The 262,715-nt window shown below is 50.6% G+C and overlaps 5 protein-coding genes across 15 annotated transcripts; 2 read left to right on the top strand and 3 right to left on the bottom strand.

Annotated features, from left to right (window-relative positions):
- Window positions 1-10,207: 10,207 nt before the first annotated feature.
- Window positions 10,208-23,280, top strand: DNMT3L (DNA methyltransferase 3 like). The gene is given in 13 exon segments (XM_036912148.2): window positions 10,208-10,409; window positions 10,669-10,794; window positions 11,036-11,080; window positions 11,753-11,832; window positions 11,916-12,028; window positions 12,533-12,704; window positions 14,965-15,052; window positions 16,037-16,125; window positions 17,972-18,047; window positions 18,521-18,660; window positions 21,254-21,339; window positions 23,116-23,252; window positions 23,255-23,280. Coding segments are annotated over 13 exon segments (1,380 nt in total).
- An 11,616-nt stretch (window positions 23,281-34,896) lies between these two features.
- ICOSLG (inducible T cell costimulator ligand) lies at window positions 34,897-44,618 on the top strand. 5 transcript variants are annotated; one of them, XM_036912016.2, is made up of 7 exons: window positions 34,897-35,170; window positions 37,058-37,098; window positions 37,962-38,348; window positions 39,026-39,319; window positions 40,692-40,856; window positions 41,601-41,773; window positions 42,700-44,618. In XM_036912016.2, exons 1-7 carry the CDS (start codon window positions 35,157-35,159, stop codon window positions 42,748-42,750), a joined length of 1,125 nt encoding a protein of 374 aa, XP_036767911.2. In that variant the 5' UTR covers window positions 34,897-35,156; the 3' UTR covers window positions 42,751-44,618. The 5 variants fall into 5 exon arrangements, with proteins under 5 accessions (XP_036767911.2, XP_057361144.1, XP_036767913.2 ...); XM_057505161.1 differs by having other exon boundaries at window positions 41,601-41,797; XM_036912018.2 differs by having other exon boundaries at window positions 34,901-35,170; window positions 41,739-41,773.
- A 71,446-nt stretch (window positions 44,619-116,064) lies between these two features.
- Window positions 116,065-125,003, bottom strand: GATD3 (glutamine amidotransferase class 1 domain containing 3). Of its 3 annotated transcripts, XM_057505153.1 has the most exons (6): window positions 124,847-125,003; window positions 124,706-124,758; window positions 123,485-123,598; window positions 122,558-122,677; window positions 119,697-119,789; window positions 116,065-117,381 (listed from the first exon to the last, which is right to left on the bottom strand). In XM_057505153.1, the coding sequence occupies exons 1-6, from the start codon at window positions 124,952-124,954 to the stop codon at window positions 117,033-117,035; spliced, it is 837 nt and encodes a 278-aa protein (XP_057361136.1). In that variant the 5' UTR covers window positions 124,955-125,003; the 3' UTR covers window positions 116,065-117,032. The 3 variants fall into 3 exon arrangements, with proteins under 3 accessions (XP_057361136.1, XP_057361142.1, XP_057361143.1); XM_057505159.1 differs by lacking the exon at window positions 119,697-119,789; XM_057505160.1 differs by lacking the exon at window positions 123,485-123,598.
- A 443-nt stretch (window positions 125,004-125,446) lies between these two features.
- Window positions 125,447-141,518, bottom strand: PWP2 (PWP2 small subunit processome component). The gene is made up of 21 exons (XM_036912010.2): window positions 141,393-141,518; window positions 140,398-140,510; window positions 139,364-139,458; window positions 138,881-138,980; window positions 138,138-138,281; window positions 137,177-137,312; window positions 136,791-137,011; window positions 136,320-136,463; window positions 135,831-135,901; window positions 135,336-135,472; window positions 134,780-134,928; window positions 134,432-134,579; window positions 133,950-134,100; window positions 133,027-133,207; window positions 132,004-132,151; window positions 131,462-131,567; window positions 130,149-130,214; window positions 129,016-129,234; window positions 128,731-128,881; window positions 128,480-128,554; window positions 125,447-126,843 (listed from the first exon to the last, which is right to left on the bottom strand). The coding sequence occupies exons 1-21, from the start codon at window positions 141,408-141,410 to the stop codon at window positions 126,666-126,668; spliced, it is 2,751 nt and encodes a 916-aa protein (XP_036767905.2). The 5' UTR covers window positions 141,411-141,518; the 3' UTR covers window positions 125,447-126,665.
- A 1,850-nt stretch (window positions 141,519-143,368) lies between these two features.
- On the bottom strand, window positions 143,369-252,529 carry TRAPPC10 (trafficking protein particle complex subunit 10). Of its 5 annotated transcripts, XM_057505111.1 has the most exons (24): window positions 252,277-252,526; window positions 209,770-209,851; window positions 205,007-205,142; window positions 194,385-194,581; window positions 190,526-190,721; window positions 188,615-188,726; window positions 186,017-186,264; window positions 172,131-172,277; window positions 171,374-171,488; window positions 170,507-170,583; window positions 169,663-169,754; window positions 167,477-167,617; window positions 167,050-167,162; window positions 164,093-164,607; window positions 163,211-163,352; window positions 161,596-161,754; window positions 160,604-160,833; window positions 153,913-154,013; window positions 152,551-152,677; window positions 151,377-151,547; window positions 147,196-147,373; window positions 145,749-145,792; window positions 145,470-145,664; window positions 143,369-145,168 (listed from the first exon to the last, which is right to left on the bottom strand). In XM_057505111.1, exons 1-24 carry the CDS (start codon window positions 252,341-252,343, stop codon window positions 144,797-144,799), a joined length of 3,957 nt encoding a protein of 1,318 aa, XP_057361094.1. In that variant the 5' UTR covers window positions 252,344-252,526; the 3' UTR covers window positions 143,369-144,796. The 5 variants fall into 5 exon arrangements, with proteins under 5 accessions (XP_057361094.1, XP_036767900.1, XP_057361117.1 ...); XM_036912005.2 differs by lacking the exon at window positions 145,749-145,792 and having other exon boundaries at window positions 252,277-252,523; XM_057505134.1 differs by lacking the exons at window positions 209,770-209,851; window positions 252,277-252,526 and having other exon boundaries at window positions 190,526-190,608.
- Window positions 252,530-262,715: the final 10,186 nt, after the last annotated feature.

Here is a 262,715-nt window from a genome sequence, read left to right as displayed (position 1 = left end):
TGGCTCCCTGGCACCAGGATGGGATGCACCCTGGCTGCACCTGGCCACCCAGACCCATCTGGGCCAGGGCCTGAGGCTGCCTGGACTCAGGGTGCCCTCAGGATGTCCCTGGGCCCAACAGCGCCTGAGCCATGCCAGGATAAAGCTATGGGCCACCCAATCAGGCCGGGTGAGACCTGATCATGTGCCCACCATGGCTCTGAGGGTGTGGGGGCTCGTGCCAGGAGTGTCAGCGGGTCCTCACTGAGCCCGTACCAGCCCCGCGGGTGTCCTGGCATATAGGAGGGCAGGGCTGAGGTGGCCTGGGTTGGGGTTTGCTGTGGGAACTTCAGAGCCACCCCTCATAAGGCATGATGCTATGGCCAGGGCTGGGGGAAGATTTCAGCTTGGCAGGTGGTTCCTGTGGAGATGGAGGGCCTGTTTTAGGTCCTGCCCTTTGATTCCATAGGGGGCCCTCCACATGTGTGATCTCAGGGCCTTCTGGGGTATCATGGATGAGGACAGGTGGCCAGAAGTCCACTCAGTCCAGCTCTCGTGGCCAGCAGAGTGGGCCTGTATATCTCAGAGTCTTATCCTAGTGGTGGCCTTGAAGGCTGAGCTGATCACCAAGAGGTTGGTTCCCCAGAGGAGAGACCACCAAGGCACCGCATTTCCTGCTCCAGTTGGCCCTGGTCTCTGCCAAGTTACAGCAGGCTGTACAGGATCCCAGAGGCTTGGGTGGGAAGGCACCGGCATGGGAGCACCCCAGAGCCACACAAGGGCTTCCGCACCAACCTGGGCAGAACCCCTGAGCCCTGGCCCCACACTGTGAAGGCCAGGAGCTCCTGCCTGACATACAGTCTAACTGTGAGGAGACTGTCACTTCTCAGAGTTGGGGTGGCCCCTGGAGCCCCATGTCCCCTTTGGTCAGCAGGAACTACAGACGGAGGCAGGGGAGTTGAGGTGTGACACTGAGGCCAGGCTATGCAGTTAGGCGACAGATGGGCCTGCATCCCAATCACCCCTGGTCCCTGTAATCATTTTCACCCAGTGTCCTTATTTAAAAACAAAGCTTAATTAAATAAAAGAAGATAAAGTGATCTAGATAATTTTACTCATTTTCCCTCTACTTAAAATTTTTGAAATAAACTATTTCAGAATAAATATTCTAAAATGTTTAGAAAGATATTCTAAATGTTCTGTGATCATTTATTAGAAGAATTAGTATTGTCATACCATCTATATCACCCAAAGCAATCTACAGATGTAGTGCAATCCCTATCAAAATTTCAATTTCAAAGAAAAAACAAAATATGTACAGAACCACAGTAGACCCTGAACAGCCAAAGCAATCTTGAAGACAAAGGAACAAAGCTGGAGACATCACATTTCCTGATTTCAGAATATATTACTAAGCTATAGTAGTTAAAACAGTATGGCGTTGGCATAAAAATAGACACATGTAGATCAATAGATAGATATAAAATAGACATCCCGAGGGTGGAGCCAAGATGGTGGTGTGAGTAGAGTGGCGGAAATCTCCTCCCAAAACCACATATATCTTTGAAAATACAACAAATACAACTCTTCCTAAAAGAGAGACCAGCAGATACAGCACAACAGCCAGGCTACATCTACATCTGAGAGAACTCAGCACCTCACGAAGGGGGTAAGATACAAGCCATGGCCCGGCGGGACCCGAGCATCCCCCTCACACCAGCTCCCCGGCAGGAGGAGAGGAGTTGGAGCGGGGAGGGAGAGGGAACCCAGCCGTAAATACCCAGCCCTAGTCATCCACACCAGGAGCACAGACACACATTGTGTGGTGTGCTGAGTACTAGGGAAATGTAACAGTGAAACATGCAAGCGGGTCCCCGCAGCCAGTGCCCCTGGGACAAAAGAAAAGCGAGTGCTTTTTGAAAGTCTTAAAGGGACAGGAGCCTCACAGCTGGACAGAAGTGTCCCAGCACACTCAACCCAGTAGCTGGGAATCCTTGGGAACTCCAGGCGCCCTAACCCCCTGGGTGGCAGTGCAGCTCGGAGGCCCCTCATGGTGATAAACAGCTTCCCATCAATTCCCCCTCTGGCACGGCCCCACCATAACAGGGGAGCAGCCTGAGAGTGGCCGTGCCCACAGCAACCACCCAGAGCCTCCTCTGCAGCCACGTGGGCCAGACTCAGAGGCCCCGTCAATGCACAGCTGCCCAGCACAAGCCGCTAGGGGTTGCCATTCTCGCAGGAGAGGAAGGCAACCAGCAAGCAGGAAGGGACTTTGTTCTTCCAGCTGACACATGTGCCAACTGCCCATGACTACCTCTATCACCATGAAAAGGCAGAAGAATTTGATCCAGACAAGAATATCCCAGAAAACCCCCAAGAAGGAGCCTGAGGAAGTAGATTTAACCAATCTTCCTGAAAAAGAATTCAAAATAAAGGTCATAACCATGCTGATGGAGCTGCAGAGAAATATGCAAGAGCTAACGGATAAAGTTGGGAGGGAGAATACAGAAATAAAACAATCTCTGGAAGGACTTAAGAGCAGACTGGACAAGATGCAAGAGGCCGTTAATGGAATAGAAACCAGAGAACAGGAACACGGAGAAGCTGATGCAGAGATAGATAAAAGAATCTCCAGAAATGAAACAATATTAAGAGAACTGTGTGACCAATCCCAAAGGAACAATATCTGCATTATAGGGGTGCCAGAAGAAGAAGAGAGAGAAAAAGGGATAGAAAGTGTATTTGAAGAAATAATTGCTGAAACTTCCCCAAACTGCGGGAGGAAATACTCTCTCAGACCATGGAAGCCCACAGAATTCCAAACACAAGGGACCCAAGGAGGAGAACATCAAGACATATAATAACTAAAATGGCAAAGATCAAGGACAAGGACAGAGTATTAAAGGCAGCCAGAGAGAGAAAAAAGGTCACCTACAAAGGAAAACCCATCAGGCTATCATCAGACTTCTCGACAGAAACCCTACAGGCCAGAAGAGAATGGCATGATATATTTAATGCAACGAAACAGAAGGGGCTTGAACCAAGAATACTGTATCCAGCACGATTATCATTTAAATATGAAGGAGGGATTAAACAATTCCCAGACAAGCAAAAGTTAAGGGAATTTGCCTCCCACAAACCATCTCTACAGGTTATTTTAGAGGGACTGCTCTAGATGGGAGCACTCCTAAGGCTAAATAGATGTCACCAGAGAAAATAAAATCACAGAAAAAAAGAAGACCAACCAAATACTAACTAAAGGCAAAAAATAAAATCAACTACCCACAAAAGAAGTCAATGGAAACACAAAAGAGCCCAGAAAAAAACAGCTAACATATAAATAATGGAGGAGGAGGAATAAGAAGGGAGAGAAACAAAGAATAATCAGACTGTGTTTATAATAGCTCAGTAAGCGAGCTAAGTTAGACAGTTAGATAGTAAAGAAGCTAACCTTGAACCTTTGGTAACCACTAATCTAAAGCCTGCAATGGGAATAAGTACATATCTTTCAATAGTCACCCTAAACATAAATGGACTGAATGTAGAGTAATAGAATGGATAAAAAAGCAAGATCCATCTATATGCTGCTTACAAGAAACTCACCTCAAACCCAAAGACATGCATAGACTAAAAGTCAAGGGATGGAAAAAGATATTTCATGCAAACAACAGGGAGAAAAAAGCAGGTGTTGCAGTATTAGTATCAGACAAAATAGACTTCAAAACAAAGAAAGTAACAAGAGATAAAGAAGGACATTGCATAATGATAAAGGGCTCAGTCCAACAAGAGGATATAACCATTATAAATATATATGCACCCAATACAGGAACACCAACATATGTGAAACAAATAATAGCAGAATTAAAGGAGGAAATAGAATGCAATGCATTCATTTTGGGAGACTTCAACACACCACTCACTCCAAAGGACAGATCCACCAGACAGAAAATAAGTAAGGACACAGAGGCACTGAACAACACACTAGAACAGATGGACCTAATAGACATCTACAGAACTCTACACCCCAAAGCAGCAGGAAACACATTCTTCTCAAGTGCACATGGAACATTTTCCAGAATAGACCACATACTAGGCCACAAAAAGAGCCTCAGTAAATTCAAAAAGATTGAAATTCTACCAGCCAATTTCTCAGACCACAAAGGTATAAAACTAGAAATAAATTGTACAAAGAAAGCAAAAAGGCTCACAAACACATGGAGGCTTAACAACATGCTCCTAAATAATCAATGGATCAACAACCAAATCAAAATAGAGATCAAGCAATATATGGAGGCAAATGACAGCAACAACACAAAGCCCCAAATTCTGTGGGACGCAGGGAAAGCAGTCTTAAGAGGAAAGTATATAGCAATCCAGGCATATTTAAAGAAGGAAGAACAATCCCAAATTAATAGTCTAACATCACAATTATTGAAATTGGAAAAAGAAAATGAGGCCTAAAGTCAGCAGAAGGAGGGACATAATAAAGATCAGAGAAGAAATAAATAAAATTGAGAAGAATAAAACAATAGAAAAAATCAATGAAACCTAGAGCTGGTTCTTTGAGAAAATAAACAAAATAGATAAGCCTCTAGCCAGACTTATTAAGAGAAAAAGAGAGTCAACACACATCAACACAATCAGAAACAAGAAAGGAAAAATCATGATGGATCTCATAGAAATACAAAGAATTATTAGAGAATACTATGAAAACCTATATGCTAACAGGCTGGGAAACCTAGGAGAAATGGACAACTTCCTAGAAAAATACAACCTTCCAAGACTGACCCAGAAAGAAACAGAAAATCTAAACAGACCAATTACCAGCAACAAAATTGAAGCAGTAATCAAAAAACTACCCAAGAGCAAAACACCGGGCCCGATGGATTTACCTTGGAATTTTATCAGACATACAGGGAAGACATAATACCCATTCTCCTTAAAGTTTTCCAAAAAATAGAAGAGGAGGGAATACTCCCAAACTCATTCTATGAAGCCAGCATCACCCTAATACCAAAACCGGGCAAAGACCCCACCATAAAAGAAAATTACAGAACAATATCCCTGATGAACATAGATGCAAAAATACTCTACAAAATATTAGCAAACTGAATTCAAAACTACATCAAAAGGATCATACACCACGACCAAGTGGGATTCATCCCAGGGAAGCAAGGATGGTACAACATTCGAAAATCCATCAACGTCATCCATCACATCAAAAAAAAGGACAAAAAAACACATGATCATCTCCATAGATGCTGAAAGAGCATTTGACAAAATTCAACATCCATTCATGATAAAAACTCTCAACAAAATGGGTATAGAGGGCAAGTACCTCAACATAATAAAGGCCATATATGACAAACCCACAGCCAACATCGTACTTAACAGCGAGAAGCTGAAAGCTTTTCCTCTGAGATTGGGAACAAGACAGGGATGCCCACTCTCCCCACTGTTATTCAACATAGTACTGGAGGTCCTAGCCACAGCAATTAGACAAAACAAAGTAATATAAGGAATCCAGATTAGTAAAGAAGAAGTGAAACTGTCACTATTTCCCAATGACATGATATTGTACATAAAAAACCCTAAAGAATCCACTCCAAAACTACTAGAACTAATATCTGAATTCAGCAAAGTTGCAGGATACAAAATTAATGCACAGAAATCTGTTGCACTCCTCAACACTAACAATGAACTAGCAGAGAGAGAAATCAGGAAAACAATTCCATTCACAACTGCATCAAAAAGAATAAAATACCTAGGAATAAACCTAACCAAGGAGGTGAAAGACCTATACCTTGAAAACTACAGGACACTCTTAAGAAAAATTAAAGAGGATACTAACAAATGGAAACTCATCTCATGCTCTTGGCTAGGAAGAATTAATATTGTCAAAATGGCCATCCTGCCCAAAGCAATCTACAGATTCAATGCAATCCCTATCAAATTACCAGCAGCATTCTTCAACGAACTGGAACAAATAATTCAAAATTTCATATGGAACCACCGAAGACCCCAAATAGCCAAAGCAATCCTGAGAAGGAAGAATAAAGTGGGGGGGATCTCGCTCCCCAACTTCAAGCTCTACTACAAAGCCACAGCAATCAAGACAATTTGGTACTGGCACAAGAACAGTCCCACAGACCAGTGGAACAGAATAGAGATTCCAGACATTAACCCAAACATATATGGTTAATTAATATACAATAAAGGAGCCATGGACATACAATGGGGAAATGACAGCCTCTTCAACAGTTGGTGCTGGCAAAACTAGACAGCTACATGTAAGAGAATGAAACTGGACCACTGTCTAACCCCATACACAAAAGTAAATTTGAAATGGATCAAAGACCTGAATGTAAGTCATGAAACCATAAAACTCTTAGAAAAAAAACATAGGCAAAAATCTCTTGGACATAAACATGAGCAACTTCTTCATGAACATATCTCCCTGGGCAAGGGCAAGAAAAGCAAAAATGAACAAGTGGGACTATATCAAGCTGAAAAGCTTCTGTACAGCAAAGGACACCATCAATAGAACAAAAAGGCATCCTACAGTATGGGAGAATATATTCATAAATGACATATCCAATAAAGGCTTGACATCCAAAATATATAAAGAGCTCATGCACCTCAACAAACAAAAAGCAAATAATCCAATTAAAAAATGGGCAGAGGAGCTGAACAGACAGTTCTCCAAAGAAGAAATTGAGATGGCCAACAGACACATGAAAAGATGCTCCACATTGCTTGTCATCAGAGAAATGCAAATTAAAACCACAATGAGATATCACCTCACACCAGTAAGGATTGCCACCATCCAAAAGACAGACAACAACAAATGTTGGTTAGGTTGTGGAGAAAGGGGAACCCTCCTACACTGCTGGTGGGAATGTAAATTAGTTCAACCATTGTGGAAAGCAGTATGGAGGTTCCTCAAAAAGCTCAAAATAGAAATACCATTTGACCCAGGAATTCCACTTCTAGGAATTTACCCTAAGAATGCAGCAGTCCAGTTTGAAAAAGACAAATGCACCCCTATGTTTTTTGCAGCACTATTTACAATAGCCAAGCAACCTAAGTGTCCATCAGTAGATGAATGGATAAAGAAGATGTGGTACATATACACAGTGGAATATTATTCAGCCATGAGAAGAAAACAAATCCTACCATTTGCAACAGCATGGATGGAGCTAGAGGGTATTATACTCAGTGAAATAAGCCAGGTGGAGAAAGACAAGTATCAAATGATTTCACTCATCTGTGGAGTATAAGAACAAAGGAAAACTGAAGGAACAAAACAGCAGCAGAATCACAGAACCCAAGAATGGACTAACAGTTACCAAAGGGAAAGGGACTGGGGAGGATGGGTGGGAAGGGAGGGATAAGGGCGGGGAAGAAGAAAGGGGGCATGACGATTAGCATGTAGAATTGGGGGGGCTTGCGGAGGGGTGTACAACACAGAGAAGACAAGTAGTGATTCTACAGCATCTTACTACGCTGATGGACAGTGACTGTAATGAGGTTTGTGGGGGGGGGACTTGGTGATGGGGGGAGTCCAATAAACATACTGTTCCTCATGTAATTGTAGATTAACGATACCAAAATAAAAAAATAGAAAATAAAAAAATAGACATCCCAGAAATAAACCCACACATATGTGGTCTATTGATTTATGACAAAGGAGGCAAGGGTATACAATGAGAGAAAGACAGTTTCTTCTTCAAATGGTGTTGAGAAAACTGGACAGCTGTGTGGAAGAGAATGAAACTGGATGACTACCATATACCATGTGCAAAAATAAACTCAAAATGGATTACAACTTGAACATTGGACCTGAAACCATAAACTTGCAGAAGAAACCATAGGTAGTATGCACATTGACTAAGGTCTTGGTGATGATTTTTTGGCAAAGGCAACAAAAGCAAAAATAAGCAAATGGGATGACATCAAACTAAAAAGGTTCTGCTCAGCAAAGTAAACCAACAAAATAAAATGGCAAACCTACTGAATGGGAGGAAATACTTTCAAATCATGTATCTGATTAGGGGCTAATATCCAAAATTTATAAAGAACTCATACAACTCAATAGCAATAAAACAAACATTTCAATTTAAAAGTAGGCAGAAGATCTGAACAGAGATTTTTCAGAAGAAGACATACAGATGCCAACAGACACATGAAAAGATGCTCAACATCGCTAATGATCAGGGAAATGTAATCACAATGAAACATCACCTCACACCTGTTAGAAATTCTGTCTAGTATCGAGAAGTGTTGGCGAGGATGTGGAGAAAAGAAAACGCTGTGCACTGTTGCAGGAGTATATGTTGGTGCAGCCCCTACGGGAAAACAGTATGCAGCTCCCTCAAAAAATTAAAACAGAACAAACATATGATTTAGCAATTCCACTCCTGGGTATTTATCTGAAGAAAATTAAAACACTAACTGGGAAAGATATCTGCACCCCTGTGTTCACTGTGGCATTACCTACAATAGCCAATATATGGCAGCAACCTAAGTGTCTATGGATGGATGGATGCATGGATAAAGAAGATGTGGCACATATATACAATGGAATATTATGCAGTCATTAAAGGAATGAAATCTTGCCACTTGCAAGAACAAGAATGGACCTTGAGGGCATTATGCTAAGCAAGACAAGTCAGAGAAAGACAAATACCTTTGACCTCACTTACATGTGAACCTAAAACAAAACAAAACAAGACCTCCTGAACTCACAGATACAGAGAGAAGCTGGTGGTTGCCAGGGAGCAGTGGGCAACATGGGTGAAGAGGGTCAAAGGGTACAAACTCCCAGTTACAAAATAAGTAAGTCATGAGGATGTTATGGACAGCATGGCAGCTATAATAATGTTCTACTGTAAAAAAAAAAAAGCAATTTTAGAAGTTTTATATTTACAGAAAATGTGCAAAGCTGATACAGAGTTCCCATAAATCCTACACAGCTTCCCCTTTTATTAACATTCAGGGTTAGTGTGCTACATTTGTTACAATTAACAGGCCAATGTGATACATTGTTATTAATTGAACTAATAAGCCACAGTTCATTCAGATTTCCTTAGTTTTCTGTAATGTGCTTTCCCGTCCCAGGGCCTCACATGACACTTAGCCATCCTGTCTCCATGGGCTCCTCTGGGCTGTAACAGTTTCAGACTTTCTTTGCTTCCAATGGTCCTGACAGTTTTGAGGAGTACTGGGCAGGTAATGCAGGACTGGACTGCAGGATGTTCCACCACTGGGATTTTCTAGAGCTTTCCCCCTGGGTAGCTGTAGGGGTCATGGGTTGTTGGGAGGAAGACCATAGCAGTGAGGTGGCCTCATCCCTTCCCGTCCCGTGCATGCCACCTATGATCTGTCACTGGCTGTTGACCTTATCACCTCGGGAGGCATGTGTGTCAGGAGTCTAGCTGCAAAGGCGCCCTACCAGCTCTACTGCCCCTGATACAGGGACGCCCCAGGCCCAGCCCTCACCCAGTGGGGTGGGAGGGAGTCACGCTCCAGGCCTGCCCTGCTCCTGCCCAGCAGTACAAGGGGCGGTGGCATAGCTGCCGGGTGGTCCTCTGCCTCCTGCTGGGAGTCCCTGGCTGAGACCAGGCAACTGAGCACCCCCAAATGCCCCAGGTGCCCCTGGCCCATCCCCCTGCAGTAAACGCCCCTCGCTTTCTCTTCCTCGCCTCTCGGCCTGGATGCTGCCCAGCTCCCTGAAATCCCACTGAATCCCCTCACCCTGAGCCCCACCCCAGCCTGGCCCAGCACTGAGTCCTCTAGGCCCTGCTCTTGAGCACCCAGTCCCCCACCCCTCACCCCACTGAGCTCCCCAGCTCCTCGCCCTGCCCTGAGACCCCCAACCCCAACCCCAGCCTGCATCCAGCTCCCCCTTACCAAGCACCCTCCCCTCCACCACCCCAGCCCCTCACTCTCTGAGCTCTCAGCCGCTCCCCACCCGAGGGCGCCCCACCTGAGGGCTCCCCTCCCCTCCCCTTCACTGGATTCCCTAGCCCCTTCCCTTGTGAGCACCTCACCCCTCTGCCCTACACACGCCCACCCGCACACTGAGGGCTTCCCGCCCCTCTCCGCCCCCGCACGTCACGTGGGGACCCTGCACGTCCCCGCCCTCCACCCTGCTCCTCAGCCGCCCACCCCCAGTCCTTCCACCTGAAGGTGCCCGCCTGGTTTGGGAGGCCCCTCACCCGGGTCCATGGCCCTCTCCTCCCCAGGGAGCCCCAGCCTGGAGACCGTCCACCATGGGGACCCTGACTCCGAACCTGCCGGACAGCTGGACGGGGAACCGTGGCCGTCACCCTGTGAAATCCGTGAGGCCATTTCTCTTCAGCCTTCTGCCTTTGAGGCTCTGATAGGAGAAGCTGCAGGCTGGGGTCTGGGGAACACTGGGAAGAGGGGTACGGGAGTGTCTGAGGGGCCCAGAGCTGCGTAGGCAGACTGTGGCCCCATGAGGTCCCCTATACTCCCCTTTTGGTGAGAAGGACCCCTTACCCGACGGTGGCAGGGGCCCCAGGCAGGGAGGGACATGGGGCAGGGGACATACTGACCTTCTCACAGGGGTGGCACTCACCGCAGGCCTTCCTGCACCTTCATCCCTGCTGAGAGGCGGGTGGCCTACTCCGTTTGCCACACTGGGGACCAGGGGCTCCTGCGCAGAGGCTGATGCCCATTCCCTCCCTCTGCGTGTCCCGGTCCCGGACCCCGAGGCAGAGTGCGGCACGGACATCATCCTGGTGGGCTCCAGCGAGCTGTCATCACCCGCTTCACCTGGGCCTCGCAGAGGTGAGGGCCTGGCCCTCAGGAAGCCAGGCCCAGGCCTGGGCAGCACGCTGGGGCCAGGCAGCGGCAGGAGGGCCCCACCCAGAGGCTCCCACAGGCCCCCATGTCATCATGCCAGGGAAGGTGGGGGGTTGTGGGGGGTGGCAAAGGTCCTCTGGCTCCTGTGCCTTCAGAAGATGGACCTTCCTGGCCACGTTTAAATTAGAGGCAGGCAGAGGAAGGAAGGGCCCCTTTTCTTTTCCAGATCTCATTGCATATGAAGTCAAGGTTAACCAGAGAGACATAGAAGGTGAGTGGCTGCTGCCTGCCGGGCCCAGGTGGTGGGGAAGGTCACCCAGCTCCAGAAAGGCTTGCCGAAGGCCCGACCAGTCCTCCACCCCCAGAAGAAGGCAGATGATATCGCTGGGGCCTTCCCGTCTCCCCTCCACCTGCCCAGGGCCCCTGGGGCTTCGAAGTGCACAGTTCAGTGTGTTTTAGTGTATTTATGGAGTTGCACAACAATCACCACAGTCTAATTTTAGGACATTTTAATCACCCTCAAAACAAACCCCATACCCATTCAGAGTTACTCCCCGTCGCCCCCAACCCCTACGTCGTCTTTCAACATTAGGCAGCCATCAATCTCTTTTCTTTCTCTATGGATCTGCCTGTCCCGGACCTCTTGATTTCCATGTGCACTTCAGGACCAGCTTGACAGTTTCTGCAAAAGGAAAAAGAGCTAGCTGGGGTTTTGAGAGGGATCTGTAGACCAATTTGGGGAGGCTCACCGTTTTACCAATGCTGAGTTTCTGATCCATGATTGTGGGTTACCTTCCCTTTGTTTAGATCTTTGATATCTTTCAACCATGTTTTATGGTTTTCAGTGTATAGGTCTTGTGCTTCATTTATTAAGTTTATTCCTAAGTCGGTCACACTCTGTGATGGTGTGATGACACACGTGCACTTTGGATGTCCACCCTAGATACGTGCATCTGCTGTGGAAGTTTCCAGGTGCATACACAGCACCCTCTGTTTGAGGGGGGGATGTGCGCTCCCTGCAAGGTAAGCGGGAAGGGTGCGGGTGGCTTCAGGGAGCCCTCAGAGCGGAGCAGGCCCTAGCCTGGCTTTGCCCCTCCCCCCCGCAGGACAAGTTCCTGAACTGCCTCTTCTTGTACGACGATGACGGGTACCAGTCCTACTGCTCCATCTGCTGCACGGGAGAGACACTGCTCATCTGCGAAAACCCCGACTGCACCCGGTGAGGCCAGGGGCGCGGGGCCGGGGGCGGGGGGCGGGGGGGTTATAGTCTCCTCACGTGGCTGCCTCCCCCCAGTCCGTGTGGCCAACTTGCCCTCACCCTCCCCACATCTGCCCCGCCCCCGCCTGTGCTCCTGCACCTGCTTCGGTGGGAGGCCAGACCTCTTTCTGCAGGCTCAGAGTTAGACAGGTGGCTTAGGGGATTCTTGGAAATCTGTCTTTCTTCATAAGCCCTGCTGTCTTCTGCAGATCACTGGGTTCCTGTCACTCCAGGTCTCTAGGAAGAACTGGCCCCCCTTCCCCTGTCCACCTCGCCCTCCACCGTGCGGGGTACCACTGGACAGGCTCCGCGTTGTCTTTCCATGTGGGCCTGACTGCGGCTTGCACGGCGCTCTCTGAGGCTGAGGCCAGGAGCGGGCTCACCTCTGTCTGCCCGTGGCTGAGGTTTCATCTGGAGGCCGCAGGAATGTCATTTCAGCCACTGTGGTTTTCTGTTTGACTCCAGATGCTACTGTTTCGAGTGCGTCGACACGCTGGTCAGCCCTGGGACGTCGGGGAGAATTCAGGCCATGAGTAACTGGGTGTGCTTCCTCTGCCTGCCCTTCCCCCATAGCGGGCTGCTGCGCAGGCGCAGGAAGTGGCGGGCTCGGCTGAAAGCCTTCTGCGACCAGGAGTCGGTAAGGGCTGCTGGGCTTCCAGGACAGGCGGGGTGCGGGACCCAGTTTGTTTTATCTGGATACTCACTGCAAAATGCCCATCTGATGCGTGCTGAAGTTAAAGGCTTTGAAGCAAATGCACATTTCTCATTTTCCCCTTTGATAGCAAGCCCCACTGGACGGTCCATTTTTAAAACTTTCTGTAGAACGGCAGTTTTGTCTCTTCAAGGCCTGGGCATGGGGCATTTGTAGCAGCCAGGAGAGGCGCTGGCAGGGTGTGCCTCCAAGTCCAGCACCTGGCCGCACCTGGTGGCTCGGCCAGGGCACTGACGCGCGGCACACATGGGCCCTCAGGAGGGTCAGGGCAGGGAGCCGGGAGCACCGCAGGAACTCCGGGCTCCTCCAAGTGGGTTGGACTCTGTCCCCCGAAAAGATCCATCCAAGTTCTAACCCCAGAGCCTGCGAATGAGAGGACAGAGAGTCTTTGCAGATGGTGTTTAGCTAGATCCCGAGGAGAGGCCGACCCGGATCAGGGAGGCATCCTAGAAGAACGCAGTGACTGGCGTCCTAGCAGGATGACGACAGGGAGATTTGGAACGTGGAGAAGCAGAGGGCCGACAGGCATGTGCCGAGATGGGAAAGGCTAAGGCGGTTGCCGCCAAGCTAGGGACTCCGAGGGCTGCTGGCCACCCCAGAGGAGCTGGAGGAGCTGGGGGGCCCCCAGAGGTGGTCAGCCCTGCTCACACCGGGAGCTGGGACTTCTGGCCTCTTGAATAAGTTGGTAGTTCTAAGTCACACAGCGGATGTCCATTTGGTAGGACAGTCCCAGGAAACTAAGATGGAAGGGGTGAGGCCTCAGGGGGCAGGCAGCAGGCAGCAAGGGGCCCACAGGGAGCATGGGGGCCCCGGGGTTCAACCACCATCTCACATTCCTGCAAGTTGAGCAAAGTCGTCTCCTGAGGTAGCAGGAAGGGAGCGACCCCGCCAGCTGCTGCTGGTGCTGCGGGCCACAGCCTAGGGGGAAAGCGGGTGGGCAGAGACAGCTGCCCACTGCCCGCCACCTGGATCTGCTGGAGCCACACACATGTCACCACTGGGGCTAAGGGGTGCTCACTGACCCCAGGGGGTGTCCCCAGCCCCAGGAACGCCTCTCTCCTCAGGGCCAGCACCAGTGCAGGGCTCTCTGCCCCATGGCTGTGGGCAGGATGGCTTCTGGAGACTGGCACAGCACCGCTGGGCCACCCACGGGGCACGTGAGTGGGCACCTGTCCACAGGCTCCCTGACACAGGGTGGGCGCACAGACACTTCCTGCCACAGACACCGTATGCCGGCGCCATTATGGTGCTTGCACACCCTGTGGAGAGAGTTCTCTGGAGGTCCATGTAGTGGCAGAGACCTTCCGTCTCAGTGTAGAAAGCCCCTGTGTGAGCATGCTGCAGGAGTTTCACTGGGAGGAAGGCGCAGTGGTTGGTGCCGCCCAGGAAGCCTGCCCCTCCAGTGGCAGTGGGCACAGGGACACGTGCTCCAGGGTTCCCAGAGCTGCACCTGTGCCAGCAGCTGCACGTGCCCCCGGGCAGTCTGGGAGCACCTGCCCTTGCAGACTCACAGCCCACCAGCCCATCTCCTCCAGCCCCAGGCGGCCCCTCCCTGTGTACCCCGGGGTCTCCTGCCAGCTTCACATGCCGGTGGCCCCCTGTGCAGGCCTGGTCTCCAACCATCAGCAGTTTAGTGCTCTGTTTGGGCCAAGCACCCCCAAGTGCAGCCTCCTGGGGACCAGAGGTCCTGGAGGTGGGGGAACGTTTTTAGGAATGGGTCAGCATCCTAGCAGGAGAGGGCGGGTGTGATCCACAGCTTCTGTTTCAGCTGGCAGCTCTCAGGAGCGCCAGGTGGCTTGGGGCTCATGTTCAGAGTCCATGCTGGTGAGGAAGAGGACACTGCTGTGCACATTCCAAACCCTCCAGATCGGAGGCTGTCCTAGAAACATGAAGGACATGCTTCCTTTTGGGATGGAATTGTCTTCCTTCACAATCAGGAAAATCCTCTCACACCTGCCGTACCTTTGCTAGCGACAGCCTGGTGGGGGCCAGAGCCGCACAGCTTGGCCTGGGGGTGTCTTCATGGAGGTGGCGGGGGCAGTGTGGCCAGGGCAGGCCAGCGGCCTCGGCAGGTGCATGGTGGGGAAATGCTCCCACTGGCTGGAGGGGTTTCTCGGCAACTGGAGGGCTGTGTAACCAAGGAGCTGTCAGAATGCCCTGCAAACCCTTTATTTTAAATAAACAGGAAAGTCCCCTTGAGATGTATAAAACTGTACCTGTGTGGAAGAGAGAGCCAGTCCGGGTGCTGTCCCTTTTCGGGGACATCAAGAAAGGTGAGCACAGTGAAGTTCAGAGGACTCACACTGAAAAGATGGGTGTGCCTGGAGCGAGACCCCCAGGGCACCTGGGGGGACAGAACGCTCCAGGCGTCCCGCCTGCTGAGCATCTGGGCAATTCCCCGTGTCAGGGGTGCGGCCCAGTGAGCAGATGGCATGAGGGGCACTTTCAGGAGGCAGGGAGTGGGGTGGTTCCAGGAGCCCCATCAGAAAGGATGCCTTGGAAGAAAAACAAAAAGCAAGCCAGCAGGTGTAAAGTGCCAGGGATGAGGGTGCCCAACCAGGCCACAGCCTGCCCGTGGCCACCAAACTCCAAAGTCCACTTCAGACGCCTCACACTTGACCACCCTGTGGCCCAAATGCTCGGCTCAGTCAGGCTGGCCACAGGCTATGTGCCAGTCTTCCTGAGTGCCCTGCCCCCTGGGGACCCTGCTCTGCTCCCCCATCTGCTGGTGCCTTTGGAAATCCTATGGATTCTTGTGGCCCCAGCAGACATGAGAAGGACCCATGGGAATGCTCCTTAGTCTCTGGAAGTGATTCTGGGTCTGCCTGCTTCTGCACTGTGCTGCCTGCCCGCTGTGACATGGTCACATGGCCTCACACATGCGCACACCCATGTGACATGGCTGGGCCTGGGACATGCACAGAGCAGGCACAGCCTGCCAGCTGAAGGGGCCTAGGCACCACCCAGCGCGGGCACGAGCATGGCCTCTGCCACCAGGCAGATTCCTAACAGGAGTGTGGCACCCAGGGAGGCCTGGGCTTGCAGCACATGGCCTGATGTTCCTGTCCGGGGTCAGAGGAGCCTGCTCGCTGAGTTTATGATGCAACGTGTATCTTCTTCCTCAGTCCTGTCATGTCATTAAAGAAACAGTTCACTCATTAATAGCAGACCTGTTCTCTGATCAGTGTTGGCCTTTTGATTCTATGTGGGCTCAAAATCAACTTAGCCCTTCTGTGTCCTTACTTCTCCATATCCAGAGCTAACAAGTTTAGGCTTTTTGGAAACCGGTTCTGACCCAGGGAGACTGAAACATTTGGATGACGTCACCGACGTAGTGAGGAGAGATGTAAGTACTGCTTGGCTCGAGGCCTAGATGCGCAGCGGGTGTAGAGGGGCCCCACAGCCATGCTGTGGGGAGGAGGTGGGGGGTGCACTGGCAGCAGGGGTGGGGTGCAGGAAGCAGCCGGGGCCCAGGGGGTTCAGATGGGGGTGCAGGGAGGGCCGGGGGTCCAGGTGGGGGCCAAGTGGGGGCATTCAGGAGGGCTGGGTGCAGGGAGGAGTTGGGAGGAGCATAGGGGCCTGGGGAGGGGCAGCGGGCCAGCATGGCTCTCTCCGGCCACCTGCACAACTGCAGGCTATTCCCCTCAGCAGGAGAGATGAGGGGACATTTCCCTGGCCTGCATGCTGCCCCAGCCCCAAGCAGAGCTCTCGGCCACACTTCCCATCTGCCCTGTTGAAATCCAAGGGGCAATCCTGCCGCCTGAGAGGCCCAGACGGATTTTCCTCCATGCCCCCTCTAAAATGAAAGTGCCGAGTCTTGAAATAAACAGTCACTGATTGAAAACATACTCAACAGTGCGAGGAGGTGGCCTGGCTCCCTTCAGGGCTATTTCCTGCCATCCCAGGTGGTAGCCTTGAAGGAAGTGCCTAAAAATGACTTGCCATCACCCAGCTGGGTCATGAGCCCCTTGAAGCCGAGGGAAGGGCAAGAGACACCTCCTGATGGCCTCAGGGCAGGGGGACCCCAGTCTCTCCCTCACCCCAATGCCAGATTCTGTGTCTGGAACATGGAGAGAGGATTAAAGCCTGTGAAATGGCTTTACTGTTTTGCAGCCCTTCCTGCGGCTGTGAAAGGGCTGGTGCTCACCCCCTTCCCAATGTCTGCTTGCCACACCTGGCTGCAGATTTGGGATTTTTAACGCGTTCTCTGGCAGGTTCCCTTTCTGGCCCAATGGGCAGCTGACTGGGGGGGCTAGGCGGTCCCCCAAACACTCAGCTGCGTCTCCGTGAGCTGCTCCATCCACACTGCTTACCCAGATCAGTGCACCCAGGCCACCAGCTGCGCTGACCTCTGGCACCCCCTTGCTCATCCCCCTGGCTGACACCCCCACCACACCTCAGCTGTGGTCAGTGGGCCACAGTAGGCTGTACCCAGAGCACACTTGTAGTCGGCACTATTAGCTCGCCGGGACCAGGACCATGCTGGGCGGTGGGTGAGGTTTGGGGCCAGGGGCTGCAGTGATTTGGGGGAAGGGTCCAGGAAGCAGGGGTCTGTTCTGGAGGAACTGCTGTCAGAAATCCAGGGATCCAGTATTTAGGTGTCTCATTCATTTTTTTGTGGGGGTGGGGGTGTGAGGGGGAGAAGGACTCACAGCTGGAATTGTCATTAAGCAGAGTCCCTCCAGGCCCCCAGAGAGGCACTGGGTCACTTTGTGGTTGAAGGATGTCCTTTCCCTGCTTCTGCTCAGGCTTGATGGTGGAGTGGCAGGTTTAGTCTTCCTCCAGCTCGGCCATGGAGGGACCGTGTGGCTTCCGTGGTTCTGTGGGAGCTGTCTGTGCTCGGCAGGAAGTCTGTAGCCCAGCTGCCGGCTGCTGGCTGCTGCATTCATGTGAGGGTGCCCACAAAATCCCCGTCCATCCTCAGGGTCGGTGTGTCAGCCTTCCCAGGAGCAGCTCTGTAGGGGCAGCACCTGGCACAAAGGAATCTCTTCAGAACCCAGTGTTAGCGGAGGGCTGACCACTGAGACCCACGGGGGCCTCACCTGGTGGCCCTGCATGGCGAGTGGGTCAGCCTCATGAAAGTGACGTGAGCTGCACAGGCTGCCCTGGGCCCTGTGGTGACTGCTTGGCCCTCCCAAGCTCCCACCAGGACAGGACAGCCCCCAGCTCCACCACATGCCCTTGTCCTGCAGGTACGAGAATGGGGCCCTTTCGACCTCGTGTATGGCTCTACGCCCCCGCTGGGCCACGCCTGTGACCATCCGCCTGGTAGGAGACTACAGTCTGCAAAACATGCCCAGACCCTCTTTTCCCCCAGCCCCGGTCCCTGGCCCTCCTCAGGGAGGGCAGAGATTGCACATTGCATTTTAAGAGGACAGCTGCACTGAGGTTTCATGACACACATGGTTCACAGTCGGCAAGTGCAGTTTAGTGGGTTGGGACACACTGCCACCCCCAGGTAGCCTCTGCTGGGGTCCTCCAATGGGTTATTCATGGAAGAATGCAGCATGTGCCCTTTGCCACCTGCATCAAGTGCACAGGTGTGGGGTGTGGGGTGAGGCTGGGGTCTGGCTCTGGGAGGCACCCTTGTCCTTGAGGCTCACGTGCTGCTAGGGAATGGGCAGGATACCTGGGGGCCAGGGGCCACATGGAAGCTGGCCCATTCCCAGTCACCCCTGCCCTGGCACAGCCTCAGCCCCAAGCCCCATGCCCCCAGACCCACCTGATGGTGCTCGCCCCAGGGTGGTACCTGTTCCAGTTCCACCGCATCCTGCAGTATTCACGACCCCAGCTGGCCAGCCAACAGCCCTTCTTCTGGATGTTTGTGGACAACCTGGTGCTGAGGGAAGATGACCGGACCACGGCCACTCGCTTTCTGGAGGTATGTGCAGGGCCATGGTCTCCCGTGGACATGCCAGCTCTCTGGGGGCAGCTGGGGGGCAGCTTGGGCCCCAGCCCAGGGCCTGGGTTTCAGAGTCACAGGGCCATGAGGGCCATCACACCACAGAGGCACAGACAGCCCTCAGGGTGGCCTCGGAGGGCATCCCCCTCATGCTGTGCTCCAGGACGGGCCACTATACCACACAGACGCTCACACACTGTACCGCACACACTCCCACATGCCCTCGGGTGCCAACACCCTTGATTTTTCTGTCTGTGCATCAGAGGAGCCTCCCTGGACCCAGTACCCAGTCCATCCAGGGCTGACCTGGCACCCCCACCACACACAGGGCCCTCCTGGCAGGACGACGCCCCACATCTAAATGCCTACAAACTTGATGGAAGTCCCCTCTCTGCCCCGACCCCCCCTGCGCCCGAGGCCTCCCCTCTAGCTTCCTGGGGCCTCCAGGTCTCCTTACGCAGGCACAGGTACCCCATGCCCACTGTGGCTCTGCACCTGGATCTTTCACTCTGTCCCCTGGGAATCCTTCCACCGCAGAAGCACCTTTCTCATCCTGTGTTTCAGCATAGGTGTTTTGCTCTGTGCAGTTTGACTTTGTATGGACATAAAGAATGTATGTGACTGTTCCCTATTAATGCATAATTGGGTTGTTTTTAAACTTTTGCTCCAAAGAAGGGGTGTGTGAGGATACCTAGTATTCAATCATAGGCAGAGGCTGATGGTAGGAGGACAGAGTGCTTGTCATTTTCATAGACACGGCCGTCACCCTGGGAAGTAGTCCCAGTCCACAGGCCCACCAGCACGGCTGAGGTGCCTTGCCCGGGCCTCACCTGCAGAGTCACGAGCTGTCCTGTAGCTCTGGTTACATTTACTCCAGCGTCCTGCCTTTCCGTTCCCCCTGTGGCATTAGTTCTGTTCCTGCTGCCTTCCTGAATTACCTTGTGGAATGGGTCACTTTCAGCTGATTGAATGAGATTTCTAGATGTTTGTGTCTCATTCCTGACTTTCTTGGAAATGTTCTCAGTGTTTCCCTGCTAAACTAACACTGGCTTTAGGTTGGCGTTGATGCATTTCACTATGTTAAGGAAGTTCCCAGAAGTTTCTATTGGTTTCTTTCTTTCTTCTTTTTGAGTAATTTTATCAAGAATAGTTGTTGGATTCTGCCAAATATTCTTTTTTATATCTATGGAGATAATTAGATAATTTTCCTCTTTAGACCTAGTAATAGGGTTAGAGTATGCTAATTGAGTTCCCAGTAATGAGCCATCCTTGCATTCCTGCAAAAAAGCCACTCAGCTGTGGTGTCTGCGCCCATCTGGGGAACATCTCCTTTGGGACACTTGCTTTGACCAGCACAGGAGAGGCTGGTATGTAGTTTTTTTCTTTCATGTGATCTTTGTTGGGTTCTTGCACCAATGTTACATTTGCTTCATAAACCCGTTTGAGAAATTGACAAAATTCCCCTGTGAAACTGTCTGGATTGGTATTTGTTGCCTTTGTCTTAAAAAAGAAGCAGCCTTTCTGTGGAAACTGATCCATTAAAATTTGCATCTTTTCTGCGGTCAGTTTGGTAAGGTGTGTTTTCCTGGAATATAATCCACTAAATTCTGCTTTTAAAAATCATCTTCATAGAGTTGGCCAAGTGTCATCATGATTCATTTGCTTTCTTCCACATCTGTGGTTGTTTCTCCTTACCAGGAAGTCTGGAATTTAAAAAATATTGACAGGCCACCATATAACAGTAGTCAGGACCAGGCTTATAAATTGTGCTGTTTATCAAAAAAATGTACGAATGAATAGTCGTGGGTCTGGCCAAAAACTGCGGTTTGCAAACCCAGGCACCAGGACAGCAAAAATACTGACCTTCAGTCATTTTACACACGTGTCTGATAGATCAGAACTGGGCCACGTGGGCCTCTCTGCCAGCCCCCCGACTCCAGGGAGGTGAAGTGAAGGCCACCTTGTGTTGGGTGTCAGGGACCACAGGGTCTCTTGCCTCAGTTTCCCCTGTATGCCTCTCTCCCTTCCACAGCTCCCCTCCCAGCATGGAAGGTCCTTCTTACCTCCCACCCCTCCTCCCCCAATCCTTCTGTGCCTTCTAGGGAGCCTGTGACACCAGGACTCAGGCAGCCCACTGGGCTCCTGATGAGCACTGCCTAGCAATGTAGAAACCCTGCTCTCTGCCAGCAAAGCCTCTTATCTTCCCAAGACAGAACATCCCCTTGGCTCAAAGATAAAAGCCTTCTTTATTCTTTGGCTCAAAAACCAAGGATTCTTTATACTTCACGGGAATCACCAATGAGCTGGCATGGGTGGGGAACCCCTGGTCATGACTGTGGGAATGAAGAAACCATGGGTTAAAAGTTTTAAAATAGTATCTTGTGATTTATAAGAAAAAAGAAGTGACGTGTGGCAATGCCAACCGTGAGGCAAAGTCAGCCTAGAAACCAGGGTGCTGACTGTGCTCTGGGCCAGACACGGTCCCCGTGGCAGCTGAGGCCTGGACACCATGGGGGCAGATATCAATGTCCAGGTCACCCTGAGCCACAGCCATCCCCATTCCATCCCTCAGACTGACCCTGTGACCATCCCAGATGCCTGCGGCAGAGCCGTCCACAATGCCGTGCATGTGTGGAGCAACATCCCCGCTGTGAAAAGGTACTTACAGTGTGTCCTGTCCTTTGGATGCTCGGGGGACATGTCCCCCCGGGCTCGTCGAAGAAGCTGCAGCCGGAGAGTGGGCCTCCTCTTGGCAGAGCTGCTGCCAGCGTCCCAGTGGGGGCCACCCCGAAAATTCCCCACATTCTCCAGGTCATCCCCTTCCACTTTGGGGACCTGCTCCCAGCTTTCTGCTGATGTTTTCTGAGTTTCTGGCCCCCACCCCAGCCTTCCGGGCACTTCCTTGTCCCCCACCCACACCCCACTCCTGCTCACACACATCACCCACAGCTGCACACACTCATTCTCACACCTACAGGTATACACAGCACAAACACTCATTCACACCCCTCACCTGTTCTTTTGCTGGCACACCCACGATGCCTCTGGGCTGGACCGATCTGATTTTGCTCCTTTGGCCATCATGCCTCGGGGATCCCCACAGACCCTTCCCTGCTGCTGGGCATTCCTGGGGCACCATGCTCATGGACACTGTCTCTGACTTGACACCCCCTCCACACCCACAGCCCTGGTCTGGCCAACCCCACTCCTCTGGGCAGCCTTTCTGCTCCCAGGATCCCTGCCTTGCCCTATCCCTACACACTGTCCCCCCCAGAGCCCTTGAGCAGGTGGCCGTCTCCCTGTCCATGTCCCCCACCATCTGGAGCCTGCCCTTGTGTTCAAGCACCATTGACAACACCTTCTGGGACAGCTAAGTCATGCTTTCTCCCAACAGTGAGTTCTGGAAACCTCTTCCCACACCCTCCAATTCCATCCTCCCAGCTGGCAGTGTGGCAAATCCCAGGGCCGATGCCTGCAGGGCTTGGCACTCGCCTGCCCATACCCAGGATCTGTGTTTAGGTGAAGCTAAGATGAAGCAGCTCCGCAGAGCGTTTTCTCTTTGGAAGCCTTCAGAGTCAGTTCGCCTCCCCTGTGTGCCAGCTCCCCTGCCCAGCCTCTGGCTCCCCCGCTCTCCACCCCCTCTCAGGGAGGCGGACACTGCGGAGTGGCGCTGTGGGTGCCTGTTTCCCAGAACCCAAGCCGGAGGCAGCTGGGGCTCCAGCTTCTTTCCCTGGGCATTTTCCTTCCACACTTCTGTTGTCTTAATAGTGGAGAGATGCCCATACTCACTTTGCCGAGATAACTGGCAGGTGCTTCTGGACAGCGACAGTTCCCCGGGTGGGTCAGCCACCCAGAGAGGGGCACTGCATGTTTTTGGCATCTTATTTGTGGCCTTCACCCCCAAAGTAAACTGAGGACTGTTCCCCAAATGCAACGGGGTGCCTAGAAGTGTGAGGTGGGTAGGAGGGTGTCGGGTCCCTGAAGCCCTGGGCTGCGGCTCACTGTCAGCAGCGGTTCCATGGGGGATGTGCATGCCGACCCCTGCCACACCAGGGCCTGAGCTCGGCAGCTGCAGAGCCCAGCAGAGGCTGCTCAGCAGAATTCCTTGGGGATGCTGGCACAACGCGCAATGCTGTCTGCGCAGCCTTGCCCATTGAGTCCCCCCCTTCCCACCTTGTGGGTTCACACCATGACGGCTTCCCTCTGAAAGTGGGGCCCACCTGGCTGGGCCATGGGTCTGTTCTGGGGTCCCTCTCTGCCCCCTACTGCCCAGGACATGCCTGTCATCTCACCCAGACAGGGGTGGGCTATCATAGAGAGCCCTAGATAATCTAGCTAGACTGGCCCAGCCAGCTCACTGCCACTGAGCCATCCCTGCCCACCAGCCTCTCCCCTGCCATGCTGGGGTGGTAACAGGCCTCCTCCTCTCCACAGCAGGCACTCGGCCCTGGTTTCCGAAGAGGAACTGTCCCTGCTGGCTCAGGACAAGCAGAGAGCAAAGGCCCCCACCCAGAGGCCGGCCAACCTGGTGAAGAACTGTTTTCTTCCCCTGAGAGAATATTTCAAGTATTTTCAACAGAACTCACTTCCTCTTTATAAATGAGTCATTGTACCGTGAAGAAAAAAATTTTCCTAGAACAAAGACAACTTTCCTTATATTGTCCTTTTTCTCCTCTTAAAATTATTTTAATTGCTTGATTTTGGATTTTCCAAGGTTGCTACAGACCATCTTCCCTTTGGGTCTGGAGATGCAGGGCCCTGCCCTGACCAGCGCCCTTCCCAGGGAGGGCGCGAAGCACCAGGCGTCTAGCCTAGGCAAGATTCTGATGTTTAGTGTGCATTGTGCTGCTGAAAATGTTTCTGAGTGCTCGTTGGGAAGTTAAAAATATATTTATTATGAGAGTTACTGGTCTTTTCTTGGTGAATTTATGCACAAGCTCTCCTTTATGGCATTCTGTAGGACATGGGAGTGTATGGGAGAGACAAGCGGGACACATTTGCCCAAGCACCTGTTGCACATGTTCTGTATGTACATGTAGAGATGCTGTCACATGACTGCCCTTGGCTGTGATGGTTAAAACCACCCACCTGGTAAGACCACACGGAACACCCCAACCTGTGCAAAGCATAGAATATCAAACTCGGGAAGCAAAGAGAGAAGGGGCTGACCAGACAGCAGAGGCAAGTCCAGGTCCACTGCAAAGGATGTCACTTTCTGGTCCCCCACAATCCAGAGGGATTTGCTTTGAGAAAGCAGGCTTCCCGTTCATCCTGGGCCCCAAGGAGAATAAACCCACAAGAGAGCATCGACGCGAGTGGCTTCAAATCACAGGCAATGGATCCTAAAGCAATCTTTTCAGATTTGCCAGAAACCCACCCAAAAGGGATCTAGACTCACATAAACAGACTCACCCTGTCCTGGGCAGTACAACAAGGGCTTGGGGATGCCTGGGGCCAGCACCAGTGCTGTTAGTGCTGCGAAACTTTGTGGAAGAAAGGAAGGGAGTTAAATTGGACTTTTGGAAGGTTTTATCTTGAAGTAGAAGTTGTAATGTTTACTTTCATGTGTCGACTCAGACGGGCCACGGGGCCAGATGTGTTCCAAACATTATTCTGGGTGTTTCTGTGAGTAAGAGAGACTAACATTTGAATTGGTGGACTTTGAGTAAAGCAGATTACCCTCCATAACGTGGGTAGGGGGTTGCAGTGGTCTGAATGCCTGTGTCCCCCCAGATTCTCACGTTGAGATCCTACTCAAGGTGGTGGTGTTAGGCGCCGTGGGGGCGGGGCCACGGGAGGCGGGGCCATGGAGGCGACTCCACAGCGGGGTTACCGCCCTTAGATGAGGCCCCAGGGAGCTCTTGCTCCCCCGACCACCAGCACACACACAAAGCGTGTGACAAGGAAGAGGCCCTCGCCCGACCACGGCCCCAGCCGGACCTCACCCTTCCAGCCTCTGGAGCCATGAGCAATCTGCTCTGGGGTTTGCAAGCCTCCGGTGTGGGGGGCTGTGTTCCTGCAGCCAGATGGGGCTGAGGCAGCAGGCTTCAGCCTAACCACCGGAAGTCTGCCTGGACCAAAGGCTGACCTCTGAGCAAGAATTCTCCAGCAGACTGGCTATAGGTGCCAATTACAACTCTTGCCGGTGTCTCTGGCCAGCCAGCTCACATGCAAGTTTTGGATTTACCAAGCCTGCATAATCACATGAGTCAGTTCTTTGAAATAAAGCTCTCTCTCTCCCTGTCCTGGTTCTCCGGAGAGCCCTATTATAAAAGTCTTCATTGAATCAATATGAAATTCTCCCACGGGTGGGCAGAGGGCAATACTGGATTCTGATGTCATAGGTCTCGGGTCCAGGGGCTAATGTAGCAAGTTCTGTAATGAAACCAAGGTCACAGAAGCCCCAGAAAACACGGAGGGGAAGTGGAGACGAGCACCCAAGAACAGATAGGACCTTCTGGTAAGCCAAGGATCTGGGGACCCTTCGGGATCCCAGCTGACTGCAAGAATCGCATCCACAGCAGCCATGGACCAGGTGGGGCCTGGTGACAGCTGTGCATGGGCAGGCTGACGCCACACTGCTGCTGCCCAGGATAACTGGTGCTACGGGGTCCAATCAGTAGGTTCACTTTCTACCAGACTGCTCCCAAATAGGGGCCCAGAGCCACTCAAAATCACTCTACATGTCCAGTCCTCCCTTGGACACCTGGAGATACTCCCAGTATTTAAATCCCACCCATAGAGCCCCTATCTGTGACCCTTGAGGTCAGCTACATAATGAACCCCAGGTCCCCGTCTGGATCCCTGGGACGGGGCTCTGGACTCCTGCGGAGTGGAGGGTGCAGGGGGGCCCAGGCCTTGCTTCCTCTTCTGCACTGACGGCTGTGAATCCCCAGCATGGATGCAAGTCCTGCTTGGCTCCCAGTCAGCCATTCTTCCTCGGAGGGGCTTCTCTCCCCAAGCCTCGTGACCGCCTGGGACACCCGGGTCACAGGGAGAAGGAAAGCGGTCCCTCAGCTAGGACGCCTCTGCAGGGGGAGCTGTCTTCTCCTTTGTTGTAAGTCTTCTGCGTGGTGGCCTGCTGGCTGGTATTGAGGTGGGCGCTATCTGTGTATCAGCTCACAGCAAGCTTGCACGAACTCGCGGCTTATGAAGAAGGTATCCTAAAGCCGCCCCACAAATGGGAAAACAGAGGCACAGAGGGGCTAAGTAACTTACCCAACATCACACAGCCCTCCAGGAGCAGAGCCGGGTTTGCACCAAGACGCACTTACCAGGCTGAGGTTCCTGGGTGGTCTAGGTCCTCCTTCTGGGGCTGCGCCTCCCCCTGTCCTTAGTGCTGCCTGGATGTCCCCTTCCAGGCCTGCCTGATCACCGAACAGCAGTCCCTCAGCGCAGAGTCTCTCCGTGGGCCTCGCAGCTGCACCCGGCCTCCTGGGGTCTGCGGCCAGGGGGCTGCCCAGGAAGCACAGCCTGTTCCCTCTCACACCGGCCGCAGCACCGGCCAACGCCGCTCAAAGCGCCCTGACCCCCCTCCCCTGCCGGGGGCAGTGCGCTCGCACTGAAGGACTGCGCTGGGTCCCGCCGGCCGGGCAGCTCCCCTTCCGCGCTGCACGTGAGCATGCACCCTCGGAGGGCGTCCTACCAGGGGGCTCTCCAGCCCTGTGTGCAGCGTGGGGATACCCATGGGAGCCTCGGGGGTGGAGTGCGATCCAGGCGTCAGTCACTCCGTGAGGCACAGCCCCGCCCCCCGTCCAATCGGAGAAAATCGTGGGATTTGGGGCGCACAGGGACACCGCGACCGCAGCCCGGATCTCGCGCTTAACTGCGGGCGAAGCTGGGGCTGGGCTTCCGCCAACGCGGTTTCCCTCTGCCAGCTGCTGCCAACCCGCGGAGGGACCAGGGCCGCTGCCAGCAGGCCCCTCGGGTCCTGCTGGACGGGAGCGCGTGCTCCCCGGTCCGGCGCACCCAGCTGCGTTTCTTCAAGCTGCCCACTGGACTGCACTGGTTTTCTGGCTCCAGGCTGCGAAACGTCCGGAGACCCTCTCTGGTTTAATTATTCCCACGCCCTGCTCTTCTGGCCAAACCTCGCCTTTCCTCCCGGCCCCCCTCACTACCCCCCACCCCCGAGTTCAGAGCGTCCATGCCCTCGCTGGACACTTGAATGGGGCCCTGGTCCGACCCCTTGTGAATGCCCAACCGGCTAAAAGGGAGGGGGGGTCCGCTTGGCCTCTGAGCCCTCACCCCAGTCTTCCAGCCTGACCTGGTAGGGCCACCCCGGGCCTCAGGGCTGCGCGCCCACGCCCTCCCAGGCCTCCTGTCTTCCCTGCCGCCCGCCCTGCCTGCACACCTTTGGCAGGAGCGCTGACCCGGTGTTGCTTCCTCTCTGGTCTGCTTTTGTCTCCACCAGCAGGTTGATGTCCACGGGTAGAGATTCTTTTTCCAGCTTTTATCCCTGGTGCTCAGAGGCCCTGGCTGGCAGTCTCTGCACCCTATGGAAGGACAGCCTGAGGGCGAGGTGGGTGTGGGTACAATTGTAATATTTCCAGAATATCTTGGCTGGCTTTAGTGCATCTGCGTATCAACAGGCATTCCTTAGGGGTGGATAAAAGTTGATCTCCATATCAGTGGGTAATTACCTGGGCAACTGAGGGCTTATCTGAACCCGAGAGGGTGAGAGGGTGGGGGGAGGTCTTGCTTGCTTCTACCAGAGCAGGAAAGAGAAACGGCCCGGACCAGGGTTTGTAAGCAATAAACGGGTTTTAAACTTTCTCTCTTTGACTGATTTCGATTTTAGAGGCATTTTGCCCTGGGATTTCCTCTCCCCAGAGTTACATCTGGCGGTACCTCTGAACCCAAAATCTGTCCAAATGGGTGAGACCTTTGGGAGGGCTGCCCCTAGAGATGGTGGGGAGATGCCCGGAATCACCCCTGTGGATGGTGGGGAGGCCCCAGTGGATGCAGCAGCAGAGGGTGCAGCTTCACCTGTTGTTATCCCCCCAGCTGTGGGGCTTCCAACTTGGGAACCTGTACTGGGGAATTGGTCTAGGGTAAAGTACCTCCTAGAGGGGTGCAGCCTTCCCCATGTGAGAAACACACCCACTGGTCCAAACTCAGTAAGTGGACACGGAGACAGAGAACAGCGGAGCGGGGCTTTAATGAAGGTCTTGCAAGATCGGGTGTCTGGCACCAAGTAATTTATTCCCTAGTACGCGAGTCCCTCCCCTGGCTCCTCATTGGCTGAGTACTACAGGGTTCACATTCTTTCCCGGATGTCACTTAAGCCAATTATATCCACATTGGACCTTCTCTTACATTTGTCTTAATTTCACTGGTAAGCTTTAAAAAAACTCAAACAGGTACAGCCAGGCCCTTACCAATTCCTGCCCCACCCAAACTCTCAGCCTGAGCAGCTTCCTGGCATGTTTTCTACTTCCACCACATGGCCCTTTGTTAATACCTTATTGTTAAAATGTTTAAACCTCCTGGTGGGAATAAATCACATTTAGGTTTTATGCTTTTTCTAACACCCAGCACTGGGGAAGGGTGGAAACAGTGGAAGCTTCAGAATTAGCCCTCCGTGAGTTGGAAGGCAGCTTGGAGACCCTAGGAGGCCAGGTAGTGGTTGGCATTGCAGGATCTCTTTTCACCGAGATAGTGGAAAATGTTATGCAGGAGAGAAAGGGACTTAGGTGGGAGAGAACACACTTCAGCATCGCTTGGAGGAGCTGGGTGATAACCTATGGGATGCCTTCAGCCCCAGAGATGGAGGAGGAGGTGAGGGGGGCTGTGGGCCGATCCACCACCCCAGGTACAAGCCTCTCCTGTTTTAAAGGCCCGTCTGGCTGTAATTAAGAAAATAAAAATGAAACAACCGGGGGGGCTCCGCAGGGGGAGGAGCCGCCCCCTCCCCAGGCAATGGCGCACTCCATGCTCCGCCCCTGTACCCAGGAGGAGCTGGTGGACATGGGCATCCTGTATAGGCAGAGGCCGTTGTGTTGGGGGGAGTGCTGTGTATTTTCCTCAGTTCTCGTCCCCACTACAACAAAGAATTGCAGGGCAGAGATACAAGAATGAGGCAGAGTAAAAGATTTAAAGCCCATGAAGAGAGAAAAACTATGGGCGACCTCAGGGAGGAGAGGTGCCCTGAGAGGTTTAAGCTTTATTTAGAGAGAGCAAGTGCACACTCGGAGAGAGGGGGCGTGAGCCGCCTCGCAGAGGAGGCACTAAGAGGGTGAGATACATTTTTAAGGGACAGGAGCTCACGGACAGGTTTAGGGTTTGGTTGAGGATTTTCAGGAAAGCGACACAGGGCTGGATGCAGGCCTGCCAACTGGTCTCAGAATGTTCATCTTTGATATGACATTATGTTTCTTCTTTTTTTAACTTAACACAAGAAATATACTGCTTTGATCCTTTCCAGGATATCAGCTTCTGTCTGGAAGCGTGTCAATCAAGACTGTCTGCCTGGCCTCCAGAGTGGGCTGAGCCACTGTCCCGTTTGATTAAAATGCAATCTTAGCTATAAGATAGACTTCTTCCTGAATAAGCTAGGCCTCTGAGCGGGCTAAAGTAAATCTTACAAAGGTATGGCTAATTGACACAGTGAAAGCATAGGCTATGCTGAGAGACTTTTCTTTATCTGGCGAGTATTCAAACTTCTAGGCCAAGTTGCTCCTGGCCTTGGAGCTTTACATTTTTAACTGGTTAACTCTTTGAGTCCCTTCTAGTGGGCTTACTGGCCTTATTCTCTTTCCACTCCACTCATATCTATTTTCCTCCCTAACAATTGGAATCTCTGCCTACATGGCTTTTACATCTCTGGGATATGGGGGTGGAAAACATTGTTACATCCATGTACTGAGATGAGTAGAATGGCTTCCCTGAAGACTCACCCTTCCCTCTGGCAGCAGCTGCAAAATGCCCGTCATGCCTCAGGGAAACAGACGCTCCTGGAATGGCTGACAGCTACTGTCAGGGTAGTTTGGCCTAATCAGGGTGATTTACCATTCTTACCCACTAGCTGGAAAATGTATGCAGAGCTCCAACAGGTGTTGTGGAAATGGAGTATGGAAAATATCATCTATAGGAATGAGAAATCCTGTGCTGCATACAGCTCCCACATCTCTCTTTGGATCCCTAGTGATTACTCTTGCCCCCCACGTAGGGCAACCCATAAGGGAGGCTACTCGTGCTTTAGCAGATCTGGGGGAGGTTAAAACAATAAGGGCACAGAGGGAAGTACAGGCCAGGACTGAAAGGAGAGGTGCAAAGGCCCAGTGAAGGTCTCGAGGACCCAGATGTGAGTTGATTTGGTAAAGACCGGGGTAGGGAAAGAAAAACTCAATGGGCAGCCCGATAGAATATTGTTAGAACTGTGGCACCAATTGAAGCCAGAGCAGCAGTTCCAGCTCCTGAGGTCCAGGACACGGAAACCGGAGTCATGTCCAGCCTATGTCCCTGCAAAACTTCATGGGGGACAGTACTCAGGGTTTGCCTGAGCCCTCATCCCCACAGGAGGATTAGTGGGCATCATAGTTTGACTGGGGGTATGGGGGTCAAAGTCCCCACCTTGGGGGACATGGTGGGGACTGTAGGTCACATGTAGAATTAGCAATTCATTGGTCCCCTGTGAATGTACAATGTGTCCTGGCGCTGGTGGACACAGGAGCTGAGTGTTCTCTGATTCATGGCAACCCTGAGCATTTTCCCAGGACCCCTTGCTGTGATAGATGCTATGGGGGTACGGCAATTAGAGTGGAGAAAACCCACATCTCACTGGGGATAGGGCGTTTATCCCAAAGAAGCATACCATGTACATTTCTCCCATTGCTGAATATATTTTGGGGGTAGATATCCTGCAGGGCCTGTGGTGACAGACCACTGCAGGTGAGTTCAGACTGAGGGTACATGTGGTAAAGGCAGTTCTGAGGGGACATGCTAAGCACCCACTTGTAGCTCTGCCTGTACCTTGGCGGGTGACAAATACTAAGCAGTATAAATTGCCTGGGGGGCACAAGGAAACTGGAGAAACTCTCCAGGAGTTGGAGAGGGTGGGCATCATAAAGCCCACTCAGAGTCCCTTGAATTCCCCAGTGTTGGCCAGTGAAAAAGCCAGACGACTCCTGACATATGACTGTGGACTACAGGGAAGTGAATAAAGTCACACCCCCTTTGCATGCTGCTGTCCCCTCTATAGCAGCCTTTATGGACACCCTCAGCCATGAGCTGGGAATGTATCATTATGTAGTGGACCTTTCTAATGCCTTCTTCTCTATTGACATAGCACAGGAAAGCCAGAAACAGTTTGCCTTCACATGGGAGGGCCAGCAGTGGACATTCACTGTCCTTCCACAGGAATACCTCCACAGTCCCACCATCTGCCTCTGGCTTGTAGCCCAAGACTTGGCCTCAAGGAAGAAACCACAAACAGTGCAGTTGAATCACTACCTTGATGATATTATGCTCACATCCGATTCTCTTTCAGATTTAGAAGGGCAAGTTCCTAGACTGTCGCAACATCTACAGGAGAAAGGATGGGCTGTGAACAGCACAAAGGTTCAGAGACCCCGTTTGTCTGTGAAATTCTTGGGGGTTGTCTGGTCAGATAAAACTAAAATTGTTCCTGAAGCAGTAATAGACAAGGTCCAGGCTTTCCCCACCCCTACCACTGTGGCAATATTACAAGAGTTTTGGGGTCTTTTGGGCTACTGGAGAGTGTTTATCCCACACTTGGCACAAATTCTGAAGCCCTTATACCAGTTGGTATGAAAGGGCATCAGGTGGGACTGGGATGAGACATGTGCAGCTGCTTTAACTGCTGCCAAGCAGGCAGTATGGCCTTGAGTGTAATGGACTCATCAAGGCCCCCTGAGCTAGATGTTCATGAACCAAAGATGGTTATGGATGGGGCCTTTGGCAGCAGCTTGAACAGACATGCCAGCCTATTGGATTCTGGTCACAACTATGGAAAGGAGCAGAGGTCTGGTACACTTTGATAGAGAAGCAACTGGCTGCTGTGTACCACACTTTGCTGGCTACGGAGCCCATCACCAGAGCAGCTCTGACCAAGGTAATAACCACCTATCCCATTGCAGGGTGGGTGTGAGACTGGACCCAAAGGCCATGGAGTGGTGTGGTACAGAAGCCTACACTGGCCAAATGGGGCTCGTATTTACAGCAGTGTAACATCCTCTATACTAGCCCCTTACATGGAGTATTCCAGTGCTTATTGCGGCCAGTGACCTATACCAGTAGAAAGCAGGAAGAACTTCTTTTGAGCCCTTGGTGGCTGAGACTCCTTATCAGAAGGGAAAAGCCCCTATACCTGAAGATGCTTGGTACACAGACAGCTCCAGTCATGGGCAGCCCCCGAAGTGGAGGGCTGTGGCTTTCCATCCTAAGACTGAGGCAATATGGATGGAGGATGGAGAGGGGAAGAGCAGCCAGTGGGCTGAGTTGCGGGCAGTATGGCCCGTGATCACCCAGGAGCCTTCCCCTGTAGTTGTCTGCACTGACAGCTGGGCTGTCTATCGGGGCTTGACCCTGTGGCTACCGACATGGTATCATGCCGACTGGGTGGTTGGTCACTGGCCCCTCTGGGGGCAAGAGTTGTGGCAAGACCTGTGGGCCTCTGGTGAGACTAAGACTGCTACCATGTATCATGGGACTGGCCATTTGCCTTTGGCATCCCCAGGGAATGATGAAGCAGACACACTGGCCCAGGTGCACTGGCCACAAGGAAAGCCTGCCTCTGATGTGGCCCAATGGCTACACCAGCATTTGTTGCCCACGGGGCAAAAGACAATGTGGGCTATAGCCCATCGGTGGAGCTTGCCATTGACCTTTGAAGAAGTCAGCAGAGCCCGGAAGGAGTGCCTTGTGTGCTCTAAGAGGGACTTACACAGAGTCCCACTTGGGACAATAGTGAGGGGGCTGATACCCCTCGTCAGGTGGCAGGTAGACTCTACTGGGCCTCTGCCCATGTCAGAAGGGTATCAGTATGCCATGACTTGTGTGGACATGGCTACTGGACTATTGGTTGCTTTTCCTTCACATTGTGCAGATCAGCAAACTACCAAGAGGGGCCTGGAGTATCTCTTTGCAGCCTATGGCCAGCTGCAGGTGACTGAGAGCAATCAAGGCACTCACTTTACTGGACATGGGTTACAACAATGGGTGCAGCAATTAGAAATAAAGTAGAAGTTTCATGTACCCTATAACCCTACCAGGGCAGGCATGATAGAGAGGTACAATGGTTTGTTGAAATCTGGCCTGAAGTCGGACACCAACAGTCTGCGGGACTGGTCAGTTCGTCTGTGGACGGTGCTGCGGCATTTGAATGAGAAGCCACGTAAAGGAGCTTTGAGCCCTGTGGATATGCTAACACACCGTCTGCCTCTCCTATACAACTGTATATGCAAACCAGAGAGGAGTTATTGAAGCCAGGGTACAGCCAGGAGGGGACCATCCTGCTGCCAGCCCCCACTGCATTAAGCCCCAGAAACACTGTTGAATCGACATGGCCCTGGACATTTCAACACATGGACCAGTGATGGCTGACCCTTCTGGCACCTTGGGGAAAAGACCTGGAAGCTGGCCTCATGTGTATTCCTGAAGCAACAGCTGAGTGGCCCCCAAAGATCACTGTAGTGTACCCAAAACGTCCAGGAGGTAAAAGCATCTTATGGGGAAGTTTTGTTTTATCTTTATGGCCAGTGCATGTACCTCCCATAGCCCTATATATCGACCCACCTGTAACTCCCACAGGGAGGCAGGTGAAAGTCTGGTATACTAGACCAGGACGAGGTCCCATTCCTGCCACTGTCCTATCACAGGACCCCTCTCTTGCATGTATCCTACCTGATGGACAAGATTTCCCTATGCTGGTGTCATTAAAACATGTATCTTATCACCCTTAAGGTTATTTTCTTCTATAGTCCTTGTAGCCTAGATGCGCCCCCTGGCTGCAACTGCTGTGTGATTGCTCTGAACCCTGGGCTCCTGCCTGCCTATGGAATGTCGAACTATGGACTTAATCTGCATGGGACTTTGAACCTAGCTAAATCCTCCGGCTTGAGGATTATCATAATTTTATTGCTGTTGCTATTGTTATGTTATTAGTCTGGTCACAATGCTTCAGTTTTCTGGCACAGGTGCCATTGTGGAAGAGGGGTAATGAGTAGATTGTAAAGTGAGATTTCTGGAGGGGTGGCCTGTGGGTAAAATTGTAGTACTTCCAGAATATCTCCCCTGGCTTTAGTACATATCAACAGGCATTCCTCAGGGGTGGAGAGAAGTTCATTGCCATATTAATGGATAATTACCTGGGCCACCTAGGGCTTCTCTGAACCTGAGACGTTAGGGGGAGGTCTTGCTTGCTTCTGCCCAAGCAGGAAAGAGACGCCCGGGACTGAAGTTTGTAAGTAACAAATGGGTTTTAAACTTTCTCCCTTTGACTGATTTCGGTTTTAGAGTTATTTTGAGCCAGGGTTTCCTCTCCCTGGAGTTACAGCGGGCCGGGAGCCCTCCTTGCTCCGCCCTCACCTTGCTCCCCAGCTCACCCCGCCTCCCTTCTGGGTGCCGCTGGGGGCGGGGCGGGCACGGTGCCTGGCTCACCCCTCCTGCCTGCCCCCCGGGACCCCAGCGTGCGGGAGGGGCGCCCTCTTCCTCGCGGCCCCGCCTCCCTCTCTCCGTCGGCGCCCACCCGGGGTCCGCACTCAGAGCGCAGCGCGGGGGCCAGGGCCCCACCGAGGACGGGGGAGCAAGGCCGGGCCGGCGGGCCCCGGCGGGGCTGGGAGGTGGAGCCGGCCGCCGGCCTGCCCTCCTTCCTCTACTCCTTCGTTCGTTCCTCAACTGTCGTGGGCACCCGACTTCACCTACGGCTGGAAGGTCTCGGCTCGGCCACGAGAGGGCGGCAGGCGGCCCGGCGCGCCACTCCACCCGAGCGGGGCGTTCCGCGCGACTGCGGGGCAGCACGGCGCCCCTGGCGCCCCGAGCCGGGCGGGCCTCCCTCGGCGCCCTAAGCCGCCCACCTCCGGCACCACGGGGCCCCGACGTGCGGCCTGGCCCGGGAAGGGCTGCGCCTTCTGGCGCCGGTGACCGAGCTTCCGCTCGTCGGCGTCGCGTCCGCCGCCGTGGTCCTGGGAGTGACGGGCCGGGCCGGGCCGGGGGCGGGCCGGAGGGCGGGGCCGGGCCAGCTCCTCGCCGGCGACCCGCTCCGCGCTCAGAGAGCCCCAGCGGCGCGGCGGACGCGGGTGCGGCTGGCCTCCGGCTTTCCGAGGTCCCCGCGGCCCAAGCGCTGAGCCCCGAAGACTCCCGCGCTCCGCGGGCTCCTGCGGCCCGAGGCCCCCGGTTTTCCCAGGCCGCCCGCCGCCGGAGGTCTCCGGCTCTCTGAGGTCTCCCGCGCTCCGAGGTCTCCCCAGCTCCGTGTCCGGCGCCCCTGGGGCTCCCGCGGCCCGGGGTCAGGCCCCACCATGCGGCTGAGAAGGTGAGCGCGCGGGCCGAAAGGCCCGGCGCGGCGGTCGGGAGCGGGGACCCGAGGTGGCCGGATGGGGACCCGCTCGCCCGGCGGGGCGGCCGCGGTTACTCGCTGGCCGGGTAGTGGGCACAGCGGCGGTGCGTGGGTGTGCTTGGGGGCGGGTCCCCGGAGGGAAGGGACAGAGCGAAAGCTGGAGGCCGACTCGCGCTCCCCGCCCCGCTCCCCTGCGCGCCCGCTGCCCCGCGCTCAGCGATTGCCCCGAAGGTAGGATGTAACCGCGCTGTGCCCAGGAGGATGTCGGATACCTCCAAGGGCAGCTGGTGCCTGCCGTGTGATGACATGCCCTCCCCACAGCAGTTAGCCTGGAAGGTGGGGCTGCCTCAGGGACCTTCTGTCACTCCAGGTCGCTGCCAGCTCCAAGGGGTGGAATGACAGCTCCCAGCTTTTTGCCAAAATACCCTCTTCAGGGTGCATGGTGGGATCCACAGCATGTGCCCGGGTGACGAGCTGGTGAGGTACCCTGTCCCTAGGTGCCCCACCCACCCAGTCCCAAACCTCCCTCACACCTGGGCCCCTTCACCCAGTCTCCCCAGTTAGAAATGTAGGTAGTGAAGAACATTTTCTCAAGAGAGAAAACCCTAAGTACTGGAATATCAGGGCCACCCACATTCTGGAGTCTGGGGGACTGGGGGGCAGGTGGGACAGCAGAGTGGTAGGAGGGCCCGAGGAGAGGGCACAGAGAGGCCTACAGACAGGCAGGCAGGCAGCACCCAGCGAGGAAGGCACTCCCACCTCCCTTGCCAGAGCTCAGAGCATGTGCATGTACCCACTCCCCTCCCCAGAAAGCCCCCAGACACCCTGAGGAGGCCCTCGAGGCACATGGTCCTGCATCCTGAGCACAGATAGGGTGGGCCTGGCGAGCACCCACTGGGTGGGTACCAGGGGAGACCAGTGGGGGACTCCGGAGCTTCCACAGCCTTGTATGGCAGAGGGTTCGTCTGGCCCTGGGGAAGATGGCTGGAGGGGTCAAGACTGGAGGTGGGGGTTATCTAAATGGTCCCCACAAGTGGGAATTGTGGCCCCAACAGGGACAATGAGAGAGGACAGGCCCACCTGCAGGCTGCGGTCTTGGGGCGTGGAGGGCTCCTGGTGGCCCAGGGCCTGGCTTGGGCAGGAGAGTGGTGCTTGCTGGTGGCCACTTGGGAGTGGAGGCCTCCATGCAGACTCACATGACAGCTCTTGGGGTGGGGCAGGGTTTCTTTAGGTGCAGAGCTTGAGGACACAGCATCCCAGGAGACATGCAGGAAGGGGAGCTAGGCTGAGGCAGGCAGGGGGCAAAGGCACCAAGGTCAGAGGCTGGGGGAGCCTGGGAAGTGGCCAGAGGGTTTGTGAACCCCTGGTGGCCGAACTGCCCACCAGCTCTGGAGAAGCCACCAGATTTGGATTCAGAATGACCATGTTCCTTTAAATGGCAGGCCTGTAACTCACCTGACCCTGCCATTGGGAGTGTTAGATGTCTCCCCCAAATTTAAGTGCAGCTCTTGCTAGAAATACCTTGAAAGCATTTGTTTCTGATCCCATACAATTTATTGTAATCCATCCCTGAGGAGGCTAGGCCACCAGCAGGTAGAAGGCGTGCACCCTTTATGAGCATGCTCTCTTCGCAGAGGGTGTGGTTCACCCTGCAGCTGGCCCAGGCCTGGGACTGGCCCGAGAACGGCTGGGCCTGATTCCTCTCCCTGAACTCCCTCCCTGGAAGCTCACCAGGGCACTGGCTGGCTGGCGACGTGTTCACATTTCTGTGTGGGTGTAGCCCACTCCTGCCCATGAGGAGCTGCTGCCGCCCCTTTGGGAGAAGCAGAAACTCACCTGCCATTCTGGTTGTTTGTTTTCCAGTCCCTGGCTGCTCTTGCTGTTGGTCGTCGGCCTGCGAGCCGGTAAGTCCAGACGGTGCTCTTACTGGGCAGGAGCCCAGCTTCCAAGCCCTTCGGTGCTGGGATGGGGCCTCGGGGTGCAGGGACCCCACCACAGCCCTCCTTGCTTTCCCAGGGCCCCAGGCCTCAGGTAACATGTGGAATTACAGGCTCAGAGGAGAGGCTTGTCCAGTCCCTTGCTCTGGTTTCACAAGGTGTTTAGCGTGGGTGGAAAGCTGTTCCTCTACACAGTTCAGTCCCTCTGCTGTGCAGATGAGCCCGACCTGGGCCTTCTGCTTCTCCCGGCCCTGATGCCCCCCTCAATCAGCCCAGGGGAGCCCCCAAAGCACCAGCTTCCAGAAGAGCAGGAACAGGGATTCTGCCTGCAGCCGAGACCAGGGCCAGGCCGAGCCTTCCAGCCACGGGGGGAGGTGCTGTCCCTGCAGGCATTTAAGTGGCTGCATAGACTGGAAAACACTGGATACCTCAAGTGGGCCTTTTCTGATGTAGTGTGAACCCCATCATATGCTGCTGTTGAGAAACGGATATTCTCTTTTAAATGTCTGAATCTTGTAAAACCCTTTTAATTTTTAATTAATTATAAGCTCACAAACAGTGCAGAGCGGTCCCCTGCCTCTCCCAGCGCTGGCCTCTAACATCACCATAGGTCACATCCGATGCTGCCCTGGAGTGGCTTTCCGCAAATGTCTGCATTTTTAAAATACTGTTGCATTCCAGTGTGTATTTTACTAATACATTCTTCTACTGAAATGAGGTAGAAGGTGTCTGAGTCTCGCAACCAAGACTACCCCCACCCCTAATAGAACAACTTGGAAAGCTGAGAGTCACCTGCGGAGAATAAGCTGCATGCTTTGTTATCCTTGCAGATATTCAAGGGAAAGAAGTTAGAGCCATGGTGGGCAGTGACGTCGAGCTCAGCTGCATTTACCCCAAAAAGAACAGTTTTGACTTAAATGACCTTCATGTGTATTGGCAAATCAACGTCACTGAACAACCGCATACGGGCAAGCCACACACCGCCAGTCTGAATAATACCACTGTGGTGACGTACTACCTTGCCCACAATGGCTCCGCAGGCCATAAGGACAGCCACTACAAGGACCGGGCCCACCTGTCCCTGGACCGCATGAAGAGGGGAGACTTCTCTCTGCATCTGTACAACATCACCCCCCAGGATGAACAGAAATTTAACTGCCTGGTGTTTAGGGAGTTAGAAATGATTCTGAAAGTCGTGGTCACCCTGCACGTGGCAGGTAAGACTGGCAAAGCTGACGGCCAATTCAGCTCAGCCTTCCACCCTGGAAACAGTGCTGATAAGACCTGTTTTCTGGTTTATTTACTTGTTTCTTCACATAAAGAAAATCCTCATGTTAGCAGGCTTCTGTTAAACTGTGTGTGAAGTTCAAAAAAATCATTCAGCTCATAAGAGGCTTTTCCCAAACTCGAGGCTATCTGGCTGCACAGAAGTCCTACTAATCTCGTTGTCCCTGCTTTGAATTCTCCATCTCAACCCAAACCAGATTTTTAAAAAATGAAATTAAGAGGGGATGCTGTGAAGCATTAAGTGAGATCAGAACCTAGGAAGAGAATTAGAGTCAACCGAGGCCTTCAGCTCAGTGGCGAGATAGTCTGTGTGCCTGTCAGATGAATTACATGCTCCCCGAGACACTAGATTCGAAGGAGGCCTCCTCCCTGGGCCAGGGGGCACTGCCGGTCACTGCCCACCGGGCTCAGTGGCCCATTTTTTGGGGTCTGTGGGGATGACATTTGGGCAGAACAGGGCCTCATAGCCACCCTCAGACCACAGCCCTGGCCCTGCCTCTCCACCAGGTCAGGGCACAGAGGGCCACCTCCCCTCTGACCTGGCCGCTGGCACCCTGTGCCCCTCTGTCTCTGACCTTCAGAACTTGGTGTTTTCCCTCCCCTGCAGCAAACTACAGCATGCCCGTGGTCAGCGCCCTGAGCAGCCCTGAGCAGGGCGAGGAGCTCGCCTTCACGTGCACATCCACAAACGGCTACCCAAAACCAAACGTGTACTGGATCAACAAGACGGACAACAGCCTGCTGGACACAGCCCTGCAGAACAGCACCATCTCCCTGAATGAGCGGGGCCTGTATGACGTGGTCAGCGTCCTGAGGATCAGGCGGATCCCCAACATGAACGTCGGCTGCTGCATAGAGAACGTGCTTTTGCACCAAAACCTGACTGTCAGCAGCCAGACAGGTAAGGTCACCTGCGTGTGCATGCCCCCCAACCCAGGACGGTAGGCCGTGGTGGCAGGGAAGCCCTATCAGGCAGGAGACCAAGCCCCTTCGGGGGACTCGGCAGTTGGCATTAGCTTCAGTGGTGGCGGGGAGAGAAGGGGACAGCCAGGCGACCAGTTCACTGTGGCTGCCAAGGACAGGACTGGGGCTGGTTGCTTGAGACACATTGCTTAACGTAATCTTCACTCCTGGGTCAGTTCTGGTGACCCATTTTACAGAGGAGGGACTGAGGCCTAAAAGGTCGTGTAACATTTCAGGAGCCACAGGACCAGGCACCAGCGGGAGGAGGGAAGCCCGCACCTGCCCGGTCTTTGGGCGTGTGCCCCCGGAAAGACCAGAGCCCCCTCACTGGGGGTCCTCAGTGGGCCTGCTGGGGGCCCAGGGCCTCCTCTCTGGGGAAGGGTGTGGGCGGGTGACTCCTTCACAGAAGCCATAGGCTCCCATCTCCAGTGTGGAGATGACACGTGGAAGGAGGCTGGGGGAGGGGGCTGGGCTCAGTGGGCCCTGCCTGCTGCAGGAACCCATTAGGCAGCCTGCGGGGCCGGCTGCCACGTGTAAGGAAATGCACGGTCTTTGTTCAGAAGTGAAGTGATAAAAATTCAAGATGACAACAGCAGAGCATTGGGCTGAGCACAGGCCCTCTGACCGCGCCCCCAAGCCTGCACAGGTCACAAGCCATGACACTGGCCCTGACCTGCAGGGCCGACTCCCTCCTCCCTGATCAGAGCACAGCCCTATGACTCGGTGGTCGTGGTCTCCGAGCCAGAATGGACCAGGACAAGCGCTGCACCAAGGAGCCCACCTCTGAACCTCTGTCCCTGGGTGGTGGTCTCCCTTGCAGAGCAGCCCGGGCAGCAGGCAGAAGGGCAACTGGAAGGTTCTCCTTGGGCAGGGGCCCCGACCCTGGTGGCCTCGTGGGACAGCCTGGGGAATCTGTGAAAGCCCCCGTGCCCAGACCCACTGGTCAGCACCTTGGGGCTGTCTGGGCATCAGGACATGTTTAAAAGCTTCCAGATGATTCTAAGGTGCATTTAATTCCAAGCCACTGTCTAGCTCATGGTTTCTGCAGGTTTGGAGAAACACAGGGCATTTGTCATGGGCTCTCCAGGAAAGCTGTGGCTTGTCTGCCCATGAGAAACACTTTCCCAGGGGCTGAACAGCTGGGCACTAGGATAGGAGGGAAACCCTTCTCTCCATCAGCCTTACATTTGAAAGATGGCAGTCATGTGGGGAGGCCTGGCTCTGAAACTTCCCTGAGCTCCCGTCTCTGCTGGTGAAAAAGGCCTCTTGCCTCCTGCCCTTTAAGTCAGGTTACTTTGCTCTCTCCATAGAGACAGTCTCTGGAACCAAGGACAGCATGACGGAGAGCCAGGCCAACACCCATGAGAAGAACAAGGCCGTGCTCAGCATCCTTGCCCTGCTGAGTGTGGCCGTGGTCGTGGCCGTGGCCGTGGGCTGGGTGTACAGAAGCAGGTGTCCCCACAGCAGCCACACAGGTACTGTGGATGGCTGTGTTTTGCCAGGGGGAGTGGTTTCCTGTTTCAGGATGCTGCTGTCATTTGGAGCTCAGTGTTAATAGTGGTGACACCCCACCTGCTCCAGGAGCCCTTAGCCTGCATGCTCATGACACAGCCGAGGCAAAGGGCACCGTGGGAAGCCCCATCTCCCACTTTGGGGTGGGAATGCCCAGCTCCAAATTCAGTGGCCAGCACAGGGCTCATCTCTCTGGAAGCTGAGCTGCCTTCAATCCCTACATGCCTGAATGCTGAGTTCTGGCCAGACTCGGCCACAGATACAGAAAGTCTGGGTTTGGACCCTGTAAAACCAAGTAGCCACTCAGTGGAGGCAGAAAAGCCTAGAAACTGGACCTGACCCAAGTGTCCACAAGAGAGGCCTACAGGGCCAGCCTTTGGGAACACATGGCAGTCTCCTCTGGTTGGCCTGGTCATGGAGGTTGGCAGGCATCCCCAAAGGTTCTAATGACAAAGTTGGGATCTTCCTGGATCCCCAGGAGGAAAATTTAAATGGGACAGGCAACCACTGGGTTAAAGAGTCACTCACAGCTGGTGTCCTCCCTAGGGCAGGAGAGTCGTGTGCTGCCCTGGAGTTTCCAGTCTGTTGCCAATTCCATCTTCCCCCAAATAGTGCCATGGCTCTGCTGCCCACCAGCCAGGCCCTGGGAGGGAGCCCTGGCCCAGGGCACAGAGCAGCTTAAAGTGCTTCCTGTGCCCACCTCTTAGACAGCATCTCTGGAGAGCAGGGGCACCTGGGATCCCCTCATGGTGCCTGCCCGGAGCCCTCGAGGCCACTGGGACCTTCCGAGCCGCCCTCCCCAGCCCTCGCTGCTGGCCCTGAGCATTTCTGGTTTGTCCCAGCAGGTGCCAGGTGGCCAGGCCGGAACAGGAACTCCCTGGTGAGTTTGCCAGGAGGGAAGGAGGTGCATGGGGAGAGCGCGTGGGTCATGCACGTGGGCCCAGGTGGGTTGGGTGGCCGCTTTCTCCACGTTTGCCTTTTGGCACAAGCAATACTCAACCAGAAAGTGGATGTTTCCATTTTCAGAGACACGGGGAACCCCCAGGGAAGGCCTTTCCCACTGGTCCTTTGGCACGTAGTCCTGTGCTATGTACATTCGCTCACTCTGGGTCACAGAATTTTCCAAACATACACAGAAGCACAGAGGCTGGGACAGTGGCTCCCGGGCACCTCCGCCAAGCAAGTGACCTCACCCATTCTCATGCCTCCCTGGGTGCCACCCTCCCCACCCTGTCCCACGGGGGTCTCAGGTGGGTCCAGACACCAAGTCCCTTCTAACAGAACAGGTATTTGATGTTTCTTGGGTGAGGTGAGCACTCCACAGTCCCAGGAGTAAAGATTGAGTATTTGGGAAAAATGTTCACAGTCTCCCATTCCCCCCGGCAGGTGCCTCAGGCTGCAAGGGGCCTTGGGCCTCGGCCTGCACTTGGCACCCCAGGCAAGCGGCCGCACCTCTCTGGGCCCCATTTCTCCACCTCTAAGCAGGTCGACCCAGGGTGTGCGCGGCCTGCAGTGGGGTGCCCGGCTGGCCCGCAGCACCGTGCAAGTGGGCCCGCCGGTGCAGCCAGGTCACACTGGCTGGCTGCTGCTGCAGGAGGTGCTCCCGGGGCCCAGGCAGCCAGTTTCAGATGACTTGGGAACACATTTCTAGAATGTTAGGGCCTGCCTGCTCTTAGAGTCCAGTGAGCTGCCTGTGGGTGGTGCTTTCACCATCCCAGGTCCTGAGTAGACCCACCCCTTTGCCTGCAAAGTGGGAAGGAGCGGGCACCCATGCCTCATGGCCTCTCCCCTCTCTTTCCTTCCAAGACCATGTTGGATGAGAACTCACTGCCCAGCACATGGACAGGGCTTCTGTGAATGACCAGGAGCAACGTTGGACAGCAGCTCAGGAACTGACCCAGGCTGGCCTGGTGGTAGGGAGAGAGACCATCTGCCCCCACCTGCACCATTAACAAGGGGGCTTCATGGATGCAGAGTCCCTCTGGCCTAGAGGGCCACACGCAGGCTTCTCTGGCAGGATGAGCCAGCCAGGTGCTTTGCCGTCCCAGGGTGAGACCTTTTCCAAAGGTCAGCAGCCCTGGAGACATGCGCCAAGCAGGTGGGCTCCCCACCTTTGCTGCCAAGTGCAGAAGATGGGGTGTCAAGCTCAGAGTGAGGATGCCCACTCTCCTCCTGGACATCTGCTGGGTGGAGGTCACTCAAGGGTATTTTCGGGAGATGTGGGTGCAGGGCTTACTGCAACTCTGCCATACAGGCTACTGCCTCCACCCCACGTGTGTGTGTGTGTCCTAAATGCAGGCAACAGCACTGTGGAACTCCTGAAAGGCCCCTGGTCATCTTCCACTGGGACATTCACTGGGAAGAAAGTCTGCCCTCGTTTGTTTCGGTCAAAAGCTAGGCTTCCCTCCTGAAAAGCACAGATGACCTCTGCAAGAAGAAAGCCTGCCAGGCGCCCATGCAGCAGGACACGGTGGCTTCTGGGACTTGGGGCTCTGTGGCCAGAGGCACGCGCTGGGAAGAGCAGAAGCTGGGCTCGCTGGGGGTGAGGATGGTGTCCAGCGGACACCAACTTGGCCACGTGATCACTGGAGGTCTTCAGCACGGGCCGTTAAGTGGTGGAGACGTGTCCTCCCGGGGTGAGGCAGCCTCCAGAACGCAGCAGGAATCCCCTCAGTGTAGGGTGGGCAGCTCCTTGCCGCCCTCTGCCAGGGCCACAGCCTCCTGCTTGGCTCCCCCCAGAAGCTGCACACCGCAAGACCTCCGATGCAGACGACAGGCTCCTCGGGGCCACCAACCCTACCAGGGGACAGGCAGCCTGTGGCCCTGTCCTCCCCTGATGGTTTCCATGTTGCTGCCCTCAATGAATCCAGCAGTGTAAGTTCCCAGAAGGTTCTGCAAGGAGGCTGCCAGGTAACCCAGGTGTTCACGCCCCAGGAAAATGGGGCCATTCAGCAATGGTGGGCTGGCGTGTGCGGACAAAGGGGACCAGGCTCAGACATGAAGCTGAGCCCCACGCTTGCTACGAGAGATCATTCCTTTGTCGGTTGTTATGCCAAAAGTCCTCACATGGCTTGTAATGGGCATGGCCCTCACCTGCCCTGACGTCACCTGAACGCCTTAGAGGGCAGGCTGCCAGAAGAGCCACCCACAAAGGCCGCTAGTGGGCATGCAGAGCGAAAAGCTCAGGGGCCGTCCGGGTGCAGGAAGGCGGGCTGCCATGCCGGGAAGTGACCCAGGACTGTGGCGCATCCTGTGGGCCCTCCCTGAGCCCTGCTGAGGGCCCCACCCCGCCCTGCAGGCTGCCCACTGCTTGGCTGACCGAGCTGACCCCGAGATGCTCGGCCTGGGTTCTCACCCAGGCCCTGGCTGCTTTATCTGTCAGAGCCAGTTTCCTCCCTGGAGGAGGCAGCATGGCCAGGCGCCCAGTTCTGCCCATCATGCCCGGTGTGGAGGCTGGCCTGACGCCCCCTCCCACCATGTGTTTGTGGTTCTGCCTGGCCCAGGGGGCTGTGCTGTCCACACTGGGTGCCCTGAGTGCCCACCTCCTGGGCGGTCCCCATCGCTGCTCTCTTGGGCCTCAGGGAGACCCATTGGTGCCCTTTGCCCTTTCAGCCTCAATGGCTCCTGCTCCTGGCTGTGTTGTAGACGGCCGACTGCCAGTGTTTAGGCATCTGTGTCCAGAAACCTGATTTAAGACAATACAATCTGTAAGCTGTGCCGGCCTGGCGACCTCGGTCAGCAGGGGGGCCCTCACTGCTGCTCTGGGGACCCGCCACTGCCCCAGCCATTACCACCCAGGGGGCTCACCCCGAGGAGGCAATGGCCAAGGTCTGGAGGCATTTCGGTTGGCACACTTGGGGATTGCTGCTGGCCTCTGAGGGGCAGAAGGTGGAGACACTGTGTAGCATCCGATACTCCCAAAGCTCAATAGTCCCAGGGTGAGACCTGCGCCCTCCTGTCCCCATTGCTTGGGGCTCAGGAACGCTGCCATCAGGGGGGAGCACTGCCACTGGGGGCCGGGGGAGTGGCTGAGGTCCAGAGCAGCCAGACCACACAAGGGCAGTCTCGGGGTGGCATGGCTGCACGTGGGGCTCAGAATACCCCAAATGAACAGACCCATGGAGGGGACATGAGGCAGTGAAGATCAAGGTGAGCCCCCCTCTGTCACCATTCCCCTGATCCCAGAACATGACTAGGTGGTGACAGGAACAAACGGCAGCTGGGCCAGGACCTGGGGGCCCCAGAGAGTAGTGCATCTGCCCCTTTGCCAGGCCAGGCTCAGGACGAGGAGAGGTTGGGGGGACACGTAGGGTATGTGGCCTGGATGACTCAGAGCAATGCATTGCTCTCCTGATTTGGAGGGCCGAGTCCAAGACCGAGAATGTCACCAGGGCTAGCCCCTCCGGCCTCTGAGGGTGGACCCGCCAGCTTCTAGGTGCCCCAGGTGGCCCTGGGGGTGGGGGCTGCAGCCCTCTGCCATTGCATCTGACTCTCCTCACCAGCCATTGGGTTTAGGGCCCACCCGAACCCAGGGGACCTCCTCTGAGCTGTTTCCATCTGCAGAGACTCTGTTTTCTAAATAAGCCGGATATGGCAGGTCCCGGACCTGAGTTTTGGCACGCTATTGGACCCCTCACAGCACCCTGAGGAGGAGAGAGGAAGCCGGGGGACATGGAGGCGGGAGGGGCTGAGAGAGGCCAGAGCCACAGACCTGCGGCCCGGCTGAAGTCCGGTGCGGGCATGGGGTGGGGGTGGGGGCTGCCCGCGGGCTGGCTCTGTGCCACCCACCCAGGTTCTGGTCCCTCTGATGACTACGTGTGGCCACCCCCCACCCACGTGCTCTGTGAGCAGCAGGTCCACTGGGGAACATCAGCCCACCCTGCACCTGCCAGCATGCTGCCCGCAGGGCATCATAGCAGGAGATCATGATGCCCGGTGCAGGGGGTGCTGGCCCTGGGTCCCATGGCACCCCTCCCATGACCTCACTGTTAAACCACCTCTACCAGTGGGACTTGGGCCGGGCTGCTGACAACATCCAGGCTGCCAAGGTGGCCGAGGGGTGGAGGGCTTTCTCCCCACAGGCTGCACAGCAGACACAGGAGTCCCTAGACCCCACCTTCCTTGGGCCTTCCTGGGGCCTCTGCCCCTTCCTTGCCAGCTCAGACCCCTTGGGGGTGAGGGCAGCCCCACCCAGAGATGGGGACTCTGGACACGGTGGCACTGGGAAACGGGCCTTCGATCTCCAGGAGACCAGGCGTGGGTGGGAGTGAGGCTGGAGGGCGAGACGGGCGTTATCCTTGGGGCAGTGGCCGGCCTCGGGGCTGCGGGGGCCGGCGTGATCGCAGACCCCCATCCTGCAAGGTCCGGCGCCCGCTGGCAGAGAGCCGGGACCCTCAAGACCAGCCTTGGGCAGGCTGGAGGGCGCAGCCAGCCCGCCTTGGCCCAGACAGAAGAGCTGCGCCTGGGATTCTATCCGAACCCCAAATCGGACGCCAGAGAGCCACACTTTAGGGGAGAAAAGTTACTTTAAAAAAAACTCACTTCCTAAAATAAGGGGCGGATGCATTGAGCCTTGAATCTAACCAACTTTCTTCTCAGCTGAAAGCGAAGCTCCGGGCCCTCCCGTGCCTCAGGGAGCCTCCTGGCCACGGGGACTGCGTTTGGGGCCTGGGGGCCCGTTGCCAAGGACACAGCGACTCCTCTGAAAGGGGCCGACCTGCGGGAGGGGCCCAGACTCAGCAACAACCGTGAAGAGTTCGGGGCTCCTTTCCTGCGGAGACTGTGCCAGGCAAGTGGCACGCGGGCCGGAGTGCCGCCGCCAGCCACCTCACAGGAGGGCACGGGCTCCTGGTGCTGCCCGGCCACTGCCGCAGCCTCACCCTGCGACCGTCGGCGGCTTCCCACCTGGGCCCTTGGGCCCACATCGTGCTAGAGCCACGCGCACAGGGCTTCAGCATCTCGGGCTTTCAGAGGTTTTCCCTTTATACCTACGTGTGCCGCCATAATCCTGGAACCTCTAACTTGTTTGTATAATCTATTGGGTTCTCAGCTTGCCTTCCAATAAAACCTCCCAGTTTGAAGAAGAAAATCCCTTCCTGTGAGTCTAGCTGATCGCTTCAGGAGGGATGAGGGTTCACGGCACCATGTGAATAGAATTTTTGCTCTTTGGGAGCAGGGACGGTGATGAGGGGTGGGGTGGGGGGCTGCCAGGCAGGTGTGGGTGTCCGGATGCACAGGTGGGAAGCTGCACCTGCTGTTCCAGGGATGGTAAAACCCACTAGCCTGAGGGAGACTATGGACCAACGGCACCGCGTGGTGGCACAGTCCAGGGATCCTTTACTTAATATACAAAACACAGCGTCCAACAAAGCCCAGGACAGGTGTGCAGCAGGGAGGCCCCGTGTCTGGGAAAGGCCACTGGCGGCAGACAAGACCCATGGTCAGGGGGCCTCCATACTCAGAGGGGACCCGCCACGCTGGGAGAAGGGGTTGACCTGGGTTTTTCTCATCCTGAAAAGCTGTGACATGAAATCAGGATTAGTAGGCCCGCATCAACAAGGCGGTCTGGTTTAGGGCGTCCCGAGCTCGCTGCCAGCGGCACCCTGGCTGGGAAGTGGCTTTCCTCATCTTTCTAGGGGAGAGCTGGGCCTGTGAATGTGAGTGCTGTGTGAGCCTGTGCTTCGGGGCCAGGGTTCAGGGGCTTGGGGGCTCCACCAGTGGGGGCTTCCCACACCAGTGGGAAGGTGTGGGGTGTGGGGTGGCACCAGGAGCCAACAGGAGCTGGTGGGGGGACAGGAGGTCACAGTTCACATGACAACAGCTGAGGTCCCACTCACTGGCTATCATCCCAAGCCACGCAGACAGCTGCAGGACTGTGGGGGAGGGTCTGACACAGGCTGGAACCACCCTGCACCCTGAACTACGTCAGCCAACAGCCTTCAGAAGAATCCAGTAAGAGGGAAAGCACTATTTTTAGCTAAAGTCACCTTCCTGAACTTCCTGTCTGCCTATAGGACCTACAAGAGGAAGTAACACTTTCATAGCCCAAGAAGCCAGGTCAGAAAGGACACTTTTAAGCGCACAGGATTTCCCTCAGGCAGCCTGGCATTCCTTCCACAACAGGGAGAATTGCAGGTGCTCCCTGGTTCCCACCAGGTGGGAGGGCAGCTTAGGCAGGGCCTGAGACATCACTGCCAGCCCTCCCAGAGCTGTGTGCCCCTCTGTGCCTGCAGCGCCCGCTCCCCGCCCAGCCAGGGTCTCCACAAAGACACAGCTAGAAGGGTGCGCGGTGCGCTGGCGAGTGACAGCTGTTAGGATGTTAGGTCTGCAGTTATGGCTGCTGTCCTCCCTGTGCCCAACACTCCTCCTACTGACAGCTTTCTCTGCAGGGGGCCGGGGGGCTGCAATCTATGGGGTGCAGGGGCCTGTCCACCCCCAGTCTCGGGCTGTCCTTGGACTGGGCTGTGATGGCCTCTGAGACCAAGCTAGGGGTTGGTGGGGAAGGGCCTAGAGGCCCAGCCCACGGAGGCAGAGCCCTCTGGTCAGAGCTGGGGTGGCCATGCCTGCCTGCCAGCTGGGAGGATCAGCACCCAGTGTGGTGCTCAGCTGAGACACGGAAATCCCCCTGCCAGAGATGCACGGGTTTCTTGCTAAGCTGCCTGGTGTCCTCGTGCCAGAGCTCCCAGCTTCCTGGCCAGGCAGGAGGCGTCCCCGCAGACCCCTCCGTGGTCCTCCACAGGACGTGTAACTGGGGCTGCCCTCTGAGGGGCCACCAGCCAGCCAGGACGTTTGTGCCACACTCCAGGGTCTGTCCCCGTCAGGCCACAGGGGAGACCCTGATCCCTGGGCAGCTGGCATGCGAGGTTACCGCATCTCTTGCAGTCAGAGCCCCACAGCAGGTAGATCAGGGAGGCATCCGCTGGGGTGAAGCAGCCGTGGAGGTTAAGGTTTAGGCAGGAGAACCTGGCAAATAAATACACAAACTAGTTTTTAAATTGTTCATATCCAAATCCAAAAGCCTTCAATTTTCTTCTGAAAAAGCTCCAGAATGGGTATGCACTCCCCGAGACCCTCAGGCCAGCACTTTGGTCTCTGCACGGAAAAGCGTTCAGACCCCTTTATTCAGACAAGGACATCTAAGAGATGGTCCCAAGCCAGGGGCCTTGGTCAGGACCACTCCGGGCCCCCCAGCCAGCGGGGAGACAAGGAGGAGGAAGGAGGAAGAGGACAGCCCCCCCAGCTCCCGCCAGAGGTCAGGCTGTGCCCCCCGAGGCTCTGCAGGTGCTCACCCACTGGGCTGAGCCTGTCATGCTCCATCATTTGTGGGCGCAGTGCCCCAGCCTGCAAACAAGCCTGCATTTAGCCTGCGTGTCTTCCTAAAGCCGTGCCGTGAATGGTGAGCATTTGCATAGCACGCTACAAGTCACAGCTCACCGGACCTTCATGATAACACCGTCACCAGGTGGAACAGGCCATCCCATGCTAACAGAGTCCTCAGATTCCATATGCCAGCCACTTGACACTGTGTCCAGAACATCCCCCTGCACCACCTGGGCTGCTGGGTGTCTCAGCAGGGGTACACACCCGGGCTCACAGTAGCACCACCTGGGAGCTTTTAGCAAGATTCTTCCCCAGGCCAATTATGTGATCCTGTGGGAAGGTGTGGGGTGGCCCCAGGAGCCAACAGGAGCTGGTAGGGGGACAGGAGGTCACAGCTCACATGACAACAGCTGAGGTCCCACTCACTGGTTTTACTGAGAGAAGCCAGACCCAGGGGTGCTGCGACCCCAGGCAGTAACTGAGTCACCTGACCAGCCGGGCCCCCCAGGGTGCATGGTGCAAGGGCACCCACCCACGGGGCCAGCCTGGGGCTTGACCCCACAGACAGGTCCTCCTGCATCTCACAGCTCCAGGCATCAGCCTGGTCTGGCCCTGCTGGCCCAGGCAGCGGGGAATCAGCCTTAACGATTCAGGAATTCTGCAGCCAGTTGTGAGAGGGCAGAGGCTCTGACTGGCTGTGACAAGGCGGGAGCATTCACCTCCAGGAATGGGCACCCCAGGGCCTGGCAGGGCATGGGGCTCGCTTCTATCTAGAGGGCCGCTTGACTAGCCACATTCCTCCCTGGTCTCTGATGCCCAGACCTTAGCCCAGGACCCTCCCCAAATTATGTGTCTGGATCTTTGCCTTTCCTGTGCAAACGTCTAACTGGTGAAGTGCTGGTCTGTGTGCAGGGGGCCAACAGCATTTTCTTCACATCACAGCCTTTCCATGGGGCCCCTTGTTTATTTGCAAAGTCCAGGGATGAACTGTCAGTGTTTTATTTTTAATGAGGGCTGAGTGGCTGCTTTCCGCAGGTCCCCAACCCCACGGCCCACCACAGACCCCTGAGTCAGTCACGGCACTCCTGAGCAGAGGTGGCCGCTCGTGGCTGTCCCCAGGGAAATCCCCAGGATTGCATTATTTGTTCAAGAAACAGTCCTCAGCTCTTGGGCACATCACTTGTAGCTTGATTTACAGCCACTCCTTTTGATAAGGGGAATTTCCATCAGTTCGTTAAAAACATTTTTTTAACAGCCTCTATTTTTAACACTCTCAGTGGAGGCCCCCATCTGTCTGAGGTCCAGGATCCAAGAGACTTCTGTTCCAGCCCTCTGGCGCAGAGCCAGGCACGTGTTCACCAGCCAGCTAGCACCATGCAGGGGACGGTCACCGTCCCCAGCAGACGCACATTCCCTGGGCGCCAAATAGGCATTAGGAGCTGGGGTGGCACTGGGGATGGGGCGGGCTACCAGAAGTCAGGTTCCGAGGGCAGCAGAGGGTCAGGGCGCTAGGAGAGCCCGAATTCCCAACTCCCTTCCCTCCCTCCAAGCACCATGCACAGGGACACTCACCCCCGCTGAGGGGCAGTGACCCCCCAACAGAAGACACAAGTCTAGCCGATGGTTGTCTCCCCAGGGGTGAAGCGTCCCTCCCAGCGGTCGGGAGGCTCGCAGAAGAGCTCCCCAGGATGGGGGCTTATCCTGAGAGTGGGCTCTTTGAAACATCAGGACACAGGGAGAAGCTGATACAGATGCCCTATGGTCACCGCGGACGCTGCTATGCCTGTCCCAGCTCCGGGCCCATGGCATTGCCCGGAAGCTCAGCCCACCACCTGAGGAGGGCTCTTGCTGCCAAGGGGCTGGGTCACCTGGGGCCGAGTGCTACATTGGTGCTGAGCCCCCTGGGGTTTGCTGGCCCACAGGCTCTGGCCCATTGGGTGCTCTGGCCAGGAAGGGCGTGGCCTAGGTGAGCAGGGTGGGAGGTGCCCGCCCCCCTCACACCCGAGGCCAGCTGTTGGGGAGGCCTGGATTCTGGGCTTCGCCTCTGAGGGGGCTGGAGTTAAGGCTGCCGGGTGGCTCTGGGGCATCGCTCCTCCCTCCCGTGGCACTGGGAGGAAGGAGGGGGGAGGTTCCAGCCCCAGGCCGGACAGGAGCTGGGACCTTCCTCCAGAATCTGCCCCTCGGGCCTGGAAGCGCCCGCCGGCGCCCTTGGCTCTCAGAGGTCCCCATGGCCACGTTCACCGTCCACATGCAAGTGCAGGGCCCCACTCCGTGGCTCCTGCCAGATGGGACCTGTATCTGGTCCTGTCTCCCAAGTAAGATTGTCCCCCCGCTCTGTGATTATGTAGACCTTTACCTTCTGAGCATGGAAACACTAGAAAAAGCGAGGCTGAGAACAATGTGTCCAGGATAATCCCTTAGGAACCCTCTGCCTGTGGACCTGGGGCATCTGCACCTGCACGAGAAGGTGGGCCTGGGAGGGACACACAGGTGGACCCTGAGGGGGATGTCAGGGAGGGCCCTGAGGTCGGGCCTTTATCCCTGCCTCTCTGGCCCAGCCTCATGCACCTGCCAGCAGCACAGGAGTGTTGTGGGCCCCCACCCCAAACCGCAGGGCCCCACGTCCCTGGCAAGACAAGACCTGTTCTCAGGCCCACCTGGCAACCAGGGCTGCTGCTCCCCCCACCATCCACAGGCTCCGAGAGGCCCTGTTCCCACTCACCGCGGGCTTCCCCGGAGGGAAGGCACACCCCTGCTTGCTGCACCCCCAGGCCAGGCCCGTCTGAAGCCCCTTCCCCTGCAGGAGGCCGCCCTGTGCTGCTAGGGTGACCGATGAGGGGGGGGCCTGTCACCTCCGTGGGGGGCCGAGGGTGACCATCTGGGCCCCGAGGGGGCATCCAGGCCAGTGTCCTCCTGAAGCTCTGGGGCATAGGGGGTGCTGACGGACAGGGGCCTGCACCTGTGGGTGGGCACCCCCACAGCCACCCTCCGTGGCTCACTGGGATGTGTGTATCCCAGGAGGGTGGGGAGGAAGCTGGCCAAGGGGCCAGCAGGGCAGGCCGGAGTGCTGAGAACTGCTTCTCAGGACAGGGAGAAGGGGTACAGATGAGATGGGGGCCCATGGCGCCAGGCCACAAAGAGAGAAAGGCGGGCAGGTGGGGGTCCCTGCATGCACGGGGTGCCAGACACCAGTGAGGTCACACACAGTCCAAGGAATTAAGTGCAGCGTCTGCACAGGGGCTTCTTTCACAGCACCATGACATCTGGGCCACTGTCTGGGGTACTGGGGAGCCAGGCAGTACCCCGGCTCCACCTGAGACTTGCACCTCAGTCATAGCAGCCTGGTGTGCAGACTGGGCAGTGCCCTGGATCACACCCCCTGGTGCTGTTTGGCCCCAGGGGCCCTGGGGGTGGTCACGGTGGTCGTGCCACATGGGCAGGCACACCTGTCTCACCGGAGCTGACAGCACATAAGAAACAAACAGGTGAGTGAGGGGGCGAGCCGTCTCCTGGTGACAAAGCCTGCTTCAGGCTGCTGCTCGCCACAGGCCCCTGCCCCCCAACCCAGTGCCCTGGGAGCAAATTCGCTGTCTAACTTTGGAAAACCCCTCCAGAAAGTCTAGTGAAGCAGGTGTGCAGTCTATCTAGGGAAGGAAATAGAGAACAGCGGCAACACGCTGGTGCTGGGCAGCCACCTGTCAATAGATGTGGGACGGGACCTTCTCTGCAGTCCCAGGAGCAGGGGCCACGGTGTTGGGCTCAGAGCGGGGTAGGCGGGGTAGGTGGTGGCCGGCCCTTCTGTGGCCTGCAGAGCGCTGGGCTTCCCAGTCCACAGGAGGGGCTGGGCCGTGTGACTGGGCTGGCCTGCAGCTGCAGGGAAACGGGGAGGGCCCGGGCCAAGGCCACCACCAGGGCCTCCAAGAGGCCCCCCGAGTTCTCCTAGGCCCAGCTGAGCACCCACGCCTGCTAGAATCTCTCTTCTGCCTTTGTCGTTGATGCCATTGTGTAGCTGACAGCCTGGGAGTGGTGCTCTAATCTGGGAGACTGAAGGAGTGGGGAGGTGCAGCGGGTGAGGAGGGGCTGCGGCTGACCAGGTGCAGCGGGCCTGCGCTTCACAGCCCAGGGCCCCAGCTGGGACTTCCCTGCAGTGCCACCCAGGAGGCCCCAGGGTGCAGGGGGAGCTGGCCCACCAAGTTCTTGCAGGGGCCACAGATGGCACTGCCTGGGGATGGGGGTCCTGGTGTCAGCCTGAGGGCCCCCTGCCCATGACCTCCCCTGGTGGGCTGCCGCATCAGGACAGAGAGCCCCATCCTGCCAACCGGCCAGACGAAACCGCCGAGCCATTTCCTGAGGCTCCCGTGTGTGTCTCCTCCTCCGGGCCCATATCCGGAGCCTCACCAAACCTGAACAGCCCTGCTCGCGGGGTCATTTCCTTCTGGTTTCAAAGGATATGCTTCATGAGATTAGAGCCATCTCCCCCATAGGCGCCTGGACACGTGTATTTATTTTCTGAAGTCATGATTATATAGCCGGAGCAGGTGCCTGGATCAGCAGCCAAGAGACTGGGTTTACATCCAAAAGCTTCTATTCCACAATTCTTAAATCATGACTCCCATACCGATGTAAAATTAATGCGTGTTATAAAGGCTTTATTAACTCATTTTTAGTGAGGGACCCGGTTAGGGGCTCCAGCCACTCAGAGGAGCAGTGAAGAGAATGCGCGTGGAGCGAGGCTGACACGAGGCATGCGCACGCGCCCGCTGGCTCCTCGGTGGGGGCAGGATGCAACCCCGAGGGCAGAATGCATCTGCCTGTGAGCTGGCGTGCTTGGGCCACACCGACAAACCACCACAGGTGGGGGGCTCGGAACAACAGAGACTGGCTCTCCCCAGTCCCAGGGGCCGGAAGCCCGAGGTCCGGATGCTGGTGGGGCAGGTTCCACGGGAGGCTCCCAGGGCGGCCTTCCTGCCTGTGCTGCAGCTCGGATGGCGGCAGGAATTGTGGCTTCCTAGTGTGTAAACATAGCCCTCGGCGCTCTGCCCCCGGGGGCTTTTCCCTCCAAGTTCCTGTGTCTCTAGTGCCCTTCTAGCCGTCACTGGGGTCAGAACCCTCCCTAAACCCAGGATGACCTCATCCCAAGACCCTTGATTACATCTGCACAGACTATTTCCAAATTCGGGTGGCGGTGGGGGTGTTAGGGTGTAGCCCTGCCTTCTGGTGGCCACTATTCAGCCCACTGTCTGGAAGTGAGAATTATCTGTCTTGCCCTCCATTGTCTGTGATTTACAGAAGGCGAAGGGCTCAAAGGCAGTGAGCGCAATCAGAAGCACCAGAGTCATTGCCCACCTGCAGACACCCCGTCAGCGCAGCATCCTGGTCGCTGGTTGGTTTCCTGCGTCCATTCTCAGAAGCCCCTTCTAGGTTCCTGGAATGACAGGCATGTCTTTTTGTGGCCCCCCGGTCACTGCATGCTGCAGGCTCGGTCTTGGGGGACCTGGGGAACCTGGAGGACACGGAAACTCAGGGGCTCTGAGGGGCTGTGGGACCCCAGGGGAGTCCCATGTACAGGGTGGGGTGCAGCAGGGGATGGGCCTTGAGAAAGACCCTCCCTGCCAGCCGCGGTCTCCCCCACCCAGCCCCCTCCCTTGGCATGGAGACTGCAGGCAACACTCCCACCTTCAAAGCCCAAACCACCCCCACACAACCCACCCCCCGGCTCCATCCTGCCCCCAGCAGCCCAGTCAGGGCAGAGGGTCTGCTGGCTCACAGCCTATGCGCCACGCCCCCTTCCCTGTCCTGCCAGCCCCTGTAGGCACGCTCTCCCCCTCCAGTGGGTCCAGCAGACCTGTCGCAGGAGGAGGGGCAGGCTTCTCGCTGCCTCCCCGCTGCCACCCAGGCCCCTGGGCCAGGTGGTGTCTGGGGCCTCCAGGCGCAGGCCCGGGAAGGGGGGCACATTTACAGGGAACAAGGGAGCCAGGCTGGGCGAGAAGCATGGGCAGGGGGAGCAAGTGCTTGGGGAGAGGGGGCAGGGCCTGGGAGGGCAGCAGGTTGAGGGGCTACCAGTGGGTGTAGTGGGCAGGAGCCGAGGAAGCTGGTCCGGCTTACCCCGGCCCCGGGCACCTCCTTCCTGCAGGGGCTACTCAGCCAGAGCCTGTGCTCCACAGGCTGCTGGCAGTGGGCTGGGGTGTGCGCCGGTTCCCCGGGGTGGCACACCAGGCCGCCACGGCTGTGCAGCATTGCAGCTGTGCCCTGGGTCCCGGCCTTGGCCCCGGACAGGGAGGGGGGTCCCTGCCCCAAGCCATCTGCCCTCCATCTGTGCAGCCATCCCAGGGCCTCTCCCATGGTCAGGGTGGGTCTGGGGGCTCCAACAGAGGCCTGGTCAGGAACACCCGTGCAGGGCAGTCTCCTGGGGGGCCGTGCACACAAGCAGACTACAATCTCTGAGGACATTCTAGGGCTTTGTGGGAGACTGAACCGTGTTGCTCCTCCCCAAACATGCACAGGGAACTCAGAAAGCCCCCAAGTTTGGGGCCGCTGGGATTTATTTTCCAGAGTTCGTCTCAAGTGTGCACACTGACCACAATTAACGGGGTCATGTCCCTGTGTGTCCCTGGCTCCCAGCAAAGCCACCCTACCCTGCAGGGTCTCTGCCCAGCCTGGCCTGAGGCCCCTCAGGCCCACGTCCGCATTGTCGGGCATGATCCCTCCGGCCTCCCCTGTGCAAGAGTCACTTGGTGCCCACTCTGTGCTCGGTGCCGGACACTCGGGGCAGGCAGGACAGTCTCTGTCCTCAGGTGGCCTCTACCTAGCCCCTCTCACCTTCAGGGAAGCCCCTACATTGCAGGGTTCCATGAAAGAAAGCAGGGTGCTGGCAAAAAGTAGGAAGTGCCCCTGCTGCATCCGGGCAGCCCTGTCAGGCCTCAACAGGAGGGAGGTGGTCACACCTTAGAGCATCTTCCCTGAATCCACATGCAGAGGCCACAGGGTGCCTGAGCCCCTGGGGGGAGTAGAAAGGTCAGGAGGAGGGGGCAAATGTGAAAAAGTTAGAAAGGCACACGGAAGGGACAGTACAGACTTAAAGCAGTAGGAGAAAGCAAAGTAGCCTTTGCTATAAGCGACATCTACTCAAAACGTCATAAACACTTGATTAAAAATCATGATGTGGAGAGGATGAAGAGGAGAAATTAGGGAGCAACAGAACTAAAATCTGACCACTCGTAGCAAGAAGCCAGTAAAGCAAGAGGCCTGGAAAGGGTGTAGTGTGTGTTGTGTTTGTGGGGACAGTGTGCGCAGAAGGCCCCACCTGTGGGCTGCACGTAACCCCGGCCTGTCAGAGCCCCTGGCTGCCAATGCTTTAGAACAAGCTTTCGCCCTCTGCACTATTGACAGTCTGCGGCGGGGCCCTCCTGCACTTTAGGACACCAGTCACAGCCCTCACCCCTGCGCTGCCAGATCACCCCTGGTTGAAAACTGCTGTTTCAAATTGATATTCACCAGCCTGTTCCTATCAAACTAAGAAGGCTGAAAATGTGTGTGTGTAAACAATGGGCTTGAAATTCCAAATAAATTATGTAAATCAGCAACATTGTAAGAAATTGTAAATAGTAATTATGTGTTTACTACTAACGCATAGGAGAAGCCCACTTCCTAGGAGCTCAGTCCAGGGAAGCCTGAAACGTTTTCCATCAATCACGCTGTGTAACTAAACCAGAGCTCAGTTTCTGCAGGAAATCAGTGTGGTCAGAACATTTGTAAAAAGTTACAGACCACTTTTAGGCAAGACCTCTTCTTGTTAATGGGAATGTCAGTTCTAAAATTTTATCCCAGCAGTTGGGTCCTTCTTGTATTTACTTTTAGAAAATGTGGTCTTTTGATTCTTTGAGGGAAATTTTGTAGTGTCCACATCTTTTACAAAGTGACATCGAGAGTAGAAAGGCGGTACCAGGGGCTGGTGGGTGGAGGAAGTAGGGAGGCCTAGGTCAAAGGGTACAAACTTCCAGCTGTCAGGGTACTGAGTTCTGAGATGTGCCGGGCAGCACGGAGGCCACAGGCGACAAGACTCCGGCACATCGGTGAGAGCGGCTGGCTGCCCGCACCTTGGACGTTCTCACCACAAGGAAGAAATGGTCATTATGTGACGTGACAGAGGTGTCAGCTCACACGAGGGGGTGTCATTGCACAATTATACAAGTGCCTCAGTCAGTGCGCTGTACACCTTAAACTTACACAATGTTACAAGCAACCACATCTCCACAAGCTAGGGAGACAGCAAAAAAGTCACACCGTGAAAAGCACCGATACTGAATATCGCAGACAGAAGGGTGTTCATGCTGCTTCTCTGGTGAACTGGTTGGAAGCACGCCGCACAGTCTGTCCCACTCAGACCGCGAGAGAGCCGCCCGCATGCACGTCAGTTCATGGATGCCTCTTGGCGCACATGTCACAGAAAAGAATAGAAGGTGGCTGGATGGCTGCAGTTAGACAGAATTAGAAATAAATGACACACAGCAGTCCCCACCGATGCTGAGGGTCCGCAGGTCCCAGGGCTGCTGACGGTTTCCTGAGGGAGGGAAGTGCCCCGCGTTTCACAGGGGCCCCCGACCCCCCTAGAAGGGCTCTGAAGGACGTCTCTTGAATCCTGGTCTGGGAACACTTCCCTCTCAACAGTCTGGCAAGATCTTGATGTTTGTTTTCGGGTCACCATGGATTAGTTTTGTTTTCTTCAAAGAGGCAGCAGGAATGGGGATGGTCACACCCAGTCCCACCATGAGGAGCAGGATTCCAGGGGGGCTGCATATTCTGAAGTTAAAGAAGGGGCCTGGGTTCCCATGCTCCCACCCTGCACACAGCCTCAGCCCCATGGGTGATGCTCCAGGCCTGAGTGGGGCGTGGCTGCCCTGGGAGGCCACCTCACACACTGACAAGAGAATGTTACAGGGGCGTTGGGAGCTCCCCCACAGCTCAGGGCTCAGCACTCCCAGCCTCGGGGTGCTCTCATTTTCTGGGGAGTCCCCAGGCCCTTGAAACATGGGGACAGATGAGGCTTCTGCTGTTCTTGGGCCCCCACGTGCAAACCCCCTGGCTGCCCGCGCCCCATGGCTCAGCCTCCCACAGATGGCGCCTCCACCACAGCAGAGCCCAGCCGGAGCCACGTTCCCAGGGCACTTGGGACCCAGCTGTCCGATCTGTGTGGATGTGCTTATGCCTCAGCTGTCAGCAAGAACAGTGTCAAAACATCCCAGGAATGCAGCTGAAAGGCAGGCCATCTTCTTTTAAGTGGCAAAATAAATATTGGAGCCCCGGCTCTAGGCCTAGGCCACCCCATGAAGACGCACCCACAGCAGTTGATAGGATCCTGCTAAGTCATTGCTTCCTGCCTCCATCTGGCTTCTCTTAAACGTGGTCCTGTCCTGTGCATCTCTGTGACCGCCACCCAGATGCCCACACTCTTATGCTGCGCAGGCGAGTCTCACAGGAAGCTTGGTAACAGTAGTGTACTCGTTGCCTAAGGCTGCTGTAATAAATCACACCACTTAGTGGCTTAAAACAACACACGCTTATGACCATCCAGTTCTAGAGGTCAGAGTGCCCCTCAGCAGCAGGGGGCACACTGAGGATTAGCCGGCTGCTCTCTCTGAGGAGAGGCCCGGGCAGACCCCATCCTGCCACTCCCAGCCCAGAGGCCAGCCTCTGGGCCTCCCTCTATCTGCAAAGCTGGCCACTAGCATTCCCCCCGCCTGGCCTCTGCTCCCCTCCACCAGCTGACCCTGACGCTGACCCCCTCTCCCTCTGATAAGACCCTGCGATGACGGGGGATGGTGGTGGGTTATCAGGGAACCCCCCCGGGGACCCTCAGAAACAACAGCAAAGGGGTTGGAGGTGGCCGTATTGGGGGCAGCCCTGCAGCTACGTGGTGTGGGGCGCACAGGGCCGCTTCATAGGCTCTTCCAGTTCCTTCCTTCCTTTCTTTTACTAAATGCAGCTATTATTCAATAACAATTAAATTAAAATATTTAAAAAATTTTTCAATTAAAAAAATAAAGGGAAGAAAGAATGCTCTGTCCCCACCCCTGGGGTCCAGGCGGGTCACCCTCGTCCTGAAGTGCCATGACACAGATGACCACCAAGGCAGAGGGGGCTCTCTGGGCAGTGGGGGGCTCCAGCAGCCGGGGCAGGGCTGGTCCCTGGGCTGCGAGGGCGGCACCAGCACCCTGCCCTCCAGGTGTGCCCCTGTGCTGCCCCTGCCCTGTGCCCAGGGACTGAACTGAGCCAGATGGGCCATCTATGGGGACAGAAGGGGAGTGTGCACCTAGGCGGGGAGGCGCCGGTCCTGCCCCAGAGCCCCTCAGTTTCCACAGCATGGAAGGTGGGGGCTAGTGATTGCTGATATCCAGAACAGTCCAGCAGGCCCCCTTGGCTGTGGAAGTCCGTGGTAAGGTGGGGAGCAGGCACCCCTGCCCCAGGGAAGTCCAAGTCCCCAGGCCTGCCCTCTGAGCGGGCACCTGTCCACCCTGGAGTCCCCAAACTGCGGGCGTCAGAGCCTAGGTCTGCAGGGAGGGGCGTTAAGGCCCGGGGGCTCCCCCAGGGCTTCCAGCCCCTGCTCCCTGGCTGGAACCGCCCTTCTCGGTGACCGTGTGAGGAGACTGGAGCACAGCACGGCGGCTCCAGGGACGGGAACAGGGCCGAGGGGGCAGCTGGGAGCCCGGGGGCGGCAAGGCCCAAAGTGCGGCCAGGCCCGAAGTGCGGCCCTCGCTGCTTCCCATCGCCCCTGCGCACGCGAGGCGCCGAGGGCCGGGGCGGACGAGGTGACCGGCGCATTGGAAGATTTCTGCCTGTGTGTGGGTTTGTATTGTTTTTAGCTCGGATTCATCAAGTGGTTTGGATGCCTGGGCCTGTCTCTAAGTGTGTTTACTTGCAAATCCAAGCCAAGGTTAAACAAATGGCCTTAATTAAACATTCACCGCGCCCCAGCTCCACTTGTCAGAGGCGCAGCACAGCAGGAGCCCAGGAGACTGCAGCGGAAGGCAGTTAAGGCCTCCTCCTCCGGGGAAAAGCCCACCAGCACGTCCAGGTGAAGGGAACGGAGCCGGGCCCTCACCTCATGCTGCGGACAGCCCGCTGGGCCCAAGATGGGCGTGTAAGAGCTGAGGTTATACATCTCTCACGACACAGAGGAAAGGCTGTGACCCCGGGCTGGCCGATGACTCCAAAGGGACAGGCATCAGTGGCTGCCTGGAAATTAGAGACTCTCGTGACACGGCTGATAGAGGGAAAAGGGCGGGGAGAAGACATCTGCCAGTCATGCATCTGCAAGGGCTGACATCCAGAATGCACAGGGACCTCCTAAAACTCAGCAGCAAAGCAAACAACCCCAATCAAAGACTGGCCAAGGACTTGAATAGACATTTCTCCAAAGAAGACATGCACATTGGCAGTCAGCCCACAAGGAGATGCTCAACATCGCTGATCACTGGGGAAACTCAAATCAAAACCACACGAGCTAACACTTCATACCCAGGAGGACGGCTATTACTGAAACAAGAGCAAACAGCGTGATGCGCTAAATGTTGGCTCCTATGTGAAATAAGTGGCCCCAGTGCACTGCTGGTGGGGCTGTGAGACGCTGCAGCCGCCATGAGAACAGTAGGCAGCTCCTCCAAACTCAAAACGTAGAATTAGTGCATCACCCAACAATTCCACTTCTGGGGTCTGTACCCAAAAGTAGTGAAAGCAGAGACCCAAACAGAACACACACACATATATATATATATATTGTATACCATGTCCATCACAGCACTAGTCACAATAGCCAGAAAGTGGAAGGAAACAGCCTCAATGTCCATCAGTGGATGAATGGATAAAAACAAGTCCATCACAAAGGGGCAGATACTCTGGGAGTTGCTTATACAGAGACAGAAAGAAGGTGGTGGGGGCTGGGGTGGGGCAGGGGACTTGTTTACTGGGTACAGTTTCAGGTGGGGAAGAGGTTGAAGTCCCCGACTTACTACCACTATGTGGGACACTTACAAATGGTTAACAGGGTAAATTTTATGCTATATATATTTTACCACAATCTTAAGAAATAAAGAGCCTAAATATAACTATGTTTTTTTCATAGTAAGTATGTTAACTTTTACCCCTTATTAAATTCTTCACAGATACATGAAAGTTAGCACTAAATTGTATGGCACTGAAACAAAAAAAACATTTAATCAAAATACCACACTATATCAACCCTTCTGCATTTGTTATCTTTAAAGTCAAGTTCAGGAATATACTATTATTTTTATTAGAGTTGTGACTGTAAGCTGAGAGATGCAAACAATTTAAGTTTGTAAAACAGTATTAGATTGTGTGAGTGAACTTGATTTGTTATAAGCTGAATTTGTTAGGTAGATAAGAACAATTAAAGCGTTCGGAAGTTTGGTTTGTGTTATAAATGTTTCCTGTCAGGTATTTGAAATGCTTAAAAAGAAAAATGAATGTACTAAATTACAGCAGAACTTAAAATATTAAAGGAAATTTAACTTTAATCAAAGGCCAGTGAACAGCTATCTTCGTAAGAAAAGGCACAAACCCCACACTGGGAAGGCTTGCTGGTCCTGCACGTGATTAACTAGTTGACCTTGTTTTCAAACAGTAAGTTAATAACTGGTGAGGAATATTCCAAAGTGGTGGGTAGGAATTGCATTTGCTGAGTGAGTGGCAACATTGGAAACAAAAATGTGTGTAAGGCCTTCAAGACGCCCAGCCTCTCACCTCTCCTTCCAATGTCCGTTACTGGCACTGGCGTGGTCAAAGGGTGACCTTGGACCCAAGCTGGAATCACAGCCCCTGCAGAGACGTGGTCGAGGGGCAGGCAGGGAATCTGGGCTGGGCAGCCCAGCCTGCCCCAGGACTTTGGGGATGGAATGAAGGGAGTCAAGTCCATCCCCATGGAAATACAGAGAAAAGGGCTGCTTTTCTAGCAAAACAGAAATGACCAAACTAATCTTAGAAGAACCAGAACATTTGAATGGTCCACCTTCCAGAAAAGAAATTAGGAAGCTGGTTAAAGCTTTCTTTGGAAAAGTTCAGCCCAACTGAATTTTGTTTACTTCTTTAACAGCTATTTCAATCTCTTGTAAACTTTTCTAGGCCTCCAAAAAAGATGGAAAGGTTCCTTAAACTTACGACAACACAACTTCCATAAAGAAGGCATGTGAAAATGATGGTATTCATGTGTGACTATAGATTCAAGTGTTCTAGATAAAGTAGAAAAAGACTCCAGTGCCTCAAACACCATGTCCTGCCACCATGCTAGCCAGGCAAGGATGGTTCAAGAGCAGGTGTCGTTCAGCATTTAGGAGGAAGATGTAGAGATTCCAGGCTGAGCCATCAGAGCAAAGGCCCCTCAATCGCTCTGCTTCTGGAGGCCTGAGGGAGCCCAGAGAGGGTGCAGGTGCCTGGACTGGAGGGGGCTGGGGTCGAACAGGTGTGGTTGGGTGTGGGAGCACGGGGCCCCCACAGTGGGCCTCACTGCAGGGATTCAGTGAAGGCCCAGGGAGGTAAACCACCAGTCCTGCACCAGGAGGCCCTGGGAGCCTCTGGGCAACATACCACTGGAGGGACCTAGGGTGGGGGTGGGGGTGCTCTTAGATGGCAGGTCACAGACTCCCAGTTCAAACTGCAGGCACAGGCAGGAGACTCATCAGGGTGGCCATGAGTGTCCTGAGCCAGGCCAAGAGCAACTCCGGCCTCCTCCCTCCCCTGCTCCTCTGCAGGGCTGGGCCCACTGCTCCAGTGCACAGGAAGGGGGCCCAGGCCATCTGCAGCCTGGGAAAGGTCTGTGCACCAGTCAAAGGGGTTATGGGCAGGCAGCCGAGCCACAGCTCCACGCTCCTGAGGGAAGGGGCTTGCAGGCCCAGTGCCTGCCCTGGTCACAGGCCAGCTGTCCTGTGGACAGCTCAGGGCACACGCCTCTCCCGGTCCCTCTGAGGAGGCCGGCAAATGTCACACCAGGCAAGCTGGGATATGGTCACATCAGCCAAGGTTACGCTGGGCCTCAAAAGGGAAGAATGTTTTGTGTCTGTATTTGGTGGCCACAATAGCTGTAAAATAAGCAGAACTGCACTGAGTGTGGGGTTTCGTCCTCTGCTCAGCTGACAGAGGTGTGCTGCAGCCGCCTCTCTTTTACAGACAGGGAAATGAGGCAGGAATGGCTGGGCAGCTTGCCGGTGGCAAGGCCACTAGCCTCCAGGGGCCCAGGCTCCGGCTGGAGCCCCGACCCCTCAGCTCCCTGCTCGCCCGAGGTGGGCGAGGACAGCTGCAGCCGGACAGGCCAGGGTCTCATGTCTGCAGGCCGCCCGCCTCTCCTGAATGCCCAGAGCCTGGAGCCCTGACCCAGGGTTCCACCTCAGGCAGACTGGAGGTAAACTGGTGCCAGCAGTTAGGGGGCACCTTGCAGGGGCTGCTGGCAGCAGCGAGGCCCTGTTCTGGCCCCGGCCAGACTCCCCTGGCTGGGGAGAACATTCCTCAGAGGCCCCCGGTACAGCCACACCACGTACCCTCAAGCACACTGTCATCTGGGACCCAGGCCTTGATGGGCCTGTGAGTGGAGAGCCTCACCTGGGGGCTTCCTGGGCATTGGTGCCACCAGGGCTGTTCAAATGAGGATGACAGCGGCCGAGGAAGGAAGAGATGCCCGGAACCCTCAAGGGCAGCTGGGAAGGTGAGGCCTGAGCACCCTGGGTACAGGTGGCACAGGGGGGGGTTTCACTCCACAGGGGAGGGACATGCAGTTCCCAGACCCCGTCCCCCAGCCTAGGCCCCTGGGCTGCTGCCTGCAGGGTCCTCAAACGGGGGCCACCAAGTGGAAAGGGTGAGGCAAGAAGAGCTCTTGGCCCAGGGGGTGGGCAACAGCCTCAGGAAGCTCTCCTCCCCCAGGCACAACCCCAGCATGGAGCCATTGAATGCCTTCCTCATACACCCAGGGAAACACAGCACCTCACCGTGAGGAAAAATCTGAAGGAAGAGTACACTCAGGCTGCTACGTTACACACGGGGACGTGGGGCTGAGCCGCACAGGGGCCAGACTGAAGTGGGTGGGCACCGGGCGGCAGGGGGAACGAGAGCTGAGGAGGCAAGGAAGAAACGGGCGACAAGACGTGGCCACAATTTGAAGGACGTTTGAGGACAAAAACTAGAGACTCACCAGGTGCATAATGGGTTTCCAGATGGAGACGTCTGGGCAAACAGGACAGACAGTGACCGAGGACAGAGCAGGAGACTTTCTTGAACTAAAGACAGATCTCAGTCTGCTTTGCAAAGGGCTTGTTGGGAACCAAGGAAAATTCGTGGCAATCTGGGGAGGTCCTCAAATATAAAATATCAGACAAGCTCACAGAGAAACTCAGGGTGGCCCAAGTGAGTCATGCAGACACAAGGAGATCACGGGGGGCGGCTGTGTGGACACCTTTACACTGGTACCGACATGCCCCCTATCAGCTCAGTTTCTCTGGAGAGCCCTGCCTACCATGCATGGCGAAGGAGTGGCCTGAATGTCACCCGCAGGTGCAGACTAGGCAAGAAGGGGCCTGGCTGCAGGTTGGGGGGCACTGGGGGTGCAGGGCATGGGGTCCGATGGGGGCTGTTTTTCTTACTTGAGCCACACTGGAAGGGACCTGGGTGGGCAGGGGGCCTGAGGCAGCCGTGTCCACACCTCTAACAGGTTTACCCAGGTTTACTACATGAGTCCACTTATATGCAGATTTTTTCCAATAAATACATTGGAAAATTTGGGGGGAGATTTGCAACAATTTGAAAAAAACACTTTCTTTTCTCTACCTTACTGTATGGCCAGAATACAGCATATCCCATCCATATGAAATATGCGTCGATTGACTCAGTCATTGGAAAGACTTCCGGCTGACAGTAGGCTATTAGTAGTTGCTTCTGGGGGAATCAGAAGTTATCCTGCATGGGGGGCTTGGTGCCCCTGACCCCCACACTATTCAAGGGTCTGAAGTGTCACCTTGTAATCTTCACGTTTTGTTCACTAAATATACACGGACTTAATTCTAGCTGCAGTCATTTCTATTTCTTTGTCTGCCACTTCTCACCTGTCGTTCCCTGTCCTTGGCTCCCTATTCTCAATCATCTTATTTGCTGGGATAATTTTCTGAGCTGGCATTTCAGGATGGTGCCGGTCCCCAGGTACTGAGAACATGGATTCTGTCACAGTAGGTCACCCACGGGAACCCGGCTGGGTGCACAAGGCATGGTTTGAGGCCATGAAACCATTTATGTGTATTTTTAGGATTACATTTCAGAAACATAAAGTTTCATTCTGAATTATGCGGTCTGGCAGGGGCAGGGAACTGCTAACAGGATTCACCTCACTTTAATATTGGCACATTTCCTTTCCATTTACTTTGCTGAAGGATTTGACAGCAAATCCCAGGCATCATGTCATTCCTCCCCAAAAACCTTTCTGTATGCATCTCTAAAACACACTAATACTTACCCCCTAACTGAATAATGTCACCACACTGAAAAAAATCAAGACAAATTCTTTCATAATGTCTAATCCCCAAGTTCATGTTTCAACTTCCCAAACTGCCAAGAATATCTTGCACAGCTGGTGTCTTGCAAAGACGACTCAGTGCAGACCACACACATGGCTGTTACATTCCCAGGGCACCCTGCCCAGGGCACATGGCTCTTCTGGGACACTGGCGAGCTGGAAACCAGGCCAGCTGTCCTGTTCTACATGGGACACTGTCTGGGGCACCTGGTCACCCCTGTAGCTGAAAGGTTGACCTAAAGGCTTGTTAGATTCAAGTTAAACATTTTGGGCAGAGCGCCTGGCAGCTGCTGTTAGTTTGTGGCACCGCACCACAGTAAGAGGCGTAAGAGTGACTTTGACCTGCAGTGGGTTCACGGCCAACTTCAGGGCCACATTCTGCCAGTGATTTCAAATTGGCTGGATGACTTCAAGTAAAAAAATAATAATGAAGAGAAAATAAATCACTTCCTCTCTAGAGGAAACTGTCGCACAACCAAGCAGTCGTTTGAATCTGCTACGACAAGTCCCAGGATCACTGAACTCCCTACTTCTCAGCCTCCCTTGAAGAAAGTCGCCTGGGTTTCACTGGAGAAACGCAGCAGGAAGCCTCAGTCGTGGTCCCAGGGCTCCCGCCGACACCGAGAGCCCCCTGCTCTCCCTTCTCCCCATCTGTGATGACCTCCTGGTCTGGGTGCCCTTACTGCCTGGGGTCCGGGCCCACGGGTCTGACTCCCATGCAGTTTCTGTGCCCCCGTTTCCCCGTTCCCCTCCTGGGGGCCCATGCAGGATGACAACCCGACACAACCCACAGGCTCTCCAGCTAACCAGATGCACCCTCACAGGGCTGTGCTGCAGTGAATGCTGCTTGGGAAGTGAGCATCTTTCCCGTCGGGAGAAAGGATGACCGAGTGGGCCACGAGGGCCTGGGCGCCATTTCACTGGGCGGGCCTGTGGGCCGTCCGCGTGCACCATTTGCCTCAGCAGCTCCTACTCCCCTGGCTGCCCCCAAACTGCTCTTTCCCTGTAACTGGGTGACCCCTGCCAGGTCACGGAGCAGCTGCAAACCTGGCCCAGCCGAGGCAGCCCGGGGCCTGAGGCCAGCACACCCTTGCCCTGACCGCGTGCGTAAGCACGTGTGTGGTTGCACAGACGCGTGTGCAGCTGCCCTGAACTGGACAGCCAGCATTCTGCCTTGTGGGTTCCAGTGGTCGCCAAGTGGGCCTGAGTTTGGCTGTGAGCTGTTCCTGTGGGGACCCTGGGTCCGGCCCAGCAGGTGACCCAGAAGCAGGGTGGTCCCTGGGCAGTGCTGTGCCGAGTGGCCAGCAGCAGGGCAGTGCCAGCGGCAGCCCCTCTCCAGCCCTCCTGCTGGCCCCAGACCCGAGAGCCGCCCCGTGGAGGTTGTTCAGAGTTCACTTTCCTTTCTCAAAATCAAGAACTAGGAGTGGTATGGCAGATTTGGTTTAAAAAGGAGAAAAAGCACAGAAAGATGCTCTTGCAACAAGACTGCTGAGGAGGGTGACCTGGAGGGACGTGCTCGGTACAGAGGCAGCAGCAGCTGGGGAAAGGGAGGGCAGGGGGCTGGCCTGCATGCTCTTCCCTGCTCTGCTCCCCTGGCCCCGCGGGCCTCAGCCTACTACTGGCCCACCCCACGTGCAGCCCAGGCTCCCAGAAGTCACTGGGGTCCTGCTTTCCCCACAGGGTGGGTGACAGACCTTGGGGAAGGGCCTGGGGGCCCATGCAGGCTCCACCTTACTGGGTAATTCCTGCATGGCCCAGCCCTCAGCTCTCCCCTGCCCAGCATGGTCCTGAGGGCCGGAACAAACCACCCCCAACTAGTCTGCCACTTAGGGGAGTCTGTGAGAGGCTGCTTGGGGTACAGTACACACACCCATACACATGTGCACACGCAGATCCATGCACACACAACACCCCGAGTGTGGCAGTGTGGAGAGTCATCTGGCAGGGCAGGGCATTGAGCCCATTCCCAATATTGTGCCCCCATCACCTCTGGTTCCAGAACTTCATCTACACAAATGCGTTGGGTGAACAGTGCCCCCAAATTCAGGTCTCTGAAGACACACCTGGGGAAAGTTGTGGGTCTGTAGGATCCGGGAAGTCCCTGACACATTTGCCAGGCCCCCAGCCTGGCCGTTTCCTCTGGGCAAGACCCCCTCCCTGTGTTTACTTTCTCCAGCCACCAGGGAAACCCCACACTCACACGAGGTCAGTTTTCAGAACATTCCATCCACAGCCAACCTCAGGCACCGCAAGGACAGGAGCATGACCTTCCTCCAGGTCCAAAGGTCCCTGAACGCATGCTACCTGGTTGGGAAAGAGCCGGGCGTCTGCCCGGGCCTTGACCTTGGGCATCTTGGGCTAGCAGGCCACCTCTGCTGGGCATTCCTGGCTGGCCCCTTTGGCCCCCAGATTCTGCCCCAGCATGTTGGTGGGGGGCTGCTGTGCCCTTGGCCTGTCCTTAGCGAGGGGGTCCCCAGGCACTGCCTCTGGGCAAGCATTGCGGGTTCATGGGAGAGGCCTGCAAGAAGGCCAAAGGCCCCACGACCAATAAAGATGCCCCCCTCCTGGAGAGAAGTTTCCACAAAATGCAGCACCTCTCTGATGGAGCCTCTGATCCATCCATACAAACACAAATGCACATAAATGTAAATGTACAGAGCACGCCTCACGAGACCCGAGGCCACAGCTCCTGTCCGCCACACCACAGCGGCCCTGCCTTTCCCTCCCAGAACCAGGTGGGCATGGGGGTGGTCTGGGTATGGGGGTTCAGTTGCTCTTTTGTCCACACCAGACTTGTCTGGGAATTGGCTCTCGGCCCGTTGGAACAGTTGAAAATGTGACTAACCGAGTCTGCTGCTCCCAGCCCCTTCCGGTCGGCCAGCCTCCACTTCTTACTGAAGAAGTTTTGAGCTTTCCATTTCTGTAGAAACTCCAGTGGTGGCTCGGGCTCCAGTGCACAGGTGGCCCGGCTTGGTGAGCCCACACACGGCACAAACCCTTCATCCCAGAACTCGGGGTCTTCATTTACGTGTGCCTGCCGTGCAAGGCTCCAAAGAGGGTTCAAGAACCAGCGCCTGACCCTCCTGTCAGGTCTCAGAAAACCCACCCACCACCCTCACGCCTGCTGTAGGGGCCCCTTTTTCCTGAGTGCCAGGCAGGTACCAGGGAAGGAGGTGAGCACACAGCGCAGGATCCAGGGGCCACATAAGCGCCCGAGATTTCAGACTGTGCCACAGATACACACAGGTGTGGCCTTAAGACACCTTTCCACTGCTGTTAGAACACGTGGTGATCTTTTTGATTATAAATTAGTCTGTGCACTTTGTGAGAACTTTGGAAAGTACAGAAGAACACGGAGAATTTAAAAATCACCCAGTCTGCAGCCAGCAACTGCCTGTGGGGTAGTGTCCCTCCCAGTCTTTAAAAAGATGTTTCAATTAAAACCGGGTCAATTGCAATAAATGACACAAGGATATTTACATGTGTGCCGATGAGAACAGGAATCCAACCAAATATGGCAGCAGGAGTCAGCACTCATTTTCTGCCCCTGGGGATGGGCCCGCAGCAGCATGCACCAGGACAGGGCAGGCCCAAGGGTCTCAGCAGGTGGGGACAGTGTTGGGGGAGAGGCTGGTGGGTCTGTGTCTGTGTCCCTGGCTGAGGGTGGGGACAGGCTGGGAAGGTGGCAGCGGCTCAGCTGCCTGGTCTCTGGGGTGAGTCCCTTCCAGCACCCTGTTACCTGCTGCCCTCCCCACCTTACCCCTCCCAGACCCAGGACAAGTCTGGTGGGGTCCCACCACCAAGGATGGCTTTCCAGTCCCCTTCAGGCACGTCACTTCCCTCACTGCCCCTGAAGCAGGGCCGGGAGAGCCCTCGAGGACCACCTCCCTCTCTCACCCAGCCTCAGGGGTCTGTAAGGACAGAGGCCCCCAGGAAAGCACCTGGGTCCCCACTGGAACCCTCCCAGCCCCCTGCCCCGGGGACAGGCCCCACCAGCATACCAGGAAACTCAGTGTCCAGACCCTATCCCCCCACTTTTCTGGCCCACAAACCACTTCACCATTTCACCATTTTTAAGCAGCACACAATAAAGAAGCAAGTTTTGGTTTTAAAAAAAGGTTGATTTTCTATCTGCCTCTTAATACAGATTTAGTTGATAACATTTATACTAAATGTAAGAAGACTTATGTCAACCTGCACTTATCAGCACATAACTGTCACTTAGGCAAGAAAATGTAGTTCTGGAAATAGTGACATTTTAAGTGGAATTACAAGGCATCTAACTTGGGAACCAAACTTTTACCAAGATGTAGATGATACTTAGCTTCATGTTAAGCCACAAACACGAGCTCGCGCTGTCTCCTGAGCTGATGTTTGCATCTTGAATTACGCCCCAAGGAGGCTGGCTACCAGCCTGGTTTGCTAACGTTTGTTTTTCTCCCAGTGAAAGGGTGGCAGCTCTAGGTGGTTCGGGGTGCACTTCTCTGCAGGAAGTTGGGGGCTTTCATCCCAAGAAAGGCCAGCCCATGACTCACACCGGGTGTGGCCCCTTGGCACTGGTTCTGGCCCGTCAGGGACATCGAAACCATGAGAACCTTGACTGCATCTGAGAGAAGTGGACCTGCAGGCCCATCAAGGTCGTGTTCCTGTCAGCAGGTAAGTCAGAGTCATACCTTCTGTCCTGAGTCAACGATCCCCACAGAGGATAAAACTAAACACATACACACAGCATCTCAGGAAGGTGGTGCACATGCAGACATAATATTAAGCAATAAAGCTGTGTATACCTATGTCCCAGGACAGACAGGACATGCAGTGGTTATGATGGCCCGAGGCACTGTGGTAGGGCAGGTCGGCCAGGTGCACTCAGGGGAAAGCCCGACCGTGAGCAGGCTCCCAGAAGGGCGCAGGGTCTCCCAAATCAGTCCAGTTTGAAGGAATGCCATCTGTCCATTCTCCTGTTGGTTATTCTATAAAAACCAAACTGATATTGTCCTAATAATGACGTGCCCAATTCCTGGCCCAGTGGAAAGGGTGCCTGGGGAGGGGGCTGGCGGGCCCAAAGAAGGGGTCCTGCCCCACTTCCCAGTGGGATTCGGACCCGCATGAGCAGGACACGCCTTCCATGCCTGAAGCTGAAAACTGGCACTGTGCTGGCAGCCTGGCTGCCCTCTGTCAGGGGCTTGACACCCGCATTCCCATGCGGCCAGAGCACCCAACCTGTCTGCTGATTTACCTGCCACCTGTCCCACATGCCAGGAGCCAGGCACAGCTGGGCACACTGCTGGGGTGGGTGAGGCAGCAGTGGGCCCAGGGTTCCTGGGGGGAGGAGCGAAGTGGCCAGCAGGGATGGGACACTGGCAGGCCTGCTGTCCACCCGCACCCACGCCCATCAGAGACCAGAGGCTGCTGCTTCTGCTGGAGGAAAGGAGGCCCGGCCAGGTGGGGGAGCCAGCCTGTCCCCAAGGCGGCCATGGGGAAGCTCAGGTTGCCAGCCCAGGTTCGGGGCACTTCACTCCCATGACAGCCTGCCAACAGTTCAGGCAGTGCGCCCCCAAGCCTGCGGGACATCGCACTCGGTACTCCCCACTCCTGGAGCTGAGCAGGCCCCCAGAGAGCCTGCTGGTCAGAGGCCTGAAGCTGCTGGTCCCTGCCCCACATACATGGCTATTGTCTGTGCCAGTGTTTCACTTGGCAGGGATGCCTCCCTCCACCCTCAGCGCGGTGGCAGCTGGAAGGCTCTGCAAGAACAGCTCACTTCCTCCCAGCCAGGCCTGTGTCGGGGTCAGGCTCCCGCAGGGAGAAATGAAAAGCCAGGGCAAGTCCCGCGCTGCTTCCCAGGAAAGCCCCTACGAAGCCCCGCTCCGCTCAACATTTTCACGAGGTTTATTTTAGCCCATGGAGGACAGGGGATTTCTTCCTCCTGAGGTCTGACAGGCGACACTGTGCCCATCACATGTCCCAATGTGGCCCTGCTGGCCACCACTGGCTTGTCCTACAGCCATGGAGCTGTAACGCCCCCTGCAAGAGGCACCCACACTGGAGGGGCTGCGCAGCAGGAGGCAAAGGGGCACCCACTCAGGCCAGCGCCCACCCCATGCCATGATTGTCATGGTGGGCCAAGCCCGTGGCCGAGGGGCACTGACACACTGCAGCAGAAAGCACTCTCCCTGCCCAGCGTGCATCATGACTTTCTAGACCTTTCTTGGGGTGGAGGTGTGCACACATCACAGGTCTGCAAATGCCTGACCTGGGCAGCAGTGGGGCCGCCTGACCAGGGCCAGCGCCCTCCCAGGCAGGCAGGAGCCAGGGGCTGATGCAGACAGGGGACTAGAAGCATGTATGTTTGGGGCCAAAGAAGGTGACAGAATGGGGGCTGCCTGGCCTCTGGGGGTGTGGGGCCCTAGGGGACCCTGGTGGGAGACAGCACCCTGGACATGCCCAGAGGTGACAGGCTTGGCCCTCTCCTCCCTCCTGTCAACTGATGATCCTGGCCTCACAGCATCTCCTGGGCCTTGGCTTCCACACAGCCCCTGCGAGGCCACCCAACCAGGTTCGCGGTCGCCTGCGTGTCCCCCTCCTGGCCTGCACCTCCCCTTGCTCTTCTCTCTCTCCTCGGCTCTGCAGGGGTCTGCACTGCTGCCTACGGACTTCATGCAGCAAGCCCGCGGTGTGCCTTTGCCAGGGATGGGCAGACCTGAGAACAGCCAGTGCGGAGGCCCTGGGCAGAGGCGCTTGGCCAGAGCGGAGTGGCTGAACCAGACGGGCCGGGGGCCCTGAGGTGCGAGCCGGGGGAGCAGGATCCAGCGGGCGCTCAGGACGAGCCCTCCGGGCCTCCCCTAGGGTCCCGCGCTGGCCAGCACTCGCCCTTCCTCCCGGGGGACTGCACTTCCATACGGGGTTTCCCCTGGAGAAGAAACCTGGCCAGGAAATTCCCGGACCACAGTCAGCCAGGGAAGTCCGCCCGGGCCGGGCGGCGGGAGGCCGGCCAGGCTCGCGGGCCGCACGGGGTCCGCGGGTCCCCGGAGGTCTCGCTGCAGATCCCCCAGGGTGCGGGGCACGTGCGCCGCCCAGCCCCGGGCACCGCGGCCCCCCTCTGCCTGCGCACATCCTCCCTCTGCACCGCCGGGCCCTCCGGTACGCAGCCGGCTGTGCTGTACGGCCAGGGTCAGCGCGCCCCGCGGCAGCCCGCAGGGACCGGGGGGCCTGGGATGCGAGCCGGAGGGTGGGAGTGCGGGGGCGGGGCTGAGAGCGGGGGCGGGGGGCTCGGGGCGGGGGCGGGGCCAGCAGGGTGGGCGGGGCCCGGAGCGGCGGAACAGGGGGCTCGGCCTCGGTGTGAGGAGGCGCAGCCCCGCCGCGCTCCCTCCCGCTGACGGCCGCCCACCGAGGGCGCGGGAGGGAAGGTTCAACGGCGAGGGGTGGGCAGGCGGCCTCGGGGGAGGGGGGAGGGGCTGGCAAGAAGGGGGGGAACCCAGGTTGGGGGACCAGAAGCCTGGCGGCAGGAGGGCCCCCTGGGAGTCAGGCGGTGGTGGGCGGAGGGCCCCCCACGGAGGCGCCCAGGGAGGCCCGGCGGGAGGGCCGCAGCCTGACCGGCTCCTGCGCCGGGAGGCCCTGCCCGCCACCCTGTGCTCCCCTGCAGCCTGGGGGAGGCCACGGCCCCGCTCTGCCTGTGGTGACAGGGCGGGAGGGGTGGCTGAAGGGGGGGGCAGGCGACGGGCAGAGCAGGGCCGCGGCCACGCTCTAGGCCCTCAGGAAAGGGGGGCGCAGCGAGGGTCAGGCCCCAAACGCAGACGGCCACTTGTTCCGGCTCGTAGCCCTGCCCTGGGGTTTCCACGCGGCTGTCCGTGGCCAGGGAGACCAGGCTGGGGTTCCCGGGCCTAGGGACGCACACAGACCGCGCCCCCCTGTAGTCCCGTACCCCGCTGCTCTGGGGCGAAGGTCACAGTCACGGAGGGAGCTGAGGTCTGGGGAGGAGAGGGGAACGACTGGGCCAGCAGGGTACCAAGGCCAGGGCACTGGGGCAGGGTGGGGCCTGAGAGCCATGGGCTGGGGGCAGAGGGCAGCCGCCTGGGCTGGGGCCTCACCGTCACCCCTGCGGAGGCTGGGGCCAGCAGGGGCTTCGCCAACACCTTACAGGCTGCCCCACGGGCCCGCCCACTGCCACCAGTCCGCCCCACCCCCGGGGAAGGCCCGTCCTTCTGAGCTGACCGCAGGATGATGCCCGACCTCCCACGGACCTCCTCCCTCCAGGGGAGCCTGCCTAGCCCCCCCACCAACTCCCTACGGGGAACCGACACCCCTTCCCACTCTGCCCCAGGGCAGGGACCCCTCGGAATGAAGGGGCCACACAGCACACTTGAAGCGACCCCCCACAGTGCGCTCGAGGGCGGACGCCCGAAGGACCGCCCAGCCTCAGCACCTCCGCTCTGGGCCAGGATGCGGGCCCTCTCTGACCACCCACCATGGGGCCTCTGGGTCCACCCAGACCCTGCAACCAGCAACACTCCCTGCTGCTTCTCTTCCAGGAAGACTCCGGACTCGGTGTCCCAGCCAGCGGCAGGGCTGTGGGGCGGGGCTGTGTGTCTCCCCCTCCCCGGGGGGAGGGGGACCAGACCCCCATCAGCCCCAGAAACTGCACCCCCAAACTCCTGATTCCTGCCGGGTGGCCTTCTCAGCCCTGCGGACCACCACTGACCCCTCTTCCAACCCTCACCTTGGCCTCCCCAGCCCTCCTCATGGACAGCCAGGCGACCTTCTAGATGCCATTTCACCATGCCCCTCCCTGCTCTGACTCCCGGGTGGCCCCTCAGAGCCACCATGTAGAGCTGAAAGCCACCGGGATCGAGACCCCCGTGACCTTCCCACACTCCCGCCCAGCGCTCCTGTCACCCCAGCTGCGTGTCTCCCTCCTGTGTCTGCACCCAGCAGTGTGCCCTTGGCACCGGAGTGGCATCCTCTCATGGGCAGTGGTGGCAGGCATCTGCCACATTTGCACACGAGCAAAGCCTGGCCTGCTCCATGGAGCCCACTGGCAGCTGGGCTGCGTCGTCTTCAGCCAGGTCCCTGGCCAGCACCTTCCATACCCTCACCTGTAGCCCTCTCCTAACCTGCCCCAGCCTCATTCCACAGGTGAGGACGCTGACGCCCAGGGGGGCAGGCAGCTTGCCCCAGGCCACACAGAGAGGAAGATGGAGCTTGCTTAGAGCAAAGTGGCCCTGCCTGGCCCCCCATGCCAGTCCCCCTCAGTCCTGTGGGGTTTGAGTGCCTAACCCGCAGGGAAACCTCCTGAGGAAAGCTTGGGAGGAGAAAGCCCTGACCACCAGCATGTTCTTGCTGACACGAAGCCTGAAGGTGGGGCTCCCTGGGGTGCAGGTGGCTGGTGCTGGACAGGCAGCTGGGGGTCCCGACTATGCGCTGCTGGGAAGCACCAGCCCCAAACAGGAGGAAGTCAGGTGGTCTGGCCTGACCACCCACCGAGCTAGCCATGCAGGGACCTGAGGCGACCCCAGGAACACTGTGTAAGCGGGGGCTGAGCTGCAGGCATCTGGGACAGCCCACTGGTCCCCAGGATGGGGCGTGGGAAGGCCCAGGGGCAGTAGGTGCCAGGCCTGCAGGTCCAGTCTGGGGTGGGGGCCAGATGTGCTGCAGCATCTTAATATACTTGAATTTTCAAAATAGAGTTAAGTTTGGAAAGGAAAAAGTCTATGTGCACAGCATTCCTTCTGGTATTTTGATGAAACAGTTAAATTTTCTTAAATTGGATATTTTAAGAAGTTGAAAATTGTCTTAGATATTCTTCAAATTGCTAACATTCAAAGAAGAGAGTGGCTGCAGGCAGCATCTCAATGGGGAGGCTGCTCTGCCCCGTCAGCAGGGCCGGGGCCCGGGGTAGAGCTTCAGGACTCGCGGGCCTGCTGCTCCCTCCCAGCCACAGTGGTGGACCCCGTGCTCCGCTGGCCCACTGAGTCATACAGTGACATTCTTAGAAACCCAGAGCTTCCGCAGAAGAGAAAGGTGACACACACACTCTGCAGACGGGGCCGACGGCCAGTCGAGTTACACTTGCAAGGGAATTGTCCATATGTATTGTAAGTTTTCACATATATTTACTATGCATCCTATATCTACCCTAGGAACAGCCTAGAAACAATGACCCCAGCAGCATTTGATCTTGCCCAGGACTTTGGTTAGAAATTGCATTCCCTACTGAAAGGAAACGGGAAAGGGGCTAATTCCCAGGCTGCATGGGGGGCATGGACTGGGGACAGGGGCTGGAAGAAAAAGGCACTTGGCGACATGGGACCCACCAGAATGAAATCTCAATGGCTAGACGATGGACAATTTGAGCCTCAAACAGAATAATGGCTATATTCATTGTAACACTTTGAATAAACAAAAAATCCATAAACCCAGATTTTAAAAAAATCTGAAACTATGCCAAAAAAAAAAAAAAAGACAGACCAGGAATAAGGAAGAATAAAGGCAGGCTTTTCTTTACAGAAGATCAGCTGACACACACAGAGGTGGGATGAAATTAGAACACTGCCCTTTGCAACCTGTGTGATCACCAACATCTCCCAGGACTGACAGCGGGGATGGAGGCCCCCAGGAAGGGTGCCTGGAGACCACAATACCGTCGAGGCCGAGGCAGGTGCCCCACATGACTGGGCAGTCGCTGAGGCGGGTGCTCCTGCACAGTGGAGAGGGCACAGCGCCCACTGCCCAGGAGGCCACTGCAGGAGCCAGCATGGAGCCACCGGCCTGCTGGTGGCCCGTGAAGAGCCTGCCCAGAGAGGTCTGAGCCAGAGCTCAGCGAGCCTTTGGATGGGGGTCTGCAACCATGGCCCTGCTGGCATTTTGGGTGGACACCTCTGCAGGTGGGAGCGGCCCCACACACTGAAGGGTTGGACAGCAGTTCCCTCCCTCCCCTGCAGGGTGACAGCCACAAATGCCTCCTGGGGGCAAAGTCAAAGTTAAGAACGGCCACTCTTGACCCAGTCTCCAGGATCCAGGAAACCAGAGGCAGCTGAAGACCCAGGAAGGGCCTCTGACCGGCCAGGGTGCCCCTGCGGCAGAGTGGAAGAGTGGCCGTCACGGAGAAAGGGGTCTGGGCTGCAGGAGGCCGGTGGGGCTGCGTGGAGCTGGGAAGGCGTTTGGGGAGGAGGGGTGATGGCCTGCTGGGTGCTGCTGGGGCGCCTTCTCACCCCAGGAGAGGGCCGCTGGCATTTATGTCCAGGTGCCTTCAACTAGCCTTCAAAATGGTGCATTGAACAGGAGTCCAGATGCCTCATACAGAGAGAGGTAAAGTGGGGTGTCATCCATGTTCTGGGGGAGGTGGGCATCCACTCTGCGCTGAAGAGTACCACCCGTGAGGAGGGCCCTGTCCCGAAACCGCCAGGAGCCATGCTGGAGCGGGTGGGGGAAATCGGGGCCTGTCACGGCTGGCAGGAAGGAAGAATGGCCCAGCTGCTATGGCACCCAGCACGGAGGTTCCTCAGAATATTAAAAACAGAACTAACATATGACCTACTAATTCCTCTTCTGGACCTGTAGGAGAAGTGGGACAGACTGGATCTGTATGAGAACCGAGCAGACTTCTGCATGCCCACGTGCAAAGCAGCGTCACTCACGACAGCCGAGGGGTGGGCACGGACAGACGAGGGGTGCGCACGAGGGGGTCTGTCCACGCTGCCATGGAAGGGAATCCCAGCACACCACACGGCAGTGGATTCGGGGCATGGAACCAGCAGGACACAGAAGGACAGACACCATATGGTCCACTCACAGGACGTCCCTAGTGATCAGATTCAGAGGGACAGTAGGACAGTGGGGGCTGGGGCAGGGGGAGAGGGTGGGGAGCTGGTGTCCTGCTGTTCAGGACAGATTTCAGGTGGGAAAATGGACAGTCTGAGATGGATGGTGGGATGGGTGCTCAGAGTGTGAACGTATTTACTGCTACAAAACTGTGCGCTTAGACATGGTTCAGACGGTGAATTTCACATTATGTGTATTTTACCATAATTTTTTAAAAGGTAGTATTCGTTCAAAATAAGTTTTCACAACAAAGGTTAGGGAAATCTTGAAGTGTTTGAGCTGATGTCTTTCTTGGACTCAGGATCCCTTCCAGAGAGAAGCCCCCGCCACATCGACTGCTGCTGGTGTGGCCACCCAGAGCCCCCCGCGAGAGGGAGGTGGGTGGGGGGTCAGGTGAGAGGGGGTCTGGGCCCTGTCACTGGGCCACCGCAGGGTGAGGGACAGGCTTCCACCCTCTTCTCCTGAGGCAGAGAGCTGCCAGCATAGCCACACTGAAACCCAGGCTCTGCTGCCCACCAGCCTTGCACTTCCTGAATGTCTCCTGAGACTGGCCTCGGACTCTGGCTCTGAGAGGGGCTGATGCTGGGCTGGGAACACACAGAGCCAGCCACCCATGGCTCCCGAATGTTTTGTTTCCACGTCTTTCTGGGAGCAGCCCTTTCATCTCCCACGGCCCGTGCTGTCCATCCTTAGCTTATCCCAAACCTGGAGGGGCCTGTGGGGCCAGGCAGGTAGAGGTGGGGGCCCAGGGCAGCCTGGCTGGAGTCTGCAGCCACACTGGGCCCCTGGCGAGGGGAATGTGGTTAGCAGGGGGGCACCGCCAGCCACTGGCCTGCGCTGGCCCGGGGCCCACACCACCCTGGCCTCTCTGCACGCAGTCGCTCCAATACCGCCTCCTCCTGGAAGTTGGGCGGTCCCTTCTGGGGCTCCCTCCGGAGGCTGGGGAGAGGGGCTCCACGGAGTGGCTCTCTGAGGAGCCCCCAACACCCACCTGCTGGGTGGCTCAGGCACGGCAGGACCCCTCCCCATCCTGGGGGACAGCCTCCCTCCTCTGGAGGTGGAGATGGGACAGAGAGGAGTCAGCCTGTGGCTCATCACCGCCTGGCGACAAAGGGTCAGGAGTCACTGTGGCAGCCGGCACTGTAGAGGGTGACCAGATACACAGGGTCACACATTGGGGGATGTGGGGTAGGGGGGTGCTGGAAGAGGCCGGCGCAGCAGTGGGCCCTGGAAACTGGTGGGGCTGATGTGTCCCCTCGCCTTGCCCAGGCCTCGCTCTGAGCCAGGTGGCACGAGGCCAGGATCCTGCAGTGGGGTGGGCAGGGGTCCCTAGGGGGCGGCCCCAAGCCCTGAGATGCATGGCCCTCCGGTAACTCCTCCTCCGAGTCTGCAGAGGGCATCTGGGTGTGCGCTGGATGGCAGTCTGTTTCAGAACAGAGGAGCCAGCATGCCAGCCACCCGCAGCCAGGGACAGGCAGGTCCTGTGCTGATGTCATCAGCAAGGAGCCACCTGGGACGTGTGCGGGGCCCTTGGCCCTTGGGGGGGCCGCTGATGAAGCCCGGGCCTGGGCAAGTCTGCCTGTCACCACCCGCGACAGTTCCTGCCACAGCAAACCCCGGAGGGACAGACAGTGGCCACACTCCAGCCGCCTCTCCTTGGGCCCAGCGCCCAGGAACAGATCGGGGTCTGCCTCGTGCTTACTGACATCAATCCCCTTTGTATGACCTGAGCCTTGGCTTCAGGGTCAAGCCTCTGCCTTTCTATGATGGCAGCTGTGCTCCCTGTGACCCCATGCTGCTCCTCCATGGACACTGTACCCGGAAGGCAGTCTCGAGGTGCAGGGGGCACCCGTCACCCTCAGCAGGGCCAGGGTAGCTGGGGCTGGGCTTCCAGTCTGACTGCCGTCATGTGCATGTCATAGAAGGACAACTGTCACTGGATTAACACCAGCCCTGGTAATCTGGGACCCGTCACCCCATCCACAAAGACCCTGCTTCCAGAAAAGGCCACCTTCTGTGCTTGCAGGTGGATATATGTTCTTGAGGGGCCAGGAGTCCACCCAATGCTGGACCTGAGATGAATTCCCTCCATGAAAAAGAGGCTGTATCCAGGCTGTGCCACTGAAAGCCAAAGACACCAGCTGGTCCCACACAGGCAGTGCTCTGCAGACCCTGCCCTGTGTCACCCAGCCAAGGGGTGGCCCAGTCAGGGTCTATGATGACAACACCTTCAGTTCAGACCCTGGGTGGAGCTCCAGGAAGACCATTCCCGAAAGATGCATGGTCAGCGGGCTCTGTGAGCCTCAGAACACGGTGCCCTCTGGGAGGTTTGGGTTCTCCAGTAAGATGCCTGTTCAGCTCCGTTTCATCCTGGGAGCTGACACCCATACACAGGAAGGGCCAGCCGTCCGATGTGCACCTGGACAGCAGGCCACACCCCAGAGGAGGCAGAGTTCTGGAGGTGGCCTTCCTGGACTGATCCAGTGGCCACCCACCCTGCCTCCACAGGACAGCACAACAGCTGCCGTGGGCCCCATCCTCGCTCCCACCCCGGGGCTCCCAGAAGCTCCTGGGGGGAGACGAGGGACAGGACCATTGATGGCAGCCACAGCAGCACAGAGGAGCCAGCGAGTGCCAACCTCGTGCTCAGACAAATGCTTAGAACAGAGCTCGCTGCACACTCGGCCTCAGGCCACAGCCAGTCTGTTTCTGGCCTGGAGCCCCTGGGCCAGTCTGCAGGGGACCCACGAGAGGGTTGCCGGTATTCCGACACTTGGTGCCATGGGAGGGAAGCTTCCTCAGACTCCCTGTGATGAGTGGGCTCAGCTGCAGGTGGGCAGACAGTGGGGGTGGGCAGCGCGGAGGAGAAGCCTAAGGCCACTGTGAGCAGGCGTCCTGGCTCCCCCACCTACCAGGATCCTTGCTGAAGGCCGGTGGGGCCATCAGACGCCTCAGGGGACATGGGGGGCTACTGAAGGTGGGGATTCTCTCCAAACTGAGCAGAATCCTTGCTACATCTGGACTGGGCAGGGGGCCCTGGAGAGCCCAGCTGAGGTCGGTCAGGGAGAGGGCCTTTGCCCAGCCCATGCCTGGTCACAGTGTACAGGGAGGGACACGGGAGTCCATCTCTGCCTGGAAGCTGAGGGCAGTGGGCATGGCCAAGGCTGGGCTATGGAGGCGGCAGGGTCAGGGCACCCCGGAGAGGAGAGTGGGGGACAGAGGTGAGGGTGCAGTAGGGAGAAGGCCAGGGCCTGGGGCCGGACCCCAAGAGCCCACAGGCTGCCCCAAAGCACTGAGCATCTCAGAAACCTCCAGAACCAAATTCCCGGACCTGCCCAGAGCGGGTGCTAATGATGGGGCTGTGGCAGACGAGGCCAGGGGGCCGGGGCTGGGCCCTTGCCTGCATGTGCGCCGACTGCCCACCATCCTGACCCAGCCCCTTGTGCCCCTGGGGCACAAGCCCACCTTCCCAGAAGTGGCCCACCATCACTCTGCGTCAGCCAGGGGCATGTTCAGTGTGTTCAGAACCCGGCTCCTTTTGGACTATTACAAGGAAAGCCCCCCATGCCCACCCCACCAAAAAGAGGCAGCTGACCCCAGCGGGCCACCTCCTGGGCCATGGGAGGGCGGGAACGTGCTGTGGGAACTCCCACTGTGAGCTAGTGGGCTGGAGTGGGCTGGAGTGGCCTGGGAGTGGGGTTTCCGGGAGAAGGCCACATCTCTGCAGGAGACCCTGGGGAAGGCCCCAGGGACCCCCCCTGCGCAGTCCCAGATACGCCAGGCTGAGTAAGAGGGCCTGCAGTCAGGCCCTCATGCTGGGAATCCTACTCGGCAGCCTGGCGTGAAGTGTTCACCGCCTGACCTGGACCCCACCTCCGAGGAACACTCAGGAAGAAGTCTGAGAGGCCAGAACGCCCTTCCCAGCCCACGCACATGAGAAAAACTGCTGAAGGACCCCAATGTCAATTGGAACACAGGGTGGGAAGGGGGCTTCACACAAACAGGGCCCCAGGAGTCATGCAGTCCTGGCAGGACAGTCAGGAGAACCCGGACAGACCCCGAGCTGCACGCCCAGGCTCCTAAGGGCATGCGGGCCCGGCTGCTGCAGCCGGTGGCACTGGAGGACTTACTTACTCTCAGTTGTCAGCAAGGTGGCCCTGATGCTTCTGCAGGAACCACACCGCTGAAGACTGAAGTGTGGGCAGTGTGGCTCAGAGGCCCTGGCGTCCTTCCCCTCTCCTTGCCAGTGTGGGGCAGGCTCCTCCCTGGTGGGAGCAACCATTCTGGGGTGATTATAGGCTTTTCCATGGGAAGGACTGTCTCCATGCCCCCCGGGCGGCAGACAGCACCTTCTCCACCCCTGGGCAGGCCCCCACTGCCCATGCCTGTGGCCGCAGCCCCGTCACCCCGCTCAGCCTCCCTGGAGGCCGCAGAGTGGAGCTGGGCAGTCTCACAAGGAAGAGGACATCAGGCCAACCCCTCATGAGGACGGCAGCTGTGGGTCCTGACATCAGGCTGGGGGCTGGCACCGAAATCTCCTTGCAGACTCCCATAGGGACACGTCTCAGGGGCTCCATACAGGCCTGGTGTCCTGCTGTCTGGCTTTGCTGGGGAACAGGGTGGGAGCCTTCCCACCCACCCACAGTGCTGCTATGGCCATGCAGACACGCGGCAGACACCCGGCAGTAAGGGTGGAGGGGCGCCCCATGTCTCACCCAGCTGCCGTGCTCCTGCGCCCAGCCTGGATCGGGAGACACTGCCCCTGTGACTAAGGCGACCCACTCCGTACAGGGTTGGCCTTCCCAAGCCATTTAGTGCCTTCGCTGAAAGCTGGTCCCTGGCTGGAAATCCCCCTCAAAATCCCCTTCAGGGCTCAGAGACCAACTTCCTCTGCCAGAGGGAGCCCGGGGCTGTGACAACGCATTACCTGCTGGGGCTCTGGGCCAAGTGCTGGGCAGGGGCAGTGGGCAGATCAGGGATGCTGGGGAGGCGACACTCTCTAAGACCCCTCCAGCCCTTCTGTCCTTTTTTGTCCCCACCCCACCCCACCGTGGGGCGCTCTGGGCACTGTGGTACCCATCTGGATCAGGGGCCCTGGGGACCTGTGTCCCGGGACTGGGGTGGGGGAATAGGGAACCTGAGGCTGACACCCTACAGAGCCCCATGATCCAGGGTCACCTGAAACCGGGGTTGCTTGCGTCCCCCCCAAGTTGCAGGCCCCTCTCAGAGGGCTTCCTGCAACGTGGTATAGGACAGCCCGCTGGGAGCCCAGGCTCAGGAGAGGTCTCTCTGTGGGCACAGTGGGGTCCCGTCCCAGTCCCAGTGGGGAGGCCTCCAGGAGGGTCTGGGAGGCTCTGAGGAGGGCGTGGCTGGCAGGCAGCACCTCGTGGCTGCAGTGCGCCAAGGATCCCTGAAGTGCGTGGTACTGCCAAGCTCACCAGCAGAATGGGCTTTGGGTAGTGGACAATACCAGTCAGGGCAGAACTGGGACCTGGCAGGCTTTTTCAGTTGTAGTTTTTTCTCTGAGGACCACCTCAGGAGGGTCTCCAGGGTCCCAAACCATGTCTGCCCACAGTGGACAATCCTTAGAGGCAGGCACGGGGCAGCTGGCAGGTGCCAGGGGGTCCTGGAACAGGACTCTGCCAGTGGCCGCATGGCTCTCGGCCATCCTCGCTGTCCAGGCCGCACACTCACATGACGGCTAACGTGGTGCCTCAGCACAGCTAAGACCCCAGTGTCCCCCGAGCCTGCTCGGCCAGGAGGGCCGGAGTCCGGCAGCCGCACTCTGGGGGCCTTGGCCGCTGTGGCCGGAGCCTGCCTGAGACAAGCTCTCCTTGGGCAGCTGTTCAGCCAGGGACACTGAGCAGCAGCGTCTCTGGCCTCAGAAATGACTTACGGACAACAAAAAAGATGGAGCTCCAGGCTGGCTTGTGTCCCCTCATTCCTATGCCTAGGCCTCCCCCGGCACCTCAGGTACACAGTCCTTTGCACACAGTCCTCAAAGAAGGTGCAGTGAGGTCCCTGGGGGCCTGATCCAATCTGTGTCCTTATGAGAAGAGATTAGGACACAGACACACACAGAGGGATGGCCCCAGGAGGACACGAGACAGGTGGCCCCCGCCCCCATGCCCAGGAGGGCCCTCGGGAGGAGCCCTCGGCCCACACCTGCATCCCGAGCGTCCCATGGAAAATGTCTGAGTTGCCTCGTCTGCGGTGCGTTGCTATGGCCGCCCTAGGACACTAACACAAACGGGTTCCTAGTTTCCCCAAACCCTCCTGTAATCCCAGTGAACCAGTGGAGTCTTCCCCAAACAGAATGGGTCCCCATGCACTGAGCTGGATGTCCCTGGAGGACCCCAGGCTGTGTGCACAGAGGCCGCGTGGACGTGGACTTCCGGCGACACGTCTCACAGAACTTCCTGTTTCTGGCGAGATCAGAAGCACCATTAGACACATATTTTCAAATATTGAGAAATATTTTAGTACTTCTGCTATTTGACCTTAGCCAAAACCAGGAAGTGCAGGGAAGCAGGAAGCTGAGACAGAAAACGTGAAGAATATTTTAAAAGCATAGTGACAGCTGATGTCAATTGAACACAATTCTACAAACTCCCCCGGGTCCCTGCCCTCTCCACCCCTGCCATGGACACCCTTTGGTTTTGGAGATGAGGCCAAGACTGCACAACCTGAGGGCACTGAGGGGCAGGGCGGGCACCACAGGCAGATGCTGGCCCAGGTGGCGCCCTCCCCATGGGCAAGGTGGGCAGCGACTGCAGAGCCAAAGTCCCCAGCTGGGCCAGGCCCACCGGCTCCCCGCTGCCCCCACATTCTCAGTGGAAAGGTGTGAGGCTAGCGACTGGGGACACAGTCCAACACAAAGCAGGCACCCTCTGGCCTGTGAGGACGAGGGGTGGCTGTCCTCCAGGGTGGATCTGAGTCACGGGGCACCTATGCGCAGAGCCACCAGAGCACAGACCAACCACGGCTCTGGCCACGAATACCCGGAGTGGGATGCTGCACAGCGTCTGGGGCGCTCGCTCTGCACTTTAGTTTCTCTCCAGTATGTGGGAGCCTATGCTTATTGTAACGGGCTGAACGTGTCCCACAAAATTCATGGCAGAGCCCTAAGCCCCAGCACCTGTGGGTGTGATCTTACTTGGAAATGCGTCTCTGGTCTGGGATGAGGCTGCCGCACGGTCACCGGGACGGGCCCTAACCTGGTATGACTGCGTCCTTACAAAAGGGGAAACACTGGCACAGGCGCCCAGGGGGATGGCGTGCGACGGGGAGAGGACAGTGACACACGCGGAGGTGGCCAGCTAGCCCCAGAAGCTGGGGGACAGCACGGCAGTCTCCCTCGTGGCCTCAGGAGGAACCAGCCCTGTCCACGCCCCGTGCCTCGGCGTCTGGCCCAGCTGAATGAACGTCCGCTGCTTTGTTTGTGCTAACTTGCAACCGCAGCTCCAGGAAGCGGCCATGCCTACTCCACGGGTCTGTGGTGACTTCATGCGGCAAAACATGGACAGTGCATGGTGTGTGGGAAAACGTGGTAAGAGCGACGGGGAGCCCAGAGACTGGAAGATTCTGGAAAGCCTAAAGGCTGGGGAAGAATGTGAGCCGAGCCTGAGACTGACCAATGAATAATAAGAGGTGTGTTTGCACAGCCAGAGGGCAGACTCTCTGTGTCCTGCTGACCCCACAGTCCCCAGGGCTGACACAGGGACCACTGGCAAATTACGGACCAGAGAGCCAGCACACAACCCCATGGAGCCCTCGAAACACTGTCACCAGTGCTGCCTCCCTCGCGCCTCAGAACCACCCAGAGGGAAGGGTGCCCATGGACAGCTGCCCAGCCCTGCTCTCGTACCCACACGCACGCCACACCACACCAGCCACAGGCAAATGCACACTTCCCATGTTCCCGGTTTGCCTGCTGAGCCCTCTCCCAAGCAGATGCTCTCACAAGTCAAATCCAGAATGGAAGTGTCCCAAGGACTGCCCAAGGGGCAGGGCCCCTGCAGAAAGTCAACTTAGGTCAGGTGGGAACATGCAACAAGGAGCCCCCCAAGTCAGGAGCCAGCTGGGCCCCCAGGGGCTGGACCAGGCCCCATGGTGGGAGCAGATCATGGGTTCTCGCCTTTCAAAGCAGCCCCAACCTCCTCTGGGGTCCCGTCGCTTAGGATCTGGCCTTGTGCTTGACCACATCCGGTCCAGAGCTCCCCTTCCACTCCAGGTGATGAGGTGGGAGCACCGGGCACCGCTCAAGCTCTTCTGAGCAGGGAGGGAGGCCAGAGGACTTGACATGTCACAGACACAGGGAATGTGCTGGGCGGCGGTCTAGGGTCAGAAGTGACCCCCCACCCATTCCTCTCCCTTCCTGCCTCTGCAGGAAAGGTTCTGGGGCACTTGGCCTCCATGTTCAGTGCCTCTAAATGCCTGCTTGGTTGCTACTTTTCTTGTGGCTGTGGTGGTTTCATACTGTGAAATAACAAATAAAAGCAGCTACATTTATGCAATGCTCACAGGCTGGTGCCTGCCCAACTCTCTCCCAGGCACTTACAGACAAGCAGAGCACCACAGGTAGGCACACCTCTACACACACGTGCCCCACACGTGCCAACACACACACCACCACACACATGCCCGCATGCACACGTATGCACACACAGTCCAAGCCCTGTGAGCCCCATGAGCAGGTGTCCCCACCAATTCCCCTAAGGCTGTGGCGGTCATGTGCTGTGCCTGAGGTCACAGCAAAGAGTCACCACTGAGCAGCAACCAGGAGCCAAGCCCTCCGGCCTGACCGCCAGTGTGCCCTAGGTGGGAGCAGGGCTGGCGGTTGCCATGGGCTGCACTGACCCACACCAGCCCCCTGAGCCTGCCTGGATTCCTCCCAGGCTGGAGCTCCTGCCGAGTCTGCTGTCATCAGATGGAAAACTGCCCCCTCAGGTATCCAAAACCACGTCCTTCTGGCTCCAAAAGCAGCCCCTCTGAGGACACACGTGGGGCCCAGGGAGAAGCACACGGTCCTGGGACCTGACCAGGGAGCCCTGTGGCCGCCTGACGGGGCACCCAGGGGGCTGGGGCCTGCACGCTGAGCCTGCCTGTCCTAGAATGTCCACCCACACGTGGGCGAACTCAAGCACACACACCTGGGGTTTGTCATCCCCACTAAGCCTGCTTCCCTCTTGATGGACAATGACTTTGGGTTTTCACAACATCCTTGACCCCCTTAGGCCCTCATAAACACCTCCCCCAAAGCCCTGCACCACTCCCTTCCCATAGCCTCACCTGGGAGTCTTGGTCAGCCCCAATGACCCACCCCACCCCACCCACCGCACCCTGTCTACCGTCTGCTCAAGGTCTAGCTCAGGGCACCCCACACAGCCGCTGCTCCACAAAGCAGCAGAGGCAGGTCCATGCAGGACCAGTTGGGGCTCCTGGGCACTTGGTGTCCATCATGGCTTGGGGGTGGGGGTGGCAAAGCCCGGAGAAATGGCCCATAAGGCCACCAGCAGATCCTGGGGGGGGCGCCACAGGTGAGGCCCAGCAGGAAAAACAAACGACCACCTAACACTCACCAGGATGGCAATTGTCTGAACACAAATGTAGGTGAAGATGTAAAGCGGTGCGGCCGCCGTGCACAGCGTTTTGTAGGTTCTTCAGAAGATTAAACAGAATCACTGTATGACCAGCAGGTCCACTTCTGTCGAGAGCTGAGAACGGGCACCTGAGCAAACCCATGCACACCCATGTTCACAGAGCTCAAAGGTGCGAAGCAAGCCAGGGGCCCACCACCAGACACCGCACAGGCAGTGTGGCCCCCTCCAAGCGGATGTCAGCCTCGAGGAGGAAAGTAACCCTGCCACCTGCCACCACATGGGGGAACTGAGCGCATGCCAAGTGAAACGGGCCCATCACAAAGCACAGCTGCTGTGTGACCCACTGAGCTGAGGCCCCGGAGCTGCCAGGCCCACGGAAACAGGAAGTAGGGTGGTCATGGGGTGGGAGTGAGTGTTTAATGGGGACAGATTTCAGCTGGGAAGATGGAAAGGTCTGGAGATGGTGGTGAGGCAGCACAACAGTGCGAGTGTACCTAACGCCACTGAACTGTACACTTAAAAATGGTTGAAGTGGTAAAATATTCATGCAATGTGTGTTTTACCACAGTCAAAAAGGAAATGTTTAGAAAGAAAAGCAAGCCTGACAAAGGACAGAAGCCTGGCCTGAGGCTGCAGCAGGGTGGCTGGCACAGGGGGACCCCAATGGGCCCAACCAGGAGCTCCCTGGCAGCCTGGCCACAGGCCCTCCAGCAGTACCCTCAGCCTGTGCCACCCCTTCTGTCTCCCTGACCTTCAGAGCCCAGGCCCACCAGGGTCACGCATGCAGCACAGCCAGGGGGCCTGGGCTCTGGTGTGCAGGCCAGCCACCCAGGGCAGGGCAGGGGTGATGCTCACCCCAAGTGCTAGACCTGTCCCTTGGTGGGCTGCCGAGGCACATGCCAGCCACCCATGGCTGTGACCCAGCCACCCGTGTTCCTTCCTTCCACCACCTACATGGGTGTGCAGGTGTCTGGGAGACCTGATGGCATCTGGCATAAGCTCCTCCAGATCCCAGTCCCTGCTGGTCAGACTGGTGGAGGAAGGCTCACGGGGAGGTCCTGGCATGTTAGTCATGTGTCCCCTCCACAGATGCTGACTCAGTGCGTGCCTCACTCCACACCCTGCTTGGGGAACTCAGACCCAGTATGAGCATGAAGAGCCCCTGGAGAGCTGTCTGTGGGTGGTCAGCTGCAGGCACAACCCTCCTGTCAGGGGACTTATGTTGGGCAGCTCACTGGACAGGCCCCTAGCCCAGCCTGCGGGTGTATTAGCTACTTGCTGCTGCATAACAAACCACCTCAAAACTTAAGTGTCTTAAAATGTGAAGGGATGACCCCTGCCCCTACTAAGTCCACTGAGCCTAAGCAACCTGGTAGGTCCCCTGCCCAGGGGCCCACTAAACTGCCCAAAGGCCCTGCCCATCCTGGAAAACAGCCTCTACAAAAGCTTTGCTCACTGCATCATGTGTGCTCAGCCTTTGGAGGTTACTCCACTGAGTCCACACTGGTGCCGTAATAAACCAGGCTTTTCTGATCCCTGATTGAGTGCCATTTGTCTCTCTCCATGCCAGTCCAATTTTCCATGACACATTTGGTACACTGACTGGGAAAGAAAAGTGTGCTGGCCCTTTGCACCACTGCTGTCGTGAGTTGACAGGGGCCGCTGCTTTGGGCTCCAGGCAATGGACAAGAAGGAACACCACTGGCAATTTTTGCTGGGTCTTGGCCCTTACTGGGCCTGATAACATCTGCCACTGCACTCAAACAGACTCCAACGAAGGAGACTGAAAATTCTGCCAGGACAAGGTCTTCTGATTGGGTGAGTGTCCCCAGGGAACCAGCTACAAGCTCAGGCCCGCCCTAGGAGCGGAAAGGAAGCTTGATCACTTCCCGAGCAGCTGCACCGCTAAGTCAGGGATTCCTTGGAAGGGATTCTGTCTGACTGTGACTGAGAGTGTGTGTGACTGACCGCTCTCCACGGCTCTAGCTACGGAGACTGTGCGTGGGTCCTGACCTGCGAGACTGCAGTGCCCTCACATAGCTAAGGGCAGAACTGTGAACCAGTTCTGGGTCAGGGGCTTGTACTGACCTGCCAAAGCTAAGAGGCACTCAACATCCCCGAGAGGGGAGTGGCCAGGCGGACTGACTGAAAGCCTCCTCCTGTCCTCTGACATCACACACCGGGAGGGCACCGTCATGGGGGGGAAACACTTTCAAACCCACCGCTTTAGAATGCATGATCAGGAACTTTAAGAAGGGATTTTCAGGGGACTACGGAGTAAAACTAACACCAGGAAAACTACATACCCCCTGTGAATCAGAATGGCCCACCACCGATGTGAGCTGGCCCTCCGAGGGCACATTGGAGGTCTCCACAGTTCAGGCTGCTCACAAGGAAGTTACTGGAAGTCCCAGTTACCCAGATCAGTGGCTTGAAGCAGGCCCGGTAAAGCCCCCTTGGGTCCAGTTCTGTGCTTCCAGAAAGGGACAGTGTAAGGTCCTAGTAGCTCAGCCTGAATAGAAACCTCTGCCTCTGAAGAAGTTCCCACGCGCCCATCCTCCATCGGGGCTCTGAGGAATCTTCATCCCCACTGCCACGGAGACACCCCACTGCTCTGGAGCCTGAAGGGGAGCCCCCCACTGCCTGAGGGCCCACCCCCATCGGGCTCACCTCTGCCAGCGGCCAGCCCACCACTTCCTGAGTCACGCGAACTGGTGGGGAGATGCCTTAGGTCCACAGCCCAGGGGGCGAGGGCTCCAGCAGCGATGCGAACTCCCCTGAGAGGCAGCAGGTCCGCAGCCCAGGGGCCCGATGGGACCTACAAGAGGGGGACCAGTCTTCTATGATCAATCTTCCTCCACTACTGGCCTCCTCAACTGGAAACACCACACACCATCATATTCTGAAAAGCCACAAGCAATGATAGACTTATTAGAATCCATTTTTCAAACTCACTGTCCCACTCGGGGTGGGCTATAAACAGCTGTGCTCACACTCTAACACTGAAGAAAGCTGGCAAATCATCACTGAGGCCAGAAAATGGCTCCGTACCCTAATGCCCGAGGGGCTACTGGATGTAGATGCCTGGATGCAAGAAGCCATGCCTGAAGAAGAACTGAACTGGGACCCCAGCGCGGAAGGCAGGAAAACCAGGTTGGAGAGAGGTCTCTTTGCCTTCATGCAAGCTCTGAGAGCAGGGGCTAGGAAGCCAACAGTCACGGCAAAGGCCTCCAAAGTCCTGCAAAAACCCAAGGAAAGCCCAGCAAGCTTTCCCGAGAGATTGTGTGAAGGCTTCAGAGTGCACACTCCGCCTGACCCTGGGGCTCCTGAGGATCAGCGCAGCATAGGGTTAAGGCAGCTTTTGTGGGGCAAGCACAAGGTGACATTAGGCACAAACTCCAGAAATTGGAAGGGTTTGCTGGGAAAGATGCTACTGAGTTGCTAGAAACAGCCAACAAAGTCTCTGTGCATTGGGATCAGACGCCACGAGGGCAGCTGACTGCAGAGTGAAACAAAGAGCTGCCCTCTTGGCTACCGTGCCGAGGAGACTGACTCCTGCAGAGGGCCCCCTGGAGGCCCCGAGGGACACGAGGACCTGGAAAAAGAGTACCTCCGAGACAAGACCAGTGTGCCTACTGCAAGCAAACTGGCCACTGGAAGAATAAGTGCCCCAACTGGCAGCCGAAAAAGACCCCGCTGCCCAGCTGCCACTGGCCAGAGCCGCCTGAAGCTGACCTCACTGGTTCAGCCTGAGCGGGGACTGAACAGGACAGACTGGGCTCAACCCAACTGGGCTCCCGTGAGCGCATGGTCAGAATGAAAGTCGCAGGCGAAATCACTGACTTTATTGTGGACATAGGGGCAGAACATACCGTGGTGACCCAGAAAGTGGCCCCTCTGACACTTTGAGAAGCCACAATAGTGGGGGCAGATGTTGCAACTAAGCAAGTGGTAAAGGAACAAGGACCCCCCTCAAGAATCCTAATAGCCCGGATCTGCTCCCTTCTCCAAAATACACAGAACAAGGAATCAAATGGGCCCAACAGCATGACCACAGATGGATGGATGGTGGACACTCCCGGAGACCACAGAATATTTGTACTGGGGCAACTGGCCTGTGAAGTAGTCCTCCAGCAACATGAAATCACGCATTTAGGAAAAACTGCCACTGAAGCACTACTCAGCCACTATTATGTACTTGCCCGGCTCCTGTCCCTTTGCACCTCAGTTTCCCAGCCTTGTCTACTATGCATGCCAAACAGGGTACCCGGGGCCCCACTGGGATTCGGCGTTGTGACCAGACTCCCTTCGAAGACTTGGACGTAGACTTCACTGAAGTAAAAACCAGAAGGTCCTGGTCTTCACACATTTTCAGGGTGGGTAGAAGCCTACTCCACCCACACAGAAGCAGCCAGGGAAGTCGCTAAGGCATTATTAAGAGATATCATCCCCAGATACAGAATGCCATTGACTCTAGGCTCTGATAATGGCCCAGCCTTTGTGGCTGAAATAGTACAACAAATGGCCAAAGCTCTGGGAATCAAGTGGAATCTCCATGCTGCTTACCGCCCCCAAAGTTCAGGAAAAGTGGAATGCAGGAACCAGTCCCTTAAGTCAGAAATGTCTAACCTAGGTCAAGAAGCTATTTTGCCACGGGCTGACCTACTGCCCCTCGTCCTGTTACGAGTGCAATGCACTCCCCAGGTGGCAATAGGGCTCTCCCCTTTTTAAATACTGTATGGAAGGCCACCCCCTCTAGTTAAACTCCAAGGAAACCTTCATGAATGGGGAAATCTAGAGATTTATAAATTGCAAGGATTAAGGAAAACTCTCAGTGATGTACACCAGTGGTTTTTGACATAATACCTATATCTCTGGGAATATCCATCCACCCCTATAAACCAGGAGATCAAGTATGGATAAAACATTGGAAAAAGAACCCTTAGGCCCTACCTGGAAAGGACCGTACTTAGTTGTACTAACCGCTCCAACAGCACTTAAGGCTGCAGGGCTAAACACCTGGATCTGTCACTCACGAGAAAAACCAGCCCACTCACCAGAGGGGAACTAACCATCCAGGAAGGTAATAACAAATCAACTCAATCCATTACAGGTCACTATTAAAAAGTCAGAATGACAACCCGTGCAAATGCAAGAGGCCAACTGCAAGAATTGAAAAAAAAGGGGGAGAGAGAGAAACTGAAGTTATTCTGTAGTGACCTGGCACTGTCAGCCCTTATACCTCTCAGCCATCGGGACTCTAGTCTTTTTCTTTGCTGCAGGACTGGCAGAAGCAGCTCCAGCTGAATGGCACTGGATCAACAAGCTTCTATTAGCAATCTGTTACCTTCTTGTAATCGGTTGCTTCATAGTAGCACACAGCAAAAAGAAGACAGGACCTGTCAGACTCCTGGATGTCCTGGTGTGGATAAAATGAGAGTTCTGTGGCCAGGATTCTCACCCGGCCCTGGTTGACTAGCTCACTGCACACCTGTGGGCAATACATGGCTGTTGACTCTATATGAAGAGCTCCGCCCAGTGCTCTGGGTGCAACATGGTGGCACTGCTGCAAGGCTGCCGGAGAGCAGAGCAGAGGCTGGAGTGGTGGCAGCGTCGAGGACAGAGGCCGAGAGGATGGCTGTGCAGAGGGGCCCAGAGGCAGAGACCAGCTTGCTGCCTGCAGACTCGCTCTGAGTGAATGGGATTCTAGTGACTGACCTGCCACCGGGAAATAAAGTTGGGTATAACCCTTTCACCCCAAGAACATTTTGCTGTCAATTTCTTTGATCATGCTGAATCCATAGCGAACTTGCCCGGGGCCGAAACCCATTGGCAAGACAATTGACGAAAGTCAGCAGGGTTCATTGTTGACCAAGGAAAAAGACAGGCTGCTCTTATGGGAGGGATGCTTCAGTGGGCTGCCCCTGTGAATGGAAAGACAGTGGATCATCCCCCAATGGGTATGTGGTCTGAGGTGGCTTGCCTCCTAGAGGACTGGAGACAAGTGGAGGTGACACCTGAGGCAGTAGGGGTGGCCCTTAGTACAGTAAGCAGATCCTTTAAGCAGAGTATCCGTGAGGCAGCGGGGACTGTGGGTTGGCTGCTTCTCACAGTCTTAAAAAGGTCTACAGAGGAGACCCAAGAAATGGTGGCATGAGAACGCAAGCTGCAAACTTCTGTGGATGCCCTGAGGAAGGAGATGGCATTGATGCAGGAGGAGGCGGCATGAGAGCGCCGGCAGCAAGGTGCCATTGGAGATGAGATGGCAGTGCTGCCAGGTGTTCTGAAGGAGGAACAGGCCATCAAGGAAAAAGACGAACTCCTGAGGGAAGCACAGGCAGAGGTGGCATGAGAACGTCAGCTGCAGAGCATTGAGTTGAAGGTAAGAGACCTTCTGAAGACTGAGGTGGCATTGTTGCAAGGCACTGTAACAGAGGAGGCACTTGGGGGAGAGAAGAGAAAGGTGCCATCAGCCCCCAAAAAGGATGAAGGGGTGGTGCCAGAGGCACTGGCCCCTCCTGTATTGAAAGCATGCCCAGTGGCTGTAAAGAAAATAAAGACCCAGCAGCTCAAAGTTCCCTAAGGAGAGGAGCAGCCCCCTCCCCAGGTCATGCAGCACTGTATGGTCCACCCCTATACTCAGGCTGAGCCGGTAGCTGTGGGAATTAGGGGTGGATGGAATTGTTCTGTTGAGATCAGAGATGGGAAAGCTGGCTTGCCTGACAGTGCAGCCCGCCTTGAGGCAGCGATTACAAAATGCGAGGTGACTCACAAGAATTAAGGGGCCCCATGAAGGTTACAAGGACCCAGATATGGGTTGATTTAATACGGGCAGGAGGAGATGGAAGGAAATAGACAGGAAGCCCAATAGGATCTTACTGGAGCTATGGCAACAGCTGAAACCAGAGCAGCAGTTCCAGCCATTAAGACCAAAGAGGCAGAGGTCAGAGACAGAGCCACGAGTCTGGCGTGTGTGTCTGCAAGACTTTTTGCTGGATAGGCTGGAGAACAATGTTCAAACTTCCGTGCACAGGGACCACTGAAGAGGACTAAGGGCACATAGTTTGAAAGGAGAGAATCCTGGAGGGGTGAAGTGTGGATAAAATGAAGGTTCCTGTGGCCAGGATCCTCACCTGGCCCTGGTTGACTAGCTCAATGCACACCTGTGGGCAATACATGGCTGTTGACTCTATATAAAGAGCTCTGCCCAGTGCTCTGGACGTGACACGGTGGCAGGGCTGCAGGGCTGCCAGAGAGCAAAGCAGAGGCTGGAGTGGTGGCAGCACTGAGGACAGAGGCCCAGAGGATGGCTATGTGGGACGACTGTGCAGAGAGGCCCAAAGGATGGCTGTGTGGGACGGCTGTATGGACAGAGGGGCCCAGAGGCAGAGACTGGTTTGCTGCATGCAGACTCGCTCTGAGTGGACAGGATTCTAGTGATTGACCTGCCACCATGGAAATCAAGTTGGGTATAACCCTTTCACCTCGAGAACGTTTTACTGTCATTTTCTTTGGTCACATTGAATCCATAGTGAACTTGCCCAGGGCTGAAACCCACTGGCAAGACCCCAGGACCCAGTGACTCCCTGCACGTGAGCAGCCTGGGGGAGACCAGCCCAAGCCGCTGGACTCTTAGAACCACGAGCAAATAAAGTGATGCTGTTTTTGTTAAGAAAATTGGACAGGCACAAAGAGATAAACAGCAACTCAATCAGGGATCAGAAAACACTGGTTTATTACGGCACAGGTGTGGACTCAGCAGAGTGACCTCCAGAGGCCTAGCACACGTGATGCAGTGAGCAGGGCTTTTGTAGAGGCTGTTTTCCAGGATGGGGAGGGCCTTTGGGCAGTTTAGTGGGCCCCTGGGCAGGGGACATTCCCTTGGTTGCTTAGGCTCAGTGGGATGAGTAGGGGAGGGGTCATCCCTTCACATTACCCCCCACCCCCACCCTTGATTTATTAAGCTGCACCTGCAGCCCCTGAGCTGGGGACCCGGGATTAGGGATGATGCCTGCTCTCACTACTTCCTGCTGAGGAGGGGTGTTGGAGGGAAAATTGTCAGGGTCTGTTGCAGTCTAGTGGAGAGTAGCAGTAGTTGGAGTTTCTCACCATTAATTGAAGCTCTATTTTTTCTAAACGAGAAGAGAGAAAACAGGTTATCATATTGAGAATGCAAGGACTGAATAGAAGGGCTAAAAGAATTAGGATTGGTGCTGTTAGAGGCAGGATCCAAGATGCCCATTTCCATACATCATCCCAGGTGTCTTGCCAAAGGGTTTCAGCCCCGGGCAAGTTCGCTGTGGATTCAATGTGACCAAATAAATTGACAGCAAAACGTTCTCAGGGTGAAAGGTTTATACCCAGGTAGCACATCAGTTACTAAAATCCTGTTCACCCAGAGTGAGTCTGCAACAGCAAGGCAGTCTCTGCCTCTGGGCCCCTCTGCCTGCACAACTGTCCCACACAGCCGTCCTCTGGGCCCCTCTGTCCGCACAGCCATCCTGCACAGCTGTCCTCTGGGCCTCTCTGCACAGTTGTCCCACACAGCCGTCCTCTGGGCCTCTCTGCACAGCCATCCCACACAGCCATCCTCTGGGCCTCTGTCTTCAGCGCTGCCACCACTCCAGCCTCTGCTCTGCTCTCCTTCAGCCTTGCAGCTCTGCCACTGTGTCGCACCCAGAGCCCTGGGCGGAGCTCTTCATATAGAGTCAACAGCCATGTTTTGCCCACAGGTGTGCAGTGAGCTAGTCAACCAGGGCCAGGTGAGGATCCTGGCCACAGGAACTCTCATTTTATCCATACCTGGGCACAGCTGTCAAGATTGCAATCAGGAAATGCAGTGTGTGCCCCAGCCTGCATCTCAGAGCAGGCCCTCTGGGGCTCCTGCTCCTCATACCCAGGCACAGACAGGGCTGGTGGCTACGCCCAAGCAGCACCCTACCTCCTGCCCATCCTGGGCCAACACCACTGCAGGGCTTCTCCAGAGCCAGCAGGGCCCCACTCAGCACCCAAACACTCCTTTCTCACCGAGGGCTGGTGGCTTCAGAAGCAGACCCAAGAAAGCGAACACTTTCAGCTCTGACAGACCCAGTGGGAGCTCCCAAGGCCAGGCTCCCCTTCCTCCAGCATGCAGCAGGAAGGACACCGCACACGGTGTGCACTGGGTGAAGGCCAGGCCCAGCTCTGAGCCTGTGCCCCATGTGGCGCAGGCCCAGGGGCTAAATTTTGCCCTCAGTGTGAAGCAGGTTAAAGGTGACATCATGCCATAAACCTAAAAGTAGATATATCATATTCAAACTGCAGAAAATCAAGACAAATTAAAATCTTAGAAGAAGCCAGAGGAAAAAACCACCTACAGAGGGGCAGAGCTGAGAATGACCTCGGACTAGGAAACCACGTGGAGGAAGCAGGAAGCAGGAAGCGTGGAGTGAATCAGCTGTGGCGCTCAGAGAGCCGCCAACCCAGACTCCCGCCCCCGGACTTCCTGTGACAAACACGACCTGAGGAAGTTGCTGCCAGCAGACCTGCCTTGAAAGAAAGGTTAAAGGAAGTTCTTCAGCGAGAAGGAACTACTCAGGATGGAAACTGAGACCTACAGAAGCAAAGGCACAGCCTGAAAAGGAGTTAATGAAAGGAAAATAAAACTTCACTTTTTAAAATTAAGGTATCATTGATATACAATCTCATGAAGGTTTCACATGAGCAACATTGTGGTTTCAACGTTCACCCATATTATCAAGTCCCCCCCACACCCCACTGCAGTCACTGTCCATCAGTATAGTAAGATGGCAGTCACTAATTGTCTTCTCTGTGCTACACTGTCTTCCCCGTGACCATACCCCCCACCATGTGTGCCAATCATAATACCCCTCAATCCCCTTCTCCCTCCTTCCCCACCCGCCCTCCCCCACCCCTCCCCTCTGGTAACCCCTAGTCCCTTCTTGGAGTCTGTGTGTCTGCTGCTGTTTTGTTCCTTCAGCCTTGCTTCGTTGTTATATGCCACAAATGAGTGAAATCATTTGGTACTTGTCTTTCTCCACCTGGCTTATTTCACAAGCATGTATTTCCATTTATTGGGGTCTTCTTTAATTTCTCTCATGAGTGTCTTGTAGTTTTCAGGGTACATGTCTTTCACCTCTTGGTTAGGTTTATTCCTAGGTATTTTATTCTTTTTGATGCAATTGTAAACAGAGTTGTTTTCCTGATTTCTCTTTTCTGCTAGTTCATCATTAGTACATACGAATGCAACAGATTTCCGTGTATTAATTTTGTATCCTGCAAGTTTGCTTATTTCAGATATTAGTTCTAATAGTTTTGCAGTGGATTCTTTAGGGTTTTTTAACGTACAATATCATGTCCTCTGCAAAAAGTGACAGTTTAACTTCTTCCTTACCAATCAGGATGCCTTTTATTTTACTTCCTTGTGTTGTCTGCTGTGGCTAGGACCTCCAATACTATGTTGACTAAAAGTGGGAAGAGTGGGCATCCTTGTCTTATTCCTGATCTTAAAGGAAAAGCTTTCAGCTTTTCACTGTTAAGTGTGATGGTGACTGGGGGTTTGTCATATATGGCCTTTATTATTATTATTATTATTATTTTTTAGATAATTATTTTTTATTGAAGGGTAGTTGACACACAGTATTACATTACATTAGTTTCAGGTGTGCAACATAGTGATTCAACATTTATATACATGATAATTCTAGGTACCAGGTATCACCATACCAAGCTGTTACAATATCTTGACTATATTCCTTATGCTATACATTACATCCCAGTTACTTATTTATTTTACCATTGGAAGTGTGTACTTTTTTTTTTGTTTGTTTGTTTTTTGTTTTGTTTTGTTTTTCGTTTTTTGTTTTTTGTTTTTTTTTGTGAGGGCATCTCTCATATTTATTGATCAAACGGTTGTTAACAACAATAAAATTCTGTATAGGGGAGTCAATGCTGAATGCACAATCATTAATCCACCCCAAGCCTAATTTTCATCAGTCTCCAATCTTCTGAGGCATAACAAACAAGTTCTTACATGGAGAACAAATTCTTACATAGTGAATAAGTTACACAGTGAACAGTACAAGGGCAGTCATCACAGAAACTTTCGGTTTTGCTCATGCATTATGAACTCTAAACAGTCAGTTCAAATATGAATACTCATTTGATTTTTATACTTGATTTATATGTGGATACCACATTTCTCCCTTTATTATTATTATTTTTAATAAAATGCTGAAGTGGTAGGTAGATACAAGATAAAGGTAGAAAACATAGTTTAGTGTTGTAAGGGAGCAAATGTAGATGATCAGGTGTGTGCCTGTAGACTATGTGTTAATCCAAGCTAGACAAGGGCAATAAAACATCCACGTATACAGAGGATTTCTCTCAGAACAGGGGGGGTGAGGTTCTAAGCCTCACCTCTGTTGATCCCCAATTTCTCACCTGATGACCCCCGTGCGACTGTGCCTGTCTTAGGTTGTTCCGCCCTTGAGGAATCTTACCCGTCTCTGGCTAACCAGTCATCTTCCAGGGCCATACAGGGAAATGTAAAGTTGGTAAGTGAGAGAGAAGCCTTATTGTTTGAAATGGTTAGCTTTTTATTTCTTTGCATATTTATGCCCTGTGGTTTCTATGCCCAGCATTTGTCTTGAGGTATCTTTACCACGTGGAAGAATTATGATACTCGGTAAATTTGATATGAGGCACGAATTCTATTCAAGGGTTGTAATTAGGAAGGAAGAAGACAAGCTATAGAAGTAGCAGGCGGAAGAAAACGGGAAGATTGATTATTTCTTTGACATATCTTCTTGTAGAGTAACTTCAGCATTTTAAGCTACTACTTAAATTGCGCACACACATTAACATAATAGGAGTATAGTTACATAACCAAAGCATACCTGTAATTACCAGCCATCTCCAGTGAAACCAAGAAAACCAGTTAGGCACCTTAGGCATTTGTGAAAACTTATCTATGATATGGTGGATATTGTCCAACTGAACTTGAACAGTCTGAGAGAAATCAGACAAATTAAAACAACCCATTCCTGGGGAATGTTCACATCCCATATGTTCTTTTAACAGTAAATAGTCTGTAGTTGTAAGATTTTGGAGTGCTAAAATTTGCACTTCTCCTAATTCTTGACTGAGTTCCAACAGTATAGATCCAGTCAAATTTGTTGTTTTACTGTATGCACAGGCCAGCTTAGATATCCCCTTCATTCCCATGGCAAGTCCAGGAACTGGTGGGATGAGTGCATCTACAGCTGTAGCAGTGCGTGGATCTTTGTTGGGGTTTTTTGATGATCATCTTCTGGCATGAGTCTTCCAGAGAGTGCTGATGTTGGAAGTTCTTTTTCATATCATATCTTAGTTCATTTTCGGGGTAGCCCAATTAGGCTTTGATCCTCTGTATAAACACAAACAGACCCTTTGCCTACACTTTTATATGCCCTTTATACACTTGTGTAGAACTCATTGCAGGTTACCACACAGGAACTGCCCTTTTTTTTTTTTTGGTATCACTAATCTACACTTACATGACGAATATTATGTTTACTAGGCTCTCCCCTATACCAGGTCCCCCCTATCAACCCCTTTACAGTCACTGTCCATCAGCATAGCAAAATGTTGTAGAATCACTACTTGCCTTCTCTGTGTTGTACAGCCCTCCCTTTTCTCCTACCCCCCATGCATGTTAATCTTAATACCCCCCTACTTCTCCCCCCCCTTATCCCTCCCTACCCACCCATCCTCCCCAGTCCCTTTCCCTTTGGTACCTCTTAGTCCATTCTTGAGTTCTGTGATTCTGGTGCTGTTTTGTTCCTTCAGTTTTTCCTTTGTTCTTATATTCCACAGATAAGTGAAATCATTTGGTATTTCTCTTTCTCTGCTTGGCTTGTTTCACTGAGCATAATACCCTCCAGCTCCATCCATGTTGCTGCAAATGGTTGGATTTGCCCTTTTCTTATGGCTGAGTAGTATTCCATTGTGTATATGTACCACATCTTCTTTATCCATTCATCTATTGATGGACATTTAGGTTGCTTCCAATTCTTGGCTATTGTAAATAGTGCTGCGATAAACATAGGGATGCACTGATCTTTCTCATACTTGATTGCTGCATTCTTAAGGTAAATTCCTAGGAGTGCAATTCCTGGGTCAAATGGTAAGTCTGTTTTGAGCATTTTGATGTACCTCCAGACTGCTTTCCACAATGGTTGAACTAACTTACATCCCCACCAGCAGTGTAAGAGGGTTCCCCTTTCTCCACAGCCTCGCCAACATTTGTTGTTGTTTGTCTTTTGGATGGCAGCCATCCTTACTGGTGTGAGGTGATACCACATTGTAGTTTTAATTTGCATTTCTCTGATAATTAGCGATGTGGAGCATCTTTTCATGTGTCTGTTGGCCATCTGTATTTCTTTTTTGGAGAACTGTCTGTTCAGTTCCTCTGCCCATTTTTTAATTGGGTTATTTGTTTTTTGTTTGTTGAGGCATGTGAGCTCTTTATATATTCTGGACGTCAAGCCTTTATCAGATGTGTCATTTTCAAATATATTCTCCCATACTGTAGGGTTCCTTTTTGTTCTATTGATGGTGTCTTTTGCTGTACAGAAGCTTTTCAGCTTAATATAGTCCCACTTATTCATTTTTGCTGTAGTTTTCCTTGCCCGGGGAGATATGTTCAAGAAGAGGTCACTCATGTTTATGTCTAAGAGGTTTGTGCCTATGTTTTCTTCCAAGAGTTTAATGGTTTCATGACTTACATTCAGGTCTTTGATCCATTTTGAGTTTACTTTTGTATATGGGGTTAGACAATGGTCCAGTTTCATTCTCTACATGTAGCTGTCCAGTTTTTCCAGCACCATCTGTTGAAGAGACTGTCATTTCGCCACTGTATGTCCATGGCTCCTTTATCAAATATTAATTGACCATATATGTCTGGGTTAATGTCTGGATTCTCTAGTCTGTTCCATTGGTCTGTGGCTCTGCTCTTGTGCCAGTACCAAATTGTCTTGATTACTGTGGCTTTATAGTAGAGCTTGAAGTTGGGGAGTGAGATCCCCCCTCCTTTATTCTTCTTTCTCAGGATTGCTTTGGCTATTCAGGGTCTTTGGTGTTTCCATATGAATTTTTGAATTATTTGTTCCAGTTCATTGAAGAATGTTGCTGGTAGTTTCATAGGGATTGCATCAAATCTGTATATTGCTTTGGGCAGGATGGCCATTTTGACGATATTAATTCTTCCTAGCCACGAGCATGGGATGAGTTTCCATCTGTTAGTGTCCCCTTTAATTTCTCTTAAGAGTGACTTGTAGTTTTCAGAATATAAGTCTTTCACTTCTTTGGTTAGGTTTATTCCTAGGTATTTTATTTTTTTTGATGCAATTGTGAATGGAGTTGTTTTCCTGATTTCTCTTTCTGTTGCTTCATTGTTAGTGTATAGGAAAGCCACAGATTTCTGTGTGTTGATTTTGTATCCTGCAACTTTGCTGTATTCCAATATCAGTTCTAGTTGTTTTGGGGTGGAGTCTTTAGGATTTTTTATGTACAGTATCATATCATCTGCAAATAGTGACAGTTTAACTTCTTCTTTACCAATCTGGATTCCTTGTATTTCTTTGTTTTTTCTGATTACCATGGCTAGGACCTCCAGTACTATGTTAAATAACAGTGGAGAGAGTGGGCATCCCTGTCTAGTTCCCGATCTCAGAGGAAATGCTTTCAGCTTCTCGCTGTTCAATATAATGTTGGCTGTGGGTTTATCATAGATGGCCTTTATTATGTTGAGGTACTTGCCCTCTATTCCCATTTTGCTGAGAGTTTTTATCATGAATGGATGTTGAACTTTTTCAAATGATTTTTCAGCATCTATGGAGATGATCATGTGGTTTTTGTCTTTCTTTTTGTTGATGTGGTGGATGATGTTGATGGACTTTTGAATGTTGTACCATCCTTGCATCCCTGGGATGAATCCCACTTGGTCATGGTGTATGATCCTTTTGATGTATTTTTGAATTCGGTTTGCTAATATTTTGTTGAGTATTTTTGCATCTACGTTCATCAGGGATATTGGACTGTAGTTTTCTTTTTTGGTGGGGTCTTTGCCTGGTTTTGGTATTAGGGTGATGTTAGCTTCATAGAATGAGTTTGGGAGTATCCCCTCCTCCTCTATTTTTTGGAAAACTTTAAGGAGAATGGGTATTATGTCTTCCCTGTATGTCTGATAAAATTCCGAGGTAAATCCATCTGGCCCGGGGGTTTTGTTCTTTGGTAGTTTTTTGATTACCGCTTCAATTTCGTTGCTGGTAATTGGTCTGTTTAGATTTTCTGTTTCTTCCTGGGTCAATCTTGGAAGGTTATATTTTTCTAGGAAGTTGTCCATTTCTCCTAGGTTTCCCAGCTTGTTAGCATATAGGTTTTCATAGTATTCTCCAATAATTCTTTGCATTTCCGTGGGGTCCGTCGTGATTTTTCCTTTCTCGTTTCTGATACTGTTGATTTGTGTTGACTCTCTTTTCTTCTTAATAAGTCTGGCTAGAGGCTTATCTATTTTGTTTATTTTCTCGAAGAACCAGCTCTTGGTTTCATTGATTTTTGCTATTGTTTTATTCTTCTCAATTTTATTTATTTCTTCTCTGATCTTTATTATGTCCCTCCTTCTGCTGACCTTAGGCCTCATCTGTTCTTCTTTTTCCAATTTCGATAATTGTGACATTAGACCATTCATTTGGGATTGCTCTTCCTGTTTTAAATATGCTTGGATTGCTATATACTTTCCTCTTAAGACTGCTTTTACTGTGTCCCACAGAAGTTGGGGCTTAGTGTTGTTGTTGTCATTTGTTTCCATATATTGCTGGATCTCCATTTTGATTTGGTCATTGATCCATTGATTATTTAGGAGCGTGTTGTTAATCCTCCATGTGTTTGTGAGCCTCTTTGCTTTCTTTGTACAGTTTATTTCTAGTTTTATGCCTTTGTGGTCTGAAAAGTTGGTTGGTAGGATTTCAATCTTTTGGAATTTTCTGAGGCTCTTTTTGTGGCCTAGTATGTGGTCTATTTTGGAGAATGTTCCATGTGCACTTGAGAAGAATGTATATCCTGCTGCTTTTGGATGTAGAGTTCTATAGATGTCTATTAGGTCCATCTGCTCTACTGTGTTGTTCAGTGCTTCCGTGTCCTTACTTATTTTCTGCCCAGTGGATCTATCCTTTGGGGTGAGTGGTGTGTTGAAGTCTCCTAGAATGAATGCATTGCAGTCTATATCCCCCTTTAGTTCTGTTAGTATTTGTTTCACATATGCTGGTGCTCCTGTGTTGGGTGCATATATATTTAGAATGGTTATATCCTCTTGTTTGACTGAGCCCTTTATCATTATGTAGTGTCCTTCTTTATCTCTTGTTACTTTCTTTGTTTTGAAGTCTATTTTGTCTGATATTAGTACTGCAACCCCTGCTTTCTTCTCACTGTTGTTTGCTTGAAATATGTTTTTCCATCCCTTGACTTTTAGTCTGTACATGTCTTTGGGTTTGAGGTGAGTTTCTTGTAAGCAGCATATAGATGGGTCTTGCTTTTTTATCCATTCTGTTACTCTGTGTCTTTTGATTGGTGCATTCAACCCATTAACATTTAGGGTGACTATTGAAAGATATGTACTTATTGCCATTGCAGGCTTTAAATTCGTGGTTACCAAAGGTTCAAGGTTAGCCTCTTTAGTATCTTACTGCCTAACTTAGCTCGCTTATTGAGCTGTTATATACACTGTCTGGAGATTCTTTTCTTCCCCCCCATTCTTGTTTCTCCTCCTTGATTCTTCATATGTTGGGTGTTTTGTTCTGTGCTCTTTCTAGAAGTGCTCCCATCTAGAGCTGTCCCTGTAAGATGCCCTTTAGAGGTGGTTTGTGGAAAGCAAATTCCCTCAGCTTTTGTTTGTCTGGGAATTGTTTAATCCCACCGTCATATTTGAATGATAGTCGTGCTGGATACAGTAGCCTTGGTTCAAGGCCCTTCTGTTTCATTGTATTAAATATATCATGCCATTCTCTTCTGGCCTGTAGGGTTTCTGTCAAGAAGTCTGATGTTAGCCTGATGGGTTTTCCTTTATAGGTGACCTTTTTCTCTCTAGCTGCCTTTAACACTCTTTCCTTGTCCTTGATCTTTGCCATTTTAATTATTATGTGTCTTGGTGTTGTCCTCCTTGGATCCTTTCTGTTGGGGGTTCTGTGTATTTCCGTGGTCTGTTTGATTATTTCCTCCCCCAGTTTGGGGAAGTTTTCAGCAATTATTTCTTCTAAGATACTTTCCATCTCTTTTCCTCTCTCTTCTTCTTCTGGAACCCCTATAATACGGATATTGTTCCTTTTGGATTGGTCACACAGTTCTCTTAATATTGCTTCATTCCTGGAGATCCTTTTGTCTCTCTCTATGTCAGCTTCTATGCGTTCCTGTTCTCTGGTTTCAATTCCATCAATGGCCTCTTGCATCCTATCCATTCTGCTTATAAACCCTTCCAGAGTTTAATTTCTGTGATCTCCTTCCTGGCATCTGTGATCTCCCTCCGGACTTCATCCCATTTCTCTTGCGTATTTCTCTGCATCTCTGTCAGCATGTTTATGATTCTTATTTTGAATTCTTTTTCAGGAAGACTGGCTAGGTCTGTCTCCTTCTCTGGTGTTGTCTCTGTGATCTTTGTCTGCCTGTCTTTGCCTTTTCATGGTGATAGGAACAGTTTGCAGAGCTGGGACGAGTGACGGCTGGAAGAACTTCCCTTCTTGTTGGTTTGTGACCCTCCTCTCCTGGGAGAACAGCGACCTCTAGTGGCTTGTGCTGGGCAGCTGCGCACAGACAGGGTTTCTGCTTCCTGCCCGGCTGCTATGGAGTTTATCTCCGCTGTTGCTGTGGGCGTGGCCTGGCTGGGGCCGCTGCTCCAAAGTGGTGGAGTCACATTGGAGGGGGAGCAGTTGGGAGGCTATTTATCTCCATAAGGGGCCTCCCTGCTCCCTGCAGCCCAGGGGTTAGGGTGCCCAGAGATCCCCGGATTCCCTACCTCTGCATTAAGTGTCCCGCCCTGCCCCTTTAAGACTTCCAAAAAGCACCCACCAAAACAAAACAATGACCACAAAGAAAAAAAAAAATTTTTTTTTAATTAAAAAAAAAAAATGTGGCCGCTCGTTTTTCTTTATTCTCCGGTGCCAGCCTCAGGCATCTGCTCACCGGTCTTGCTGCCCTGTTTCCCTAGTATTGGGTCCCTATCCCTTTAAGACTTCCACAAAGCGCTCACCAAAACAAAACAGTAAAAAAAAAAAAATGGTCTCTCGTTTTTCTATTGTCCTCCAGTGCCAGGCCACCGGTGCCCACTCACTGTTCTTGCTGCCCTTTTTCCCTAGTATTGGGGTCCCTATCCCTTTAAGACTTCCAAAAAGCGCTCGCCAAAACAAAACAGAAAAAAAAAAAATTGTTTGCTCGCTTTTCTTATGTCCTCCGGCGCCCGGCCTCCGGTGCCCGCTCACTGTTCTTGCTGCCCTGTTTCCCTAGCATCCAGGGCCCCCTGGGCACGTACTGTGTCTGCGCTCTGGCCTGGATGGCTGGGGCTGGGTGTTCGGCAGTCCTGGGCTCCGTCTCCATCCCGCTCTGCCTATTCTTCTCCCGCCGGGAGTTGGGGAGATGGGTGCTCGGCTCCCGCCGGGAGGGGGCTTGTATCTTACCCCCTTCGCGAGGCGCTGGGTTCTCTCAGGTGCGGATGTGGTCTGGATATTGTCCTGTGTCCTCTGGTCTTTATTCTAGGAAGGGTTGTCTTTGTTATATTTTCATAGATATATGTGGTTTTGGGAGGAGATTTCCGCTGCTCTACTCATGCCGCCATCTTCTGCCCATCCCAGCCTTTATTATTTTGAGGTACTTGCCCTCTATATCCATTTTGTTGAGAGCTTTTATCACGAATGGGTGTTGAATTTTGTTGAATGCTTTTTCAGCATCTATGGAGATAATGTGATTTTTGTCGTTTTTGTTGATGTAGTGTAGGATGTTGATGGTTTTCAAATATTGTACCATCCTTGCATCCCTAGAAGAAATCCTACTTGATCATGATGGATGATCTTTTTGATGTATTTTTAAATTCAGTTTGCTAATCTTTTGTTGAATATTTTTGCATCTATGTTCATCAGGGATATTGGTCTGTAGTTTTCTTTTTTGGTGGGGTCTTTGCCTGGTTTTGATATTAGGGTGATGTTAGCTTCATAGAATGAGTTTGGGAGTATCCCCTCCTCCTCTATTTTTTGGAAAACTTTAAGGAGAATGGGTATTATGTCTTCCCTGTATGTCTGATAAAATTCCGAGGTAAATCCATCTGGCCCAAGCGTTTTGTTCTTTGGTAGTTTTTTGATTACCGCTTCAATTTTGTTGCTGGTAATTGGTCTGTTCAGATTTTGTTTCTTCCTGGTTTGGTCTTGGAAGTTGTCCATTTCTTATCCAGTTTGTTAGTATATAATTTTTCATAGTATTCTCTAATAATTCTTTGCATTTCTGTGGTGTCCGTACTGATTTTTCCTTTTTTCTTTTCTGATTCTGTTTGTGTGTGTAGAATTTTTTTCTTGACAAGCCTGGCTAGGGTTTTATCTATTTTGCTTATTTTCTCAAAGAACCAGCTCCTGGTTTCATTGATTCCTTTTATTGTTTTATTCTTCTCAACTTTCTCTCTTCTCTGATTTTTTTAATGTCCCTCCCTCTACTAACTTTGGGCCTCATTTGTTCTTCTTCTAGTTTTATTGTTTAGACTGTTCAATTGGGATTGTTCTTTCCTGAGGTGAGCTGGTATTGCAATATACTTCCCTCTTAGCACAGCCTTCACTGTGTCCCACAGATTTTTGCAGTGTTGTTATTGTTTTCATTTGTCTCCATATATTGCTTGACCTGTTTTTATTTGGTCATTGATGCAGTGATTATTTAGGAGTATGTTGTTAAGCCTCTGTGTTTGTGGGCTTTTTTTTCTTTGCATAATTTATTTCTAGTTTCATACCTTTGTGGTCTGAGAAGCTGGTTATTAGAATTTCAATACTTATGAAATTTATTGAGGCTCTTTTTGTGGTTTAGTGTGTGATCTATTCTTGAAAATGTTCATTGAGAAGAATGTAATTCCTGCTGCTTTCATGTGGAGTGTTCTATAGATGTCTGTTACGTCCATCTGTTCTAATGTGTTGTTCAGTGCCTCTGTCTCCTTACTTATGTTCTGTCTGGTTGATCTGTCTTTGGGCGTAAGTGGTGTGAAGTCCCAAAATGAATGTGTTGTGGTCTATTTCCCCCTTTAATTCTGTTAGTATTTGTTTTACATATTTAGGTGCTCCTATATTGGGTGTATAGATATTTATAATGGTTATTGTTATCATCTTGCTGGACTGACCCCTTTGTCATTACGTAACGTCCTTCTTTGTCTCATTACTTTCTTTGCTTTGAAGTCTATTTTGTCTGATACAAGCACTGCAACTCCTGCTTTTTTCTCTTAGTTGCATGAAATATCTTTTTACATCCCTTCACTTTTATTCTGTGTATACCTTTAGGTTTGAAGTGAGTCTTTTGTAGGCAGCATATAGGGGTCTTGTTTTTTTATCCGATCAGTACCTCTTTTATGTTTTTTGATTGGTGCATTCAGTCCATTTACATTTAGGGTGATTATCAATAGATATGTACTTACTGACATTGCAGACTTTAGATTTGTGGTTGCCAAAGGTCAAGAGTAGCTTCTTTACTATCTAACAGTCTAACTTAACTCAGTACACTATTTCAAACACAACCTAAAGGTTTTTTTCCTCCTCCACTCTTTATATATTAGCTGTCATATTCAGTACCCTTTGTGTATCCCTTGACTTTGTGCATAGTTGATTTAATTTTGCATTTGCTTAGTAATTAATTGGTGTACTTCCTTTACTGTGGTTTTATTTTCTCTGATGGTAGCTGTGTAGCCTTCAGAGCATTTCTGTCTATATCTAAGTCCCTCCAAAATACACTGTACAGATCATTTGTGGGAGGTAAATTTTCTCAACTTTTGCTTATCTGGAAATTGTTTAATCCCTGCTTCTAATTTAAATGATAATCTTCCCGGGTCAAGTATTCTTGGTTCAAGGCCCTTCTGTTTCATTGCATTGAATATATTATGCCACTCCCTTCTGGCCTGTAAGATTTTTGCTGAGAAGTCTGATAATAGCCTGATGGGTTTTCCTTTGTGTGTGATCTTTATTCTCTCTCTGGCTGCTTTTAATACTCTGTCCTTGTCTTTGATCTCTGCCATTTTAATTATTATATGTCTTGTTGTACTCCTTGGGTCCCTTGTGTTGGGGGATCTTTGCACTTCCATGGTCTGTGAGACTATTTCCTTCCCCAGATTGGGGAAGTTTTCAGCAATTATTTCCTTAAAGACACTTTCTGTCCCTTTTTCTTTCTCTTCTTCTGGTACCCCTATAATGTGAATATTGTTCTTTTTGGATTAGTCACACAGTCCTCTTAATGTTCTTTCATTCCCAGAGATCCTTTTTTCTCTGTGTGCCTCAGCTTCTTTGTATTCCTGTTCCCTAATTTCTATTTCATTTAATGTCTCCTTCACCTCTTCTAATCTTTTGAATCCCTTCATATGTTTCATTTCAGATACTGTATTTTTCAAAGTTTCTTTCTTGGAAGTCATCCCTGAGACCTTGAATCTTTTTCTGTAGCTCTGTGAGCATGTTTATGATTTTTATTTTGAGATCTTCATCAAGAAGATTGGTGATTTCAGTTCAACTTGGCCCTCTTTCTGGTGTTTGAGGATTTTGGTTTGCACAAGGTTCTTTTGCCACTTCACATTTGTAATGAATAATATGGAATAATAACTTTGTATAGGCGGTGCCCTCTAGTGCCTAGAGGCTCTACTCTCTGGTGCTGCCCAGCACCTATCCCCATGGAGGGGGTTGCAGGTGATCAGCACTCATGCCTGCCAGGAGGGAAGAGCTCTTTCCTGCTTTCTGGCTGCAGTGCCTGCCTTCACTGCCAGGGCCAGTTGGCCAAGCACACATGGAGCAGCCTCTATGTTATGCCCCTGCTGCTGCAGCAGGGCTGCCCTCTGACTGGCCTGGCGCAGTGGCAGGGGCTTCAGGTTTGTGAACCAGTGACGGCCAGGAGGAAGGACCAGCAGGCTGTGTATTGCAGTGGGGCCTTGACGCTGTGCTGCCAGCCAGGGGGATGGAGTGCTGAAAGTTTCCAACCTGCTGGGCTGTGTGCCAGGATGATTTTGTCCACCTGTCCTTTCTCCTGAGCAGCAAAACTTTGTGTAATCCTTGCCCCTTTAGCAGGCCTCTCGCTATTATTGGGAGGTCTTTCAAAGTGCCCACCTTTCTTTTGTCCCAGAGTGGCCAGTTATGGGTACTTGCTCTCCACTAACAGCTGGAATCTCAGTCTCTCTGGGTATTCTGCCTGTCTTTGCTTTCCAACCCACTAATCTCTAGAGCACCATGTAATGTAGGTTTGTGCTCCTGGAGCAGATCTCTGAGGCTGGGTGCTCAGCAGTCCTAGGCTTCTACCCACTCCCCGCTCTGTTTCCCTTCCTCCAACTGGTAAGCTGGGGTGGGGGGAGGGCTTGGTCCCACCGGATCATGGCTTTGCTAGTTGACCCTTTTCCACGAGGTCTTCTCTTTTCCCCAGATGTAGGCTGTCTGTCACAGTCTTCTTTCTGGTCGCTCTTTCAAGATTAGTTGTATTTGCTGTATTTTCATATTATAAGTGGTTTGGGGAGGAGGTTTCTGTCTCACTTCTCAAGCTACCATCTTTAAGCCTCTGCCAAACCTTCACTCTTCTTATTCTTAACTGGTCTATCAGACAGCAGTTAAGTAAAGGTAGTAATAGCAACAGTGAAGTCCACGGTTATAGCTTATGGAGAGGTAAAGTGAAAGCCAGCACCCATACAAAGAATGGGGACAGTAATTAGGGTTATTTCATTATCTGAAGGCACTCACCCTACAAGTGAAATAGTGTATTATTACTTGAAAGTGGACTTGGATTAACTATAAATGTATTGCAAACTGTAGAGCAATCACTAAAAAAACAAAACAAAAAAAGAAATGTAACTGATATTCTAAGAGAACAGACAAAATAGAATCATATAACATGCTCAACTAAAACCATAAAAAGCAGGAAGACTGGAAGACAAAAAAAGGAACAAAGACTAACAGCAAGAAATAGAAAATAGTAACAAATATGGCAGACATTAATCTAACTATATCAATAACCACTTTGAGCATCAGTGTTCTGAAGCATCAATTAAAAGACAGATTGTCAGAGTGGATCAAAAAACAAGACTCACCTATATGCTGTCTACCAGTAACCCACTTTAAAGACATATACAGATTGACAGTAAATGGATAGAGAATAATATGCCATGTTAACAGCAATCAAAAGACAGCAGGAGTAGCTGTATTAATTTCAGACAGAGCAGACTTCAAAGCAAGGGAAATTATCATGGATAAAGAGGGGCAGCACATAATGATAAAGTGGTCAATTCCCCAAGAAGACATGACAATTAGTAACATATATGTACCTAACAACAGAGCACCAAATTGTGAGGCAAAAAGTGATAGAACTGCAAGGAGAAACGGATGAGCCCACTGTCAGAGCTGGAGACTCCAACAGCCCTCTATCAGCAAAGGACAGACCCAGTAGACAGAAAATCAGTAAGGAACACAGCTGGACTGAACACCATCGATCACCTAGATATGACTGACACCTACAGACTTAATCCAACAGCAGCAGAATGCACATTCTTCCCAAGCTCACATGGAACATTCAGCATCACCAAGAGGGACCACATTCTGGGGCAAGAACACACCTTAACAAATTATAACAGAAATAATACCATATCTGCTCCCAGACCACAATGGAAGTAAACTAAAAATCACTAACAGAGAGATAACTAGAAAACCCCAAAATAGTGGAGATTAAACAACACATTTCTAAGTAACACATGGTTCAAAGTAGAAATCTCAAGAGAAAAAAAAATATTTTGAACTATATGAAAATGAGAATCAACTCGTTAAAATTTGTGGGATGCAGCAAAAGCAGTGCTTAGAGGGAAATTTATAGTCAGGAAACTAGAAAAAGGAAAACAGACTGTAAGTCCAAAGCAAGCAGAAGAAAAGAAATAATAAGAATTAGAGTAGTAATCAAGGAAATTAGAAAGAAGAGAATAGAGAAAATCATAGACATTTAAAAGACAATAAAGAAGTACTGTTAACAATTTTATATCTACGGATTGACCTACATGAAATGGACCAATTTCTTGAAAGACACAATTTGCCAAAACTCACACAAGAAATAAATGATTTTAATAGGTCTGTATCTATTAAGGAAATTGAATCAGTAATTTAAAAATCTTCCAAAACAGAAAGCCTCAGGCACAGAAGGGTTCAGTGATCAATTCTACCAAACATTTGAGGAAGAAATTACACCAATTCTCTATAATGTCTTCCAGAAGACAGCAGCAGTGAGAACACTTCCCAACTCATTCTATGGGGCCAGCATTGCCCTGATACCAAAACCAGACAGACTTAAGAAAACCTCACATCTCTCTCATGAAAATGGATGAAAAAATCCTCCACAAAATATTAGCAAATTGAACTCAACAATGTTTAAAAAGGATTACACACCACAAATGTGGATGGTTTATTCCACATATGCAAGGCTGGTTCAACACTTGAAAATCAATTCAATGTAATCCATTACATCAAGAGGCTGAAGAAAAGTCACATGATCACATTAACAGATGCAGAAAAAGCATTTGAGACCCTCCAATACAAATTTATGATTAAAAACTCCTGGGAAACTAGAATTAAAAGGAAACTTCCTGAACTTGATAAAGGGCATCTACAAAAACCTACAGCTCTCATCATACTCTGATAAATACAAAGCTTTCCCAACCAAGATCAGGAACAGGGTAAGGTGTCCTCTCTGAAAGACTCCTTTTCAACCCTGTGCTAGAAGTCCCAGTTAATGCAATAAAGCAAGAAAAGGAAATAAAAGGTATATGATCCAGGAAAGAAAGAATTGGTAAGATGGGCTAAAATTAAAAACATGTGTTCTACAGAAGACACTGTCAAGAGAACAAGAAGACAAGCCACAGACTGGGAAAAGTACTTGCAGAAGAGAGATCTGAGAAAGGACTGTTTTCTAAAATATATAAAGCATTCTTTTATTATTGAGGTAAAACTGACATACAATACTGTATTGATTTCAGGTATGCAGCAGTGATTCAGCATTTGGACACATGTACACACTGCGAAGCAGTCGCCACAATAAGCCATTAGATGCCATCTGCACAATGTCAGTTAATAACACACTGTTGACTAAGTTCAAGGAACTCTTTTAAAACTCAGAAAGAAAAAGAACCACAGATAGAAAATGGGCAAAAGATCTGAAAAGACACCTTATCAGAACATACATACAGATGGCAAATGAGCATGTGGAAAGATGTTCCACATTTCATCAGGGAAACACAAATTAAAAGAGCAAAATACCATTGCACACCCATTAGAATGGGTGAAAATCCATACACTGACACCACCAAATGCTGGTGAGGATGTGGAGCAACAGGAACTCTCATCATTGCTGGTGGGGATGCAGCGTGGCACTGTCACTCTGGAAGACAGTTCAGTGGTTTCTGACAAAACTTAACATACTTTTACCATATGATACAGCAACCACACTCCTAAGATTTACCCAGAGTTGAAACTTATCTCCACTCAAAAACCTGCACCCAGATGTTCACAGCAGCTTTATTCATCATTGCCAAAACCTGGAAGCAACCAGGATGTCCTTCAGTAGGTGATGGGTAAGTAAACTGTGGTCCACACAGACAATGGAAGTCTTCAGCGCTAAAAAGAAATGAGCTACCAAGTCATGAAAAGAGACTTCCTGCAGGAAAAGGAAGTAGAAGAAGGCAGGTTGCGCCCAGTGGGGGGGGCAGGTGAGGGAGGAGGCTTGGACCTGGGCTGAGGGTGGCACTGGGATGGGTGCTTCATGGCCCCACACCTCCTCCCAGCCCAGCCCTGGGGAGACTGAGGTTCACAAGGAGGATGGCATCTTCCCTCCTGGAGCTCTTGGTGCATGTGGAGGGCAGAGGACAAGCCAGGGATACACATGCACACACACATGCAGTCAGACAGCAGGCCAGGAGTACCTCCTTGGCTGGAGTGTGCAGGAAGTCCCCTGGGGAGAGGCGCTGAAGCAAGCAGCTAGGGGGTGGGGGTGGCAGCCAGACAGGAAGGTGCAGGAAAAGGGTCCCGGAGTGCTTCTGGAAGCTGACATCCCTGCCCTGGTGGTGCCTGCAGGAGAGGCTCAGGGAAGACAGGCCAAACCCCTGGAGGCTGCTCCAGACCCAAGGACGGCTGTGGTGCCCCAGGGCAGGGCCCAAGCCACAGGCATGCTCCAGGGCCTGGCCTCCCAACAAGGAGCTTTCAAGGACCCACCACCCTGGCCTTGCTGCAGGCCAGCTCATCACCCCTGCCCCTGCTGCCCCACCTCAGGTTGCCCTTGAACTTGTTAGCTGCTCCCCGTGGGCCTGCCTCTGCACTGACCACTCCTGTCTGGAGCATTTCTCACACACAGCCACCCACACATATCTGTGACGCCAGGCTCTGGGTCAGCGCCTGCCTGAATTCCCTCTAGTTTCAGCCTGCCAGGTGCCTCCCCAGGCTTCCCAATGTTTCAGCCTAGTGCCAGTCTTTCTGCCTGCATCCAAGTTCAGCCTTACAGCTCAGGGGTGTAGGGACCCTGACCCACAGCTACAAGGGTCAAACGGGCTGACAAAAGTGTCACCAGACACTAGCACCCAGAGCTATGCCTTTCACTACCACAACAGGATTTTAGGAGAGCAGGGCACCCCACGAGCCCCTCTGAATCAGGCAGGCAACACCTCACCTGGAGAAGGTAGAGGATGGATGGGGAACTGTATGAATAGTCGGTGACCACACACATACTTCCCTCGGGTGTTTGTAAGCTCTCCCTTCCGTCTGGTCACATGCTCTTTGGCCGGGTGAAGTCCAATAAAGAGACGGTGACATCCTGGTGGCCCACGGTTTCCCGGGTTTGTCCTCAGGCACATTAGGTCCCACAGAAGCTAAGACTGCCCAAACCACGTGGGGACCCCCGAGTGGGCAGAGGTGGGGGGCTGCCCCTGCACAGGGCTCGGTATGTGGACGCCATGGCTGCGTGGTGGTGTGCCCCAGTCTGCCCTGCAGGCACACCCTCCCCCACCCCCAGCAATTCCAGAAGAGGCGAATCAAACTGCAAGGCAGATGGATCCACAGACGCTGACCCCACGTGGGCTTCTGGTCCAAACATGCACGTGACACTGCACATCACACAGCAGTGTGTCTTCACGACCTGTAGAGGGCGGCAAGGGGTAGGTCTCTAGGGAGCCCAGGCCGTCTGCCGTCAGGTATTATGGGGAACAAAGGGAGTAGGAGCCATTCAACAGGCTTGTAAGCAGAGCACGTACGTGCTCCAAGACACCACAGGCCCCCCACCACAGAGGATCACCAGAATATATACAAGAGACATGCCAAAGCAGGTTGGCCTCGGAGCCTGGGAAGATGGCAGGAGAGTCCTGGAAACACTGCCCACACCAGTGTGGGAGGAATGAGACAAAGGCTCACAGGCCCATGTGCACGCAGGCTACAGGGCCGCCACCTGCTCAGGCACTGCTGCTGGGGGCACAGTTGGGAAAACCAGGACACCACCTACTAAATTGAAGAGAACACCCCACAACCCAGCAGCCCCGGCTGACACTGACAGACGCTGTGGCCACAGGCCACAACTCCTCCTGGAACTCTGGGAAGGGCACGAGTGTGGGGACACCCGCCTGGGAACACTTCCTGAAGGGAGAGCAGCGCTGCACGGGCAGCCTGTGCACAAAGCCCAGGGTGCCGCAGCCTGTGTGGGCCCCACCCGGGACAGGCTCTGGGGGCTGCGGTCCCTGCACCTGTGCACTAGCCCCATGGGCACGCTCACTGCGGGCACTCACGAGGTGCCTGCCCATGACTTGTGCACTCCATGTGCGCATCCATCAGTAACCAGCCTTCTTGGGGAGGAGATGCTGGCCTGCAGCCTGGCTCAACGGGCCGTGCATCTGCACAGGCAAGGGCAGTCCTGGCGGGGGTGCCCAGGACCCTCCTGCCCCACGGCCCAGCTTCGCGAAAGACCAGCTAGCAGAGGATGGAATTCCATAGAGGGAGGACCCGACAGGCCAAAGGACAGCAAACTGAGGGGACCAGGCAGGCACAGTTATCGGGCATTCCTGGCCTTTCCCCAGGCCCTGCCGGGCAGCGTAGCAGGTGGGGGATCAGCATCTCTGCCCACTCCCAGCCAGTACTGGCAGTTCAGCATGAACTGAACCAAACCAATCAGCCCAGCCATGTCCACCTGGGCAGCTCTCCAGAAGCCAAACAACATACAGGTGCCACAGCACCCAGTCACGCACAGACCAGGGCATGTGCCTCCCGGGAGAAGCCTGGGGCTCCCTTGCCGCCCTGGCTGCTTCCCTGGCAGCTTGCTCACTATGGGCCATGTCAGCCAGTGCCATGCTGACACTCTGCTGCTGATCCTTGGGTAGCTGCTGCTCACAGCCTGGGCCAGGCTGATGCTACCCAGCAGGTCAACCACACAGGTCAAGTGTTGGCAACTTCCCCTTGCCCCTAAAAACCAAGCAAGCTGGGCTAACTCAAGGAGCCTCATTTACATGCTCATTTGCCAGTTTCAGAGGGTGGTGTCCATGCTAGGGTTGCCTGCAGAGAAATCCTGTTATTGTTTTAATTAGCACATACTTACTCCAGGTTAGATCTTTAATGACCAATAAGCGTAGTATTTTGGTTTCCTGATTTATTAATTTGCAAACTTAAGAAAAAAATTTTCCTTCCAAGTATTGCGAAGCAAGTCAAACCTATCACAGAATCTCTCTCCACGAAAAATGTGACTGGCTTGTCACCCTCAGTTCATGCAAGACAGATGGCCCTACAGGTGGAGGGCAGATGCCAGCCACTCCCTGCTCTCTGGGAAGGAGGTCAAGCTGAGGGGGCCATGAACCATCTCTTACACCCAGCTGCCCTGGCCCCTAATGTGCCACGGGCTCACTTTAGCTGAAAAGGCCTACAGATTTAAGCAGAGAAGTCAAGTCCTGCCATGTTTCAAGCAAGACTGGAACGCAGGCCACCAGTGCCGCCTGGCACCACGCTGCATCACTTTCTGGCAAGTTCCAGCACCTTCTTCACCATGGCCCCGATTCCCTCATGGACGTGATGCAGTGCTGCCTCGCACATGAAGGCCGGGGTCGTGACCACCTTGTTCTTCTGGTCCACATGGGCTTCGTGCATGGAAGTCATGGAAAAACGTGGCTTGGGCAGGACAAGAGGGGTCCGGGCAACACACCCACCCTGGCCACTGCTCCTGGGCTGCCCTAGAGTACCCCTCCTTCCTACTCAGTGCCCCTCAGGGTAGGGACTCTCCTGGAGTGTCCTGGCCAGCAGCACCTGGTTCCATATGCTCCGTGCTGACTAAAGACCATGGGCCTGGTTCCTGCACCACCTCAGCCAAGAGGGTGTCCTCACAAAATGTTTCATGGTGGGTGCTACACAGCACAACCCATGCCTGCAAGCACCAGCCCAGAGCCCACGTTAACCAGGGGGTAGCTGCAGCCAGGCACCTCCCTCTGGAAACCTGAGAACATGTCTCTGTGACAGCAGAGGTCGGCTCAACCCAGGATGTGCCCCACACAGCTGGGGGTACAGGCATGGCCAACAGAACTGGCCTCCTCCTTGCCAGCCAGGTGGCCCTGCTTAGCTCTGGGCCTGGAGTGTGCTGAGCTCAGCCAGTACCCACGGGGCTGATGGGCAGAGGTCACACCACAGCCCGAGGCGCCCCCCAGTAGCGCAGTTCCTGGTTGAAGAGGCTGCCTGCCCAGGGCAGCCATGGAGGGCCAGAGGGCTGCCCCAGCGCCACCTAGTGGCCCCAGATGCCAGAAAGGATATGGTCACCTCCTTCACACAGTGCTTGGCGCCCAAGGCTTTGATGGCTTCCGCGGTCCCAGCATAGGGCCACTTGCCGTCTTCCTCCTGCTCATGGCCCACGGTGACCTCGACATCACCAAGTACTTTGGCCGCAAGGACGGGCGCGATGCAGCACAAGCTGAGAGGGGAGAGGCAGTGTCGGCTCAGGCTGCACAGTCACAGGGGTGGAGGGTGGGGGTGCCGCAGTGCAGCAGCCTGAAGCACACGATCAACCCTGAAACGACTGGGTGTAGGGACAGAGGATGCTGGCTCTGAGGTGGAACCGGCCCCTGGGGTCATGAATGCATCCTCAGCTTGCTTTGCCACCAGATGGAGTCTCCAGGCACCCAGGTGCCAGGCCCAGATGGCAGGGGTAGGCAGCCACATGAGAAGCTGGGCCCTGGCTGCACCTTATGTGGTATCCAGACACAGGTTGGCTACCTACAGGGAAGTCAACACACGGTGTGGTGGCTGAGGCCCAGGTTTTGGGGTGGTTCGTCACTCAGCAACAGATCACAGCTGTACTGACCATGATGAAGGGGCACGAAAGGCCAGGGACACAGCTCAACCAGCAGCCCTGACTGACAGCACGCCTGCTGGCCCCATACGCAGGATGCCGAGCCTCAGGGCCACGGGGCCGACAGCTGCCCTCAGGGCTATGAGGTTCTGTTTTTCACCAGGAGGCCTCGGGACCAGCAGCCCCTGGGCCAGTTGGGTCAGCCAACACGAGGCCCCAGCCCTGCTCCCCGCACCTCACTCCTGCCCTCCTCTGGTTCCAGTGGCCTTACTGGCTGCTTTTCCAGGCCCTGTGCTGAAGCTGCTGGAATACGCCACAGTAAAATACGATTAAGATGTATTTACGTACTTTTTAAATGTCACAGCAACTGAAATAACTTCTGTTCAGAACCCTGACGTAAAACCCCAACCACTGAACTGCAGCCGATGTCCCAGGAGTATCCTGTGAGGAGGCTGCAGAGGTCCTGGCAGTCCTGCTCAGGATGCCCAGAAGCACGCGCTGTGGTGCAGGGCGCAGACGCAGGCTGATGCTGGTGCTTGTGTGGAGGCACCTGCCAGCACTGTGCACCATGTGGGGACAAGCAGGCAGGCAGACAGCCTGCTGGACCCTCTCCATCCATACTCGTGGTGAGCAGGCCAGGCAGCATGGGATTTCTTGGGAAGGGGCACCCAAGGTGTGCTGACCTGCAGAGGGCATTTCATGTGTGGCTGGACAGCACTACTGCTTTCTGAAGAGGGCCAAGGAATCTGCCAAGGACGTGCCAAACGGAGCTTCCAACGACAGGGCAGCATCGACGCCCCTGCCCAGCCAGGGCAACACTGTAGCCTGACTCAGCCAGGGCGGCCATTTATGTGAGTGGGCACGTCCCCAGTAAAGTAGACAGTCACAAAGGGCACCAGGTCCCTCCCGGGTGCTTGCCTGCAAAAACTGGAGCTGTTCCAGTGACAGCACCCTGGGAGGTGGGGGGCTTGCGGCACCATCCCTTCCGGGCAGGTCTGGATCCAGGAAGATGCAGGTAGAAGGTGGCACGTGCTGCCAGGCTGACACAGCTTGTGACAAAGAGGGCTCCCAAGCTGGGCAGGGCATCTGATGAGTGGCTAAGGGTCTGTGACAGACCCAACCTCCTTGGCTGCCGTGTTCTGTTCAGATGGAGGGTTCTAGCGCGACCTGGGTCTGTCGGCTCACCAGTGACACGGGAGCCAGCAGCTGTCTGGTGGAGGTTGGGAGGCCTTGAGTCTGCAACCCCGCGAGTTCGGCTCTAGTGCATCTGCACAGCTGTGCCCTGAGACAGCTTCTACCACCAGTGAGACTCCAAGGTGTGCAATGCACATGCTCAGTGCCCCGTGGGCCCACCGTGCAGTGTTGAGGCAGGACCGAGGAACAACTGCTGGAATGCTGGTGGAATGGATCTGACGGCGGTGCCAGCACCCATCCCCAGGGAACTACTCCTGGTGGCAGGCACAGCCGGCCTCACCCACCTGCCAGGACCGCCAGAACCCAGGACCACAGGCTGTGATGGGAGTAACTGTTGTGCCGAGTTTGGGCGCGCAGAGGAACGTGAGGCCGCTGCCCGGGGCCACCTCAGGCCAGTCCTCAGGGAGGGGCTCCCAGAGGAAGCTCAGGAGTGGGGCTCATGGCAGCAACCCAGAAAAGAAGTGCCTCTGCTGAGCCTAGATGAGGGTGGGGCCCACAAGGAAGGGATGCTAAGTAAGGCGGAGGGTTGGGGAGCACTAACTGGAGTGCCTCCAGGAAGCTGACAGGATCACCCCCTCCCCCTCACTAGGCCATCAGCGGACTTTACGACCACAGGCCCACAGAACGCTCAGAGCCAGAAGGCACGTGTGAGGGCCCGGGAAACCTCTAGGTGACATGAGAACGGGGACCAGTTTTGAAGACCACTGTGCCCTGCCTGCCACCCTCCGTGGCCCCACACGCACCCGATGGGCTTCCCAGCCTGGTGGAACTCCTTCAGGACGCGCTCCACGTCTCTGTGGACTGTGCAGTCTTTCCCGTGTACAGCGAATGTGCTCCTGCCATGAGAGGGGAGGCTTCCTCAGCTCTCAGTGGGCCTGGCCCCCAAAAGCCCACATGCAGTTCCATCCACTCCTCGGCACTGATACAGGAAGTCATCACATGCAAGTGTGCACATACGTGTGTGTGGCTATTCATGTAATTACATGTTCCTGTACCTTTCCATTTTTTAAACAGAAAGACGCTGAGTAATAAGGGGGAGGGAGGGTGGAGGCGGGGTGGGAGGGCGGACAGAGCAGACACAGCAGCGCTCGGTAAACCCAGGAACTGCAAGCAAGCACGTGGCCCAAGACCAGCGATGGACAGTCCGCTAAGAAGGAAGAGAAACGCATTTTGTTCCCCAGAGCTGGAGCCCTGGGGTGTCGTTAAGGGGCACACATGCCAGCGCCGTCTCTGTGGAAGGCAGGCCCGGGAGGCCATCAAAGGCCAAAGGGCACGCCTCTGCCCACAGCCTCACCTGGGCTGCCCCTGCTGTTTATGGGCGGGACTCTATCCTGGGGCATCTGCTGAGCATGGTGCGTGAGGAACCAGAAAACTGGGGCAATGGGGGGTCGCCACCCGATGTGGAAGTGGGTTCTCGGGGTGTTCACGTGTGTCAGACGTCACATCTTACACTTCAAATGCACGTGTCAGTTACAGCTCCAAAAAGCCATCAAGACAAGAGCAGGCTGGAAATCACCAGCACCCGTCAGGGTCGGGCCATCCACCAGATGGGATCTGTGCACACAGCTGTGGGGCCGGCCAGTGGACCAGCAACAATCCACTTGGTTGCAAACATGCAGTGCAGAACTGAGCTGGAGAGGCTACCCCTGTGCTACACACAAGCTGCTCACAGTGCCAAGGAGGGCCTGGGCCCCCACACAAGAGGAAGGGGTCACCACGCTGCCCCTTAGCGATCACAGCAGCCCTGCTCAGGGGACCGCTGTCTCAGGAATCGGCCCTCCTCCTGGAAAGGTCAGGAAGAATGGGGCCAGCGGCCACCAGCAGCAGCTTCTCCCAGGGAGCCCAGAGCCTACAGCATCCTCTACAGGGGAGACATGGACGCACCAAGAGCTGGCTCAGCTCCTAGGTCAGCCAAGTGCAGGTGTGGGGGACACAACCCAACAGATCCCCCAACGGCCTTCACCTAGGGGGAGGCACTAATGTCACAGCAGAGGTACAGCACTTAGTGAACCCATCTCATGCTTTCAAGAAACCCTGTCCCATAGGAGGTCAAAGTCCAGCAGACCCCTTTCTGTCACTTCCTGCCATGAGGCGTGTGAAGGTGGTGCCAAGGGGAGAGGCCTCAGAAGGCCAGGTTTCAGGAGCACGGCACTGCTGGGGAGCTGGGAAAACGGGGTGGCTCTGCAGAAAGGAAGTGCTGCAGTCTGCAGGCAGAGGGGAACCTCCAGAGGTCAAAATACAGAAGGGCTGTGCACAATGGGACACTGGGGAATTTAACGCCTCCCTCTGGGTACAGGGCACCCCGACAGAGCCAGCCAGGAGGGACAGCACCATTCCACCTCGTGTCCTGACCATAAAGGGTCTACACCGGCTAGGCACAGGTCAGGGGCGTGGCTTTAAATGTCAACATGACATTCCCATGTGACTCTTGGGCAAGCAGCTGGAAATGCAGGTCGGAAAGGGGGTGAGTGGTGCTCCAGACTGCAGCAGTGAAACAGGAAGCTCATGCAGATGAGCCCCAGGGTTCAAAGGCGGTGCAGGGGGAGGGGCCCAACGGAGCAGCAGTGACCCTAACAGTGCTCACAGGACTTGAACGCGACCCCATGGGGCCTGAGATGACGGGGTTATGGGACCCTTCAGAAGAAGACACCAACGGCCCGGCGAGGAGGAGCCACGAAGGACGAAGGGCAAGGGGAGAGCCTCATTTCTGCAGCAGTGCCCCGAGAAGCAGGCAGATGGGGGGCAAGGAGGCGGAGGGCCAGCACAGGCAGTCCAGGCCACACAACCCCCACAATGGCCCCGGCCAGCAGGTGGCAAGCCCTGGGGCTGGATGCCCACAGCCAGGTATTTGTCACCAGAGGCCCTGGGCCTGGGTCAGAGGAATGCTCTCATCCTCGTCCCAGGAAAACGCTCCTTCCAGGGCCCGTCTGCTCATCTGCTGTATCTCCATCACAACCCATGAAGCCTGGCTGTCAGACATGCTGCACCATGTGTTCAAGCACCCAAAACAGTCGGGCACAGCTGCTTCCCGTCTCCTGCACCAGGACAGCTGTGCGGGACCCCCATCACCTGAGCAGAGGCCCCTGCCCGCCTCGGGAGGGATGTGCTGGGACAGGGACAGCACAGACACACAGTGAGACAGAGCAACAAGAGAGAGCAGATCTGAGACCAGAGGACAAGGGCACTGTGGTGTCTCGGCGCCATGGGATTGGCAAGGCTGTGCTGTGCCAACTCTCAGGCCCGTAGCCCAATCACCACAGTAACACCCACAGGCAAAGAAAGAATGGGCCCACGTCCTGGAGGACCCTCACCCAACAACCTAACAGAAAAGCAGGTCCCTGTGCTGCGAGGAGCGTGTGGGAGACAGTGTGGATGTGAGCAGACCTCCGGCGAGACCACCTCAGAGGGTGGCTGCGGATCAAGCAGAAGGCAGAGAAACCACACATCTTGCTAAAATGTGACCTGAGCCCCATCCTACAGCAGTTCCGTCCCAGAGCAGCTATGTGCGTCAAGAAGCGGAGATCCCCAACAGCAGTCAGGTGTCCAACCCGGCCCACCCACACCCCAGGTGCTGTAGGAGAGACCCCAGAGCTCTGACACGCACAAGTTCTTGGCGGCTCCAAAGCCTCCAGGGAAGATGGCAGCGTCGTGGTCGGCCGTGCGGAGCTTGGCCAGGTCAGTGATCTTGCCGCGGGCAATCCTGGCTGACTCAGTCAGAACGTTCCTGGGAAAGGAGAGACCACAGAAAGATTCAGCGTGCAGCCAGGAGCAGGCAACCAAGGCCCCAGGGAGGCACATGTGCTGCCTGTAAGAGGGAGAGTGACCCACACCTGTGCAGCCCCTAGAGCCCTCTCAGGTCGGCAACTCAGAACCCAAGCCGAATTGTCAAGGACTTCCTGTCAGCCAGGGACCCCAGGAAGATAGGCACCCCTCCGGGTACTGGTGACAGACAGCAACTGTGCAGCAGTGCACACGACGAGCAGAGCGACAGCCTAAGCCACAGAGCCCAGGACCAGGGACCCAGGCAGGAAAAGAGGCACAGGGGTCCTGTCTGGGGGATCCACAGCCCCTAGGAGACAGAGCTGTGAATCCCCCCTGGCCCACCTCGCACCGAACCTCACTGGAAGGTGCCTGGGAACCTCAGCCCCAGGCTGTTGCCCTGCAGTAGAACGGGACAGGGGAGACATGGGGCTCTGAGCACACCAGGCCAGGCCCGAGTACCCAGAGCTGGGTCTGGGGGCCCCCCTCACAGCCACCTGGGGCTCAAACAGGTGAACGAGGGGGCCAGACCGAGCTGTCCGCCTTCACTCAAAACCAAGGACGAGGTGCCTACTCGGAATTCTGTCACGCCTCAGTAAGCCCCAGGAGGCGAGAAACAACTCCCCGGTTCGCAGCGTTAGGTCCGCCTGAGGACCATGCTTGGAGAGACGCTCAGCCCGGCTTCCAGCTGCGGAGAGGTGGTGGTGCGTGCAGCTTCTTGAGTGACCACCCTCTGTGACCACATCTGACCACCAGGGTAGGCAAGACTCACCTGGTTTCAGTCTCAGAAGGCTGCCCCTTGGCGTGGTCGACTACGTGCATCTGAGGGATGTCAGGAGCAAAGATCTGGACCTCAGCCCCACCACGGCTCAGGTGAACCAGCACCCTGACCGGGACAAAATCAGACAAGACTGAGACTACCCAACCCAGCTTTACCCGTTACCATGTTTTTGAAAACAGGAATTTTTTAGCTGACTGCTTTATAAGACAAACATAAAACCTCATATATACTCACATCCTAACTGCTTTACGAAAAGTTAAGGTTAGCTGGCGGACGATCCAAATTCAGTATCACTGAACTAACTTAAGGAGACCAGCCAGTCCCCAAGCCCCCTTTACAATCCAGGGTGCTGGGGTCGGGTGATCCAGCTGGTGTCACAGCCTGAACATGTAGGCCCAAGCCTCCAGCATTTGAGGGAGCTTTTCTCGACGACAGGAAGTTTAACGCCTGATCTCTCGCAACTTTCCCACCACGGTGGTGGGAGAGAGACACAAGACGCAGAGGTCTCCCGAGGGCTGCCCCGTCCCAGACACAGCGCTTCTCCCTTTCAGACAAGGCACCAGGTGTGTGATCCGGCGGAGCGCGCGGCCTGGCCCTGGGAGGGTTCAGGCTGTTTGAGGGCCACCCCGACTCCGCCCTCTAGCCCCACTGCCCCCATGGAAGCTCGCTGGCCCTCTGCACCCGCCAGGTCGGCACCGTGTCCAGCGCCAGCACCGGCACACGGTGGCAAACCCTGGACGGGCAGGGCTCAGCGGCCTCGCAGCCCCCGCCGCACGGTCCTCCGGTCTCCGTAAGGCCCCAAGCTCCGGAGGCAGGCATTCCGCGACCACCACATGATTCGACCTCTCCCGACCGCCCTGCTGGTGCCGCTCACGAGAACCTTTTGATCAAGGCGCCAGATTCACCGCAACAGCTGACAAGTCGCGTCAGTCAAGGGCACCGGCAGCCACTAAAGTCAGAGCTGAATGGAGGGCGCAGTGTGACCCCGGGCTGGTAACTCAAGGGCCTGAAAACCCCACAAAGCGCCTATTAAGTGGCTGTTCCCCGGTGGCAGCGTTATCCCGACATCTGCAGTCTCAGTCAGCCTCCCCCGGAACCGCACACGCCGACTTCCAGGAGTTGCTCTGCGCTCCCCGCGTCCCTCCGGCGCTCCCCAGCTCAGGGAGAGGCCCCGCCCTTCCCCGGGGCGGTCCCGGGGCCGCAGGGGCTTACGCGGAGGCCTCGTGCAGCTCCGTGCCGTCGTAGACGCCGCACCCGGACAGCACCTGCGGGAGGAGCGCGGTCACGGACGCCCGCCCCGAGGGCCCGACCTCGGGCGGTGGCCTGTCCCCGCACCTGCCCAAGTCCGCTCACCAACGCGACCCTGGCCCCGGGGCGCGGCGCGGAGCCGTGGAGGGTGGCGCGCGGCGCGAGCGCGGAGGCCGCCAGCCTCGGCGCCAGCAGGGCCCGGACTGCTGCCATGGCCGCGCAGGGACAACATGTCGGAGGATCACGCGATCGCGCCTGCGCAGTCTCCCGCTTCCGCTCCCGGGGGCGGTCGGGAGCCTTGGCCCCGCGCTCCCGCTGTTTTCGCGGCCCGCGGCAGCAGGACCTGTCGCGGTTCCAGCTCGAGCGGAGGCGCGGCCGCAGGTCCCGAGTACCCGGCGTTACCTCCGCTCCTGACGCAGCTCCATCGCACCGCCGGCCCGCGTCTGAGAGCGGCCGGGCCTGAGGAGGACCCCCGCGCCACCACCGCCCCCCGGGAGCTGACCCTGCCCAAGTTTCCCACCAGCTGCCGCTGCACGTCTCTTGGGGGCAGGATTGGCCACGGTGGTGACGTCCAGACGTTCCTTCTCTTCTGTGATCCGTGCATTACACCACTGCAAAAAGGGGGTGTTCTGATTCCTTCAGGTACTAGCTACAATCCTTCCATTTAAAAGAATCTAGTTATATAGGGATCTGTTCACATAGAAATGAGTGGATTAACGTTTTTTTCCTTTATTTACCACTTTTTAAGTGAACAACACAGGTTTTGTAAATAATTCAAATGGCCTCCAGACACACTGGACGTTTCAACCCAAAGCTGTCACTGTCATTCTTACTCACTGTCCCATTGTTGACTTTTACAAGTACTTTCATCAAGGACTTCTCATGGAAACAAAAAATGTGAGGTATTCTACAAGTTACAACCAAAGATGAGCCTGGAACATTCTACTGTCTTCATTCCTGAACTTCATTCATCCCAACCCCTCCACTTTTTAGCCAGAAACTCCTGGGAGGCAGCTGACCCTACCCTTACCTCCCCTCAGGACCACATCCAGGACATTAGCTGCACAGGGATGGGCTCATGCGGATGCTGGAACCTGCTGTCGGAGAGAACTTCCCAAATGCACACTCTGGTTCAGCTGGGCTGGAAGCCAAGATCCTGCCTCTACCAAGCTCTTCCTGGGCACTGGCTGATGGTATGCCCTGAGCATGGAGGCCTGGCCACCACCCTGGCCATGCTGTGCACACAGGGGACTTACCAAAGTGGGACCCTTCTCAAGGGGGGCTGTGGGCTGAGCGGCCCACCCCCTCCTCCATGTGGCTACTGCAGAGCTGGTGTGGCAGGCCTGAGTGAGCTTCCAGTCCAGCCTGGGGCTACTGGGTATGCTTCTACAAAGTCAGAGCCAAGCAAATGCTCCTGGCCCCAGCCCTGTACAGAAGGAGCCCTGCTCCCGTCCCACCATCATGGGGAGTGCTAGCAAGCAGGTGGCCCTGATCCCCACCACGTGATGATCATACTCAGGAGATACCATTAACATTTTTGTATCAGAGTTCAGACTTAATCTGTACTTGTATCTTAGAAAACCCCATCTTTTTCACCCCCAATTTATCATCAAAAGTTCATATTAAAAATATAACAATCACACCAAGTTTGAGTCTATACACAGGCGCCCTTTGCTTCCCTAAAGGGTGCACCGAGGGCTCATTCATTCGCCTGAGTGCCTGAGGCTCCTGGCTGAGCACCAAGCTTGTGCTGACTGGGATGTTAGCTCACTGCTTCCGTGCTTGCTTCTCACAGGAAGAGTAGGTCCTGGGGAAGTTTCTCTGACTCTCTGGATTGCCCTCCCACTCCTGGGGCCAGGCAGTGGAGGCTCCACCTCTCCGCAGGTCTTAACCCAAATGAACATGGTTGCAAACATGGCCAGCTTTATGCCAGCAGCCCATCCTGGTCCTGGTTCCCGTGTCCTCCCCCAAACAAGTGCAGACTGTCGTCGTCGGACACGTCTACTTCCTCCTCACTTGCCAGCTGTTCTGAGTGGCGTTTCATGCCCCGCTGCCTGGACACTGCCAGTGCGTACTGGATGTTGTAGCGGTTCCAGTCACAGCTGTTCAAGGTACACAGCATCAGGTTAGTAAAAGCAACAGGTTTTCCACACCATCAACTGGCACCCAGCCCACCCAGATCATAAAGTAAGAGTATACAGCAAGGCTTGACTCCTTGATTTATGTTGCTTAGGGGGCGTGGTACTGGTAAAGGTATTCATCTTGTTAGGGCTAGTGTTGGTGCCAGAATAGGTGCTATAATGAATATGGTGATTGAAGATGTAAGGGGTTTAGGGTCTAGAGTGGCTCTTTAGTAGAGTTTTACTGCATTGGCAACTGGCTGAAGTAGTCCATTAAGGTCCTACAATATTTGGACCTTTGCATAGTTGGTATACACTAGCACTTTATGCTCTCTTAGTGTTATAAAAGCTACAACTAGGAGAACAGGGACAATTATTGACACTATATTGACAATGTACATGTGTGTTAGCCACTTCTGTCACCTCGAGAAAAACCAGCCACAGACCCTGTGACCACAACCTGCCCCACCTTTGCTCTTCTCTTCCCTGGAGACCCAGGTCCTGCCCAGGCCAGCCTGAGTGGCAGAGGCCCTCAAGGACCCAACTGCGAGAACCCCCTCTGGTCTGTGCTCCCCACCCTTCCTCCTCTGGATGTGCCTTCCAGACACCCAAGGATCGGACCAGTGCAGAACGTCACAGCTATTATATTTAGAGAGCAGAGGGCACTGAATTAGCTAATTCCCATGTGAGCAGAATGAGGAGAAATCACACCATCATTCCAGGGGAACGAAGCACCCAGTGCGGACAAGCTAAAAGGTGAGGACCAGAAGGAGTTGAAGCAGCACCACATCCGTGAGGCAGCATGACCGCTGTGCCGGAATCAGAAACCAGTCTAGGTCCTCATCACAGCCGGGCCTCAGATCGGTACATAAAGGCCAGCTGGACGCCCGACACAGCCAAAAGTCAGCAGACACTCAAGTCCAGGGGACAGTGTTCTTGCATTATGCCGAACGAGGAGCAGATCTAATGGGGCACCTGGCCTCCTAGACCGAGCTCTGGAGCCACAGAGGCCTCAACAGAGGGAAGGCTATCCCTAGCGGATGGCTATCAGCACAGCCCCTGGACCTTGGGCAGCCAGGGCACTCAGGAAGAAAAGCCTATCCTAGAGTTCTAAAGACTGAGGAGTCAGTCAAGGAAAGATGGGAGGACACAGGACCCCCAGGCCAGACAGAGGCCTCTGTGGGTGGACACTGGGCACACAGCGGGGCAGGGAGCAGACCTGCAGGAACACAGCCAGGTTCCAGGCAGCAATCCATACCCTGCTTTCTGCACACCAGTCAATAGTGGGGAGGAAAAACCCCAAGAGGCCAAGCTGGGAGGCCTTCCCGGCTGCATTTGGCCTCAGGAAAGGGGCAGAAAGTGCCTGAACCGTAAGAAACCACCCAGGCACATGGGGATGGAGGCTTTGGGCTGCACTGCGACGTGCCCACCTCCACTTTCTAATGTTAACTTCAGGCCTCGTCTGAGGTTGGCCCACCTTGGGACAGCCCAAGGGGAGCAGTTTACCGGCAGTGAGGGAACAGCACCTCCAAACCGGCACTGAGAGCAGCCCCGCTGTGGAACCAGCTGATGGCAGCAGAACCTTCACCATGCCCACCGACCACACCGGTACACGTACAGTTTGGAGATGTCGTCCAAGTGTCGCTGGACGCTCTTCTGAAGGAACTGAACGACTGGCAGCAGCTTCCCCGCCCTGGGAAGGAGGCATCCGTTAGTGCACAGCAGTCCCGGAGCCACCATCTGCCTCCCTCCACACCGTGTCTGCATGTGAGGCCTCACGCTGTGGTCTGCCCAGCAACAACCCCCTTCTACCTATGACCGTGATGGAGAGGCAGCACCGCAATGAAGGAGCCGACGGGCATGACCCACCTGGACTTCAGCTTCTGACCATGTGCCATGAGCAACTTCTGAGTCCATACGAGGTAGAATTCTAGATGGCGAGACACTTCAAAGGACGAGGCTAAAAATTCGAGTACTTTCTCCACATACAACTCAGGAAGGGAGGAGCTGACAACTTCAACTGTAAGGAAAGGAGGAAAACCACGCTCCCATCAGAAGAGATGACTGCAGTCTACACCTTCTCTGCCTTTGCAAAGAACCCAAAAGCCTGGCCCGGGTCCACACGCAGGTCCTCACGGCCCCCCAGACGCTCACTCTCATTCCAGGGCACTGACTCCAGGGCCTCCTGCAGCAGTTTCCTCTCATTGAGCCGGAAGGCCATGAGGACAGCCCTGGTGAAGTCGTGCTGGCGCAGCGCCACCCGGATCTGCCTGGGGCTGATGCTGGTGTCCAGATGGAATGGGTCAAAGAGCATCTGGGTGTCCAGGGAGTAGATGAGGAGCCCCTCGGTGGTGGTGGCTGCCCAGCAGCGCCCTGGGGATGAAGTGGTAGAGAGGCTTTCCATATACTTTCACATTTCCCCATTTTCTAAAGAAAAGGTAGTAAGTACACCCCCAGGGTCTCAAACGCGACTGCACAACAGGCATGTGGGGACGTCTTCCCCTTCCTCAGCCCCGGCCACCAGCTCCTCCCTGGAAGGAGCGCTGGGCCATTCGGTGGGAATCCCTCCAAGGCTACCGCGGGCTGTGAGCAGAAACGCACGCGCACTTCTTTCCCTTTTTGCATCAGTCCCAGCAAGCACTTCTGAAAAGGAAATCTTTTGGCTTTGCTGGGTGCATGTTCTCTACCACATCAACTCCACCACGGTGCCGGAGGAGCCCCCCAAGGCTTCAACATACAAGACGGGGCCCCCGCTCTTGCCTGGGGGCCACAGCCTGCACCTGGCTCACCCAGCAGGGCGGTACCACCTGTTCTGCACCCAGCTGCCTCTGTCCTCCGTCTGGCTGCAGCATCAGCTACCAACCCAAAGATAAGCCCACCGAAACTGTGCAGGCTGGCTCCGCAGGATGGCATTTCCCTAAAGCTCCAGGCCCTGAGGGCACAGGCCCTCCTCCAGGCCCTTCAGAGGGTCTACTGGACACGCAGGGGCTGGGGCGGGGCAGGGCAGGGGAGCAGGGTGCTTGGTGGCAGATGGGGTCGTCCCCTGGGATGGCCCCAACGAGCACATGGGGTGCCTTCCCATCTAAAGGCCTCGGGTGTCTGAGGTGACAGCTTTCACTGCCATCCTCCGGAGGGGACAGAGACGACCACGCCTCATCCAGGCAGAACGGCAGGGCCTGGAGCCAGCGAGAAGCTCCGTCTGACCTTGTCCCGGGGTAGAAGTGACAGGCCCACCGTGACCAGCCCCGAGCCCCACCAGTACAAACAACACCCTGCTCAGGACTCACCGGTGGGAGAGAAGCGGAGCGAAGTCACCCTGATTTCAGGTTTGAAGTGCCGAGAGCTCATGTCACCTGGAAAACAAAGGAGTTGCCAGTTGCCGTCAGTTATGGGGCAGTACATCGCTCAGCAAGCGCCCGACATGCGGCCCTGGCGCAGCCTGTGACCCCGTGTGACCCATGCAGAGCGCAGCCCGCCCGTGAGCACATAGCAGGTGAGCCCTGTGCCAGGGCCTCCCCAGAACAGCCCTGGAGCAGCTGGCCTGTGGGCATCCAGCCTGGCCAGGCAGACAGCTGGTATGTTCCTGAAAAAAGCCTCCATCCAGCCCTACCTGCCCATTCAGCAGGCCCTTCGCCCCCAATCCCCCATGTCCAGTTGAGGCTCACCGGCACCAGGCACCACCCTGCAAGGCCTTTCGGGCACTTTTTATTTCCAAATTAACTCTTGAGGAGTAATACTCCCATGTTATGAAATCCAACCACACACAGGTGACCTGGGAGAAGTTCGCCTCCTCTCTGCCTGGCCCCAGCTACCCGGAGCCCTTCCTGGAGGCACTACAACATTTCCTGCTTGTACCCCAGAAATACTGTGCTGGGGGCTCTCCACCTTAGGATGACTGACATCTGGGGCAAGGTCCTGTGGGTCCAGCAGAGCCCTGGTCTCTCCACAGTTGATGCCAACAGCACATGGCCCAAGCTGAGACCATGAAAATGAATGCAGGCAGGTGGGAAGCAGCATTACACACAACTGGGGAGTCCTGGAGTGCTGAGATCCCACCACGCATGTGGCAAAGACCAGCCACCACGGACACAGAGCAGATGTGCGCATGCTCGGAGCCAATCCGTGCCCAGAGGCCCCAGCCAGGGCTAAGGTGCCCCCACTCCCCCATGTAGGAAGGCCTCAGGCACGAGCCAGGGCTGGAACCAACCAGCTGTGAGCAGCCCCAGGGGCTGTGGCAGGCAGGACAGCTGCCACCATGGAAAGGCTTGCAGGCTCTTTGGCTGATGGATGCCCCTTCACGATAATCTTGGGGTCCAAGGGCCCCAAGTTCTCTGCCCTGTTCCTTTGGGGTACCTGTCCCCCATGGGCCTCCTGAGGCCAGCTGGACACCAAGTCCTCCTTGTCGTCCACATAGGGGTGAGTGCCAGGCCCACAGGCTGGTGGGGAGGCTCCCAAAGCCCCCCATCTCCAAGAGGAGGCCGCACACGTGCCATGGCAGCCCAGATAAGGGCACATCTACTATGGCCCAGGAAATGCAGGTGGTGAGCAGGGCCCTGCTGTGGCCTGGGCCAGTGGATACATGAGGGGACCCCCTGCTCACCCTTCTTTACACCCGGCAATGGGATCACGACGCCATCCTCCCCAGCATCTTGATCAATGAGTGCCAGGTTGCCAAACTCTGTCATCTTCCTTCGGTTCAAAAATTCCTAGAAGGGCCAAAGTCCAGATGACTCACCTGTCGGAGGGAAAGGGAGGCTGCGCCCGCCTCCCCACCTTGCCCGCCGCCACAAACACTAGAGGAGACCCCAGCCCCGTCCGGAGCACACAAGACACAGACCCGAGGAAGTCTGTGACAAGCCCGCCCACCTAGCCTGCTCAAAGCTGCTGTGGACGGGCGGGGTCCCCACTGCTGCCACCGCAGAGGTCAGCTCACGGCGGGGTGGGGCAGCTGCTCCCCTGGCACCCCCTTCCTGGAGGCGCATCCTCAGGGTAATGGCCAGGACACCGTCCCCCAGAAACATGAGGATGGAGTGGCCTTGCCCTGCAGCGCAGCCAGAGCAGGTGAACCCAGGCCAGGTTTCTGGGAGCCAGGGAGTGGGGAGGGGTGGGGGCAGGGGCCCTGCAGACCCGTGTGCACCTCACCTCCATGGCGTCTAGTGAGAGGTTGCAAGAAATCTCAAACTTCTTCCTAAGAATCTGCTCCTTGACATGATAGATGCACACAAACTTGGACATGCCCCCCGCCAAGACACTCTGGCCGTCTGCGGAGTAGCACAGAGTGGTGAAGGCCCTGAAGCAGAGGGAACATGGGTGAGGGACCTCTGATCCGTGTCCCCCCAACCAACCAGAAGGCATTTCCGGGTGGAAGTCAGCGGGCCTGCCACCCACCACGGCCCTCGCACGGGCGCCTCCTTAACCCTGCAGGACTGGAATCGGGCACTGACTGCCCCACTGACTCACAGGACTGCGAACAGTGACCCTGGACTTGGAAAACGATTCTTAGATGTGACACCAAAAGCATAAGCAACAAAAGAAAAAATAGAGAAGCTGGATTCAAAAAATTTGAGCTTCAGCAGGCACCTTGAGAAAGTGAAGACCACTCCCAGGCGGAAGTTATCTGCAGGTCACACAGGCTCTATCCTGAACGTGCACCATCTGCCACAAATTGCAAAGGACAGAGGGCCCACGAAAACGGACAAATTCTCTGAACAAACGTTTGTCCAAAGCTGACACACAGAAGGCCCATCGGCCCGTCAAAGACTCTTCCATCAGTCCACAGGGAACTGTGCACAGGAACCACGAGAGCCGCCACACACCCACCAGAAAGGCCATGACACACAACATGAGCCGAGGGGACGGGAGGAAACCTGAGGCCCCTGTATAGGCGGAAAAGCAAATGCACCGCCTCTTTGGGAAACAGTCTAGCAGCAACTCCAGAAGTTCAACTGTCCACGTGACCCAGCGCCACCCCTCCCAGAACACACCTTGGTGAGTGTCTGCAACACCTGTGCCTGGATGCCTGCAGCAGCACGCCCATGACCCGGCGACCCCAGGACCCCGGACGCACACACCCACCCAAGGTCCCAGCAGCTCCAGGTGGCCTCTGACTGGGCCCCTCTGCTCAGCAGGATGCAGGGTTTCGGGGCACCCCACCCTGACACTTACTTCCCCTTGGCGGAGTGCTTGGCTGTGATCTTGTCCAGCTCCTTCCTGCCTATCTTGAGGTCATGTCTGCCCTCGATGGAGCCCATCTGCACGGCTCTCTCAGGGTCCCAGAAGGTGATCTGCGCATTCAGTGTGGCCACAGCCAGCTCTGCCCCATCAGGGCGAAAGGTCACAGCCAGAGCTGAAAGGAGATGCAGAATCAGGGCTGGGGAAGAACCCAGGTTCCAGCAGATGGGCCCTCACCTGTCCTCAGCCCAAGGGGTCTGGGAGGAGGGGCTGGCGCACAAGAAGCCCTGAGAAGCTCCACCCTGAGGCAACCCAGGCCCTGCAAAAATGGCGGGGAGCCACGTGGGCAGGCAGAGCTCCAGCCACCTGCAGGGGGAAGGGTGTGCAGGTGGGGGCCCAGACCAGCACAAGGCACAACTGAGCAGGGGCCAGCATGGCAGGAGGCGAGGCCCGGCAGGGGTGAGTCCCCCGAAGCACAGCCAAGGTGTCTGTGACAACTGCAGAACAGAAGCAGACTGACAAGAGGCCAGCAGAGACCAGGATGCTGGCCACTAAGAGCGTGAACAAAGCCAGGTAGGTGGTGGGAAGCAGAGAGCCCCAGTGCACACGCCGACACAGGGACAGCCGCGTGGCACCATCTCTGCTGTGACCCATCAACCCTGCTGCCCTGGATGACAGTGGCCACTGACAAGCCTGGCCATGCCCAGGGTGACCTCACTCTCAACACAGGCGGCGGGGCCCACCCACTGCAGCGCATGCCTGATGCCGAGTAACTCCACCGGGCTGCCACCAGCAGCTACAGGCGCTTGGGGTCCTGGGTTAACAGGCATGCAGGCCACCAAGGTGGCCGGCTGACAGCTCTGAGACCAGCCTTCCTCCCTGGCTCAGGCCCCTCCCCGCAGGCCCTAGGCACGCACCATCAGAGGTCAGGGCCAGCGTTTCCGTGGTTCTCCAGCTGTCCACCATGTCCCACAGACGCACGGTTCTGTCCCAGGAGGCGCTGGCCAGGACTGACTTCGTTGGGTTAAAACACAGACCACTGATGGGCCCCTCATGGCCAGACAAAACCTACAGCCGCGTGGAAGAGGGATAAGGAGGGCACAGCTTGGCCACAGCCCAGTCAGAGCTCGGGGAATGTGTGCGCTGGCCACCACTGTGCAGAGGCTGGCCATTGACACAGCTCCCAAGCAGCCAAGGCCATGGGATGAGGCGGTCTGGTGTGGGGAAGGGAGAGGTGACCAGGCCCCAAACATATATAATTGGTGCTTATTCCCAGGATGACCTAAATCCAGCTGGCGCCCCGGGTCAGCCAGTGGCCCTTCCTGTGCAGTGGGGACCCCCAACGCCACCCCAGCCCAGCCCCCTTAAGGGCGAGGCTCTTGTATTATGTGGCCCTTACATCAAGGAGCCTGCCTGTCTGCATGGACCAGATAAAGATCTCGAAGGAGTCCTGGGCCCCTGCGGAGACGATCTCCCCGCTTGAGTCCAGAGCCACGCAGGAGAACTGCGTGGGCCGTGGAGACGTGAACGTGCGGAAGTTCCGGTACCTGTGGGTGGGGGGTGTGCAGCCTGGTTGACATCTCTCAGGGAGAGACGCTGCCATGCACCACGGGCCTGAACGCTGGGCTTCACGTCAAGCCTGGTGGATGCCGTGTACTTCCCAGCAAGCCCAGAGCCCTGGGCCTGGCTGACAGCCTGCCACAGAGGGAGCCTCTGCTCCAGGCATGCACCCTGGCAGAAAGGTCACCTGTGAAGGTCAAAGGCGCGCACTGTCCCATCCATGGAAGAGGTCACGATGACATAGCCGGTGGTGTTGAAGGTCACACTGGTGACCCCGCTTGAGTGCTCCGTAAAAGTGACGAAGCAGAAACCACTGAGGGTGTTCCACACCTTGACCTGCAGCAGGACAGGAGGGGCAGCAGGCTGAGCACAAGGGACCACAAGCACACAAGCATCCCAACCAGGGACCCCCAACACGTGAAACCACCACACAGTAACCCTGTGTGCACAGTGGCCACCTCCCACATGAAGGGGGGCAGGAGACCGTGGGGACGGTGTCACCCCGGGAAGGGCAGCTGCTCATGTGCAGGGGCCTGAGCCAGACACGGGGAGGCAGAGAGCCAGTGCTCTGCACCACCCCCCCACCAGCCAGCAAGTCTGTAAGCACCTCACTGCAGGACATAGTTGGGGCCTGGTACGAGTGCTGTGATCCCCAAGCTGGGCCCCTGGGGCCCTGGCCAGCAGCATGGGGCCAAGGCCCACATCCCCCACCACCAGCCCATTTCTGAGGTGCGGCACCTCACCTTGCCATCGTCCCCACCAGTCACGATGTACTGCCCGTCAGGGGAGTAGGCCAGGGCCACCATGCTGTTGAAATGGCCCTGCTGCTTGAGCACGTAGGCCTCGCTCTGCCACTCCCACACCAACAGCTGGCCCAGGCCTGCGGGGCACATGCCAGCTGGGGACCTGTGCCCACCCCACCCTCCACCTGGGGAAGAGGACCCAGCACAGACGCCGGTGTCCCGAATCCACAGAGCGCCAAGGCCACAGCCGGGGGCAGCTGACAGACACCGGGACTCAGGCGCACCAGGACTCACAGCTCAGAGGGGCCTGTGTGTGGAAGTGCCGCTGCTCCTTCATACGTGAGCCACCCAGCCTACCTACACGGCTCACAACAGGCCCCGGGAAGGCATCCTCCTGGGGCAGGGGCATGGCCCAGTGCCGCGGGAGACCTCAGGCAGGTGGCCCAGCACAGGAGTCCCTTCTTGCTCACGTGCGACCCAGGCCCCAAGACAAACCTGAGCAGCCAAAGGCGATCCAGTCCCCAGAGCTGTTGATGGCGATGGAGGTGATCCTCTGGTCTGAGATGCTGAGCAGGAAAGCAGGCCTCAGTGAGCCCAGGGGGAGCCCCCGTCCCTGCCCTGCTGGGTTCGCCAGAACACAGCCAGACTCCCTGGCCCCTGGCCACCTTCTCCCTGCCCCTGCTAGACAGAATATCATCACGCAGCTGACCGGAGACCCCAGAGCAACTGTGCTCAGAACCTCACAGCAGCATAACTTTGAAGAACCAGTATGCATCTCCTGCACATCCCAGAGACACAGAACAGAAGGAGCGGTGCAAGGAGGATGGGGGCGCTTTGAGCCACTTGTGACCACTGCCTGTGTGGCGACTCAGGGAGGATGGCACCCGAGTGGAGGCAGGCAGAACCCCGCGGTCCCTCCAGCCCCTCCTGCCTCCTACCCACTGACCTGCTGGCTGCACGCATGCCAGAGAGCAAGGTGCTCACCTCAGGGAGTGGATGAGGTTGAACTCTGGGAGCTCATGAAGATGGAAGATCCCGGAAGCAAAACCAGAGACCAAGAGGTGGGTTTTCTTGTGATATGCTGCAGCTGTCAGGTTGTTAAAATCTCCCTCTTTATTGAAAAAGCACCTGCACAGACAGGGACAGAACTGTGGGAGGACCGGGGAGCCAGGCTGGCCCCATGCCCCAACCAGGCCCCGCTTGGGACCCCTAGGCCACAGGCCCGCACAGAATGCAGGTGGACACCTGACCACACAGGCCTCCTGGCCCTGAGGACGACTCCCTATCTCTCAGGCCTGCAGCTCTCCACCCCTGCCGGCCACCCTGGCTGCACGCCTAGGACCACAGGCAGCCTCTCTGCTGATCCCAGCGCCTGCACCTCCCTGGCTGGGACCACAGAGAAACCCTACTCTCCGTGCCGCCGGCCTCGCCCCCTGGCCCCTCCCAGAGACCTACTTGGCCAGCTGCGAGTATTTCACTTTGCCCTGGTGCTCCTCCGCAGCCGGCACAGCCTTCCCATGCACCGTGGTCTCCTCGCCGTCCTCGTCCCCCTCGTCCTCCTCCTCCCTCTGCAGCAGGTCTGCCTTCCAGCCCGTGGGGGCTTTCAGCCTCAGGCCCTCGGGAGGCGTGTCACACTGCCACACACACAGGGCTCCGTCCTGGCTGAGCGTGTAGAGCTGCAAGGCAAGAACATGGAGCGGGCGTGGGTCACCTTGACCCCCAGCCCCTCGGCTGAAGCCTGCCCCTGGGCCCTGGGAGCAGCAAGGACCTTGGGGAGGCCCGGCACCCCTCATGCTGGGCCCAGTGCCGTTGGGGCATGGGCTCCAGGCGCAGGCACATACATCCAGGCTGCCGGATTCGAAGAAGCAGGCTACAATGGCATCCTTGTGGCCCCCCAGCGCGTAGTAGATGAGGTTGTCCCAGCGCTCGGCCCCAAACACCCAGGTGGACATGTCTCTGCTCCCGACTGCAAAGCACCTAGACAGAGGAGACACAGCACGTCCAGTGCAGGGGCTCCCCAGGGTGACACGCCCAGGTCTGCCACGCCGGCTGCATCCACCTGTGCTCCTCCTGGACACAGGAGCCCCAGTGGGCACCTGTCAGTCCCCCGCAAAGCAGACCCTCATGGGGGCAACCAGGGGAGCCCACGAATGGACCTCTGAGCCTGCTGGGTCCCGCTGGGGAGCTCCTCACCCTCAGCCCCCATGACCTGCCTGCAACTGGAGGGAACTCCAGTGTAAACAGAGGGGCAGGAAAGGACGCTGCTACACTGAAGCAGCAGGATGCTGAGTGTGGGGCACCTGGCCGCCCCTGCCCAGCAACCCACTCCCAGGAGCAAGACCAGTCTCCTGCTGACACACTGCATGCTGCCTGGGGACTGTGAGGAAGGTGACCCGACGTACAGGGCAGCACAGCCTCCACCTCTCCCTGCCAGAGCACGGGGAAGCTTAGAAAGGCCGGCAGCTACCAGGGGCCTCCCACAGCTACGAGCAGAGCTGGAGCATGCCCCATGCACCATGCAGGAAGAAGTCTGCCAACGCCCGTTGGCCACAGCTGCTCTGGAGTTCTGCTGGCACAGATGGCCTCACGCACTGGTTCATGGCACTCGAGGGGCCCAGTCCCTGCTCTCTGGTTTCCAGTGGCACGTGCCAGGCTGGGCTGGTCACATTCACAGCCAGGGCCCATCCTGCACCAACCCCACACCAGGTATGGGAGAGGCCACCTCAGAGCGAGACCTCTGGACTCACCCACTTGCCCAGCAACCCCAAAAAGAGGCCCCCAGCCCAGCCTGCTCAGCCTCACCGGGAGTCATCGGTCCAGTCAATGCACGTGGTCTCATCATAGGGGCCAAAATAAGTTTTGTCCAGGACGAACGCATTGAACTCCCGCTTCCTCCCAGGGGCGTGGTACATCTGAGCGATGTTGCCTTTTGTGACGACGAATTTCCTGCCACAGGAACAGGGACCCTCAATACTTCCCACCCACCAGAGTCCTGAGCATGCCTCAGAGCCTCTAGGGGCAGCTCAGCTGCTCTGAGGCCAGTTTCCCGTGAGAGGAAAACCCAAGACTGCCTCTCACTGGCCCCCAGGGCTTCTCTTTTCCTGTGGCGATCAAGGCCCAAAGGGCAGGTGGACAGTCAGGAGGCAGCAGGCAGACCCTGTGGGCACCTGGGCCATGACATGCCTGTGCCCGAGCACAGGCCCCCTTAGCCTCCCGCCTGGGAGGCACTCACCGAGGCCAGGCAACTGGGACACCCCTGGGTGGAACTGAAAGGAGGCACAGGCCATGTGACAGCTGCCCCCGATGCCATCCTTGGGTTCCTGGGTTTGGGTGCCAGGTCACCCCTGTCTGGAGGCTAGGAGACCCTCTGAGAGCCACGCCTGCCCGAGGGATGCTTTTGGAAACAAACTCTTGGACCTCCCCTTGACATGCGACAGCCCACAAGAAGGCAGCAAGGGCCGTGCCCGCAGGAGCCACGACAGGGGGAAGAGCCCTCCGGGCTGAAGGGCCGACACCAGTCCCCTGCCCAGCCCGAAGGCCCTCACCTGCCATCAGGGGAGAAGGAGATGCTGTGCACAGAGCCCTTGAAGTGGAAGTGGTGGAGCACGGACCTGTAGGCCAGGCTGACCAGCAGCGCGTCCCCACCTGAGGAAGGACAGCAGCGATCGGGCCACCCACCCAGCACGCTGCACACTTGCAGCACTGTGTGACCCACAAGCGGGGCCAGGTTGACCAGCAGCGCGTCCCCACCTGAAGAAGGACAGCAGCGATCGAGCCACCCACCCAGCACGCTGCACACTTGCAGCACTGTGTGACCCACAAGCGGTGGGTCTCTGTGTGTCCCCACCATAGGCACCATGACTCAAGGCACACACCCAGCGGGGGCAGTTACACCCCACACGTCTTCACCCCAAAGCCCACCAGGACAGGGTGTTGGCCTCATGTCACCGACAGCCACCTCGCCTGTCTCCCGACTGGTCCCATCCATCCCCACCCTGCAAGGTTGTCTCTTGACAGAGGGTAGTTACCTTCATCAACAATGATGGCAAGGCGGCCATCTGGGGACAGCCCCACACACCTGACATTGTAGCGCGTGGCCAGGGGCAGAGTGCTGGATCTGTTGCTGAGACGAAAACCAGAGGTGTGGCTGCCCTCCTGGGGGCCTGCGGGCCCCACCTGGACCACCCGCCCACCTGCCCTGTCCCCCTCGTCAGTCAAGCCCCTGGCCAGAGATGCTCCCTTGTCCCCTGCCTCCCCAGGAGAGGAAGACAGTGACCCCCAGAAGACTCGGCAAAGCATGTTAAATGTCTTAAAAATGGGCTTTGGATATGTCAGTTTTGCTTCTAGAACTGCATCTCAAAGAGGACTCTGCAAAACTGGAAACCGACAGTTTAAAATGAGGGATTAGCACAGACAGCACATCCCTGTGTACAGAAAAAAAAAATGCGCAAAAATGGAAAAGTAATGTTAAAAGTGAGTAATCATTGGGCTAAATTCTAATTTTGTTATTATTTCACTTCCTGATTTTTCTTCAATGAATGTGTGGTCGTTACTCTAGCTGGACCTGTCATTTCAACAAAACGTGAGCAGTAATGGCCACGCCTACAGCTGACTTGGCTCCAGTGCTTTAGGGACCCTCGGAGGTGGCTCAGGATACCAAGACCTGCACAGCACTCGCCCCAACCACGTGTCTGGGAAGGTACGACAGCACACTGAAGTCCTTTTCCCTGACAAGCCATGAGCTTATCTAGGAGAAAGCGTACACCCAGGGAGACAGGCCCGACTCGTGCGAGTGCCTCCCTGGCTGGTGGGAGCCCAGGGCGGCCTCACACCCCCGTGAACTCTACCTTGAAGGTAACGTCAGTGACCTCAATACACGGGGTTTAGCCAAGGGGCTGGAAGCAGCTGGGACGCCTGTGGCCCACTCCACTACTGGCCCATCACTGCACAGACCCTGTGGCCCCCTGGGGCTGCCCCATTAACAGGTTACTATTCAAAAGAAAGTGAGGAAACACCCTCAGTGTTTACATGCCAACTACACCCATCATTTTAGCGCACTTACTTTTTAAGGTCAAATTCAGTGACTCTGTTTCCCACAGGACTGATAACTGAATTACCATCACATGTAAAATTTAAGTTTCCACGCCGATAGACAGTCCCCAGCAAATTTGAAAACTGAAAGAAAAAAAAAGGCATCTTAACAGAAGTACAGAATCTCAACTCTGGAAAAGAATGAGGCCTCTGGTCAAGGACACGGCAGAGTCTCCCGCAGGGTCCCCTGTCCTGGGGCACTCCTGAACACCTATGCGGCCTGGCCCTGGGAAGAAGTGAGCCCAATCCCAGGGCCCCAAGTCTCAGACAGGGCCACAGTGAGCCCTGGCCACAGGCGGGTCTGCAGGTGGTCAAGAGGGCAGGGCCCCGGCTCAGGGAGAGAAGCGGCCACAGGGGGCTCACGGCTTCGTGGGCAGGATGACCTGCCAGCACCGCATTCCCCCACCAGCTCCGCCACTGTCACCGCTATGAGCCCCTCACATGCGGACGATGGGAGACGGAATTACATACAGGGCGGCTGCTGTGCCGGGGGGCCCGGGCCCCAAGCTGAGGGCAGGGCCTGGAGGGGCCTCCGGAGGAAGCTGCCGCCCGCACCCGGGGCAGCGGCGTGAGGACCACGCTGACGAGCGCGCCAGTGTCCCCAAAGCGATGGTGTCCCCCAGGGAGGTGACCCAAGGCACGGAGGGCGCCGGCTGCAGGGAGGGAGCCCGGGGGAGCCCTGCGGCCGGGGCGACGGGCAGAGGCGCCCCGCGGGAGACCCAGCGCCAGTATGCGCAGCGTGACGTTTATGTTAAAACAGCAGGAAGGGTCCGCCGTGTCCCACGACCCTGAGAGCGATCCCTGCGGCTCGCCTCGCACCCGCCGCCCGCAGGGCCGCCTCCTGCGAGCCCCCCGCGGCCCCTGGAGCCGGCGTTTGGGGGAGCGGCTGCCGCCCGGCACAGCCCGCAGGCCCCGAGGAGGCGGGTGTGGCGCCCCCTCCGCCCGCCCGGCCCCGCGCGAGCTCACCCGGTACGCGAACTTCATCGCGGAGCCAGCGCCGCACGTGCACCGTAGCCTCAGCGTCCTCGCATGCCCGCAGCAAGCACTTCCGGGGCGGCCCGCGCCGCGGCGCCATAGCGCCACCCGCGGCCGGGAGGAGCGACGCCTCCCGAGGCGGAGCCCGGCCCCTGCCCCGCCCCGGGACGGAGGGCGGGGCCGGGCCTCAGCAGCGTGGGCGGGGGGCCCACATCGAGTTCCCGCATCGAGGAGGGCGAGGGCCGGCCCCGCGCCTCCTTATCTACTAGCTGTGGACCATGAAAGGGGGCAGGAGACGGCCAGCGATGCCACCAGACACCACGTAAGCGGTTAGTGACTGTCGGATATGCGGCTGGCAAACACGTCTACAAGAAACCCCAACTTCTAAAAACGTCTTTGCTCCTCCCTAATGTTCCCCCCAAAATAAATCACCTATGCTTCGAGTCAGGAACAAGGAAACTGACGTTACACCCTCAATTTTCACACCCTACAGCAAATGAAGTTCAAAACAGCAAAGTTTCTTAAAATGTGTATTTTCAGAATTATAATGCTTAGACATTTGTAAGTTTCAATACAATGGTTTTTAGTCTAACTATATTACAGGATAATGTGAAAAATGACCTTCATAGTAAACCATGAAATGGAATTAACACCTGCAGTGTCAGTCACCAACTTGTCACCTTTTCCAGTCACAGAATCCCAGCAAATTGTACTAACATTCAGGTCTTGCAGCCTGATGTATATAGGCTGAACACATTTAGAGAAAGGGACCTTTTCATGAAAAATCAAATTTTAGAATTATGTAGGATTTGAAAGATCACAGTTGACAGTAAAACAGATCACCCTAGTTTGTTCTTTTTTAGAAAGTGTAACTTTTCATTGTATATATACCTGGAGTGTTCCGTTTTATAATTCCATCTTATTTTAAATGCTAAATTGAAATAGAAGTCTGAATTTTCTCTACTGTTGATGGGACATCAATCCTCATCAACTAGGACTTACTAAGGAATCCCACTCACTGCGGCCGTGCTGACAATGAAGCTCTACGTAGAAGTCATTTTCGGATAAAACAATTTCCATATTAGAATCAGAGGAGTTACAATTTTTCCGATCATAGGACATCCCATGAAATTCACCAAAATTATAACTTCTTTTCCATTTGTTAGTATTTTACATGTTCCACATATATTTGTAAAATGGCAGATGCTGTTTTTTAGAGGCACATTCTGTACCTGGCTTCACAATTACATCTTTACCAAAAAACCCAACTTACCTAAAACACATTAAGTCCTATTTTATTTTAAACACAACAAAAATCCAAACACCATTTTAGTTCTAAAAACTGAACTTTGAGGTGATAATTGTTTTGTGTTAACAAAAAACAGAGGCGTCCACCTAAACTTAGGCTGCAAAAGATCTTTTTGAGTAATTGGGGCAAAAAACAAACCTGTGATAAATTTTATTAAGTTTCCAGACAGTAAGAAACCACCATGAATATTTTGGATTTCCTCTTCAAATTTCCCCTCTAAATATATACATGTAATTAGAGAATGCCACCCTGGCATTAGGGCCCAGACACAAAAGCAGAACTAAGGTAACAGCTGGGTCACTCTCCCCCTTCCAAAGGTGGGAGACAGGCTACCTCGAGATATTTGTTTCCTTGGCTCCCAGGCCGCCCCCGCAGGTTAGAGGCTTTTCGGAAGGAATCAAACGGCAAAGATCTTTTCATTGACAGGGCCTGGCAGAGCTGCAGGGCAATGAAGTTTCACAAGGAAACAAACTTACTTTTTTAGAAACCCTAGACCATCTTTACATTCTTAAGTTCCAGTCTGCCTAACTAGTTGACCAAGCTTGTTACTTTTAAACTGCACATGAGGAAGATACATTTCTGCAAAGCTAACACACATAAATATCTTCTTTACAGACTTGTCCAATTTCTATAAATGAAAGAGACACAGGGGTGGGGGTGGGGATCACACCAACTTTATTTGCTGAATGAAAAGACAACATACAGAAGCGTGGAAAGACTGCTCTGTCCATGTTTATTCTGAAACGTGCCTTCTCACACCCACACCACTGGCCTCATTGAAGCTGGTGACAAGCCCGGGCCAGTGGCAGCTGAACAGGCCTGGCTCACACATTTGAGATTATTCTCAGATTTTATTGAGGCATTATTTGAGGCCCCACCCTCTGCCAACCCAACTACACTTGCCTGCATTAATCTGATCAAGTTCATCCCAACCACACTTTCCCAGTGAATTAAGAGTTCTCTATTTCATATGTACAAAAATACATTGCTTTGGAGAGCTGGAAAAGGTTTAATACATACAATAGTTATTTACAAGCTGTGACTTTCACACCAGTAAAAACAAACACGCATTTATTTTGTCCTTGATTTTTGGTGCAACTTATACATAAACATTACATCGGTTAGTTTGTACTTTTAAAAATAATAAATCGATCATATGTACAATTAAATTTACAACTGAAAGCAAATGAATCCATTGGTATGATATGACTACAACTTAGTGGACCAGCAGAGAATATTCTAAGACTTCCGTCCCTCCTATAACCAGACTGGAAATACACTGAAAGGACACCCTCTAGCCTTCACTTAAATGGAACTTCTTAACTTCAAAGACGTAGGGTGCAAAAGAAAAGTATTGATTATACAGTTACAATTACACAGACTTTAAGTGTAAAGATGAGAGAAAAACAATACAACATATTAACCTGCACATATATAATTAAAATAAATATATATTTAATTCCAAGTGCATATGATAATCAACATTATGGGGGAAAAGGGCCTCAGAAACATTTACTCTGAAACTATTTCAATACCAAGTTATTCCTTACGACCTGGTCTAGTCTCCTTAAAGTACCTTTAAAATGGCTCCAGCTGCTGGGTGCCCTAGGTCCGCCCAGTCTGACATCCCAAGGCACAGAAGGGGCTAGGTTCCCCCCCAACCCCACCTCTCAGCCCACCCACCCACCCTAAAAGGGAGTCACTAGAAAAGCACAACTAGAGGATCTGGGGTACAGAACTGTGTTGTACCCCTTAGGAGACTTACAAATTCACCTGGTCCAGGAATTGGGCAGCTGTGTGACCAGAAAGGCACACACATGCCGCCACCAAGACTAACACCTGCTGAGCGTCACCTGAAAGACACGTGGACTTCCACAGAGACCCAGCAGGTGAGAGGCACTCAGGTGAGAGCACTCGGCACCTCTTCCAGGAGCAGGGCAGGGTGACGGGTGGGGGGAGCGCGCGCTGGGCAAATACTGGAGGGCACCCGACACAGGCAGGGAGATGAGAAAAATAAGTAAATGGACACCACAAACAACACAAAAATAATGACATAACCCAGCTGCCCAGCTGTACACTGAAATTCTCAGATGTTTCCGTGGCCAAGTGGAACCCCCAAAAGTCTGGTTAGAGATAGCATATTACAATGGAGAGCAACTGAGTCAGGACCCCTCAGCGCCCTTGCACAGACCCGAGGTGTAGGTCGGCCAAAGGCGTCGTCATGTGACACTGACTTCGAGGACATGGTCGTCTGTGCCGGGGATGACCAGGACCTGCGCCCCTGTGCTGGAGTTGAAGACCTGGCCAGGCAGCAGCGCCTGGAGCCGGGGCATGGGCAAGCCCTTGTGCTCGCTGCTGGTGACCGAGTGCACACTGCCCCTGCTCTTGATGCTGCCGCTGTCCGGCTGGTCATCCATGTGTTTGTCCACCGACAGGCTGTCGTTTTCAATCCAGCTATCTGAAAAATGCACGGGAAGTGAGATGCAGGCCACGGACACCGACCCCTCCCCTCCCCAGGTGGGGCGGGCCACCCCAAGCGGGCATCCAGTGCAGAGGATGAACCGAGGCAAGCCCTTCGGAGAGCAGCCGGCACAGGCCCTTAGAGCAGGCACCTGAGACTAATGCTGACTAGGTTTGGGCATTAGGTTCCATGGGCACCCAAAACAGAGAGACAGCATTCTGTCAATGCTGGCCCCTCAGCTCTCTGTGGAGCCACCACTCCCCCCACGAGTGTGCACTTGAGCGTGCCGAGTCCTTACCAGCGTCCAGTTGGGTGGAGTGCGCAGAATGATGTGGGAGGTATTTAAACAGCCTGACGTCGGGAAGCGGCAGGTAACCCGCAAAGAGGGGCATGACCTCCATGTGCACTCTGTGAGTGGCCTGGGCAGCCACGGGCATGGCGATGACACCAGAGCTTTTCCCACACACTGCCCAATTGCTACTGTTGTCCACAACTGAAACAGAGGGGAACCACTGTTTTGGCCCCAGGAAAGGGCATCTGGTATACATACCAAAGTAAGAGCTACTCGTTGCCTCACACTGCAGCATAAGGCTCCTGTGCCTCCATGTCTCATGACTGCACCTGGAAGTAAAGGCGCAGGTTAAACCTAAGATATGCACTCTAGGCACAGGGAAATCACTTTTTCTCAAGCTAATAAACGAACAATGATTCAGTTTTTACTTGAAATCTTTTTGAAAAGTTCATGTGTAATGCTTCAAGAGTCGGCTTGCTCCGGCTGTTAAATTAGGAATGGGGATGCAATAGGGTGGGGCTTGTCCGGTCAGCGCCGGCGCCAGAGCAGTGGGCCTGACTCCCCCTCAGCCACTCACACAAGCCTCCCGGCGGGAAGGGAAGAAAATGTACATGAAGCGCTCAGAACCTCTCCTAGTTCATCAGCATGTTAACACCCAGCGGTTGTTATTAACACGACTAAGACACAACCTAAATGTGTTTCAATGCCATTCACACAGCTAACTGAGCAGTCGGCTGAAAGTAGGTAGGGCAGGACCTGCGTCCTCAAGCAGCAGATGGTTTTGCAGAGGTCACAGGACCCCTGTGTGGCCCACACAGCCAGAGCCCAGCAGCATGTGACTAGAGCTCCATGAGTACAAAGAAGGGACCACAGAGGGCAGGCTTCCTGCAGGGGGACATGGCACTTTTGAGGATGAGGGATGCCAAGGGACAGCATCTGGGAGGGACACGTGGTACAGCAGTTCTCAGACCGTGGTCCTCAGGGCACCTGCGAGGCCATATCCCTGTCTCCTCACTGTGGGACATGTGCCCCGGTGGGGAAAGCGTGGGCCTGAGTGTGAACCGAAGCACAGGTACCAAGAGTCATGGCATTGTCTTCTTCGCCACCACAACCCTGCAGTAAAATAATTGCCAGTTTTACTTAAGAATGCCCTTCATGTAGTAATAAAATTAATTTTATTAAATTCAACCCTTAGGTACACCTTCTTTTTTAACTTTAATTTTGAAAGGATTATAGACTCTTAAGGAGTTGCAAAAAGAGAGCAGTCCCGCGCACCCCAGCTGTGCTGCTCCTGTCACAGCAAGTGGACGCAGGCCCAGCACAGTCCACCAGGCCATGGGGCTCGCTGGGCTTCACCAGCCACAGCTCCTCAGTCTGGGCACTGCAGGCATTTTCTTTAAATGAACGGTGTGAGCCTGACATTTCAAAGATGGTGCCAATGATACAGTTTGTAACTGACCAAACAGTCTTGGAAAACGTGCATTTGCCACTGTGGGCTTGGTAGCATCCGGGTCCTCAAAGACTATCTTGATGTGTCCACCGTGAGCCCGAAGCCTGTGACCAGACACTGAACAGTGAAAGGCACCAACATCTGGAAGGCCCATTAACCCAGGAACCATGTCTCCCACATGACTGATGCCTGGAGTCCCATAGCAGTGCCTGGGGCCCTGAGGGCTCGGCGCCGGCTCACAGGGCTAGCGCCACAGCGGGGAGCTGAAGCCTCCAGACCCACCTTCGTACAGGAGCTTTGTTGAAAAGTACTCATCAGATTGCGTCAGCGCATCATCCCTGTCCACGTCCAGGAGGTCAGAGAGGCGCGTGATGGACACCTCCAAGGAGCACAGCGAGCCAGTCCTACAGAGCTCTGCCCCCGATGGCGGCCGTATCTCAGCCTTCACATTATACAGCGTCTGGCCAAGAAAGGGAAGAACAGGGAAGCGTGAGTGATGTGAAGCGATGCTCTGCAGCCTTGGGGCCGCCCACACCAGGGGAGGTGGCGGCAAGCGTGGGCTAGGTGGGGAAGCACCGAGCTGAGTGTCCCTCAGGGACTGCAGGTGCGACATCCTCAGGAGCCCACCTCCAGAGCCTTAAAATCTCTTCTTTAAGCTATCCACTTGTTGGTGGGCACCAGAGGAGAAAGGAGAGGCCCAGCACCCCATCTGCCACCCCCAGATTCTGGGTGACCAGCGCTCTGGCTGCTTGCTCCTCTGCAGGGAGTGTTTTAGAGCAAGTCCCAGACAACTTCTCATTTCAGCCCCCGTACCTCAGCATTACAACCAAACACAACGCCACTGTCACAGCTGTCAACGCCATTCCTGGGGTCATCCAGTTAGGTGCACAGCCAGCCTTCTCCGTGCCTGTCTCCACAACCCACCTGCCCAGCAGCCATGCATGCCTGCCCAACATTCCCCCACCCAGGATGAGCAAACACCCAGACCTGCATGGGACCACAGCCTCGGCCACCACACGCTCCCTGCAGAATGTTGTCACAGTGGAGCTTGGCCACTCCCTGAACTGCAACCTTGGCATCCATTTTGTTTGGACAAGTGATCTGCAGGGGCCGTCCTCAGACGCTGGCCCCTCATGAGAGTGCGTACCCCAGGTTAGCAGCTTGCAGAGTCACAAGCAGTGTTAAGTTCCTAGTATGGCTTCCTCAGTGGCCCCCAGCCCTGCCTCCCAGCACCTTCCCCTTATGTGCCCCTTAGGTAAGACCACCGTGGGGTTTACCAAAACCTGCTCTAGTGGTCTGAACCCAGCCTGAGCCCTGGAGCCCCAGAGCCCTGCACCCGGGCCTGATAGAGGCATGCACCCCAGGTCCCGCCACACTCTGGCCACGCTCTGCCACAGCCTCCCCCCGTGGCCCCCAGAGGCTCGCCGTACTTTCTCGAGGACCTTGAGGAACAGACTTTCCTTTGTCAGTTTTCGGGGTCTATTGTTGAACTGGAGTTCATCGCCTGGCACCCTGTGCTCCACATAACAGGTGTTCATTTACCAAGTATGAGCAGGTATATAATTATAGTAGAACCCAATTTAAAACTGTTCTGTTGGTACTGTAAAATGCTCAAAGAAAAAAGATTTCAGAATTTTAGAAACAATTTTTTTCTGGAAGCTAATAAGGCTGACCAGCAGGCCTAGGTGGATCCTGCTCAGTGATTTTCCCATCAAATTACTAAATACATCTATTTGGAGGGGCAGACTTGGAGTGGTCTGAAGGGGGCCATGCTGGATTTTATGTGGCTCTCTGATGACACGGGCCTAGAAGATGCTGGCCTGTGCAGATGCAAAAGTGTGCAATCCCAGAGGCTGGAGCAGAACCACAAGTGTGCCCCAGGGGCTAGAGTGGTGGTGAGCAATGAGGGACCCTGTGCAGAGATAAGGGCAGCACGGATGAGGCCGACTGCAGGGCCTCCTGCCCCGAGGAAGCTCCTGCCTGGGGCCTGCACAGTGCAAAATGTTCCTGAGCTCAGCCAGGGAGTGATGTGGGGCATCCAGCATGGCCGTCTGGCTACATGGCGGGAGGGTGCGGGGGAGAGGCTAAGGGGGCTGTGGACCCCCAGTCGGCAGTGAGGTGCGTCCCTGCACCTGACAGAAGCTGCTGAGGCCGCGGGTGCAGGGCCTGGAAATACACCTCTTCAGGAATGAGCTCTACCCTTACGGCCCACTGATTTCTACAAGGGTGCCTGACCATCCTATGGGGAGGGAACAGTCTTTTCAATAAATGGGATAGGGACACCTGAATAACCCCCTGGAAAGGGTGAAATCTGGAACCCCTCCTCTCACCATATACACAAGTTAACTTAAAGAAGATTGTAGACCTCCAATCTAAGAGCTAAAAGTACAAAACTCTTAGAAGAAAACAAGGGAGGAAATCTGACACGGGATAAGCAGAAATTTCTCAGATCCTACACCAAAAGTACAAGCACTGAAAGAGACTGATAAGTCGAACTTGAATGAAATTAAAAACTTTTGTGCTTCCAAGGAGACCATCAAGAAAGTGAAACTACAACTCACAGAAAGGGGAAAAGCCTCAGCAAATCATCTGTATGGTAAGGGACTGGTATCTAGCCTACATAAAGAGCTTTTACTACTCAAGAGTAAAAAGACGACACTAATAAGAAATGGGCAAGTATCTTTCCAAAGAGGTACAGACGGTTGGTAAGCACGTGAAATTCGCTCATTGCCATTTGCCATCATGGAAATGCAACCCAACACTGAGATACCACTCCCGCACGGGGCAGGTACGATCAAAAAGACAACAGGAACAGCGTGAGAATGTTGAGAATGTGGCCACTGGATCCCTCATAGGCTGCTGGTAGGTATGTAAAGTGATGTCTCTTTGAAAAAGTTTAGCAGCTTCTCAAAAAGCCAAAGTCACCATATGACCTAGCAGCTCCACCGAGGTATTCACCCAAGACGACTGAATATGTACACATATACACACTTACACAGGGTTTCCACGGCATCATTTCTCACGATAGCCCCAAGGTGGAAACGAGCCAAATGTCCAGACATGGAATGGAGATACATGGAAAGACAAAATGTGGTCTGCCCCCCGAACAGAACATCGTTCAGCCACTTAAAGGAATGAAGTCCTGGCACAGCCCTGAGGACATAATGCTAAGTCAAGTAGCCCGCTGCAAGATCACCCGTGACGTGATCACAGCTTATGAACTGCTCAGACTAGGCGAGGGTGTGAGCAGCCCTGCCTCTGGACTAGTGGCCTTCTTGAGTTGAGAAGAGGAAGAGATGGGAAGTGGCTGCTACCAGAGCACAGGTTTCTTTCTGGATGACCAACATGATCTACAGTAAGATCACGGCAATGCTGGCATAAGTCTGTCACTCCCCTGTGTTCAGTGAGTTGCATGCCTCAAAGAGGTGAACCTAAGGGCACATAAGTTATATCTCAAAGTTTTCTTAAAGGTGCTATCTGTATTTCTCAGTTCTGTCTTGAGAATGCCAGCTGAAGAGCTCCCTCTGGCCTTGTGCTCTGTGCACACAGTTCTTAAGGAAAACATTTCTATACTCCTCATCTGAAGGGGACACAAAAACGACAGAGAAGTGAGAACTGCTAACTAGCATAATCATCTGCAACAAGCAAATCAGACTGAATTCATGCAGACTCCTTACCAAACGTGATGTGACATTAACACATCAAAAAGTAGCCCACTGGTACTACAAAAAGACATAGAGTGCTAGTGATTATGTTTAACTCCAACGCTAATAAAGACAGTTAAATAAAACAGAGCAGAACAAATAGTGTTTTGGTTGGAAAGAAGTATTAAAAATCTGCCAACACCAAGAGCTATGAACACAAACACCTTCTCAAAGTGCTGTAGGACAACTTCAGTAGTAAAGAGAAACACCACAAAGCTTTATATTTACATTTACATTTACCTATCACAGAACCCAACAATCCCACTAAAGGGACAAAAACACAACTGAATCTCCTCACCAGGCGTGAAGCCACTTTCAGCCCCACACTTAACGAGCAGGGTGTGGAGAAGCTTCATGGTAGTAAGTTTCTGTGATACTTTGTTTTCCTCTCAAAAAACTGGAGACCTGCCTTTATAAAGCAATCCCCCTGTGTAGCAACTAATGATCAAGATGAAATGACTAAGAAAGTTTCAGGACATCAGTAGGTCAATGTACCGAAGAGAAGAGGGACAATAGGGAAGGGGTCTTGGGTCTTCACACCCAGCTCACAGCAAGCATGCACGGGGATCAGGCATGTCACTGAGGAAGACCTGGGGCTCTAAAGTATGGTCACTGGCGACCTGTGTACTGTGTTTATTCTTTTCCTTGACCACTTGCTTCATTATATTCAAAGATCTTGTCTGATTTTTTTCAATCATAAAGAATACAATGCTACCTTTCATTCTGCTCCACATCCCCACCAAAAAAGACAATACATACGAAAAAGTTTTCCAACTGGAAGTCATAAGTATACGGCTTTAAGGAGATAGACAGCTGCTCGGCAGAAGCTGGGGAGAAGTCCACGGAGAACTGGCCACGCAGCGGAGGCGGGGGCACTCCCACCCACTTCAGCTCCCAGACGAAGAATACCGACTGCTTGCTGGGGAGAGGCTGCAACGAAGAGTCGGCTGTCACTGCACTCACAGGAGACAGGGCCAACAGGCCACCCACAGTGCACTTGGCACAATGGGAACACATGCCCAAGGCGAGAGAGAGGTGGGCTGCCAGAGCCCGCTCCCATGCCCGCCCTCCCACCCCAGCTATCCTGCCCAGCCCTCCCCCAAAGAAGACTGCAAGAAGTTGGCAAAAAGGTTCTGAGGTTTTATGATTCCATGGGCTCATGGCATAGGGGTTCATAAAAAACGCTCAAAGAACATTTATTGGTATACTGTATACCATACATTTCCAAAATGGGAAATGCCATCAACCACTTAAAAAGGACATCTTTACATCCATGCCAGTTACTGTGCATTTAATATAAGTTACATGAGGAACTAGCACCACCTCAGACAAAGTCCACAGCCACAAGCACAGGGACAGACTTGGGTAGCATTTGAAATGGGGCAAATGTTAGCTGGGAAAATTCTCTGAAAATGCTAAAGATTAGCCATCATTAAGAAAAACTTTGATCTTCTAAGCACTCAACATTTACTGTCTAAACACATGACAAATGAAGATAAGAGGTAAGGTCACGACAACAAGATGGCGTGAGCATGAATGTGGCTCCTTCACAAGCTGCACCAGCCCCTAAGGTCTCTGCCCTGGGCACAGGCAGGACGGGACACACGGCACCATCTCCTGGGGTCACGTGCCCATGCCGAATACAGAGGCTCAAGAATGAGCTGTGCATAGAGCTGGGCGATTTAAGATTTACACCCGTCAATCTCTCTCATAACCCACCCACCGTGCCACCTGGCCCACAGGGAAACGCAGACATGCGCACTACTGCAGCCAAGCTGGGGACTCAGGCCATCACAAATCACCACCAGTAAGACTGTCTCTGTACTGGAAGGCCCAGTCAGTGTCACTTTCATCAAAACGCTATGGATACTCCATCATCCTTATCTTACCCTGCATTCTATTGAGTTTATGCTCAACTCTAGAAAACAGTTACCTGCTGGGATCTTGTGTTCAGTGGAATCAGTTGCAAGTCGGTACTATCACCAATATCTGCAAGATTACTATCTGACAGCTGAAAGTCAAGTTCTGACAAATTCTGGACGCAAACTTGAACATACTTCCTAAAGCAGAAAAATAAAAAATATGATCTTGACACTTAAGAACTTCATTAAGTATATTTTGGCTTTGTTAAAAAGACCCTTCCTGGGGAATCAAAAAAGTGACACAGTAGATTAATAGCTAGTTAGTTAGTACACGTATTTCTACTTCTGATTTCACATGTACAAGTGTCACAAAAAACCCTAATCTTTCTAGGAAAGCTATTTCTGGGGAAAAATGGATCAAAGGACATTGTTTCTGATCCAGCATTATTACATGATCATAACTGATTTTCCTAAACACAGAACAGGTTTTAGTAAGTCATATAGGAAAGAAACAAGTAGGGGTTCACTTTAATTCTGTGGCAGTGAAGAGGAGCTTTAAAAGGCCAGTCTTACCATTAGTATCTAGTTTCCTCACTGTAATTCGAAGGAAGGAAAATAGTGCTAGTACAATGTCCCACTCTAAGTATGGCTCTGACCTTTTTGTTCCCAATTACACAAACACCACTGATGAAAGCAAAGGGAATGTACAGCGAGAGGCCAGGCCCCCGAGCCCTGGGGTCATCGTCAGCATCATCACCTGGGGGGGCACAAACAGGCCCCATGTGTGCGGACCCAGGGACACAGCAGCACAGGACACCACCAAGCTTTCTTGTCCAAAGGCTGAATCTGAATCTAGTCCAGCCTATGGAGCAATGAGGGGCTGGCTGTCAACTGGGCCGTGTCTGCAGGCGGTTTTGGTTGTCACACCAGGGGTGTGGAGGACGGGGAGTGCCCCTGTGTCCAGGGGCCCCAGAGCCCACAACAAAGGGCCCCGTGACCCAAAGTGCCAGGGCTGCTGGGAAGCCTCGCTGCACAGGTGACTGAGCGTCGACAGGTAAGCAAACCCAGAGGACAAGCCAGTCAGACCCACAGGGGGGGCCTGCTAGAGGACAGCCAACCCAAGGTTGTCAAGGGGTCAGTGGCTTGAAAAATGGGGAGGAGGGATCTTGTAGCCAAATGCAGACTTGGTTTAGATCCCACAGTCCACAAGCCAACTGTGCAAAGTCCTTTTGGAGGCAGCTAGGGTGACGTGAATTCAGACTGGATGCTATAGGACCCCAGGGGTTCCTGTGAGTTTCAGCAGGTGGACAGTGACATCATGGTTACCCAGGACAACACACCCAGTGTCACCAAGGCCAAGCTCAGAATGGTAAGGGTCTCCCTGTAGGAGAGCCCAGGCCAGGAGCAAGGCCTGGAATCCACGCCCCCTTTACCGTGTGCCAGCTGACAGCAGAGTATGTGTGGTCCTGAAGGGCACACTGAATGTCAGTGCGATGACGGTGGAGTAGATGGACCATGGGCAGTCGATGGACACCTGAGGAGAAACAGACATGCACTCAGACCACTGGCCTGCCTGCACAGCTGCCACCAGCACCAGCCACCCAAGTCCACAGTGCTGCCAACTGCCAGACACTGGATGGCTTTTCCATTCCTTATGCAAACAGGAAAAGCCCGCTAAACGTATGCACAGGGAGAGACATGAAGCTATGTACACAGGCAAGAAAAACGGGACACGAAACTGGCAGAACTCCCAGGAGCCACCAGGTCTCAAAGGCTCTAAGCAGGTGCTGCAGTGCACAGTGTGAACCCACCTGGCTGTGCTCACAACCTGTGGCCATGATGCCAGGGGTAGGTCATGTGCAGGAAGCTATGACAAAATGCTTTAATCGCTATGTCCAAATGACATAATCCACATAATCAATCATATACTGTCAAAACATTAAACAAATTATCCAAACACTTAATCCATTATGAAGCTGAATATATAACTGAAAACCAATCAGGTTTTGGATGCAGTGTAGACCAAGCTATTAACTCCCTTAAGGGCAGAAACCAGGTCTCAAGCTTCATTTTTATTTTCCTCAAGGAACAAATGAATATACTGAGTAAAGAATACTTGTTCATTCAGCACTATGTGCTCTTGCTGAAATAACTATCGTCTTTCCTTCCTGAACTCTGTTATCACATAAGAAGGGAAGAAACTTCAAGGCATGCAAATCAAAACACTATCTCTGAGGAGACTGCTGATTAGAAAATGATGACTGACTGGTCTGTCCTATGCAATCATCATGTTGCAGCAACTGTGTTTCTTAGCCTTTGAGCCAACTGCTTTTGTGCATGTATGTCTTTTAAAAAATTATTCAGTTTATTTAAGTTGAAAAAAAAAAAGGTCCAGTGATTTCTCCTGCCTCTGGCAACCACAAATCTGTTTTCTGTACCTATGAGCTTTGTTTCTGTTTCTGTTTTAAGATTCCACACATAAAATAAATCATACAGTATTTGTCTTTCTCCATCTGACTTATTAGACATAGGTCCATCCACATTGTCACAAATGTTAAGATTCCCTTCCTTTTCTGTGGCTCAGTAGTATTCCATGCATTCATGTGCTACATCATCCTTACCCGTCCGTCTCTGCGAACATGTAGTTTGCTGCCGTATCTTGGCTACTGTAAATGATGCTGTGGTAAACGTGTGTGTGTGCGCGTGTGTGCATGCGTGCGTGCATGTGTGTGTTTTCATTTTCTTTGGATAAATACCCAGAAGTAGAACTGATGGATCATAAGGTAATTCTATTTTTAACTTTTTGAGGAGCATCCATAGTTTTCCATAGTGGCTGCACCAATTTATATTCCCACCAACAGTGTACAAGGGTTCCCTTTTCTCTACATTCTCAAAACACTCATTATTTCTTATCTTTTGATAATAGCCATTCTGACAGGTGTGAGGTGCTATCTCATTGGGGCTGTGATTTGCATTTCCCTGACGATTAGCAAGTGGAGCATCTTTTCATGCACCTGTTGTCCACTTGTATGTCTTCTTTAGAAAAATGTCTATTCAGATCTTCTACCCATTTTTTAATCAGATTGTTGGCTATTAAGCTGCACAAGTTCTTTATATACTTAGTACTAACCCCTTATCGGATCATGTGCTTTGTGAATATTTTGGTGGTGGTTCCTTTTGCTGAGCAGAAGCATTTTGGTTTGATGTTTTCCTGCTACTTTATTTTCACCTTTTTTGCTTTTGCTTCTGGTGTCAGATTAGTAAAATCATTGCCAAGGCCGATATCAGGAACTTACCACCTATCTTTCCTTCTAAGAGTTTTATTGCTTCAGGTCTTACATTCAAGTTTTTAATCCAATTTGAACTATGTGTTAGATAGTGGTCTAGCTTCATTCTTTTGCATGTAGTCGTCCAGTTTTTCCAACACCATTTATTGGAGAGACCAACCTTTCTCCATTATATATTCTTGGCTCCACTGTTGTAAATTAATTGGCCATATGCGCATGGGGTGATTTCTGAGCTCTCTATCTGTTCCACTGACCTATTTGTCTGTACTTATGCTAATCCAATACTGCTTTAAAAAATTACTATAGCTTTGCAATATAGTTTGAAATTAGGGGGCGTGATACCTCCAGCTTTGTTCTTCTTTCTCAAGATTGCTTTGGCTACCTGGGGTCTTTTCGGGTTCCACACAAATTTTAGGACTGTTTGTTCTGTTTCTGTGAAAAATGCCATTGCAATTTTGACAGTGGTTGCGTGGAATTGGTACATTGTTTTGGGTAGTTTGGAGAGCCTAACAATGTTAATTCTTCCAATCCAGAAGCACAGAACATTTTTCCATTTATTTGTGCCTTCTTTAATTTCTTCCATCAATGTCCTAGTTTTCAATATACAGGCCTTTCACCTCCTTGGTTAAATTTATTCCCAGGTATTTTATTGTTTGATGCAGTTGTAAATGGGATTGTTTTATTTCTCTGATAGTTCTTTATGAGTACAGAAATATAACAGATTTTTGTGTATTGCTTTTGTATCCTACAACTTTACGCAATTTGTTTATTAGTTCTAACAGTTTTCTCAAGGAGTCCTTAGGGTTTTCTATGTAGAGTATCATATCATCTACAATGACAGTTTTACTTGTTCCTTTCCAATCTGTATGTCTTTCTCCCCCCTTGCCTAACTGCTGAGGCCTGAACTTCCAACACTATGTTGAATAAAACTGGTGAGAGTGGGCATCCTTGTCTGGTTCCTTGTCTTATAAGAAAAGCTTTAAGCTTTTCACCACTGAGTATGTTAGCTGTGGTTTATCACACATGGCCTTTATTAAGTTGACCTCAATACCTGTATACCCTGCTTTGTTCCCTGTATATCTTCTTTGTTAAGAGTTTTTATCATAAATGGTTGTTAAATTTGGCCAAATGCTCTTTCTGCATCTACTGAGATGATCATATGATTTTTATCCTTCATTTTGTTACTGTCTGATTTTGTTACTGGGTCATTTTGTCAAAATTACTGATAGGCAGATGTTGAACTAACCTTGCATACCTGGAATAAATCCCACTTGATCATGGTTTATGACCCTTTCAATATCCTGTTGAATTTGCTTTGCTAGTATTTTGTTGAGGATTTGTGCACCCATGTTCATTAGGGATATTGGCCTGCAATTTCCTTCTCTTGCAGTGTCCTTGTATGGTTTTGGTATCAGAGTAATGCTGGCCTCATTAGTTTGGAAGAGATCCAACCTCTCCCCTTTTTTTGGAAGAGTTTGAAAAGGATTGTATTAATTCTTCTTTGAATGTTTGGTAGATTTCACCAGTGAAGCCATCTGACGTTCATTTGTTCGGAGATTTTTGATTACTGTCAATCTTACTAGTAAATGGCCTGTTCAGATTTTCTATTTTATCATGATTCAATCTTAATCGGTTCTATGTTTCTAAGAATTTATCCATTTCTTCTAGGTTGTCAAATTTACTGGCATATAATCATTCATAGTAGTCTCATGATTGTTTCTCATTCTGTAACATCAGTTGCATAACACCTCTTTCATTTCTGATTTTATTTGCTTGAGTCTTCTCTTTTTTCTTGGTAAGTCTAGCTAAAAGTGCCAATTCTACCTTTCCAAAGAATGAGCTCTAAATCAGTTCAGTTTTGATTGCTCTTTTCTATTATCTTTTTGGTCTGTTTCATTTATTCTCTAAGCTTTGTTATTTCCTTCCTTCTATTAACTCTGGGCTTCATTTATTTTTTTTCTAGTTCCCTGTGATAAAAAGTTGTTTGACACTTTTCTTGTTTCCTGAGGTGTAAGTATGTACCACTGTGAGCTTCCTTCTTAGACATGCTTTTACTGCCTCCCACAAACTCCAGTATGGTATAATTCCATTTTTGTTGTCTCAAGGATTTCCCCTTTTTGATGCATTAGTTGTTCAGTAGCATGTTGTTTAATCTCCACACACATGAATTTTCCAGTTTTTTTTCCATGAAATTACTTTCTAGTTTCATACCATTGTGGTTGAAAAAGATACTTGATATGACTTCAATCCTCTTAAATTTGTAAAGACTTGTTTTGTGGCTGAACATACAATCTATCTTGGAAAATGTTTCATGTGCACTTGAGAAAAATGTGTACTCTGTTGCTTTTGGATAGAATGTTCTAAAAATATCCATTAAGTCTGTCTGGCCTAACATGTTGTTTATAGACAATGTTTCCTTACTGATTTTCTGTTTGAATTATCTATTCATGGATGTGAGTGGGGTACTGAAACCTCCTATTATTGTATTAGTGTCTATTTTTCCCTTTATGTCTTTTAATATTTACTTTATATATTTAGGTGCTCCTATGTTGGGTGCTTAAATATTTACAAATGTATCTTATTGTTAGATTGACCCCTTTATCATTACATAATACCCTTCTTTGTCTTTTGTTACAGTCTTTGCTTTCAAGTCTATTTTGTCTGATAAAACTACCCAGCTTCCCTTTGGTTTCCATTTGCATGGAATGTGTTTTTCCATCCCTTCACTTTCAGACTGCGTGTGTCCTTACATCTAAAGTGAGGCTCTTGCAGGCAGCATATAGAAGGGTCTTATTTTTTTAATCCATTCAGTCACTCTGTTTCTCTTGATTGGAGAATTTAACCCATTTACATTCAGAGAAATTACTGATAGGTACGTGCTTATTGACATTCTGTTAATCGTTTTCTGGCTGTTTTTGTAGTTCTTCTCTATTCCTTTTCTCTTGCTCTGTTCCCTTGTGGTTTGATGACTTCTTCAGTGGTATGCTTTATTCCTTCTCTTTATCTCTTGGGTACTTACTATAGGTTGTTTTTGCTTTGAGGTTTACATATAACTCGTGTCCCTGTCGGTCTCTTAAAGTCGAGGACAAGTCAGGTCTGATCCCATCTAAAGCTCAGCATCACTCTCCCAGCCTGCGTTGTGTGGTTTTCATGCCACGTTACCTCTTTTCACTTTGCATGTACCTTAGTTACTGTAACCATAGCTATTTCTGCTACTCTTGTCTCTTAACCTTCACACTAGCTTTATGAGCAGCTAATCAGCCGCCTATGCTATATATTTACCCTCCCGGTAAGATTTATACCATTTTGTGTGTTCTTGTTACTAATTAGGTCCCTTTCTTTTCGGGTTAAGCAAGTCCCTTCATCATTTCCTGTGAGGCCGGTTTAGTGGGGATGAACTTCCGTTCTTCTGGAAAACTCTCTCCCTTCCTCAGTTCTGAATGATAACCTCGCTGGGCAGTGTTGGTTGGCACTTTGAATACATGTGCTGCTCCCTTCTGGCTGCACAGCTTCTGCTGAAGGATCTGCTTTTAAGACTCTCTCCTTATCTTTAACTTTTGACATTTTAATGTTACTGTGTCTTGGTGTGGGTCTCTGTGGGTTCACCTCATGTGGAACTCTCGGGCTTCCTGGACCTGGGTGTCTGTTTCCTTCCCCAGGTTAGGGAAGTTTGCAGCCATTATTTCTTCAGATAATATTTCTGCTCCATCTCTCTCTCTCGCCTTCTGGGGCCCTACAATGTGAATGTCAGTGTGTTTGATGTTGTCCGACAAGCCCCTTCAGCCACCTTCACTTTTCTCATTTTCTCGGGGCTGCTGTGACTGGGTGAGTTCCCCGGCCTCGCCTTGGAGATCGCTGACTCCCTCTGCTGCTCCCTCTAGTCTCCTGTTGAACCTTTCCAGCTCTGCGACTTCTGTTTGACACTTTCTTCTATTTTCCATCTTCGTTCAAGTTCTCACTGTGTTCATCCATTCTTCTCCCCTGTCCACTGAGCGTCTTTATGACCATTACTTGGACCCTGTCAGGTAAATTACTTATCTCTGCTTCATTAAGGTTTTTTCCTGAAGTTTTATCTTGTCCTTTAACTTGGAACGTAGTCTTCTGTTTCTTCATTTTGCTTGACTGATGGTTTGTATGCAGTACATGCCACAGCCGCCTCTCCCAGTCTTGAAGGAGTGGCTTTGTGTTGGAGATGAACCTTGCCGTGCAGCCCTGCCCCAGCTGTTGGGTGTCTCTCGGGCCTCTGTGCCTGTCCCAGCAGCCTGTTACATTGCTGACTGGAACCTAGATTCTCAAGCAGCAGCTTTAAAAGTCTGCAAATATATACAATCCTACTGGGCCATAAGCATATACTTCTACACTTAGCTGTTCCAAAGCCCTCAGAACCGACATCTGTGTTACAAGGTATGTACACACCCAGAATAAGCACAACACTAACCGCCATCTGTGAGCTGATGCCCTGCACATCTGGAGCCAAAGTCATGTACCTCAGGATACATAAAGACCAGAACCAGAGCATAAAACAACAGAGCCTCTTCCTTTTTAAGTCTGATGTGACACTCAGTGGACAGAAACTGAAGCAAACTGAAACACAACTCCCTTTAGCCTAATCACTAGGACAAAAACTGGGCCTATTTATCTCCATCCTTGCAAGGAGGACCCCTTATCTAAGAAGGGGTGATTCACAGATATAAACGGTAAACCTGATGAGAGCTTGCATATCAGGAGTTGCAAAACTGCCACTTCAAATGAATTCCTCTCCTGTGTCCTGTCTGTGCGCACGAGCAGGACAGGCACAGCTGCCGCCACAGGCTGTGCAGTCCCAGCCCCTCCTTACTTTGTGGTCCGTAGTAGCCATGCAGTGGCCAGCTTCCTGTGTGTTCTTATGCTTCCTGTGGAGCTCTGTCACCCCCAGCACGCCGCTCTCCCCTCCAGTTGCTGGAGCTGAAGGTAAAGAGAGAACTTCCAGCTCAAACTCAATCAGGTGGTATGCAGGTGCGGCAGGCAGACCAATGCTCGTGACCTTGTCAGATGACTGGACCCAGAGCGAGGCGTCAGAAGCCTTCTCTAGGAAAGACAGAAAAAGTCACTTCTAACACATTGTTTCCTTGTTCCTTTCTCTTCTAGAAGGTGATGGGCCCAGCAGTGAAGTTACAACCCAATTCTAGCTGTTCCTATGTACATGACAGGGTATGTCTTGGAAGAATTAAGGTGGGAGGGAAGCAGCAGGAAAATCAGGAACAAAAGCCCCTATGACAGAGTGACACTGCCTGACTGGGTGCTGGCTGCAGCTCAGAGAGCTGTCTCTGAGCTCAGTCTGAGGGCAGAGAGAGACACTCCTATGTGGCACACCCAAGCACTGTCCACTTCCCCGCACCGTGTGCCCCCTCCACTCCACCAGCAGACCAGTTAATCCAGAGAGGGTCCCTCTCCACCCTCACGCAAAGGGCCAGGGGAATGGGGGTTTAGGGCTTCTCACCAGAGCCTAAGAAGGCTAGTTTGCTTTTGCTCTTTGGGGAGGGGACTGGAGCGGGTGGAGGCGGGGAGAGAATCACTGTGGGGCCCGGGCCCAGGGCTTAATGCTGCAGCCCAAGTCCTCAGCAAGGTCAGCACCGCGTGGCCACACAGCATGTACATGGCTCTCTGGTGATTCCCGCCAGTGTCACACCCCGTCCCAGGGCAGGGTCACAGCCCAGCTACAGGTGGAATGGGACTGTGAAAGTCACAGGGAAAAGCAGAAGGCCAGCTGAGGATGGCAAGGATGACAGGCCCTTATCCTTGATGTGTGACAATGCCGTGCCCACCTTCGCTAGCTGACTGCCGTCTTACCTCTCGCGTTAGAATAGATCACGGCTCTGTTCTCCGTGTGACACAGGATGAGCATGGCCTCCACATTGCTGAGCTGGAGGCTGTCCCCGTTTTTTACTGTATAATGGCCAGTAGTGACAGTGAACTTGACCTTCTGAGGAATACCAGCCAAAAGGCTATCTAAAGAAAAAAGATAGCAATTAGCACCACTATCAACCCCAAGTACCTATGGTGGGCCTACTGTGAGATTAAAAGGACTCTGCTGCTTCTACTAGAAAAGATTTCCTTACTTTAGATAACTCGCTGACTTGCTCAATTTCCATCACTCCACCCCCATTTTCATCTCCATTAAATGGACTACAGGGTGGCAGGGGAAGGGGGGTGCTTGCTGAGAAAGAGAATCTGGGCCTAAGAGGTCCCTTCACCACCTTGGCTTAGAGACTAGGGATCAGGTGGCAAGAATGTCTACGAGGGTCTCAAAAATTATCTGCCGATAAGACGGTAAGAGAGAACCAGATAATGACGCTCAAGAATAAACTAACAAAACTGAATTGTTGCTGCTATTCAGTTTTCTCTGGCTTTCCCAGGCTAGACTTTCGGGATCTTGGCCCAGAAAGAGCTTGTTCAGAGTTATAGCTACTGTTTTCTTCTAGACAAAAACAGAGGGGCAGGCATGGGCTGCGATTCCTGGGAATCCCACTCCAGGGAAGGCAGAAGGAAGAAGGCAAGAGACCAGAAACAAGGCGCAGTAGAGGCGAGAGAGGTGGGAAGTTGTGTGGCCAGGAAGGGAGTGAGGGACGCCAGGGTGGGGTGGGTGCTGCATCCCAGGGCCCTTGGCCTTTCTCCCCAAGGCTCTCTGATGGGAGTGTCACTGGGAGACTGACTGTTGTATTCAGCATGTGAGGGTCTTTCTGGGGGGCCATAGGACGAGTCTAAAAGCGGAAAAAAAGGGAGTGTGTGGAGATTAAACAGAAAAAACACTACCCTTGATTTTTTCCCCAAATGGAAGAAACAAGCAAATAAATTGTCTCCAGCCTGAATGGAGACCGTCTCACTAGTGTTTTAATTAAGTGCCATGTGGTCTTCAATTATTTACACCAACTCTGAATTTTAGGACTTAATAGTAATAATAATAATAATAATAAACAGTAGCTTTGAATTTCTCAAATGCCACTTGACCAGGGTGTCAAGTTTAGTCAACATTTCCAAAGGAGAAGACTTTTGATCAGAGAAAGAACATTAATAAATCTAGAGTTTAGCCTTTGAAACAGAACTCTAAGCAGGAAATTTCATGTACTCATTAAATTCTCTGCAATAGACATTAGCTGATACTGAGCTGATTTTTCTCTTACCTTTCTCATTTTCAGATACACCATTTTTACTAAACACGAAAGTTAGTGATTATAAGAAAGCAAATATTCAGAGGAACAAAAGAGCCACAGTCTATCAGTTCCCAGGCAGAATCTCCACTATGCCACCCAAAACATCTCCTACTAAAAGGGGCACAGCCACCAGGAGCACAAGTCTGACAGTACAGAAAGCCCACCTTGCACCGGAGGCCTTTGTCGAGGGGCAAGGTGCCGCACAGAGCGACGATAAGGCAGCCCTTGCCTCCTGCAGCGTGCAGCCCACTCACCGGCTAGCGGCTCCACGCGCAGCTGTGGCTCCTGGGAGTACACGTCATACTGCACCAGGGGGTAGATGGGAGGCAGCACGAACCACACAGGGCCCACCGAGGCACACAGCTGCCGCAGCGTGTATGTTCCCGGCTCCTTGGCCTAGGGTCAAAATCAAGCACTTGGAAAGCTGTCACCTGTTTGTGTAGCTATGAGCCCCTGAGGGAAGGTGGTGAGCCCCCTCCTGGAAATGACCGTTTTTCCTACCCTCTTCATCCTCTGTTCTGCTTATGACTCCACACGGGGCTGCTCCAAAGGGCCTGCACACTCTCTCAGTACATGATGTTCTAGTAACTGACGTTTAAGTCTGACTTCGTGCTTCTAATAATGTATTTTCAATTTAATAAATCATAGTTACACCATTCTCTTCTGAAAAGGTATTTAAAGGAGATCTTCAGCATGAGATTTAAGAGCCACTCTAACTTATAGGATACATTGCACTGGAGGAAGACTCGTAACAGGGTGGGTCAGAACAGTTCTGACAACCACGCAGCCAACAAAAGGAAAATGATGTTTAACATGAAATGCACCACCTTCTTTGAAATCCCCTTCTAACAAATGAGGGTATATTTTAGTATAAAAGGAACAAAATTTAATCAAATCCAGTGAGAACACAAATAGTTGTTTATGTTAACAACGTCTTCCAAAACTTATCAACTGCCTTAAAACTGGTTAAGTATAAAAGATTTTTTTTAATGTCAGTCTATTTTTCTTCAAGGATAAAAACAAAACCAGAGTTAACACAGAGAGGCCTGCCCTGGACTCGCCACACTGGGAACCATGCAGGCACGCTCAGCACCCTCCCAACCACCTAGGAAGTCAAGTCCTCACCCCACACACACCTGTGTCCTGAACGTCACAGTGTTGGCCCCTGGCTCCAGCGTCACACTGCTGCACCGGAGCACGTGCGCCCCGTCCTCCAGAGCCACACCTGATGGTGCTTCCAGGGAAGTGCTGCTTTCCTGCCTCCTTAGAAGCATGTGGACATTTTTGCATATGATCCCTGTCGTGTTTAAGGAATTGTCAGAAGGACTCCTTTCAAACATCTCATGCAGCTCCAGCGCTGGCAAGCTGTTCTGGGACACGGGGAACGGCATGGTCTCCGCCGGGAAGTTAACACCCCCATGGGACATCTTGTGCTTGGTAAGCCACTCTGCGGTCTTCCGGTAGTTGTTCTTCTCGACGCTGAAGTGGACGCTGACAGCGATCTGCTCCACGGGGACAGGGACGGGCATCTGACTGCACACAGTTATCTCCACAGACAGAGCACCCCCCACATGGACCACGGCGTTGGAAGGAGTAAAATGGAGATCTCTCAGGTGTGCAAAAGAGTGCATAGGAAGCACGATTTTGTGACCTATAAATACATATTACCACGTCATACTTCCCAAGTCACATTTCTAGGCCCTTGGTTACCTCTGGGCCGCTGGAGGGGGCCAATATGAGGAGAAAGAAACAATGAGGTTCAAAAGAGGTGGTTTAGGACTTTCCCGCCTCATGGCTTTCTCATACACCAAGGCAGAGCATAGACACTGTCTATATGACTCCTGAATATCATAAAATCTGAAGAAATTAAAGTATCTAAGTGGTTTTGACAAATCTAAGAGAAATACAGTTGCCTACCTTCTCAATTTCAAAATTTGTAAAGGGTTAATTTCCTAGAGCTGTTTCAAGGAATGCCACCACTTTCCCACCAACATAAAGAAATTCTTGAGTAAAGATCCCCATGTTCCCCCATATATCTGGAAATAAACCCAAGTGTGTGTCAGCCCTAGAAGTGAGCCAGTGAAGGCGGAGTCCTGCCCCCAAGCCCCCAGGAGGGCGGGGTGGCCCCAGACCCACAGGGCCCAGGTGGGAGGACCCAGCACCCTCTGTGACCTCCTTTCCACAAGCATCTGGCTCGCCTGCAAAATCCAGAAGGCTGCTGGACCGACCGAAGTATTTATTAAACACTGATCAACTAAAGGACTTGCCAAGATTAATGCTATAAAGTCACAAAGAAACAGCGGACAATCACGGAGTTTTTGTTCACACAGAGCTGCCAAGGGACAGCTGCACAGGAGAAGTGCAACCACACAGTCTCACGTGTGTCACATACAGTGGACACACCCCATATGGGCACATTAAAGGATCTAAACACAGAAACAGATCTATGCCACGTTGCTCCCGAATCACCTACTCAGATGGCTTGATTTGAGTGAAATACACCCAGGCAATCAGTGACAATGTCAAACTGAAGCCAAAAGCTTTGGAAACACTGGCTTTTAAGCACCAGTAACTGCTGCGGGCTGAATGGTATTCCCCCACAATTTTGAAATTGAAGTGCCAGCCCCCGGTGCCAGTTACTTGGAGGCTGTCCTCTAGGAGATAATTAGGTTCTGATGAGGTACTGAAGGATTGGTGCCCTTCTAAGAGGAGACACCAGAGAGAGCTCCGTCTCTGTCCATCTCCCTCCCTCCAGTGCCCCCTTCACTCTCGACTCTTTCTCTCTCTGTCTTCGGCTCTGCGTCTGCCTCTGTCTCTCTTGGTGCCATATAAGGGTAAGTCAGGACAAGAGGCCTCATCAGAAACCAGCCATGCTGGCATCTCATCCCAGCCTTCCAGCCTTCAGAACTGTCAGAAAATAAATGTTTGTTGTTTAAGCATCCAGATGTTGGCATTTTGCTATGGCAGCCTAAGCTAAGACAGTAACTACTTCAAATAAGTTCCCTTCTAGCTAATTTCAACAGGAGAAGCTTAACTTTACAATAAATTTACTCTTACCACACAGCATTATCTATAAAGTCTATTGCTAAAACGTTTAGCCTGAATCTAAGCCTTCCAGATCTACCTTCCTGCTGAAAACAACCATAAGGAAATACTAAGTTCCGTAAGGTGGGACGGCCTGTGGGACAACAGGCTCAATGCCTTTAAAAGATCAGTGTCTTACAACCCAAAAGTTAAACAACTAGTGACTGGATAAAAAGGTCCATCCATCCAATGGAATAGTATTCAGCCCTAAAAAGGAAGGAAATACTAACACGTGTGCAGCATGGATTAATCTGGAAAATATTATGTCTAGTGAAATAAGCCTGTCACAAGAGACCACATATTTATTGTAGGATTCCATTTACATGAACGATCAGGACAGTCTCTACAGAGACAAAGTGAATGAGTGGCTGCCAGGGGCTGGGGTTTGGAGGGTGGGAGGTGGGGGCGTGGGAAGAGGTTGGGAGGGTGTTAAGTGCTGGCTTGCTTTCTGGGGTAATAAAGTGCTCTAAAAGAGACCGTGATGTGGCTATACTGTGAATACACTAAAAGCCACAGAATTGTACAATGGAAATGGGTGAACTATACGGTTGTGAATTCTACAGTGTCTTGAAAAAAAGAATAAAAGAGAGATGGGAAGAACTGTTGTGAATTAAAGGGATGGAGATACAATCACTGAATGTAGTATGTGACCCCTGATGGGACTCCACTAAAAATAACTTATGAAATCCTTTTTTTTGAGACAATGTGGGCTACAGAGTAACTAAAATTAGAACTTGTTTGTTCTTTGGGTGCTTAGTGCCTCCCTCCCCCACCCACCTGCTTGCGGAACTTTCAGCGGGCAAGTGTTACATGTGATCTAGAGTGCTCTCAAGTTCAGTAAAAACAAACAAGTGAAAAAGAAAGATGTGGCTACATGTTTGCTACACAGCAAACTGTTACCACCACCTAATCTAGGTGGTTAGTCTACATTATACATTGAATATTCTTTTAACTTTTCTATAGTACTTGAAAGTTTTCATAACACAAAGTTTAAAAAATTTAGTCTTACCTGGGCTGTCTGCCTGTCTCTGGGCAAAATTGAGTATTTCTTGGCAGAAGTGTTTCCGTTCTTCTGCAGTTAAATGTGGATCACTGGCTAAAAGGCTGCTGGTCTGCAGGTAGCTGGAGGGAAGAGTTAAGGGCCTAGAGGGAGGACTTCCCCCCAAGGGGTGGGGTGCCAGGCACGTGGCTTCTACAGTCCCCAGAGCTTTCAGAGTGCTGCCCAACGGGTACTCTTCTAAGTTATTAGGGACTCAAAAGAGATCAAATAACATTCACTAGGCATTTAACTTATATTCAGCACATACATTATGTACAAGGTGGGCTTTTTCTCGCCAGTTAGGAGATATTCATTAAATATTCAATTGTGGGCACTGCAGCTGTACAAACAAAAAGCAATTTTCCCATTTCAAGAAAATATTAAACTTAAAGGATACTTTTCAACTTGCCCCAGGAGTTTCTGACATTCAGCTAACTGCTTCCTTGTGTGAGTAATGGGTAGTGCCCAGCCCTCGGCCAGGTAATTTTTCAATGCTCCTTGAAGATAGGTTTCTGCCTTTTGTGGAGACTTTTTCCTCCTTGCAAGTCAACAAACAGAAGCTTTCATTAAAGTTCATGATAATCATGGAACTCAGACACAATCATCATGACTTGCCCTCCATTCCTGCAAGCCCTCACCATGACCTTTGTCTGACCTTTAGGCAGTCCTTCTCTGACCAGCCCCCTGGTATGAGAAGAGCACTAAATCGGGAGTAGATAACTGGACCTGAGAAATGGGGTCATGGTGCTAGTCCCCTCCACACACCTGCCTAGCGTCACACACCAGCCAAGGAAGCTTCGGAGCAGATCCCAGGATAAGAACTGCCAAGGGCAAAGAGGTGAAGGGTTCGCCCACAGCCAGTCAGCAAGGAAGCCACGGGCCTGGACGTGACACCACACTGCCCACTGAGGGCAGCTGGACAGAGACGCAGTCCAGACGGCCAACAAAGAAGGGGCCTGCAGCGACTCTGGAACGCAGGCCCGCCGCACTGAGCAGGTTTCAGAGATTCACAGAGAACTATGGAGAACTTACACACCAACACGTACCATACCACCCAAGAGCGTCCCAGACGCAACTTTCAAGAGGTTCAGAACAAAACAAAGCAAGGTTTAGAGTACCACTAGGCAGAGCTTGCTCAAGCCTCAGTGACAACACGGACCCCTTGGCCTGCCCCAGAGGGCTGGGACGCCCGGTCTCAGGGGACAGGCCAACACTAGAGCAGTTCTCTTTCTAGGCATCCTTGGAAGACATCCCGGTTTTCACTACCCTACTCTTAAAGCAGCAAGAGCTCCCCAATTCTCAAACCTACCAAAGTATGTGAGCTAGTTTTTCTAGGCTTTTATGGTCCCCCACCTCCACTTTTTAAAGGGGTCAGAACCTTCAATATTTCAGCTACTCTCTCTTACATTCTAGAACTGGAAGTTCACAGGTCATTCATCATCCACCCCCAGAGACAGAGGTCAGCAGTTACCAGCTAGTCTGGGGCCAAGCTGGAAGCAGGACCCAAGTCTCTAATGAGCAGGCCAGCACCACCCCACTAGGGCTCCAGCCCCAGAATGGACCAGCATCCAGGCAGGCTCACCTCCCAGCACTGACACACGGCTTCTCTGCTCCATTAACTAACAATTAACTCCTTAGATACACTAGATACCAGGAGAGCCAAATTCTCACCCTGACTCAGCTGTGAATAGGGGGATAGGCTGGCTGCTTCAAGCACATCTGGAAAACTAGAAAGTTCACTGAGATGATCTAAGCCCTTTGTAGCCATGCTAATTAGTCAAAATACTCTTTCCTGTTTCATCTAACGGAATTTGTTAATTGTAGATTTCAAGATATCATTTCATTATACACACTTCTTTTGAGAAAACTTAAATACCCTTCCCCTTATCATTTATCTTTGCAGTGCTTTGAAATAGCAATCACAATGCCAGTGAGATTTCTTCTCTTGACAGGCTGATTATATCAAACACATGAGAAATATGCCAAGTTTTGAGTCTTTTCTCTGGAACCCAACTCCAAAGCTGGAGCTAGACTGGCAATGCCCACAGGGTCTGCACACACACCCTCTCAGCCAGTCACAGGCTGGCCTCTGCTCGTGGGTATGTTTGTCCACGCAGTTACTTCACATCACTGACCTCAAGGCTCTTGATCCTCCTAGGAGGCATTTAACATAAACTAGAGAAAATGCCATAGGACAGAACATCTAAAAATCTACATCCCAATTTACACCACTGGATGTAGATTCCTAAAATTTCCTCATAATTCATCAATAAATTTAACTGTAATAATATACATTACACATATTATGTATAAAAAGCTTACATATATAGAACATACTATGTAAGTTCATTGAAGTAATTTAGCTAAATATTAGAAACACAAAGAACCATAACAGCTATTATGGTTGACAAACTGAAAATCTCTTAATTTTGTTTTCAGAAAAAAGTGAAAAAAAAAAAAGACTGGTTAACAGATTCTCATTCTACAAATTTATGTAAACTTCATTTCCACTCCATACATAACAAATCTCTTACTACATGTATGAAATGCTTGAAACTTAAAGAAAAGTTGAAAATCAGTTACATGTAAAACTCTGCCAGGTCCTTTCCGACGAACTTAGCAGATCGAATCCTCCCGATACTTGTATACATTTCAATGGTAGCATGGGACAAATCCTGTGGGAAAGTAAGAAGCTGCATCATTCCATACTTTTTAATGCCAGACAAATCCTACAATTGTTTACCTAATGCTGAAGCAAAAGACTTCACAATTAAACATAATTTTTTACTTTGCATCTATTTTTGTTTTTATGTAATATGTGATTTATAGTTATTAATACATATAAATTATGAAGCTAATAATAAAAGAAATATGAACTCAGTAGGCATAAAAGTACTCTCCATATGAAGGTAACATTTTTAGTATTTTTCTCACATTTTGGATAATAACAGGGACAAACCACTACAGGCTGCCGTCAAATGCTGGCGTTAGCCACAGCTTGGCCGTGCAGCTGACCCACCCACCTTCTACCTACACTGCTTTCTGTGGTCTCTCCCATGTCAAGTCCTCAGAGATCAGGCATGACAGCTCTGGTTGAGTCCACATTAGTACTTTGTACACAGAAATCCACTCTTATCCTTTCCTTAGTTTCTATTCTATTGAAATAGCAATACCATTTTGAACAAAACTGTAAATATCCAAAGATGCTTTTATGGCCTAATTATGGCCCCAAGGATACAAACAAACATTTGATGAACAACTGTGCCAGGTTTCATCCACAAATGTCTAGGATACCAAAATGTCAAACATCAATAAGAAGGAGGCCCAAATACAAACTCATCTCCAATTCTAAAGGTCATGCAATAGCAAAGCCTTCTAGAGATGGGTTCTCTGCCATGGGTAAATGGGTAACATTAGTGGTACTTACTAAGTAGTGTTTTTCAAAAGCCTCTACTGATGATAATGCTTCTTTGAGTTTCTTATAAGGACTCTGAGCTGTGTTGGCTTAAAGAAAAAGAAATGAGTCCTTACTCATGTTCAGTACACCCTGTCATGAGTTTACATTCACCCTCCTATCCCACAGGGAGATGACTTACTCTGATGCTCATGGAAATGCCAAATACAGCCATGCCAACTGAAACCACATTACTACTTACATTCCAGTCCCATAAATGCACTCATGAGACAGTCTAACCCTTACTTCCAAAGTATGTATTACAAATGCTCCAATGAATTAAATTACTTTCAAAAGATCTGAGGTGGTCTCCAAGTTGCCAACAGTGCGATACAGGTGCCCACTTTCCCTCACAAAGGTGCCCCCACCTGGGAGTCCCCCGGTTGGCTGTTCTTTACTTCAGCAACAGGCTTGCTAAAGCACACTGTTGTCACCATACTTGTGCCTGGCAGAGTGAGTATGCTCCTTTCAAAGTGCTTTATTCCCCAGGAGCAATTTATTGAGGATTTGTCTGGCTACAGTGTTAGAAAAATCAATCAACTGCAGTTCAGAGGGGTAGTGGTGCAGACATCACATGGGTTGTAAAATGTCATGATCAGCTTAGCCTGAGAGCCTCACACACATTTTTAAGATGCCTTCCAATTTCCTAAAGTATTTCTAACACCTCTTTACATTATTAAAAGCTCAAATACTCTATTAATCTGGTCAGCTAATAGTCACTATAAGTTCCCAAACACTGAGTAATCATATTGTCAGAACTTGAGTTAAATGTGCCAAATTACAGCCAACACGTGATGGTGCCCCACTGTGCCATGTGCACAGGTACACCTGAGGAAGTACCTGTCTCGGGTCGCTCAGCTCCCAAGCCTGCCAAGAGATCAACTATCCTATTGAGATCTTCTGAGTTTGGTCCTTTTTCTGACACAAGTCCACACAGATAGCCCAAGGACTTTAGCTGTTGAGATAAAACCACAATTTCAATTAATCAGCCGAGAATTTATAAATTTTAAATACAAAAATCAAAATCCAACTAAATTCTAGAAGAAATTTACCTTTTCCATCCAAATGATTCTAATCTAGATATAAAAATATACCTTACTGGGAAAAAAAAACTATATGGGATATATATACATCTTACTGGGATCATGCCAAATTCCTACCTTCTACACCATGATTCTCAGGGTGGCTCTGAGCTTGGTAATTCTCAGCTCACACCCTTCATCTTGCCACACTCTCCAAGCTCTGAGGTCTCTCGCCCAAGCTGCACACTCACAACCCCGGCCCCCAGGGTTGCACACAGCCTTCTACCATCAGTCACTTACACAGAAGCTCCCTGCATCTCTAATACCATTTCACGCTCCACCTGTGAAACAGAACCATGCCTGAGCACAAGCACCCCAAGAGCTTGTCTCTGTTGAATAAAGCGATACTAGGAGAGAACCCGTTCCTGCATGGCTGCTGCTGGCCCATCCTGAAGGAACCAGAACCCCCCATTACAGTGACTGTGTGAACAATGCTTCTCCAAACAGCTTCCTCCATCTGCCACTTGGGGCCCAGCTCACGGACGACACACACATCTGCACTGAGGTGCGAGTACCTTTTCTGTGGCATAGCTCCACAAACCCACAGTGTGGGCAACATTCGAGTCTATCTGCGCCCGGTCACAGCAGCCTTCCATCCTCTGCAGCACCTCCAGACAGCTCAGAAACACCCAGCAGTCCAGAGCGCCAGGCGGGGCGGAGACCTGGGAGGCACAATTGCAGGTGCGTGAGGGGTGCTCAGGGTGCACACCCAAACCCACACGTCCTAGTCTGCCCCTGAAGTGGCCACCCAATCTAATGCTGCTGTCACCTGCAAACTGGAGGAAAGGGACAAAAACAGAAATACATCTGTTCACCCAGAGACAGGAAGTGACCATGTCCAAGTGCATTATCTGGTTTTGTATTCCTGACAATGATGAGAGACTCCGCAGGGGCGTGACTTTCAACAAGACTGTAACTTGAAATCAGAAATTGGCCACCTGCTGACGGATGACCACTGTCGCTGGCAATGGTACCTGGAAGCTCAATGCACTATCCTGTCTACTTTTATAGGTATTAAAGACTTTCCTTTGGAAAATGATAAAGACTGTACTGTCAGAGGTGCAAAAGCATCTACTGTACACGGTCAATTCTAAGATGCCCTTTTCTTCACATTCAGCATCTCTGAAACAGGAATGTGTCTCGCAGCCAATGGCCTCTTCACACAGGGGACAGCGCCGTTTTCCTGGTGGCACCATAGCACACCTGTGTCGCACAGCATGGGTACCCCAGCTTCAGCGAGATGTGTGGGGTTCCAACGGGAACCTGAGTGGTAATTCTGCATCAGCTGGCGGGTGAAGAGCTGCGTAACGGTGACAACACTGATTCACATTAAGGCGCCTTCACACACACCCTCAGCACAGCAAAGAGCCCCTGGAGCCAACTGGGAAGAACCAGAAGTGCATGAAATGCTCCTGTAAACAGCAAATGCCTAGTCTGTGCAAATGAGGTAAACTACTTAGATCCTTTGAAAAGGAAAATCAGCACAGAAAAAAATTACTTTCATAAAGTGGCACAGCTTTCTCATGCAGGCATGCAGCACAGCTCCAGCACGCACAGAGGAGCTGGTCAGCAGGCCGCAGCCTTGGGAACCCGGACAGAGCCGTCCCTCCCTCCCTTCCTGGTCAGACCAGGGCGCGGTCTGAGCGGGCCGACCTCACCTCAGAAGCCTCCCTGGTCCCAAGGCACCCGGCGACCTGCTTGCTACCACATCACAGACACGACGACCACGAGTACCAAATCTATAAAACTTCCTCTAAACACTTGTCTTTCCACAGGCACAGAGGTCATTTGCCAGGGAGAGAGAGGACACGTGCGAGCAGGGCTCTACACATTGCCTTAGGTAAGTCTCTGATTGAGATGAACCCAAGGAAAGGGAAAGAGAAAACTCAGGAGCCACAGCAGGGGGCTCTAGGGCAAAGCTGCCAGGGGCAGGTCAGCCCATCTCCAGGACCAGGGTGGTGCCCATTCTTCAAAACCAGCAGGGCCGGGGGCAAAAGCAGCAGAGACACAAAGAACAGTGGACCGCTGTGGCACATGGCTGTGTGGAAATCTATAGAGACACACACCATGACGTGAAGGGTGGTATTACTTTGTGGAAGACTATGGAATAGATGTTTTCTTGGTATATTTGTTTGCTGCAAAGAGCAAGAACCACTTTGGTACACTTGAGAAATGTATAAGAAATAGCCACAGCAGCAGCTTTTCCACAGGAAACAAGGAAACCCAGTGGCAGCCCTGGCTACTGCTGAAGCTCCAGCTTGTGACTGGATGTCAGAGCACGAGGGGGAGATGCGTGTGAGGCCAGTGGCGGGGCAGTGAGGAAAGACCGGCACGGGTCCCTCATGCAGCCTCATGACTCACGGGTGCCACATCTCCTGCGACAGCTGCACGGGTGCAGTGAAGGTACCCAGAGCATAGCCTCACCATCAGGCATCTGTCTCCCCCAGTCCAGATACCATCTACCAGTCAAAGGTGATCTGACTTCAAGCCGTGCTGCCCAGCAACATCCTGCACCAACTTTACTCCCAGGGAGGGGAACCCGGAAATGAACCCAAGTCAGAGCCTCTGGCTAGTTCACCAGCAACTCTGTGCATTCTCGTCTGTGTCTTCTGGTTGGACTCATTTTTTGGGTACTGTGGGGTCACAGGGCAGGCATGAGTTTCAGCTTTAGTAGACGCCACCAGTCCCTCCAAAGCGGTTGCACAAATGTACCACCACATGCACATTCCAACTTTTCTATCTTGTATCATCAATCTTTTTTAAATGTTATTTTATCCAATAGAGGTAGAGATTTTTTTTTAAGTCCCATAAACTTTGGAAAAGCATGGTTGTTCTGCAGCTATAGTAACAAGGAACCAGCAGGAACCAGCAGAACAGGTTTTAAACCTGTTCAAATGGTCATAGGCTCACCTTAGTGAGCCAATCCAGGGGCATGGGCCCCAACCCCCTGGAAGGCTGCTGGTGTGCATGCAGGCACTTCCACAAACACACCAGCGGTACCCAGAGACCCACCTGGGTTTCACCGAGAAGGCAGCACCAGCCGGAGGCCCTCTGAAATTTGCCTAGAGCCCCATGCTGCCCAAACCTGGTGATGATCAGCCTCGGCTCCGCACAGGGCACCTGCCCGCCCAGCTAGTTAAACTCCGCGCTCTGCCATTTCACCCGGAGCCCAGTAGTGGTCTCTGCATCTCTTGACAACTCACATTCCCTAACAAGAAGACACTGAGCACCTTTCCACAGACTTCTAGGCCATCTGCATAACTTCTTTTGAGATCAACACACTTTTTGAACTGATTTCTTAAGGCAGGTTTACCCCACTATCTGAAAATAAAGTGCTCCTATAAAATCTTTCGTTAGCCGAAATGGTGTAAGGCGAAGGCGCAACTACCATTCATTCATCCTGAAAATTGTTAGTGTTCTCAGACCCAAAAAAACAACCTCTTAGGCTTCTCCGATCCCTTAGGGCACATCCTGCTAACAGATGAACACAATAGATCAGGATAAAGTCCGGAAGCCCCAGGCTCTGGCGACTGGCTGCTGAGGGGGTCCCCGGGGAAGGGCCTGCGCTGCTCTCAGGGCTCTGCCTCCGCACAGCTCTCTACACAGTGAACGCTGAGCGCTATTTTCGCCTTTTGCCTTTTTTTGTAAAAGTGAAAATCACCTTTGGATTTCTTTTGGTTATCAAAAACAGGTACTAATAACAGGTTTATCATAAAAGTAGCGTTAACACAAACTCTCCAACAGCGGGGGGGATACCTGCATAGATTGTTTCATTTTCTTAAAGCCCCTCCTCTCCTGAAACCAGTATTGGCAATGCTGAGAGCTGTTTTATCATTTCCAAGCCTAAAATTAAAAGCACTCTTTTAACTCCTTCTTTTGTTAAACCTACATTTTTATGTAACCCAAATACTGAGAACCCTGTCTTGAGTGGACTTAGGGGCTCCCTGCTGGTCACCATCCCTTCTGCAGACCCTCACACACACAGCTTTGGCTTAATCTTGAATTCTGTACACATGGAATCAAAACGTATGCATTCTTTCATGTCTGGCTTCTTCAGTCCTGCTTTGTGTTAAGATTCACCTATGTCAAGTCTACTGGTTTCCATTACTGTCTGTTCTTTGGTCTGAATATGTAACTGAACAGTAATTGTATCCCTTGCACAAGATGGGCACTTAGGCTATTTCGAGCTTCTGGCGATTATGAATAATGCTGCCATGCGCATTTCTGCACTCATCTTTGGTACACATACTATGCATGTTTCTGTGCAACCCAGGGGTGAAACATGTGAATGTTTACTTCCAGCAGGTACTGCCAAACAGTTTTCCAAAGCAGAGGCACCGATTACACTCTCCTGCAGCGAACGCTCCCCACTCACTAACACGCGTCAAGCCTTTCAATTGGGGCCATTCTGTGGGCTGTGGATTGGGGTTGTGCCACGGTTAACTCTGCATTTCACTGTGCTGTGAGAGAGAGCACCTCCTCAGATGCTTACTGGCCGTCTGGATGCCTTCTTTCACCTATTTTTCTGGTGACTTGTCCAACTTTTTAACTGATCTGTAGGGGTTCTTCACATGTTCTGGGTAGGAGTCGTTCTCGACCGCACATCCTGCGCACACTCTTCCACTCTGCAGCCCGCCTTTCCCTCGCTTCATGGCCTCCGCTGGCAAAGAGACAGCCAGGCTTATCGCTCTCTCCCTGGTGGTCAGGAGCGTCTTTGAGCCCTGTTTGAAGAGGATTTGCTGACCTCAGGGTCATGAAGATACTTTCCCATATTATCCTGTAGAAGCTTTCTTGTTTTATCTTTCATGTTTAGATCAATATTCCACCTGTGAAATCAAGGTTTACTTTTTACATACAGCTATTCAGCTGACTCAGAACCATTTATTCACTGAATACATTTTTCTTGAGTCCATTTATTTAAAATCTATACCAACTGCTCAGTTTAGAGTTTCATCGTCCTCCCTCCCACAGGCTATGGCAGAAACCTTGACCCTCCTCCTTGCCACCCTCTCCTTCTGCACCTCTCTCTGCCCGCTGCCCACCAGGCTGGAACACCTTTCACAGCACCCCAGCTTCACACCAGCAATGGCTCCCCACTAGCTATAGAATGAAACCCAACCTTTAAGATTATATGCAAACATTTTCATCATCTCATTTCAAGATCCGGCTTCCAACACCTCTGTAGCCTCTCCTCCATGCACCGCCTTGCCCCTAAGTTCTAGCAAACGATGCTCCTTTATAGTTCCTCAAGCAGAATGTGGCTTTCTCTGCCTAGAACACGCTCCGGTGCTTGCCTCCCCAGCACTCCTTCCTCAGCCTGCTCATTCCACTGAAACGCAAGCTCACAGGGCGGGAGTCTGGCCTGTCTTGCTCTCTGCTAAAAATACAGTGCCTAAACAAACGTTTGCCTGGCACAAAATAGGTACTCAATGAATACTTCTGAATGATCTCTTAAATCCTAGCTCGTCCGAGACCCCCGTACAAACCTCCCGAGTACGCATTACGTGCCACCTGGATGCTCACTGGACTGAACTGAGGCCTCTTCCCCAGGATGCCCTCCCGCCCTGAGCACCTTCCTGCCGCTGGGTAGCACTGTGCTCTGATGACCTGCTTACACAGCCGGCAGCGCCCCCAGCTGTGGGCATCTCACGGGTAGGAAGGACCCACTCCTTCCTCACCTGTGCACCCCATCTCCCCACTCCCATGATTACCACAGTGCCTGACAGGTATTCAACTGCTTCTGCAGAGATGCCTGGCAGCCATCTGCCCTCTTCCTGAGAGCCATCAATCCTCATCAGTTCTTCCTCAGCAACACGTTAGCATTTGCCCACTCCTCCTGCATTTCTACAACTCTTCCCACTTAGGTCCTCGTGGCTCAAGGTCAGGCAACATGCTCCACCTGTCCCCGGAGAAGCCCAGCAGAGCGTCTGGCACCCAACAAGCACCCGATGACCTTGAGTTACACTTCTCAGCCAGGCCTTCGCTTTCATCCTCCGCCAGGCCTGAGCCTCGGAGCACCGACCCCAGACGGCCAGCCTGGATGGCACGCCATGTCTATTTTCTCCCATTTAAAGTGGCAGCTTCTACCGCAAACGGCCCTGCTCACAAAGTGGCGAGTGGCTATAACAGCCTCTTGCATGTGGCTCTGGCCAGTCTCTAGACTGCACAGCTCTTTGGGGTCCTGAAGAGTCCTGATCTTCCATGGCCTGTCCATCTGTGAGCAAATCATTAAGCTGACAAAAGACAAGTCACCACTAAGGAAAACACATTAAAAAAAAGGAAATCCTTTGGGCAGTGGTTGTAACAGCACATAACAGCCTTCTAGAAAGTACCTTCCTTATATGGTTGCCACTTACCCATTTGGTTAGGATTAACACATATACACATATCACTTTCTTAAACCAGAAAAAGGAAAACAGGAACTGCTAGTGTAACTGAGAATGGAAGATCTTTCTGGGAGGCAATGTGACAATATGTACTAAAAGCCTTAAATACGTGTATCATTCAACCAGCAATCCATTTGTACAAACACATAGCATAAAGATGGACGGACAACATACACACTGTTGTAAATGCAAAGAACTTGGAATAATCCAATGTTCAAAACAGGACTAAGTAAACCAACGGCAGTCCTTCCAGACAGAAAGGCCAGAGACAGGAAGGTAGCCTCTTGTTGTTAGGATAAGCAATGACGTTTCTGACTGCATATTTGCTCATAGTTTCCAAATTTCGGTGGAGAATATATCCAACTTGTGATAAATAGAAGGAAAATGTTTAAATGTTGTCGAAAAAAAGAAATAGTTCGTAATGGACTCATTTAACTCACACAGAACTGTATAACTTTATGGATGTTACTCATTGATCCCTATGTGGGGTGGATACAATTTCCATTTTTACACACTTTCAATCAGGGGAGCTGGCCCAAGGCTCTTAACTAGCACTGCTGGGGTGTGACTCCAGACCCTACTACAAAGGCGGGGCTTGATCCCACGGCATTTGGCCACCCCACTACTCCCTACGGTCAAAGAACACACTTAAATCAACTGATAGATCAACCAGCAAGTTCCCAGGACACGCTTTACAAACCACAAAAGCAAACACACAGCATTTTTTTTTAGTATCATTAATCTACAATTACATGAGGAACATTATGTTTACTAGGCTCCCCCCTTAACCCAGTCCCCCCCACAAACCCCATTATAGTCACTGTCCATCAGCGTAATAAGATGCTGTACTTGTCTTCTCTGTGTTGCACAGCCCTCCCCGTGCCCCTCCCACATTATAAATGCTAATTGTAATGCCCCCTTTCTTTTTCCCCGCCCTTATCCCTCCCTTCCCACCCATCCTCCCCAGTCCCTTTCCCTTTGGTAACTGTTGGTCCATTCCTGGGTTTTGTGATTCTGCTGCTGTTTTGTTCCTTCAGTTTTTCTTTGTTCTTATACTCCACAGATGAGTGAAATCATTTGGTATTTGTCTTTCTCCGCCTGGCTTATTTCACTGAGCATAATACCCTCTAGCTTCATCCATGTTGCTGCAAATGGTAGGATTTGTTTTCTTCTTATGGTTGAATAATATTCCATTGTGTATTTGTACCACATCTTCTTTATCCATTCACCTACTGATGGACACTTAGGTTGCTTCCATTTCTTGGCTACTGTAAATAGTGCTGCTATAAACATAGGGGTGCATCTGTCTTTTTCAAACTGGGCTGCTGCATTCTTAGGGTAAATTCCTAGAAGTGGAATTCCTGGGTCAAATGGTATTTGTTTTGAGCTTTTTGAGGAACCTCCATACTGCTTTCCACAATGGTTGAACTAATTTACATTCCCACCAGCAGTGTAGGAGGGTTCCCCTTTCTCCACAACCTCGCCAACATTTGTTGTTGTTTGTCCTTTGGATGGTGGCGATCCTTACTGGTGTGAGGTGATATCTCATTGTGGTTTTATTTTGTATTTCTCTGATGACGAGCAATGTGGAGCACCTTTTCATGTGTCTGTTGGCCATCTGAATTTCTTCTTTGGAGAACTGTCTGTTCAGCTCCTCTGCCCATTTTTTAATTGGATTATTTGCTTTTTGTTTGTTGAGGTGCATGGAGCTCTTTATATATTTTGGATGTCAAGCCTTTATTGGATCTGTCATTTATGAATATATTCTCCCATACTGTAGGATGCCTTTTTGTTCTATTGATGGTGTCCTTTGCTGTATAGAAGCTTTTCAGCTTGATATAGTCCCACTTGTTCATTTTTGCTTTTGTTGCCCTTGCCCGGGGAGATATGTTCATGAAGAAGTTGCTCATGTTTATGTCCAAGAGATTTTTGCCTATTTTTTTTTCTAAGAGTTTTATGGTTTCATGACTTACATTCAGGTCTTTGATCCATTTCGAATTTACTTTTGTGTATGGGGTTAGACAATCATCCAGTTTCATTCTCTTACATGTAGCTGTCCAGTTTTGCCAACACCAGCTGTTGAAGAGGCTGTCATTTCCCCATTGTATGTCCACGGCTCCTTTATTGTATATTAACTAACCATATGTTTGAGTTAATGTCTGGAATCTCTATTCTGTTCCACTGGTCTGTGGGTCTGTTCTTGTGCCAGTACCAAATTGTCTTGATTACTGTGGCTTTGTAGTAGAGCTTGAAGTTGGGGACGAGATCCCCCCTACTTTATTCTTCCTTCTCAGGATTGCTTTGGCTATTTGGCATCTTAGGTGATTCCATATGAATTTTTGAACTACTTGTTTCAGTTCGTTGAAGAATGCTGTTGGTATTTTGTTAGGGATTGCACTGAATCTGTAGATTGCTTTGGGCAGGATGGCCATTTTGACAATATTAATTCTTCCTAGCCAAGAGCATGGGATGAGTTTCCATTTGTTAGTGTCCTCTTTAATTTCTCTGAAGAGTGTCTTGTAGTTTTCAGGGTATAGGTTTTTTACTTCCTTGGTTAGGTTTATTCCTAGGTATTTTATTCTTTTTGATGCACTTGTGAATGGAATTGTTTTCCTGATTTCTCTTTCTACTAGTTCATTGTTAGTGTATAGGAAAGCCACAGATTTCTGTGTGTTAATTTTGTATCCTGCAACTTTGCTGAATTCCGATATTAGTTCTAATAGTTTTGGAATGGAGTCTTTAGGGTTTTTTATGTACAATATCATGTCATATGCAAATAGTGACAGTTTGACTTCTTCTTTACCAGTCTGGATTCCTTGTATTTCTTTGTTTTGTCTAATTGCCCTGGCTAGGACCTCCAGTACTATGTTGAATAACAGTGGGGAGAGTGGGCATCCCTGTCTTGTTCCCGATCTTAGAGGAAAAGCTTTCAGTTTCTCGCTGTTCAGTATGATGTTGGCTGTGGGTTTATCATATATGGCCTTTATAAGTTTGAGGTACTTGCCCTCTATACCCATTTTGTTGAGAGTTTTTATCATGAATGGATGTTGAATTTTGTCGAATGCTTTTTCAACGTCTATGGCGATGATCATTTGATTTTTGTCCTTCTTTTTGTTTATGTGGTAGATGATGTTGATGGATTTTCGAATGTCATACCATCCTTGCATCCCTGGGATGAATCCCACTTTGTCATGGTGTATGTACCTCCTGATGTATTTCTGAATTCAGCTTGCTAATATTTTGTTGAGTATTTTTGCATCTATGTTCATCAGGGATATTGGTCTGTAATTTTCTTTTTTTGTGGGGTCTTTGCCTGGTTTTGGTATTAGGGTGATGCTGGCTTCATAGAATGAGTTTGGGAGTATTCCCTCCTCTTCTATTTTTTGGAAAACTTTAAGGAGAATGGGTATTATCTCTTCTCTGTATGTCTGATAAAATTTCACAGTAAATCCATCTGGCCCAGGGGTTTTGCTCTTGGGTAGTTTTTTGATTACCGCTTCAATTTAGTTGCTGGTAATTGGTCTGTTTAGATTTTCTGTTTCTTCCTTGGTCAGTCTTGGAAGGTTGTATTTTTCTAAGAAGTTGTCCATTTCTTCTAGGTTTTCCAGCTTGTCAGCACATAGATTCTCATAGTATTCTTTAATAATTCTTTGTATTTCTGTGGGGTCCATCATGATTTTTTCCTTTCTTGTTTCTGATTCTGTTGATGTGTGTTGATTCTCTTTTCCTCTTAATAAGTCTGGCTAGAGGCTTATCTATTTTGTTTATTTTCTCAAAGAACCAGCTCTTGGTTTCATTGATTTTTCCTATTGTTTTATTCTTCTCAATTTTATTTATTTCTTCTCTGATCTTTATTGTTAGGAAAGAGTATAAAACCTAAATGTGATTTATTCCCACTAGGATGTTTAAACATTTTAACAGTAAAGTATTAACAAAGGGCCATTTGGTAGAAGCTGCTTGGGCTGAGAGTGGGTGTAGGAGAATTGATAAAGGCCTGGCAATACCTGTTTGAGTTTTTTAAACCTACCAATAAGATTAAGACAAATGTAAAGGAAAGATATAACTGGCTTAGGCGACTTCTGTGAAAGAATGTAAACCCTGCAGTACTCAACCAGTGAGAAACCAGGGGAGGGACTCGCGCACTAGGAGATAAATTATTGGCGCCAAACTCCCCAGGTGTGCCTGCCCACCAGATACCCGATCTTGCAAGACCATCATTAAAGCCTCGCTCCGCTGTTCTCTTTGTCTCCGTGTCCACTTATTGAATTTAGACCAGTGAATGTGTTTCTCACATTTATTATGTCCCTCCTTCTGCTGACTTTAGGCCTCATTTGTTCTTCTTTTTCCAATTTTGATAATTGTGACTTTATTCATTTGAGATTGTTCTTCCTTCTTTAAATATGCCTGGATTGCTATATACTTCCCTCTTAAAACTGCTTTCGCTGCATTCCACAGAAGTTGGGGCTTTGAAACACACAGCATTTTCTGCTAAAGAAATGTCATGATTACAAATGCATGGACCAGTTGCAATACTTAGGTTTTGGGCTTAAAAAGGACTGACCACCACCAGCTTAACCCTGGAAACACACACTGGTCCGGCATGCAAGCTGGCTGAGTCCCTAGTCTCTGTGTCCACAGCTTCACCCCTGCTAGGGATGGCACCTTTCTGAGCCACCTCAGCCCTGTGTCAGAGTCCAAAGCTCACACTGGCCTCCAGCCGTTGACATGAATATGAGGCACAATCTGCCAGAAAGCTAGCCTAGATACAGGGCAACAGGGCTGTTTTTGAACGTATAGAAAAAATAAGTAATTCTGGAATTTTGAATGTTTCCACAAAACCATAAAAGGAACTCCAGGAAAGAACTTTTCAAGTTAACTGCCAATTGCAAAATTCACACCCGCCCCCAAAACCAACCACAGAAAGAATCTTAGGTGAGAAGTTGAGAGAATCATTCCAGTCTTGAAACATCACATGACCTCTGGTCTTAGGAAAACACTAAAGATAAGCTCACAGGAACTCTGTCCGGTGAAACAGTGTTCAAGAGGATGCTAATAAGGAGGAAGGTGGTGCTGAGACCTAACCTGCAGGAAGGGCTGTTGGCGTTCTAGACACGGCGGAGCTCCCTGTACACACGTGCTGCATGGGTGCTCGCCACCCAAACAGCAGCCACAGGTCTGCCTCCATCTCACAGATGGGAAAACGGAGTCCAAGGGTAAGTCAAAGGGTCAAGGTCCCTGGAGGGAAGGGATGACGAGTGGGACCTGAATGCAGATGGCCTGGCTCCCCCTCCTACCTCTGGGCCACCTGTCTTCCCTAAACCCAATCCTTAGGAAGAGTTTCTGATGACCAGGGCTGCATCAAAGTGCTGGGACAAGAAAGGGAAAGCTTTTGCAGTGCAAAAGCAGCCACCAGGGAGGCACTGCATGGGGACAGTGCCATACCTGGGCTGGTCATGCATGGGGCAAAGGTCCTGGGAGGGCTGTGCAAGCTCAGCCCAGGGACGAAGGGGTCTGATGAGCACCAGCAGATAGAAGAGGCACTGCCACCTCATCACTGCACTGACATAATGGGCACGCCAAGTGCCAGTACAGCCCCAAGACAGCATCCGGCTGTGTGCAGCATGAGGAGGCGTGGGGACAAGACGTCTGACTGTCAGGAAGGAGAGGCTGGGAAGGCAAAGGGTGGTGGTATGGGCTCACCATGAATGCACATTCAGCTTTGGTCTGCGTGATTCCGGAGGGACCCAGCAGCACTGGCAAAGTGCAAAGACATGCAGGAAACATGGTGAAAAGTGGGGAAAGCCTCCACTCCAGAGAAGATAAAGATGTCCAGGACCATTTCATCCAGAAAAGAGCCCAGGAAGAAAGACCACAATGGACGTGAGGCGCATGAACACCACAAAGCATTCAAGAAACCTCTAGGGACGCTGGCAGCAGAGGGTGAGAACCTCCCGACTGCACAGAGCCAACGTGCAGCCCTGGGCCACAGCCTGTGCAGGAGCTCCAGGCCCGCCGCCTGGCACGTGTGCACTTCTCTTTCTAGCCAAAGGGTAGGAACTCTCCTGAGTCCACCTGCTTCCATGGTGGCCGAGCTATGACAGCTGGGGAAGGCTGGGCAGTCCACCTGTGCTGTCTGGGCACGTGCAATGAGGAGGGAACCCAGGGTGGACAAAGACGCCAGTGTGTGGTAACATCAGAGGGAGAGGCAGCTCACCCCTGCCCTGTACCAACACCCGTGGCTGGCCTCCCAGACCCACCTTCCATGCTTTCCCCACTGTCTGCAGCACCACTGGGCCCTCACCTTCCAGCTTCCAGGATGCAGCCTAGCACGGAGGAGTGGCTGCAAGGGCCCAGCTCCATCCCTGCAGAGCCAGTGGCCCCTCACCAGCCCCTCAAGGCAGCCTCCCCTGGCCCAGGCTTCACCCCATCCTTTCTGCAGGCAGCCAGGCTATGACTAGGCAACTCGGCAAGACGAGGAAAAGGCCTGGAGAAAAATCCTTCACACCCTGATCTTTCTGACAGGCTGGGCTGGACTGTGCAACAGCACAGCATCTCCTGGTCAACCAAACCGTCCTGGACCCTGATCTCAAAGTACCACGTGTGAGCCACATGCACTCTCACACACATCCCACTTCCCTCAATCCACAGGGCGACAAATCCCTATACCAGGTAAAAATCCCCAGCACATGTGCCCAGACTCCCCGTCCTATTAAGGAACCACCACCTCACAACCACCTCACAGCCGGGCAGGGCAGCAAGGCAGAGCGCCTCAAGCCAGTCCTCAGAGGGGGCCAAGAGTATCATTTCAAGGTGGGAAATGTTGTTTTTCCTCGTTCACTTGATTAGATGTCTAAGGCAAGAAAAATAACTTAATATAAACTCTTAAATTCTTGAGTTTGTGACTCAGCTAGACTAGACATTTCCCCTTTAGAAATTAACTAAAAGAATTTCTCTTCATTTGGGAAAAAAAACATGGTTAAATCTCCTAAGAAGAGTTGAGCCTGCTATGTAGCATTGTACAGTATACCTACCAGTCAGTATGCTGTGAAGGTGCAGCCTTGCCAATGGTCTAGCCAGCCTAGCACCATCACATGCTACAGCCTCTGTGACTCGCCCCCAGGAGCACTAGTATGGGGGGCACCATTCGAAGGGGCATGACCAGCACGGCTCTGCCGGCTCTGACCGGCTGTGTTCCTGGATATGCCCCCTAACCTCCTGCAAGCCCCCTCTCCCCATCTGTAAAATGGAATTGGACCACTCCCTTAGTTCTTAACTGGGGAGTGGAGTGGCATGTCCATAAATCCTCTGAAATTCCACGTAACATGCTGTACGTGCATGTGTGCATTTTTCTGGGTAAAGATGCAATGAAACAAACAAGGTGAGAACCCCCAGACAGGACAGTCACTGAAGCCCCCCCCCAACTCCCCACAGCTCTGCAAGTCTGTGGGCAGTACCAGAGGGCAGGAGCCCGGGGCTGACCTTCACAGCAGGTCTATCCCTGCAGATAAACAGTGTAAAACCTCACCGCTGGTTTCTCTCCCACACACACAGTGACAGTGTCCCTTCCCTCTGACCTGGTGCTTCTAATTCATGTGGCCCAGTTTGCTGGGTGTCACTCACTTTGTTACCTGCATGTTCACGCACAAAGTGAAAAGGCAGTTCTAAAACAGGCATCTACCCACAAAACCTGATACTGGGTGTCCATCAGGAGAGTCACCTTAATCAGTGAAGACCCACTCCCACAGAATAAGCCAAAGTTACCTTAAAAAATTGTATTAAGAAACTGACCTAAGAGTCTTCCTCTGGGCCAACATGAATTCAACCCTGCATAGCGCAGAAATTTTTCATGCAATTAATCAATGTAGAGAGTAAACTGTACAAATAACATACTAAATATGAAGGACGTTCAGAAAAAGAACACTCCTGAGCACAGACAGTTCCGTGCCCGGGGCTTCGAGGCTCTGAGATTTCTGTCTGAACGAGGAACAGGTCGTTTGGGGAAGGAGAGGACTCACTTCCAGCAGCCTTAGCTCCTGCACGCAGCCATGCAGCAGCTCCAGGGCGCGCTGGGCCACCTCCCACGGCCTCTGCAGGAAGAGGAGCAGCGTGCACTGGCGGGAGAAGAGGTAGCTGCGCAGGTCCAGGAGGGCGGCCTCCTGCCTCTGGATCAAGCCGCGTTTCTCCATATCTATGGGCTTCCGGAGGATCAATCCGTCCCAGCTCTTCACCGGCTGGCAGAAGGAAGTCAGCCAGTTGGCACCATCTAAAACACACATCATGAAAGGTGCAGACAACAGGTCACTTCACCTGGCTCAGGATGGGAACCTCGTATGCCAACGGGCTGCTTGACAACTAGTCACTCCCCAACCCCAGCCCACCTCCGGGATGGGTAGCTGCTCCCAGCACACCCACTCAGTACTCAGCATTTGGTACTAAGAGCAGGTAACAGGCCCGATGCCACAGGGTACACACCCAGGTCAGGAACAGGTGGGAGGCCATTAGAGACGGGCAGGCCTTAGGACCAGGGAGACTCAGTAGGAAGGCAGCTCTGAGGGCGGGCGCTGGTGTGGGCCTGCCTACGTGCTGCAGAGCAGCCACTCATCTCACGGGGCCAGGCCGGTCTCTGTGTCTTTCCTCACCTCCACACCTCCCCATACTTATTCACACCTCACGCCTGCCTCTAACTCAGCCTTGCCGACTGCCTGGTCACGCTCCTTGAGGGAAGGACAGTGGGCAGAGATGTGGCAGCACAGCAGAGGGGAAACTGCTTGTCTCAGCTTTCCAAGGAGGCTCCCTCGTTTTAACTTACTGCCTTCAAATATGATCTTAAACATAAGAATCTACAATACCATATTTTACTCTTTATGAAAAAAAGCTTTTAATCTCTTTTTCTCACTCCAGAAGAGAGGTGCCACGTCATTTTATCCCACATTCCCACTGGAAGCCACTCAACATCGGCATATGGACACTACTGCACATTGGAAGTGCAGCACCGCCAACGGCATCTGGCACTGACTAGAACTGGACACGCAGGGTGCCCAGCCCACCCCTGGAGTCCTGACACCAGCAGGTGCCTCCACTAGGACCACCCCAGGTTCTCCACACTCACTCCCACATCTTGTTCGGACCTCTGGGCCGATGCCCCCTCCTGCCAGAGCCCCACTGCTGCCCAAGCTAATAAAGTCAGGCCGCACCTGCCGCCACGCCTGCCCTGCACCTACAGCCTCCCTCACTACGATCACACCTGCCACTAAGGCACGTTCGCCCTCCTGTGCCTGCTCCCCTTTGTGGTCGCTCCAGGAAGGGAGGAAGGGCTTATGTTCTCTCCTATATTTACAACAGTGCCTGCTACACACTGGGCTCTCAGTAAGTACCTATTAAAAGAATGAACAAGAACGAACAGTCTTATCTTCAGTGGCAACACTTAATCCAGGTTTACTTCTGGATTCTAAATTGCCCCAGATTTGCCTTAAAGCTGAAAGAACAAAGAAATTATATGAAATGTGAGAAATATGTAAGATCTTGAAAAGACATATGTACAATGAGGATATGTAAAATGTGAGAAATGTAAATCCACCTCTTCGGAACTTTTAAACTTCATTCGTAAATACTTGGCTTTGGTCCTGTGTTTGTAACTGGAGCTTAGCAAGGGGAGAGAGCCAAACTGAACCCCGTAAAAGCCGGTCTGCAGTGGGAGCCCATCAGCGGCATCTCATCGTCACATCCAGACCAAGACGGTGCCCAGAGCTCAAGCCAGCTGTCCCTGCACCTCACCTGCCCACAGGTCTTCCAGCAAACTCTCTGGTCCCTTTAAATCACTTCCTGCTTCAGACACTGGGACAAGGGTTCCCTGGGAAAGAGCCCTGAACAGAGCCGCTCTCACAGCGCCAGCTGTGGGGCAGGGGCAGAGACGACACGGCCGTCCACACCCACAGATGGCTGAGTGAGCGCCAGCTGACCCGCTCTGCGGACTCACCTGTGGGCTTGTGTAGTGCCTGTGACAGGCTGCTAATAAGAACAAGAAGCTTCAGATACTGTCTACATCACATGATGCCATTTCTATCAAAATGGATACAAAACAACACAGTGGGGATGACTGTAAGCTTTTTTCTTTGTACCTGGCCTCACTGTGCATGTCTGTACTTCAAAAAGAATTTCAGATACTGCTCCAAAGTTTAAGACAGATAAACACCCACTGTTACATTACAATGGTGTCATATAAAACTGCAATGAGCACCCTAATATTCCAAAGACAACCTCTCAACAGAAGTCAAAGCCCCCAACTCTTATGCTGGCAAGGAGGCGCAGAATCACCAGCCAGCTCTAAGCTGTAAAAATGACTTTATACCTGAAAAACAGCTTAAAACGTTTTTATTCCTTCAGATTCTTCTAAAATCAAAACGCCTACTTCTTATCCTTTAATTTATTTTTATGATTAATTCTTGATTCTCATTTCATTTCCAAGTAGAACATGAGAATATATCAGATGCGATTTGGACACAAACAACTGGAGATGATTTAATCACCTGGTAAATAATGGCAGCTTCCAGGCTACTTAAATGCAGCGACACTACGCTGAGAAACAAGTCTGCCTGCAAAACTGGGCTACTCACCCCCAGCGCCGAAGTTGACAACATACTGAGAAAACAGGGCGTCCAGCTCATCATACTGCACCAGGGCATCTTCAAACTGCTGCAGCATCTCAAACACAAAGGCAAGCTCTTCCTATGTACCCAAAAAAAGGTTTTAAAAAAGCAAAAACATAAGTCACCTTTTGAAACAATATCTCTCTCTTAAAGATTACAACAGGGAAAAAGCATGCAGCATTACAGACCCTAAGCCGTGCTAAGTAGAAGTCAACTTAATGGCCATAACAGTCCCCACTTGTGATGCATGCAGAGGGGAGGCCAGAATGGAGCAGGACAAGGCCCACATGGCATCCGGAAAACCCTCTGTGGCCCACCGACAACACAGGCACAACCAGCCGCTGTCCCGTCCTTGGCATTTCCATTGCCATCCCAGACACCCAGTTTTTAACTGGACTATTCCCTATGGAAGAGCCAAAGCTTCTCCCCTGTTTAGTTAACCAACTGCTTGTTTACATCTATGTAGACTCATGGATAGTAACTTTCTCCCATGTGTTCAAATCCAACTCTTTCATCACTCATTTCATTGCACAAATGCTCCACATTTGGCCAGTAGGAAGCTCCTTTAGGTGGTGCTTACTTACGTTCCTTTGATGGAGCCCCATCTTTTTTTGTGCCCTTCCTTATTTTTTGGCTCTACAAGATATTCCAGGCCCATCTTACATCTTCCCTGCCCCAACCACTTCTCCAGGAGCCCTGGCACTGTTCACTGGAGAATAAAGTCTAGAAACGAACATCATGGCACTGGGTGTGCTCACTGCTTCTGAGGGGCCAATTTCTCTAGGCCCCATCAGAGGAAAGGATAGAGCAAGCTGGTTTCTGTATGTGTGCCAAGCCTCATACCCAAGTACACCTGACGTCCTTCCTTCCTCCCACCCATCCATTCATCCAGCCATCAGTTCACATTAACACCTCGGATTCCACTCCAACCACTGGGTTCACTTAGACTCCCCCTTTCCTTGTCTGTAACTGAGAAAGTAAGTTTAATAAGCTTGAAGGGTGAGGAGACAGGGTTTTCTGAAAGGCCTCTAACAGCTCAGTCATACGAGGAACTAGGGACATTCAGACTCCCCTACGGCTACCAAATTACCCAAATACCACCAGGATGCAAGCATCAGAGAAACAAAAGCATCAGTTTCCAATCAGAACTGGTCTTTCATTGTTCAATGTGCATTATTTCTTCAGTAATTTACACAAGAGGTATTTAAATATGGAAATCACGCTTTATCAGTCAAATATGGTGACCAGGAACAAGGAGCCCTCACAGCACCATTCATTCCACTCTGCAGTGTCAGGAAGCTCTCCTCTCCCCTGAACTGATGCATATGCGTCCCTTGTTCATGTAACGCTCTTCTTAAACCTAAGACAAAGCTGATCACAGACACCATTTTCAAAACCGAATACCTTTGTAAACTACAGTAAAGAAACTAGCCTAAGACTGTCTTTTATTGGGACCCAAGATGATGCAACAAAATTAATGTTCCCAGGATGTCAGTGTGATCCCAGCGCCATGCAGGCTAGTGGGCACTGTTACCGCGGGGCCGTCAGCAGCACACTGCTCCTCAGCCTGTGTCCCTGCCACAGTGCACACCCAGAAGGCCCGAGATGCTAACAAAACCAAGACTACCCTGAGAACAAGACCACCTCATCAAAGGCTAGATGCCAAACTCTGAAGCAGCTGGAGCACTCAGGAGACACTCTCGGATTCTCTGCTTGATAAGCCAAGAGACTGAGACATCCGTTAGCTACTAAGCTGTCTCTTGGTATTGAAACCTGTGCCAGTAAGAATTACCACAAGAATGCTGCCTGATTTAGAAAGAAAGAACAAGAAAGGGAGGGAGAGAAGGAAACGGTGTAGGCCTGCAGTTAGTCAAGTACCTGAACCATGAAATATTCACAGAAGCTCCACCCTGGCTCAGTCCTCTTCTCCCTCAAGGTTCGCATGTCATCTTCAAACTTGCCTAAGTTTTTGGTAAAAGACATAAGAAGCAATGTCCTGAGTTTGGTCAGGAAGGCATTCCAGGATTCCTGAGTTCGAGAAGAGTCCTTCAAAGGGTCAGAGAGCACGACACACCTGCAGAGATAAGAATGGACCATGTGGAAAAGAGCCTCTAAGCCCAGCACCATGGCGCAGCTGCTACCATTCCCTGGGATGCAAAGCCATTTCCCCTCTTCCCTTCCTTCCTCCTTCTTGAACTGGTGGAAACATTAGGCTGGCAGTGGGAAATGAGACAAGAGAAGGTTTCATCACACACTGGCTCAGTGTCACATGAGCAGCAAGTGCTATGCCAGGACCTATGATGAGTCTGCCCCCAGGGTTCTCTGAAAGAGGGGCATCAGGTCACACTCAGTTCCCAGGCCTCATTCCCTTTGCCCCCGCTAAAACCTTTTGGTTCTCTGAAAGGGACCGGCTACGATGCAGGGCTCTGGGTAAGGTCAGCAGATGAAGACCATCACCCAGGCCCAGCCTGGCTGTCTAGCTTTGATCCTTACTACTCCCTGCCAGGCCCGCTGAACTCATGCTCTCCCCTTTACCCAGTGCACTCCTACTGGCCCTGCAGAACCCGGCTCCGCTGCACATCCTCACTGAACCTCCTGTTACTCCCCCAGCTGCTCTGTCCTCACAGCCCCAGCTGTAATCACACTACAACGGCAGTAAGAGCCACACTGTACACATTTTCATTATAGCTCTGTCTCTCCCACAGACCATGAGCAATTCAACAGCAGGTTAAAAAACAATTAATAATGAAAACTTAGAAGAATATGGCTTAACATGCAGGTATGACACAATTTCACTATCAAAGACTGTAACCATGGGGTAAAAATATCAAAGACATAAAATTACAAGAGTTTCCAAGGAATTTGGAAAAGGCAATGTATTCACCCAACAGGTTGGAAAGGTAACTTTCTTCATCCTTCATAATAATTGGGAGCCGGCTTTAATTCCACTCCACTGGGCACTCTGTCTTCCCCTGCAAGACACGGGGGTCCAGCCAGCTCACTGCTAAGGCCCCCGCAGGACTAACATGTATTTATTCACTCTATGAGCTGCTAGAATCTATCAGTTCAGGAGTTTATCCGTAAGGCATTCTCAACATTCCTGACCAAACATGGAACTGTCCCCTATACATACAGGGATAGATGACACAAACACTGGCCACCAAACAGTATTTTCTTCTAGACACCTGGTGCTTATTAATCAGATAATATATTCATCATATTCTCTATCCTTTATTACGACCTTCAATTTTTCTGTTTCTAGATCTTTTTTTATATATATGTAAAAAAGAACTATGCTTCAGAAATTCACATCAAACCTAGATGGTTAACTCAGAAAGGGAGAGCCCCAGACAGCTCATCAAGGCTGGGGTGCAGAACTGCAGAGCCTCCAGACCACGGGCGGCACAGCCACCCAGCAGCTGCCCACAGAGGCGGCATGTGTGGTGAGCAGCTCTGGGCTGGGACTCTGCTGGCTGCTGGGACTGCTGCTGGCACGGACGCTAGTAAGGCCGCCCTGACCCCACGATGCCTACCCAAAGCCTGACAAGGCAAAAACCCCTGACTGACCCGTTCTCTTCTTAGGGCTGTATCCTCAGGAAATGACTAAGGATGCACATGATATCTTGAGCTAGGATGGCTATAGCATTGTTGTTTAAGTAAAGCAGCAACTTCCAGCACTGTGGGTAAGCAATGGCTTACAAGCTTAGCAGAGGACTATATCAGTAACTTAGAGCATATCAATACTATGGAATATAACATGCTAACAACAAGGGTATAGAAATACACTTATGTTCATGGAAACATATTACAATGTGCTAAGTGAAAAAAGCAAGTATAAAACCTGCATGACATATCACACACACTTACACGTGCAGAAGGAGAAGTCTGGAAGATACATCCTAAATTACCTTTTCTAATAATTCTATAATGATATGTAATATTTATAATCAAAAACCAAATATAAGATTAAAGTTAAAAAAAATTATAAGCCACTTCAGGGCCAAGTGTTCCAGTATTTCCAAAGACCAGAAATTATATTGTCTAATAAGATAATTGTCAATATAGATGTTACTAAATTCAAATTTATGAAACTCTGACCCAGTTTTTTACATTAAAAAAATTAAGTACAGGTTTTTTAAAGGTAGTTTTGCAAACCGATGAAAATCATCATTGTTGGAAGGCATGTTTAAATATCAAAGATGAAATGTTAAAAATTTTAGTAAATTGAATTTTACATATAAAGAATAATCATTAAAATAAGTTAATTTGAAATGGGCTCAGCAGAAACAAACATTTGGCAATTATATAAAAATTATAATGTAGACTTAAAAGTATCAATAGGCTTTTTGAAAAAAAGTATTACACACACATACCACAAGTTCTAACTTACACACTTCATTAGTACCAATTTATTTACTTACTAAATCCCAAATATGACTTCTTCTTGTTGTATTAAAAACCACTCAGAGGCCCTGTGGTCTGAGGTCAGCCCTGCTCTCTGTCCATCACCCCGGGCAGCCCTCCTGCAGGGGTGAGGGAGAGCTCTTTCCCCTCCAGACCCACCTCCTTCTGCTCTCAGAACAGACACCTCTGTGCGCCTGAATCCCAGAGAGAAAGGACACTAGGTCTGGGGCACCCCATTCAGATGTTAAGCTGAATCCTCTGGATAGCCAATTCATGAAGAACAGACCTTAGGAAAAATTCCCACAAGTCCAGATTGCATGAAATTTCTCTAAGACAAACCATAAGCTCAACAATCTAATATTTAATTCAGACTATAAATAAAGCAAGTTTGAACACTGGTGTATGGCCAGTATCATGCAGAACATAAACAGGAAGCCCACACCACGGCTCCTTCCCCTGGAGGACTGTCAGCTCCCTGGGGGCCCGACACAGGACGTGGTCACAGAAGAGCCACATGGCAGTGTCTGGTGGGTACACCTGGCCACACACCCAGGATTTCTGCCCTTAGTCCCCAGGGCAGACCCACTCCCCTGCTCCAGGCTGTGGGCCCACCCTGGACCCTGTCTGAGCACCAGCCACGGCGCGGAGACGGGTGTGAGAGGATGACCTGGGTGTGAGGTAACACCTGTCTCTGCCACTTGGTGGCGCTGCGGCACAGCAGGCAGGCTCACCATGACTACCAGGATTAAGGACAGACTGATTGATCCCAGAGCAGAAGGTAAATGCTGGCTGGCACAGGTAGGAATGGCCTCCCTGAGGAAACAGAAGCAAGCTCCCCCAGCAGACAGAACGGGGCCCAGACAGGGAGAAGCAAGGGGAAGTAAGCCCATGCAAAAAAGTAGCCACCAAAGTTTTAGGGTTCCATTTTCAAGTTTCTGGAAGAGCATCGGACAGGAACTCTAAATGGGTGTTAAGAAAACACAGGGTCCCACAGCTGAAAGCATTTAGGGGATCCTTCTGTGCACAAGGACTACAAGGCCTCTGGAAGCCCCTGCTATGCTCAGAACTTTGTCCACCATCAGAGGGAAGCTACTGTTGGACTCCCCAACAGTCACTGGGCCACAGGACCCGCTCCTCCTAGGCAGCGCCCTGGGGCCTGTGGTTTAGTCCGGCACTGCGAGACCAGGAAGCCCCTGGGGAGGGCGCCGTCCCCCTCCAGCACTTATCACAGGCACCTGCCAGCACAGCACAGCACAGCCGCTCACTGGGTGGGTACACGAGGGTCACCGCCCAGGATATCAGCCCAATGAGGTAAAATTAAAGATACACTTACCTGTCACTCTGTTTATTACAAAAATCATTTCTTATTTTGTCCACAATAGAAGTTCGGGGAAGGATGTTGGTTTTGTTTTTTTTCTTGGCATCATTTTCAACTACCACTATTAACCAGTCCACAGAGCTATGGGCTTTCAGAACATTCTGCCACTTGGTAAGGTCGTCTTTTACCGTAGCTTTATACACTTCAGTATCCTAAAAATAAATAAGTCACTGTGAAGGCGAGTTTATCAATGCCCCTTGGTTTAAATGGCAAAATGTGTCTAACAACAGAGAGTACGCGGGCCCCAGTGCTTTACAGCTTCGGAAGGGGCCGCCCCATGCAGCGGCCAGCCCGGGCAGACCCAAGCCGCAGCGCTCTGAGCAGGCGCGGGGAAGGCGGTTCCCACAGCACAGAGCGAGGCTCTGGGAGAGCTCGGCAAGGGGCCCGCAGCAACAGTCTGCTGAGCATGCTGGAACTTTAAAATCCAGGGCCGCGACACCGAAGGCCCTGTGCCCAAGGACCATGATAGCCCCACCGTGAGGGCTGTGGGCCCTGCTGCTGGGGGATGGAGAGCAGCTCCTCCCTCGGCAGGCTGGCTGCCGCCACGGGAGCCCCCACAACTGCTGCAACCTGATGCCACTCACAGACCGGCAAGGCAAGGCAGCTTCTGATGCGAAACCCGGCGAGAGCACCACCTAGGGCTTCCTGGAAGCTGCTCTGACTCCCAAGGTAGGCCCTCCCTCTCGGTGCCGCTCCGACCCAGAGGCCCGGCAGCAGCCTGTCAGACCAACTGGACCAGCACGACGCCCAGGCCGGCCTCAGCGCGCCCCCACAGAAGTGAGGACACAGAGATGTGCCTTGGTGATCTCTACTGGAGACTGCTTCTGCCTGCCCTCGTGCCCTAAAGCCACTCAGCAGCTTCAGAGAGGGCATCTAACACCAGAATGCTTGATTCATTCCCAATTCAGGCATTTAAAAGCCTGTGCGAACTATGATCGGTAGCCACTGTTCAAATATATGCTTTCCTGTCTTCTGACAGATTCCTTATCACCTTGCCTGTATTTTCTCAGACTTTTGAGTCTCTCAACACTCACGCAGACATCTACAAATATGACTGATCCATCAATGAGACAGATCTCAAATTCTGCATCCACTTATTAAGTGAAAACTTAGGCAGTATTTTTATGTTTTGGCCTGATTTTTAAAACTGCTATGTCCTTGGTTTAAACTAAAAATAAATACAATCTAAAAAGATCTTTTGCTGAAAAATTCAGAGGAATACCGGCCTGCAAACATCAACTTTCTGTGAATCACTATCCAACATGAAGATACTCTTACACTGCATAGTTTTCACAAGATAGCAACTTCCAGGGCTGAAGCGTAGATTTTTCAATGCCGGCATTCATCAGAACGCCAGAAGCCCAGATGCATCATGTCTGGGAAGTGACACCAAAGGCCAGGGGATCTCTTAAAATCAGAGAGCAGACACAAATCACAGGGCCCCACTGGGTCACGGAATAAGAGGAGCAGCGAGGGGCGGAGAGGAGCTGGAAGGCCGGCCGCAGCGCCCTCACCGGTCCCAGCCCTGGCAGCCCCAGGCAGTCCTGGCTCACAGCGATCCTCACCAGGGAGGGGCTGCTGCACCCCAGGGGACACTACTGCCCTCTCTTGGGACAATCTGGGCAGTTTTCAGGGAGTCAGGAAGAGGCCTGGGGGAGCAGCAGGCAGGACGGCATTCCCCTAAATTCAGGAGAAAACTGGGGCACGTGATTCGCCCATCCTGAGTAGGCGCACAAGCAGCAAACCTCACCCAACAGACTCGGGGGCTCTTCAGAAAAGGAGCCCAAGCTGAGCCCGAGAGGGCAAGGTTCTCTCAAGAAAACAAAGCAGTACAAGAAAACCCCATTAGCAGGGGGGTGGGGAGGCATGTGCCCATGATGGGGGTAAGGAGGGCACTTGAGGGGAGCAGCCTCTCTGGGCGCCACAGCACAACACAGGCCCCTGTGAGATGACGGCAGATGGGGTGTTGGCCCAGCATGTCGGAGGCCATGCAGGGCAGAGCCTCCCTGCAGGGTAACCATATCCAGGGTGCTGTGGATCAGGTGGAGGCGAGGGGCATGATCCAATGCAGAGCGACAGCCCAAGAGCAGGGAGGCAGGGGCAAGAGAACGCACAGTGATGATTCAAATGAGAAACAGGAGGAGAATGAGCATCTGGCCGCAACACAGGCATGAAGGCAGCAAAACATGTGGAAGGGAGACCAAAACTGACGCTGTGGTCCAGGATGCCATCGGAGTGTGGGCATGCACACAGGCATATGCCACTACATACAGAAGTAATACCGGTGAGGGACACCCACACGCTGCCTAGCCATGCCCACAGACAGGGCTCAACAGCAAAAAAGCACATCAAGCTCCAGATCCTCATTTTTAATACCATTTTCTACTAAAATGAACTGGGGCTCCTTGGAGAAGCAGCTGACCCCAGGGCTCAGGCAGAGAAAGGACAGGGTGACCCTGGAACATCCTGTGTAAGAAAGGCTCAAATAAAGAGCACGTTTCAAAGGGTCACAGAAACCCAAATCTGGGACAAGTGGCACATTAAAATCACTAATGATACAAGTCGAATCAATGACTGCATGCTGAGATCAATCACCAAATGGGACTATTGTTTTCAGACAAGACGACATGACAGGGACCAGACAGGGACAACCGCCTGAAACAACAAAAACAAACAAACCAAAAAATCCCCCAAATCAAGGGCCTTCCAAGGCCCCAATTATCAGGTAACAAAGGACAATGACCTCAGGGAAGCCAAGCAAAGTGGGCCCTGCAAGTGGCCCAGCTGCCTGTCAGCAGAGCTCCCAGACCATGGCACAGGAGGGGACTGATGCAGAGCCTGTCAGACTCTCTGAGTGGGGGAGACAGAGCCAGTGGTCCGGAGACAGAGGCAGCTGATGCCTAGGAGGTGAGAGCACCAGAAAGGAGGAAGCAGCACACAGAGAACCTGGAGCTCTACAGATGTTCCCTGAATACCAACAGGATACTGATCAGCACATGTCTGCAGGAACCACCCAGAGCCAGGAAGAGACCCATGAGATGGCCCACATAACCACACAGGGCCAAGAACAGGGCCTATTCTCACAGGCCAGACTGGAAAACCTCCCAATTCTCAGGACAGTGGGTAGAGAACGCAGAAAATAAGGAATAATTCATCCTAGACTGGTCACTGTTCCAGACCCACCAATTCATAAAAGCAATACCTAAAAGGATCAACTTTAATAAATAACTAAACAAAGCTCAAGAAAATTTCTGATTGCAAAATGCCAGCACTAAATAAGAAAAAATTCACAGTATCTAGCATCCAATAAAAAACTGCCAAATAAGCAAATAAGACTGTATGATACATAATAAGAGAAAAATCAATCAATAGAAAGACTCAGTAATGACATAGGTAACAGTATCAGTAGACAAAGCCATTAAAATAGTTATTCTAACCAGATTTCATGTGTTCAAGAAGACAAAAGGAAGACTGATGTTTGGCAGAGACAGGAAGACATTTAAAAGGAAAAGACCCACATGGCACTGCTAGAGATGAAAACCGCAATGTTTAAACTGAAAAATACACTGGGTGGGATTAAGAGAGGATTAGACACTGCAGAAGAAACAATTAGTTAACTGGAAAACACAGGAACAGAAATTATCCAAATAAAATAGAGAGAAAAACACTGATAAAACGTCAACAGAGCATCTGTGAGCAGTGGGACTGCAAGTGGCCTGATTCATAAGTACCTGGCATCCCTGGAGGAGAGGAGAGAGGAAGAAATGGAAAAAATATTTGAAGAAATAATGACCAAAAATGTTCCAAATTTGATAAAAATTATAAATCCAAAAGCCCCCAAAATCCCAAGCACTAAAAACATGAAGAAAACTACACCAAGGCATACTACCACTAAACTCTCTAAAACCAATGATAAAGAAAAAAATAATAAAACACCAAAGGAAAAAGAGGCACTTCATGTACAAAGTAACAAAGACAAAAATGAAAGATTTCTCCTGGGTACACTGGAAACCAAAAGCAGTGGAGCAACATCTTTTAAGAGCTGAATGGGAACAAAGAACTTCCATATCCAAATGAGTTCCATATCCAGGGAAATATTTTCCAAAAATAAAGGCAAAAAAAGACTTTCACAGCTATACAAAAGCTGAAAGAACTTTGCACCAATGCACCTGCCTTACAAAAAAGGTGAACAAAGTCTTCAGGAAGAAGGACATTCACACCAACTGAAAATCCCATCTACACAGAGAGGGGAGCACTAGAAATGTTGACCATGTGGGCAAATAAAGAACATATTTTCTTATGTTTAGTTTCTTTAAAACAAAATTGACTGCTTAAGAAAACATAATAACAATGTTCTGTGGAGGCAATAACACACATATGATTAAATTAAGATGCACACCCCCAACCAGGAAATAAGAGGCACACTACTGTGAAGTTCCTATACTACGTGTCTGCTGGCACAGTATGGCCTAAAGGGGGGAGGTGATACAAGGTCACCCTATAGCAACTACTGAAATAACACAGCAGAGTTTTATTTTTAAATCTAAACTCCTAAACATCAACTTGCTCTAGCAAACTTTACTTAATAGATAATCAAAAATGAAGCAACATAAAATCTGAAAAAACAACATAACCCCAGGTTCCCTATTATAAAGCGTCATTTTAAGGAAAAAAACTCCATTTATAATGTCCACAAAAGTTGTTTAAAGCAATCAAAATGCCAGACTTATATAGAGAGCATCATGACACACTACTAAAAGCCCTTAAAAAAGAAAAAAGTAGGGGGTCATCAGGTGAGAAATTGGGGATCAACAGAGGTGAGGCTTAGAACCTCACCCCCCCTGTTCTGAGAGAAATCTTCTGCATACGTGGATGTTTTATTGCCCTTGTCTAGCTTGGATTAACACATAGTCTACAGGCACACACCTGATCATCTACATTTGCTCCCTTACAACACTAAACTATGTTTTCTACCTTTATCTTGTATCTATCTACCACTTCAGCATTTTATTAAAAATAATAATAATAAAGAGAGAAATGTGGTATCCACATATAAATCAAGTATAAAAATCAAATGAGTATTCATATTTGAACTGACTGTTTATAGTTCATAATGCATGAGCAAAACCGGAAGTTTCTGTGATGACTGCCCTTGTACTGTTCACTATGTAACTTATTCACTATGTAAGAATTTGTTCTCCATGTAAGAACTTGTTTGTTATGCCTCAGAAGATTGGAGACTGACGAAAATTAGGCTTGGGGTGGATTAATGATTGTGCATTCAGCATTGACTCCCCTATACAGAATTTTATTGTTGTTAACAACCATTTGATCAATAAATATGAGAGATGCCCTCACCAAAAAAAAAAGTACACACTTCCAATGGTAAAATAAATAAGTAACCGGGATGTAATGTATAGCATAAGGAATATAGTCAAGATATTGTAACAGCTTGGTAGGGTGATAGCTGGTACCTAGAATTGTCATGTATATAAATGTTGAATCACTATGTTGTACACCTGAAACTAATGTAATGTAATACTGTGTGTCAACTACCCTTCAATAAAAAATAATTATCTAAAAAAAAAAAAGACAAAAGTATGGAGAAACAAACCATGTTCCCAGATGAGAAGATCCATGATTATTCAAATTCTCCTCAAATGAATCTCTAAGTAATTCAAGGCAATCCCAATCAACACACCCCTCATCTTTCCTTTCATCTTCTCTCCTGAGCTGTTCCAGCTCTCTATTGCTCTGTTAACAAACCACTACCTGCAGCAGCGCAGAACATTACCCTGCTCGCAAACCTACAACCTAGAGAAGATGTGGTGGGCGGCCCCTCCGCCCCTCCTGGTGTGGAGCTTGGCTGTGGGCTTGAAGCCTGGGGGCAAGAGAGCAGTCACAGGTCTGCTGGTGGGATGCGGTCTGCACACCTCCAGAGGGCCTCCCAGAGGGCATGTGACTACCTCCCAGAATGGTGGCTGAGCTCTAAGAGCAGGCACCCCAAGAGGACCTGGCAGAAGATATATTACCTTTTATGACTTGGTCTCAAAAGTCACAGTATCCCTTCTGCCAGTGAGAAAGCCCACCCAGATTCAAATAGAGGAAACAAAAACCCAGCCTCCCAATGGAAAAATGTCACTGCCATGTAGAGAAGAGCATGGGATATGGAATTTACTGGTAACAGCAGTTTTAGGAAAATAAAATTTGTACAACCAATAATCTGATCCTGAAATTTATGGAAGAGAAAATGTATACTAGCCAAGAGATCTGTTTTTAAAAGAACAGGTACCAATACATATAATAAATATGTAATAATTAAAGTTTGGTCCTGGTACAAAATAGAAAATGATCAACAGAAGTGAAGTATCTAGACTACTGTACATACAGAATGATGGTTTCAAATATAGGTGACATTTTCAGTAAGTGGGGAAAAGACAGATGATTATGCAATGTTAGGCCAATACACTACCCACTTAAGACTATAAAATTCAACCCTGAACCCCCACAGTTCCTACCATACACAAAAATAATTTGAAGCTGTAACAGATCCAAGTATAAAACATAAATTATAAAATACAGGAGAAAATCAGTTCTTATCTTCAGATAGACAAGGCCTTCCTAAAATCAGAAACCATTTTTTTAATGACATATTCCACTCCATAAAAATTATAATGGTCTATACACTAAATAACACATCACAATCACCCATACAAAACAGTAACTACAGAAGATGCAAGAAAAACAGAAACACACCAATAATAGAAGACTTCCACACACCACTATCAAAGATAGGTCAGGTGGACAAAACAGTAAATACAAAAACAATATAATCAGTAAGATAGCTCTTGTGGATCCACATTTAACATCACAATATGAAAACAGAGAAAACACACTCTAACACATGTGGGAGCAGCCAAAAACCTGATTATTTGGTCACAGAGACAAAATACGTTTCATTAAGCAAAAATATTATTGATTACCTATTCAAACACTGCAATGCAGTAAGATTTAGAAATTTTAAATGAAAATTTTATAAGATTTCTTTCTAGAAATTAAAAACCTTTCTCTTAATGATTATTCAAATTCTCCTCAAATGAATCTCTAAGTAATTCAAGGCAATCCCAATCAACACACCCCTCATCTTTCCTGTGGAAAGGGCAATACAAATAGCAAATAGACAATTTCTGAAAAATAATGATGTAACACTGGGATATCTGAATTCCTATCTTTAAAAACCTGTAGCAACAAAAACTTAAGAATGAAAATAAATGCACTCCCAACTCAAAAAACTAGAAAAAGAACAAAGCAAACCATAAGGAAACAAAAGGAAAGAAACAAAAATGAAAGCAGAAATTAAAGAAGTAGAAAACAGAGTAATAGTGTATCAGGTCAATACATAAAAATCCTGGTTGTCTGGGGAGAAAGACCAGACAATTTAATCCAAGAAAAAAGGGGGAAAGTACAAGTATACAAAAAAATAAAATAAAATAATGGGGAAATAACTACTGACATTGAGCATATATATGTATTTTTAAAAGACTACTTCAAACACCTCAATGAAAATAAATTTTAAAACTTAACTGAAATGTATAATTTCTAAAAAAATTACCACTTATCAAAATTGACAAATGGCTGAAACAGGCCAGTTTCCATAGAAGGGATACAGAACGTGATCAAGAAACTACCCCACAAGTTTCAAACCCAGATGGTTTCCCCGCAGAATTCTGTCAAATCTCAGAGACCAGTCAGTTCCAGTGCTACATAAATTTTTTGGGAAATAGAAAATAAGCGAAACTTCTAAATCCTTTTGATGAATCAAGTGTATACTGACACCTAAACCTGATAAAGACAGCACAGAAAAATAACAGACCAATCACTTGTGAATACAAATGCAAAAAATTCTAAATAAAGTGAACAGATTCTAAGACCACAGTAAGAAAACAGTAATTTGACCAAGGGGGATTTATATGGGGAAAGCAAGCATGATTCAATAACAAGAAACTCATTAACATAATTCCACATATTAGATCTAATCAGAAAAAAATGATTATCTCCACTGAGTCTGAAAAAGACTTCAACAAAATTCGACAATGTACTCTTAATAAAACCCCTTGAGAAAACAGAAGTGGTTGGAACTCCCCCGACGTGTGCATGTTAAGTGCACCTCAACCCTACTGCTAGCATCCTACTTAATAAAGGGACACCACAGACATCCCCATGAAGGTCAGGACAGGGCATAGGGGCCCACTGGCTCCACAACGATTTAACAATATCCTAGAACAGAAAAAACAATCTGAGGTACAAGAAATGGAAAGAAGAGGAAAGACTATCTCTGTTTGCAGATGACACGACAGGATGTCTGGAAAGCCTAGACTTTAGGGCCCAGTGAATCAGTGATAATGCCAATGCAAACAGTAAGAGAATTCAGCAAGGTTAACCTGAAAAAATCAATAGTTTTCACGTACAAAAAAGATAACCAATTGGAAGATACGATGGGGGAGAAAACACCATTTACAATAGCAACAAAAGAGTACAACACTTAGAAATAAATTGAACAGGAAACGTTTAAAATCTAGAATGCAGAAAAGTATAAACACTCCTAAGACACCAAGGCCACATGTACACATGGAAAGTCGCGCCTTGTTCGGGGCTAGCACGGCTCAACCTCAGGACGCTACATCTGCATGTGGTAATTTGCTAATCTGATGCCAAAGTTCGTATGGAAAGACAAACATGCACAAGCAACTAGGAAAACATGGAAAAGGATGCACGCTGAGGGAGGGCGAGCCCGCCCCGCCCCGGGACAAGTGCACACTGCCCTCTGGGAAATGGGTGAGCAGCAGACAACGGAACTCTTCTCGGCAGCAGGGTTGGCTCCAGGCGCAGCAGGGGCTGGCAACTGAGACCAGTTCATGCGGTTGTGCGTCTGAGCAAACAAGTTCCCGCTCTGCTGTCCAGAGCCCAGAAGATGGAAATGTGGGTGAGTAAGGCAACAAAGGCCTGTGGGGCTGGGCTGACATCCGAGGCACCAGTATCGACTCATGTTTTCCAGCTGCCTACCGCAAGGGCGCAGAGCAGAGACACCCCACAGCGCCACAGGAACCGGGTCAAGGTTCAAGAGCCTAGAATATCTTGTTATGTCAGAAGTTAGGGAACGCTCTAAAGGACACAGGAGCCAGTTTGGACTCTCCCTGGCCAATCTGGGACAATCTGAGCATCACAGTAAGTAAGGATGACTGACTGTAACACAATAGAACAGAAACCCCTGCAGGCTCTTCCTAAGAGTGAAGCACTGGTTTTCAAACTGTGGGGAGTGGAGTCTGCAACACCTAGAAAAGATTGGTGATTTAGGAAGAACCATCACTCAGTTGGAATCCAAGTGGGAAAGCTGGGTTAGGAGCAGGATCCTCACATGGTCTTAAAGTGGCTCCCCAGGGACGCTTCAGGGCTACAAGGGGGAAGTCAGAGCTACAGCAGGAAACATCAGACAGCTCCTCCCCCACCAGGTCAACTCTGACATCACTCTGATGGGCTGGGGGTGCACGACGTGGTGCAGCAGGGCTGGGATGGCCCCCACTTAGCCAGCCTGGCCCTCGGCTGATGCTGGGAATGTGCACTGTGGGGGGGGTTCCCAGCACCGTGTAAAGGGAGGCCTCACTGGGCTGGACTGTCCGCACAAACAGCATGGCTTGTGCCAACACCTGCTCTCCCTCTGGGAGCTGAGAACTTGGGCAGGCAGAGGCTGCCTACGTTATTGCCCCCAGTGAAAACCCTGGGCACTGAGCCTCTAACGTGCAAGTGTTCCCGGAACATCTCATTGGTGCGGTCACTCATCACTGGAGAGCCGGTGCCACAACTCTGCACAACTCACAGGAAAAGGCTACAAAGCGAGGCCAGCAGGGGCCAAGGTGCCTGAGGGGAAAGCAGAAGCCTTGAGTCCTTCCTCATTAAAATGACAAAAGGCGGTGTCTGCACCCTCAGATTTAGGTTAAAATGTAATGATTTATGTATTTTGTCTGTTGCTAAACGCTTGTTTTATTAGAGTCAAAATAGACAGGAAAAAATTACCTACCCAATTATCTATTAGTTCATGACAGAGAACTCAGTCAAGAATGAAACATTTATTTCTGGGTCAGTCAAGCACAGGCTGCAGCTGCGATGGCCACAGCATCACCTGTGGGGCACTGGAAGGAGAGGAGGACGCAGCGGCCCACAGAGCGCCTGCACCCCAACAAGACACACAGGCCCAGCAAGTAAAGTGACTGCCATGATGGTGAGTGCAGGGCCTGAGAATGGAGCTGGAAGTCACTCTGAGCCGTGCCCAGTGGGGCACAGGGCGGCAGCACACAGGAAGTAAGACCGGATTTGGTGATCACTATAGTGTGCTGCTCTGGCCAGAGCAGAAACACACAGCGATGAAGGCGGACACTTGGCTGAGGATGGAGAGAAGAGCACCAAACTACAGAGGACATTAACAAGTCAATCTGAAAAATAATCTTAGCAAAAGCTCGGCCCGTGGATTCCTGAGCCCAGGCCGGAGCATCTCACCGCAGTCTGCCTGAACAGATACTTACGCAGCATTCTGTCCAATAAATGTGGAGGAAGGGGAAGGTAAGTAGGGCTTTGTTTCCTTCTTTAGGCAGCAGCTCCTCTTTGAACTGAACAAAGCTAGATTCCAGGTGAATCATTTTTGGAGCCCGGCCATAGGACCTATGAACAATTTTTTAAAAATCACTGAGAAAAATGACAGAAGAATGTTCAGCACAAAGAAAAGGGGAAAATACAATAATTTATCACATCTATGAGTTCAAAAGCGCATATACATTTACCCTGAATCAAAACTCTTAAGATTCTGTCCAGAAACATTCTATAAATTATTTTAAACACAGTTCACATTCACATGCCAAAGCTCCCTCTCTATAAAAATCTTTCATTTTACTTAATGATACATGTACAGTAAAAGTCTGTTTAACCAGGGCTATTTGCAACAATACAGACTTCTGAGCGGAAATGGATTTTACTTGGAGTTTAATTTAATCTGTAAGTCACTATAAAAGAAAAGTGTTTCTCAAATGTAAAAAGCACAGTCTGAAGTCCTGAAAGCTTTACGCTATACTAATACTTTGTGACGACCTGTATCATCCCCTCTGAGAAAGGACTGTCTGGTGAAAGAGAGCAGGTTTTTGCCTGCAGAACATAAATGAAATAATGGCGATCCCCCTTCCCCTTTCCTCAGCCCAAGAAAAACGGACACACAGAAAAATCCCCAAGCTGCATACGTCTCTCTAGGCTACTGGAGGACATGGACGCTGTTTCTTATACTTCTGAAAAAAGATTATGCTACATCTATCTTTTCCCAAACCTTTACTCTCCACCTCTAGTAAGCTGTGTCTCTTTTAAATATCTATTACCAGACTTTGTATCTTTATCCAGTCTAAGCATCTCTGTGCTCAATAAGTTGAGACTGACCACATGTAATGTGACTATGCTTATGCATGAGCTTGTGTATTTCCTATATGCAGGTTCTCTGTCTCTCCTGTCCTCTCTGAGATCAATCAAGTTTTCTTTTTCCATCCTTTTTCTCTACATATTTTGAAAGGTTAACCATCCATTTCTATTCTACTGTTGGTTAGATTCTTACTGTTAACATGTATAAGCTTAAATTTTTCTCTAAAAGCCTAAAGCAAGTGTCTGTCTTCTCCTTGAGCAAAACAAGAAAGGTAGTACACACATACACTGGCTTCTGCTTTCTCCACATGTCTGGAATTTTAGATTTTGGGGTTTTTAAAAGGATTGATACCTTAACTTTAGCAAAGTATTTTTATGGCTGGAGCTGCTCCTTTCACCCTATGCATTCCAGGTTCTCTTTGCCTCTTGTTGAGATACATCCTTTAGTAGTTTCAGACAGGTGAGAAGGTTTCTGATCATATATATCTGGAAATATTTACTGCACTGTTCCCAACTATCTCCATGGCATGGCAAGCGGGGAATATAACATTCAAGGGCACTTGGACAAACACAGGTGGCTCTGTGGAGTCAGGAGGTGGCAGACAGAAAGATCAGGGCTACTGGCCATCCTGAGCTCCAGCTGGCCCCAGCCCTATGAGCCACAAAATCTCTCAGTGCCCTGTGTCATCCAAGCCAACAACGGGTGGTTCTAACTCAGTCTCCCCTCTTGCATAAGACTTTAAGTAACACAGACTTCTAGGTTCAAAGGTATTTTCCCAAAGCATTTTGAGAAGACTGTTTTTAAGTGACGCTGGGAACTGCAAACTTGGTTTTCCTCCCCAGCTCCCCACCCCCATTTCCACGGCATGTCTTTCTGTCAGCTTTGTTTGGTTTCCATTCTGCTTGGCTTTCAGGGACTTCAGCAATCTCCTGAGTCACTTCTGGGAAAATCTTGACAATAGTTCTTCAAATGCTGCCTGTCCTCCATTCCCTCTATTGTCCCCTTAGGAAACACCTGGAACTTCTGGATGTACCCTCCCCATCTCAGCTCTTCTCTCTTGCTTTCCAGCTCAAGCTCTTAGCATTAATCTCCAGAATTAAATTCCAGTCTCTAAACTCAAGTCTTCCAACTTCTAACTGCAGCTGTTGATTGCACCTCATAAAGTTTCTGCTTCCTTTTAATTTCCAAGATCGAATCAATTAATTTTAGATTTTTTAATTAAATATACTTTAACATGTCAAATACTACTAAAATACTTTCACACACAGCCCTGCATGCACACGCCACACATGTGCACATGGGTGCATGTGAGCGCACATGCACATAGTGCATGCACACGCACACACACACACTCATACTCACACACCACCCCTCTGAGCCACTGCCAAACCCATCCTTCACTTTCCCTTTTATTAGTAGTATTAGTATTAGTATTAGTTCCCTGGAGCTACTGTAACAAACTGCAACAAACCTGGAGGCTTAAAATAGCCTTAACTCTCTCACAGTTCTGGGAGCCAGGAATCTGAAACCAAGGTGGGAGCAGCACTGGTTGCCTGGAAGCTCTGGGGGAGAATCCCGCCCTCGCCTCCCTCCTCCCACCAGCACCCCTGCATCCTCTGGCTCGCAGACATGCCACTGCCATTCCGGCCACCGTGTCCTCCTTTGTGTGCCTCCATGTCTCTCCTTTCCTGTGTTGCCTAAGGTCACCTGTCATTGGGTTTCAGGCCCACCTGAATCCATGACGGTATACTGAGCCCCTTAACCTGATCACAGCTGCAAACACCCTTACTCCAAATAAGGTCACATGCACAGATTCTGGATGCACCTGTTCTTTGGGGGCCACGATTCAAACTGACGATTCACTCTACTTCCCAGGAGCTTTAGGCACCATCTTCGGCTGTCTGTGAGGGGAGATGCGCCTCAGCTCTGTCTGCCCATCCTTGCTGTCCTGTACCCTCCCACCAGCTCCACCACAGCGTTTGCTGTCCCTCTGTACCTGGTGTAGCTTTATTATTAAATGTGGGAGCACTATTCACTAATGAGCCAAGTAACACGTGGTTACAGCGGCTTTATAAAGTAACCTCTCCTTCTCTTGGCATTTCTCATTTGCTTGGTTCACAGCGCCACCGTTTTTAATTCTTCCCAAGCTCTCCCACAGAACCAGAAGCCCCCAGGGAGCTACCCACAGGTCAAGCTTTGGGCCATCTCCCAGTTCCTTCCTGTGGTACCTCAGACGCCTACAGCCCTCCTGCTCCAATCAGGAACATGCCCCATGTCCTAAATTAGCTGAGGCACAGCCTCCCGCATTATCCGAAGAAGAGACATGTCTTTTCCCTGATGACATCCAGTCTCCCCAGAGATGGCTTCTCTGCTCTTGCCTGGGGCATGGATGTGTCTCAGAGCCCTTGGGGTTGAGCCTCACCCTGCTTACATCCAGACTTGCTGGTTCAGAAGGGATCTTCCTGCTTCCTGCAGGGCTCTGCACCCAAGTACCCACAGAGGGTGGGCCCCCCCAACCCGACAGGCTCACGTGGGGCACTGCACCTAACTGCTCCCTGTCCAGCCTCTACCACCCCCGTTTCCAGCCTGCCCTGCCCTCACCTACTGAGGACCTGAGCCCTGTCACCTGTCAGGGACACCTGCTTCTCAGGGAGCCACCTCTGCGGACACGTGGGGCTCAGCTTTCTCTCCCCGTTCCTCCATCTCTCTTTCTTCCACACCTCTCTGCGGCTGTCACCCCCCCTTCCTTGTCCTTGTGCCTTTATTTATGCCTCCAGTCCTTTTCTCCTTGTTTAGTGGGTTCAGGTCAGTGAGAAGATGAATACCTACACTAAATCTCTGCAGGTTCTCTACTTTGGTTTCTTGTTTTTTCTCATAACTCCCTTTCTTGTTTCATGGACACACTTTCTTATTTTTCGGAAAGTTTAAATAATGTATACTTGTTTGAAATCCTTTTCCAACTACTCCATTTCTTTAGGGATTGAATTCCCCCACTTGGTGAATTGTTTTCTCTTGTTCACAGCATTGGGCAGTTTTTCCATAAGAAAATTCTCCCACAGTCTGTGCACTCTTTATATTAAATGTTAATAATTAAACACATTCCTTTGTAACACTATAACTGGGCACAAAAATTAGTCCAGATTCAATAGAAAACATGGGTGAGTCTCCCCAGAAAGCCACATTAATTACCTGTTACTAGGGTACAAATAGGTGGCCAGAAAAGAACAATGTAGCAAGAATCAGAATTACATGCATAACAACAGGGAATTTTTATATACCTTGGCTAAAATCAGATTACCTGTATTTTCAAGTCAAAATCCAAACATTTTCTAAAAATAATACCTAATCTTAGCAGAAATAAGTTTTCCAATAAGATAATTCAAAGTCAATAATTTCCTCTGAACAAGTCATTAGAGGAACAATTACACACAGTAGGGCAAACAGGTGGCTGTGGTTGGTCTGGTTTCTTTCCCAACTTTGAAGCACTGTCTGTGTCCTTTCTCACCCCTAAGAGCACCGGGCTCATGGGGGAGAGGCCGTGACATGCCTAGACAAAGACCAGGCCTCCTGCTCTGACAGAGTCCAAGGGAGTGCGTGTCTCCTCTCCACAACGCCCGTGCCTTCAGGACATTCTGACGACCCATGAAGAATCAGAAGCCATTCCTGTGAAAGTCGGCCTTGAACTCAAAAGACTTACTTCTATCATCCTACTTCACATTAAGAAAATCAATGTACTCTTTAAAGAATAAGGCCTAGAGTTTATGTGATACCATTCAGTTTCCTTACAATACACTGTGGAACTCAGGCTTTAACTGTTACTCTATCATTTATTCATATAAATGTCTAAAAAATAAAGTAGGCAACATGCCAACAAACAACACACCGCACCTTCTCCACTCCATCGGTTCTCTGGGGAGCTGCTGGGAAAGGGCTGGGTGAACAGAGGTGAACAGATTCTGATCTCCAGCACCTGCAGGAATAAAGAGAAATCCAGTTACAGTGTTTCTAGGTGAATACAGGCAAAATGGGCCCTAAAATGTACTGAACTGGTTAAGTTCAGACAATTTTATATTTAGTAAAATGACATCACAAAACAAGATTGTTTTACACCTTTAACAACTGGTCTCAATAAAACCTGGCACTTGGCACATATGATCTAATTAAACCCTTGTGGGGAACCCCATGAGGTGTGTATGGTTTTCCCCACAAGAAGACTGAGAATCAGAGAAGCTCAGTAACTTGTGCAAGGCCACTAAACTACAGAAAAGGAGATGCCTTAACTGTGCCCGCTTCACTCCTGGGTCTCTGCTCTGTAGCCGCTGTTTTCTTCAACTTCAAGGCACAGTCACAAAAAAATCCACCAGAAAAGGGAACGCAGAGAGGGAAACGTGGATTTCTTCACCAAAATCAACTCAATATGCCTCCAAATGCCAGTGGGAGCTGAAACAGAATGCTCTCCACGGGCACACATCACACCGAACACCCGACATGCCTCCTGCCTTCAGTCCTTGCAGTAACTCCTAGGAGGCAAGGACAACTCAACCCACCTCACAGATAAGGCCACTGAGGTGAGACAGGTCCATCTGGTGACGGCACAAAGCCAGCTAGATCCCAACAGGAGTTCCGAACCAGGCGGGTCTGACTTCACGCACATGCAGTTTTTAACTCAGCTCTTCAATCCTCAATTTAACAGAACTGAAAACTCCATTTAGCTCTCCTAAAATGCTAGAACTATATTCTACTTCAGCTAAAACAGAACCTTTTAACATAGATGACTCAAGTTCTGATGCTCAGAGGATCCTCCAACTTCAAGCAAAACCATTTTCCAAATTGCTTTTATATTGATCTTAAAGAAAACATTGGAAATTGATGTGGGCCATTCACACATTTGCTTATTTTGCTATCATGAACCTAAAAAAAAATAAAGAACAAAAAACAAACCCTCTCCAAACCATGTAACCATGTCAAGTCACTGCTGCGCGAGGGCCTCTCTGCACAGCTGAGCTGAGTATCAGAGCCGGTGGCACAGTGACTGGACACAGATGAGGAAAGCCTGGGTCCCCGCCTCAGCTCCACCATCCACTGGCTGGATAAGCTGGGGAGACCACTGACCCTTCCTGTGCCTCACAGGACCATCTGTGAAGTGGGAAAATGACATTGCCTTCCCAAAAGGGCTGTGGTGAAGATTCAAGGAGTGAACACAGATAAACAACCTTCACAATGCCTGACACAAAGTAAATATTTACAAGGGTTACTATTACTACATTTTTGTTGAAATAAAAACAATGTTTATATTTTAACTTATCATTTTTCTTCATGTTGATTTATTTGGTCATCTTAGAAATCATTAAAGAAAATCTTCAGTTAGCTTCAAATTTCTTACCTTTGACTGTCAATTGCTGTTGCCTCTGTCAAAGGTTCTGGGATTAACACAAAGATCACTAGTGTTTGCTAGGTAGAAATTAGGGCAACTATAGGGAAACTTTCTCTTCTTCCACTTGGTTTTCTATATCAAACTATACATAGCTGACCCTTGAACAACATGTGTTTGAACTGCACAGGTCCAAAATATATTGGATACTTTGGGGATTTATGACAGTTTTAAAAAAAGCATTTTATTTTCCCTAGCTTATTTTATTCTAAGAATACAGCATATACTACATATAACATACAACATATGTGTTAACTGCTTATGTTATCAGTAACAGCAGGCTACAGTAGGCTATTAGTAATTATGTTCTGGGGTAGTTGAAGGTCATACAGATTTTTAGCTGTGAGGGCTTGGGGGGGTTGGCACCCCAACTCCCAAGTAGTTCAAGGGCCAACTGTACATACATGGTCCTTGTAATAAAGTCTCACATAAATGTACAATTAACATATGCAGAGTTAAACAATGAAATGCCTCCTACACTGGCCCCCCTCCAAAGCTACCTTACACAGGAAATCCTGTTATCCAGTAAAATTTGTCTAAATGGAGACTATTAAGTAACAATTTTTTCTTACATCCCATCATGAATTAAATCTTTGTGTCCCAAATTTAATTTTAAAAGTATAGGCCAATCAGTGCATCTGTCAAGAGCAAAGATGCCAAAACCCACATGCCGAAGCCCTCAGCCCCAGTACTTATGGAGGTGACTGCATTTGGAGACAAAGTCGTGAAAGAGGCGATCTAGGTCAAATGAAGTCTTCAGGGTGGCCCTGATCCAATCTGACTGAGGTCCGTGTAAAAGAAAATGTGACACACAGAGACACCAGGGTGTGAAAAGGCCACAACAGCAAAGCAAGAGGGCAGCCGCCTCCATGCTACAGAGGGAGGCCTCGGAGGCCAAGCCCATCAGCACGTTCACCTTCCAGCCTCCAGGACCGGGAACAAGTAAGCATCGGCCCAGCCTGCGGTCGTCTGTTACGGCGGCCCTGGCAGACAAACACAGTGCCCCCATTCACGTGTGGAGGTCAGGCTCTCCTGACCCACTGAAGCGCCACACTGACTGAACAAGAATAAAGAAAAGCCACCATGATTTTCTCATGATGCATAGCTCTTATTAATTAATTATACTCTTACATCTTTCTATTGAGAACTATGAAAATTACAGGCACCTTTGAAAATGGACTAGAGAGCCAGGGCACGGAGAGAGAGGTACGGACAGGGTCGGTGTAGAACTCCCAGAGAATTGAATCTCAACTTAGGTGACAAGTAATTAAATTAAAGACATCTACTATGCAGCTTCCCAAAACAGCCCAACTACTAAGGAGAAAGTGGTTAGAGCTTTAAGGCCTGAACTGTAAGACAGATCAACTCCCAAACTGCACTTTAATCCCATAGTCAACAGAGGCATGAGATAAACCAGTCCCAACATGGCTGTTAAAAACCAGATACTAAAAGTGAAAATGAGCCCCAAGATTGATGTGCTCGGGTTTAGAGGGCCCTGGTCGGAGAACTGCCGTTTATTTTTCTGACTCAAGAGGCGTATTAGAAGACTCAACTCAGACTCTTTACTTTAACAGCTAAGATTTTCCTTTTTCAGTGAGAAAGGGGAGACATCAAAATAAGGAGAGTAATTCACAGAACCATTCCATTAGCATGAGTCTCTCTCCTGTGTGTTTGTGTCTGCATAGGTGCCATGATGCCTCACCACTAAGCAGGGACACATGGAGATGTGAGGGTGGGGGAACAGCAAGGAAACACATGGTGGACCTGCAAGCAGCCAGTGGTGTGTGCAGACCAGCATGGTCACCCTGTCTTTTGCCAGTGCATGGCAGTACCTTGGCCAGAAGGGTGACCGGGAGGAGGCACAGGAGCCCCTCACATGAGAAGGAAAACGTCAGGGACAGTCACCCTGCTCTGCAGAGAGGGCGCAGGCACTCTGTCTGGGTGCAGGCAGAGAGAAGCCCAGCTCAGCAGTCCCCGAGAAAGATAGGCAGAGCCCTGGGGTGCCCTCTTTATTATACATGCCAGTTACAACTGGGTTTCCTGCCGCACGCAGAGGATGGGCACAGCCCTTCACTGCCTCCTGAATTACCCTGCAGCCTCTGACTGTTTATAAGCATATATTCATGTAATAATCATGTAACTTAAAATGTTTTATGTTAAAAGTAGATAAGAACTAATTAAACATGGGGAAAAAGAATTCAAAATGATGATTTCAGTGATTTAAGCATAAATGGGTCATATTTCAACAAACTCAGTTTAACATTTTCTTAACAATCTTTACAACAGAAGGTTGGAACTCAATTACAGAGAAAGTAATTAATAACTTATGTCAACATTAGAAAACCACTAACGTGTCCAATTTACAAAACATAAACTACATACAGCTATAGGGTCTAGATTTTAGACCAACAGGCAATAAGAAAACTCGTATTTCGGAAACTCTAATCGTCAAATCAATTATAACTAAAAATAGCAATCTGTAGGCTTGACAGTCTTTTTAGACCCAAGATGCCATCACTCAGAGCAGAGTCTGACCAAGGCTCCCTAACAGGCCCAGTAACACCAAGTGACAACTCTGTGTAGCCACGGCCACAGTCAGGCTGGCACGTGTGGGCAGCCACATGCCACTTGTTGCTCCCTTCACCAACCTCAAGAGCAATGGCAACTTTTACTTTGAATCATTTCATGGGAAAAACCTTTTATTTTAGGGCCCACTCAAACTGCAAAGCCATCGAGTTATTAGTACCAAACTCAGAGTCCCAGTTCCAAACAATCACAACCAGACCAGAATCAGCATTAAGTTGATACTTAAAGAGCAGAGGCCTCAAGAGCATCCTGCACTGTGTGAAAAGGCCTCACACTAGACCAACACCCAGTGCTCACCCGCTGAGCAAGTCCAAACCAAACTGTCTGAAGTGACTCCATTTGGAAAAGGGGACGGCAGGGGTGCATGCCTTCCACACTTCAGGAATATCAGGGGTCTAAACGAAAACAAAATAAGGGCACATGTTCTCTTTAACCTGAAAGAAAAACATTTGTATAAAAAAAGCTATAAACAGTTCTCCAAAGAAGAAATTCAGATGGCCAACAGACACATGAAAAGATGCTCCACATCACTAATCATAAGAGAAATACAAATTAAAACCAAAATGAGATATCACCTCACACCAGTAAGGATGGCCACCATCCAAAAGACAAACAACAACAAATGTTGGTGAGGTTGTGGAGAAAGGGGAACCCTCCTACACTGCTGGTGGGAATGTAAATTAGTTCAACCATTGTGGAAAACAGTATGGAGGTTCCTCAAAAAGCTCAAAATAGAAATACCATTTGACCCAGGAATACCACTTCTAGGAATTTACCCTAAGAATGCCGTAGCCCGATTTGAAAAAGACAGATGCACCCCTATGTTTATCGCAGCACTATTTACAATAGCCAAGAAATGGAAGCAACCTATGTGTCCACCAGGAGATGGATAAAGAAGAGGTGGTACATACACACTATGGAATATCATTCAGCCATAAGAAGAAAACAAATCGTACCACGATTTGCAACAACACAGATGGAGCTAGAGGGTGTTATGCTCAGTGAAATAAGCCAGGTGGAGAAAGGCAAGTATCGAAGGATTTCACTCCTCTCTGGAGTATGAGAGCAAAGCAAAAATGGAAGGAACAAGACAGCAGCAGACTCACAGAACCCAAGAATGGACTAACAGTAACCAAGGTGAAAGGAACTGGAGAGGATGGGTGGGAAGGGAGGGATAAGGGGGGAAAGGGGGCATTACGATCTGCACACATAATGTAGGGGGTGGGGGGCCACGGGGAAGGCAGTATAACACACAGAAGACAGGTAGTGATTCTACAGCATCTTACTACATTGATGGACAGCAACTGTAATGGGGTATGGGGAGCGGACTTGATAATGGGGGGGAGGGGGAGGAGAGGGGGAGTCTAGTAACCATAATGTTGCTCATGTAATTGTCCATTACTGACACCACAAAAAAAAAAAGATTCTGTTTAAGTCCCCAGAGAGACAGTCAGTAGAAAATAGCCCTTCCAGCCACCGTGGATTCTTTCTGTTTGGTTTTGGCAGTGCCCAGTCATAGATTCAGTGGTACAGCGAGGCCCTTCTCATTTTTTCTCACCTCAACAACTGAACTGCTGTAACAACATGCGTCTGGGCTTTTGAAATCAGTGGATTTTATGATGTTTACGAATGTAAAGAAGTAATAACCAGATACAGAGGGAAGTTTGGACGCTCAAATAAACATGTCACTCCACAACACACTCTTTGCTCCCAACTGCTCCTGTCTAGAACTTGGTGCTCCTTTTTACTTGTCCCTCCTCCTATCAGCGGTGACACCGATGACCCTCAAACATGGTGGTGAGCAAAGCACCAAGTTTACTCTTCTGTCTACAACAGGCCTGTGGTACAGGTCCTCTCAGAGGAAAAGCAGTAGCAGCGGGAGAAAACCCAAAGACAGAAATAAAAGACGGTACAGTACGATGAAAACTGACACAATGAAGGCAAGAGAAAAGAGACTTCTGAGACTCATACTTAATTCCTTCAGAGACATGAAAGAAGCCACCCCCATACAACAAAACCACACCACTATGGAAAAAGCACAGGCAGAGAACAAGAAGAGATCTGGAGTCTTACCCCACTGGGCCAGAGAGAGGAGTCATCACAGCAGCAGCAGCAGCATCTGGGGCCTGCCCCACATGCTCTGCGCTCATCGCCGTTAAGGATAAGATTGTGGGCTCGGCTCGCTGGGCCTCTCCCTAAGCAACCGGAGGTACACTGCGGGGACTGAGGGGTCGTCGGGGCATCTCACCCGCATTTATATTCCGCACGGTTTGGAACATAACAAATGGTTGGCGGAGGAGCGAGCAGCACCAGGTACCACTGAACGGGCAGCTGAGCTTTGAAGCCGAGTCCAGTCATTCACTGTCACCACTGTTCAACAGATCCCGTTACCTGAAGAGTGATGTGCACGAGCTTACACACTCACATTTGATAAGGGAGGTTCTCACCAAGTACGGAGAAGGGAGAAGAGGGCACGCCTAAGTAAGAGTGCACAGGAAGCCTCCAAGAGGAGGTGACTAGAGAGGTGGGTCTTCAACGATCCATGTTCTTCTGCTGGGGTGATATGTCTTAAAAACCAGAGGTCAGAGGTGGGAACCCCCAGAGGACCTAATTCAGAGACAAAAAGGCTCGAGACAGGATCTTTTCAAGGAGCAGGGAGCTTGGCTCATAGGGATGGAGATGTAGACAAAGTTACGGCCAGACCGTGAGTTGGGGCTGGAGAATTTCACATTTTATTCTGTAACAATGTCAGTGCTTCCACAGTGAAGCAGTGAGCAAGCAGGGCCTACGTCCACCAGGAAAGACCTGAGAAACTAGAAGCAGGGTTACTGACACGGGACACGAGCTTCACAGGTTATAACATAAATTATGAACAGTCAGGATCAGGAATGGACAGGTTGACTGCTGAGAGGAGGCGAGGTTGCCCTGCAAGCTTCCAGCTAGGCTGACGGGCAAGAACGGCGACACCATCGAGACGAAGAGTCTAAAGGAGATGCATTTAAAAATAAAAAGTGTTTCCCACTTTACTGTGTTGTGTTATTCACGTACGAGACACAGGCCCCAAAATTAGACCAGAGAGAAAATCTGGGCGGCCAGGCCCAGTCAGAATGCGGGATGTGGCTATGCTGAGACCTGGTGGTCCCTGACCTACACTTTCTGTGAGAAGCAAAGAAAGAACCTGCCCACTAGCTAGAAAGGCAAGTCATGGGCTCTGCACCCTCCTCAGAAGTCAGCCGCCTGGCTGGCCATGGCCGAGAAGGCATGCCTGGCTCCAGGTGTCCCAGAGAAGCTGGGAAGGCCCGGGAAAGGGCAGGCCGGGCCCTGGGCAGCCTCTGGGTGGCTCCGTGCCAGGCTGTGAGCAGGCCCTGGCCTCCAGGACTGCAGGGGCATGGCACTGGCCGCCCGCCGCACCCCGGGTGCCGAGCCCATGCAGAGCCGGCACCCGGGCGGGCTGAGCTCTGACAGACGCGGGCACTGCAGCCCTGGACGGTCTGCATGGTGGCCTTGTTGGTCCGAACACCTGCACGGCCCTCAGCGGGCAGTCCCAGGGGCTAGGCATTCTACTGGGGTTGGCCTTGGGGCCATGCCATGGCCTTGGCCCAGGGTCTCCTCTGGGCGGGGCCGGTGTGCTCAAGGCAGTGGGGGCTTGGTGATGCGGCCCCTTGGTGACGTCACAGTGGCCCAGGCCGCTTTGTGATGCATCCCCTGGTTGACATACATATCAGGCTCGCCCTAGCTGGGCAGCTCAGTGCGTGCTTGGCCTGAGAAGGAGTTAGTGGCAAAGGAGACCCTCTCCCTAGCTTCAGACCCTTTCCTCGGATCGTTTGGCGCACACCACAACCCATTTTTCCGTGCGGACAGTTTCCTCCTTCCTAAGGTTTGTGCCTCACCCCGCCCGCTGCCTCCCCAGCCCCACCTTCTTCGCCCGCCAGTCCTTCCCATCCCTGGGACTCTGCCCCCTCCCCTCCTGCCAGGGAGCACCCTGCAACTACCCACTGCCCTGGTCACAGGCTGTCCCACTGGGATCCTGTGCCTTTAGCAGCTGGCTTTTCCCACTTCTACCAGCAGAGTTCCCACTTCCAAGGGGAGCAGTCCTGGGCCTCTGGACCATCCTAGGCTCCCAGTAGACGGCTGGAGAGAGACCACCCAGACAAGCTCCTCCTCTGCAGGGCACACGGCACCACTACCAGCCCGCCTCGAGGTGTCCTGCCTCTGCAAAACCGCCATCCAGAGTCAGCCACCAGACAAGGCAGTGGGCAGCACAAGCGCTGGCCCGATGGCTGGCTCTGAAGCTCAAGACGAGCCGATGGACAAGATGCCACCGTCACTGGCCGTCATCTTCCAGTCCCCCCTGGCCCCACACGAGGCCGTGGGCAGCACTACCACTGGCCTCCTGCACACCTCAGACACCCACTGCGCGGGCGGTCATGGTCTGGTCTCCCCTGGACCCACACGATGCCGTGGGAGGCACAGACGGCCTCGGCCCTACCCACAAGTCGTCCTGGGACCCGATGGGCACGCCACTGCCCTCGGGCAAGGCACCTACAACTGCCCCCCAGTCCCAGACAAGGCTGAGGGCAGCACCACCGCCGGTCCGAAGGCTGACGATGACACTCAAGACAAGCTGATGGACACAACACCACCCTGGCTGGCCGTCATCTTCTGGTACCCACCGGGCCCACATGAGGACGTGGGCAGCACCACCACTGGCCTCCTGCGCACCTCAGACACCCACTGCATGGGCGGTCATGGTCTGGTCTCCCCTGGACCCACACGATGCCATGGGAGGCACAGACGACGGCCTCGGCCCTACCCGCAAGTCGGCCTGGGACCCAATGGGCATGCCACCGCCCTCAGGAAAGGCACCTACAACTGCCCCCCGGCCCCAGACAAGGCTGAGGGCAGCACCACCGCCGGCCTGAAGGCTGACGATGATGCTGAAGATGAGCCAATGGACACAACACCACCCTGGCCGTCATCTTCCAGTCCCCCCAAGCCCCACACGAGGCCGTGCGCAGCACCACCACTGGCCTCCTGTGCACCTCAGACACCCACCGCGCTGGCGGTCATCATCCGGTCTCCCCTGGACCCATACGATGCCATGGGAGGCACAGACAACGGCCTCAGCCCTACCCACAAGTCGGACTGGGACCCGATAGGCACGCCACCGCCCTCGGAAAAGGCACCTACTAGTTCCCCCGGGCCCCACACGAGGCCGTGGGCAGCACCAACGCCGGCCTCCTGCGCACCTCAGACACCCACTGCGCAGGCAGTCATCATCTGGTCTCCCCTGGACCCACACGATGCCATGGGAGGCACAGACGACGGCCTCAGTTCTACCTGGAAGTCATCCTGGGACCCGATGGGCACGCCACCACCCTCGGGAAAGGCACCTATAACTGCCTCCCGGGCCCCAGATGATGCCGTGGGCAGCACAAGCACCAGCCCGAAGGCTGACGCTGACATTCAAGACGAGCCGATGGACACGATGCCACCCTGACTGGCCGTCATCTTCTGGTCCCCCCTGGCCCCACAAGAGGCCATGGGCAGCACCACTGCCAGCCCAAAATCTGAGATGACTCTCAAGACGAGCCGATGGACACGACGCCACCCTCCCTGGCCGTCATCTTCTGGTCCCCACCGGGCCCCACACGAGGCCGTGGGCAGCACCACCACCAGCCTCCTGCGTACCTCAGACACCCACCGCATGGGCGGTCATCGTCCGGTCTCCCCTGGACCCACACGATGCCGTGGGAGGCACAGACGACGGCCTCAGCCCTACCCAGAAGTCGGACTAGGACCCAATGGGCATGCCACCGCCCTCGGGAAAGGCACCTACTAGTCCCCCCGGGCCCCAGATGACACCGTGGGCAGCACAAGCGCCAGCCTGAAGGCTCACTCTGACTCTCAAGATGAGCCGATGGACACGCCGCCATCCTAGCTGGCCGTCATCTTCCGGTCCCCCCCGGCCACACACAAGGCTATGGACGGCACCACTGTGGGCCTCCTGAGCACCTCAGATGCCCACTGCATGGGCAGTCATCGTCCAGTCTCCCCTGGCCCCATACGATGCCGTGGGAGGCACAGCCGACGGCCTGGGCCCTACCCCTAACTCGGACTCCGAGCCGGTGGACTCGCCACAGCCCTCGCCAACGGCACCTACAGGTCTCCCCCAGCTCCAGACAAGGCCTATGTCCGTTTATAGGGGCTTCACACCCTCCTACCCATTTAACAAAATCTTTCCCAGAATATGTGTGCATATTATATATTCACACTAAACCCTGTTCTTGCTAGTATGCCTCTGCTCTGTTTATTCTTTGACTCGGCGACAGAGGAAGAACACACATACATGAATGATAATGTTCTGAGCCACACTTAACTATGCAACATGTTCCATGCCCCAGTGACTGGGATGTGGAAGTAGCCCGTTTTATGACTGTCCGTGCTCACCACGAGGTCTGTGTGCTGAGCGTTTAATGGATGACAACCCAGGGGAGGCAAGTCCAGAGGAAGGAGACAGGGTTGGCTTATGTGGCCCCTTCCCTCTCCTCTCCCACTGCTCTGAGCTCACCAGAGGCTAGGGAATCCCTGCTGTGACACAGAAAACCACTCTTATCATTCTGGTTTTTGAACATGTTTAATTCTGTATGTGTGTATCTTGTGTAACTTAGACTTTGGCCGATCATCCTCACACATTCCCACTTCCCCACGAGAGAACGGATTTGGCATGCAGGTCCTCGAGGCTGGAGGAATGACAGAAGGAAGTGCTTCTGCCTGCTGTATGATTATTGAAAATTTAAGCTTACTTAGAATTTATCAAGTAGCTTAGTAATATCAGAAAAGGTCCTCTTTAATGACTGGCTGGCCTGACTCTAACCTAAACTGCTAAAATGTCAAACCACATTGAGTTACAACTGTGCCCACTTCTCGCTGACCCTAGAGTCTGCAGGGTCTCCACCAGACTTAATACATGCAGAATTCCTAACTTGTGGAGACCACATTCTAGTTGGAGGGGAGGAAAGAGACAATGAACATCTGTAAGTTTTCCGGTAGCTTAGCCGGTAACAAACACTATGAAGAATAAAAAGCAGGATATGGAGGACTGAGATTATAGGCAGAGAAAAGCAGGGCTTTCAAAATAAACAGTGGACAGGGTAAGCCTCACCAGGGAGGTGTGACTTGAACAGTCTAGAAGGAGGTGACTGAACCACGTATCTGAGGGAAAAGCATTCCATACAATGGGATAAATTACTGAAAAAGCCAAGAGGAAGGATACTTGTGGTCTTCAGGGAGCAGTCAGTCAACAAATGAGGCTAGAATACAGTCAGCAGGGAGGGAAAAGAGGACCGGGGACAGAGATATGGGTTGAAGTCCCTGCACCACCATTTACTAGTTTCATAATCACACGCTGTTGACTCAACGTGCAAATGTCTCAGTGAACCCAGTGCTGTCTCTACGGCCTAGTTACCTTGCAAATTTTTGGAAACCTAAGTAGGGAAGTGACATATAAGCCACCTTGTTAACTGTTCTGTACATAAGGATAGATGGGTAGACAAAAAGATGATGATAGACAGATAGATAGATTGATAAATGATAGATTCGATAGGATAGATGATAGGTATAGATAGATAGAATAGATAGATGATAGATAGATAGATAGCCATGTTAGATAGCCATCTTGGGTTAACTGTTCTGTACATAAGGATAGATGGGTAGACAAAAAGATGATGATGATAGGTAGATGACAGATAGATGACAGGTGATAGATGGTAGATTAGATAGATATAGACAGATTAGATAGATGATAGATATTCATAGATTAGATGAATAGATTGACAGAGATGATAGATAGATAATATATATATAGATGACAGATAATAGATAGATAGATGATAGACTAGATAGGATAGATGATATAGGTAGGTTAGATAGATTAGACAGATAGGTGATAGATATTGATAGATTAGATAGACGATAGACAGATGATATATACAGAGTTATGGACTGAATTTTTGGGCCCTCACCTTACCATCTCCCCCTTCTCATAAACCCCCGCCACCACACACACACACACACACACAAATCCATATTTGAATTGAGGCAGGGTTGAAGCCCTAACCCCCACTGTCATGGTATTGGGAGGTGGGGCCTTTGGAGGTACTTAGGTTCAGAAGATATCATGAGGGTGTGGGTGGAGCTGCCATTACGCAATCAGTGCTATTAAGAGGAACAGAGGACAGAGCTTTCTCCCTCCACCCTGTGAGGACACAGCAGGGATGCAGCCATATGCAAGCCAGAAGAAGGGACCTCACCAGGAACTGAACCTGCCTTGGTCTTGGACTTCCGCTTCCAGAACAGCGAGAAATCAGTGTCTATGGATTAAGCTCCCACTCAATGACAGTCTGGTTATCAGCTTGAGTAGACTAACACAGATATGTAGGTAAACAGAGACGCACTTAGACGATGGATGGAGAAAGCCTACGCATAGATATTTGTGCTTAGGTGTCTGCATAGGTATCTGTGCCCATCCACCTATGCACTTTGAAGTCTGCTCCCTATGGGGGGAACACCAGGAGCACAACTTATGCACATTTTTTTTTAAGTGTGGGCTGCAGTTTCTAATAACTGGGGTCTCCATTAAGTCTCAGCTGTGTGTGTGTGTGTGTGTGTGTGTGTGTGTACACCACTGCCCTTATTGGTCTACAATCACAGGAGATGCAAAAGTAACAAAGGAATGCAGGATACAGCAAACATCTTGCAAACTGTGACCAGAAAGAGTAATATTTTCCACTAGCCTCTGAGGATATCTTTGCTAAGTGTTTCTATGCAATTTTAGAAAGATCTTGCTGGGAATGTTGCTGGGACCACTCTAAACCATCAAGTTAATTAAATAAGCCAGGACAGGAGAGCAGCAAAGAGCACCCACGGTGTGTCTCCTATGTATCAGGCCAAGGTGTACAGGCTTTAATTCTACTACATCACTTCATCTCACTATGGCTGACGTGGGATGACCTTATGCACCACCTTCATCCATGAGTAGAAAGTTACTTCAGAATCACTTCCCTTAACAGAAAATAAATGAATGCAGGGACATAAACATTCCTAGAATTCCTGCCACCATCACCCAACTCTTTATGCTCAGCACCCTTTTCATACAAACATGAAACATAGCTCTCAACGCTACTATTCCATTTCAGATAGACCTCACTCACACCTAAATGCCTAAATGCACTGAAACTCCACCTCCACCTTGACAGCAGAGGGGAGCAGTTTCCCCACAAGCTAGCTGGCCTGCCGCCTCAGCAAGCCCATGGGCCACCGGCCCACAACAGCCCTGCGTGTCACCGAAAGGTAGTTCCCTTAACCAGTGACTACACACATGCTCTCTGGAGATGGGCCACCAAGGTGACATCAACGCACAGGCACAAAGACCTACTACTCGGCATGCACCTGCCTCGGCCCCCCGCAGGCCAGTCAGGGTGCTCCCTGCGTGGGGCCTTGGATACGCCCCGCAGCTCACACAGCCGCCCCAGCAGGACTGGCCCTGGGGCAGAGCAGCCGGAAGGCACCAACCCACACAGGTTCAAGAGTCCAGCCCGCCAACCACACCATCCACACCCAGCAGACTTGTGCCACCTACCCAGGAGACGTTCCCACCCAAGGCCACTCCTCTCAAGACCCAAACACACAGCTAACTCACATAAACAAACACAAGGAATTGAGATTGAGAAGGATACAGAGGAATGAATGTGCACCTAGTGACAGCACGCTGACAAAATTGAGAAAATAGATACATAGACAGATGATTGATAGATAGATTAGGCTGATATACATACATATAGATGATAGATTAATTAGATAGATACAAAGATGGTAGTAGATAGATAGATGATAGATCATAGATAGATGACAGACAGACAGATAGATAGATAGATAAATGATGGATAAAGAGATAGATAGGTAGGTAGATAGGAAAGCATAATAGTAAACAAAGCTATCATTCACTCAAGACCATCTACATGCTCCCTTACAGGAGAATCACTTGAGATCCAAGGAAACAGACAAACTACAAGTTGAAGGGGTGGGGACAGGTACCCTACACAAGTGAAACTGAAAAACAAAACAAAAAAAAAAAGGGATTCTGTTTGAGTCCCCAGAGACAGTCAGTAGAAAAGAGCCCTATCTAGCCACCGTGAATTCTTTTTGTTTGGTTTTAGCAGTGCCCAGCCATAGATTTAGTGGTACAGCAAGGCCCTTCTTATTTTTTCTCACCTCAACAACTGAATTGCTGTAATAATATGCGTCTGGGCTTTTGAAATCAGTGGATTTTATGATGTTCACAAATGTAAAGAAGTAATAACCAGATAAAGAGGGAAGTTTGGACACTCAAATAAACATGTCACTCCACAACACACTCTTTTCTCCCAACTGCTCCTGTCTACAACTCGGTGTTCCTTTTTATTTGTCCCTCCTCCTATCAGCGGTCACACCAATGTCCCTCAAATATGGTGGTGAGCAAAGCACCAAGTTTACTTTTCTGTGTACAACAGGCCCAGAGGAAGGATACTTGTGGTCTTCAGGGAGCACTTAGTCAATGAATGTGGCTAGAATACAGTCAGCAAGTGATAAGGAGGTAAAAGAGGACAGAAGACAGAGATACGGGTTGAAGTCCCTGCACCACCATTTACTGGTTTTGTAAGCACACACGGCTGACTTGACCTGCAAGTGTCTCAGTGAACCCAGTGCTCTCTCTACGGCCTAGTTACCTTGCAAGATTTTTGGAAGCATAATGTAGGGAAGTGACATATAAGCTATGATGTTAACTGTTCTGAAGATAAGGATAGATGGGCAGACAAAAAGATGACTGATTGATAGATAGACAGATAATAGATGATAGATAGATAGATAAACAGATAATAGATGATAGATAGATAGATAGATATAGATACATATCGATTAACACAAAGCTATTGCTCCTAACCAGGAGAGCAATGATGAAAGCACAGAGTGAAACCACAAACAAAAAAGAATGAAATCCAGTTTAAAAAGTGCAATAAGCAGCCATAAGAAAACAAATCCTACCATTTGCAACAATATGAATGGAGCTAGAGGGTATTATGCTCAGTGAAATAAGCCAGGCAGAGAAAGACAAGTACCAAATGATTTCACTCATATGTGGAGTATAAAACAAAGAAAAAAACTGAAGGAACAAAACAGCAGCAGACTCACAGAACCCAAGAATGGACTAACAGTTACCAAAGGGAAAGGGACGGGGGAGGATGGGTGGGAAGGGAGGGATAAGGGGGTGGGGAAAGAAAGGGGGCATTACGATTAGCATGTATAATGTGTGGGGTGGGGGGCACGGGGAAGGCTGTGCAACACAGAGAAGACAAGTAGTGATTCTACAGCATCATCTTATGCTGATGAACAGTGACTGTAATGGGGTTTGTGGGGGGGACTTGGTGATGGGGGGAGTCTACTAAACATAATGTTCCCCATGTAATTGCAGATGATACCAAAATTTTAAAAAAGCTATAAATCTGTTGTTGCTAATGTTCCACAATGTCTATGCAGTAATTTTTAAAGGATTTTAGAACTCGACCATGAAATAAGACTGAATTTGGCACAAATGATCACCAAAAAGAGTAGCAAGTTACCAAATGTGGTATGAATGCTTGAGAGCCATCAATTACACTTCAAGGGAAACACAGCGCTAAATTGAAAAGTTGTCTCTCTGACAAGCTGGGAAGGACACAGTCCTCATACTTGTAAAATCGTTACTTCCTATGATTTTTTTCCGACATGTGAAGGGCATTCAGAAATCTCCATCACAGTCCTGCTTCCAGGGGCTGCGAATGCGTTACAAGGCAGGGAGAACTAATGCAGAGAGACCAGGGCTGCCGATCAGCTGACCTTACTGAGGGCCATTACCCTGGATTTTCTGGATGGGCCCACTGTACTGCAGGGTCCTCGAATGGGGAGGAGGGAGGCTGAACAGCGAGGACCCAGGAGATGGCATCATGAGAAAGACTAACCAGCCATTGCTGGCTTTGAAGGTAGATGGTGGCCACGAGCCAAGGAATGGGGGCGACTTCCAGAGGCAGGAAGGCAAGGAACAGATTCTCTCCTGGAGACCCCAGAAGGAACCTGCCCAACCAAGCCTTTTTAGACTTCTGACCTCCAGAACTCTAGGTTAACTCATTTGTGTTGTTTTAAGGCACTAAGTCTGTGTAATTTATTATAGCCGTTCCAGGAAAATAATACAAGTGCTGGAGGTTGGGTTTGCTCTCCTCAGTTGTCTCCACCGCAACAAAGAATTCAAGGGCAGAGACACAGTAGTGCAGCTGGAGCAAAAGTTTTATTTGAATCCTCTCCAAGGCGGTAACGGGCCATAGTCAGGGCTGACAAAGGCAGGTTACTTGAATAAAGCAGAGAGGAAGGGGAACATCACTGACGGGAACTTGCAAGTTCTCATCAGAGCTCCCAGTAGCCCCTCCCTACTTATCTGAAGTAGGACAGAGAGTGAAGACTTGTGCTCAAAGTCTGGAAAACAGAATGAAATAGCAAAGTGACACAGACACTGGAAGAGTGCAGAGACAAAACAGTTAAGTTTCGCAGCCAGAAGTCTTAAAAATACACACTCCAGGAAAGCAGAGTGTGGGCAACCTCAGAGAGGAGACACACTTAGGTGCTTAGGATTCTGTCTTTTAAGGTTTTCAAGAATGGGATAAAGGTAAAGGGTTAGGAGGCATAGGCTTGACTTGTGGTCTCATGATGTCTGTCTGGTGAGAGACATTACAGCACTCTGCAGTCAGTTCTCTTAGAAAGTTCTGTAGAATGAACTTCCTGCTCTTCTCCAAGATGCTGGTTTCCCTCAAGCACTGGGAACATACCAGTTAAGACTGCATGCCCTTCCTTAAGACAGGGTGGGTTATTGTCTGATTACCAAAGACTATAATAGGAATCTTCCCTCCTAACTCTGTTTTGTTTTGTTTTTTTTGTCATTGATACACAATCTTATGATGGATTCATATACACAAAACAGAGGTTCAACCTTCACCCATATAATCAAGACCTCACCCCCTCTGTTGCAGTCACTATCTAACAACGTAGCAAGATGTTATAGAGTCATTAATTGTATTCTCCGTGCTGTACTACCATCCCCATGACCTACCCATTGTGGTTGCAAATTACAGTGCCCCTTAATCCCCTTCTGCCTCCCTCCCCACCATCCCCAGCCCTTCCTCTTTGGTACCCACTAGACCCTTCTTGGTATCTGTGAGTCTACTGCCTTTTTTTTGTTCCTTCTATATCACTTTGTTGTTATACTCCACAAATGAATGAAATCATTTAGTATTTCTCTTTCTCCACCTGACTTATTTCACTGAGCATAATACCCTCTAGATCCATCCCTGTTGTTGCAAACGGTAGGCTTCCTCTTCCTTTTATGGCTGAATAATTCCACTGTGTGTATTGCCACATCTTCTTTATCCATTCATCTATTGATGGACATTAAGGTTGCTTATATATCTTGGCTACTGTAAATAGTGCAGTGATAAGCATAGGGGTGCATATGTCTTTTTGAATGAGGGATCTTGTTTTCTTTGGGTAAATTCCTAGGAATGGAACTACTAGGTCAAATGAGATTTCTATTTTTAGTTTCTTGAGGAACCTCCATATTGCTTTCCACAACAGCTGCACCAATTTATATTCCCAAAAGGAGTGTAGGAGGGTTCCCCTTTCTTCACATCCTCACCAGCATTTGTTGTTTCTTCTCTTTTGGATGTGGCCATCTTAACAGGCATGAGGTGATATCTCATTGTGGTTTTAATTTGTATTTCCCTGATGATTAGTGATGTGAAGCATCTTTTCACGTGCCTGTTGGCCATCCCTATTTCTTCTTTGCAGAAGTACCTGTTCAGGTCATCCGCCTACTTTTTAATTGGTTTATTTGCTTTTTGGGTATTGAGGTGTGTGATACTAACCCCTTATCGGATAAATTGTTGACAAATATATTCTGCCATACTGTAGGATGCCTTTTTGTTCTGCTGATGGTGTCCTCTGCTGTACAGAACAGAAGCTTTTTAGTTTGATGAAGTCCCACTCATTCATTTTTTATTTTGTTTCCCTTGCCCAAAGACGTATTCAGGAAAAAGTTGCTCACGTTTATATTCAAGAGATTTTTTCCTGTTTTTTTCTATGTGTTTTATGAATTCATGACTTACATTCAGGACTTTGATCCACTTTGAGTTTACTTTTGTGCATGGAGTTAGACAACAATCCAGTTTCATTCTCTTCCATGTAGTTGTCCAGTTTTCCCAATATCAAGTCGCTGAAGAGGCTGTCTTTTCCCCCACTGCATATTCATGGTTCCTTTATCATATATTAATTGCCCATTTATGCTTGGGTTTTTATCTGGGTTCTCTATTCTGTTCCATTGATCTATGGGTCTGTTCTGGTGCCAGTACCAAATTGTCTTGATTAGTGTGGCTTTATAGTAGAGTTTGAAGTTGGGGAGCGTAATCACCCAGCTTTCTTTTTTTCTCAGGGTTCCTTTGGCTATTCAGGGTCTTTTGTGGTTCCATATGAATTTTAGAACGATTCTAATTCATTGAAAAAGGCTATTGCCTTTTTTTTTTAGTATCATTAATCTACAATTACATAAGGAACATTATGTTTACTAGACTCCCCCCATCCCCACATACCCCATTACAGTCACTGTCCATCAGTAAGATGCTATAGAATCACTACTTGTCTTCTCTGTGTTGTACAGCCCTCTGAGTGCCCCCTCCCACATTATACAAGCTAATCATAGTGCCCACTTTCTTTCTCCCCCGTCTTATCCCTCTCTTCTCACCCACCCTCCCAAGTCCCTTTACCTTTGGTAACTATTAGTCCATTCTTGGGCTCTGTGAGTCTACTGCGGCTTTGTTCCTTCGGGGTTTTTTTCTTTGTTCTTATACTCCACAGATGAGTGAAATCATTTGATACTTGTCTTTCTCCGCCTGGCTTATTTCACTGAGCATAATACCCTCTAGCTCCATCCATGTTGTTGCAAATGGTAGGATTTGTTTTCTTCTTATGGCTGAATAATATTCCATTGTGTATATGCACCACCTCTTCTTTATCCATTCATCTACTGATGGACACTTAGGTTGCTTCCATTTCTTGGCTATTGTAAATAGTGCTGCAATAAACATAGGGGTGCATATGTCTTTTTCAAACTGGGCTGCTGCATTCTTAGGGTAAATTCCTAGAAGTGGAATTCCTGGGTCAAATGGTATTTCTATTTTGAGCTTCTTGAGGAACTTCCATACTGCTTTCCACAATGGTTGAACTAGTTCACATTCCCACCAGCAGTGCAGGAGGGTTCCCCTTTCTCCACAACCTCGCCAACATTCGTTGTTGTCTGTCTTTTGGATGGTGCCGATCCTTACTGGTGTGAGGCGATATCTCATTGTGGTTTTAATTTGCATTTCTCTGATTACTAGTGATGTGGAACATCTTTTCATGTGTCTGTTGGCCATCTGAATTTCTTCTTTGGAAAACTGTTCAGATCCTGTGCCCATGTTTTAATTGGATTATTTGCTTTTTGTTTGTTGAGGTACGGGAGCTCTTTATATATTTTGGATGTCAACCCTTTATTGGATCTGTCATTTATGAATATATTCTCCCATACTGTAGGATGTCTTTTTGTTCTACTGGTGGTATCCTTTGCTCTACAGAAGCTTTTCAGCTTGATAAAGTCCACGTGTTCATTTTTGCTTTTGTTTTCCTTGCTCGGGGAGATACATTCGTGAAGAAGTTGCTCATGTTTATGTCCAAGAGATTTTTGCCTATGTTTTTTTCTAAAAGTTTTATGGTTTCATGACTTACATTCAGGTCTTTGATCCATTTTGAATTTACTTTTGTGTATGGGGTTAGACAGTGATCCAGTTTCATTCTCTTACATGTAGCTGTCCAGTTTTGCCAACACCAGCTGTTGAAGAGGCTGTCATGTCCCCATTGTATGTCCATGGCTCCTTTATCGTATATTAATTGACCATATATGCTTGGGTTAATACCTGGACTCTCTATTCTGTCCCAGTGGTCTGTGGGTCTGTTCTTGTGCCAGTACCAAATTGTCTTGATTACTGTGGCTTTGTAGTAGAGCTTAAAGTTGGGGAGTGAGATTCCCCCTGCCTTATTCTTCCTTCTCAGGATTGCTTTGGCTATTCAGGGTCTTTTGTGCTTCCATATGAATTTTAAAACTATTTGTTCCAGTTCGTTGAAGAATGCTGTTGGTATTTTGATAGGGATTGCATTGAATCTGTAGATTACTTTAGGCAAGATGGCCATTTTGACAATATTAATTCTTCCTAGTCAAGAGCATGGGATGATTTTCCATTTGTTAGTGTCCTCTTTAATTTCTCTTAAAAGTGTCTTGTAGTTTTCAGGGTATAGGTCTTTCACTTCTTTGGTTAGGTTTATTCCTAGGTATTTTATTCTTTTTGATGCAATTGTGAATGGAATTGTTTTCCTGATTTCTCTTTCTGCTAGTTCATCATTAGTGTACAGGAATGCCACAGATTTCTGTGTTAATTTTGTATCCTGCAACTTTGCTGAATTCCAATATTAGTTCTAGTAGTTTTGGAATGGAGTCTTCAGGGTTTTTTATGTACAATATCATGTCATCTGCAAATAATGACAGTTTGACTTCTTTACCAATCTTGATGCCTTGTATTTCGTTGTTTTGTCTGATTGCTGTGGCTAGGACCTCCAGTACTATGTTGATTAACAGTGGGCAGAGTGGGCATCCCTGTCTTGTTCCCGATCTTAGAGGAAAAGCTTCCAGCATCTTGCTGTTAAGTATGATGTTGGCTGTGGGTTTGTCATATATGGCCTGTATTATGTTGAGGTACTTGCCCTCTATACCCATTTTGTTGAGAGTTTTTATCATGAATGGATGTTGAATTTTGTCAAATGCTTTTTCAGCATCTGAGATGATCATGTGATTTTTGTCCTTCTTTTTGTTGATGTGGTGGATGATGTTGATGGATTTTCGAATGTTGTTGTACCATCCTTGCATCTCTGAGATGAATCCCACGTGATCAAAAACCGAATTTTTGAACTCGGTTTGCTAATATTTTGTTGAGTATTTTTGCATCTATGTTCATCAGGGATATTGGTCTGTAATTTTCTTTTTTTGTGGGGTCTTTGCCTGGTTTGGGTATTAGAGTGATGCTAGCTTCATCGAATGAGTTTGGAAGTATTCCCTCCCCTTCTATTTTTTGGAAAACTTTAAGGAGAATGGGCATTATGTCTTCTCTATATGCCCGATAAAATTCAGAGGTGAATCCATTTGGCCCAGGGGTTTTGCTCTTGGGTAGGTTTTTTATTACCGATTCAATTTCGTTGCTGGTAATTGGTCTGTTTAGATTTTCTGTTTCTTCCTTGGTCTGTCTTGGAAGGTTGTATTTTTCTAGGAAGTTGTCCATTTCTTCTAGGTTTTCCAGCTTGTTAGTATATAGATTCTCATAGTATTCTCTAATAATTTTTTGTATTTCTGTGGGGGTTGTCGTGATTTTTCCTTTCTCATTTCTGATTCTGTTGATGTGTGTAGATCCTCTTTTTCTCTTAACAAGTGTGGCTAGGGGGTTATCTATTTTGTTTATTTTCTCAAAGAACTAGCTCTTGGTTTCATTGATTTTTTTCTATTGTTTTATTCTTCTCAATTTCATTAATTTCTTCTCTGATCTTTATTATGTCCCTCCTTCTGCTGACTTTGGGCCTCATTTGTTCTTTTTTCCAGTTTCTATAATTGTGACTTTAGACTATTCATTTGGGATTGTTCTTCCTTCTTTAAATAGACCTGGACTGCTATATACTTTCCTCTTAGAACTGCCTTCGCTGCGTCCCATAGAAGTTGGGGCTTTGTGTTGTTATTGACATTTGTCTCCATATATTGCTTCATCTCTGTTTTAATTTCTGTTTGTGTTTGTGAGCCTTTTTGCTTTCTTTGTACAATTTATTTCTAGTTTTATATCTTTGTGGTCTGAAAAGTTAGTTGGTAGGATTTCAATCTTTTGGAATTTACTGAAGCTCTTTTTGTGGCCTAGTATGTGATCTATTCTAGAGAATGTTCCATGTGCACTTGAAAAGAATGTGTATCCTGCTGCTTCTGGATGTACAGTTCTATAGATGTCTATTAGGTCCATTGTTGTAGTGTGTTGTTCAGTGCCTCTGTGTCCTTACTTATTTTCTGACTGGTGGATCTGTCCTTTGGAGTGAGTGGTGTGTTAAAGTCTCCCAAAATGAATGCATTGCATTCTATTTCCTCCTTTAATTCTGTTAGTATTTGTTTCACATATATTGGTGCTCCTGTATTGGGTGCATATATGTTTATAATGGTTATATCCTCTTGTTGGACTGAGGCCTTTATCATTATGTAATGCCCTTCTTTATCTCTTGTTACTTTCTTTGTTTTGAAGTCTATTTTGTCTGATACTAGTATTGCAACACCTGCTTTTTTCTCCCTGTTGTTTGCATGAAATATCTTTTTCCATCCCTTGACTTTTAGTCTGTGTATGTCTTTGGGTTTGAGGTGAGTTTCTTGTAAGCAGCATATAGATGGGTCTTGCTTTTTTATCCATTCTATCACTCTGTGTCTTTTGATTGGTGCATTCAGTCCATTCACATTTAGGGTGATTATTAAAAGATATGTACTTATTGCCATTGCAGGCTTTAGATTCATGGTTACCAAAGATTCAGGGTAGCTTCTTTACTATCTGACCGTCTAACTCAACTCGCTTATTAAGCTATTATAAACACAGTCTGATGGTTCTTTATTTTTCTCCCTTCTTAATCCTCCTCCTTCATTCTTAATATGTTAGGTGTTTTATTCTGTACTCTTTTGCGTTTCCTTTGACTGCTCTTGTGAATAGTTTATTTTTTTGCCTTTAGTTAGTATTTGGTTGGTCTGCTTCCTTTGGTGTGATTTTATTTTCTCTGGTGACATCTACTTAGCCTTAGGAGTGCTTCCATCTAGAGCAGTCCCTCTAAAATACCCTGTAGAGGTGGTTTGTGGGAGGCAAATTCCCTCAACTTTTGCTTGTCTGGGAATTGTTTAATCCCTCCTTCATATTTGAATGATAATCGTGCTGGATACAGTATCCTTGGTTCAAGGCCCTTCTGTTTCATTGCATTAAATTTTTCATGCCATTCTCTTCTGGCCTGTAAGGTTTCTGCTGAGAAGTCTGATGCTAGCCTGATGGGTTTTCCTTTGTAGATGACCTTTTTTCTCTCTCTAGCTGCCTTTAATACTCTGTCCTTGTCTTTGGTCTTTGCCATTTTAATTATTATGTGTCTTGGTGTTGTCCTCCTTGGGTTCCTTGTGTTGGGAGATCTGTGGGCTTCCATGGTCTGAGAGACTATTTCCTCACCCAGTTTGGGGAAGTTTTCAGCAATTATTTCTTCAAAGACACTTTCTATTCATTTTTTTCTCTCTTCTTCTTCTGGTGCCCCTATAATGCGAATATTATTCCATTTGGATTGGTCACACAGTTCTCTTAATATTCTTTCATTCTTGGAGATCCTTTTATCTCTCTCTGCCTCAGCTTCTGTATTCCTGTTCTCTGATTTCTATTCCATTAATGGTCTCTTGCACCTCATCCAGTCTGCTCTTAAGTCCTTCCAGAGATTGTTTTATTTTTGTATTCTCCCTCCTAACTCAATCCTTTAGCTCTTGCATCTTTCTCTGCAGGTCCATCTGCATGTTTATGACCTTTATTTTGAATTCTTTTTCAGGAAGATTTGTTATATCTGTCTCCCCAGGCCCTCCTCTCTCGAGGGTTGTCTGGGTGATTCTGGACTGGACCAAATTCTTCTGCCTTTTCATGGCAATAGAGGTAGTCATAGGCAGGTAGCATGTGTGTTATCTGGGAGAACAAGGTCCCTTCCTGCTTGCTGGTTGCCCTGCCCCTCTCCGCTGCCTGTGTCGGTTCCCTGCACACTGGGAGCAGCCCTCGGGGCAGCTCAGAGCCCTGTGGGGAGATGCAGGCGCACCGGCTGTGCTCTCCTGCGAGAACGGTGCCCCACTCTCAGGCTGCTCGACTGCTGTGGTGGGGCTGCGGTGGAGGGGGAATGAACAGCAGGCTGCTTATCGCCGTGAGGGGCCTCAGGGGTGCACTGCCACCCAGGGGGCTGGGGCACCCAAAGTTCCTCCGAATTCCCAGCTGCTGAGTGTGCTGGGACGATTCCGTCCAGCTGTGAGGCCCCTGTCCCTTTAAGACTGTCAAAAGCACTCGCTTTTCTTTTGTCCCAGGGGAGCCAGCTGCAGGGACCCACTAGCAGACTTTACTTTTTTGTTTCCCTAATATCCAGCACACCATGCAATGTGTGTCTGCGCTCCCAGTGTGGATTACTAGGGCTGGTTATTTAGCAGTTCTGGGCTTCCACTCCCTCCCCGCTCCGACTCCTCTCCTCCCGCCGGGGAGCTGGGATGGGCGGTGTGCTCAGGTCCCGCTGGGCCACGGCTTGTATCTTAACCCCTTCATGAGATGCCGAGTTCTCACAGGTGTAGATGTAGCCTGGCTGTTGTACTGTATCCTCTGGTCTCTCTTTTAGGAATAGTTGTATTTGTTGTATTTTCAAAAATATACATGGTTTTTGGAGGAGATTTCCACTGCTCTACTCACGCCGCCATCTTGGCTCCTCCTCTGCTGTTGGTATTTTGATAGGGATTGCACTGAATCTGTAGATTGCTTTGGGCAAGGTGGCCATTTTGACAATATTAATTTTTCCTATCCATGAGCATGGATAGATTTCCATTTATTGGTGTCTTCTTTAAGTTCTCTCATGAGTGTCCTATAGTTTTCAGAGCAAAGGTCAACTCCTTGGTTAGGTTTACTCTTAGGTATTTTAGTCTTTTTGATGCAACTGCAAATGGAATTGTTTTCCTGATTTTTCTTTCTGCTGATTCATTGTTAATATATAGGAATGTAACAGATTTCTGAGTATTAACTTTGTATCCTGCAACTTTGCTGAATTCAGTTATTAGTTCTAGTAGTTTTTTGGTGGATTCTTTAGGGTTTTCTATGTACAGTATCATGATGCCTGCAAACAGTGACAGTTTTTCTTCCTTACCAATCTGGGTGCCTTTTATTTCTTTGTGTTGTCTGACTGCTATGGCTAGGACCTCCAGCACTATGTTGAATAAAAGTGATGACAGGGGACATCCTTGCCTTGTTCCTGATCTTAGAGGAAAAGTTTTCAACTTTTCACTCTTAAGTATGACGTTGACTGTGCATTTGTCATATATGGTCTTTATTATGATGAGGTATGGACCTTCTACACCTATTTTGTTGAGAGCTTTTATCATGAATGGATGTTGAATTTCATCAAATGCTTTTCAGCATTTATTGAGAGGATCACATGATTTTTGTCCTTCTTTTTGTTGATGTATGATACTGATTGACTTAGGAATATTGTACCATCCTTGCATCCCTGGAATAAATCCCACTTGGTCATGATGGATGATCTTTTTTATGTACTTTTGAACTCAGTTTGCTAATATTTTGTTGAGGATTTTTGCATCTATGTTCATCAGGGATACTGGTCTATAATTTTCTTTTTGTGTGGTGTTCTTGTCTGATTTTGGTATTAGAGTGATGCTGGCCTCACAGAATGAGTTTGGAAGTATTCTCTTCTCTACTACTTTTTGGAAAACTTTGAAGAGGATGGGTATTAGCTCTTCTTTAAATGCTTGATAAAATTCAGACATGAAGCCATCTGGGTTTGGCAATTTGTTCTTGGGTAGTTTTTTGATTACCAATTTGATTTCATTGCTGGTAATTGGTATGTACGGGTTTTCTGTTTCTTCCTATGTCAGTCTTGGAAGGCTGGATTTTTCTAGAAAGTCCATTTCTTCTAGGTTGCCCAATTTATTGGCATATAATTTTTCATAGCATTCTCTAATAATTCTTTTTATTTCTGTGGTGTCCATTGTGATTGTTCCTTTCTCGTTTCTGATTCTGCTTATGTGTGTACACTCTCTTTCTTGATAAGTGTAACCTGGGGTTTATTTATTTTATTTTCTCAAAGAACCAGCTCCTGGTTTATTGATTCTTTCTTTTGCTTTACTCTTCTCAATTTTATTTCTTTCTGCTCTTATCTTTGTTATAGACCTCCTTCCACTGACTTTGAGTATCATTTATTCTTTTCCTAGTTTCATTAATTGTGAATTTAGACTGTTTATTTGGGATTGCTCTTCTTTCTTGAGGTAGGCCTGTATTGCTATGTACTTTCCTCTTGGAACTGTCTTCACGGCATCCCACAGGTTTTGGGCTGTTGAGTTGTTGTTTACATTTGTCTCCATATATTGCCTGATTTGTTTTAATTTGGTCATTGATCCATTGGTTATTTAGGAGCATGTTGTTAAGCCTCCATGGATTTGTGGGCTTTTTCTTTGTGTAATTTATTTCTAGTTTCATGCCTTCATGGTCTGAGAAGCTGGTTGGTGCAATTTCAATCCTTCTGAATTCATTGAGGTTCCTCTTGTGGCCTAGTATGGGATCTATTCTTGAAAATGTTCCATGTGCACTTGAGAAGAATGTGATTCCTGCTGGTTTTGGGTAGAGTGTTCTGTAGATGTCTATTATATCCGTCTGTTCTAATGTGTTGTTCAGTGTCTCTGTCTCCTTACTTATTTTCTGTCTGGCTGATCTGTCCTTTTGAGTGAGTGGTGTGTTGAAGTCCCCCAAAATGAATGCGTTGCAGTCTATTTCCCCCTTTAATTCTGTTAGTATTTGTTTTACATACTTCGGTGCTCCTATATTGGGTGTATAGGTATTTATAGTGCTTATATCCTCTTGCTGGACTGACCCTTTATCATTATGTAATGTCCTTCTTTGTCTTATGTTACTTTCTCTGTTTTGAAGTCTATTTTGTCTGAAACTCCTGCTTTTTTCTCCCTATTATTTGCATGAAATATTTTTTTCTATCCCTTCACTTTTCGTCTGTGTATGTCTTTGGGTTTGAAGTGAGTCTCCTGTAGGCAGCATATAGATGGGTCTTGTCTTTTCATTCTGCCACTCTATGTCTTTTGATTGGTGTATTCAATCCATTTACATTTAGGGTGCTTGATTATTGATAGGTATGTGCTTATTGTCACTGTAGGCTTTAGATTTGTGGTTACCAAAGGTTCCAGGATAGCTTCCTTACTATCTAACAGTCTATCTTAAACCGCTGATTACTCTATTTCAAACACAGTCTAAAGGTATTGTTTTTCCCCCTTCTTCCTCTTCCTCCTCCACACTTTATATATTAGGTATCATATTCTGCACTTTTTGTGTAGTCCTTGACTGATTTTGCGAGTGGTTGATTTAATTTTGTACTTACTTGGTAATTAATTGGTTTACTACTTTTACTGTGGGTTAATTTTCTCTGGTGACAGCTATTTATTAGCCTTAGGAGCATTTCCATCTAGAGCAGTCACTTTAACATATCCTGTAGGGATGACTCAGTGGTGAAGTCCTTCAACTTTTGTTTACCTGAAAATTGTTTAATCCCTACTTCAAATTTAAATGATAATCTTCTGGGTAGAGTATTCTTGGTTGGAGGCCCTTCTGTTTCATTGCATTAAATATATCACACCATTCCCTTCTGTTAAGTTTCTGCTGAGAAGTTTGCTGATAGCCTGATGGAGTTTCCTTTATAAGTAATCTTTTCTCTCTCTCTCTCTGGCTGTTTTAAATGCTCTCTCCTTGTCCTTGATCTTTGCCATTTTAATAATTACTGTCTTGGTGTTGTCTTCCTACTGTTCCTTTTGTCAGGAGATCTCTGTGCTTCCAAGGCCTGAGCATCTATTTCCTTCCCCAAATTGGGGAAGTTTTCAACAATTATTTCCTTAAAGAGACTTTGTATCCCTTTGTCTCTCTCTTCTTTTTCTGGTACCCCTATAATGTGAATATTGTTCCATTTGGATTAGTCACACAGCTCTCTTAATATTCCTTCATTCCTAGAGATCCTTTTTTCTGTTTTTCAGCTTGTTTTCTTGCTCCCTAATTTCCAATCACCTACAACTTCTTCAACCTGTGTAAGCCTGCTATTAATTCCCTCTATTTTTTCATTTCAGATACTGTATTCTTCAGTTCTGAGTGACTTTCTTGGAGGTCTGGAATCTTTTTGTTGAGGTCCTCCCTGAGACCTTGAGTATTTTTCTGTAGATTCATAAGCATGTTTATGACTTTTCTTTGAAGTCTTTATCAAGAAGATTGGTGAATTCAGTTTCACTCAGCACTCTTTCGGTCTTGTAGTTTTGTCTTGTAGTTTTGTTTGGACAAAATTTTTCTGCCTCTTCATTTTTTCAGTGTTTCCTATAGAGTAATAGCTTTTTGTAGGAGGCACCCTACAGGTGCCTGGAAGCTCAACTTACTGTGTGGGAGCCCCAGCCATTGGCATGTAGTGGACAGGGTACCTTTCTGTCTGGCTTGTGGTGATGTGATTTCAGGTGGGTTGTGTGGGCCTTCGGCTGATCACACAAGCAGGAAGAATACACAGAACTGCGCCTCTCAAGTTGCTGTGGGCACAGCCACCCCCATGTGGCCTGCTGGGAGGAAAGAGCTCCTAGGACTAGACCATGCGCATGCAGGGAGGAGCCTTGGTGCTCTGCTCCTGGAGCTGCCGCAGGTAAAGCCACCCTCTGTCCAGCCTGCTGTGATGGCAGGGACCACTGGCCAGCAGGACAGGTGCCTGCCAGAAGGAAAGAGCTCCGGGGGATGGCCCCCGCACGCAGCTCCCTGGTTGGCCCAAAATAGAGCTGAGAAAGCTGGGAGCAAAGTCTGATTGCACTGCTGGCCAGCAGGCCACATCTCACAGTGACTTGGGACTGTTTTGGCAGTGAAGGTGAAGGAGCATCTGAAGCTCCTGAGGGCTCCCAAACTGTTGCGCTGAGGGCAAGCTGAGGAGGCACTGTCCACCTGGCCTTTCTCTTAAACACAAAGCACTGTGCATTCCTTCCCCCTCTGGTGCCCTTCTCACTGCTGGGAAGTCTTTCAAACTGCCTGCTTTGCTTTTTCCTGAGAGTGTCTGTTCTCCACAGGTGGCTGGGATCTCAGCCTCCCTGAGTGTTCCACCCATTTCTGTTGTCCAGCCCCACCAATCACCAGGGCACCATGCAACGTGGGCTCGTGTTCCAGGAGCAGATCTCCAGGGCCAGGTGCTCAGTGGTCCTGGGCTTCTACTCCCTCCCTGATCCATTCTTCTCCCTCCAGCCTGTGGGCCTGGATTGCGGAGGAGGGCTTGGGTCCCACCAGATCGTAGCTTTGTCACTTAAACCTTTTCTGTAGAGTCTTCTCTTCTTCTAAGATGTAGGGAGTCAGTTTTGCAGTCCACAGGTTGTTTGCAGGTTTAGTTGTATTTGCTGTTACCGGTTTCTCTGTGATTTTGGGAGGAGGTTTTTGCCTTGCCTTCCTACACCGCCATCTTTTCCCCAGAATCCCCTAACTCCCTGGTTTTTGAAATGGAATCTTAGCTTTAAGATGGAGTCCCTCCTGTTCTTACCATACTGTGTATATCTTGGTGTTTTTCATCATACGCAGGAGAAGGTAATCATGACGCTTGTCCCATGTCTCTGCCCTATCTCACCTGCATTAGCCAGAGCAAATCTCAAGGTCATCCCAGATTCAGAGCATGTGGAATGAACTCACATTGCAGAGGGCAATCTCTGTGAGCCCTCTCTGGCTCTCTGGCTTTATCTGATTAACTGCCTGAGTTCTTGGTGGGCCCCACCTTCTTTTCATCCCGCTCACATCTTCTTTCTGCCTAACACAACTATAAAAAGTAGATCAGAAACTTAAAAGGGAAAATTAAATCATTTAATTTGAAAAAAAACAAAACCAAACAAAACCTACGTAATACCTTTGACCTGATGACACAGGTCTTGCTGAGCTACAGTGGGGCTGGGACAGGTGGGGGGCAAAAAGTAACAGGCATCTGTTTCCTGTCCATTCACAGCACATGGGACTGGCACCCCACTGGCACTTTGCCCCAACTGTAAATCCCCTGAGCCCTCATCCCAGCCCCAGGAGAGAGTGCCACACTGCCTGTATGGAGACCCAGGCGCTGAGACCCTCGCTAACTGGCCCGACATCACCCTGTTAATGAGCACCAAAGCTGGCTGATTATCCTGAAGGCAGCCTGGCTCCAGCCTCACGGTCTTTCCTACTGTTCTGCTCCTCTATTTCTTTACTTCATTGTTTGCTGATTAATCTGCAGTGGCTGTTACAGATACTGCTAGCTGAGTATACAGGTTCCAGAAGGCCTTCCACCAACGGTAGACACTCCTGCATCTGCTCTCCACTGTTACCAATCCTCACACACACTGAGCTGCGACGGTCCCAACACAAAAGCACCAAAGGATACAGAAGCTACAACCATGAGAGAGAGGCAAAGAAAAACAAACTGTCCAGCCAATGTACAGCTGATAAACAGCTTTCCTAGTACTTGATACCATACATTTTCAAGACCACTATTTTTATTTGATAATTTATGTTGGATAAAAGATCTTAAATATTTTAAATATTTGCTGATACTCAGACAGTATAATTTTTCTTCAAATTCTTTAGTATAATCTTCATAAAGGAAAACAGTAAATTTTCCAGCAAAACGTAACTCTCATTATCTTAACGTGTTGAAGACATCGAGACTGTTCTAGCCTGACAAGATGGCTACCTCCTGCCATCTCATGGGCAATGCCTGCATTTAAAATGGCCAGGCTTCTCTGGCAGGGCTCCACATGCTCTCCACAGCACTGATGGGGGAGGACAGGGTGGATGGCAGCTCAGCCTAAGGAAGCGTTTGGTGTAAGGCAGAGGAACTTGCACTTGGAGGGGAGAGGTGTCCCCCATCCGACAATCTTCTAGCTGGGACTCTAGACCTACATGACACAGCAGTGGGGTGGCTGGATGAGGACCAGATGACCTATTTCCAGACCCTTTCAAGCAAGAGATTCTGAGTCTACTTTTCAACAAAAAGTCAAAGGAAATATATAATTTTTCGAACAAATTTGCTTTCTAGAACATTTGCAGGAACAGCCATTGTTTACACATGCTATTAACCAAAGCAAGCAACAACTCATGATTAGGCAGTTCCCTCCTATTTGAAAATAAGTATTTTAAGAGGGCTGTCTTTAACCCTAAGAAGGGTTGGCCAGCCACAGACCATACATTAATTAGTTTCTGCTTAACAGCTTTTGGCACAACAGACTTTCAAATGGATGATAAAAAAGCCCAAGGTCACAAACTGGGAAGTCATTTCAGCCTATTCAATAATGTGTAAACTGTATTTGCAGTAATTTATGTATAATGTCAATGTGGTAATGTAAATTAATTAGTGCTTCAAACTGGCAGCTCTTTCATGGGGAAAACTAACAAGTGCATGACCAAGGGATATGGACACCCCCAGGCAGCTCTCCAGAGAACCTGCCCCTGAAAGGCCTTCACATTTGGGGGTGGGGCGGGCAATGAAGGTTAATGAGGAAGAACAAGAAGATCCAGATACCATTATCCAGATACCACAAGCAGGCAGCAAGGTTTCCCCTCAAACAACTGGCCACGGAGCACCCGTGTCTCTGCACAAGCCTGCCCCACCATCACCGGAAAGCACACTGCTGAGAAGGCACATGATACCCCCACAGCTTCACATGGCAGAGGCCAAGGTTAAAGAAAGTAACCCCTACACTCCACACGGTGGGGGTCGCCTTTGCTTGGCTGTCAGTTGTCACAGATCCTCTGCTAAAATGACAGGTTATTTTGGTCACCAGTCAGTCTACCCTGCCACTTCGCTGGCTTTCATGTGACGCCCATTCCATCTAGCTTTCCTCAGACTCTCACTATGACATACACGTGGCTCACTCCCACTCTGCTTTCTCACTTCCCCAGGCCCCAGTCTATATAAGTTACTATGACCAGTAGTTGTGATCAAAGAGAAAAAAGCATAATATGTCAGCATTCATCAAGTTTTACACCGTGGGAGTTCACAGAAGAGCCACAACCAATATACAGAGACTAGTCACAAGACAGAAAGTCCCAAATTCGTTTCCTCTTTCAATGGAAAGATAATTTAGCATGCCAAGATGCTCACAGGCCCTGTGCGCTAAGGAGTGTGAGTAAACACCTGAAACCCCAGGGACCACAGTCACCTCCTCTAGCACTGAGAGACCAGACTGGGCTTAACACTGAAGAGTTTAAACAGAAAAAAATCAGATAAATGCATCTTAATACAAGAACACTTAAGAATCAGCCTTTAATGGCTTCTTTGCTTTTAAATAAAGAAAATGTAGGTTGGTTGTAGCAGTTTGAATCACAGCACTTGCAGTTCAAGAAGAGAGGAGCAGCTCCAGCCACGCCCCTGTCCTGTGGCTCTTGGAGAGACGGGTTCCCAAACTGCTTTCTTCCAAGATTTCCCCCTCACCTCCTTAAAGTCCTTGTTCAAACATCACTTTCAATGAGGTCCAACTCACGAGGGCTTCGCCCTCATGGCCTAATCTAATCCTGATTCCCTCCCGAAAGCCCCATCTCCAAATACCAGCACAAGGGGGTTTAGGGCTTCAACAAGTGAAATGGGGAGTGAGGCAGGGAGAACACATTCAGTCCATAACACACACACTTAGAGATAAATCATGCCTGGGATTTGCTTCAAAGTAACATAGGATTGGAGGGAATCAGGGAATAGAGAAGCAAGATTAGCCAGTATACCCAAATGTTGAAACTGCGTGAGAGTCTACTCTTATACATATCTACAAGTTTCCATAGTACTTATCCCCTATTATATAATTTACTGCTTATGTGTATTGTGTATTTTCTCTTGCTAGAATGTAAGCTCACAATGCCACCTGAGCATCTGCAACAGAGCCTGGCATGTCACAGATGCTGAGTACATACTCACTATTGGTGAACCTCACCTACTCCTTCATAGTCTACCCTGGACAGCCCAGGGCCCCCAGAGAACAGGCCATCCTACAGCAGAAGTAATGGCAGTGCTGGTGTCAAAACAGGTCCTCAGAACATGAATTCAACTTCAGAATGAGTCAGATTCTACTAAAAGTTTCTAATGTAGCTGACTTACTCCATTCTTAGATTACTGAACTAAAAGAAGTGATGTCTTCATCTTTTCTAACTCTATAGCAAAGGCTTTCTCTGAGGGATAATTCTAGGGACAAGCCCCCTTCCCGGTGGGCAGAAGGTGTCTGAGTCCCTTGGGAAGTCATGGTAGAGGAGGGGCCAGCCACCCTAATGCTGGACCTCTCTGTGCTACACCAGGGGCCCTGGCCAGGCCCAGCACAACTGGCCCTCAGGCCTTCAGCTTTAAATGACCTGTGATGGGCCTTCCTATTGTTCACCTGGGTGCTCAGAAACTTCCCAACTGATCCAGCTGAACTCAAAGTGCCCATAAATGGTGAACTACAAATTTAGTAAAAATCACTACCCAAAGGAGGTTATTCTCAACTCCAAGGCTCTACCTAAAATCACAGCTCTGGAACTTATTATAATGACTTTTAAATGCTAAACAGATATGTTAAAAATAAGAAAAATTTCCAAAATACAATGGTCCCTTGTCAAACCGAGGTCTAAACCTATTGTCAGTGTCTTCATAATCTCTCTGCTCGTTTTTTTCTTAATTTTGCAAACAAGGGCCTAAATGATACTAAGAAACAAAAAATCATGTTGATCAAGCACAAAAAGCCAAGTAAAGGCATTTATTTCCCTGGGGAGAAAAAAATGAAGGAAGGGGCAATTACAAAAAAGCGCTCCTCTTTTTCCAAGACATCATCCCACCTTGTATCAACATCGAGAGCCCCAAATCCCAGATGCCAAGAACCATTCCTCTGGTCAAGAGTTCAGTGAGGACAAATCTCCAAAGAAAAAAGCAGCAATATAAAACCCAAGACGCTTGACGGAGGCTGGCCAGTCGGTGCCAGGATCCCAGTGCATATGCGTGGTGTAGGCAATGGATGGGGCCCCCCAACAGTTGTCACATCCTGACCCCCAGAACCTATGAATGGAGCTTTATGTGCAAAAGGGTCTTTGTAGGTGTAATTAAGTTTAGGATCGCAAATGAGATCATCTCAGACCATCCGTGTGGGCTCTAAATCTGACATGTGTCCTGATCAGAGACAGAAGAGAAAACCCAGGGGCAGAGGAGGCCACGAGGAGCGGATACCGAGACTGGAGTGATGTGGTCACAAGCCACGGACTGCTGAGGGTTTCTAGGAGCGGAAGAGGCAGGAAGGCCCCTACCCTAGAGCCTCAGGAAGGGGCACAGCCCTGCCCACACCTAGATTTTCAGCTTCTGGTCTCTAGACTGAGAGCATAGATACATTTCTGTTATTTTAAGTCACCAAGTTTCTGAGCATTTGTTACAGCAGCTCTAGAAAATTAATACACATGGCATAAAATACAAAAAACAGAATGCACAATTGTTTCCTACTGCTACTCCAATTCATGTTTTAGACATGTTTTTGGCTATACTTCTTCAATGTCAAAGTGAACAAAGCTGAACAGGTAATTCAGAAGAGGTCCCATCACCAATAAACATACAAAAAGAACTTCAATCATCAGGTATGTGCATACCCAAACAACAAGGACGACCTTGGGCTGGATGAAGCCTGCTTAGGGATGATATACCAAAAGCAAACCCGTAAGAGAAAAACTGATGACTGGTCTTCAAAATTAAAAATGTCTGCACTTCAAAAGACACACTAGGGAAATTAAAGGACAGTCAATGATTAGGAGAAAATATGTGAAAATCATGTTATCTAATAAAGGACACATATGCAGAAAACATAATGAGATCTTACAAATCAGTGCTAACTGAAATTTAAAATGGGCAAAAGTTTTGAATGAACAGTTCACTAAAGAAGATACACAAATGACTAAGAAGAATAAGCAGGATGCTCAACATCACGAGTCAGCAGGGAAATACAAATTAAAACACAAATCGGCACCAATTCACACCCACTAGGAAACTAGAATAACATAGACAAGTATGAGTGAACACGTGTGCAGAACCAGGGCCCTCAGCATTGCTGGTGGGGAACGCTAAGCAGCACAACCACACTGGAAAGCCATTTAGCAGTTTCTTCAAAAGCAAGACACAAGGTTATCACACAACACAGGAATTCTGTTCCTAAAAATCTTCCCATGAAAAATAAAAACACCTCTGCTCAAAGATATGCATGCAAATGTCCACAGCAGCCTTATTCACAGCAGCCAGACACCAGAAACAATCCAAGTAACAATCAACTGATGAATGACAAACAAGATGTGGTCGGCCAGCAGTCAGTGGCACAACTGTGTAACCCCCAAAACACTGTGGGTGAAAGAAGCCAAACACAGACCACAAACGCCACAGTTTCATTTCTGTGAGATGTCTAGAAAACACAGATTGATAGAGACAGAAAGCAGATCAGCAGATGCCTATGCCTGGGGGTAGAAGCAGGCATCAAATGCCAAGTGCAAGGGAACTTCTCAGGGTGAAGGGCACGTGCTCTAACTGCATTATGGTGACGGCCGCACAACTCTAAAACTTCCCAAGAGCTGTACACTGACAATGGACAAATGCCACAGTGCGTAGGTTAGAGCTCAGTAAAGCTATTTAAAAAAAACAGTGATAGTTCTTCCCCATCCCTCAGACTGGCAAAGTGAAAAAGAAGATCCTGCCCCCCAGGGGAACATAACTAGGAGCCCAGCCTCCCACCATCCAGAGGCCACTTTCAAACTTAGCCGCTCCCATCTTTCAACCCAGCAAGTCCACTTCTGGACTCCACTCTTTATAATAAAAACATATTCCTTTTATTTAAGCATTTTTAAAGATTAAGTTCAGTTTGGAAAAGTTACAGATGTATCTTCTTCAAGGCTTCATCCACATGCCAGGTGATAATCCCTCAAGCCTAATGCTCTGCCTCAGAAGTCCCATCAGTGACCCAAGAATGCTGTGGTCTGGGAGTAAATCTCTCTGGTTGTAGTAAAGAACGCACACCTGACCATGACTGCGAAGGACACGGTCCTTGGCTGACCAGTTAGCTGGAGTTCTTCGACTGGAATAACATGTTTCTGAGATTCAAAAACTCCAGGGAATGTTCCAGCATCAAAAAACCTAAGTGCATAGCAGTTTACCTAAAAACAAGTCTGAGAGGGCAGGATTCAAGTTCCAAGAATTTCCTACAAAGCTGTCTTGATAAAAACGAATGCTTGAAGAAAATAACGTTATGTCATCAAAACCTTCTAACTTATAGAGCATTAAGTGGCACGGTGCAGTTTTTCCCTTAAAGAAATGCTTATTCATTTATTTAATCTATTCAACAAATAATTACTGAGCACCCACTCTGTGCCAACCACTGCTCTAGGCACCTCAAACAGTGCAACGAACAAAACATGTAAAATTCTTGCGGTTCTGCACATTCTAGATTTGCAAGTAGCCAGAGTCAGGGGTGGAGAAAGACAAAAGACAAATGTCAGGGGGTTCTGAGCAAAGATGAATAAAATCAACAGGGTGCCAAACAGCAGTAGAGAGTGGGAGGTGGCCTTTGAGAGTCACCAGAGGGAGGGAGGGGACCAACAGGGAAGCACTGATGCACCAAGGGAAGAGTGGGTGTGGCTGCAGGTGGTCAGGGCACAGCCAGGAAGCCACGGTGGGGACCTGGGGGCTGCACGTCAGGGAGGATCTTTTTGCCCACGGAAAGGTCTGTGAATGCTATGCAGAGAAGATGGTCAGCCCCTGGAGGGAGCTGAGCTGAGGAATTACTTCTCTTTCAGGGGGATGGCCCTGAACCCCACAGAAGATGAGCATCAGCAGGTGCAGGTGCAGTAGGAGGCCAGGTGGGGGGCCCCTGGAGCAGACCCAGGCGGAGGTGAAGGGGGAGTCCGAGGGAGCAGCAGTACAGGCGGGGAGAAGCAGGTGAACTCCAGGTATGAGTCAAAGATGAAACAGTGTTTGCTAATAGACTCAAGGTCAATTTGAGAGGAAATGAGGAGTCATGACTGACCCTAAAATCATCAATTTTTAATTTAAAACCAAATATTCTCTAAGACCAAAATACAGTGAACACATTCAAAATTCGTGTTACGAGGAAAGACGCGGTGAGGATGGAAGGGAGGAAGATGGAAGGACAGGTGAGTCTAAGGAGGGGAGAGAGGCACGGGGGCCAATGAGGGGGAGGCTGTTTGGGAAGACAGGCGTAACAGTACTTGAGCAGAGCCGTCTTCTGCCACCCCTGGGGTGCCACCTAAATCTGAAGCCACCAGGCACGGAAGATCAGCACATGAGCCTCTGTGAGGCCACACACACTGTCATGCAGTGCATGTGCAAGGATACTCTATCAGGTGGCAAAAAGCATTATTTTGGACAAAAACTTCTTCAGCCAGTCATCTGCAATTCCACTAAAAGATGCCCAGCTCAGCCCTTCCTGTCTCAGTGTGTGCGCCACACCATCCAGTTGGCAGTTCCTTTCTAAGGAGAGGCTGGCTCATATCTGCCATATTTGATTATGTCAGAGATTCACTGGTGCTTCACAATAAAAAATCAGACCCTTGAATTTCACTTGGATAAACCAAATTCCAATTTACTAGAAATTTCAGAAACACACTTTGTAAATGACTCATGTGAGCTAAGTTCAAATAGAAAAGGAAGCTTTTCAGTTCGAAACCATCATTTCAAATCCACCTAGAGTTAGGCTAATAACATGGGTTCCCAAAATGTGTACGCAGGTGCTTTTCCATACCACATCAAACCCAGAGGCCCCCCAGGGTATTTTAAATTTATGAGGGAACAGCAATGCTGAAGATGTACTGGACCCCACTTGAAGTATTCACAGTTTCAACACTGGATCGTGCTACATTCCTTTCAATGACAACATTATCACCACAAAATGGTAGTTGCTGTGATAAAAGGCAAGCACACACACAAAAATCAAAGAGGATGGCAGTGTCCAATCTGATTCCCATGTTAGAGAAGTTGTGAAGTGTCCAACATGTGCAACATTAGTATGTTATTGTGGTCATTTAAAAATGAAATAACTTTTTTCCTACAATTTACGTGTATTATTTTTTCAAACAGCTACTGTTAAGACATATACTTATTTAATAAAATTATCTGGACCTAGCTACTTAATTAATGGAATCATTAAGTATTCCTTTTAACCAAGAGTCATGAAAAAAATCACAGAAACTAAAAATAGAAATACCATTTGACCTGGTAATTCCACTCCTAGGAACTTACGAAAAGAAAACAACTTCTCAGATTCAAAAAGACATATGCACCCCTATGTTTACCACAGCACTACTTACAATAGCCAAGATATAGAAGCAACCTAAGTGTCCATCAGTTAATGAATGGATAAAGATGTGGTACATATACACAATGGAATTCTATTCAGCCATAAGAAAGAAACAAATCCTACCATTTGCAACAACATGGATGGAGCTAGAGGGTATTATGCTCAGTGAAATAAGCCAGGTGGAGAAAGACAAGTACCAAATGATTTCCCTCATTTGTGGAGTATAACAATGAAGCAAAATTGAAGGAACAAAATAGCAGCAGACTCAGACTCCAAGAAGGGCCTAGTGGTTACTAAAGGGGAGGGGTGGAAGGGGGGTAGGGCGGGTGGAGAGGGAGGGAGAAGGGGACTGTGGAGTATCATGATTTGTGCACATGGTGTTGGGGGGTCATGAGGAAGACAGTGTAGCTCAGACAAACAGGGACTCTGTGGCATCTTACTACACTGATGGACAGTGACTGCAATGGGGTACGGAGTGGGGAGGGGCGCTCAATAATAAGGGTGAATGTAATAACCACATTGTTTTTCTTGGGAAACCTTAGTAAGAGTGTGTATCAATGATACCTTAATAAATAAATAAATAAAAATCACAGAGACACTAAAGGTACCATAAACAGAGGAGGTTCAGGAATCTCCCCTTAGGAGCTAACACAGTTTTGCATGATGATCACTCTTCTGAGTACCTTACACATATTCATTCTTTTAACCCCCCATTAACCCATAGATAGGTACTGTCATTATCAGTGTTTCACAAGTGAGGAAGAGTTTATTTAACAGCCTAAGGGTGCACATCAGGCCTGTTTGGAACCCCACACAAGGAGAGGTCAGCACATCCAGGCTGCCTTCAGTCCCTGCCCTCCAAATATGCCCCATGGCACAACTGAAGGTTCCTATGAGAAATGTTTTTCTCCTTCTCAACTGCTGATTCACTATTGGTTTAAGAATTCAATATGGACCAAGACCTGCATTTCTGTGCAATTTTTTTTAAAAAGAGACACTTTTAAGTTATTTTTCCAGTAATGAAAATGAGTGGTTAAATCACAAGCATCGGAATTGGTGGAAGTTACCACATGCAAATTTAGAAACTTTAACCTACAGGGGAAAAAGAAACAAACTCCAACCAGGTGCAAAGCACTACAGATCTGCTCATATTTGTTGCCTTTTTCCCCCTTTCAAAATTTATAATGTCAGATCTGAACCCCCACTCAGAAAAAGTAAATAGCAATATAAGACATGACTCATGAGAACAGATCACTGGGACGGAAAATTGTTATTTTTCAGGCACTATACAATTCCATGTGGGTGGGCTATTTTAGGTATGATGCTGAGCATCAACAAAGACAAGCCACAAACCAGTGGAATCACAATAACCTGGACTACAGAACGAGATGGCCAGAAAAGGAACATAAATTCCCCATCATACTCCTGGATCAGAAACCTAAGTAGTTATCCTAAAGTACTGACCGGATGGTTGAAAACAAAAAATCTAAGCTAAAATTTGAATTTAGATCAAATGGATCTGCTGGATTTGTTTCAGTTTCACTGTGCATTTTTCATGATTAATAAATTATACTACAGTTATTCAAATTGCTCTGATTAGGGAATTCATCACCCAAGGTCATCACATTAGTAACACCAACGGTCCAGCTGGCACCCCTGTGCACTTCAGGTCCACTCTCCAGCCTCTACAAGCCTAACCAATCTTGGGCTTGGAGGATCCCCTGCTAAGGTGGTCACTCCACACCAGAGGCCAATGGAAACTCTTAATTACGGACTGAAGGCCATCAAAACTTTGAGGTAGTTTCAGAATACTATTAAAGTAACTGAGCAAGTTTTTCAAGCAATAAAATATTGTTTACCCCTAATCTCTGGGGACTTTCCATTCTTCTCATGGCCACATATAAACAGTTCCCAGATTTACCTGAACCACTTTCATTCTACATTCTTAAAAATGACATAGAAGTCATTTTCACTTAAAATAAAATGTTATAAATTCTATGAAAAAAAAACGAAAACAACCATAAAACCTGCTTTCGTTTTACAATGAACACAGGGTAAATCAATAAATAAAATGAACACAGACCTCAGAGGGGTGCAATGGTTAGGTAAGAATTCAAGGTGAAGATGTAAACAGACTTTCTGAGAACAAAAATGTTGAACACCCAGAACTTGTGCATGAGATAAAAAGTCTGAGGAATGTGGAGCCTCTGGGTGGATTCTTTTGAACCAAGTTTCTGACTGCGGCTGGCTGCACCACTTAAACCAGCCTCTGCACTCAAGCAGGTGCAGCTGAAAGAATGGAACGAGACGAAGTATGAAGTGAAAGCACAACGAGTGCTTACCAAAACTTCAGCCCGAGATACTAACATCTAACTTAAGTGTGAACTACGAAGTCACCCTTTCTAAAGGTTAAAGAATCTTTAACTTTTAAAGTGATCTTTTTCATTTTTCAAGCTTTCTCTCAAAGTGTACTGAAGCCACCTTCTTTTCTGAGACTCCAATAATGAAAGGTTGTGCCTTTTAAGACAGAGAAACTGCCAGCAGAGATAACACATCGACTGGCCTTTAAACACAGAAGGGGCCTCCACCAATATACTTATTATAATAAACCTGTAGGAAAGAAAGCTGTCCTCGAACTGTCTGTCATGCATGTGCATATGAAACTGAACATTGAACTCATACCTCAAACACTGACACCAGGGGTAACAATTGACCCATTTAGCCCCAGCTGAATTCCACAGAGCTTAAGGAACTTTGTCTTAAGAAACTTATGCTTGTACAAATGTCTACAGAAACATACTATATTGAAGTATAAGCTAAGAGGTATGAAATATATTTAGATATGTGGATGCCCGAGAGGCAGTATTTATTCAGCACTCACAATGTGCAGGGCACCTGGGGGGAAGTTCCAGGATCTGGAAGACACTGAAACCTAAAATGGAGAGCATGGCTCCTCTTGCCTGAGGATTCAGAAAGCACCTGGAAGCTGCAGGCCTCCAGACCAGCTCTGCAGGCACCTGTCCTCTGGGAATGAAGTGGAGAATCCTGAGTAAGACTTTCAGTTGACTTTCAGTATTCTGAGGGGAAAAAGAAAACAGCTTTTGCTCAACTATGCAAATGTCCAAATTTAGATGAGACACTGTCCATTTCCCTAAGAGAGTTTATCATCTGAAGATGAAGCACCAAACTTTAAATACACAATTTCTCAGGGATCTCACAAGAAGGAGCATACAAGGAGTGTGCCCATTAAAAGAGAGCAAACACGGGAGAGTGCTCCAGGCCTATGGCCCAGGGGCCCAGATTCTGCTTCCTTTCAAAGCACGGAAGACCATCTGATACAAGATACAGAATACTTACTGTCAAAGGTCAAAAACCCTAATAGTTTGAAATACTTCTCGGAAAGTCATCAAGATTTCAACCAACATTAACACTTCCCACGAGAGCTCAGTATTTTTAAAGTATTTCATTCTGAAGTTACAATTCTTTAAATCAGGGGAGACTTTTTTCTGTAGCAGAAAAACAATTCGTTTGCGCGTGTAGAAATGTGGCTCACACACAAACACCGACGCCCCAAACCAAGAGGCAGCAAGCAGTCCGGCTGACCAGAGCGTGGACTCGAGAGCGGGGCCGCAGTGGGCGAGCAGCTCGCCTCCGGGCAGCCTCCGCTGGGAAGGGACTTCCCTGCAGCCAATCGCAGAGCAGCGCGGACCGAGCCCGGCGCGCAGGGCTGCACTGCCGGTGCCTGTGCACAGGAGCCGGCGTCAACGGACTCGCGGCTGTCGCCGGGGGAAGCTGCCCGGAGCGCGAACCCCGGCCGGCCGGCAGAGCCCAGCACGCCCGGAAGCAGCCCGATCCGAGCGGGAAGGTCGGCTTCCCAGCCCCGGGCTGAGGCGCGCACGGCGGCCCCCGTTCCTCGCCCGCGGCTCCGGGGCGCGTCCCGGACGCTTCAAACTGCGGCCGAAGCTGCCCGGGAGTCGCGGTAGCGCGTCGGAGGGCGCCCCGGGGCAGACGCCCAGCCACACCTCCACTCCAGGAAGCCGCCGGGCCGGCGCCCGCGGGCACTCACAGGTGACGATGGGCTTGTTCTCCATGGTGTAGACCACCGGCGGCAGCGGCTCCTCAGCGGCGTCCATGGGCGTCCGGCGTCACCGGCCCGGCCCCCTGCGCCCCATGGGCAGCCCCGAGGCCGCGCCGGGCCAGTCCGAGCCTGAGCCGCCACCCGGCCGCGACAGCGACGCCAGCCCGCCCCGCCGCCGAGGCAGCTCCGGAGCCGGCCGCCCGCCCCACTTCCGGTCCCGGCGCATCCGCGTTACCGCTTCCGGGGCGCGGGCTTAAAGGGCAGGCCTCCGCGCGGACGGTGCTGTTCTTCGACTGGGAGGCATCCCCGCGGCGGGGGAGGGAGGTGGGGCGCGCCTAGGCGGCTGCAGGTTTCCCACCGCGCCTCGGGGCGGAGTGCCGGCGCCGAGGGGCTGTACAGCTGAGGCTGCCGCCGCAGGGACACGCCGCGGTGCCCCCCAACAGCTTCGCTCCTCCCTGAGCGCCACGCCAGGGGAGGCCTCACCGCCCCCGACCCCTGCTGGACTGGGTGACCACTCCCACCGTGCATATTCCGGGACGCGGCCCAGGCAGCCGGGTGACCGCAGCCGCCGCGAGCCACTGACTGCACGTGCACGCGGGGCTTGAGGGGGGGGGGTCGCTGACGACAGGCACGTGCACACGGGGATCGGGGCGTCGCTGAACGATGGCACCAGTACGGGAGTTCCCAGGGTGTGTTGACCATGGGTACGTGCGCACGGGATCTCTGAGGTCGCTGAGGACTGGCACGTGCACAATCGGTTTAGCTGGGGGCGGGCATAGGCAATATACACCCCAACACAGGCAGGATCCCTGGAGTCACCGCATGTGGACACCGGACAATTTCTCACCTGTGTCAGTCTTGCCCATTACCCAGCTTTGGTATTTTCCGCAGACACGTGCTGCCTAAGAAGGAATCAGTTAAGACACCAAATTAATTCCCACTGCTGGACTGATGGCGGTTACCCCCTTTGAAATTCCTAGGCTTGTGTGTGCTTTTTATACTGGTGCCATAAAGTAGAAAGAGATTATATACCTTCTCACTACAACCGAAGACCCTTTAGCACCCAAACTCCTCCAGCCCCACCTTGGAGTCCAGCTCCTAGGAATCCTTGCAGATGGTTGGAATGAACCACCTCTCTGCATTTCCACAACTCACTGCCCCCACTCCCGTTATCACTCATTTCCTGTCTCCATGACACCAAAATTCTTGATTTAAAGACTGTACCTTTTAATTGTACCCCATTACCCAGCTACATAGGGCTTTCTATGGAATAGGTACATTTGGGGAATGCTACAAAATTAAACCTTACTTTAACTGCATGTAAGTTTCTTGTGCAAGGAAAGCAGGTTTGGAGTAACTTTTGCAAATGAAATAAAATTAATTTACATGTGAAATAGTTTGAGTGTGATCAGAGCTGCTAAATGTGTATGTGTGGTGTAGCATGATACCAGATGTGTATATTCAGCCCCAGAGATGAATTCTATATACATTTTTAAACCACATGAAGTTATGTATGTTTTAAACAGTTATCTCTTAGGGAGATTATGGGAAACAGAAAAAGCGTACCATTTATGTTTATCCATTTGTTGATCATTCCGAGCTATCCTTTCCTTCCTATATGGACCCAGTTCCTACCTGGTATCATTTCCTTCCACCTAAAGACCATCCTTTAGCATTTCCTGTTGTATCTGGCTAGCCACAGTTTCTCTCAATTGTATCTGAAAATATTTTTATCTGACCTCATTTTTTTAAGAATATTTTTGCTGGACATAGAGTTTAGGGTTAAGTTTTCTAAATTCAGCAGTTTGAAGGTTTATACCATTGTTTTCTGGTTTACAATGTGTCTGATAGAAGTCAGTGGAGGAGGGGGGCGGAAGATGGCGGCGTGAGTAGAGCAGCGGAAATCTCCTCCCAAAACAACATATATCTATGAAAATATAACAAAGACAACCCTTCCTAGAATAAAGACCAGAGGACACAGGACAATATCCAGACCACATCCACACCTGAGAGAACCCAGCGCCTCGCGAAGGGGGTAAGATACAAGCCCCGGCCCCGCGGGAGCCGAGCGCCCCTCCCCCCAGCTCCCGGCGGGAGAAGAGCAGGCAGAGCGGGAGGGAGACGGAGCCCAGGGCTGCCGAACACCCAGCCCCAGCCATCCGGGCCAGAGTGTAGGGCCCTCGATACTGGGAAAACAGGGCAGCAAGAACAGTGAGCAGGCACTGGAGGCTGGGCGACAGAGGACATAAGAAAAGCGCGCGACCATTTTTTTTTTTTTTTTTGCTTTTTTGCTGCTTTGTTTTGGCGAGCGCTGTTTGGAAGTCTTAAAGGGACAGGGACCCCAATATTAGGGAAACAGGGCAGAAAGACCGGTGAGCAGAGGCCTGAGGCTGACACCGGAGAATAAAGAAAAACGAACGACCACCTTTTTTTTTTTTTTTTAAATAAAAAATTTTTTTTTTTTTTTAATTAAAAAAATTTTTTTTCTTGTTTTTTTTTGTGGTCGTTGTTTTGTTTTGGCGGGTGCTTTTTGGAAGTCTTAAAGGGGCAGGGCGGGCCACTTAATCCAGAGGTAGGGAATCCGGGACCTCTGGGCACCCTAACCCCTGGGCTGCAGGGAGCAGGGAGGCCCCTTACGGAGATAAATAGCCTCCCAGCAGCTCCTGCTCCAACGCGACTCCACCATTTTGGAGTAGCTGCCCGAGCCAGGCCACGCCCACAGCAACAGCGGAGATTAACTCCATAGCAGCCGGGCAGGAAGCAGAAGCCCTGTCTGCGCGCAGCTGCGCAGCACAAGCCACTAGAGGCCGCTGTTCTCCCAGGAGAGGAGGGCCACAAACCAACAAGAAAGGAAGTCCTTCCAGCCGTCACTCGTCCCAGTTCTGCAGACTATTCCTATCACCATGAAAAGGCAAAGCTACAGGCAGACAAAGATCACAGAGACAACACCAGAGAAGGAGACAGACCTAACCAGTCTTCCTGACAAAGAATTCAAAATAAGAATCATAAACATGCTGACAGAGATGCAGAGAAATACGCAAGAAAAATGGGATGAAGTCCGGAAAGAGATCACAGATGCCAGAAAGGAGATCGCAGAAATGAAACAAACTCTGGAAGGGTTTATAAGCAGAATGGATAGAATGCAAGAGGCCATTGATGGAATTGAAATCAGAGAACAGGAACGCATGGAAGCTGACATAGAGAGAGACAAAAGGATCTCCAGGAATGAAACAATATTAAGAGAACTGTGTGACCAATCTAAAAGGAGCAATATCCGTATTATAGGGGTCCCAGAAGAAGAAGAGAGAGGCAAAGAGATGGAAAGTATCTTAGAAGAAATAATTGCTGAAAACTTCCCCACACTGGGGGAGGAAGTAATCAAACAGACCACGGAAATACACAGAACCCCCAACAGAAAGGATCCAAGAAGGGCAACACCAAGACACATAATAATTAAAATGGCAAAGATCAAGGACAAGGAAAGAGTGTTAAAGGCAGCTAGAGAGAAAAAGGTCACCTATAAAGGGAAACCCATCAGGCTAACGTCAGATTTCTCAACAGAAACCCTACAAGCCAGAAGAGAATGGCATGATATATTTAATACAATGAAACAGAAGGGCCTTGAACCAAGGATACTGTATCCAGCACGACTATCATTCAAATATGACGGTGGGATTAAACAATTCCCAGACAAACAAAAGCTGAGGGAATTTGCTTTCCACAAACCACCTCTACAGAACATCTTACAGGGACTGCTCTAGATGGGAGCACTCCTAGAAGGAGCACAGCACAAAACACCCAACATATGAAGAATCGAGGAGGAGGAACAAGAAGGGAGAGAAGAAAAGAATCTCCAGACAGTGTATATAACAGCTCAATAAGCGAGCTAAGTTAGGCAGTAAGATACTAAAGAGGCTAACCTTGAACCTTTGGTAACCACGAATTTAAAGCCTGCAATGGCAATAAGTACATATCTTTCAATAGTCACCCTAAATGTTAATGGGTTGAATGCACCAATCAAAAGACACAGAGTAACAGAATGGATAAAAAAGCAAGACCCATCTATATGCTGCTTACAAGAAACTCACCTCAAACCCAAAGACATGTACAGACTAAAAGTCAAGGGATGGAAAAACATATTTCAAGCAAACAACAGTGAGAAGAAAGCAGGGGTTGCAGTACTAATATCAGACAAAATAGACTTCAAAACAAAGAAAGTAACAAGAGATAAAGAAGGACACTACATAATGATAAAGGGCTCAGTCAAACAAGAGGATATAACCATTCTAAATATATATGCACCCAACACAGGAGCACCAGCATATGTGAAACAAATACTAACAGAACTAAAGGGGGATATAGACTGCAATGCATTCATTCTAGGAGACTTCAACACACCACTCACCCCAAAGGATAGATCCACTGGGCAGAAAATAAGTAAGGACACGGAAACACTGAACAACACAGTAGAGCAGATGGACCTAATAGACATCTATAGAACTCTACATCCAAAAGCAGCGGGATATACATTCTTCTCAAGTGCACATGGAACATTCTCCAGAATAGACCACATACTAGGCCACAAAAAGAGCCTCAGAAAATTCCAAAAGATTGAAATCCTACCAACCAACTTTTCAGACCACAAAGGCATAAAACTAGAAATAAACTGTACAAAGAAAGCAAAGAGGCTCACGAACACATGGAGGCTTAACAACACGCTCCTAAATAATCAATGGATCAATGACCAAATCAAAATGGAGATCCAGCAATATATGGAAACAAATGACAACAACAACACTAAGCCCCAACTTCTGTGGGACACAGCAAAAGCAGTCTTAAGAGGAAAGTATATAGCAATCCAAGCATATTTAAAAAAGGAAGAGCAATCCCAAATGAATGGTCTAATGTCACAATTATCGAAATTGGAAAAAGAAGAACAGATGAGGCCTAAGGTCAGCAGAAGGAGGGACATAATAAAGATCAGAGAAGAAATAAATAAAATTGAGAAGAATAAAACAATAGCAAAAATCAATGAAACCAAGAGCTGGTTCTTCGAGAAAATAAACAAAATAGATAAGCCTCTAGCCAGACTTATTAAGAAGAAAAGAGAGTCAACACAAATCAACAGTATCAGAAACGAGAAAGGAAAAATCACGACGGACCCCACGGAAATGCAAAGAATTATTGGAGAATACTATGAAAACCTATATGCTAACAAGCTGGGAAACCTAGGAGAAATGGACAACTTCCTAGAAAAATATAACCTTCCAAGATTGACCCAGGAAGAAACAGAAAATCTAAACAGACCAATTACCAGCAATGAAATTGAAGAGGTAATCAAAAAACTACCAAAGAACAAAACCCCCGGGCCAGATGGATTTACCTCGGAATTTTATCAGACATACAGGGAAGACATAATACCCATTCTCCTTAAAGTCTTCCAAAAAATAGAGGAGGAGGGGATACTCCCAAACTCATTCTATGAAGCTAACATCACCCTAATACCAAAACCAGGCAAAGACCCCACCAAAAAAGAAAACTACAGACCAATATCCCTGATGAACGTAGATGCAAAAATACTCAACAAAATATTAGCAAACCGAATTCAAAAATACATCAAAAGGATCATACACCATGACCAAGTGGGATTCATTCCAGGGATGCAAGGATGGTACAACATTCGAAAGTCCATCAACATCATCCACCACATCAACAAAAAGAAAGACAAAAACCACATGATCATCTCCATAGATGCTGAAAAAGCATTTGACAAAGTTCAACATCCATTCATGTTAAAAACTCTCAGCAAAATGGGAATAGAGGGCAAGTACCTCAACATAATAAAGGCCATCTATGATAAACCCACAGCCAACATTATATTGAACAGCGAGAAGCTGAAAGCATTTCCTCTGAGATCGGGAACTAGACAGGGATGCCCACTCTCTCCACTGTTATTTAACATAGTACTGGAGGTCCTAGCCACGGCAATCAGACAAAATAAAGAAATACAAGGAATCCCGATTGGTAAAGAAGAAGTTAAACTGTCACTATTTGCAGATGACATGATACTGTACATAAAAAACCCTAAAGACTCCACCCCAAAACTACTAGAACTGATATCGGAATACAGCAAAGTTGCAGGATACAAAATCAACACACAGAAATCTGTGGCTTTCCTATATACTAACAATGAACCAACAGAGAGAGAAATCAGGAAAACAACTCCATTCACAATTGCATCAAAAAAAATAAAATACCTAGGAATAAACCTAACCAAAGAAGTGAAAGACTTATACTCTGAAAACTACAAGTCACTCTTAAGAGAAATTAAAGGGGACACTAACAGATGGAAACTCATCCCATGCTCGTGGCTAGGAAGAATTAATATCGTTAAAATGGCCATCCTGCCCAAAGCAATATACAGATTTGATGCAATCCCTATGAAACTACCAGCAACATTCTTCAATGAACTGGAACAAATAATTCAAAAATTCATATGGAAACACCAAAGACCCCGAATAGCCAAAGCAATCCTGAGAAAGAAGAATAAAGTAGGGGGGATCTCACTCCCCAACTTCAAGCTCTACTATAAAGCCATAGTAATCAAGACAATTTGGTACTGGCACAAGAGCAGAGCCACAGACCAATGGAACAGACTAGAGAATCCAGACATTAACCCAGACATATATGGTCAATTAATATTTGATAAAGGAGCCATGGACATACAATGGCGAAATGACAGTCTCTTCAACAGGTGGTGCTGGAAAAACTGGACAGCTACATGTAGGAGAATGAAACTGGACCATTGTCTAACCCCATATACAAAAGTAAACTCAAAATGGATCAAAGACCTGAATGTAAGCCATGAAACCATTAAACTCCTGGAAGAAAACATAGGCGAAAACCTCTTAGACATAAACATGAGTGACCTCTTCTTGAACATATCTCCCCGGGCAAGGAAAACAACAGCAAAAATGAGTAAGTGGGACTATATTAAGCTGAAAAGCTTCTGTACAGCAAAAGACACCATCAATAGAACAAGAAGAATCCCTACAGTATGGGAGAATATATTTGAAAATGACACATCCGATAAAGGCTTGACGTCCAGAATATATAAGGAGCTCTCACGCCTCAACAAACAAAAAACAAATAACCCAATTAAAAAATGGGCAGAGGAACTGAACAGACAGTTCTCCAAAAAAGAAATACAGATGGCCAACAGACACATGAAAAGATGCTCCACATCGCTAATTATCAGAGAAATGCAAATTAAAACTACAATGAGGTATCACCTCACACCAGTAAGGATGGCTGCCATCCAAAAGACAAACAACAACAAATGTTGGCGAGGCTGTGGAGAAAGGGGAACCCTCCTACACTGCTGGTGGGAATGTAAGTTAGTTCAACCATTGTGGAAAGCAGTATGGAGGTACATCAAAATGCTCAAAACAGACTTACCATTTGACCCAGGAATTGCACTCCTAGGAATTTACCCTAAGAATGCAGCAATCAAGTTTGAGAAAGACAGATGCACCCCTATGTTTATTGCAGCACTATTTACAATAGCCAAGAATTGGAAGCAACCTAAATGTCCATCAATAGATGAATGGATAAAGAAGATGTGGTACATATACACAATGGAATACTACTCAGCTATAAGAAAAGGGCAAATCCAATCATTTGCAGCAACATGGATGGAGCTGGAGGGTATTATGCTCAGTGAAACAAGCCAAGCGGAGAAAGAGAAATACCAAATGATTTCACTTATCTGTGGAATATAAGAACAAAGGAACAAAACAGCAGCAGAATCACAGAACTCAAGAATGGACTAACAGGTACCAAAGGGAAAGGGACTGGGGAGGATGGGTGGGTAGGGAGGGATAAGGGGGGGAGAAGTAGGGGGGTATTAAGATTAACATGCATGGGGGGGTAGGAGAAAAGGGAGGGCTGTACAACACAGAGAAGGCAAGTAGTGATTCTACAACATTTTGCTATGCTGATGGACAGTGACTGTAAAGGGGTTTATAGGGGAGACCTGGTATAGGGGAGAGCCTAGTAAACATAATATTCGTCATGTAAGTGTAGATTAGTGATAGCAAAAAAAAAAAAAAAAAAAAAAGGGCAGTTCCTGTGTGGTAACCTCCAACGAGTTCTACACAAGGGTATAAAGGGCATATAAAAGTGTAGGCAAAGGGTCTGTTTGTGTTTATACAGAGGATCAAAGCCTAATTGGGCTACCCTGAAAATGAACTAAGATACGATATGAAAAAGAACTTCCAACATCTGCACCCTCTGGAAGACTCATGCCAGAAGATGATCATCAAAAAACCCCAACAAAGATCCACGCACTGCTACAGCTGTAGATGCACTCATCCCACCAGTTCCTGGACTTGCCATGGGAATGAGGAAGGAGATATCTAAGCTGGCCTGTGCATACAGTAAAACAACAAAATTGGACTGGATCTATACTGTTGGAACTCAACCAAGAATATGGAGAAGTGCAAATTGTAGCGCTCCAAAGTCTTACAACTACAAACTATTTATTGTTAAAAGAACATATGGCATGTGAACAGTCCCCAGGAATGGGTTGTTTTAATTTGTCTGATTTCTCTCAGACTGTTCAAGTTCATTTGGACAATATCCACCATATCATAGATAAGTTTTCACAAATGCCTAAGGTGCCTAACTGGTTTTCTTGGTTTCACTGCAGATGGCTGGTAATTACAGATATGCTTTGGTTATGTAACTATACTCCTATTATGTTAATGTGTGTGTGCAATTTAAGTAGTAGCTTAAAACCTATACATGCTGAAGTTACTCTACAAGAAGATATATCAAAGAAATAATCAATCTTCCCATGTTTTCTTCCGCCTGCTACTTCTATAGCTTTTCTTCTTCCTTCCTAATTACAACCCTTAAATAGAATTCGTGCCTCATATCAAATCTACCGAGTATCATAATTCTTCCAAGTGGTAAAGATACCTCAAGACAAATGCTGGGCATAGAAGCCACAGGGCATAAATATGCAAAGAAGTAAAAAGCTAACTTTTTCAAACAATAAGGCTTCTCTCTCACTTACCAACTTCACATTTCCCTGTATGGCCCCGGAAGATGACTGGTTAGCCAGAGACGGGTAAGATTCCTCAAGGGAGGAACAACCTAAGACAGGCACAGTCGCAGGGGGGCCATCAGGTGAGAAATTGGGGATCAACAGAGGTGAGGCTTAGAACCTCACCCCCCCTGTTCTGAGAGAAATCATCTGCATACGTGGATGTTTTATTGCCCTGGTCTAGCTTGGATTAACACATAGTCTACAGGCACACACCTGATCATCTACATGTGCTCTCTTACAACACTAAACTATGTTTTCTACCTTTATCTTGTATCTACCTACTACTTCAGCATTTTATTAAAAATAATAATAATAAAGAGAGAAATGTGGTATCCACATATAAATCAAGTATAAAAACCAAATGAGTATTCATATTTGAACCGACTGTTTATAGTTCATAATGCATGAGCAAAACCGAAAGTTTCTGTGATGACTGCCCTTGTACTGTTCACTATTTAACTTATTCATTATGTAAGAATTTGTTCTACATGTAAAAACTTGTTTGTTATGCCTCAGAAGATTGGAGACTGACAAAAATTAGGCTTGGGGTGGAATAATGATTGTGCATTGAGCATTGACTCCCCTATACAGAATTTTATTGTCGTTAACAACCATTTGATCAATAAATATGAGAGATGCCCTCACAAAACAAAAAAAAAAAAAAAAAAAGGACAGACTTCCAATGGTAAAATAAATTAGTAACCGGGATGTAATGTATAGCATAAGGAATATAGTCAAGATATTGTAACAGCCTGGTAGGGTGATAGCTGGAACCTAGAATTATGTATATAAATGTTCTACCACTGTGTTGTACACTTGAAACTCATGTAATGTAATACTGTGTGTCAACTACCCTTCAATAAAAAATAATTATTAAAAAAAAAAAAAAAAAAAAAAAAGAAGTCAGTGGAAATTCTTATCATTGTTCCCCTGAAGGTAATGTGTTCTGCTGGCTGCTTCAAGCATTTCTCTTTATGATTTTCAGAAGTTTTCCTGGGATATGCCTGTGTGTGTTTTTCTTTGTGTGTGTTCTACTGAGATTTTGCTGAGTTTTTGATCTGTAAATCCAAGTTTTTTCCATCAAATCTGTAGAAGTAAAAGGCTTGTCAACTGTAACTCAAAAGATGGGTTGGGTAAAACATCACACATCCGTGAGTTTGTTCCATCTGTGACATGGGAAATGTCAGGTGTGGAGTAAGAAGTGGGAGATAAGAAGGGTCATGTATGAAGAAAGAAGACTTAAGTTACACGATACTGACTCAACAGAATTTGATGGCAGGATGTTACATACAACCCCAGAGCAAAACTACTAGAA

The sequence above is a fragment of the Manis pentadactyla genome, chromosome 1 (assembly GCF_030020395.1).
Source record: "Manis pentadactyla isolate mManPen7 chromosome 1, mManPen7.hap1, whole genome shotgun sequence".
Lineage (NCBI taxonomy): Eukaryota > Metazoa > Chordata > Mammalia > Pholidota > Manidae > Manis > Manis pentadactyla.
Note: the sequence above shows the minus strand (reverse complement) of the source record. Positions and strands in the feature narration are given on the sequence as shown.

Excerpts from the sequence above, each read along its gene's own strand:
- ICOSLG (XM_057505161.1), top strand. Across the intron at positions 37,099-37,961 it reads GGTCGTCGGCCTGCGAGCCG|ATATTCAAGGGAAAGAAGTT; the intron begins GTAAGTCCAGAC and ends TTATCCTTGCAG. Across the intron at positions 41,798-42,699 it reads GTTTGCCAGGAGGGAAGGAG|ACCATGTTGGATGAGAACTC; the intron begins GTGCATGGGGAG and ends TTTCCTTCCAAG.
- GATD3 (XM_057505153.1), bottom strand. The coding sequence starts at position 124,954 with ATGGCAGCAGTCCGGGCCCTGCTGGCGCCGAGGCTGGCGGCCTCCGCG. Across the intron at positions 122,678-123,484 it reads CCTTCTGAGACTGAAACCAG|GAACGTTCTGACTGAGTCAG; the intron begins GTGAGTCTTGCC and ends CTCCTTTCCCAG. Across the intron at positions 119,790-122,557 it reads TTTGGAGCCGCCAAGAACTT|GAGCACATTCGCTGTACACG; the intron begins GTGCGTGTCAGA and ends CTCTCATGGCAG.
- PWP2 (XM_036912010.2), bottom strand. Across the intron at positions 136,464-136,790 it reads AAATACTCGCAGCTGGCCAA|GTGCTTTTTCAATAAAGAGG; the intron begins GTAGGTCTCTGG and ends CTGTCTGTGCAG. Across the intron at positions 132,152-133,026 it reads AAGCACTCCGCCAAGGGGAA|GGCCTTCACCACTCTGTGCT; the intron begins GTAAGTGTCAGG and ends CCTCTGCTTCAG.
- TRAPPC10 (XM_057505111.1), bottom strand. The coding sequence starts at position 252,343 with ATGGACGCCGCTGAGGAGCCGCTGCCGCCGGTGGTCTACACCATGGAG. Across the intron at positions 167,163-167,476 it reads CTCCTGGGGCAAGTTGAAAA|CTACCTGCAGACCAGCAGCC; the intron begins GTATCCTTTAAG and ends TCTTCCCTCCAG. Across the intron at positions 151,548-152,550 it reads TGAACACAAGATCCCAGCAG|CCTCTCCCCAGCAAGCAGTC; the intron begins GTAACTGTTTTC and ends TCTTCGTTGCAG.